This window comes from Chionomys nivalis, chromosome 1, assembly GCF_950005125.1.
Source record: "Chionomys nivalis chromosome 1, mChiNiv1.1, whole genome shotgun sequence".
NCBI classification, from domain to species: Eukaryota; Metazoa; Chordata; class Mammalia; order Rodentia; family Cricetidae; genus Chionomys; species Chionomys nivalis.
The window spans coordinates 33,783,060-34,026,852 of NC_080086.1; the positions used below are offsets into that span (position 1 = coordinate 33,783,060).

At 42.2% G+C, this 243,793-nt stretch overlaps 5 protein-coding genes and 1 pseudogene across 10 annotated transcripts; 1 reads left to right on the forward strand and 5 right to left on the reverse strand.

Moving 5' to 3' along the window:
- Positions 1-25,500: 25,500 nt before the first annotated feature.
- LOC130884850 (olfactory receptor 6C75-like) lies at positions 25,501-26,462 on the reverse strand (annotated as a pseudogene).
- Positions 26,463-56,055: 29,593 nt separating this feature from the next.
- Positions 56,056-57,039, reverse strand: LOC130870844 (olfactory receptor 6C75-like). The gene has a single exon (XM_057763778.1). It carries the CDS (start codon positions 57,037-57,039, stop codon positions 56,056-56,058), a length of 984 nt encoding a protein of 327 aa, XP_057619761.1.
- A 23,269-nt stretch (positions 57,040-80,308) lies between these two features.
- Positions 80,309-81,292, reverse strand: LOC130870910 (olfactory receptor 6C75-like). The gene has a single exon (XM_057763903.1). It carries the CDS (start codon positions 81,290-81,292, stop codon positions 80,309-80,311), a length of 984 nt encoding a protein of 327 aa, XP_057619886.1.
- A 17,508-nt stretch (positions 81,293-98,800) lies between these two features.
- LOC130883134 (olfactory receptor 13A1) lies at positions 98,801-100,506 on the reverse strand. 2 transcript variants are annotated; one of them, XM_057783379.1, is made up of 2 exons: positions 100,493-100,506; positions 98,801-99,722 (listed from the first exon to the last, which is right to left on the reverse strand). In XM_057783379.1, exons 1-2 carry the CDS (start codon positions 100,504-100,506, stop codon positions 98,801-98,803), a joined length of 936 nt encoding a protein of 311 aa, XP_057639362.1. The 2 variants fall into 2 exon arrangements, with proteins under 2 accessions (XP_057639362.1, XP_057639371.1); XM_057783388.1 differs by lacking the exon at positions 100,493-100,506 and having other exon boundaries at positions 98,801-99,727.
- A 19,768-nt stretch (positions 100,507-120,274) lies between these two features.
- Positions 120,275-160,258, forward strand: Alox5 (arachidonate 5-lipoxygenase). The gene is made up of 14 exons (XM_057773176.1): positions 120,275-120,523; positions 128,054-128,252; positions 132,380-132,461; positions 143,148-143,270; positions 147,116-147,222; positions 148,016-148,188; positions 151,198-151,344; positions 155,353-155,556; positions 156,004-156,090; positions 156,634-156,812; positions 157,000-157,121; positions 157,406-157,506; positions 157,982-158,152; positions 159,651-160,258. The coding sequence occupies exons 1-14, from the start codon at positions 120,374-120,376 to the stop codon at positions 159,828-159,830; spliced, it is 2,025 nt and encodes a 674-aa protein (XP_057629159.1). The 5' UTR covers positions 120,275-120,373; the 3' UTR covers positions 159,831-160,258.
- Positions 160,259-160,966: 708 nt separating this feature from the next.
- On the reverse strand, positions 160,967-230,110 carry Marchf8 (membrane associated ring-CH-type finger 8). 5 transcript variants are annotated; one of them, XR_009056353.1, is made up of 9 exons: positions 229,656-230,110; positions 198,623-198,799; positions 178,424-178,474; positions 169,140-169,225; positions 168,081-168,926; positions 166,645-166,825; positions 164,835-164,982; positions 164,089-164,495; positions 160,967-162,786 (listed from the first exon to the last, which is right to left on the reverse strand). XR_009056353.1 is itself a non-coding variant. In XM_057757993.1 (8 exons), exons 2-8 carry the CDS (start codon positions 198,719-198,721, stop codon positions 164,194-164,196), a joined length of 1,713 nt encoding a protein of 570 aa, XP_057613976.1. In that variant the 5' UTR covers positions 198,722-198,799; positions 229,932-230,110; the 3' UTR covers positions 160,967-164,193. The 5 variants fall into 5 exon arrangements, 4 of the variants coding, with proteins under 4 accessions (XP_057613976.1, XP_057613897.1, XP_057614100.1 ...); XM_057757993.1 differs by having other exon boundaries at positions 160,967-164,495; positions 229,932-230,110; XM_057757914.1 differs by having other exon boundaries at positions 160,967-164,495.
- Positions 230,111-243,793: the final 13,683 nt, after the last annotated feature.

The following is a 243,793-nucleotide window of genomic DNA, read 5'->3' on the forward strand; positions in this document are numbered from 1 at the left end:
GGCAGGAAGTTGGAATAAAGAAACATAGATTATATTGCAGAGAGAAATAGAGGAAGAGGATTGGAAATACACAGGAAGTTAAAGGGCTCCAGAGAACCCAAGAGCTCTGAAGTTCCACAATGCGCTTGATATTTACAGCTGCACCCCTCCAGCATAGTGACTGCCCTGCAAGTACAAAGACAGGTCAGTCACCTCAGTGTCGCGTTTGAGTCCGCACACCCAAGACATCTCCAGTTAAACATGAGTTATGCAGGGGGTGGATCTGTGGGAAAACGTGAGATCACAGGTGCAAAGCTAAATGTGGCCAGTAGAGGGCTCTAGTACACAAAGGAGTAAACTCACCAGCTTGAAAACAGCTCTGATCGACACCACACAAACATACACACACACACACATGCACGCACGCACGCACACCGACGTGTACACACACTGCTCCGGAGACTCTCCCTCTCCTCGCGCCTATAAACAGTCTTCAAGTTTTTAGGGCATAGAAATTCTTCAACACCCCATCGATTTGTTTTTCTTTCTCCCCAGTGAATCCCACTTTTAAAAAGTACACATTTAGCCGGGAGATGGTGGCGCACGCCTTTAATCCCATCACTCGGGAAGCGGGGGGGGGGGCGGATTTCTGTGAGTTCGAGGCCAGCCTGGTCTACAAGAGCTAGTTTCAAAACAGGCTCCAAAGCTATGAAGAAACCCTGTCTCAAAAACAAGACAAAAGTACACATTTAGCAGAATTCTTGCATTATTTTCTAAATTATTTTAATTTGTTACATCCTCTTTATACATCCATCTAATTTTTTTATGGATTATTTCCATTATTGGGCAACATTTCTTTCTTTTCACAAGTTCCTCTTTCTTCACCCCCTATATTAAGTGATGTTTTCATTTTGCTTTATTTTTAACACTGTTTTTATTTTTATCCCTCCCCTTTGCTTTTTAACTGTTTCATTATTGGGAGTTTTTGTGTAATCTCTTTCTATTTTCTCTTTCCTTCCACGATATTCTTCTCCAGCCCATTTTTTTCGCCATCTGGATAGCCTGCTCCCCACCTACCTTTCTCCTTTTTTTATTTCACGTTCTTACTGTTTCCTTAGCCAAAGTAGCATTTGACACTGTTCTACAGTTCTCTTTGCATTTCATGTCACTGGTGACATGTTGGTGGGTTGTCTGACTTTTAAGTGTATTTCAATATTATGTGTGGGTTATTCAATATCATGTTGATGTTAATACAGCAGTTTATTTTCTCCTGTTGAGTGGTCCTGGGGATTGAGCTTCCAGGGGCAAGCTGATCAGTCAGAAGACTGCTCCCTCAGAAAGCCAGATGAGAAGTCTAAAACAAAAGATGTACATGGCACAACGAAGACATTGACAGAACACGGGAAAGCAGGCAGCATGTCTCATCCCAAAATCCTGACTTCACACCTGATGAGGTACAGAGGTACTGAGAGGCAAGAGTCTCCACGACAACGTCACGTTTTCCGTTAAAAACGACAGTAGGCATGAAAAAGGTATAAATTTGCAGAAGAATTCAAACCAGGACCCAGAGGAGAAAGCCAGGAATACAGAGGAAAAGGTCAGAAAAATGGAAAAACATCCTGGACAAAATCAACAACACGAATTCGGAGACCTAATCTCGCTACCAGAAGATACATCAGTGGGGTGAGTGAGTTCCTGATCCACGGCAGCAGCCTGGAGATGGAGCACAGACATTCTTCATCCCCCTATACCTCCTAGTCTTCCTGCAGGGGCTATTATCCCCGGGTACTGCCTCTCTCTTCCTACCCCACCCAGCTTGCATCCAGAAATCCCCTACCTTCTGCCTCCCCTCTTGGGGCCCATAACATCCCCCAACTCAGACTATTTGGGTGCTGGGATCAAATTGTGAGTGCAACCATGCAGGCGGGAGTACCAGTGTTTCAATAGCCTGCCTGCATCAAGATATGTCTTTTGTTTGTGAGCTCCCTGGCCAGCAAAGAGACCTGATCCTATAAAAGAAGACCCATAGGGGAGCATTAGGAGGAAAAGATGGGCAGGCACCAATGCAAGAATTCCTCCAACAATCTGAAAAACAACATGAAATCACCAGAACCCAGCAAACATACAAGAAGAGGACTTGAACACCTTAATCAAGAAGAGATAGAAAAAAATTGACTTTATAAAAGTTATAGAGGCCCTTAAACAGGAGGTGAAAAACTCCCTCAAAGAAATGGATGAGAAGAATAACAAAAAGTTTGAAGAACTGAGTAAATCCATAAATGATATCCTAGAAAACCAAGGAAAAACAATCAAACAGATAATGGAAACAGTTCAAGACTTGAAAACTGAAATGGAGGCAAGGAAGAAAACACAAACTGAGGGCTGGCTGGATATGGAAAATCTAGGTAAACGAATAGAGACTACAGAAACAAGCATAACTAACAGAATACAAGAGATAGAAGAAAGAATCTCAGATTCTGAAGATACCATAGAGAAAATAAATGGACTGATCAAAGAAAACATAAAATCCAACAAATTCTCATCTCAAAACATTCAGGAAATCTGGGACACAATAAAAAGACCAAACCTAAGAATAATAGGGGTAGAAGAAGGAGAAGAAGCACAGCTCAACGGTCCAGAAAATATATTTAATAAAATTATAGAATTAAACTTTCCCAACCTAAATAAAGATATTCCTATGAAGGTTCAAGAAGCATACAGAACACCTAGTAGACTGGGTCAAAAAAACCCATCCATTTGCCATATAATAATTAAAACACAAAACATACAGAATAAAGAAAGAATATTAAGAGCTGCAAAGGAAAAACGTCAAGTAACTTATAAAGGTAAACCTATCAGACTTACACCTGATTTCTCTATGGAAACCATGAAAGCCAGAAGGTCCTGGATAGATGTACTGCAGAAACTAAGAGACCGTGGATGCAAGCCCAGACTACTACACCCAGTCAAGCTTTCATTCACTATAAATAGAGAAAACAAAATTTTCCAGGATAAAAACAAATTTAAACAATACGTAGCTACAAATCCAGCCTTACAGAAAGTAATAGAAGGAAAATCACAAACCAAGGAGTCAATGCCCACAATAACTCAGACATCTAGTGACCCTTCACCAGCACAACTTGAAGAAGGTAAACACACAAACTCTACTACCAAAAAAAAAGAAAAGGACCAGAGTTAACAACCACTGGTCATTAATATCATGGACTCAACTCACCTATAAAAAGGCACAGGCTAAGAGATTGGATACAAAAACAGGATCCAACATTCTGCTGTTTACAAGAAACACACCTCAACCACAAAGACAGACATCTACTCAGAGTAAAGGGCTGAGAAAAGGTTTATCAAGCAAATGGACCTAAGAAACAAGCAGGTGTAGCCATACTAATTTCTAACAATATCTAAAGAATTCATCATGAATATTGAAACCTTGAAAAGAAAAGCCAAACTGATGTGTTGAAAGCAAAATCTCTGCAAATCAAATAATCACTTGGGAGAGCATCACTGATAACCAAGGGGAATTAAGAATATCAAAGATGATGGAGCACAGGATTCACGAAAATTTACATTTACACATCAATGAGGATAGAAACTAAAAGCATGGCCAGAATACCCAAGAATCCTGGTGCATAATAAAGACATTAAACCTAAGGATTTACATAGAGGAGAAGGTGCCGATAACAAACACTGAAAGCATGCAGGTGTGACCAACCCATGGCCAGCAGTCCACATGTGGCCCACACATATGGCCAACACAAAATTATAGACTTATTTAAAATAGCAATTTTTTCCCAATTTTTTTTAACTCAGTCCTGTGGTTCTTGAGTATGGACCTTGTATATGGCAATGTGGCATCAGAATGTGGAAAGACTGCACATGCCTGGTATCTGTTCGCTGAGAGGATAGAGAACGTTTCAGAATTAGAGAAAGAAGGGACATTCAAACATAAGAGACATGTAGAGCTCCAAATAGACACGAGCAGAGAAGAATCATTTTGTACTGCAAAGTCAAGATTCCAAAAATACAATGAAGAAAAAAACAGTATTAACAGCTGTGAGAGCAAAATTGTCACTTCCTTATAGAGGCAATATACCAGATCTCTCTCCAGAAGCCCAAACAGCAACAAACCTGAAAATGAATATCTACCAACAATGATTGCTATACCCAGAAAGTTATATTTAAATATAAAGAGATAGGGATAATTCAAGTCAAGCCTAAACCCACACTAAAGCAATTTGTGACCTGGAAGCCAGTCCTATAAATTATTTTTAAAATAATACTGTACAGAGATGAATAAAAAAGCCTTTCTCAGTCACAGGAACATAGGAAAGGGTATTTCATGAGAAGGTGATGAAGTAAGGATACCTAGAAATGAAGCCATTTTGTCACACTGTAAGCCAGCAAACCTTTACTACTGGTATGGGAGAGAGTACATTAAATAATCCAACCAACCAGCAACATGGGCGTGAAAATACAGAAATCAGTAAGTACATCTGAATAACAGCCTTCAGTATAAATTGCTTCCACTCACCAACAATGAGAGGAAGACGGTTGTAGAGGATTAAAAGCTAGCTTTAGCTATTAGTTGTCTCCAAGAAACATAACTATTGGCAGAGTAAGAGTCAAAGGATGTGAGACAGTCCTTCAGATGAGTAGAAATGGACAAGAAGCAGACGTGGGTAATCTGGGATCTGGTAAAGGCCACATCAAAGTAAAAAAGATAAAGAAGAGCATTATATAGCAGCAAAGAAACAATTAATGAAGACAATACAGCAAGATAAAACAGGCATACTAAGTGTTAGGGCTCTCAATAAAAATAACCACATGCTGATGATTATAAAAAGAGAAGATGAGCCATGAAGTTATGGAGGGCGGTTCCAATGCTTCATCTCCATGTGGATTATCTAAGGACCATAAGTGTCGAACACCATAGTCCAAGTGGATTTAACAGGCTAGTAAGATAGAGCCCCGGAGAATGCAAGATGTAGAAAGGTATATCTCAATAAAATAAAATACAAAATACTGCATAAGATAGAACTTGAGCCGGGCGGTGGTGGCGCACGCCTTTAATCCCAGCACTTGGGAGGCAGAGGCAGGCGGATCTCTGTGAGTTTGAGACCAGCCTGGTCTACAAGAGCTAGTTCCAGGACAGGCTCCAAAACCACAGAGAAACCCTGTCTCGAAAAACCAAAAAAAAAAAAAAAAAAAAAAAAAAGATAGAACTTGATTTTCCTGGAGATAATTCTCTATACCTTCTGTATGGAAAATGTTCTCCTTCTGTTCCTATAATATGGACATTGGGTCTTTTCATAATGTTCCAAATTTTTTTTCTATGCTCAATTTGATTTTTTTTTAATTCCATCAACCTTTATTGAGTCATTCAATTTCTCTATCCTGCCTATAATCTTTAACTCCCTGTTTTTGCCATGATAATTGTAAATCCCAGCCTCTGGCCTCCATCTTCAGAGGCCCCTCCCCTGTGCCCCTCGAACCTTGACCCCTCCCTGAGGGTTTGCCCACCAAACTTTGACCCTTCCCCAGGAAAGGTCAAATTTACTTTCCAGGGTCATGGAGCTTGTGTCAGAAGCTTTCAACATCTGGAAGTTTCACATCCCCTATCATCCACAATTCTTGGAAAAGGTGGAGGGGGCCAATGGACTCACCAAACAACAGCTAACCAAGTTCTCCACTGAACTCAGATTATCTTGGTTCTCCCTTCTCCTCATTGCCCTTGCTTGCCTCAGGGCCACCCTACCTTCCCCTATGGGCCTGAGCCCTTTTGAGCTGCTATATGGCAGGCCCTTTCTCCTTAACCATCACCTCCCAGTCCAAATTCCTCCACTGGCAGGGTACCTACCCTACTTCTTTCTTCTGGGGTCCCTTCTCCATTCACACACAGACAGTTGTCTACCTGACCCCACATCAGTGGACCCTAGTGCCCCTGAACCTGCCCCACTCTCCCCAGGGGACAGAGTACTCCTCAAACAGCTGACTCCTAGTCTCTTGACCCTCAATGGACAGGACCTCACACTGTGATCCTCACCACCCCCTGGGCTGTCAAACTCCTGGGACGCCCATGCTGCTACCATCTCTCCCGGCTCAACCAGGCACCTATTCACGTGTGTTGGTGTTTCTAGCAGTTAGGACCTTTCACTCTCCGATTTTCCAAGATGCCACAACAAAGGGCCTATCTGCTCTTCATCCTGGCACTCTCATCTTTGGTGATACAAACAAGATGAGTAATAACAATATCTTTTCTCCTAGACACCTGCCTTCTTACCTACCTCAAGAAACAGATGCCTGGTGTCTCCAGGATGACAGTGAACAGGATGCCTTTCCAGCCACACCTCTCACTGAGCGTGGACCCACCGACACCCAGCTCTACTCTCTTCCACGTTGCCCTATGCCCTCAGGAAATAGCCAGACTTGAGTTGATTCCCCTTTTACAAAGAGAGCCTAAAATTTTGGTCATAAATATCACCTCAGCTTCCAGTAACCCCTTAGACAAACAGTCTAGAACGTAAATCACAGCCTCCAGCCTCCATCTTTGGAAGCCCCTCCCCTGTACCCTTCAAACCTTGGCCCCTCCCTGAAGAGGGTCAAGGTGGCCCACCAAACCTTGACCTCCGCAGGAAAAGTCAAGACCACTCCCACACCCTATTTAAACTGCTCCCCAGAAAATAAACTCATGTTTTTACCCTTTTCTTCTCTGGTGGTCACATTGGCGACTTCCAGTTACCCTTGGGGACACCTGGGAGTGCAGGTGTCTAATTAAACCTGGATATCTTTTAATCTGGTCTGATTCGGCTTGATTGGGATTATTTGCATCGGCAGAGAGCTCGCAGTAGAAGGAAAAGGGGAGGATTGGGGAGAGCTTGGGGGAATGGGATGGTTGAGATGGAGAAAGGGTGGATATGAGAGCAGGGAAGAAGATATCTTATTTAAGGGAGCCATTTTGGGGTTGGCAAGGGGCTCGGTTCTAGAGGGGTTCCCAGGTGTCCAAGGAGATGTCCCCAGCTAGGTCCTTGTCCAGTAGAAGAGAGGGTGCCTGAACTGGCCTTATCCCATAGCCACACTAATGAATACCTTGCATATCACCATAGAACCTTCATCTGGCGATGGATGGAGATAGAGACAGAGACCCACATTGGAGCACTGGACTGAGCTCCCAAGGTCCAGATGAAGAGCAGAAGGAGGGAGAACATGAGAAAGGAAGTCAGGACCGCGAGGGGTGTGTCCACCCACAGAGACAGTGGTACTGATCTAATGGGAGCTCACCAAGGCCAGCTGGACTGGGACTGAAAGAGCATGTGATCAAACCGTGGCTGACAACCACGGCTGACTGAGAAGCCAATGATAATGGCACCAGATTTTGATTCTACTGCATGTACTGACTTTTGGGGAGCCTAGTCTGTTTGGATACACACCTTCCTAGACCTGGATGGAGGGGAGAGGGCCTTGGACTTCCCACTGGGCAGAGCAGCCTGACTTCTCTTAGGACTGGAGAGGGAGGGGGAGAAAGAGTAGGGGGAGTGGGAGGGAAATGGGAGGAGGGAAAGAGGTGGAAATTTTTAATAAATAAATAAATTTAAAATTCTAATATTAATTTCAAGTGAACATACTATATGTACAATCTTGTTAGGTGGTAAAAAAATAAAAGTTTAAAGGAAAAAAAATTCCTAACAATAGTCTGTTGCTGAGGTTTTCTGTTAGGATTTTAACCTCATTCGAGCCCCATCTCTCTTCCTCTCACATTCGATAGATCTGCCCCTCCCACCCCCATTCTCCCCCTCCCTGGACCCTGTAGCCTGTCAACATGGCATGAAAACACAGGAGGGAAGCATTTTCATTCTCCTTCACAGTTCTTTTCAATTCTGCTCACCCTGTGGCTGACTGCCACGGAAGGTGAACTCCCTCTAGACTGTTTTCCTCCCTTTGGGACTTGCTAGATCCGAGACTCTTCCCTAGTGGGGACCCTGAAGCATGTGACACAGAGACACAAGGAAGTTGCCTATGCTCCTCTCAAAGCCCTATCCATCATGGCAGCCCTGTGGATGCTTGCTAGGGACTGTGACCTCCTCCCAACCCCTCTCCCTCTTTTCAGGACTCAATAGTTCTCAGCATCCATCTCACAAAGGACTCTCCATCCAACCCAGGGCTGGAAGATTCAAACCATCCCTTCCCTTCAAGAATTGTCAGAGCCCCACTAGCTGCCTGATTGTGTCTCTCACACTATAAGGGAAAAACTGTTCTAAACTACTTGACAAAGCTGCTGAAGGCACCTAATTGTAGCTGTCAAGCAGAGGACATGTGAAAGAGGTTGTACCTCCTCCCAACCTTCCACCATCCTCTCACTGTGGTTAGGTCCCCTGCAGGATTTACAGAAGGCAGGGAAAAAAAGATCCTCGAAGAGAAAAGAATGAAACTCGGTTCTGCCCAATTTTATTGTAACTAGTGCTGGACCAGGACTTCTAGAGTCGGATCCAGATCATAGTACTTTAGCCATATAAGCACAGAACAATTTTTGAAAAAAAGTTTTCAGATAACAGTTAATTCGGTCCCAAGTGCACAACAATTTAAGACATGTTTACATTGAGATTCCTTCAAAAGTAAATCTGGCTTTTTTCAAAAGAATGGTAAGGTTGACTCAGAGATATTGCTCAAGATTTAGGGTCTAAGGAGTCTGACTGAGGTAAGCATTAAGCCTGTGGGTGTTGGGATTGGCCTGGCCCTACGATAACATAGAAGTCACTTAGGCTGTTGTAAAGCACAAATGACAGCACTCAGAAGAGTGGGTTTATGGTCTAAAAGCCATGCTCAAGATTAGGGCAACGGATAGAGACAGAGACAGAGAGCCTCATCAGAGCAACAGACTGAGCTCCCAAGGTTCAGTTGAAGAGCAGAAGGAGGGAGAAGATGAGCAAAGAAGTCAGGACTGTGAGTGGTTGATTCATCCACTGAGGCAGAGTCCCTGATATAATGGGAACTCACCAAAGCCAGCTGGACTGGGACCTAAGGAGCATGTGATCAAACCAGACTCTCTGAATGTGGCTGATAATGAGGGCTGACTAGGAAGCCATTGATAAAGGCACTGGGACTTGTTTCTACTGCATGTGCTGGCTTTTTGGGACCCTAGTCTATTTGGATGCACAGCTTCCTAGGCCTGGATGTAGGGGGAGGGCCTTGGACTTCCCACAGAGCAGGGTTCCCTGCCCTCTCTTAAGGAGGGAGGGGGAGAGAGGAGGATGAGTGGGTGAGCAGGAGGGGAATGGGAGGTGGGGAGGAAGTGTAAATTCTTGAATGGAAAAATAATAAAAAAAAATTGCCACCAAATGTGACTGACTACATCCACATAAAACCTGAGAAAGCTCGGAAAGGAATTCTAGACACAGAAAAGCAAAGTTCAGCAACATTTTTTTCAACTGGTGGCATGCTGCAGCTCCTTTAAGAAAGGTTTTCCTGATTCAGTGGTGTTGTGGGGAGCTGAGGGCTGTGTTCCTGCCACCTGGCTCCCTGCCACCTGGCTCCCGGCCGCCTGGCTAGCTTATGCCCTGAAATAACAACACACAAACTGTATTCTTTTAAACACTGCTTGGCCCATTAGTTCTAGCCTCTTAATGACTAATTCTCATGTATTAATTTAGCCCATTTCTAATAATCCGCGTAGCACCACTAGGTGCGCTTACTGGGAAAGATTCAGCATGTCTGACCTGGCGGCTGGCTGCATCGCATCTGGCTCTGAGAGGAACTGCCCTGCATCTGAGCTCACTTCCTCTTCCTCCCAGCATTCTGTTCTGTTTACTCCACCCACCTATGTTCTAATCCATGAGGCCAAGCAGTTTTTTTTATTAATTAACCAATGACCTTCCTCCATCACAGTGGTACCAGCAGAAAAAAGCTACATGGTTTTGAAATGCTGGCTTTCTGGGGCATGTTGCCAGCACAAACTCTAACTCTTTCAAGAGATCTAGCTACAAAGCATTTAAATGGGTTCTGTGAGCAGAGTGCTACAATTTACTTAGTGGTAGCATAGAACCACTGTATGCCTAAAAATGGATCAATATACATGGTTCTCAGTGGCAGTGAACAGCTCTGCCATGCTGAACTGGGCAGAGCAAACAGGCAGGGCCATATTTCCCCTAGCATGCCGCTGCTTAAGTTCATAAGAAGAGCTTAGCATTTTAAGATGGACTTCTGGTCAGAAAAGGATTACAGATACACAATAAAGACAAATACAAATAGAAACGACTTCTAAATGGGTCACAGTGTTGGGTAAATGTACATAGGCTTGGGAAAGCAAAGAAGAAGAGTAGAGACAATTATTAAAAGAAGTAAATGATTTTTTTTAAAAAGGTAAAGTCTTTAAAGAGACAGAGTACAGCGCTCAGACCGGAGGTCGCCGGTTCAAGTCCCAGCTGTGTCTGTGTGTGCTTGTGACTGTGTGCACATGCGTCATAATTAATCAGAAAAAAAAGAGAGACAGAGTACAGACAGTCATAGATTAAGGAATAAAGATAATACAATAAATATTAAAAAGTAATAGAGTAAAAATAAATAAGCCATGTAAAGATGAACTATACATAGAGGGTATGGATTATGTATATTATTGTTTTTTCTTCAATTTTTTTGACTGTGAAGAAGCTAAGTACAGAGAGACATTTCATTGTACAGGCTGATAAGCTAAACCAACATGCATGTTTTAAAGGTATCTTGATTTCAAAATTTGGGTCTAAGGATATATTGCTTTGGAAAAGAGGTGCTTTTGTTTCCACAGAAGAAGAGAACCTGTGGAATTCTTCCAGACTAATGTGGTTGATGGACCAAGACCCCCTGAAAGGTCACTGTGAACACCCCAAATATTACTTTGCCCAACAAAAAGCAGGAAGCAGTTTGGAGAGACTACGTCCATATTCCCAAATATTGTTTATAAATGTTTGTTTACATTTAAAAGGGGATATGCTGTAGAGATTTGCATTGGTATAGATCTTAGTTTATTGATACAAATATAAGGTTAATTTTGCTTTATATATATATATATTTCTCTTCTTGATTATAGTATTGTGTTTGTGCAGTTCATTTAAAAATATAATGTATAATTAAGAAATATAGGTTAATAGATAATCATCTATAATAGTGAGCTTGTAGTCATGTCAGTTAGATTTTCTAGATATATAATTTTGTTAGATAGGTATTCTTCAAATCTTTCAGAGACCTTCAGAACATGGCATTTAAATATTTTAATAACTTAGGACTTTTTGTGGCATGAGACACATCTGCTCCTGGAAACACCAATTACTTCAAGAGGATGATGGGCACTGAAGAAGCTCCTTCTGTAGTTGGTTAGACATTTGGGCGAGAAACTGCTCTTGCCTGGACTGAGTGATGGTATATTGCGTGAACTGGACATGCAGGACCCACAGAGAAATGACTGCTGAACTTGCCTAAAAGTGAGATGATCCTTCAGGGTTTCTGCTTCATTGAGGAGTCTGCTAGACATTCTGCAGGACACAGAGAAGATGACTGACAAACTGCAAATATAGGTAAAACTGTTTTTGAAATTTCCTGCTTCATGGAAAAGTCTGCTGGATACTATGTGCCTGTAGACTGAAGATGGATGCCCCAACATTACAGAAGAACTTTGGGTGGTTGTCCAGGCAGCAAGATGTCTCCATCATGTCTAGAGTTTTGGAAGCTGCTTATAATACACTTCCTGTTTACTTAGGTAATATTATATTCTTCTGGAGTCTTTGATGGAGTTGAAGAATTTATAGTTATAGTTTTCCTTAGTTATAATAAAAGATAAAGTAGATATAAATATTATAACTATAATTTTGCTTGATACCTGTTTTCTTATATGTACTTTTACTATTTTAAAGTTAAACCTTACTCTTTTTATTTTTGTTGTTGTTATTTGAGACAGGGTTTCTCTGTATTTTGGGGGGCTGTCCTGATACTATCTCTTTTAGACTAGGCTGACCTTGAACTCACAGAGATCTGCCTGCCTCTGCCTCCTGAGTGTTGGGATTAAAGGTGTGCACCACCTCTGCCCAGCTCCAAACATGTTTTTTTTTCCTCGTCTGAATCTGTCTTTACTGTATATTTCTCTTTTTCTGACCATGTGAGTCTTTAATTTGCTAAGCAATATGGCCAGGATTAAAGCCGTGGTTTTGGCAGCTGGATCTGCCCCACTCCTTGACATCCTGAGAGTCTAGATTCATGGCAGAGGTACCAGCTTGAGCCACATTTTTTTGTCACAACTCTGTGGAGTTTCTAGGTCCATGCCACCACCAAGAAGCCTATTGCCAGCTGCTCATAAATACCATTTAAGTGTTTGGTGGCAGGATCTCTTTAAAGAGCTCCACAGTTTTTGCTGCTAATGCTGAGTCAGGAAGCCTTTCTTTCTTTTTTTTTTTTTTGGTATGACTAATTTGGTTTTTTTATTTTTTTTTATTGAAAAAAAAAATTTTCCGCCTCCTTCCCGCCTCCCATTTCCCTCCTCCGCCCCTCTCCCCCTCCCCCTACTCCTCTTCTCCTCCCTCTCCAGCCCCAAGAGCAGTCAGGGTTCCCTGCCCTGTGGAAAGTCCAAGGTCCTCCCCACTCCATCCAGGTCTAGGAAGGTGAACATCCAAACTGTCTAGGCTCCCACAAAGCCAGAACATGAAGTAGGATCAAAACCCCGTGCCATTGTGCTTGGCCTCTCGTCAGTTCTCGTTGTCCGCCATGTACAGAGAGTCCGGTTTTATCCCTTGCTTTTTCAGTCACAGTCCAGCTGGCCTTGGTGATCAGACCCACTGTCTTAGTGGGTGGGTGCACCACTTGTGGTCCTGACTTCCTTGTTCATGTTCTCCCTCCTTCTGCTCCTCATTAGGACCTTGGGAGCTCAGTCCGGTGCTATAGTGTGGGTCTCTGTCTCTATCTCCATCCATCACTAGATGAAGGTTCCATGGTGATATGCAAGATATTCATCAGTATGGTTATAGGATAGGTTCATTTCAGGTTCCCTATTCTCAGGTGCCCAAGGAAAAACTGGGGACATTGCCCTGGCACCAGGTAGCCACTCCAGGTTCAAGTCTCTTGCCAACCCTTAGCTGGCTCCCTTAACTAAGATATGTGCTTCCCTGCTCACCTATACAAACTTCCTTTATCTCTAATTATCCCGTTTCCCCAAGTTCCCCCATCCTCTTCTTCACACTTTTCTCTCCCCATCTCTCCTTACCCCCATCCCACCCCACCCCCAAGATTCCAATTTTTTGCCCGGCAATCTTGTCTACTTCCCATAGCCAGGAGGATAACTATATGTTTTTCCTTGGGCTCACCCTCTTATTTAGCTTCTTTAGGATCACAAATTATAGACTCAGTGGCCCCCTATCCACGGCTAGAAACCAATTATGAGTGAGTACATCCCATGATCTTCTTTTTGGGTCTGGGTTACCTCACTCAGGATAGTATTTTCTATTTCCATCCATTTGGGTGTGAAATATATATACATTACAGGAAGTCTTTCTTAAAGGAGCCATCTTTCTTCTTGCTACCAGCAAACCGAACCCACCTGAGAAAATGCTTTCTACCAAGAATCATGCTTAACTCTGTTATTTTATGTCTAGAATCCCTTCTCAAGCTCTCTCAGGTTTAATGTGAATGTAGCTGCCCTACATTGTTGCCACTAGCTCAGTCAGTAGAGCATGAAACTCTTAATCTCAGGGTCATGTGTTCAAGCCCCACATAGGGCACCAAATGAAGTATGAGAGAGAAATTGGGGTTCAAACTGAAGGTCAGAAAAGCAAAGAAGCCAGCCACTAGTTTTTACTTCTACCTCAGTCCGAACTCTTTTCTGTAGGGTGAATACCTGCAGTGTTCTGTGGTACTTGTGTGTTTCACCTTTAAAAACATCGTTCTCACTTCCTTACTCCAATCTCCACTCCAGACGATGAGGATTTCAGCATGCAGGTATTTGGTCCATGATACAGATGATCTTTCAGCTGCCTTACCTCCTCTATAAAACCTCTCCCTCGGCATACTGCCTCTCTCTTCCTATCCCACCCAGCTTTCATCCAGAACCCTTCTTCCTTCTGCCCCCTTCCCTCTTTGGGCACATAACACCACCTTGCTCAGCCTGTCTGGGCGCTGGGGGCAAATCCTCAGGGCAAACAGGCAGGCGGGAGTTCCTTTGTTTCACTGGCCTGCCTGCACCAAGCAAGGTAGGTGCTTTGTTTACGAACTACCCAACCAGCACGGAGATCTGATCTCGGCACCAGGAGAGCCATCATTGGGGTGAGTTTGTGACACACTGCAGCAGCCCGGGACAGGGAACTCAGAAGTTCCCCAACCCCCCCATCCTTCCTGGGCTCCCTGCAGGGACTTTACTCCCCGCATACTGCCTCTCTCTTCCTATCCCACCCAGCTTGCATCCAGAACCCTCCTCCCTTCTGCCCCCTTCCCTTTTTGGGCACATAACACCACCCAGCTCAGCCTGTCTGGACGCTGGGGGTGAATCCTCAGGGCAAGCAGGCAGGCAGGAGTTCCTTTGTTACTCTGGCCTGCCTGCACCAAGCACGGAGAGCTAATCTTGGCACCAGGAGAGCCATCATTGGGCACGGAGATCTGATATTGGTACCAGGAGAGACATCACTGGAGCACCAGGAGAACCATCACTGGGGAGTACCATCACTGGGAAGGTACATCAGTAGGCAATGAGACCTGATCCTGTAAAAGAAGATACATGGGAGAGCATTTGGAGGAAGAGATAGGCAGGCGCCAATGCAAGAATTCACACAACAATCTGAAAAATAATATGAAACCACCAGAACCCAGCGACCTCACAACAGGAGGACATGAACACCTTAATCATGAAGAAGTAGAAAAAATTGACTTTACGAAAGTGATTGACTTCCTTAAACAGCATGTAAAAAATGCCCTTATAGAAATGGATGAGAAGTATAACAGAAAGTTTGAAGAATTGAGTAAATCTGTGAATGATACCCTAGGAAACCAAGGAAAAACAATCAAACAGATAATGGAAACAGTTCAAGACTTGAAAACTAAAATGGAGGCAAAGAAGAAAACACAAACAGAAGGCTGGCTGGACATGGAAAATCTAGGTAAACGAATAGAGTCTACAGAAAAAAGCATAACCAACAGAATACAAGAGATAGAAGAAAGAATCTCAGATTCTGAAGATACCATAGAGAAAATAAACACGCTGATCAAAGAAAACAGAAAGGCCAACAAACTCTCATCACAAAACATTCAGGAAATATGGGACACAATAAAAAGACCAAACCTAAGAATAATAGGAGTAGAAGAAGGAGAAGAAGCACAGCTCAATGGTCCAGAAAATATATTTAATAAAATTACAGAAGAAAACTTTCCCAACCTAAAGAAAGATATACCTATGAAGGTTCAAGAAGCATACAGAACACTGAATAGGCTGGATCAAAAAAAAAAAACCATCCCCTCGCCATATAATAATCAAAACACAAAGCATACAGAACAAAGAAAGAATATTAAGAGCTGCAAAGGAAAAAGGCCAAGTTACTTATAAAGGTAAACTGATCAGACTTACACCTGACTTCTCTATGGAAACCATGAAAGCCAGAAGGTCCTGGATAGATGTACTGCAGAAACTAAGACACCGTGGATGCAAGCCCAGACTACTATACCCAGCCAAGCTTTCGTTCACTATAAATGGAGAAAACAAAATTTTCCAGGATAAAAACAAATTTAAACAATACGTAGCCACAAATCCAGCCTTACAGAAAGTAATAGAAGGAAAATCACTAACCAAAGAGTCCAACAATGACCACAATAACTCAGACATCTAGAGACCCTTCACCAGTACAACTCAAAGAAGGTGAAACACACAAAATTTACTACTAAAAAAATGACAGGAGTTAACAACCACTGGTCATTAATATCACTTAATGTCAATGGACTCAACTCACCTATAAAAAGGCACAGACTAAGAGATTGGATACGAAAACAGGATCCAACATTCTGCTGTTTACAAGAAACACACCTCAACCACAAAGACAGGCACCTACTCAGAGTAAAGGGTTGGGATAAGGCTTATCAAGTAAATGGACCTAAGATACAAGCAGGTGTGGCCATACTAATTTCTAACAAAGTTGACTTCAAACTTAAATCAATCAGAAGAGATGAAGAGAGACATTTTCTACTCATAACAGGAACAATTCATCAGGATGAAGTCTCAATCCTGAATATCTATGCCCCTAATATAAAAACACCCACGTACGTAAAAGAAACATTGCTAAAACTCAAGGCAGCCATCAAACCGCACACATTAATAGTAGGAGACTTTAATAGTCCTCTCTCACCAATGGACAGGTCAATTAGACAGAAACCTAACAGAGAAATAAGAGAATTAATGGAGGTAATGAATCAAATGAACTTAACAGACATCTATAGAATATTCCACCCAAATAGGAAAGAATATACCTTCTCTGCAGCTCATGGAACCTTCTCGAAAATTGACCACATACTCGGTAACAAAGAAAACATCCACAGTTACAAAAAAATGTCAGTAACCACCTGTATCTTATCAGATCACCATGGATTAAAGCTAGAATTCAACAACAATGCTACCCCCAGAAAGCCTACAAACTCATGGAAACTGAACAGTCAACTACTGAACCATACCTGGATTAAGGAAGAAATAAAGAAATTAAAGTCTTCCTTGAATTCAATGAAAATAAAGAAACAACATACTCAAACCTATGGGACACTATGAAAGCAGTCCTGAGAGGAAAGTTCATAGCACTAAGTGCCCACTTAAAGAAAACAGAGAAAGCACACATTGGAGACTTAACAGCCCACCTGAAAGCTCTAGAAAAAAAAGAAGCAGACTCACCTAGAAGGAGTAGAAGACTGGAAATAATCAAACTAAGGGCTGAAATCAACAAAATAGAAACACAGAAAACAATTGAAAGAATCAATGAAACAAAAAGCTGGTTCCTTGAGAAAATCAACAAGATTGATAAACCCCTATCCAAACTAATCAAACGGCAGAGAGAGAATTTGCATATTAATAAAATCAGAAATGAAAATGGGGACATAACCACAGACACAGAGGAAATTCAGAGAATCATTAGATCTTACTACAAAAGCCTGTATGCCACAAAACTGGAAAATGCAAAAGAAATGGACACTTTTTTAGATGAATACCATATACCAAAGTTAAACCAGGACCAGGTAAACAACCTAAATAGACCTGTTAGTCGCGAAGAATTAGAAGCTGTTATCAAAAACCTCCCTTCCAAAAAAAGTCCAGGACCAGATGGTTTCAATGCGGAATTCTACCAGAACTTCCAAGAAGACCTAATATACCTATACTCCTTAATGTATTTCACAATATAGAAACAGAAGAGTCATTGCCAAATTCCCTTTATGAAGCTACAGTAACTCTGATACCAAAACCACACAAAGACTCAACAAAGAAAGAGAATTACAGGCCAATCTCACTCATGAACATCGACGCAAAAATCCTCAACAAAATACTGGCAAACCAAATCCAAGAACACATTAGAAAAATTATCCATTATGATCAAGTAGGCTTCATCCCAGAGATGCAGGGCTGGTTCAACATACGCAAATCTATCAATGTAATCCATCATATAAATAAACTGAAAGAAAAAAACCATATGATCGTTTCATTAGATGCTGAAAAAGCATTTGACAAAATTGAACATTCCTTTATGATAAAAGTCTTGGAGAGATTAGGGATACAAGGGTCATACCTGAATATAATTAAAGCTATTTACAGCAAGCCGACAGCTAACATCAAATTAAACGGAGAGAAAATTAAAGCAATCCCACTAAAATCAGGAACACGCCAAGGCTGTCCACTCTCTCCATACCTCTTCAATATAGTTCTTGAAGTCTTAGCAATAGCAATAAGACAACATAAGGGGATAAAGGCGATTCGAATTGGAAAGGAAGAAGTTAAACTTGCGTTATTTGCAGATGATATGATAGTGTACTTAAGCGACCCCAAAAACTCCACCAAAGAACTCCTACAGCTGATAAACACCTTTAGTAATGTGGCAGGATACAAGATCAACTCCAAAAAATCAGTCGCCCTCTTATACACAAAGGATATGGAAGCAGAGAGGGAAATAAGAGAATCATCACCATTCACAATAGCCACAAACAGCATAAAATATCTTGGGGTAACTCTAACCAAGGAAGTGAAAGATCTATTTGACAAGAACTTTAAGGCATTGAAGAAAGAAATTGAAGGGGATACCAGAAAATGGAAGGATCTCCCTTGCTCTTGGATTGGGAGGATCAACATAGTAAAAATGGCAATTCTACCAAGGGCAATTTATAGATTCAGTGCAATCCCCATTAAAATCCCATCAAAATTCTTCACAGATCTTGAAAGGACAATAATCAACTTTATATGGAGAAACAAAAAACCCAGGATAGCCAAAACAATCTTATACAATAAAGGAACTTCTGGAGGCATTACCATCCCTGACTTCAAACTCTATTACAGAGCTACAGTAATGAAAACAGCTTGGTACTGGCATAAAAACAGAGAAGTCGACCAATGGAATCGTATAGAAGACCTGGATTTTAACCCACAAACCTATGAACAACTGATTTTCGATAAAGGAGCTAAAAATATACAATGGAAGAAAGAAAGCATCTTCAACAAATGATGCTGGCACAATTGGATGTCAACCTGTAGAAGAAAGAAAATAGACCCATATCTATCACCATGCACAAAACTCAAGTCCAAATGGATCAAAGACCTCAATATCAATCTGAACACACTGAACCTGATAGAAGAGAAAATGGGAAGTACCCTACAACATATGGGCACAGGACATCGCTTCCTATGTATAACCCCAGCAGCACAGACATTAAGGGCAACATTGAATAAATGGGACCTCCTGAAACTGAGAAGCTTCTGTAAAGCAAAGGACACTGTCACTAAGACAAAAAGGCAGCCTACTGACTGGGAGAAGATCTTCACCAACCCCACAACAGACAAAGGTCTGATCTCCAAAATATATAAAGAACTCAAGAAACTAGACTTTAAAATGCTAATTAACCCAATTAAAAAATAGGGCACTGAACTGAACAGAGAATTCTCAACAGAAGAAGTTCAAATGGCCAAAAGATACTTAAGGTCATGCTCAACCTCCTTAGCGATCAGAGAAATGCAAATCAAAACAACTTTGAGATATCTTCTTACACCTGTCAGAATGGCTAAAATCAAAAATACCAAGGATAGCCTTTGCTGGAGAGGTTGTGGAGAAAGGGGTACCCTCATCCACTGCTGGTGGGACTGCAAACTTGTGCAATCACTTTGGAAATCAGTGTGGCGATATCTCAGAAAAATTGGGATCAACCTACCCCTGGACCCAGAATACCACTCTTGGGAATATACCCAAGAGATGCCCTATCATATGACAAAAGCATTTGTTCAACTATGTTCATAGCAGCATTATTTGTAATAGCCAGAACCTGGAAGGATCCTAGGTGTCCTTCAATGGAAGAATGGATGAAGAAAGTGTGGAATATATACACATTAGAGTACTACTCTGCGATAAAAAACAATGACTTCTCGAATTTTGCATGCAAATGGATGGAAATAGAAAATACTATCCTGAGTGAGGTAACCCAGACCCAAAAAGAAGATCATGGGATGTACTCACTCATAATTGGTTTCTAGCCATGGATAGGGGGCCACTGAGTCTATAATTTGGTGTCCTAAAGAAGCTAAACAAGAGGGTAAACCCAAGGAAAAACATATAGTTATCCTCCTGGCTATGGGAAATAGACAAGATTGCCGGGCAAAAAATTGGAATCTTGGGGGTGGGGTGGGATGGGGCTAAGGGGAGATGGAGAGAGAAAAGTATGAAGGAGAGGATGAGGGGAACTTGGGGAAACGGGATGATTGAGGATATAGGAAGGTTGGATAGGGGAGCAGGGAAACTCATATCTTAGTTAAGGGAGCCACCTAAGGGGTGGCAAGAGACTTGAACTTGGAGTGGCTACCAGATGCCCAGTGCAATGTCCCCAGTTAGTTTCTTGGGCACCTGAGGATAGGGAACCTGAAATGAACCTATCCTATAGCCATACTGATATCTTGCATATCACCATAGAACCTTCATCTAGAGATGGATGGAGATAGACACAGAGACCCACACTGGAGCACTGGACTGAGCTCCCAAGGTCCTAATGAGGAGCAGAAGGAGGGAGAACATGAACAAGGAAGGCAGGACCACGAGGAGTGCACCCACCCACTGAGACAGTGGGGCCGATCTATTGGGAGCTCACCAAGGCCAGCTGGACTGTGACTGAAAAAGCATGGGATAAAACCGGACTCTCTGAACATGGCGGACAATGAGAGCTGACGAGAGGCCAAGGACAATTGCACGGGGTTTTGATCCTACTTCATGTTCTGGCTTTGTGGGAGCCTAGACAGTTTGGATGTTCACCTTCCTAGACCTGGATGGAGGGGGGAGGACCTTGTACTTTCCACAGGTCAGGGAACCCTGACTGCTCCTGGGACTGGAGTGGGAGGAGAAGAGGAGTGGGGGAGGGGGAGAAGAGTGGGAGGAGGGGGAGGGAAATGGGAGACGGGAAGGAGGCGGAAAAATTTTTTTTCAATAAAAAAAAAACATAATTCTCTGTTTTTATTCCTTACTTTATGTGATATTATCCAGAGATAATATTTTTAAGACTATGTGATTCTGAAAATCATCACAAAACCAGACTACACATTTCATACCTCTATTTTAGAAGTGAGAAATGTAAAAATAATTTACAATAAAGTATTTTCAATTAAAATATGACTCCTTAGAGCAATAAGAGCAATAAACTTTATTTGAACATTTTAAAAATTGAACATAAGTTCTTTTCTCATATAATACATCCAGTTCCCCCTCAGTTTTTCTAACCTCTCCCCATCTCCCCTAGATCCACTCTTCTTCCATTTCCCTTCAGAAAAGAGCAGGCCTCCAAGACCCTACAACCGAACACAACAAAACAGGATGCAATAAGAATGGAACTAAAAATAATCATCTGATGAGCTAACCCAGAACCAAAAAGAGATATTGTATGCACCCATTTGTATGTGGATATTAGCTGTTAAGTCAATGATAACCAAGCTACAATATATAGAAACACAGAGGTTAGGTATAGTAAGGAACTGGGGGAATATAGATGATCTATTTAAGAGAGGGAAATAAATAATGTTATTGATTGTTTGGAAGATGGGGACCACAACAGAAGGAGCAAGTGAACAAGGGAAGAGTGGGGCAATATAGTGAATACTGGGAGAGACAGCTAAGATTAAGGACCTTGGGAAGGTAGTATGAAAACCTAATATAGTAGAATCTTACACACATGCATGCACGCATGTGTATGTGTGTATGTATATATATATATGTGTGTGTGTGTGTGTATGTATGTGTATATGTGTGCATATATGCAACATAAATGAAATTACCAAATAATAGGGGAGAGAAAGCCCCATCTGGACATCTCTTGTCACCAAATGAAGCTTCTGGTACCAGGTAATTGTTAAAACCAATTGAATTCCTGGCCAAAGGGGTGAGAACCCCCAAACAACACAAGTTCTGGCCAAGTCCATATATAGGTTGGTCTCCACAAATGGACAGCAAGGTCCTATTGCTGAAGACAACACCTACACAACTCATTGGGCACTGAGAAGTTGAGCTGATGCCTACTTGGAGCCCTTAACACTACTGGCTAGTGTCCTTGTGAACAGAAGGCACTCTGCATGCTACCAAAAGAGAAACAAACTCCAACCCAGCTACAAACCCTTCTATCTACAATTGGTGTCTTGTCTACAATATACACGAGTGCAATGGTGGCACAAAGCTTGTGGGAGCAACCAACCAATATCTAATTAGACTTAAGGTTCACTCAATGAGATGGAACCTATACTGGACACTGCTTAGGTGACCAAGAAGCTGAAACTAGACCCAAGGGTAAAACCAAATGCTAGTGTTCTACTAAATGAACAAGAATGTAGCAATAAAATTACTCCTAATGAGATTCCACTAAACTCATAGATCGGTACCTTGTTCAACAGTGCCTTCATCATCAGAGAAGCTTCCTCCTACAGATGTGAACAGAGACATATACATATGTGTGCATGTGTTTCTGTGTATGTATACAAACATATATGTGTATGTTTGTATGTATATGTATAATGGGAAAACAAAAATTAGCAGAAGGCATGGTTTTGTGTTTTTGCGGTAGTCCTGAGTGTAAGAATGTGTGGGTCTCTGTGTCTAGGCCATTTTGTTTTTATTTGAATTATTTTATTCTATTATTATCTCCTAGAAGCCTGTGTTTTTTCTATTGAGGGACAATAAGGGGATGGACATGGATGGGAGGAGGTGTGAGGAGAAACTGGGTTTTATAGAGGGATGGTAAACCATTATCAGGATTATTGTATGAAAAATTATTTCAATAAAAGAAAAAAAACTATGTACGTATGAAGTTGAGAATAAAAAAATCCAGTTAATCATAAAAGGGGGCCCTTCCCTCCCTAAGTTGCTTTTGGTCACTTTTTTTTTTTTTTTTTGCACAAGAGAAACCCTCACTAAGAAACCAGGCAAATGTGACTGGCGGCAGACATAGATCTAAGACTATGGTTGTGGAGGCTCAGGGAAAGGGAAGAAGCAACCTGTCTGTGCCAAGAGCTGGAAGGGAGACATAAGAGTATGCTGAGTTGAGGGCTAAGGGATCTCTTACCTCTGTACACTGTACCGGAAGCTAGGGATGGCGGCAGAAGTGAGGGTGGGCAGCTGAATGTCCCCAGATAGTTCACCTTTCAACACTGACAGTTAGGAGGGCAGCAAATCCTTATTACAGTCCTTAATGGAAATTTAATCTTGATATTTCGTAGTAACGTAAGAAATTTAGTAATGCCAAAAGTCGTTTAGCATACAAAAGGAAAAACTAAGTTATCCATTGATTGCTGTTGAGAATGCAAAATAGCATACCACTTTGGAATACAGCTTGTCTGTTAGTCATAAAAATACATTATACAACTAAAATACAACCAATATTTCTATATTTAAGAATTTATTGCAGAGAAATAAAAACTTACGTTGTACATAAACAAGTGCTCAAGTCTTTAGAGAAGTTGATAGCTGAAAATTGGAAAAAGGCAACATGTCCTTCAATAGGTAGACTATCATATAAAATGTGATATATGTTTATGTATGTGTGTATACATAAGACATACCATATATGCATACCATGGAACAATACTCAACAATAAAAAGGAATGATCTATTAATACATACAACATCTTTAATGAATCTACAGGTAATTATGAAAACCGAAAAAAAGCCATTTCCAAAGGTTGCATCCTATATAATTACATACATACATGTATCTTTTATTATATACATAAATATATATGTATATGTAAATATATTTATTAAAATGAAAAGTTACCAAAATGGAGACCTAAATAGTAATTATGTCAAGAATATAATGAACATGCCTCTTTGAGATGAAAGAAGGCATCCTGATGATGATAGAAATTGTCTAAATTTGACCTCTTCTGTATCAGTGTTCTGACCTCAATATGTAAATTATATATACATAAATAAAATTATATAATATTTGTATATACATATATAATGTTACTTTTGGAGAAAATTAAGTCAAGAGAGCATGGAGCCATTTTGTATTAGTTAAGCAGGAACATGAATCTATAATCATCCTAAAATTAAAAGTTTAGCTTTTTTATTCATTTACTCACTAGTGTGTGCTTCTGAGTGTGTGTGTGTGTGTGTGTGTGTGAGAGAGAGAGAGAGAGAGAGAGAGATAGAGAGAGAGAGAGAGAGAGAGGCGGGGTTGTTGGTGCACAAGCATGCATGCCACAAGGAGCATGCCAAGATCAAAGGACATCTTGAAGGAATCAATTCTCCCCTTCCACCATGTGGGTTCCAAGGAACAAACTCAGGCCAACCATCTTGATGGCAAGTGTCTTTACCCACTGAGCCATCTTATAAGCTCCCCAAAAGCTTAATTTTAAAAAATTATTTTTTATTTTCTTTACATTTACTTATTTAATGGAAGGCACAAATATCATAATGCATAGGGTCAGAGGGCATTACCACGTGGATTTAGAAGGTCAAACTGGCCACTGGGCATGGTAGCAAGCACCCCTACTCACTAAGCTATCTTATTGGCCCAAAATTTAATTGCTTTCAAAGTTCGTCCTTTTTTATTTTTTCATGGCAATTTATGGAAAGTTTGTCCTCTGGGTACCAAGTTTTGCTCACTGAAATAATAGCCAGAATTCTATTCAGCATTTCCCAAAACATCATAAAGAAGTATATAATTCTTATGTCTTCCGTGTCCCAGAGAGATTCCAGTGCAGGTATCTGATATCTGATGGATACCTTGTGAAGACAGAATCTTTTTAATAACAAATGCACACTGGAAACTGAGTGCCAGTTCCTAAAAGAATGACTGGCTCCCCTGTGGGGTACGATGGTCACTCTTCTAACTGGATTGTTCTACTAATTTGTGGTATAAGATGGCAGCCAGAATTTGACTTAACCCAAAACATCACATAAATTATGTTAGCAGAAAATATCTCTTACACGGTATGGGACCATCTCCTAGCAACACAATTGGTACAGGCCTTTGCAATCTAAATTCCAAGTAAAAGATTCATATGTGAAAATGCATTTTTTTGTTTCAAGACCCCATTAAAGCAAAATAGTAATAATTTTTCTTTCAAGAACCCATTAAAACAAAATATTAATAATATTTAATATATCTGAATAGTGATTAATTTAAAGTATGCATATCAAGCACCCAGAGTTAAACTATTTATGCCTCTAAAACAAATGGATCCAAAGAAAGAAAGGAATATGTTTATCATTGATTTGTTTCAAACCCAACTTGTTTCTGAGGTTTTTACTTCAGTAAACAAAGTGGTAAAGAAGAAATTTTACATATTTTTCCTTAAGTATCAGAAAACTCAAGCAAAAGAATGTATCCCACACATCAAATATTGAATCTGATTGGTAACTTATGTTTAGCTTAACGACTTAGTGTGAGTCTTATCTGTCAACATCCTTCCAGAAACTTCATGAATAACAAAATCCATGGATGTTCAAGACCTGCATGTGAAGCAACGTAACATTTGCATACAGTCTATGAAACCTGCAGACATATGGTTCAAAAATGTGAAGAAGACAATTATTTGATGAATATTTGTTAGGCTCTCCATAAATGCTATTCGAGTTGAATTAATATAAGGCCAATAAACAGAAATGAAGATTATTTTCAGTACAAAGTGGTGAACATTTTTTTTCAAATTATACAGGGCATTGAAAGATAAGGGAACAAGGACCTAGTGAACTTAGCATAAACCAGATCACCATACAGACGTTTTATAGAGAGGGTTTCCACGGTAGGGGAGCTTCAGTTAGATGGACCAAGAAGACGCACCTTTTGAAAAAGATAATGCTATTTTCGTAAGTTCACTCTAGCCAGTGCATTCCTCAGAGCCTGGTGGACCTGCTTGTTGCGCAGGGTGTAGATGACAGGGTTCAGAAGCGGGGTCAGCACTGTGTTCACAAGAGCAGCCGCTCTGTTGGATTCCAGTCTGCCTGTTTGCTTCGGTTTCACATATATAAACACGCAACTGCCGTACATGAGAGAGAGGACAATGAGGTGGGATGAGCAGTGGAGAAAGCTTTCTGTCGATCTCTGGCAGATGGAAGGTGCATGACCGAGAAGAGTATGTTGATATATGCAAAGACAGATGTAACGATAGATGTGCAAAGGACAACCAAAGCGACCCCAAAAGCCATTCTTTCAAGAGATTTAGTGTCTGAACAGGAGAGATGAAGTAAGGAGCCAAGGTCACAGAAGAAATGGGGGATGACATTGGAGCCACAGAAAGACAAACAGGAGAGCTTCAGAATTACAGTAGTGATCAGAAGGAAGGAAAGCACATAGCTGAAGAAAACCAGAAGGAAACAGACCCTGGGGTTCATGATAGTTGAGTAGTGCAGAGGCTTGCATATGGCCAGATAGCGATCCAAGGACATCACAGCCATATGGAAGAAAATTGTTGACCCAAGAAACAAAAAGAAAAAGGCTTGGGTGATGCAAGAAGCGAAATGAATCGCTCTGTCTCTAAAAAGAAAGATGGACAGCAGTTTGGGGATTACCGTGGAGACGAAACAGCCTTCACAGAAGGAGAAACTTCTGAGGAAGAAGTACATAGGGGTCTGCAGGTGAGGATCAGTCCAAGTGATGGCGATTATGAGTGTGTTTCCTACGACTGAGGCCAGATAGACCAGCAGGTGCACTGAGAAGAGGACCTTGCCCAGGTGCTGAGCCACATGGAACCCCTCCAGCACAAACTCCACGACTGTGGACTCATTCCTCGGCTCCATCCTTGCTCCTGATATTCTTGCCATCAACCTTCTTCATTTGTTAAGCAAATCTGCCATCATCAAAGAAAAAATAATTGAATTGGTGGCCACTTCTTTTAAAAGTTGTTTGCCCTAAGTTCGGGGCCTGCAGGGGTCTGCACCAGGCCATTAGCTTAGTGTTGTGTAGAACTCCTGACAGTGGGATCAGTATGTCTCTGACTCTTTTGCCCGATCTTGGGACTCCTTTCCTCCTGTTGGTTTGCCTTGTCCAGCTTCATTTTGAGAGCTTTTGTATCTCAAAATTTTGTCTTATTGCATCCTGTTTTGTTGTGTTTGGTTGTAGGCTCTTGGAGGCCTGCTCTTTTCTGAAGGGAAATGGAAGAAGAGTGGATCTAGGGGAGATGGGGAGAGGTTAGAAGAACTGAGGGGGAACTGGATGTATTATATGAGAAAAGAACTTATGTTCAATTTTTAAAATGTTCAAATAAAGTTGATTGCTCTGATTGCTCTAAGGAGTCATATTTTAATTGAAAATACTTTATTATAAATTATTTTTACATTTCTCACTTCTAAAATAGAGGTATGGAATGTGTAGTCTGGTTTTGTGTTGATTTTCAGAATCACATAGTCTTAAAAATATTATCTCTGGATAATATCACATAAGGTAAAGAATAAAAACCGAGAACGATGCTTTTAAAGGTGAAACACACAAGTACCACAGAACACTGCAGGTGTTCACTCTACAGAAAACAGTACTGGTGTCTGTACTGCAGACATGTGTGTCCTAAAGATCTCCTATGTGCTGACTGTAGCCTCTGGAAATAGCATGAAATGTCTGTGCTCCAACTATCATAATCCCAAGCTGATTTTTAAACAAAGTCTGTGCAGAATGAGTTATTTCCCACTACCCAGAAGGGGTAAAAATGCTGCCTACCATAAGACTCTCATAGCTATCCAGTGAGGTTAAAAGGAACTGTGTGTGAAGATGGCAAAAAAGTGCAATGGAATTTTGTCCAGGCACAAGGAAGAAAAACATAACGTGTAACTCCATGTCCTGCCCCATCTACTATCCTTGCAGAATGGAAGTTTCTGATTCTGCTGTCCTTCACAATTTGTCCACGGCCCTTGCCTTCCTGTAAACATTGTTAATAGAAGGTTCCGCTGCAAATCGAATCAACAACTGAAGGCACGTTATTATTTCAAAGACATTGCCCGGTAGAAGGCAGAATGATGTGTGACAGCTCTAAGAGGAAGTGTCTGGGGATTTGAGGGAAACTGGTGCTCCAGTGTCGACACTCAGCACTAGTCAGCTCGGCTTAATTTCCTGACTTCCCAGATCGACGGCATTAACTGTGCAGGAACCACAGTGCTAGCTTAACGACCGATCTGTTTCAAATTGCACATTCTCCCTTTGGCTACACACTTACCAGGAAACAGATCCCAGGAGAAGAAATGCTTTAGTTAATTCTTCCTTCTCCCAACAAAGTAAAATCTTCCCCCTAGGCAAGAGAAAAACAAAAGTAAAAGAACACTCTTAATTTTTTTTTTTTGGTTTTTTTTTTTATTCTTTTTTAATTAAAATTTCCAACTGCTCCCCGTTTCCCATTCCCCTCCCCCTCCTCCCTCACATTGCCCCCTCCCCCCACTCCCCTCCCCCATCCCCACTCCTCTTCTCCTCCCCCCAGTCCATTCCCCCTCCCTCTCGATACTGAAGAGCAGTCCAAATTCCCTGCCCTACAGGAAGACCAAGGTCCTCCCACTTCCATCCAGGCCCAGGAAGGTGAGCATCCAAACAGGCTAAGCTCCCACAAAGCCAGTTCATGTATTAGGATCGAAACCTAGTGCCATTGTCCTTGGCTTCTCATCAGCCTTCATTGTCCGCCATGTTCAGAGAGTCCAGTTTCAACCCATGCTTATTCAGTCCCAGTCCAGCTGGCCTTGGAGAGCTCCCAATAGATCAGTTCCACTGTCACAGTGGGTGGGTGCACGCCTCGTGGTCCTGATTTCCTTGCTCATGTTCTCCCTCCTTCTGCTCCTCATTTGGACCTTAAGAGCTCAGACCGCTGCTCCAAATTGGGTCTCTGTCTCTCTCTCGATCTATCGCCAGATGAAAGTTCCTGTGCCATTCTCCTTGGCCTCTCGTCAGCTCTCATTGTCCGCCACATTCAGAGAGTCCGGTTTTATTTCATGTTTTTTCAGTAGCAGTCCAGCTGGCCTTGGTGAGCTCCCAATAGGTCGGCCCCACTGTCTCAGTGGTTGGGTGCACCCCTCATGGTCCTGACTTCCTTGTTCATGTTCTCTCTCCTTCTGTTCCTCATTATAACCTTGGGAGCTCAGTCCGGTGCTCCAGTGTGGGTCTCTGGCTCTATCTCCATCCATCGCTAGATGAAGGTTCTATGGTGATATGCAAGATATTCATCAGTATGATTATAGGAAAGGTTCATTTCAGGTTCCCTATCCTCAGGTGCCCCAATGAACTAACTGGGGACATTGCCCTGGGCATCTGGTAGCCATTCCAAGTTCAAGTCTCTTGCCAACCCTTAGGTGGCTCCCTTACCTAAGGTATGAGTTTCCCTGCTCCCCTATCCAACCTTCCTTTATCCCCAATCACCCCGATTCCCCCAGTTCCCCTCATCTTCTCCTTCACACTTTTCTCTCCCCAACACCCCTCATCCCCATCCCACCCCACCCCCAAGATTCCAATTTTTTGCCCATCAGTCATGTCTATTTCCCATAGCTGGGAGGATATCTATATGTTTTTCCTTGGGTTTACCCTCTTGTTTAGCTTCTTTAGGATCACAAATTATAGACTCAGTGGCCCCTATCCATGGCTAGAAACCAATTATGAGTGAGTACATCCCATGATCTTCTTTTTGGGTCTGGGTTACCTCACTCAGGATAGTATTTTCTATTTCCATCCATTTGCATGCAAAATTCGAGAAGTCATTGTTTTTTACCGCAGAGTAGTACTCTAATGTGTATATATTCCACACTTTCTTCATCCATTCTTCCATTGAAGGGCATCTAGGTTGCTTCCAGGTTCTGGCTATTACAAATAATGCTGCTATGAACATAGTTGGACAAATGCTTTTGTCATATGATAGGGCATCTCTTGGGTATATTCCCAAGAGTGGTATTGCTGGGTCCAGGGGTAGGTTGATCCCAATTTTTCTGAGAAACCGCCACACTGATTTCCAAAGTGGTTGCACAAGTTTGCAGTCCCACCAGCAATGGATGAGGGTACCCCTTTCTCCACAACCTCTCCAGCAAAGGCTATCCTTGGTGTTTTTGATTTTAGCCATTCTGACAGGTGTAAGATGATATCTCAAAGTTGTTTTGATTTGCATTTCTCTGATCGCTAAGGAGGTTGAGCATGACCTTAAGTATCTTTTGGCCATTTGAACTTCTTCTGTTGAGAATTCTCTGTTCAGTTCAGTGCCCCATTTTTTAATTGGGTTAATTATCCTTTTAAAGTCTAGTTTCTTGAGTTCTTTATATATTTTGGAGATCAGACCTTTGTCTGTTGCGGGGTTGGTGAAGATCTTCTCCCAGTCAGTAGGCTGCCTTTTTGTCTTAATGACAGTGTCCTTTGCTTTACAGAAGCTTCTCAGTTTCAGGAGGTCCCATTTATTCAATGTTGCCCTTAATGTCTGTGCTGCTGGGGTTATACATAGGAAGCGATCTCCTGTGCCCATATGTTGTAGGGTACTTCCCATTTTCTCTTCTATCAGGTTCAGTGTGTTCAGATTGATATTGAGGTCTTTGATCCATTTGGACTTGAGTTTTGTGCATGGTGATAGATATGGGTCTATTTTCATTTTTCTACAGGTTGACATCCAATTGTGCCAGCACCATTTGTTGAAGATGCTTTCTTTCTTCCATTGTATACTTTTAGCTCCTTTATCGAAAATCAGTTAAGAACACTCTTAATTAAGAGCTGTAATGTCTTTGACCTACAAATCAAATAATGCAGGATTTATTATTTCAAGACAGAAAATTATTTCTAAATAATCATTCTATGGAATTGTCATTCATTCCTTGAGACATGATAGCATACTCACTCCACAAAGTGTATTAACTTTATATGGGACCTAATATGAATATCATACCTCCTGGTTGTACATCCATTCAAAGAAACTTAAGGAAAGAGGACAATAAAAGTCAAATCTTCTTGTTCGTGGAGGTTGGTAGCTATTTTCTTTTCAGCTAGTTATGGAAGTCCATTACGTATAGCTGAAAATAATTGCAGTCATAAATGATAATACATTTATAAATCCTATGATATACTACTACAGGATGGTTTACTGTCATGGGTATAGTCACACAAGGTCCAAAAGGACAAACCTCTAAGACATTCACTAGAGAAATATGAGAATTGGATTTAAAAAGCAGCATAATCCCAGGAGACATTTTATTGTTCATTGTTGGAAATAGAAAAATTCAGGAGAATATTATAATTAAGATTCCATTGCATATGGCAACCTTCTGACCTCATTCTCAATAATCCTCATGGTCCTCTATAGTATTCAGATACCTCTTTATAGGTATATTTTTCATAATTCCCAAAATTACATGTGTGAGGAAATACAGAATTACGTTGTACATAGTTTATCACATTTTCAAAGATTTATTTATTTCCATTTTATGTGTAGTGTTTTCCTACTTGTATATGTATACCATGTGTAAGCCTGTTACCTATGGAAGCCACAAGAGGGAGTCAGAGCCCCCTGGAACCATAGTTACTGATAACTGTGATCTGCCACTTGGATCCTGGGAAGTGAACCTGGCCTCTCTATAAGAGAATAAGTGTTCTGAACAGCTGAGCCATCTCTCCAGCTCCACAATTCAAATACTTTAAAATGAAGAAATTTAAGTGTACAGAGAGATTCTTATACGAAGGAGAGTCATGTAACCACTTCTCAAACTTTGACATTTCCCATTTTGCTATAAATTTTACAATAAGTAACTCTCCCTGAAAGAAAACAATGGCTATAATTTCTACCATCAAAGTCGCTTTTGCCTGTTCATGACCAGGGCACAGCAGATGTCTTTCTGGCTTAGCCTTTGCTGCCCTTCAGCAGGTGTCTGAGGTCCACTAACACTGGGTCAGTGTCAGTCATCTAGTCTTATATATTCACTATCTTAAACCCCAGTTTTCCATTCTCCCTAGATGGACATTTATGTGCAGTTCAGATCCAGGCTACAGTGAGTCAAGATGCTATGACTACTTCTATACAAGTTGTTTGTAAACAGGATTTTATGCTTTTGAGAAATTAGCATTCAGTTCTAACTAATGTGCTGGATCCTTTGTACATTGTACAAAGGTACAGGTTTCATTCCAGCATTTTTTCTATTTCATGTACTTTACCCACTGTGTACTTTACCCCATTACTCTCTCTTACATGCACACTGGTCATCTTCCTTTTATGCTTTCCTTTCTTACATGTGAACCTTTGTTTTTACATCTAGATTCTGAATATGTGAGAATACATGCAATGTTTGCATATACGTGGTTTGCTGTCCTTGACATGGTGATCTCCAGTTTTACTCCTGCAGATGACATGTGTATTTTGCTTTCTGTTGGGAAATAAAAAACAATAGTGTCTACTTGGCACACTTCCTTTACCCACTCATGTTGTAATAGGAGCAGCAGGGTGCGTTCCCGCCCCCCAGCTCCTGCACGGCTAGCTTTATACCCGAAATAACAACACACAAATTGTATTCTTTTAAACACTGCTTGGCCCATTAGCTCTAGCCTCTTACTGGCTAATTCTCACATCTTGATTAACCCATATTTAATAATCTGTGTAGCACCACGAGGTGTGGCTTACCAGGAAAGATCTTAACCTGTGCCTGTCTCGGGTGGGAGAATCATGGTGACTGCCTGACTCGGCTTCTTTCTCCCAGCATTCTGTTCTGTTTTTTCCGCATACCTAATTTTCTGTTCTATCAAAGGGCCAAGGCAGTTTCTTTATTAACCAATAGACAGATGACCCTCCTCCATCACACTCATCTTCCCCTGGACATCTAGGATGATTGCATAAACTTACATTGCTCATAGTGTAAGACAATCATGAATGTGCAGACATCTTTGTAGTCTGCTAGCCAAATCTTTTCAGGATTGCAGTGGTGCAGCTGGATCATTGGGTGATTCTGTTTCTAGGGGTTTACTTTGTTTTTAGGAAAAGGGGGTCTTACTCAATAACCCACCCAGGCTGGCCTTGAACACAGAGCAAACCCCCTTCTTCATTCAACCAACTGAGTGCTGGGACTGCAGGTGTGAGCTACCACACCCTGCTTGCTTCTAGACCTTTTCAGGAATTCTTAGACTTGGTTATTTAGCAGACGCAATACTTAAATTCCCACCAAGAGTGTCACAAAGACACCATTCTCTCTGCATCCTCACCGGAATTTGTTTTTTATTTGGTTATTGCCAATACAATTTGAATGACATGGAATTTCAGTAATGGCATTTCATTTATATTTTAATAAATAAAGCTTGCCCAAAGGTCAGGAAAGCAAAAGAGTCAGCCACTGGCTCTTACCTCTACCTCAGTCTGAAATAGCTATCCATTTATCTATTTATTGATTTATTTACTATTGTATTCCTTTACAAGGAATTCAAAAATGAATACAATAAAAAATAATAAAATAAGATAATAAATAAATATTTATTAAAGTACAAATGAAATGCTACTACAAATTTTCATGTGGTTTTGGTTCACAATTTCCTGATGGTAAATATATTGGAAATTGTTTCTACATATTTACGGGCCATTTGTGTTTCTTCTCTTGAGATTTCCAGATCATCTATTCTATTTCATTGGACTATGTGTATAATTTGTGCTCATATTGTTCTGTTTTTGTTATTATTCTGAAGTATAATTTAAAATTCACTACTCTGGTGCCACAAGCATTGCTCTTTTGACTTAGAAATGCTTTAGCCATTCCAGGGCATTTGTTTCTGTGTGTTAATTTGAGGGTAGTTTGTAAGTTTCTGTGAGAATGTCAGTGAAATTTTTATAAGAATTGCACTGAATTTGAAGAATTTTGTAATATGGAAGTTTGTTCACAGTATTGGGTAGAGTGACTCAGGAGTATGCGCAGTCTTCCTGCCCTCTGGTGTCTCATGTTTTCCTTTGGTATTTGATGTTGTCACTGTAGATGGCTTCACCCCCTTAGGCTTATTCATAGGTAGCTGTAAAGCTATTGTGAATGGCACTGTTTTCATGCTTACTGTCTTAGCATGTTTATTACTGAGGTATAGAGAAGCTACTGGTTTTGCATGCTTGTTTTGTGTCTGGATTCTTGGCTAAAAGTGTTTTTCTGTTCTAAGAGTTTCCTTGTTAGTTTCAAGATCTCTTACATATAGGACCATCTCATCTGTTATTAAATAACAACAGAGATTTTTATTTAAGAGGGATAGTTGTACTTCTAACCTTACCATTGTTTCTATTTTATTTCTTTAATTTTCCATTTGAATATTTTAAGCTTTATACTAAACAAAAACCCAAAGGCTGAACATGCTGCCTCCTTTCTGATTTTAGATGGCTCAGCAGGTGGGGGCACTTGCCTCTAAGTTTGACAACCTAAATTCAATCCCCAGGAATCACATGATAGGAGCAACCTGATGCGCACAAGTTATCTTCTGACCTACACACACATATGTGGCATGATCTTCAACACATACATGCATGCATAAGTATAAATCAATGTAATAAAATTTCAAAGGAAAACTCATCTCCCCCTCAGTATAGTGTTGGCTGTATATTTGCCACAGATGGCCTTCAACATATTTAAGTTTGTCCTGTCTCTTCCTAGATTCTTCCGCACTTTTATTATGAATGGTTAATGAATTATTATTCAAAACCTTTCTCTGTATACTGAGAATGTCACAGTTTCTATCACCGACTCTATTGGTTTTCTATACCACACTCATTACTTTGCATAACAGTAAACACCCAAGTGATGAGCAAGAAAATACAAATATGCAGATGAATAAAATGACTAAGTTTATTTAGTTTTTGAAAACTAAATTCAGTAGAGACAGAAATATTGGAGAGAATTCAAGTTGAAATTAGGATGAAACTGTAAAATTCAAAACCCAATTAGAAAACTCAAGTGACTGCTTTGCAATTTGAATGGATCAGATAGAAGATGGACTCTCAGGAGTCAAAGACAGAGTAGGAGAATTAGACCACATGACCAAAGAACAAGAAAAAAATAAATCTATAGGGAAGGAGCATGCAAGAACTGTGTGACACCATGGAAAGTCCAAATCTTTGAATTGTAGGCACAGGTAAAGGAGAAGAATCCCAGGCTAATGGCATGCACCAGATCTCCAACAGGATAATAGAAAAAATGTCCCCAGCCTGAGGAAAGACACCTCCACACAGATACAGGAAGAACTCGGGCACCTAATAGACAAGACCAGAAACTAAAATCCCACAACACATCATAGTGAAAACACTAAATATACAGAACAAAGAAATCCCCAGGAGAAAAAGCACAAGTCACATTATAGAAAAATACACAAGAATAAAAACTGATTGTCCAATGGAAATTTCAAGAGCCAGAAGGGCCTAGAGCCTTGTACTCAAAGTTCTAAAAGACCACAACTGCTAACACAGACTCTGTACTCAGCAAAACTATAAGCTGTAGTTGAAGGGGAAAAAAACTTTCCTATGATGCAGACAACTTTAAAACATTCATGTTCAACAAACCAATCCTAAGGAGAATACTGGAAGCAATACCTGAAGAGAAGAATGAACAAAGCCAAGATAATCCAGAAAGAAAAATGAGGTTATAATTAATTAAAAAGAAAGTATAACTCAGAACAAAAACAGAAGGAGGAACAGAAAAATTGGCTGCAATAAACACACACCTTTCAATATTAAATTTATGTAATAAAGCCTCAATCTTCCAGTCAAAAGACTCAGATTGACTGATAGGTTAAGAAAGAAAATCCAGGCCGGGCAGTGGTGGTGCAAGCCTTTAATCTCAGCAATTGGGAAACAGAGACAGGCAGATCTCTGTGAGTTCAAGACCAGCCTGATCTACAAGAGCTAGTTCCAGGATAGGCTCCAAAGCTACAGAGAAACCCTGTCTCAAGAATTAAAAAGGAAGGAAGAAAGGAAGGTAGAAAGGAAGGAAGGAAGGAGGAAGGGAAGGAAGGAAAGAATTAAGCAAGAAAGAAAATCCAACAAAATCTAACTTTCTACTATGTACAAAAATAAAAATCACCTTAGTTTTAAAGACAGGCATTGCCTTAAGATGAAAGGATGAACAAAGTTACTCCTATCAAACGGGACAACAACACAATCATTACTATCATACAGACTTATAAAATGAACTTCAAACTAAAACTAATCAAAAGAGGTAAAAAGAAACACTTCATTATACCCCCCCAAAAAAAACAATTGGCCAAGATAACATTAATATCCTAAACATAGATGCACCAAAATCTGGTGTACTTGATCTCATAAGAAGACAGAAAAAGCAATTAGAACAAACTATTACATCATTCACAGTACATAAGGCAATGGAAAAATTATATAATAAACTATAAGTTTTAAAAATAATAAAAGAAAATAATATTGAGTGAATGAAATAGTAAAGTGTCAGAGATTGGGAAAATGATAAGAAGATTAATTTAAAAACGAAGAAGTCCAGAAACATTTAAAACATGTGGCTTCCAACCTAAAGAGCTTGTAATTATCTGCACCTCCTCCATTCCACCTGCCTGACAGTCACCATACTCTAAACCAGCCAGGCACTAGCCCCCTGAAACTTCCTACCGAAAGAGACCGTCCCTAGTCTGGCCATTGATACTATGCTGCCTGCATGACAGTTGCCAAATTCACCATCCAGCCAGACATCTGCACCACCTGAAGTCTGACCAGAACTGTCACCACTGAAGCTACTTTAGACACCCCAAAAACAAGACAAAAAGGGTACTCCCAAGAGTGAATACCAAGCACCATTTGGGTAGCCCATAATCTGACAGCTCAAGTACAATGCCAAACAAGTGTCCAAACAACCACCCAGCAAAAAGAAGACTGGGAACTAGTATCATAAATCTAATTCCAGATGCCTAGATCCTATCACAGAAAGCAAACAAGCAGAATGGATAACTAAGAAAATATCAAACTAGTCTCTCTGAATGTGGTTAACAGTTGGGGTAGACTGAGGGGCCAATGACAATGGCACTGGGATTTGTCTCTAATGTATGTACTGGCTTTTGGGGATCATATTCTCTTTGGATGTATACCTTGTTCAATCTAGATGTACTAGGTAGGGCCTTGGACTTTCCACAGAGCAGGATACCTTGCCTTCTCTTAAGATTGGAAGGGGGTGGTGGAGGATGTGTGGAGGGAGTGGGAGGAAAGGAGAAGAGGAAGGGGAAATTTGTACTGGTATTTTTTAAAAGTAATAAAATAAAAAGAAAATATATCTCCTCCAGATATTAGTACTTTTAATGTACTGATACCTAAGAAAATCAACTTAGAACATTTATACATAGAACAATGATTCCCAAATAATAATTATAAATATATTCAAGAAACTTAAGAGAATATAAACAAATGCCTGAACAATGACAGGGAAAACACAAACAAACAGCAGAATGGAATAATAAATACTATTTAGGCTATGAAAATAGAATTTAATAAAGAGATGCAACCTTTAAAAAATCATCCAATGTGAAATAAAATTTGAAATGAAAAGCTCATGATGTCAAATAACACGCTCAGTAGAAAGTATCTCAGACAGACTGAGTCATAGAGAAGACAGAATATGTAGTGTCAGGGACAAGATAGAAAAATGTTCAAAGAAAATGTTAAATCTCAAAAGAAATCAAGAATTTAAGATGAAGGTAATATGGGACATTATAAAATGACCAACCTGCAAATATTGGTATTCAAGAAGGACAAAAAAATCAAGGGCATAGAAAATATTCTTAATAAATCATAAAATAAAATTTATCAAATCTAATGTTCAGAACAAAGATAGGATTTAAGAGTGGGAACAAAGAACAATTTAACCACACATAGAGACAGGACATCAGAACAATATTTGACTTTTCAATGGAAACTTTGAAAGCCAGGAGGGACTAGACTGATGTTTTACAAGTTCCAAAGAATCATAGAAGCCAAATCAAATTGCTATACCCAGCATAACTATCAGTCATCATCAAAGAAGAAAGAAAAACTTTCTATGATAAAAACAGATTTAAGGAATTTATGTCCATAGAACCAGACCTACAGGGAATACTTTGGACTGAAGAGAAGTTAAAATTTAATATCTAGGAAAGCAAAAGGAATACAAAATCCCAGAACAACTAGTCAAAAGCAATCTAAGAAAACAACACCACAACATACAACAGGAATTAATGCTCATTACTCAATAACGCTCAATGTCAATGTTCTCAATTCCCCCACAAAAAGACACAGACTAATGGATTGAACTAGAAGACAAAATCAACCTTTTTCTTTGCCTCTAAGATACACACCCCATTATCAGTAGATACCACCTTAGAGTAAAAAGATGGAGAAGTTTGAAATAAATATCTGGAATCACAAATATAAATTTGGAATACAAATAACAAACAGACAAAAACGATATCTGTACTATATTTTTCTGTTGGTTTGGAAGTTTATCTTTCAAAGACATCGTTCTATTTCATCTTAGTTATCAAACTTACTAACATAAAGATATTTATACTATTACTTTATTGTTCTTATAATCCCTGCAGGATATTTGGAGTCCTAGCCCTTCATTCTTCACATAGAAACCTTGCCTGGTTCAACTTGTTCCTCTCACTCAATTTCTGGTTGGTATTAATTAATGATTTTAAATATTATATAAGTTACTTCAAAGAATGAAACACTGCTTTGTTTATTTTTACTTTGCCTCCATCCAGATTCTTTGATTGATTTAATACATATGTATTGCAAGCATACTCAAATATCTTCCATTTGAATTCAAATTATGCTTTACCCTCTAAATTTAGATGCTTACATAATTAATTTTATATTTCTTTCAAGTAATAGCATTTTCTAGACTATATTGCATGAGTTTGATAAGATCTATTATTTTATTTTATTTCTCTAAAAATACCTTCAAATTTTGTTAGAAATATTTTCTGTTAACAATTTTGTTTTACAATGAGTTCTTTTTTATTTTTATTTTTTTAAAAACAGAACAAACTATATTTTTATTTTACATATCAATCCCAGTTTCCATTCCCTCCTCTCTTCCCACCCTCCACAGAGAGGGTAAGGCACATTGCTTTGGGGAAGGTCCAAGCCTACTATGTCTAGGCTGAGCAAGGTATTCATTCAAAGAGAATAGGTTCCCCAAAAGCCAGTACAAGCAGTAGGGATAAATTCTGGTGCCACTGCCAGTGGCCCCTCAGTTCGCCCAACCATGAAACTGTCAACCACATTTAGAGGGACTAGAGTGTACCTATGCTTGTTCCTTCCCTACCCTACTTGAGTTGGTGGGCTACTGTTAGCTCAGTTAGACTGTTTCAGTGGGTGTACCCATCACGGTCTTGATCTCTTTGCTCATATTCTCATTCCTCCCACTCTTCAACTGGACTTTGGGAGCTCAGTCCAGTGCTCTGATGCGGGTCTCTGCATCATGCAGGTTTCCAACAGTTACTGGATGAAGGTTCTAGGGTAATATTTAAGATATTCATCAGTCTGACTACAGGGCAAGGCCAGTTTGGGCACCCTCTCCTCTATTACTTAGGATCTTAGCTGAGTCATCCTTGTGGATTCCTGGGAATTTCTCTAGAGCCAGGTTTCTTGCTAGCCCCATAATGGCTCCTTCAATCAAGATATCTCTTTCCTTGCTCTCATCTCTGCCCTTCCTCCATCTCTGTTGTGATGAGGAGTGTTGGGCTGTGTTCCGTCGCCCAGCTAGCTTTACCCAAAATAATTACATGGAAACTGTATTATTTTAAATACTGCCTGGCCCGTTATCTGTAGCCTCTTATTGGCTAACTCTCACATCTTGATTAACCCATTTCCAATAATGTGTGTAGCACCATGAGGTGCTGGCTTACCAGGAAGATTCTAGCCTACATCCATCTCAGGTCGAAGAATCATGGTGACTGCCTGAATCTGCTTCTTTCTCCCAGCATTCTATTCTATCTACTCCGCCTACCTAATTTTCTGTCTTATCAAAGGGCCAAGGCAGTTTCTTTATTAACCAATGAAAGTAATATATAGATAGATGACCCTCCTCCATCACATCTCGACTATTCCGTTCCCTCAAGTTCTCCTCCCCTTCTCCCTTCCTCTTCTCCTTCAACTCCCTTCTCTCCCCATCTCAATGCTCCAAATTTTTCAGGCAATCTTGTCTATTTTGACTTTCCAGGTGGATCTATATGTTTTCCTTAGGGTTCACCTTGTTACTTAGCTTCTCTAGGATCATAAACTACAGGCTCAATATCCTTTGTTTATAGCTAGCATCCACTTATGTATGAGTACAAACAATATTCATCTGTTTGGGTCTGGGTTATCTCACTCAGGATAGTGTTTTCAAGTACCAACCATTTGCAGGCAAATTTCAAGATGTCATTGTTTTTTACCGCTGAGTAGTACTCTAATGTGTAAATACGCCACATTAGCTTAATCCATTCTTCGGTTGAGGGGTATCTAAGTTGTTTCCAGGTTCTGGCTATTAAAAATAATGCTGCTATGAACATAGTTGAACAAATGTCTTTGTAGTATGATTGAGCATCTTTTGAGTATATGCCCAAGAGTGGTATTGCTGGATCCTGAAGTAGGTTGATTCATAATTTTCTGATAAACTGCCATACTGTTTTCCAGAGTGGTTGTACAAGTTTGCATTTCCCCCAGCAATTATTGAGTGTTCCCCTTATTCTGCATCCTCTCCAACATCAGCTATCATTGGTGTTTTTTATCTTAGCCATTCTGACTGGTGTAATATGGTGTCTCAGAGTTGTTTTGATTTGCATTTCCCTAATGGCTAAGGATGTTGAACATTTCCTTAAGTGCCTTTCAGCCATTTGAGATTCTTCTGTTGAGAATTCTCTGTTTAGTTATGTGTGCTTTTTTTTAAATTGAATTATTTGGAAATTTGATGTCTAATTTTTTGAGTTCTTTATATATTTTGGAGATCAGACCTCTGTCTGATGTGGGATTGGTGAAGATCTTTTCCCATTCAGCAGGCAGCCTTTTTGTCTTATTGACTGTGTCCTTTGTTTTACAGAAACTTCTCAGTTTCAGGAGGTCCCATTTATTTCTTGCTCCTCTCAATATCTGTGCTACTGGGGTTATATTTAGGAAGTGGTCTCCTGCACCCATGCATTGAAGACTACTTCCCACTTTCTTTTCTATCAGCTTCAGTGTAGTCAAATTTATATTGAGGTCTTTAATCCATTTGGACTTGAGTTTTGTGCATGGCGATAGATACGGATCTATTTTCATTCTTCTACATGTTGACATCCAATTATGCCAGAACTAATTGTTGAAGATTTCTTTCTTTTTCCATTATATAATTTTAACTTCTTTGTCAAAAATAAGGTGTTCAAAGGTGTGTGTATTAATATGCAGGGCTTCAATTCAATTCCATTGATCAACCTGTCTATTTTTATGCCAATACCAAACTATTTTCATTCCTGTAGCCCTGTAATAGAGCTTGATGTCAGGGATGGTGATGTCTCTGGAAGTTTTTTTTTAATTGTACAGGATTCTTTTGGCTATCCTGGGTTTTTTTGTTTGTTTGTTTGTTTGTTTTTCTATATGAAGTTGATTATTGTTCTTTCAAGGTCTTTGAAGAATTGTGTTGAGATTTTTATGAGGATTGTATTAAATGTATAGATTGATTTTGGTAGGATTGCCATTTTTATTATGTTTATCCTACCTATTCAAGAACGCAGAAGATCTTTCCATTTTATGGCATCTACTTCAATTTCTTTCTTCAAAAACTTAAACATCTTGTCAAACAGGTCTTTCACTTCTTTGGTGTTACCCCAAGATATTTTATGTTATTTGTGGCTATTGTGAAAGGAGATGTTTCCCTGATTTCTTTCTCAGCTTCTTTATCATTTTTATATAGGAGAGCTACTGATTTTTTTGAGTTGATCTTGTATCCTACCACATTATTGAAGGCATTTATCAGCTGTTAGGAGTTCCCTGGTAGAGTTTTGGGGTGACTTATATATACTATCATATCATCTACAAATAATGAAAGTTTGACTTCTTCCTTTCCAATTTGAATCCTCTTGATCTCCTTTTGTTGTCTTATTGTTATAGCCAGAACTTTAAGAACTATGTTAAATAGGTATGGAGAGAGTTGACAGCCTTGTCCTGTTCCTGATTTTAGTGGAGTCACTTTGAGTCTCTCTTCATTTACTTTGATATTATCTGTCAGCTTGCTGTATATTGCTTTTATTGTGTTTAGATGTTCCTTTTATCCCTGATCTCTCCAAGACCTTTATAATAAAGGAGTATTGGATTTTGTTGAATGCTTTTTCAGCATCTAATGAGATGATCACATTCTTTTTTTCTTTCAGTTTATTTGTTTGATGGATTACATTGATAGATTTTAGTATGTTGAACCATCCCTGCATCTCTGGAATAAAGCCAACTTGATCATGGTGGATGATTATTTTGAAGTGTTCTTGGATTTGGTCTGCCATATTTAATTGAGTATTTTTACATCTATGTTTATGCATGAGATTGGTCTGTAATTCTCTTTCTTGGTGGTGTGTTTGCTTGGTTTCGGTATCAGGGTAACTGTAGCCTCTTAAAAAGAGTTTGACAATATTCCTTCTGTTTCTATTATGTGTAACACTTTGAGGAGTATAGGTATTAGCTCTTCTTGGAAGTTCTGGTAGAATTCTGTACTAAAACCATATAGCTCTGCTTTTTGTTTGTTTGTTTTTTCATTTTTTGTTTTGTTGGGAGGCTTTTGATGGAAGCTTCTATTTCCTTGCATTTTATAGGTCTATTTAAATTGTTCATCTGGTCTTGATTTAACTTTGGTATATGGTTTCTATCCAGAAAATTATCCATTTCTCTTACATTTTTCAATTTTGTGGCATAAAGACTTTTTAAGTACGACCTAAAGATTCTCTGGATTTCCTCCTTGTCTGTTGTTATGTCCACCTTTTTATTTCTGATTTTGTTAATTTGGATATTCTCTCTCTGCCTTTTGATTAGTTTGGATAAGGGTTTATCTATCTTGTTGATTTTCTCAAAGAATCAGCTCTTTGTTTAATTGATTCTTTGTATTGTTTTCTTTGTTTCTATTTTATTGATTTCAGCTCTCATTTTCATTATTCCCTGTCTTATACTCCTCCTGGGTGAGTCTGCTTTTTTCTAGAGCTTTCAGGTGTGTTATTAAGTCACTAGTGTGAGACTTCTCCACTTTATGTAGGCACTTAGTGCTATGAACTGCTTTCATAGTGTCCCATAGGCTTGGGTAAGTTGTGCCTTCATTTTCGTTGTATTCTAGGAAGTCTTTAATTTCTTTATTTCTTTCTTGACCTAGGGGTGGTTCAGTAGTTTACTGTTCAATTTCCATTAGTTTGTAGGCTTTCTGCGAGTAGTGTTATTGTTAAATTCTAACTTTAAACCATGGTGATCAGATAAAATACCAGGGGTTATTCCATTTTTTTTTATATCTGTTGAGGTTTCCTCTGTCACAAAGTATGTGATCAATTTTAGAGAAGGTTCCATGAGGTGCTGAGAAGAAGGTATAGTCTTTTGTGTTTGGGTGGAATATTCTGTAGATGTCTGTTAAGTCCCTTTGAGTCATAACATCTGTTACTGCTCATATTTCTCTGTTAAGTTTCTCTCTGGTTGACCTGTTTATTTGTGAGAGTTGGGTGTTGAAGTCTCCTACTGTTAGTGTGTGGGGTTTGATGTGCAATTTGGGTTTTTAGTAATGTTTCTTTTACATATATGGATGCTCTTATATTAGGGATATAAATGTTCAGAACTGAGACTTCTCTAGAAGGATTGTTCCTTTATGAGTATGAAATGTCCTTCTCCATCTCTTCTGATTGATTTTAGTTTGAAGTCTATTTTGTTAGATACTAGAAAACCTACATCCACTTGTTTCTTAGTTCCAGATTAAAATTTTCCCCAAACCTTTACTCTGAAGTTAATGTCGGTCTTTGAGGTTGAGGTGTGTTTCTTGTATACAACAGAAAGCTGGATATTGTTTTCATATCTATTTTCTTAGCCTGTGTCTTTTTATAGGTGAATTGAGTTCATTGATATTAAGAGATATTAATGATCAGTGGTTGTAAGTTCCTGTTATTTTTCAGTGGTAGTGTGTATGTGTATTTCCCTGCTTTGTGATTTGCTGGTAGGAGGTTATCTATTGCCTGTGTTTTTGTGGGTGCAGTTCGCTTCCTTGGGTTGGTGTTTTCCTTCTAGTACTTTCTGTGGAGTTGGATTTGTGAATAAGTATTGTTTAAATCTGGTTTTGTCATGAAATATCTTGTTTTCTCCATCAATGGTGATTGAAAGTTTTGCTGGATATAGTAGTCTAAGCTTGCATCTGTGATCTTAGTGTCTGCAGTACACCTGTCTAGGAGCTTCAGGATTTCATGGTTTCCATTGAGAAGTCACAAGTAATTATGATAGGCCTACCTTTATATGTTATTTGACTTTTTCCTTGCAGCACTTAATATTTTTTTCTTTATTCTGTATGCTTTGCACTTTGAATATTATATGGAAAGGGGACTCCTTTTTTTTTTTATCCAGTCTATTTGGTATTCTGTAAGCTTCTTATACCTTCATAGGGATATCCTTCTTTTGGTTGGAAAGTTTTCTTCTATGGTTCTTTTTAGTATATTCTCTGTGCCTTTGAGCTGGGATTCTTCTCCCTCTTCTACCCCTATTATTATTCTTAGGTTTGGTCTTTTCATGATGTCCCAGATTTCCTGGATGTTTTGTGTTAGGAGTTTGTTGGATTTAATGTTTTCTTTCACCAATGAATCTATTTCCTCTATAGTATCTTTAACCCCTGAGATTCTCTCTTTCATCTCTTGTATTCTGTTGGTTATACTCTTCTCTGTAGTTCCTGTTCATTTACCTAGATTTTCCATATCCAGAATTCCCTCAGTTTATGTTTTCTTCATTATCTCTATTTCAGTCTTTAAGTCTTGAACTGTTTGTTTCACCTGTTTGACTGTTTTTCTTGGTTTCTAGGATTTCTTTGAAGAATTTATTACTTTCTTCCAACTTTTTGTTTGTCTTCTCCTCCATTTCTTTAAGGGAGTTTTTCACTTCTTCTTTAAAGGTCTACATCATCTTCATAAAGTTATGTTTAAAATCATTTTCTTCTGCTTCTTCTGAGTTAGGGTGATCAATTCTTCCTGTTGGATGACCTCTGGGTTCTGGTATTAACATGTTGCTTTTTAGGTTGTTGGAAGAATTCTTGCATTGACACCTACTCATCTCAACAACCTTCAGTTGTTGCTGGCAGTGTCTTTGCATCTTGGTCCAATTCTTGCAGTGGATGCCTGTGTCTTTGGAACCTGTTCTTGGTATGCTCTGTACTGTCAACATCTGTGTCTCAGGGAGACACTGTGGTCTCTCTTATCCTGCTCTTTTGTTCTGCTCTCCTTGTTCTCTGTCTTGGTCCTCTCTGTATTGTAGCAAACTGTGTTTTAGAGTTCCACCAAGATAGCAGGAATATAGGCAAGTTTGGGGGTGGGTTGGGACTTATGGCTTGCAGGGTCTGGTGGATGAGGGCAGAATATTGGGTCAGTCTTCTTACAGGAAACTCTCCTGCTGATTGGCTAGAAAACCTGAGGCAGATGAGGGAGGAGTCCAGGATGTTGCCCCTGTATGGCAGGCCTAGAGAGTGGGGTGTCCTGCCAGGTGGCTGGTCACTACCTCTTGGTTTTCTCTATGTAGTAGCAGGATGTGTTTCAGAGTTCCACTGTGTCATGGTGTAAATGAATGCAGACAGATTGTAAAAATATATACAGCTTTAATTTGGAAATAGACTTACAGAACCAGAGGTTCCCACAGAGAACAGGAAAGCAGAAGGGAAGGCGGGGAGTATGCTCACAATCTTTATAAGTAAAAAATATCCTCGGGGGACCTCACCCCCTGCTAGCAAGGTGATTGGCTGGGTCTCCCCTACATCTCCCCTTTTTGTCTAAATAAGATAGAGTCAAACCAAATACAACTATAAACAATAGAAACAATAAATATACTAAACGTTCTATTTCAAAGAATCTAAATAATGTAGAGAGTAACTACAATTACCTAATCTTCAACTCCGTCAAAGATCTGAGAAGGGAATTAATATTACCTAACAAATGAGAGATATCCAAAATGTGCAACAATTGACAGAGACAACTGACTACCTGGGCAATCACCCAATGTCTCGTTTGCAATGTTGAGTCAACCAACTTTGGCTAAGGCCTAACATAACTGACATACCATTATTAAAGGCAAGGAACTTTCTTAGAACTAGCCTACCCTTTCTTGGCAAGATAAGAAAATCCTGTTTCATCCACTTCTGGATATTCTGTATCTTTATCAGTAGTTGAGGTATGGGCTTTTCTTAACCCAAAGGCCAGTTCTGCCAAGAAGACAAGCTCCCAGTGGAGTGTCTTTGGTGCTCAACGTTCTCTTGGGAGTAGAGTGGGGTTGCCAGGAGTAATTGTGTCTTGTTGGCACAGAATTCTAGGTTAGATTAAAGGCCATTTTTCTATAGTTCATTGAAGAGGCTGAAGATCATACTATCTATACTAAATATAATCTCTATGTATCTAAAAAATCTAATTAACCTAAAAATAAATATGACAAACATATAATTCTCAATACTTATCTAACTTGAAGATTAAGAGAATAAACAACTGTGCAATATATGAAGACAATGATCTTCAACTGTAAACAATGTCATTACATATCAAATGTAAACAATGTTATTATATAAATAGTATCAGAGGTAGAAATGTACATTGTAATATGGTAGATGTATCAATACAATATAGACAAAGTTATAAGCATACTCTTATATAAAAATAGAGGTAGGAAAACTCACATTCAATATTCAATATTTCAATATACAAGAAACAGTACCAATACAATTTTCTAAAAACAGAAATTCACAAATACCAATCATCGCATCAAACCAGTTAATCCCCCCCTTTTTTTTGAAAATACCCCTAATTCCATAAAATATCTCCCCATCCCCTCAACCCTAAATCAACCACTAAAAGATGTCCCTAACTCTGGTGGCAAACTCTGTTGGGAGAGGGGACATCATCCTCTAAGATTGCTTCTAGCTGACATAGGGGCAACGTTCTTCTTAGGGGCTCCTGTGAAAGCAAATGATGGTAAAATTCCCAATTTAACCTTTGACCTAAGAAAATTGTAACTAGTCTCTGAGTGTTTTGAGAAGGTCAGGCCAGAGTGTTGTCAAAAATGTGCACCATTCGAAATTGTCTCGTGCAGTTGGTACCAAAAAACAGGTCTAATTTTAGTGCTTAAAAAAATTCATGACATCATAAAAACCAGATTGAGTTGATGTCATGGGGCCCCATCTTCATCCTGGAAACTTTAAAGATTACTGTAGGAAAATTTGGTGCTTGTTATGGGAAATTTAATATTAACAACAAGGACATATACTGACATATAAAGAAAGACACAGATATGAGGAAAGGCAAAGAAAGTTTATCAAGTACATATTCTTATTCTGTTCCACTTCATGGCTCCTGACCTGAGACAGAAACTCTGAGATATCTCTTATCAATAGGCTTGGAATTGAAGAGGGACTGAGCCATAGTCCAACTCCAAAACCAGCTCTACATATTTATAAAGAAATGTTTAATAAGACATATAAAAAAATTAATACTTACAAAATGTATAGAATTTTATTGTTGATCCTTAGTGGGTCATAACTAGTTTCCATCCATCAGTAATTAAATATTCAGGGTCCCTTAAATTCTTTGAAGATGAGTATTTTCCTGTGGAGATAAGAAAAGAACCCTGCCCCCAACCTATCTGTATTTCTTACCATCAGTATGATCGACATCCTTGTGAATAAATTGTTATTTATCTTTTCCAAGTGGCTTCTCTTCTTCAAACTGAACCTTTATTAATTTTGACAGTATCCACAATTTTTCCTCACCTGTGGAGACAAGAGCAAAACCCCTTCCCCAATGCAGCACATCTCCTGGCTTCCATTGTGAGGTCAGCACATCCTTGAAATAAACTGGTTGATTTAGTTCAGTAGACTTTTCCATTATCCAATGTCTTTCTGCAGCTGTTGTTCCCTTCTCATTAGCGTTGAGAAAATTCAAGGTTAGCAAAGCATTATGTAACCTATTTTTGGGGGTGTTTTCCACCCCTTTCTGTTTGTTCAACATATCCTTTATAGTTCGATTTGATCTTTCTGTGACTGCTTGACCTGTAGGATTGTATGGTGTACCTGTAACATGCTTGGTATTGTAATAATCAAAAAACCATTTCATTTTCCTAGAGACATAAGCAGGACCAATATCCATCTTTATTTGTGTAGGTATACCCATGATAGCCATGACTTCTAATAAATGAGTGATTACTGAATCAGCTTTTTCTGAACTTAAAGCAGTTGCCCACTGAAAGCCCGAATAAGTGTCAATGGTGTGATGAACATATTTTAATTTGCCAAATTCTGCAAAGTGGAACACATCCATCTGCCAAATGTCATTCCTTTGAGTGCCCTTAGGATTAGCCCCTCAGGCAGTGGCGTTTGGTTATAGAAAGAGCAAGTAGGGCATTTCTTTACAATCTCCTTAGCTTGTTGCTATGTAATAGAAAACTCTTTCTTCAAACCTTTGCTATTAACATGATGTTTTTTATGAAATCCAGAGGCTTGTAGCACACTACCAATCAATAATTGATCAATTTCTGCATTACCTTGTGCTAGAGGACCTGGCAGACCTGTATGGGATTGGATGTGTGTTATATACATAGGGCAAAGCCTGTTCCTGATCAAATCTTGTACCTGGATAAACAATGAGGTTAGTTCTGTATCATCAGGTATAAATTCAGCAGCTTCAATATGTAAAATAACTCTTTCTGCATATTGTGAATCAGTAACTATATTAATAGGTTTTTTAAAATCCCTTAGCACCATAAGAATGGCATATAATTCTGCCTTCTGGACAGAATCATAAGGACTTTGTTCCACCTTACTCAAGTCTTCTGATTTGTAACCTGCCTTCCCTGATTTATTAGCATCAGTATAAAATGTACGGTCTCCAGTTAGTGGAGCATCACAGACGATTCGAGGAAGGATCCAAGAAGTTCTCTTTATGAAGTTAAGCCTCTTGCTTTTTGGATAGTTGTTATTAATGTCTCCAAAAAAATTAGCACAAGCTCTTTGCCATGGTTCATTATCTTCCCATAATTTCTTTAGTTCATCAGCAGTGAAAGGCACTATAATTTCTGCTGGGTCTATGCTTGCTAGTTGATGAAGTCTCAACTTGCCTTTTATAATTAACTCAGAGACTTTTTCCACATAAGTTTTCAGTTTCTTACTTGGTTTATGTGGTAAAAAGATTCATTCCAAGATAATATCATGTCTCTGCACTAAAATTCCTTTAGAAGAAATTTTTGATGGTAATATGATGAGAATACAATCGAGCTCTGGATTCACCCTGTCCACATGCGCCTGTTGTAATTTTTCCTCAATCATTGTCAGTTCCTCTTCTGCTTCAGCTGTTAATTCTCTGGGACTGTTCAAATGTTTGTCACCATCCAAGGTTTTGTTCAAATGAATTATTAGATCAGGTGTTATCCCAATAGCTGGTCGTAGATTGGAAATGTCCCCTAACAGTCTTTGAAAGTCATTGAGTCCGTAGGCAATCTCTCCTAATTTGTGCCTTTTGTGTTTTAATTTTTTGCAAACCTATTTTATAACCTAAATAATTAACAGAATCTCCCTTCTGAATCTTTTCAGGAGCAATTTGCAATCCCCATTTAGGTAAAAGTATCTTTATTTCTTCAAACAGTTTGTTCAAGGTATCCATGTTTGAATCGGATAACAAAATGTCGTCCATGTAATGATATACTATCGATCTGGGAAATTTCTTGCGTATTATTTGCAATGGTTAATTCACAAAATATTGTCACGGGGGGGGCTATTTAACATACGCTGGGGGAGGACGGCCCAGTGGTACCTCCTTGAAGGTTGAGAATTGTTATAAGTAGGCATTGTGAAGGCAAATTTTTCTCTGTCTTCTTTTTGTAAAGGTATAGTGAAAAAACAATCCTTTAAATCAATAACTATGAGAGGCCATCCTTTTGACAATAAAGAGGGCAAAGGAATTCCAGATTGCAGAGGGCCCATAGGTTGAATAACCTTGTTGATAGCCCTGAGATCTGTCACCATTCTCCATTTACCTGATTTGTCTTAACCACAAATACAGGAGAATTCCAATGGCTGGTAGATTCTTCTATATGTCCAGCATCTAATTGCTCTTGTACCAGCTGTTCTAAAGCCTGTAACTTTTCCTCAGCTAAAGGCCATTTCTTTGTCCATATTGGTTTCTCAGGCTGTTGGTATCTCTGAAGGGACATCAATTGCTTGCTCTTGTACAGCCCGAATGGCCGGTTTTCTCCGTTTGTAATATCTTTTAATATTATTCTCAGAAATATAGGCTCTAGAAGTAGCAGGAATGTTAATTTGGGTATTCCATTGTTGTAATAGGTCACGGCCCCATAAATTCATTGCAATATTGGCTACATATGGCCTTAATTTTCCTATTTGTCCCTCTAGTCCTATACATTCAACCCATCTCGTGCTGTGCCTTACTCGAGATAGGGTTCCAATTCCCAGGAGCTGAACATTTACATTCTGAAGAGGCCAATATGGATGCCAAGATTCTGGGGTAATGATACTTACATCTGCACCTGTGTCCAGCAGGCCAGTAATAAAAATGCCATTTACACACACTCTCAGCTTTGGTCTTTGATCATTTATAGAAGTTTGCCAAAACACATGGAACTCATCTTTCTGATCATTATTGCTTGTAACAGTAGATATGGGGCTTCCTGATTGTCCTGACGAGGCATGTTCCCTGCAGTAACTGGAAATGACTGAACCATGTTTGCCATGGGGGCCTGTGAGCCCCCCTCTCACGTTTCCCATTTGTATCAGGTTGCCTTGTCTATCTCTTGTAGACCTGCATTCATTCGTCCAGTGTCTTCCTTTCCCACATCTTCTACATAAACCTGAAGGCTGAGTCCTCCTATTTCTGTTATTTCTAGAAGATGCATTATTATTTCTGAAAATCCGTTGTCTACAATTCCTCTTCATATGACCCACTTTGCCACAATTAAAACATTTGGTATTCTGGTGTCTCCTTTTACCATTGGAAATTGCTTCTTCTACCCATGCTTCAGTGCCATAGTCAAATGTATCAACATTCAGTGTATGCAAGACCCATTCTTCCAAGAGCTTTAAAGGCCTCAAGATCCTTTTGCATTCCACATTTGCATTTTCATAAGCCAAAGACTCAATCATTATATGTCTTGCTTCTGGGTTAGATATCCCTATTTGTACAGCCTTAGTTAGTCTCTGTAAAAAGTCACTAAAGGGTTCTCTCTGACCCTGTTTAACTCTGACAAATGATTCCAATTTCTGTCCTGGGTCTTGTATCCTGTCCCAAGCCCTTAAGGCTGCTGTAGTACATATGGAGAGTGTGTTTTCATCCAAATTAGCTTGTTCCTGAGGATGAGAAAAGAGCCCCTCACCTAGAATTTGATCTAGGGAAATCTCAATTCCCTTCCCTCTTTCCTGCTGTTCTAAAAGTCTAGCCTCTTGCCTGAATAAGCATTTCCATTTCAATTGCGGTCCACTTTCAAGTACCGCAGAAGCTAACTGAAGCCAGTCAGAGGGCGTGGCTTTGTTTGTTGTGGCCCAAGATTTCAGCATCTCTGTAACAAAGGAGGCGTGCATCCCAAAAGTCATCATAGCCTGTTTAATTTCTTTGAGGTCATTCATACGGACAGGCTCCCATGTATCTTCCTTGATGACCTTTGGTTTCCGGAACCAATCACTTTCTCTGTTGTTATTACTGGAAATGCAGGTAGAGCTGTAGGTCAAGCTTTGTGGGAATTGTCCCGGAGAGATTTACCCACAGATGGAGTTAAAATTTGCCTTTCTACCTCTAGCTCCTCTTCATCAGAATTTAGAAATTCCTCAATCTTTTCAATTCTATTCACCATTGCCTTCTGCAATGTCTGAATCTCCTGTCCAGAATTATGTTCCAAAGCCTTCATTGAGGATTCTAAAGTATGAAGTTTGTCCATTAGAGATAACATCTCATCTTTGGACAGAATTTTCATGGCATAAACCATGCCTTCTTGAATTGACAATCTTTCCGCCAATCTGTCACGGGCTTTAGACAAAATCTGATTGTCACATTCAACAATTTTGATTCTCTTAGTTAATGTTTCAGTTCCTACAGAAAGGGACTGAAGCGTACGATCCAAATCAGCTGTTCCCTCTTCCATAGTAATGAATTTCTCCTTAACATCAGCCTGTACCTTTTCTAAATTTTGCTCAGTTGATTGAGTCATGTTAAACAAAGATCTGTTCTCTGCCTGGAGAACTTCAAACTGATTCTTGAGAAGATTGTTGTCATTCTAAATTGTTTTTAAGCGTTCAACTTCTGCCTTAAGAATCCTGGATTTGTCTCATAAAGACTTTATCATATTTCTATTATCAAACCATATAGTACCAAGGCAGACTATGAATCCCAGAAAAATCCATAGATGTGGGGTGACAGACACCTCTTGTAAAATCTCCCACATGGTACAATCAAAAAGGCTGTTAAAGTCTTGAATGGTAACGTTTTTAGACATTTTCAATCAAATCAGTATTTAAAAGAAAATTTTTTACCTGTAATGACCGGTTCCTCCCAGTGGTGGAGAAAGAAATGCACCTGAGTCCACGTGGCCGAAGTCAGAGCCGGTCTGAAACAATTTACTCAAAACCGAAAGTTATTGTTCTGCCTGAGGAGTTAGAGTGGTTGCGGAAGCGGTCACTTTGTATCAGACCAAATCTGCTGCTGTGGCAGCTTTGGTGGCGCAAACGGGGAACCGCCCTAGTGCTGCAAAACTGCAGGCACCTGAGCTTCCGCTAATTCAGATAGGGAGGGGTTAATGTGCTCTGACAAGTAGGTCTGGCGGGTGGGGTGGAATGGGCCCTGCAGGCTATGGCGTGCGTGGTCGAGTGTATCTCGGACTTGGCAAAGGGGCCCGTGTCGTGAACTAAAAAACAGAGGGGCAAACAGCGGGGCCTCTGGCAGCTGGGCCGGGGGCGTGCTGTGATTTTAGAACCCAGGCAGAGGGCTACAAGATTAGGGCGTATAGCTCTCTCAAACTAAAATTCAAGACTATGTCCCAAGCCACTTGGGGCGGGGCAAAAAAGCCCAATGTGGGCCACCAGGTGTCGCGATGTAAATGAATGCAGACAGATTGTAAAAATATATACAGCTTTAATGGGGAAATAGACTTACAGAACCAGAGGTTCCCGTGGAGAACAGGAAAGCAGAAGGGGCGGCTGGGAGCACGCCTGCAATCTTTATAAGTAAAACATATCCTCAGGGGACCCCGCCCCCTGCTAGCAAGGTGATTGGCTGGGTCTCCCCTACACCACTGAGGTTGCAAGAGAATAGGCAAGTTTGGAGTCAGGGTGGGACTCATAGTGTCTGCAATGAGTTCTTTACAGCTAAATGTTAAGCCCTCGTGGATAATTCATTGCTACTTTTGCTATTATTCTCATTTATTCTATGGATGAAGAACATATTCTGTATTTTCATTCTTGTAAAGAGTTTTGAGATTAAGCTTACTGCCCAGAAGAAAATCTATTATGACAAAATCCCCATGTGTGCATGAAAGCAATGTGCATCCCACCAGTGCAAAATGAAAGAACCTGCAGTGATTAGTCAACCCAATTGGTTCATGGATGGGTTTAAGTAAATATAAACTTACTGTTATCTTCTCATTTCTCACTAAAACAATGATGTTAGAACTTCCAACCATGGTTGTGTGTTCTTTATGATCTTTTTATTGATTACAGATTTTCCTACATTTTATTTATTTTTTTTTTATTATATATTTTTTTTTATTCTTTTTTAATTAAAATTTCCAACTGCTCCCCGTTTCCCATTTCCCTCCCCTCCTCCCACACATTGCCCCCTCCCCCCTCTCCCCTCCCCTATCCCCACTCCTCTTCTCCTCCCCCCAGTCCCTTCCCCCTCCCTCTCGCTACTGAAGAGCAGTCCAAATTCCCTGCCCTACAGGAAGACCAAGGTCCTCCCACTTCCATCCAGGCCCAGGAAGGTGAGCATCAAAACAGGCTAAGCTCCCACAAAGCCAGTTCATGTATTAGGATCGAAACCTAGTGCCATTGTCCTTGGCTTCTCATCAGCCTTCATTGTCCGCCATGTTCAGAGAGTCCAGTTTCAACCCATGCTTATTCAGTCCCAGTCCAGCTGGCCTTGGAGAGCTCCCAATAGATCAGTTCCACTGTCACTGTGGGTGGGTGCACGCCTCGTGGTCCTGATTTCCTTGCTCATGTTCTCCCTCCTTCTGCTCTTCATTTGGACCTTAAGAGCTCAGACGGTTGATCCAAATTGGGTCTCTGTCTCTCTCTCGATCCATCGCCAGATGAAAGTTCCTGTGCCATTCTCCTTGGCCTCTCGTCAGCTCTCATTGTCCGCCACATTCCGAGAGTCCGGTTTTATCCCATGTTTTTTTTCAGTAGCAGTCCAGCTGACCTTGGTGAGCTCCCAATAGATCGGCCCCACTGTCTCAGTGGTTGGGTGCACCCCTCATGGTCCTGACTTCCTTGTTCATGTTCTCTCTCCTTCTGCTCCTCATTATAACCTTGGGAGCTCAGTCCGGTGCTCCAGTGTGGGCCTCTGGCTCTATCTCCATCCATCGCTAGATGAAGGTTCTATGGCGATATGCAAGATATTCATCAGTAAGATTATAGGATAGGTTCATTTCAGGTTCCCTATCCTCAGGTGCCCCAATGAACTAACTGGGGACATTGCCCTGGGCATCTGGTAGTCATTCCAAGTTCAAGTCTCTTGTCACCCCTTAGGTGGCTCCCTTACCTAAGGTATGAGTTTCCCTGCTCCCCTATCCAACCTTTCTTTATCCCCATTCACCCCGATTCCCCCAGTTCCCCTCATCTTCTCCTTCACACTACCATTGTCTACACACACACATATACTTACTGTGTCTTCATTTATCAGTCTACTTTATTATTTCAATATCATTAGCTTTTTTTCTTGCAATTTTGTAGTTTTTGAACTTAAAGCTTTCTCTATCTCCCTAAATTTTATAATTTAGCATAATTAATCATAGGTAAAGCCTCTTTTTAAGAAAATGGTTTTAATCTACTTAAACTTTGTCATTATTATAATTTTGGATTTAATTCTGTAACCTCAATATTTCTTTCAACTGGTCCTTTCTATAATTTCTTCAACTGAGGATCAATTTGACAACAAAACTAACCAGGACAAGAGTGTTTTCCTCCCTTGTTACCTATGCAGCTCATCTCATGATTCATGATTGATCAACAGATTCATTTCCCCTTAGCGCTAAGATGGGGGCTTGACCTTGTCCATAAAGTCATCTCAAGAGCATTATCACCACAGTTAGACTTCTTTCCCCTCAGAAGTAATTTCTCCTGCATTGTTTGCATTTCCCAGCATGGGAACCCACATAACAACTGCACTCTGCTTCACATTCATAGTTCTCTGGCCCTTTGTTGGTCCTTCAGTTCTGGGGCTCAGGCTGGAATCAGCCTGGCAAATGAATGAAAGCAATGGGGACTTTGGATATCAATGCTTTTCATCATGGTGAAAACTGGAGGTGTAACAATGTCGGCTTATAGACAAATATTCTTTATGGGAAATAATTGCAGTGAGTGGTGCTAAATTATATATTAATATCATGACAGTTATTGTTAAGGCATCATTTAAATACTGGTATGATGATCACATAAATCTGTTGTTGAATACATTTTATATTCCTGGTACTCATGAGTTTACTTCTCTATTCCCAACTCCATCCTCATAGTCCCTCTTAGTTTCTCCATCACTACAAAAGATGTGTGAAACCCTAGCTTCCCAGACCCAACATATATCAAATAACTGCATTGATAATTGGGACACTTTGTTTAAAATGTAAAACCTATGTAATATGTAAGAGACTTTGGTTTTAATTGCCACTGGAGCAGATATAGAAAGATTTTCAACACAAGATTATTAAAACCTTCAGATGGAATTACTGGATAAGTCTGTCTTCATTCTAAGAACAAACAAGCAGAATTTGAAAGAAATAACATACTAGTCTTTGAAAAAAAAAGGGGGGCTGGAGAGATGGCTCAGAGGTTAAGAGCACTGACTGCTCTTCCAGAGGTCCTGAGTTCAATTCCCAGCAACCACATGGTGGCTCACAGCCATCTATAATGAGATCTGGTGCCCTCTTCTGGCATACAAGCATACATGGAAGGAATGTTGTATACATAATAAATAAATAAACAAATCTTTTTAAAAAAAAAAAGAAAGAACATACTAGATGATTTATATAAAAGATTTACATAAAAATGGAGTTAGACTAAATCAAGAGGAAAGTACATTTTTCCTGTGATATCTGTAATATTTGACCTTGGACAGTGCATCCTTGAGAGCCTGGTGGACCTGCTTGTTGCGCAGGGTATAGATGACAGGGTTCAGAAGCGGGGTCACTACTGTGTTCACAAGAGCAGCCTCTCTGTTGGTGTCCAGCCTGCTTGACTGCTTTGGCTTAATGTATATAAATATACAGCTGCCAAACATCAGCGAGAGGACGATGAGATGAGAGGAACAGGTGGAAAAAGCCCTCTGTCGCTCCCTGGCTGATGGCAGACGCACTATTGTGACGACTATATTGCCGTATGCAAAGACGGCTATAAGAAGGGATGTAAAAAGCACAATTAAAGCAAAGTTAAAAAACAGCATTTTGATAGACCTGGTTTCTGAACAGGAGAGATTTGCCAGTGGTCCAAAGTCACAGAAGAAGTGAGGAATGACATTGGGGCCACAGTAAAATGACTGGGAAAGCATTGCAACTGGAATGGCCATGAAGAGGAATCCCAGAACTAAACAGACAGTAACGAGAAAGACGCAAACCCTTGGGCTCATGATGGTGTGGTAATGCAGAGGTTTGCAGATGGCCAGATACCGGTCCAGGGACAACACAGCAAGAAGGAAAAAAGCAGTTGCCCCCAGGAAAAGAAAGACAAAGGCTTGGGTGAAGCAGGCTCCAAAGGAAATCCTTTGCCTCCCTGAAAGAAAGATGGCCAGCAGCTGAGGAATAACAGTAGATATACAACAGCACTCGACAATGGAGAAGGTGCTGAGGAAGAAGTACATGGGTGTGTGTAAGCGGTGGTCCTCGCAGGTGATGGTAATTATGAGCATGTTGCCCACAAGGGAAGCCAAGTAGGCCATCAAGTGCACTAGAAATAGGAGGATCCCCAGGTGCTCGACTGCAGGGAACCCCTCGAGGATAAACTCCTGGATGGCTGTCCCATTCCTGGTTGCCTCTGTCATCAGCGTGTCCATGTCTTCAGTCTGTCACTGAGGGGTTTGCAGAACCGTGACTGAAAGGTGGAGAACTGTGTGTTACTAAAACTGTAAATGACATGGGAAGGCAACCGGGCTTGTAGTCAGTGCATTCGATATGCCATTGTGTTCATTGTTAAGTAACAATAAATGATTTTAAGCTACATGCCAGTCTTTACATTGTATGTGCTCTAAAATACTAACCAGAAAACCTACATGGGCCACAACCTCCATTAGGGATAATGTCATTCATCAGTGTTGATGGTTTTCCCAGGTGGCTCACTGCATGCTTAAAACTTTTATCTATTTAGTCATGATACACATTTCTGGTAAAAATAACTTTCATGTCATACAGATAAATATTGAAAAAGGAAAACAACAACTTGAAAATCAGCCTGGATCTGGGGTTGTAATTTGGGAGTCGGGTGCCTTTCTACCATGCATGAAGCTGTGCTTTCAATTCCCATCTATCCATAAAAGAAAACAAAACAATTCAGATAAAATAAAGTTTAACTTATAGATACCAGAGAGATGGCTCTGTAGCTAAATGCATTTTTTGTTTATGCAGAAAACCTAGGGTCAGTTCCCTGAAACCAAGTGGCAACTCATAATCATCTGTACCTCCATTTCCAGAGGACCCAGTGCCCTCTTCCGACCTCTCAGGGCACGAGGCACACAAGTTGTATGCATACACTCATGAAAGCAAAACACTCAATACACATAGAATAAAACAAATTTTCAAAAGTATTAACTCACAGAAGGGATTCATCCCACAAAATATATTCCTTCATCATACCTTAGCATTTGTGTCCACGTTTGGCCATATTATTATCAGCAAAACATCCTGGAGTCCCGGAGTCCCATCTGCAGTCCTATGAAGCGAGTTAGATCAGAAGAGGCACATAAGTAACTCTGGTTGGACTGTCATATTTTCATTCTAGCTGCTCTCATCTAGAGCCCCATATAGACAGTGAAAGAGAAGTATTTCCCCTTCATCCTGCGCTTGATGGACAGTCCAGGGAGAGATTCTACCACCTGATCTTCTTAGTCAAGATATTTTAGAAAGTCAGGATGCTGGGGAAGAGGGTCAGCAGGTGAAGTGCTTGCTACCCAAGTGTGAGTTCAGATCACAGCCCCTAAAAAAGGCCACAGTGGTGAAGTCCATCTGTAACTAGATGGGGGGAAGACAAGCAAATCCCAGGGGTGCACAGGCTCAGCAAGCCAGTCCAGTTGAAACAATGAACTTCACATTCAGTAAGAGACTCTAGCTCAAAATATAGAGTAGAATGTGATGAAGGAAGGTGTCCAAAATCAACCTCTGGGTTTTGCATGCACATATGTTGTTAATTGCACACACAAACACATACACATGCTTATATACAAACAAAGAAAAGAATGAAAGACAAAAGAATAACCAAATTTGAGATATAGGTCAGCCTACAATGAGTTTGCTTCCCTATACCCGAAATTGAAGGAGAAGGAGGAGGGGAAGAAGAGCATGGTAGCATGCTCTGTGATGGCTGAGCTGATGCAGATAGATGGATTCCTGGGTTTGCTTGCCAACCAACTTAGCCTATTTAGCAAGTTCTAGACCATTGAAGGACTTAGTTTCAAAAATAAAAGTGTATAGTGCCTGAGATATAAATACACCTATGGTTGTATTCTGTATTCTGGACACCACATATATGCATTCACACGTGCACACACACACACACACACACACAGACCTACACAAGAAATAAAAGATCACGTTATTCTTCACCAAAATTTTACTTCTGAACATGTAAATGTTCAATGATTATCTCAAAAAAACATTTTAAATTTCTGCTTAAATGTACTATATTAATAGCATGTCATAGTAATACATTTTATCAGTTACATTTCTCAAAGTAAAACCAATAAGAATTGAAAATAGGCAAAAGAAGGCTGCTAAAGCTTTTCTGAGGGTGTGTTGGTTAGCTTACCACACCATCAAGGGATATCAGTAATAGTATAGGCTTGGTCCTGATGGAGAAGTGAAGGTCTGGAGGAGAGGGTGCACGGACAAACCTTCAGACCAAGACACTGAGTGCTCTTGCTGCCCCTCGTTACATCACACCCTGTGCTGGCCCTCATGATGTCATACTGCCCTTGATGCCTCTGAACTGCTTACTTCATCTCAAAGAAAAATGTGTTTTTATTTAAAATACTATAAAATGTCAAGTGTCTACCATCAATTCTCAGGAATAAAATCAAAACCAGAGGGGGAAAAACTCACTTAACATGGTAGAAAAGATTTCATGACTTCACTCCAGTGATGATTCTGAATCATTCTTCCTCCTAATTCCTATGCTAGTAAGATAAATATTTTTTCCCCTAAATGATAAAGACTTTGTGTGTGAGCCTTTGCCTCTGGACACCTGGAATCCATCACACATCTCAGACCTACCTTTCTGACTTGGAACAAGCAAATATTCTTGTTCATATTGTCAGTACTGTACAGAAACTGGATGGAAGAAAAACACTGCTGCCATTTACAGCAAGTAAATAACAAGAGGCTCCACTTATGCTGAGGCCACACCCCTGCCACCAGCAGCTCACAACTCACACATTGGGACACACTCCTGCCACAAGCAGCTCACAACACTCACAATGAGGATGCACCCCTGCCACAAAGCAGCTCACAATAATCAGAATTCAGCCTTACGATATTTTGACTCTCAAAAAAATTCAACACATTGGTCTGGACATCTAAATCATGTGTAAATAAATAAATGTTCATAATTTTCAAGAGATAAATTCAACATGTTCAGTACATCTGCCAGTTCATCTTCTCCAATCAATTAACAGCCCAAGAACTGTATTAAACCAAATTTATATCTCAGTTGAAATATTTTGTGGTGACTACATCAGAAAATAAGAACTCACTCTCCTCATTTGTTCTCTGAAAATTGAGAAGTGAGTTCATCAGTTATTCCAAAAAAACTTTTGTGCATCTCCAGTGCCCCACACCTCCCTTGCATGCTCCAGCATCAGCAAGTAGTCCTGCTGCTAGGAACATACTCCAGTCAGGGTACAAGGCAAGAGAGGCATCACTCAAAATGGAATACGTAGATATTTTCTACATAGACAGTATTTTTCTTAAGTATTTTCTACAGCACTGAATTTGCTACTCCCATTACCATCACCACCAGTGCCAACCAAAACGTACATATTCCCAGACTGAGACCTAAACTAGCAGGAGCAGAAATGAAAGCAATATGAATTTGTCCTAACATATATTTAGCACTGGACTGTCTCTTGATACTAATCAGGGTCTCCCAGGTTCAGTGGGTGGCACCAAGAGACACTAAGTATCATTAGTAGATGGAACAAAGCCATCCACAGACCTGTGTACTCTAAGACCCCTCATGATTGGTAATTTAGCATGGTTGTGAAGGGAATACCAATTAATAATAGTAAATTTGTATAATATTTTATTATGTCTAATAATAAATAATGATTAGTAAGTATAATGACTGCTCCTTCATTGTATACAGAAATAGAGTATGAGCTTCCAAATGTCTTCATGGAAATATTTAAATTCATTAATTTCCAAGTTGTATCATATTGTTAATGCAGGATTGAATGATCAAATTGACTTAGCTAACATGGCACATGCCTGTAATCAATGCCTTTATGTGACTAGAGCAAAACGATTAGCATGATCTTGAGGCCAGCCTGCGATGAATACCAAGACAGCCAGGACTGGATAGCTAGATAGCATGCCTTGGTCTATTTTTTAAAGTCACATAGAACACTGGATCACTGTGCCACTACACAAGTCAGGTTTCTCCAGAGAAAAAGTAGTAACAGAATAAACAGTTGTTACAACGAGAATTCACTAGATTGGCTTAAACCATCTGTGTGAGTAGTCTAGCAATGGCTGACTGCACACTAGCATCTGAGAACCCAGTATGTTCTCAATCCGCTTTATGTGTGGCCTTTGCAGTTCTAATTCGGTACCGAAATCTGGAAAACTCCAGGATACCAGCTGGTCTTTGGTCCATGTTGATGGCTGATGAACTGAATTCTGGCATCTACTCTGTGGTGTAACAACAGGGTTGATGCACTCACCAGCAAGAAGTGAAGGAAAGTAGGCCAAAGAATGTTTTCTCCTTCAATCCTCTTTGTACATTGGCTAACATCAGAAGATGCTGAAGTCTCTTGAGAAGATTCTTCCTCTCTCAGTTAAAACAGAAAATATCCACAGAGTTACCCAGGCATAGAATCCTTAGCTGATTCCAGATTCAAACAAATTGACAAGACAAATCTTTTCCTTCATAAGTTGCCACTGGCCATGGTATTTTGTCACAGCAATATAAACCAAATAAAGACAGATATTGGTACCAGAAGTGGGGTATTGCTTGTGAGAAATACGACTATATATTTTGGGGAGAATTATGGAAGGACTTTGGAATTATGAGTTGAAAAGGCCACTGAGTGAATACTTAGAGCTTTATGGAATATTCTATAGGAATACGGATGATATTGTTGAGAGCTGTGCAGAACATAGAAGCCTAGCTTGTGATGTTTCAAATAGAAGTTTTGAGAGTTCCTTAAACATTTTATCACAGCAGCTGATAGTTTAAATGAAGAACTACTAAAATGAAGCCTCTGCTTATTGAGACCCTTGATAACTTGTCAGCTGGGGCTAAACACTCAGCTGTGATCAAGAGAGATCAGAGATCCCACACAACCTCACAGGAACTCTGAAACACAGGCTGTGACTGAACAGAGAGAATTGAGAGAACTCTGAAACAGACTTGACTGTGTGGAGAGGACCAAGAGGTAAGTGATCACCCTCACAGCAGGGCAACCCCTCTCTATGCCCTTGGTAAGGGAACAAACCCCTGGGTCCCTCCCCTACCTGCCTCAGCTTCTCTAGTCAGCCAACAGGCAAGTTTCCTGCAGGTAGACTGTTCCAACACACCTACCCCATTGATTGGACCCTGTAACCTACAAGTCCCACTTTGCCCTCAAACCCTTCTATCCCCCATGACCTCAGAGGAACTCTGAAGCACAGGCTGTGACTGCACAGACCAGACCAAGATAACATATCAGGAGAGCAGACCAAGAGGGTGGACCAAGAGATCGGGCCAAGAGAGACTGCAGCAGCTCCCTGAGACACAGTTAATAACAGCACAGAGTAGAACAAGAACTGTTTCCAAGGGCACAGATAACTGCAGGGATTGATCCAAGAGGCAATGAGAATGCAAACATCAATTGGAGGAAGAGATGAGTAGGCACCAATGCAAGAAATCATTCAACAACCTAAAAAGCAACAATGGAACACCAGAACCCAGTGGTCATTCAACAGGAAGACTTAAACATTCTAATAAAAATGAAGCAGAAGAAATCAATCTTAATATAACATTATGAGAATTATAGAGACTTTTAAAGAGGAAATGAAAAAGTTCCTTAAAGAAATGAAGAAAAAGACAAACATGAAATTGGAAGAAATCAATAAATCTTTCAAAGAAACCCAAGGAAACCATGGGAAAAAAAACAATCAAACAGGTGAAGCAAACATTTCAAGACTTGGAAACTGGGATAGAGACAATAAAGAAAACACAAACTAATGTGGGATTCCCCTCTGTATTCTGTGAATGTGTTTTATTGTCATTGGTTAATAAATAAACATCCTTCAGAAATAGCTTAACAGGATAAAGCCAGGTGGAAAATCTGAACAGAGATGTAGAGAGAGAGTAGGTAAAGTCAGGGAGATGCATGTAGCTGCCAAAAGAGACAGACATCCCACAACCTTACCAGTAAACCATACACCTTGTGGTAACATAGAAAATAATATAAATTGGTTAATTTAAGATGTAAGAGTTAGTTAATAAGAAGCCTAGGTTATTGGCCAAACAGTGTTGTAATTAATACAGTTTCTGGATGACTATTTCGGGTCTGGGTGGCTGAGAAATGAAAAAGCAGTCTCTGACTACAAAATGGTGTCTAACGTAGGGCAACTACATCCACATAAAACCTGAGAGAACTTAAAAAGAAATTCTAGACACAAAAGATCAGAGTTTAGAACAGCTTCTTGGTAGCTGCATTTTTCTTCCAGATGGGTACTGTTTGCTGGCTGTGAGCAGGGGTGCCACAGCTGCTTTAAGAGAGGTCTTCCTGACTCAGATTGGCAGAAAAGGCTGCAGGGCTTCTTTAGGGGAGGGCTTCCTGGTTTGAGCCAGTTGCATGAACATCTCTGACTCTTTCAGGAAGCCGAGCACATAAATGGGGTGTGTGAATAGCGTGTTACAAATTGCATAATGGTGGCATAAACCCACTGCTACCTCAGAGTTGGGTGGTGTGTATGATCTCAGAGTCAATGAACATGCCTCCATCATGTCGGACTTGGCAGAGCCAACAGACAGGGCCATGAGTTTATCCTAGCCATGCCCACTTAGCAATTAAAAGAAAGAACAAAAACAAAGGCACTCCTGGTTAGACAATAATTACAGATACACTTACAATAAAGACAGATTCATTTACAAAAGACCTCATGAAAGGGTCTGCCAGACATTCTGCAGTACACAGAAGAAAGTGACTGACAAACTGCCAATATAGGCAAAACTTTTTTGTAACACCCGATTCTGTGTTACACCCTCAGTATAGTTCACACACCACTGTACCATACGCAAGTCGGGCAAGGGCCTGGAGATTGAAAGAACACACAAAGAGACCTGGGTCATTCATAAGGAGATAAGCCGAATGCCCTACAGTTAATCACCAGGCGAGGCAGGGAGAGCACAGGAACAAACAGAATGCTTTAGTTAGCTGACCAGAAACTGACCTCAAGATGCACCCCAGGAACAAGGGTAGACCCAGGCCCTACAGTTTTTAAAATTTCCTGCTTCATGGAAAAGTCTGCCAGATACTATGTGCCTATAGACTGAAGATGGATGCCCCAATGTTACAGAAAAACTTTGAATGACTGTCCAGGCAGCAGGATGTCTCTGTCAATTCTAGAGTTTTGAAACTTGCTTACAGTGCACTTCCTGTTAACTTAGGTAATATTATAGCCTTCTGGGGTCTTTGATAGAGTTAAAAAATAAATAGTTATAATTTTCTTAGTTATAAAAAAAGATAAAATAGATATAAAATTCTAACTATAATTCTTGCTTGATAACTGTTTTGTTGTATATAATCTTGGTATGTTAAAGTTAAAACCTCCCTTTTAATTAGATAGCAAAGGGGAGGTGATGTGGAATTTCCCTCCATATGCCGTGAATATGTTTTATTGCCACTGATTAATAAAGAATCTGCTTTTGTCCAATGGCTTAAAAGAGTAAAGTCAGGTAGAAAATGCAGAAAGAGAGTAGGTGGGGTCAGGGAGATGCCATGTAGCTGCTGAAGAAGACAGACACTCCTTAACATTACTGGTAAACTGCAAGACTCATGGTAAAATATAAAATAATAAAAATGGGATAATTTAAGATCTAAGAGTTAGTTAATAAGAAGTCAAAGCTATTGGTCAAGCAGTGTTCCAATTAATATAGTTTCTGTATGATTATTTCAAGTCTGGGTGGCCAGGAAATAAAAAAGCATTCTCTACCTACAACAAACCAAGAGAATTCTGGAAATATAAAATCTGGAGAAATGAATGGGGACTATAAAGGAAGCATAACCAACACAATACAAGAGATAGAAGAGAATCTCAGGTGTTGAAGATACTATAGAAATAGATTCATCAGTCAAAGAAAATGTTAAAACTAACACATTTTTAACACAAACATCCAGGAAATCTAGGACACCATGAAAAGACTAAACCTAAGAATGATAGAGATTGAAGAAGGAGAATTCCAGCAGCTCAAAGGCATAGGAAATATATTCAACAAAATCATAGAAGAAAACTTTCCCAACCTAAAGAAAGATATTGATATGAAGGTAGAAGAACCTTAAAGAACACCAAATACTCTGGACTAAAATGAAAAAAAAATCCCCTTACAATATAATAATCAAAATGCAAATCATACAGATTAAAAAAGAATATTAAGAGTGCAAAAGGGATATACTTCCTGGGCTCCCTGCAGGGGCTCTACTACCAGCATACTGCCTCTCTCTTCCTATCCCACCCAGCTTGCATCCACCACCCTTCTTCCTTCTGCCCCCTTTCCTCTTTGGGCACATAACACCATCCAGCTCAGTCTGTCTGGGTGCTGGGGGCGAATCCTCAGGGCAAGTAGGCAGGCGAGACTTCCTTTGTTTCACTGGCCTGCCTGCACCAAGCAAGGTAGTGCATTGTTTACGAACTACCCAACCTGCATGGAGGTCTGATCTCGGCACCAGGAGAGCCATCATTGGGAGAGCTAATCTCGACACCAGGAGAGCCATCATTGGGCACGGAGATCTGATATTGGTACCAGGAGAGATATCACTGGAGCACCAGGAGAGCCATTACTGGGGAGTGCCATCACTGGGAAGGTACATCAGTAGGCAAGGAGACATAGGGGAGCATTCAGAGGAAGAGATGGGCAGGCGCAAATGCAAGAATTCACGCAACAATATGAAAAACAATAGGAAACCACCAGAACCCAGCGACCTCACAACAGGAGAACATGAACAACTTAATCATGAAGAAGTAGAAAAAATTGACTTTATGAAAGTGATTGACTCCCTTAAACAGCATGTAAAAAATGCCCTTATAGAAATGGATGAGAAGTATAACAGAAAGTTTGAAGAATTGAGTAAATCTGTGAATGATACCCTAGGAAACCAAGGAAAAACAATCAAACAGATAATGGAAACAGTTCAAGACTTGAAAACTGAAATGGAGGCAAAGAAGAAAACACAAACAGAAGGCCGGCTGGACAGGGAAAATCTAGGTAAACGAACAGAGACTACAGAATCAAGCATAACCAACAGAATACAAGAGATAGAAGAATCTCAGATTCTGAAGATACCATAGAGAAAATAAACACGCTGATCAAAGAAAACAGCAAGGCCAACAAATTCTCAACACAAAACATTCAAGAAATATGGGACACAATAAAAAGACCAAACCTAAGAATAATAGGAATAGAAGAAGGAGAAGAAGCGCAGCTCAACGGTCCAGAAAATATATTTAATAAAATTATAGAAGAAAACTTTCCCAACCTAAAGAAAGATATACCTATGAAGGTTCAAGAAGCATACAGAACACCGAATAGGCTGGATCAAAAAAAAAATTCCCTCACCATATAATAATCAAAACACAAAGCATACAGAATAAAGAAAGAATATTAAGAGCAGCAAAGGAAAAAGGCCAAGTTACTTATAAAGGTAAACCTATCAGACTTACACCTGACTTCTCTATGGAAACCATGAAAGCCAGAAGGTCCTGGATAGATGTACTGCAGAAACTAAGAGACCGTGGATGCAAGCCCAGACTACTATACCCAGCCAAGCTTTCGTTCACTATCAATGGAGGAAACAAAATTTTCCAGGATAACAACAAATTTAAACAATACATAGCCACAAATCCAGCCTTACAGAAAGTAATAGAAGGAAAATCACTAACCAAGGAGTCCAACAATGACCACAATAACTCAGACATCTAGAGACCCTTCCCCAGCGCAACTCAAAGAAGGGAAACACACAAAATCTACTACTAAAAAAGTGGCCGGAGTTAACAACCACTGGTCATTAATATCACTTAATGTCAATGGACTCAACTCACCTATAAAAAGGCACAGACTAAGAGATTGGATACGAAAACAGAATCCAACATTCTGCTGTTTACAAGAAACACACTTCAACCACAAAGACAGGCACCTACTCAGAGTGAAGGGTTGGGATAAGGCTTATCAAGTAAATGGACCTAAGAAACAAGCAGGTGTGGCCATACTAATTTCTAACAAAGTTGACTTCAAACTTAAATCAATCAGAAGAGATGGAGAGGGACATTTTCTACTCATAACGGGAACAATTCATCAGGATGAAGTCTCAATCCTGAATATCTATGCCCCTAATTTAAAAGCACCCACGTACGTAAAAGAAACATTGCTAAAACTCAAGGCAGCCATCAAACCGCACACATTAATAGTAGGAGACTTTAATAGTCCTCTCTCACCAATGGACAGGTCAATTAGACAGAAACCTAACAGAGAAATAAGAGAATTAATGGAGGTAATGAATCAAATGGACTTAACAGACATCTATAGAATATTCCACCCAAATAGGAAAGAATTTACCTTCTTCTCTGCAGCTCATAGAACCTTCTCGAAAATTGACCACATACTCGGTAACAAAGCAAACATCCACAGGTACAAAAAAAAATTAATAACCACCTGTATTTTATCAGATCACCATGGATTAAAGCTAGAATTCAACAACAATGCTACCCCCAGAAAGCCTACAAACTCATGGAAACTGAACAGTCAACTACTGAACCATACCTGGGTTAAGGAAGAAATAAAGAAAGAAATTAAAGTCTTCTTTGAAGTCAATGAAAATAAAGAAACAACATACTCAAACCTATGGGACACTATGAAAGCAGTCCTGAGAGGAAAGTTCATAGCACTAAGTGCCCACTTAAACAAAACAGAGAAAGCACACATTGGAGATTTAACAGCCCACCTGAAAGCTCTAGAAAAAAAGAAGCAGACTCACCTAGAAGGAGTAGAAGAATGGAAATAATCAAACTGAGGGCTGAAATCAACAAAATAGAAACACAGAAAACAATTGAAAGAATCAATGAAACAAAAAGCTGGCTCCTGGAGAAAATCAACAAAATTGATAAACCCCTATCCAAACTAATCAAACGGCAGAGAGAGAATTTGCAAATTAATAAAATCAGAAATGAAAATGGGGACATAACTACAGACACAGAGGAAATTCAGAGAATCATTAGATCTTACTACAAAAGCCTGTATGCCACAAAACTGGAAAAGTAAAAGAAATGGACACTTTTTTAGATAAATACCATATACCAAAGTTAAATCAGGACCAGGTGAACAACCTAAATAGACCTGTTAGTCACGAAGAATTAGAAGCTGTTATCAAAAACCTCCCTTCCAAAAAAAGTCCAGGACCAGATGGTTTCAATGCGGAATTCTACCAGAACTTCCAAGAAGACCTAATATACCTATACTCCTTAATGTATTTCACAATATAGAAACAGAAGAGTCATTGCCAAATTCCTTTTATGAAGCTACAGTAACTCTGATACCAAAACCACACAAAGACTCAACCAAGAAAGAGAATTACAGGCCAGTCTCGCTCATGAGCATCGACGCAAAAATCCTCAACAAAATACTGGCAAACCGAATCCAAGAACACATTAGAAAAATTATCCATTATGATCAAGTAGGCTTCATCCAAGAGATGCAGGGCTGGTTTAACATACGCAAATCTATCAATGTAATCCATCATATAAATAAACTGAAAGAAAAAAACCATATGATCGTTTCATTAGATGCTGAAAAAGCATTTAACAAAATTCAACATCCCTTTATGATAAAAGTCTTGGAGAGATTAGGGATACAAGGGTCATACCTAAATATAATTAAAGCTATCTACAGCAAGCCGGCAGCTAATATCAAATTAAATGGAGAGAAACTTAAAGCCATCCCACTAAAATCAGGAACACGCCAAGGTTGTCCACTCTCTCCATACCTCTTCAATATAGTTCTTGAAGTTTTAGCAATAGCAATAAGACAACATAAGGGGATAAAGGGGATTCAAATTGGAAAGGAAGAAGTTAAACTTGCATTATTTGCAGATGATATGATAGTGTACATAAGCGACCCCAAAAACTCCACCAAAGAACTCCTACAGCTGATAAACACCTTTAGTAATGTGGCAGGTTACAAGATCAACTCCAAAAAATCAGTCGCCCTCTTATACACAATGGATATGGAAACAGAGAGGGAAATAAGAGAATCATCACCTTTCACGATAGCCACAAACAGCATAAAATATCTTGGGGTAACTATAACCAAGGAAGTGAAAGATCTATTTGACAAGAACTTTAAGGCATTGAAGAAAGAAATTGAAGAGGATACCAGAAAATGGAAGGATCTCCCTTGCTCTTGGATTGGGAGGATCAACATAGTAAAAATGGCAATTCTACCAAAGGCAATCTATAGATTCAATGCAATCCCCATCAAGGTCCCATCTTCACAGATCTTGAGAGGACAATAATCAACTTTATATGGAAAAACAAAAAACCCAGGATAGCCAAAACAATCTTATACAATAAAGGAACTTCTGGAGGCATTACCATTCCTGACTTTAAATCCTATTACAGAGCTACAGTAATGAAAACAGCTTGGTACTGGCATAAAAACAGAGAAGTCGACCAATGGAATCGTATAGAAGACCTGGATTTTAACCCACAAACCTATGAACAACTGATTTTCGATAAAGGAGCTAAAAATATACAATGGAAGAAAGAAAGCATCTTCAACAAATGGTGCTGGCACAATTGGATGTCAACCTGTAGAAGAATGAAAATAGACCCATATCTATCACCATGCACAAAACTCAAGTCCAAATGGATCAAAGACCTCAATATCAATCTGAACACACTGAACCTGATAGAAGAGAAAATGGGAAGTACCCTACAACATATGGGCACAGGAGATCGCTTCCTATGTATAACCCCAGCAGCACAGACATTAAGGGCAACATTGAATAAATGGGACCTCCTGAAACTGAGAAACTTCTGTAAAGCAAAGGACACTGTCATTAAGACAAAAAGGCAGCCTACTGACTGGGAGAAGATCTTCACCAACCCCGCAACAGACAAAGGTCTGATCTCCAAAATATATAAAGAACTCAAGAAACTAGACTTTAAAAGGATAATTAACCCAATTAAAAAAATGGGGCACTGAACTGAACAGAGAATTCTCAACAGAAGAAGTTCAAATGGCTAAAAGATACTTAAGGCCATGCTCAACCTCCTTAGCAATCAGAGAAATGCAAATCAAAACAACTTTGAGATATCATCTTACACCTGTCAGAATGGCTAAAATCAAAAACACCAAGGATAGCCTTTGCTGGAGAGGTTGTGGAGAAAGGGGTACCCTCATCCATTGCTGGTGGGACTGCAAACTTGTGCAACCACTTTGGAAATCAGTGTGGCGGTTTCTCAGAAAAATTGGGATCAACCTACCCCTGGACCCAGCAATACCACTCTTGGGAATATACCCAAAAGTTGCCCTATCATATGACAAAAGCATTTGTTCAACTATGTTCATAGCAGCATTATATGTAATAGCCAGAACCTGGAAGCAACCTAGATGTCCTTCAATGGAAGAATGGATGAAGAAAGTGTGGAATATATACACATTAGAGTACTACTCTGCGGCAAAAAACAATGACTTCTCGAATTTTGCATGCAAATGGATGGAAATAGAAAATACTATCCTGAGTGAGGTAACCCAGACCCAAAAAGAAGATCATGGGATGTACTCACTCATAATTGGTTTCTAGCCATGGATAGGGGCCACTGAGTCTATAATTTGTGATCCTAAAGAAGCTAAACAAGAAGGTAAACCCAAGGAAAAACATATAGTTATCCTCCCAGCTATGGGAAATAGACAAGATTGCCGGGCAAAAATTGGAATCTTGGGGGTGGGGTGGGATTGGGGGTGAGGGGAGATGGGGAGAGAAAAGTGTGAATGAGAGGATGAGGGGAACTGGGGAAATCGGGATGATTGGGGATAAAGGAAGGTTGGATAAGGGAGCAGGGAAACTCATATCTTAGTTAAGGGAGCCACCTAATGGTTGGCAAGAGACTTGAACTTGGAATGGCTACCAGGTGCCCAGGGCAATGTCCCCAGTTAGTTCCTTGGGGCACCTGAGGATAGGGAACCTGAAATGAACCTATCCTATAACCATACTGATGAATATCTTGTATATCACCATAGAACCTTCATCTAGCGATGGATGGAGATAGAGACAGAGACCCACACTGGAGCACCGGACTGAGCTCCCAAGGTTCTAATGAGGAGCAGAAGGAGGGAGAACATGAACAAGGAAGTCAGGACCACGAGGGGTGCACCCACCCACTGAGACAGTGGGGCTGATCTATTGAGAGCTCACCAAGGCCAGCTGGACTGCGACTGAAAAAGCATGGGATAAAACCGGACTTTCTGAACATGGCGGACAATGAGAGCTGACGAGAGGCCAAGGACAATGGCATGGGGTTTTGATCCTACTTCATGTTCTGGCTTTGTGGGAGCCTAGACAATTTGGATGTTCACCTTCCTAGACCTGGATGGAGGGGGGTGGACCTTGGACTTTCCACAGGACAGGGAACCCTGACTGCTCTTGGGACTGGAGAGGGAGGAGAAGAGGAATGGGGGCAGGGGGAGAGGGGCGGGAGGAGGGGGAGGGAAATGGGAGGCGAGGAGGAAGTGGGAAAATTTTTCAATAAAAAATAAATAAATAAACATTAAAAAAAGAGTGCAAAAGGTAAAATGCATCGTAACATATAAAGGCAGACCTGTCATAATTACACCTGACATCTCAATTAAACCATGAAAGCCTGAAGATCCTGAAATGTATTGCAGACAGTACAAGACCACAGATGCAAGCCCAGACTAATATATTCAGCAAAGCTTTTAATCACAATCAATGGAAGAAACAAGATATTCCATGAAAAAACAAGATTTAAACAATACATATTCACAAATCTAGCCCTACAGAAATTACTAGAAGAAATACTCCAACATAAGGAAGCTAACTGCACCCAGAAAAATACAGGCAACAGATAACCTCTCACCAACAAATCCCAAAGAAGGGAAACACACATTACCACCAAAAAATAACAGGAATTGACAACCACTGTTCATTAATATCTCTTAAGATCAATGGACTCAATTCACCTACAAAAAGACACAGGCCAAGAGAATGGATATGAAAGCAGGATTCATCCTTCTGCTGAATACAAGAAACATACCTCGATCTCAAAGACAAACTGTACCTCAGAGAAAGGGTTGGGGAAAATTTTCTAATCAAATGGACCTAAGAAACAAGTGGATGTAGGTATCCTAATATCTAACAAAATAGACTTCAAACTAAACTCAATCAGAAGAGATGGAGAAGGACACTTTATATTCATCACAAGAAAAAAAATCCATCAAGATGAAGTCTCAGTCCTGAACATCTATGCCCCAAATACAAGAACACCCATATATGTTAAAGGAACATTATTAAAGCTTAAATTGCACATCAAACCCCACACACTAATAATAGACAACTTCAACACCCCATTCTCAGCAATGGACAGATCAACCAGACAGAAACTTAACAGAGAAATAAGAGAACTAACAGATGTCATGATTCAAACACACTTAACAGACATCAATAGAACATTCCACCCAAAAACAGAAGAATATACCTTCTTCTTATCACCTCACAGAACCTTCTCTAAAACTGACCACATAAATTGGAATAACCCCTGGTATCTTTTCAGTTCACCATGGTTTAAAGTTAGAACTCAACAACAACACTAATTACAGAAAGCCTACAAACTCATGGAAATCGAACAGTTAAATATTGAACCACCCCCAAGAAATTAGAATTCAATGACAATGAAGGCAAAACTTACCCAAACCCTTGGGACACTATGAAAGCAGTGCTAAGAGGAAAGTTCATAGCACTAAGTGCCTACATAAAGTGGAGAAATCTCACACTAGCAACCTAACAGCATACCTGAAAGTTCTAGAATAAAAAGAAGTAGACTCACCCAGGAGGAGTAGATGACAGGAAATAAATCAAATTGAGGGCTGAAATCAATAAAATAGAAGCAAAGGAAACAATACAAAGAATCAATGAAACAAAGAGCTGGCTCTTTGAGAAAATCAACAAGATAGACAAACCCTTGTCCAAAATAATCAAAAGACAGAGAGAGAATCTAAAAACTGAAAAATCAGAAATGAAAAGGGAGACATAACAATAGACACTGAGAAAATCCAGATAATCATTAGGTCATACTATAAAAACCTGTCTCCACAAAATTTTAAAAAATGTAAAAGAAATGGGCGATTTTCTAAATAGATACCACATACCAAAATTAAATCAAGACCAGGTGAACAGTTTAAATAAATAGACCTATAACATCCAAGGAAATAGAAGCAGTCATCTAAAGCCTCCAGATAAAAAATAAAAGCCCAAGGCCAAATGATTTCAGAGCAGATTCCTACCAGAACTTCAAAGGAGAGCTAATACCTAAACATACTCCTCAAAGTGTTACACATAATAGAAATAGAAGGAACATTACCAAACTCTTTTTATGAAGTTACAGTTACCCTGATACCAGAACCACACAAAGACTCAAACAAGAAAGAGAATTACAGACCAATCTCTCCCATAAACATTGATGCAAAAATACTCAACAAAATACTAGCAAACTGAATCCAAGAAAACATCAAAAAATCTACCATAATCAAGTTGACTTCATCCCAAAGAGGCAGGGATGGTTAAACATGTGAAAATCTATCAATGCAATCTACCAGATAAATAAACAAAAGAAAAAGCATATAATTATCTATGATGCTGGAAAAGCATACAATAAAATCAAATACTCCTTATTGATAAAGGTCTTAGAGATATCAGGGATACAAGGAACAAATGTAAACATAATGAAAGCAATAAATAGCAAGCCGACAGTCAACATCAAATTAAATGGAGAGAAACACAAAGCGATTTCACTCAATTCAGGAGCACAAAGCTGTCCACCCTCTCCATATCTATTCAACATAGTTCTTGAAGTTCTGGCTGTATCAATAAGACAACAAAAATCAAAAACAGCAATGATAGCCTTTGCTGGAGAGAATATGGAGTAAGGGGTACACTCATCCATTGCTGGTGGGAATGCAAACTCATGCAACAACTTTGGAAAGCAGTGTGGCAGTTTCTCAGGAAATTTGGGATCAACCTACCCCAGGACCCAGCAATACCACTCTTGGGAATATACCCAAGAGATGCCCTATCATACTACAAAAAGTATTTGTTCATAGCAACATTATTTGTAATAGCCAGAACCTGGAAACAACCTAGATGCCCTTTAATGGAAGAATGGATGAAGAAAGTGTGGAATATATACATATTAGAGTACTACTCAGAGGTAAAAAAACAATGACTTCTTGAATTTTGCAGGCAAATGGATGGAAATAGAAAACACTATCCTGAGTGAGGTAACCCAGACCCAAAAAGATGAACATGGGATGTACTCACTCATAATTGGTTTTTAGCCATAAATAAAGGATTGGGCCTATAATTCGTGATCCTAGAGAAGCTAAATAAGAAGGTGAACCCAAAGAAAAACATAGTTATCCTCCTGGGATATTGGAAGTAGACAAGATTGCTGGGCAAAAATTGGGAACTGCGGGGTGGGGTGGAATGGGGTAAAGGGGAGATGAGGAGAGACAAGTGAGAAGGGGAGGATGGGGAGAGCTTGGGGGGATGGGATGGTTGGGATAAAGGAAGGATAGGTATGGAAGCAGGGGAGTATATATCTTAATTAAGGGAGCCATTTTAGGGTTGGCAAGAGTCTTAACTCTAGAGGGGTTCCCAGGGGTCCAGAGAGATGTCCCCAGCTAGGTCCTTGGGCACCTGAGGAAAGAGAGCCTGAAATGGCCCGATCCTATAGCCATACTGATGACTATCTTGCATATCATCATAGAACCTTCATCTGGTGATGGATGGAGATAGAGACAGAGACCCACATTGAAGCACTGGACTGAGCTCCCAAGGTCCAAATGAGGAGCAGAAGGAGGGAGAACATGAGCAAGGAAGTCAAGACTGCAAGGGGGCACCCACCCACTGAGAAGGTGGGGCTGATCTAATGGGAGCTCACCAAGGCCAGCTGGACTGGGTCTGAAAAAGCATGGGATAAAACCGGACTCTCTGAACATGGTGGACAAGGAGGGCTGCCTAGAAGCCAAGGACAATGGCACTGGGTTTTGATCCTACTGCATGTACTGGCTTTGTGGGAGCCTAGCCTGTTTGGATGCTCACCTTCCTAGACCTGGATGGAGCGGGGAGGACCTTGGACTGCCCACAGAGCAGGGAACCCTGACTGCTCTTTGGACTGGAGAGGGAGGGGGAAAGAGTGGGGTGTGGGGAGTGAGGGGAGGGGGAGGGAAAAGGGAGGCAGGGAGGAGGCTGAAATTTTTAATAAAAAAATAAATAAAATAAAATATGAGAACTTCAGCAAGAAAAAAAGGAGATCAAGGAGATTCAAATTGGAAAGAAAGAAGTCAAACTTTTGTTACCTGCAGATGACATTAGACTACATATAAGTGATCCCAAAACTCTACCAGGGAGCTCCTACAGCTGACAGACGCTTTCACTAATGTGGAAGGTTACAAGATCAATGAAAAAAAATAGTAACCCTCCTTTATAAAAATGAAAAGGAAGTTGAGAAAGAAATCAGGGAAACATCACCTTTCACAGTAGCCACAAATAGCATAAAATATCTTGGGGTAACACCAAAGAAGTGAAAAACCTGTATGACAAGAACTTTAAATCTTTGAAGAAAGAAATGGAAGAAGATATCCATGTTCTTGGATAGGTAGGATCAACATAATACAAATGGCAATCCTACCAAAAACAATCTATAAATTCAATGCAATCTTCATCAAAATTCCAACACAGCTCTTCAAAGACCTTGAAAGAACAATAATCAACTTCATAGGAAAAAAGAAAAAACCCAGGATAGCCAAAACATCCTGTACAATAAAATAAAAAAATAAAAACTTTTGGAGGTATTGCCATCCCTGACATCAAGTTCTATTACAGGGCTACAGTAATGAAAACAGCTTCGTATTGGCATAAAAATAGACAGGATGACCAAAGGAATCCAATCAAAGACCCTGATATTAATCCACATACCTATGAACACCTAATTTTTGACAAAGAAGCTAAAATTATGCAATGGGAAAAAGAAAGCATCTTTATCAAATGGTGCTGGCATAACTGGATGTCAACATGTAAAAGAGTGCAACTAGATCCACCTCTATCCCCATGCACAAAACTCAAGTCCACATAGATTATAAACCTCAATATATAAATCCAACCATGCTGAACCAGATAGAAGAGAAAATGGGAAGTAATCTTAAATGCTTGGACACAGGAGATCACTTCCTAAATATAACCCCAGTAGCACAGACACTGACAGCAATACAAATCAAAATGACTCTGAGATACCATCATACACCTGTCAGAATGGCTAAAATCAAAAACACCAATGATAGCTTATGCTATAGAGGATGCAGAGCAAGGGGGATACTTCTCCTTTGGGGGTGGGATGCAATCTTGTACAACTACTCTGGAAAACAGTGTGGTGGTTTCTCAGAAAATTGGCAATTAACCTACATCAGGATCCAGCCATACCACCCTTGGGAATATATCCAAAGGATGCTCAATCATAGTACAAGGACATCTTTTCAACTATGTTCATAGCAGCATTATTTATAATATCCAGAACCTGAAAATAACCTTGATGCCCCTTAACCAAAGAATGGATAAAGCAAATGTGGTACATTTACACAACGGAGTACTACTCAGAGGGTAAAAAAAATACATCTTGAAATTTGCATGAAAATGGATTGAACTAGAAAAAAATATCCTGAGTGAGTTAACACAGACCCACAAAGATAAGGATGGTATGTTCTCACTCATAAGTGGATCCTAACTGTAAAGCAAAGGATAGCAAAGTCCACAACTCCAGAGAAGTTAAGTAACAAGGAGAACCTTAAAAATAACATATATAGATCCCCCTTGGAAGGAGAAATATACAAGATCTCCTGAGAAAATTAGAAACATGGGGGTGTGGAGAGAAGGAAGGCAGAAGGGGAAGAGCAGGGCAGAAGAGGGGCGGAGAACCTGAGAGAACAGGATATCCAAGATGGGGGGGAGGTCAGAGACAGAGAGCAAGGAAAGAGATATCTTGATTGAAGGAGCCATTATGGGGCTAGCAAGAAACCAGGCACTAGAGAAATTCCCAGGAATCCACAAGGATGACCCCAGATAAGACCCTAAACAATGGGGGAGAGGGTGCCCGAACTGGCATTGCCCTGTAGTCAGACTGATAAATATCTTAAATATCACCATAGAACCTTCATCCAGCAACTGATGGAAGCGAGGCAGAGAACCACAGCAGAGCACTGAACTGAGCTCACAAAGTACAGTCAAATTGTGGGATGATGTTGGCCAAGGTCCCTGTTTCCCAGACCTGAAATAGTCACACAGAAACTATATTATCTGCAATACTGTTTGGCCAATGCTTGATTGTATTAGTAGCTAGCTCTTATATCTTAAATTATCCCATGTCTATTAATCTGTATATCTCCATGTGGTAAGGTTCCTTCTGGCATCTGTCTCCTGCTTTGGCTCCACGGCTACTCTTGGCTCCACCTACTCTTTCCTCCTCTATCTGTTTGGAATTCCCACCCTGTCCTATTCTGCTAAGCCACTGGCTGAAACAGCTTTATTCATTAACCAATAAAAGCAACAAATAGACAAAAAGACTTCCCATACAAGGAAGAGTAAGAATATGAGCAAAGAGATCAAAACCATGATGAGGACATTCACTGAAACAGCCTACCTGAGCTAATGGGAGCCCACCATGTCTGGCCGGACAGGAAAGGAACCAGCATGGAACCAAACTGTGCCTTTGGAATGTGGATGATAGTTGTATGGCTAGAGTGATGTTTTACAAGTTCTAAAGAACCATATATGTAAAGTCAAACTACTATTCCCAGCTATCAGTCATCATCAAAGAAGAAAGAAAAAGTTTCCATGATAAAAACAGATTTAAGGAATTTATGTCCACAGAACCAGACCTACAGTAGATATTAGCGGGAATACTTTGGACTGAAGAGAGGTTAAAATTTAATATCCAGGAAAGCACAAGGAATACAAAATCCCAGAACAGCTATCCAAAAGTAATCTAAGAAAACAACAGCACAACATACACCAGGAATTAATGCTCATTACTCAATAACACTCAATGTCAATGTTCTCAGTTCCCCAACAAAAAGACACAGATAATGGATTGAATTAGAAGACAAAATCAACCTTTTTCTTTACCTCTAAGATACACACCCCATTATCAGTAGATACCACCTTAGAGTAAAAGGATGGAGAAGTTTGAAGTAAATATCTGGAATCACAAATATATATTTGGAATACAAATAACAAATAGACAAAAACGATATCTGTACTATATTTTTCTGTAGGTTTGGTAAGTTTATCTTTTAAAGACATAGTTCTATTTCATCTTGGTTATCAAACTTTCTAACATGAAGATATTTATACTATTACTTTATTGTTCTTGTAATCCCTGCAGGATATGTGGAGTCCCAGCCCTGCATTCTTCACATAGAAACTTTGCCTGGTCTGCCTTGTCCGTCTCACTCTAATTCTGGTTGGTCTTAATTAGTGATTTTAAATATTCTATGAGTTACTTCAAAAATAAAACTCTGCATTGTTTATTTTTACTTTGCCTCCATCCAGATTCTTTGATTGATTTAATACATATGTCTTGCAAGCATACTCAAATATCTTCCATTTGAATTCAAATTACGCTTTACCCTCTAAATTTAGATGCTTACATAATTAATTTTATATTTCTTTCAAGTAATAGCATTTTAAGACTATATTGCATGAGGTTTGATAAATATTTTATTTTTCTGAAAAATGCCTTTATATTTTGTTAGCAACATTTTCTATTAACAAATCATTATTTAAAATGAGTTCTTTACAGCTACATGTTAAACTTTCTTCGATAATTTATTGGTTCTTTTGCTATTTATTTCTCATTTACTCTGTGACTGAAGAGCATTACCTATATTTCCCTGCTTGTAAAGAATTTTTAGATTGAGTTTACTCTCCAGAAGTATTTCTATCATAACAAATTCCCCAAGTGCACAAGAAAGCAGTGTGCATCCCACAAGTGCAAAATGGAAAAGCTTGCAATAATTAGTCAAGCCCAGTTTTTTCACTAATGGACTTATGTAAATCTGAAATTACTGTTATTTTTTCATTAATCACTGAAACAATGATGATAGAACATCCAACCATGGTTGTGTTTCTTCATTACCATTTGTTGATTCCATATATTCCTACATTTTAAAACTACCATAGTTCATACACACACATATACTTACTGTGCCTTCATTTATTAGTCTACTTGTATTATTTCAATATCATTAGCTTTTTAGGAAATTTTATAGTTTTGAACTTAAGACTTTCTCTATGTCCCAAATTTTATGACACAATTAATCATAGCTGAAGGCTCTTTTAAAAAATTGGTTTTAATCTACTTAAACTTTGTCATCATTGTAAACTTGATTTTAACTTTGTGGTCTCAATATTTCTTTCAATTGGTCCTTTCTATAATTTCTTCAACTGAGGGTCAATTTGATAACAAAACAATTCAGGTCAAGCGTGTTTCCTGCCTTGTTACCTATTCAGCTCATCTCATGACTCATGATTGACCAACAGATTCGTTTCTCCTTGGTGCTCAAATAGGGGCCTGACCCTCTCCATAAAGTCATTTCAAGAGCATTATCACCACAGTTAGACTTCTTTCCCCTCAGAAGTAATTTCTCCTGCATTGTTTGCATTTCCCAGCATGGGAACCCACATAACAACTGCACTCTGCTCCACATTCATAGCTCTCTGGCCCTTTGTTGGTCCATCAGTTCTGGAGCGCAGACTGGAATCAGCCTGGCAAGTGAATAAGAGCAATGGGGACTTTGGATATCAGTGCTTTTCATCATGGTGAAAACTAGAGGTGTAACAATGTCCGCTTATAGATAAACGTTCTTCATGGGAAATAATTGCAGTGAGTGGTGTTAAATTATTTATTACTATCATGACAGTTATTGTTAAGGCATCATTTAAATTTTGGTATGACGATCACTTATACCTGTTGTTGAATACATTTTATATTCCTGGTACTCATGAGTTTACTTCTCTATTCCCAACTCCATCCTCATAGTCCCTCTTTATTTCTCCATCACTACAAAAGAAGTATGAAACCCTAGCTTCCCAGACCCAACATATATCAAATAACGGTATTGATAATTTGGGACACTTTATTGAAAATGTAACATATGCATAACATGTATGAGGCTTTGGTTTTAATTGCCACCTAAGCTGATACAGAAATTTTCATCACAGGATTATTAAAACCTTCAGATGGGTTCACTGGATAAGTCATCAATTTTAATATCAAATAAGAATTTGAAAAAATAATATACCGGATGATTTCTATAAAACATTTATATAAAAATGGAGTTAGACTAAGTCAAGGGGAAAGTGCATTCTTGCCATGATATCTGTGAAATTTGACCCTGGACAGTGCATCCCTGAGAGCCTGGTGGACCTGCTTGTTGCGCAGGGTGTAGATGGCAGGGTTCAGAAGCGGGGTCACTACTGTGTTCACAAGAGCAGCCTCTCTGTTGGTGTCCAGCCTGCTTGACTGCTTTGGCTTAATGTATATAAATATACAGCTGCCAAACATCAGCGAGAGGACGATGAGATGAGAGGAACAGGTGGAAAAAGCCCTCTGTCGTTCCCTGGCTGATGGCAGACGCACTATTGTGACGACTATATTGCCGTATGCAAAGACGGCTATAAGAAGGGATGTAAAAAGCACAATTAAAGCAAAGTTAAAAAACAGCATTTTGATAGACCTGGTTTCTGAACAGGAGAGATTTGCCAGTGGTCCGAAGTCACAGAAGAAGTGAGGAATGACATTGGGGCCACAGTAAAATGATCGGGAAAGCATTGCAACTGGAATGGCCATGGAGAGGAATCCCAGAACTAAACAGACAGTAACGAGAAAGACGCACACCCTTGGGCTCATGATGGTGTGGTAATGCAGAGGTTTGCAGATGGCCAGATACCGGTCCAGGGACAACACAGCAAGAAGGAAAAAAGCAGTTGCCCCCAGGAAAAGAAAGACAAAGGCTTGGGTGAAGCAGGCTCCAAAGGAAATCCTTTGCCTCCCTGAAAGAAAGATGACCAGTAGCTTGGGGATAACAGTTGATATAAAACAGCATTCGACAAAGGAGAAGGTGCTGAGGAAGAAGTACATGGGTGTGTGTAAGCGGTGGTCCTCGCAGGTGATGGCAATTATGAGCATGTTGCCCACAAGGGAAGCCAAGTAGGCCATCAAGTGCACTAGAAATAGGAGGATCCCCAGGTGCTCGACTGCAGGGAACCCCTCGAGGATAAACTCCTGGATGGCTGTCCCATTCCTGGTTGCCTCTGTCATCAGCGTGTCCATGTCTTCAGTCTGTCACTGAGCGGTTTGCAGAACCGTGACTGAAAGGTGGAGAACTGTGTGTTACTAAAACTGTAAATGACATGGGAAGGCAATCAGGCTTGTAGTCAGTGCATTCAATATGCCATTATTCCATTGTTAAGGGGAAATTACTGATTTTAGACTATGACTGTTTTTACATTGCGTGTACCCTAAAATACTAACTGTAGAAAACCTGCATATGCCACACCCTCCATTAGGGAAAATGTCATTCATCAGTGTTGATGATTTTACCAAGTTGCTCACTATTCAATTATGATACATATTTCTGATAAGATAGCTTTCAAGCAATACAGACAAACATTACAAAAGGAAAATAACAACTTGAAAATCAACCTGGGTCTGGGAATACCACTCGGAGGTAGAATGCCTCTCTAATATGTACAAATCTGTTTTTGGTTCCCATCTATGCAAAATAAAAGAAAACAGAGCAAACCATAGAAACCAAAGGTTAACTCATAGATACTAGAGAGATGTCTCAGCAGGTAAACGCATTTGTTGTTTATGCAAAAGACCTGGGATCAATTTCCAGAACCCACATGGCAACCCATAATCATCTGTACCTCCATTTCAAGGGGACCCAGTGCCCTCTTCTGACTTCTGAGGGCACCAGGCATGCAGGTTGCATACATACATTCATGAAAGCAAAATACTAAATTCACATAGAATAAAAACTAATCTTCAAAAGTATTAACTCACAGAAGGGATTCATCCCACAAAATATATTCCTTCATCATACCTTAGCATTTGTGTCCACGTTTGGCCATATTATTATCAGCAAAACATCCTGGAGTCCCGGAGTCCCATCTGCAGTCCTATGAAGCGAGTTAGATCAGAAGAGGCACATAAGTAACTCTGGTTGGATTGTCACAGGTTCATGTCTGGCTGCTCTCACTAGAGCCCCAGATAAATAGTGAAAGAGAAATATTTCCCCTCCATCCTGTGCTTGATGGTCAGTCCAGGGAGAGATTCTATCACCTGATCTTCTTAGTCAAGATATTTAAGAAAGTCAGGATGCTGGGGAAGTGGGTCAGCAGGTGAAGTGCTTGCTACCAAAGTGTGAGTTCAGACCCCAGCCCCTGTAAAAGGCCACAGTGGTGAAGTACATCTGTAACTGGACGGGGGGAAGATAGGCAGATCCCAGGGGCCCACTGGCTCAGCAAGCCAGTCCAGTTGAAACAATGAGCTTCACATTCAGCAAGAGACTCTAGCTCCTAAAATAGGGTAGAAAGTAAGGATAGAACATATCCAAAATCTACCTCTGACTTCTACATGCACATATATAGTTAAGCTAACACACACATATGAATATTCACAAGCACAGACACATACATATACACAGAAATATAACACACACTTTTATACATATATACAAATGAAGAAAATAATGAAAGACTAAAGAATACTCAAGTTTGAGAGTTATCTCAGTCTACAATGTGAGTTTGGTTCCCTATAACCTAAATTGAAGAAGTAGGAAGAAGACAAGAAGAGCACAGTAGCATGCTCTGTGATGGTGAGCTGATGCAGATGATGGATTGTTGGGTTTTCTTGCCAGCTAGCCTAGCCTCTTTTGCACGTTCTAGAGCAACGAGGGACTTAGTTCAAAATTAAAAGTGGACAGTGCCTGAGAAATACACCTCTGGACACCACATACATGCATACACACACACACACACACACACACACATCATGCACAGATCTATATACACAGAAAAGAATGCTTAACAAAGTAGAAAAGACTTCCTGACTTAACTCCAGTGATGATTCTGATTCATTCTTCCTCCTAATTCCTATGTTAGTAGAGTAAGTATTCTTTCCTCCTAAATTGATAAGATCTGTGTATGTGAGCCTTTGTCTCTGTGCAACTGGAATCCATCTCAGATCTCAGACCTCCCTGTCAAAAATGGAACAAGCAAATACTCTCGCTCTTGTTGTAAGAGTTGTAGTGAAACCGGATGGAAGAAAAACACAGCAGCCATTTACAACAAGCAAATGGCAAGAGGCTCCACTCTCACTGAGGACACACCCCTGTCCCAAGCAACTCACAACATCACACTGAGGCCACACCCCTGTCCCAAGCAACTCACAACATCATGCTGAGGCCACACCCCTGCCACAAGCAACTCACATCACACTGAGGCCACACCCCTGCCACAAGCAACTCACAACATCACGCTGAGGCCACACCCCTGCCACGAGCAACTCACAACATCACGCTGAGGCCACACCCCTGCCCCAAGCAACTCACATCACACTGTGGCCACACCCCTGCCACAAGCAGCTTACAATATCACGCTGAGGCCACACCCCTGCCACAAGCAGCTCACAACAATCAGAACTCAGGCCTCTGCTATTTAGACTCTCAGAAAAAGTCAACACATTGGTTTGGACAGCTAAAAAGTGTACATATAAACAGATGTCCATAGTTTTCAAAAGATAAATTCAATGTGTGCATTAATCAATTTACAGCCTAAGAGCTGGATTAAACCAAATTTTATTTCTCAGTGGAAATCTTTAACTCTATGGGAAAACAAAAACTCACATCACCTCACTGTTCTCTAAGAATTGAGAAGTGCGTTCACCTGGAATTACCAAAAAACTTTTGTGCGGCTCCAGTCGCCCACACCAAATGCTCCCTTGCGTGCTCTAGCATAAACAAGCAGCCCTGCTGCTAGGAACATACTCCAGTCAGGGCACAAGGCAAGATGGAACACATAGATACTTTCTACAAAGATGCTATTTCTCTTAAGTGTTTTCCAAGACACTGAATTTGCTACTCCCATTACCACCACCACCATTGCCCACCAACACATATATATTCCCAGACTGAGAAGATACTTACACCACCAGAAGCAGAGATGAAAGCGATATGAATTTGCCCTAACATATACTTAGCACTGTACTGTCTCTTGATACTAATCAGGGTTTTTCAGGTCCAGTGAGTGGCACCAAGAGACACTAAGTATCATTAGTAGATGGAACAAAGCCATCCACAGACCTGTGTACTCTAGGATCCTTCATGATTGGGAATTTGGCGTGGTTGTAAAGGGAATACCACTCAATTAATAGTAGTAAAATTAATAGTAAATTTGTATACTGTATTATTATATCTGATAATATAAAAGATTATTAAGCATAATGGCTGCTCTTTCATTGTGCACAAAATATGAGCTTGCAAATGTCTTCATGAAAATATTTGAAAGTGGAACACATATAACCCTCCACAGTTCATTAATTTCTAAGTTGCATAATATTTTTAATGCAGGATTGAAAGGTCAAATGGAGCTAGCTAACATTCATGGCACATGCCTGTAGTCCATGCATTCATGTGGCTAAGGCAAGAGGATTAGTGTGAACTTGAGGCCAGCCTCAGATTCACAATGAATACCAAACCAGCCAAGACTTGAAAACTACATAGCATGCTTTGATAAATTTTTTAAAAGCCACTTAATGCTAAAATGAACTTAATTGCTAGGCCACTGTGCAAGTCAGGTTTTTCCAGAGAAAGAGTAATAACAGAATAAACTCTCATTACAGAGATAATTCACTAGATTGGTGTAGGCAGAGACTGCTCATTCAGTTCCCCACTGCTCAGACCTAAATAATCACACAGAAACTACGTTAATTACAACATTGTTTGGCAAATGAATCAGGTATATTTCTAGCTAGCTCTTACATCTTGAATTAACCCATTTCTATTAATTTGTGTATTGGCACAAGGCTGTGGCTTACTGGTAAGGATCTGGTGTCTATCTTCTTTAGCAGCTACTCAGCGTCTCCTTGACTCTCTCTATATCTCTCCCTGTTTGTGTTTCCCACCTGGATCTACTCTGCTAAGCCATTGGTTGAAACAGATTCTTCATTAACCAATGGTAATATAACACATTCACAGTATCCAGAGGGGAATCCCACATGAGATTGCCTTACACAATCTGGGTGAGTAGTCCATAACTGAGTGGCTGCACATCAGAGGCTGAGAACCCAGTATGTACTCAGTCCATCATACTTGTTGCCTTTGCAGTTATAATTTAGTCTTGAAAGCCTGGTTAATTCCTGCCTGGATCAGATCTGTTAGGTGTGCACAGGCAGGAGAGCAGGGTGGATTCCCATAGTCATACACGGAGATATTTCTAGGCTGTGCAGTGTGCTGCATGGCAGATTTAGCTATTACTCAACTATAAAGGGTTTATTGCTGCAAGCTCCTTCCCAGAGTTCAGGTGGTGAGAAAAATTTCTATCCAGCAGTTCCAGAGCTGGCAGTAAATGTACCTCTGGCATACTGAAAGGTTGAGAGAGGCGGAGCCAGCATTCAGGGCCACTGAGACTATACTGCTTACCAGAAAAGAATTTCAGATACACAATAGGACAGATTTAGACTGGAGGCCTGCTGGTCTTCAGTCCACATTGGAAGACTGAAGAAGCTGAGTTCTGGCATCTACTCTGCTGTTTGACAACAAGATTGATGTACTCATCAGCAAGAAGTAAAGTAAGTAAGCCAAAGAGCTATTTTTCCTTCAGTCCTCTGTATATGTTGGATAACACCAGAAGATGCTAAAGGCTCTTGGGAAGGGTATTCCTCTCTCAGCTAAAAAAGAAAATATCGACACAGAGTTATCCAGAGGTACACTTCTTAGTTGATACCAGATCCAAACAAGTTGACAAAAAAAAACCTTTTCCTTCACTAGTTGCTACTTGCCATGATAATTTTGTCACAGCATCAAAAACCATAGTTAAGACAGGCATAGGTACCAGGATTGGGGTATTGCTTGTGATACCTATGTATTTTGGAGATAACTGTGGAAGGACTTTGGAATTTTGGGTTGAAAAAGTGACTGAGTGAGAACTCAGAGCTTGGTAGAATACTCTATAGGAACATAGAAGAGATAGTTTGCACCTCATGCTGCCAGTAAAGTGTGGTAGCATAAGAAGTACCAAGGTGATGCTCACTTTGAAGGCATGAAGGGGTCATGTAGAACAGCTGAGGTTCAGCACAGCATGGTAGAATAGGGTTCCTGAAAAAAGCCCAAGAGAGGCCCTTGGTGAAGGTGTCCAATTGCAGCACAAACCACAAAGTTTTGGAGATGCCGCTTCCATGTGACAATTGCCAAGGGCAGAAGTAGCTGTGGAATGGAGTTGGCCTGTGCCCAGGAGAAAGATGCATGTGTTGTGAATGACTGAGCTGGATAAATAGAGTTTTTAGAAAAAATAGGATTGTCTTTGTGTACCAGACCTCAAACACTCAACCTTTTATACAGTTGAGTGTTTTATTGCTTAATTTGATTGTGACATGTAACAGGCATGTGCAATGTTAGCTTGCTCCATTTGACCTTTCAATACTGCATTAACAATATTATATAACTTGGAAATTAATGAACTTTGGGATATTATATGTACTCACTTTGTGAGTTCCTCTCTCTTAGAATAATCTAGCTTTTATTTTATTGGACAGGAGGCCTGAGTTAAAAGATCTTAGAATTTTGGAGAAACTTTGAAATTTAAGTGAGACTTTGGATTTTTTCCTAATATTTTTACTGTTTATTTGGGAACTTCCCATCATGAACCCCCAGCATCCTCACTTCCAAGTCATCCCATATCTAACCTCCCATCTTTGGAACATCCCCATTCAAAAGAGGAAGAAGAAAAAGAAATAAAACAAGTTCAATTTGTGCTGCCCATCTATTCGCAGGAGCATGATAAGACTCCCAGTGGCCAGGCTCTTGAAAGGGAACTGAGTCCTCCCCAACCACATCCTCACCAGAAGCCATCAGTTATGAAGAGCTACACTGCAGCATCCTTATCACAATTCACATTAGTTCTCTTGATGTCTTTCTGTCTAGGCTATTACCTTTGGGGGTGCTGTCAGGTGGAATAAGGGTGAACACAGACGCTTTTCATGTCCCTCTTTCTCAACTGTGAGTCTGCAGTCATCAATACCATGGCAAAGGTAGCTCCCGTGCCCTTAACAGTCCACAGAAGCACAGGTTTCTAGTGACTGTGTGGACCACGGACATTCACATGGTCTCCAGTGTCACTAGACATTCACATGGATCACAGACATTCATGTGGTCTCCAGTGTCAGCACATGTCAAGGACCTAACATGATCTCCAGTGGCAGTACAGAGCATGGTCATCAGCATGGCCTCTGCTGCTGCACAGACCGTGGATTCCATCACAGCCCTCAGCTGCAGAGGCCCAAGTCAAGGTCATGTCCTAAGATGACAATGCAGGCCCCTCACACCAATATGCCTCCCTACCCAGCAGGCCCAAGGTCACAGACGTCAGCATGGCTTCAGACGGCAGCTCAGATCACAGACATCCACATGACCTTTGATGGTAACACAGGGCACAGACATCAACATACCCCTCAACCGCAATAAGACCATGGACCCAGACATGGTCCTCAGCAGCACATGGACCAAGATATCAACATGGCCTCAGGTTGAGTACAGGCCACTCAGATCATCATGGCCCCCTGGTGGTTTCAGGGCCCATGGACATCAACATGGATTTGGGTGAGACTTTGAAAATTGTCGAGAAACTTTGACCTTTGATAGCAACTTGAAATGTCTAAAGTTTTAAAGTTTTTTTTGAAAGACTAAGTGTTTAACTTTTAAAAACAGTGGGACTCATAAAAGTAGGAATGCTTTATATTGTGATTTTGTTAAATATTGAATGTGAGTGTTCCTACCTCTATTTTTGTATGAGTATGCTTATAACTTTGTCTATATTGTATTGATACATCTACCATATTACATTGTACATTTCTACCTCTGATACTATGACATTGTTTACAGTTGAAGATCATTGTCTTCATATATTGCACAGTTGTTTATTCTTTTAGTCTTCAAAGTTAGATAGGTATTGAGAATTATATGTTTGTCATATTTATTTTTAAGTTAATCAGGTCTTTTAGTTACATAGAGATTATATTTAGTATAGATAGTATGATCTTCAGCCTCTTCGAAGAGTTGTAGAAAATGGCCTTTAATCTAACCTAAAATTTCTGTGCCAAAGAGACACAATTACTCCTGGCAACACCACTCTACTCCCGAGAGAACGTTGAGCACCAAAGACACTCCACTGGGAGCTTGTCTTCTTGGCAGAACTGGCCTTTGGGTTAAGAAAAGCCCATACCTCAACTTCTGACAAAGATACAGAATATCCCTAAGTGGATAAAACAGGATTGTCTTATCTTGCCAAGACAGGGTAGGATAGTCCTAAGAAAGTTCCTTGCCTTTAATAATGGTATGCCAGTTATGTTAGGCCTTAGCCAAAGTTGGTTGACTCAACATTGCAAACGAGACTTTGGGTGATTGCCCAGGTAGTCAGTTGTCTCTGTCAATTGTTGCACATTTTGGATATCTCTCGATTGTTAAGTAATATTTATTCCCTTCTCAGATCTTTGACGGAGTTGAAGATTATATAATTGTAGTTACTCTCTATGTTATTTAGACTCCTTAAGATAAAATGTTTAGCAAAAGTTTTGTTCTCAATATTGTTTGTTATATTTATTATTTGTTATTATTGTATATAGTTGCATTTGGTTTGGTTCTATCTTATTTAGACAAAAGGGGGAGATGTAGGGACATAGCCCCACCCATTGGGGGCGTGTTCGCCTCGGGCTAATGTTTACGGATAAAGCTGCCGGGCGTGAGCCCAGCAGCCCCTTTTTTCTTTTGCTCCGCTTTTCCAGTGCTCCGCGGGAACCTGTGGTCCTGTAAGTCTATTTCCTTATTAAAGCTGTATATATCTATATAATCTGTCTACATTCATTTGCGCCGCCACACTTTTATTGAAAATAAATTATTTTCTCATACAATATATCCTGATTACCTTTTTCCCTCCCTTTATTCCTCCCAGGTTTCCAAACTTCCCTTAACATCTGTATCCACTCTTTTCAGTCTCTCATTAAGAAAAAAAAGACCTCTAAGAAATAATAACAAAACATAACAAAATAAAATATAATAAGAAAGAACAGAAGCCATCACATCGAAGTTGGACAAGGCTATATAATTGTGATATTAATGCTAATATGTCATCTTGGGGATGATCAGAAAGGAAAGGCTCTAACTGAATACTGATGTGATTGAGCATCAAGGTGAAAGGGGCCAATTGTGCTGGCTCATTTATGTTCACATGACACAAAGTTATCTGAGAAGAGGGAACCACACCTGAGAAAATGCTTCTGAAAATTAGCCTGTAGGCAATCAGTGAGGCAATTTTCCTCATCAGAGATTGATGGGGGAGGATCCATCCCATTGTAGAAGGTGTCATTTCTTGGCAGGTGGACCAGGGCTGTATAAGATCAGCAAGTCATGGAGAGAATGCTGTCAAGCAAATCCCTCCATGACCTCTGCTGCAGCTCCTGTCTCCAGGCTCTCAACTTAGTCCCTGCCCCGAAGTCCCTCTAAAAGCTGAAATAATCCTTTTCCTCCTCAAGCTGCTTTTAGTCACTGTCATGGTATGTCATCACAGCAACAGAAACCATACCTAATATACACATCTTTGGCATTTACCTAAAAGTCTCTATATTCTATTGCAAAGATACTTTCTCACTACTGCTCATTGCTGTTCTTTCACAATAGCCAGTAGGAAGCAATATAGATGACCACTGACTGATGAGTGGATAAAGAAAAAGTGGTACATCCACACTACAGAATGCTATTCAGTTTAGTTTTCCCCATGTAGTTTTACTCTTTTGCCCTATCACAAACCAAGACAGTTCCTTTATTAACCAATGGTATTCACAGCATAGAGAGGGGAATCCTACATCACTTGATTATGCTAACTTTAAATTACCTTCACAATCTGGTTATTTTTCTTTTGGAAGTCAGTCTTGTGTTGTGTCATCGTTTGCTATTTTGTATCCAGGAGAGACAGAACTTATGAATATTATAACAAATGGATCTATATAGTACATTTTCTGTAAAAAAAAAAAAAACTGTTATTTAACAAATTGTATTAACTCTACCACAAATCCCAATGCTTTCCTTACTGTTCATCTGCTGTCATATGTTGCTGCTACCAATTAATCTTTCCCTGCCCCGGTAGGAAGTTTATGCTTTATTAGCATTAGAATGGTTTGCTAACTCTCTCATGACCAAAAAGATTCATGGCTATATTCATTCTTGGCATTATTGTTTTAATAGCCATCATGTGGTCAGCACTGCCAACAGCAATACACACAGTTAATCATGTGAACTCTTCATCTAGAAATGTTTCACTGGCATTAATTTCTCAGGAAAGGATTGATCCAAGGCTGGCAGATAAAATGCTTGAGAAGAAGTCATTCTTTACATGGGAACTCAGATTCAAACTGATAAGACATACTTAAGCACAGCACGTCCTGTTAACTATAAATGGATTTGTGTTGGTCCTCTGCCTTTCAATAGGTCAGAGATTTCCTGGGATCAAATACAGACACCTAGGAGGTGTTTGGAATAGTTCCTAGCTTGCTGTCAATATGAACACACTTCATTTCTCAGATTAGTGCCATTAGTCATCCTAGGCTGAGAAGTCAAGAACAAAGAATAATTTTTGAACAAAATTGTTGACTGAATTACTGAAGGACCAAGCGACCTCTTCTGCAGAGGAGAGATGTAGTCTAGGAAACAGGGAAGAGATGCCTGTGGTCTTGTCAGAGGAACAGCAGGTGGCAATTGAAGCTTGAGATGTCCTTCCGCCAGGAGGTGAATCCCTGATGGGTGAATCTTGGATAGGCAAGGCTCCAGACTCCAGAACGTTTTTTTGCTTCTGCTGAGCCTTTGCTTGTTTGCTGCTGCCATCTTTCTCTGGCATCTGGCATGGTATAAATGGGTCTGAGGAGAGCCCCACTGCCCATAATGTAGTGTGTTTATCTCATGGAAACATCCCTTTTACTGGACATTTTACCTGTGGAGTAATATAGAGATGATTTCTTCTTAAATACTACTGTCTAATTGATAAAAATAATATTAGTTTAAATAGAGTTTTGATGATTAAAAATAAATATTAGGAAGTGTTACAAAACTAGGGCCTATGAGCTTCACCTAATGAGCTGTATATATCATAGTTGATCATAGTCAATGATTTAAAAAAAACAAATGAGTCCCAGGAGCCAGGCTTGCTTTAATTCTTTTCACCTTAATGTTGAAAGATGCTTGTACTTACTCATAAGTAGTTTTTAAACATAAAGCAAAGAAAACCAGCCCACAAATCACAATCTCATAGAACTTAGACAACAATGAGGACCTAAGAGAGACATACATAGATCTAATCTACATGGGAAGTAGAAAAAGACACAATCTCCTGAGGGACACAGCTGATTTATAGATTCAAATAAGGTTCAAAAACACAAAGCAGTCCAGTTGTTACTAGGTAATGTACTTTCCTTGCTAGGATCGGTTGGTGATCAAAGATAATGATTAATTCCTTGTACCTATTTTTGGTCTCAATTTCCTAATATAAAAAAATATTGATGAGTTGGTATGCACCCTGAAGATTTAAATCAGAGCTGCCTCATTTTTTTTCATGTATAAAAGTTTGGGTTTGTGATTCCTTTAAAACCAAAAAAAAAAAAAAAAAAAGATTTCTTAAAATATTACCTTTCAAGATGAATAATAAAGTGATTGAGTCTTTCTTTGTAACTGCAATATGCAGCCTGCTGATAAAAGAAGTGGTAGAGAAAAAAAGGCATGCTTGTTCATAGTCTGTTAATCTATAACAAGTTACTTAGATGTAAAGGTTTGTGGGCTCTTGAGATGACCTTGTTTTAATCATGTGAGGGATGATAAACATGTTTTTAACTTTATTCATTATACTCATTTACTTGAAAAATAGAATGTAACCACTTTGCAATTCCTATATTGCCTGAAAGATTTTATTGGGTTATATAAGCTGTAGAGATAGAATACAAAATAGAAGAATACGGAAGAACAGTTAAGAAGGAAACCACCAAGAGAGTGTATGAGTGTCTTTCCCCTTTACCTGCTCTGTTAAAAATGTCATGGTATGTGGACTCTGTGGATTTCCTTTCAGCCATGCACTGCTAGAAGCTGCTCCCCAGGCAGTGAAAGGAAAGCATTTATTTGGAGCTGCTTACAGTTTCAGATGATCTGTTCCTGTTGTCATGGCAGGGAACATAGTGGCACCCAGGCAAACATGGTATGGGAGAAGAAGCTGAGAGTTCTACATCCAGATCCATAACCAGCAGAAAAAGAGAAACACTGGTCCTGCCTTGAGCTTTGAAGACATCAGAGACCACCCTCAGTGACTCACTTCCTCTGACAAGGCTACACCTACACCAACAAGGCCACACCTACACCAACAAGGCCACACCTCCTAATAGTGCCTGCCTCTCCTTGGTGAACAAGCACTCAAGTCCATGAGCCCATGGAGCCATTCTTATTCAAACCCCCATTCCCATATATCAGTGCATCTCTGAACCCTCAACTTCTTCTTGCAATAGATGGCAATGAACACACAGAACCAGTCAGTATGCATAGAAGAAGAACTAGAGGATGCTCAACAATAAATGGGATATCTATATCACACCCCTCCTCTGAAGGTTCATGGATCATCATGGAGGAGGGTTTGGAAAGAGTGTATGAGCCAAGGATGGAAGGATGGTGGATGTCTACAAGGAAAATGTTTTCTGGACATAGCAGGGAAATTGTTTGTAGGAAACTCACAGTGGCTGTGACCTACACATGTTCAAATAAGACAAATTTCCAGGAAGGAGAGGGGGTGAGATTGAAGTGTCATCCCTAACTGAGGGGATATTGGAGGAGGGAGTGAAAGCATTGTATAAGAATGTGATACATGGTAAGCCAGCTGTGCTCCATGACAGGCTTCACACCCAAGAGTATTAGGACAGCACAAGTAATATTCAATGCAAGCTCCAGGATGTGGGGATTGGGATGTCTGGACAATGCATTCCAAGTAATAGCACAAATGAAAGCACAAAGCAAAAACCTTTTTTTCTACTTCTCCTTTGAGTTCTGAGGACTGACTGGTCTCAGCTGGTGATTCAGGTGGTTTCTGCTAGGACTTCTCACAAGGCTGTGATCAACAAACACTGGTCTGGTGATGTAGGAGTGTCTTCTGTTTTGTGTTGATTTCATTGGTTAAATAAAGAAACTGCCTTGGCTTTTTGATAGAGCATAAAACTAGGTAGGTGGAGTAGACAGAACAAGATGCTGGGTAGAAGGCAGTGTGGCAGACACCATGAAGCTCCGGGCCCGAGATAGACGTTGGTTAGAATCTTCCCAGTAAGCCACAACCTCATGGTGACATACAGATTATTAGAAATGGGTTAATTAAGATGTGAGGGTTAGCCAATACGAGGCTAGAAATAATGGGCCAGGCAGTGTTTAAATGAATACAGTTTCCATGTAATTATTTCGGGTGTAAACTAGCTGGGGAGCCGGGCCACGGGAAGCAGCCAGCCGCTCCTTTTATAGTCTGGAAGTATCAAAAACCTTCCTCATGGCCAGGCAGTGGTGGTGCACACCTTTAATTCCAGCACTCAGAAGTCATAGGCAGGCAGAACTCTGTGAGTTTGAGGACAGCCTGGTCTACAAGAGCGATTTCCATTCCTAGTGTTTCTTTACACAACTGCATTCCTTTGGAAATCCATTCTGTGTACAGTTAGTTTGTGGGAAGGGATGGGTGAGAGAAGGGAGCCTTTGCCTTCTGCAGCTGAAAGAGGTCCATGGGGTTTGTTGGATTATTGTTCCTTCCCTGTAACAATGACAGAGCCATACACATTATTTTTTCAAAATGGAAAATTTTTATTGGATGATTTAAATAAAATCACATGTACTAGACTTACACATGTTTATTTCTCTTTTTGTGATTTTCTAATTACACAAGTTTCTTACATAATATAGCCATGAAAGAGGAATTCTACCACCCAGAAATATACATTACAAATTAAGGATTGAACATGACCAAATACATAACAAACTTGAATAAAAATGTCATCATGAAGCTGATAATTAGTACAATTAATACACACTAACACAAAACCATGCAGTAATAAGAGAGACAGTGTCTTTACAAACATTTTTCACATTATGCATGTTCTCCAACATCATACATAAATTAATTCATATTTGATTACATTATTTGATTACATTCATTTCCAGTGGTCATTTTCATATGACTTTGAAAGTGTTTTTCATGACCACCTTTCCTGTAACTTTGATATTCGATTTTTGTAAGGGTGAGGCAATGTGTGAATTTTCACACTTGACTTACATTTGAATAAATAAAGTGTATTCTTTTACAGTTCTTCAATAAACTGAAGGAATAAAGTAGTTCCACAGTGTTTACACTTAGACTTTCTCCATAGTGTACCATCTTATATGTTCTGGAAAGTTGTAAAATAAATAAAAACTTTGTCACATTGTACATTTGAAAGATTTATTTCCTGAATTTCACATAGATTTTAATGAATGGTACAATAGTTACTTTTCTCATTGGTGTAATGAATACTTGAGGAAAGAAACTTATAGAATGCTGGGTTTATTTTGGCTCACAGTACAGTACCAGGGTATCGTCCATCATGGCATTGAAGGCATGGAGGTAGGAGCAAGAGGCACCTGGTCACATTGCATCTGTATTCAAGAAATATGGGTGCTTGTGTTCATCTCACTTTGCATAGGTTCAGAGGCAGAAGGTTGGTAATTCTAACCTGATAAAGTCATGAGGCATTCACACCCTCGTAATGGGCATACAAGACCCAGGGAATGGGTTTTCCTTGTTTGTTTATCTGTCTGATTTCCAGTGCTAGAGATCAAATCCTGAACCTCCAAATATGTCTTAGAGCTACTGAGTTCTAAGACTTTCCACTTGGATCATGAATGCAGCATGGACCAGGGATCATTGCAATCTGGGATTGTCTACACACCATGCTTATAGAGCGTTTACTCTGTACATGGAGACCCATAGCCTCTGTCCTCCATCCAGACTTGCCGTGTATGAAAGTAGCTTGTACTAGCCAACCAGCCTGGTTCCTACCACACCAAGATGCTAAATTGGGACCAAGAACATTGAGAGAATAAGGACCTGTGAAGGGATGCTTCAAAGAAATAATGTGCTTACCTGGACTGATTTGTATTATCAAGGACAGAAACAGAGAAATGGTTGAAATGTAAATCGTGTCACTTCCTCTCTATGGCTCCTTATGTTGGGTGACAGGATTACTTTTAATGGATAACACTGCATCAAAAGAAAAAATGGTTCTCTCATACCTGTGGGAAATTGTTACTGGTTTTTATAAAGGGATCCACAAAAGGAGAAAGACTTAGTTGTTATGTTGGAGGAAACAGACAAATAATGTCCCTGCAATACAAGGAAAGAAGATGGAGACATTGCCCCAGACAGCTACAGAGAGAGGCTTAAGCAACGAGATAAAGTGGAGGTCAAAATAGTGTTCAAATGGGTGAGGAGGATAAAGTGAACTTTGCATTAATGGGCCCACTGAAATTTGCATACAGGAAAAACATGTCCAGACTAAAAGATGATAATGGGGTCTGGAAAGGACTCGGATTAAGAGAAGTCTGACAATCAATATCTCTAGGTAACTCTCCCTTTTGGCCACTTTTGAAAAAAAAAACAGTGATATTCAACATACTACAAATTACTGAGATGCACAAGATTCACCTGTGGCATCAGCACCACTGGGATAAGGTCTCTCATCTACCCATTCCATTGCTCCTCTCCCCTGGGTCATTTCAAGGAGCTAAAAGTGGTCTCCTGTAACTGCACCTCCTTAGCCCAGCCAGCCATCAATAGTCAACTGCAGTTAGGGAGTGTAATATTCAGGTTTCCACAGCTGCTCTGTCCTCAGTGAGCACTCAGTAAGAATGATGTTTTATTATACACAACACTTGACATCATATTCTGTCAGTAATTTCACTCAATCTCTAGGTTGACTTTTGTCTTTATTATGCTTAGAGGGAAACTAGAGTTCAAATTCATTTAGTGCTTCTGCCAATCAATAGCAAGGCTTTGCCACATTCTCACTTCCTCTCTGAACTTAGATGACAACATTGCTTGGCACCTGAGATGCATCACTGCCTTTATGCCTGCATTTGTCTTGTTAAATAACTGTTTAATTGGGATACTCATTCCCTATATATCACTTGAAATTTTTGGTCAACTTTCTATATGTTAATGTTCATTTACACTCTCAATATTTATCTATACATTCCTTTAAAACCCATAATAAATATATAGATTGAAAAAATTGTTAGAAACCAAGGTAGAAAAATAACTGCTCTTCATGGCATGCTGAAAATATCTTAATATAATATTGAGTCTTCAATAGCTATTTACAAATTGTGTTCATTGAGAAGTTTTGGAGATCATTGAAAGTCTTAAAATATTATTAGGATGTCATAATTTCATTGTGGAGCCTAGATCTAGTTCATGAGAATCTATATAAAGACCATAGTCAACTACAATTCAGTCACTTCTCAAATTGTATGTTCAAAATCAATTTGCTACGAAGGTGAACCCAAAGAAAAACATATAGGCATCCTCCTGGATATTAATCTTCATCAGGCTATGAAAAGAGACAGAGACATAGACCCACATTGGAACACCGGACTGAAATCTCAAGGTCCAAATCAGGAGCAGAAGGAGAGAGAGCACGAGCAAGGAACTCAGGACCACGATTGGTGCACCCACACACTGAGACAATGGGGATGTTCTATCGGGAACTCACCAAGGCCAGCTGGCCCGGGTCTGAAAAAGCATGGGATAAAACCGGACTCGCTGAACATAGTGGACAATGAGGACTACTGAGAACTTAAGAACAATGGCAATGGGTTTTTGATCCTACTGCACGTACTGGCTTTGTGAGAGCCTAGGCAGTTTGGATGCTCACCTTACTAGACCTGGATGGAGGTGGGTGGTCCTTGGACTTCCCACAGGGCAGGGAACCCTGATTGCTCTTAGGGCTGACGTGGGAGGGGGACTTGATTGGGGGAGGGAGAGGGAAATGGGAGGCGGTGGCAGGGAGGAGGCAGAAATCTTTAATAAAGAAATAAAGAAATAAATAAAATAATTAAAGAATAAAAAAATCAATTTGCTTCTGATGAAGGATAAAGGGAATATGGATGTGTTGAAGGAGCTGCGGGCAGCATTCCCGCCCGGCCCCTGGCCACCTGGCTAGCTTATGCCCCAAAATAACGACACACAAACTGTATTCATTTAAACACTGCTAGGCCCATTTCTATTAATGTGTATAGCACCACGAGGTGTGCTTACCAAAAAGATTCTGGCCTATGTCCATCCTGGGTCGGAGCTTCATCGCGTCTGCCCTGAGAGCAGTGGCCTGGCATCTGTCTGAGGCGTCTTACCTCACTTCCTCTTCCTCCCACCATTCTGTTCTGTTTACTCCACCCACCTATGTTCTAACCTATCAGGGCCAAGCAGTTTCTTTATTAATTAACCATCATGGATGAAGACCTAAAGACAGCTCATCACTCCTAAATCAAATGTCAAATTCTATTTTTAGATTCCATATAACTTAGCAAGCAATACATGGCTTTATTTATTCCCAGAGATATAGCTAAATATTCACATTTTTGTTATCAATATGACAAAGAGAATGGAATTTTCCACAAGAGTTTCTAACATTAACAGACTCAGGATCTCTGCAATAAAAACTTCGCACAGTGTTTTTCTTATAAAAGACTCATCTCAGTTGTGTCCAGTCCAGGGCAATGAACTGGGTCAGACCCTCATAATTCCAAGTCCAAGACATGGGATAAGAAGCCCTGGGTATTTTGTTAAGTGCAGAAACCACATTATTATGTAATAAGGATGGAGTTTTTGCAGGTAAGGCCTAGGAGAGAATCTAAACATTTGTTTCATCTTCAGTCTAACATAAGTGAAGGGAAAAGGGAAAAGCAGAAACAAGCATTCACATTAGTATCAAAATCATCTTTGAGGCTTTAAGGGCTCCTACAGGAAGAGTTGAAGGAAAATAGGAAGAAATTTCCTGGGGACCAGAGGTCACCTGAAGCAGTTCTCCAGCCATGCAATCCTCAGAATGCTATGTGGTCCATACTTAGCACTCAGATTCTAAGTGTGTTCTCCACGTACATGCTGTGACTGCAAAGAAAAGAAGAGCATTTTCATACAGCCAAGCTCAGGGCCTGCCTTTTCTGTCCTCTTATAGGGTTTTGTTTCTCTGACAACAAAGTATTGTATCACCTTGGGTCCAGGGCCAGACACCGCATTTCTCAGGCTCAGAGTTGTGTGAGCTCACAGTTGACCACAGTTTCCACTCGTCAGTGTCAGGTCACCAGAACTCGGAGGTCATCTACAAAGACATTGCACTTGGTGGATAAGGTCAGCTTACTTACCTTCAGTGCACAAACAAGTTAGTCATGTGCCCACCGGAAACCAACCCACGATGAAATTCCAGTTCCAAGAGAAGAGCTTCAAGGATCACATTTCAATTTTTGAGGATCACATTTCAATTTTTGAGGAAAGGGAAAAGTTTCCTGAGAGCTGCTTTGACCTCCTTGTTTCTCAAAGTATAGATCAGAGGGTTGAGTGTAGGGCTCAACATGGTGTACAAAACACCAGCCAATTTGCTCTTCTCTGGGTTGTAGCTGGAGACAGGGCTTATGTAGGCATAGAAGACAGCGGTGTAGTACATACACACCACAATGAGATGGGAAGAGCAGGTAGAGAAGGCTTTCTTCTTCCCTTCTGAAGTCCGCATCTTCAGGATGCTGGAAATGATGAAGCCATAGGACACAATGGTCATCAGGAAGTTCAATATGCCATAAAAAGCGTCAGCCAAGACAATCATGACACTGTTCACGTAGGTGGAGCTACAGGAGAGAAGGAGTAGAGGTGGTACCTCACAGAAGAAATGTGTGATGACGTTGGGGCCACAGAAAGTCAAGCGTGTCATCAGGCCAGTGTGAATAGCTGTGTTGACAGCACAGAGCGCCCACACTCCAGCAGCCAACACGCTGCAAACGGCTTTGCTCATCATGGAGCCATAATGCAGAGGATGGCAGATGGCTGCATAGCGGTCATAGGCCATGACCGTGAGGAGTAGCAACTCTGAGGATGCAGACCACGTGAGGAAATAGAGCTGAGCCATGCAGCCAGCATAGGAGATGGGGTTCTTCTCTGACACCAGACCCTTCAGGGCCTTGGGCACGATGGAGGAGGTACAGATGATATCCATGTTAGCCAAATTGAACAAAAAGAAGTACATGGGTGTGTGGAGCCCCGGGTTGCAGGTAATGGCCAAGATGATAAGAACATTACCTATGACAGCCACAGAATAGAGGGTGAGGAAACAGATAAATAAGAGCAGCCAGTACTGCGGGTGCTCAGAGAAGCCCTGGAGGATGAATTCTGTCACCAGTGTCTGGTTTCTCATTGTCCTTGACTGAAGAGGATATCAGAGACTCTCAGGAGATTATCAGCCCGTGGTTTCATAAGATTTCAGGGCTAGAAAGAGAGGTGAAAGGCTTCTTAAGAAAGGTCTTGCTGAGTATCATTCATTCCTGACACCGTGGCATGAATAAATGATGATGTATAGCATTATTGCAATACTCTTAAGCCAAACACCCTACTGCTACATAAACAGAGAACAGGGAGGATTTGGCTTGAAGAATAGTGTTCAAAGTTGTCCTCTGGCCTCCATAAGTATTTGGACACAGTAATATGGTTATCTGAACAGACAAATGCACCAGAACACATACAGAAATAGAGAGAGAGAGAGAGAGAGAGAGAGAGAGAGAGAGAGAGAGAGAGAGAGAGAGAGAGAGATTTTCATTTGAGCAAAACTTTCCTTTCTGGAAATTTTTCTTGATAAAAAAAATCTTCTCAGAGCAAAATAAATTAGGACTAAAAATTACAACTCTCCAAGCTGAGTTTCCAGGTGTGGTGCTGGAGGCTTACCAAAATGATGCACCAACAACCTCTTACTGACACCTTTTAAATACAATGGAATATTTAAAAATAGTAAGCACAATCATCAAAGCACAAAAATTAATAGCTTTCCTGAAATTCAGGTGTATCATACAAGGTCTAACAATTCTACAACTCCTCACTGCAGTACAGAGCCAATACTCTGTACAGTACAGAGGAAGCATCCTCTTCTGCAGACTTCTTATCTGTCTTAAACCTCAAAGCCAGAGACACAGACACAGCCATGAGCATTGTCACAGTCATGGCCACGGCCACAGACATGGCCACAGACACAGCAACAACCATGGCCACAGATACACATATGACCATAATTATGGCCGCAGCCACAACCATCTCTCTGCAAATGCACTAAGTTACATCAGGATTTTTTGGACAGTTCCCAAAACCTCCTCAGCCAAGAGGCCCTCCTTCTCCAAAGCCAAATGGATCATCTGCTCCTCTTTCTAAACATCCTGTCCCCAGGGAGGAAGGGCCACTCTCTCTTTTAGGAACCCTCAAGATCCTCTTCTGACCTTTGTTCTAGGATCCATTACAGGAGCTGTTAACCTGTTACAAAGCTGATTCTCATAGTAGCCCAAGGGCCGATGTGTGTGTTGGCACAAGTTCTTTATCTGATATTCAACTCTGTTTGTTATCTCAGTGCTAGAGAACATCTAGTTCAAATACAGCAACCACATTTTTATTCTTCAGGCAGTGTGCACTGTGGCTAGAGAGACAACCAGCACGTGTGCCACCACATCTGTGCTTGCTTTCTTCTCAAGTCCATGGACATTAAAAGGTTAAGCATATATTCATTTTAACAAAGAATTCCTTTTATGGCCAAACTTTCAGAGTATAAATGCTTATGAAAAGTGTCTAAGCGCCAGCTACAGTTTAAGTCATGTCACTCTTCTGAAGATGACAGTGTCCTTTGAACAGAAGAGCACAGCATCGCAATGCTGTAAGACAATAGGCTAACTTAGGACAGAACCTGAGCTGGTAGGCATGCTGGGCCTTTAGCTCGGTATCTTCTTGGGATCTGAGGATCAGGACACCCCAGTTGTTTGGATGAATGAAATAAGCATAATATGTGTGTTTCATTTATTTCATTCTTGTTTGAGAGAAGAATACTGAATAGTATTTTTTCTCAACTTATGATTTGGATCATGAGAATAAAGGTGACATTATGTGTTCCTCACTATGGACCAGAGGGTGAGCTGTTCATCAGATGCAAGAGAGACAGAAAAGCTGAGGCTGAGAAAACAGTCAGAATGAAAAAGAGCAGCGTTGGCTTTGATGGTCTAGGTGTCTGCAGTCTCCACTAGAATTTTACACACTAACTCCCTGGGCCCTCATGGTACCTCTTCTGCATATACTACAGGTTGAGTATAGCACCATTGCCATAGCGACACCCAAAGGAGACAAGTGCCTTCCAAATCCTACACTCCCAGAGCAGTAGAGCCCTTCATCTGTCACACATGTTACTGGGCACCACGAAAACCTACTACTAGGTAAAGTTTGAAGCTGATTCATTTCTCCCAGGCCCATAGTGAGGATAGGAAAAACTAAAGAAGCCTCCAACATGGATGAAGGACCATTACAGGTATAGAGTAGTTCCAACAAACTCTTTTAGGCTACAGGAAGAGAGTCCCCTCCAGAGAACTGTTCACTTCAAGGGATTTTCAGGCAAGGTGGACGGTCTCCTTGTCCAGCTAGTCAATAGAGAGGCAAGGAATCAGAGTATCCTTGAGAATACCATGAGATCTCCTGTTTTCCTGCAAAGAACAAATTGAGTTTCCTGTGAGAATTCTAGGGTGTTCCGATCTCATCGCGATTCACAAAATTATCACTAAGGATATGTTGAATGAAATAGAATGAAAAGAACAGGACCTCAGCTATCAGCCGCACATTTTAAACTCCTGCCACATCCAGACAGCACAAGATCACGCACTGGATATTTAAACAAGGGTTTTCTTACCCACATGCTGAATCCTCTAGTGGGTAAGCTTCCTAGAAAATAAGCATACATTGTGGATTTCATCACTCCACAGACACAACTGCACTCAAAACCCCCAAAGTTAAAATTTTAGTTTCAATTTTTCTTGAAAGGTGGGTTGAATTTTACATGGAACTTAATTTATTTTAGTGAAATTTTATTTTACTTCCAGTTTAAGGTTCATCATTTCACAAATAAAATACTAATGTCTTATGATAATAAAGAATGAAAGATTTACTACATCCTCATTTTCAAACCTCTATAGGAGCTCAGGTTTTTCAGAAACACTATATAGCTTATCCAGTGTACTTTAATTACATATGAAGAAACATCGACCTACTTTAAATATATTTCAAGAACACAAAACTAAAAATCAGAACTTGCTAAAATTTCCAGTATTTAGCTTTAAATCAAAATGACTTTGTTCTGTCTATCTATAAAGTCACTCTAAATGACTTGCCCTAATCCTGGAGCATCAGTAAACAAGGCTAGTATTCATCCCAAGCTTTTGGATTCCGGTCCAGAATTCTTCGTTATGTAACACCAACCTGCATGAAGCCTAGCAAATGTTAAATAGGGTCAAAAAAAGCAGTCACCCACCAACACCTGGCATGGGGGTTTTTTATGGCTGTTTTGTGACATGCAAACCTTAAACTCTTAGCCACATTTGGGAGATATTTACCCAAATACTTAGGGAGAAATATTTTCATGTTACTGGTGCCGCGTAACTAAATACATTTGGTTAAATACACATGGGCTGCTTCATGCCGCTCATCAATATTAAACAGGCAGGATCACAAGTAAAACTTTCCCCACTGTTTTCCCATGGAACAAACAGTCCCTGCGATACTCATAATTACCTTGATAAAACGTCACCTTTGTTCCGCTAACACAGCGTGTGTATGACTTTCTCACTACCAGCTACAGATGATGTTGGGAACATGGTGGAAATGAGTTCCTGTACAGACAGATGAAGCTTTTTGTCAACTGATTTAAGCTCATATTGCCAAGATTTTCAGGCTCATCTTTAGTAGAATTTGTCCCTGTCCATAGAAGACACTTGGGAGGGATGTTCACAGATATTTCCTTAAATGGACCCAGAAGGAGCAATTAAAATATTCCTGTTTGCTGGGTACTTGGCTGTCATTGGTAGACACATGCATGCTAGTTTGGGCTTCAAGCCAAATGTGTGGAACTCAATATCAACCCCAGTGGGAGATGGTAGGACATCGCCACTGTTCCAGCCCAGAAGAGGCCAGGGAAGACCCAGGCTCAGTAGCTCATCTAGAAAATGTGGTGTTTTCCTTTCTCAATCTGATTGTATTTGTTCAGTATAATGATGGCCACTTATATCCATTTTCCTGCAAATTGAGTCATTTCATTTATCTTAGTGACTGAGTAAAACTTCATTGTTTACATATGTTATGGATGGTTCATATGATAGAGTTTTTTAAGGAAGTTCCACACTGTTTCCCATAGTCTTTGGACTAATATACATTCCCACCAATGGTGCATGAGGGTTTCATCTTTTCCTATTTCTTCTCCTTCATTTTTCGCTAATTATGTCCTTAATGTTGGCCATTCTGACTACACTAAGACTAATTATCTATGTAGTTTTAATTTGCATTTATCTGGTAGCTAAGGAAGTCTAGTTTTTTTTTATGTTTATCGACTCCTTATATATCATCTTTGGAGAATGTTCATTAGCCCATTTATTTATTGAATTGTTTGGTTTGTAATATTTACTATGAGTCTTCTATATTTCCTAGATATTAATTTGCTATCAGAGATATATAGTTAATAAAATATTTTCTCCCATTGCATAGATTATCTCTTCACTTATTGTTTCCTTTGCCACATAGTTGCTGTTCTCGTTGTTAGTTCCCTCAATGTCAAACTTGTCAGTTCTTGGCTTTATTTCCTGAGCTATATGCTGTCCTTTTCCAAAAGCCATTGCTTCTGCCTACTTCTTCAAGTTTTCCATTAACAGCTTCATGATCTTAGGTACATTGAGAGGTTTTTTCATATGCTAATGTTTATTGTTCCAAAAATGTACAGCTTTTGAAATTGTTTTTATTGAGTTATATATTTTTTTCTGCTCCCCTCCATTCTTCACCCTTCCCCTTCTAACCCATCGCATGATTCCCATGCTCCCGATTTACTCAGGAGATCTTGTCTTTTTCTACATCACATGTAGATTAGATCCATGTGTGTCTCTCTTAGAGTCCTCATTGTTGTCTAGGTTCTCTGGGATTGTGTTTTGTAAGCTGGTTTTCTTTGCTTTATGTTTAAAAACCTCTTATGAGTGAGTACATATGATATTTATATTTCTGGGTCTGGATTACCTCACTCAATATGAGATTTTCTAGATCCATCCATTTACCCACAAAGTTCAAGATGTCATTATTTTCCACTGTGTAGTACTCCATTGTGTAAATGTACCACATCTTCTTTATCCATTCTTCAGTCAAGGGGCATTTAGGTTGTTTCCAGGTTCTGCTATGACAAATCATACTCCTATGAACATACTTGAGCACATGTCCTTGTGGTATGATTTAGCATCATTTGAGTATCTACCCAAAAGTGGTATTGCTGGGCTTTGAGGTAGCTTGTTTCCTAATTTTCTGAGAACTCATCATACTGATTTCCAAAGCATCTATATTGGTTTGCAATCCCACCAGCAATGGAAGAATGTTCCCTTTATACCACATCCTCTCCAGCATAAGTTGTCATCATTTTTTTTTTATCTTGGCCATTCTTGGAGGCATAAGATGGAATCTCAGAGTTGTTTTATGTAAAGCACTCCTCCGGCTCTAGGTTCTATGTGCTCTACAGTACAGTTTCACAAGCTGGGCAAGGGGCTAGAGATTGAAACACACAGAGAGACAGAGACATGGGTCATCTTGAAACAAGAATGCCCACTTTATTGTATTCCAGGGCAGCTTATATAATGCCTTCTCTAATTAATGGCCATGCCCTTGCTCTCAGATTTTCAGCTGCAAGCCACCAGAAACCACTCCTCTGTCTCCTGCTCAGAGAAGCTGCAAGCACAGGAAAACAGGTTGTTTTGCTCAGAGCAGCTGCAAGCATAGAAAACAAGCTGTTTACAGGAAATTCAGTTCCCAACAGTTTTGATTTGCTTTTCTCTGATAGCTAAGGACGTTGAACATTTCCTTGGGTGTCTTCCATCATTTTAAATTCATCTGTTGATAGTTCTCTGTTTAGGTCTATTCCTCATTTTTTATTGGATTATTTGTTCTTTTGATGACCAATTTCTTGAGGTCTGGTGTGGGAGGTTCTTCTGTCTATGTATTGTTTTTATTGGTTAATGAATAAAGGAACTGTGTTGGGCCTATAGCAGAGCTACAGGGTAACAGAGCTAGGTGGGGAAAACAAAATGGAATGCTGGGAGGAAGAAGGCAGAGTAAGGGAGATGCCATAGAACCGCAACCAAAGATAGGTGTGCTGAAACTTTGCTGGTAGGCCACGACCTCATGGTGATATATACAGATTAATAGAAATGGGTAAATTAATATGTAAGAGTTAGTCAATAAGAAGCTAGAGCTAATGAACCAAGCAGTGATTTAATTAATACAGTTTCTGTGTGATTATTTTGGGCCTAAGCTAGCCAGGTGGCCTGCCTACTACAGAGTTCTTTGTATATTATCAGACCTCAGTCTGATGTGGGGTTGGTGAAGATCTTTTCCCATTTTGTAGGCTGCAGTTTTGTCTTGTTGATCATGTCCTTTGTTTTGCAGAAGCTTTTCACTTTATTAATTGTTTCAGTGTCTGTGCTACTGGGGTTATATTTAGGAAGTGGTCTCCTGTGCCAATGCATTCAAGTGTACTTCCCACTTTCTCTTCTATGAGGTTCAGTGTTTGGCTGGCTTTATGTTGAGGTCTTTGATCCATTTGGACTTGAATTTTGTGCATGGTGAGAGATATGGATCTATTTTCATTCTTCTACATGTTGATATCCAGTTATGCCAACACCATTTGTTAAATATGTTTTCTTTTTTCCATTTAATATTTTACTTCTTTATCAAAAATCAGATGTTCAAAGGTGTGTGGATTGATATCCGGATCTCCTATTCAGTTCCATTGGTCCTCCTGTCTGTTCTTATGCCAATACCAGGCTGTTTTCAGTACTGTAGCTCTGTAGTAGAGTTTGAAGTCAGAGATGGTGATGCCTCCAGAAGTTCTTTTATTGTATAGGATTGTTTTGGCTATCCTTGGTTTTTTGCTTTTCCATATGAAGTTGAGTACCATTCTTTCAAGGTCTTTGAAGAATTTTGCTTGGATTTTGATTGGAATTGCATTGAATCTATAGATTGCTTTTGTTAAGATTGTCATTTAGGTAATTCTACCTGAACAAGAGCATGGGAGATCTATCTACTTCCTGGTGTCTTCTTCAATTTCTTTTATTTATTTATTTATTTATTTTATTTTTTTCAGTCTTTTATTTATTTATTTATTTATTAAAGATTTCTGCCTTCTCCCTGCCACCACCTCCCATTTCCCTCCCCCATCAAGTTCCCCTCCCTCATCATCCCTAAGAGTAATCCGGGTTCCCTGCCCTGTGGGAAGTCCAAGGACCACCCACCTCCATTCAGGTCTAGTAAGGTGAGCATCCACACTGCCTTTAGAGTTCTTGTCATACAAGTCTTCCACTTGTTTGGTTAGAGTTACTCCGAGATATTTTTTGTTATTTGTGGCTATTGTTAAGGGTGATGCTTATCTTATTTCTCAGCCCATTTATCATTTGTATAAAGAAGGGCTACTGTTTTTTTAGTTAATCTTGTATCCTGCTACATTATTGAAAGTGTTTATGAGTTGTAAAAGTTCCTAGATAGAATTTTTGAGGTCACTAATGTAAACTATCATATTATCAGCAAATAGTGAGAGTTTGACTTCTCTTTTTTCGTATCTCCTTCATCTCCTTTTGTTGTCTCATTGTTCTAGTTAAAACTTCAAGAACTATATTACATAGATATGGAGAGAGTGGGCAACCTTGTCTTGTTGCTGATCTCAGTGGGATCGCTTTGAGTTTCTCTCCATTTAATTTTATATTGGTTGTTGACTTGCTGTATATTGCCTTTATTATGTTTAGGTATGTTCCTTGCATCCAAGATCTTTATCATGAAGGGATGTTGTCTTTTGTTGAAGGATTTTATAGCATCGAATGAGATGATCATATGGTTTGGGGTTTTTTTTATTTTGTTTATATGGTGGATTACATAGATTGTTGTAAGTTGAACCATTCCTGCTTCTCTGGGATGAAGCCTGCTTTGGATGATTTTCCTCATGTATTCTTGGATTCAGTTTGTTAGTATTTTGTTGAGTATTTTTGCATCAATGTTTATGGGTGAGACTGGTCTGTAATTCTCTTTCTTCGTAATGTCTTTGTGTAGTTTGGGTATCAGGGTAATTGTAGCCTCATAAAAAGAGCTTGACAATGTTTGTTCTGTTTCTATTGTGGGAAACAATTTGAGGAGTATTGGTATTAGCTCTTCTTTGAAAATCTTGTAGAATTCTACACTGAAGCCCTCTGGTCCTAGATTTGTTTTGTTTTGTTTTGTTTTGTTTTTTTTGGTTGGATGACTTTTGATGACTATTTCTATTTCTTTAGCAGTTATAGGTCTATTTAAGTTGCTTATTTGGTCTTGATTTAATTTTGGTAAGTGATATTTATCCAGAAAATTATCCATAGGGTCAAAGAGACCCTATATAAGCTGCTCTGGAACACAATAAAGTTGGCATTCTTGATTCAAGTGGGCATTCTTGGTATTCTTGTTTCAAGAATGACCTGTGTGTCTGTGTGTAGGTCAATCTCCAGGCCCTTGCTCTACTCTCAAACCATACCATAGCACATAGAACAGGTGTAGAGCACTACCTCGGTGAGAACAAATATGCTGATTTGCAAAGACAGTCTGGATTTGATGATCACACGTTGGTGCAATGTCATATAACAGCTTTAAATGCTGAAGAATCAGTAAAGAGGACTAAGTCATTTACTAAGTTACACAAGGTCCAAAAGAAATCTTCACTGATTTTTACAAAGATTGACTTCAGCTGTAAATAGAATGATATCAGATATAGAAGTTAGACAAATATTAATTGAATATTTGGCTCTTGAGAATGCTAATTCAGAATGCAAAAGGGTGATTATGTCTTGAAAGGCAAGATTGGCACCAATAGATGAATGGATTAGAAATATGGCTGATATTGGATTGCATGTTTATGATGTTGCTTTGATAGAAGTAATTTATAGAAATTTTAAGAAAAATAAAAGTATAAGATGTTTTAATTGTGGTGAATTAGGTCATTTGAAAAGGGATTGCAGAGCCAGTGACCTCAACCAGAGCAGACCTGAGCCACTAACCTCTGTGGACCAGGCCTGAGCCAGTGACCTCCTGCAGAGCAGGCCCAAACCAGCAACCTCCACAGGATCAGGCCCAGGCCAGCAAACTCCACACAAGCAGGCTCGAGTCACCTCCACTGGAGCAGGCCCGAGCCAACCACCTCTGCAGGACCACACCTGAGTCAGTGACCTCTGCAGGAGCAGGGCCAAATAAGCGACCTCCATGGGAGCTAGCCCAAACGACCTCCAGGATTGCAGAGTGACCTCCAGGAACACTGAGTGACCTCAAGGGTGACTGGAACTGTGGCCCCAACTCCACCACAAGGAGCAACTACCTAAGCCTTGGAGCCACTGGCACCTGGAAGTGTGATCACCAGAGACATGGACAGAACTACACCAATCAGAGGAAAAGATGGGTAGACAAGGTAAGAACACATTCAACACCACAAAGAACAACACAACACAAACAAAAACTAGTGACTCTACAACAGCAAGACATGAACACTCCAATACAGATGAAACAGAAGAAAATGACCTAAAAATTAATTTTAGGAGAATGTTTGAAGCCCTTAAAGAGAAAATGAAAAATTCTCTCAAAGAAATAAAGGAAGACCAACAAAATAATTGGAAAAAATCAACAAATTCCTTACAGAAAACCAAGAAAAAGCAATCAAACAGGTGAAAGAAATTACTTAAGACTTGAAAACTGAAATAGAGACAATAAAAAAACACAAAATAAAGGAATTCTGGAAATGGAAAATATGGGAAAATGATCAGGAACCACAAATGCAAACATAAACAGTAGAACATATGAAATGAAAGAAAGACTCTCAAGTGTTGAAGAAGTTAGTCACAAGTTGTTATTGGTCATGCTCAGGGAGAAAACTGAGCAAAGAAAATTAGATTTAGGAATCTCCTTCTGAAAAGGAAAAGGGGGATACAGAAATGGTAGGATAAAAGGTAGATTATTGTATCTACTTTCAAGCTAAAAAAAAGCAACTATTAATCTCAATTATTTTACATTGGTGTGGATTTGTATACATTGATACAAATTTAAGGGTTTTTTATTTTATTGTATATTTGTTCCTACTTTTGTTTAAGATATTTTTATATATTCATACAAATTTAAGATTATTTTTTGGTATACTGTATTATATGTTTCTATTTCTTGTTTAAGGTATTGTGCCTATGCAGCTCATCTTAAAATGTAATATAAAGTTCTAGTCCTTAAAAGCTATTTAGGATATTAAGAAATGCAGGTTAGTACTTAATTGTCTATAACAATCAAGCTAATGATCATATTAGGTATATTTTCAAGATCAATAAGAGATATATTTTAAATAGATAGATGGTCTTTAAATACTTTAGAGACCTACAGAATATGACATTTTAATGTTTTATTAACATAAGATTTTCTAGACAGTGAGACACATCTGCTCCTGGCAGTACCTATTTACTTAGAAAGAGGATGGGATGGCAAAGATTGAAGAACCTCCATATGGAGTTTGCTTTCATCTGTGGCAAAGGTAGTCACTGGGAAAAGAAACTGCCCTTGCCTGGGCTAAGAACAGTATGCTGTCTAAATTTGACAAGAAGGACACAAATGAAGGTGACTTCCAAACTTTGTCAAGACAAAGTAGGATAGTTCTTCAAAATTCCTGCTTCACAGAAAAGTCTGTCAGATATTTTAAACTCATGGGCCAAAGATGGATATCCCAACATTGCAGAGTAATCTTGCTATGACTATCCAGAGAGCCAGATGCCTCTGTTACTTCTTAGCTTTGGAAGTTACTTGTCCTGCACTTCCTGTTTACCCAGGTAATACTATATCCTTCTTGGTCTCTGATGGGGTTGAAGATTAGATAGTCATAGTTACAGTTTTCCTTAGTTGTGGTAGAAAACAAAACTTTGGAGTCTTCAAGATAAAATAGATAATAGGGTATTTTCTCTGAATTTCTCAAATACTATGATCAGGACATTGTTAATATATTTATTACTTGATAATTACATTGATAATGTATTTCTTACTTGTTCTTATTGTGTGTAGTTTTACATTATTAGAGTTAAAACTTTTCCTTTATATTTACACAAAAAGGGGGAAATGTTGTGGGAGGATTGTTCATACAGGCAATCCCTTGTGCCAATAAAACCACCTTAAATCAAAGGACACAGTCAGCAATTGCCTGACCAAGATTAGTCTAGAGTTCTTGGAGGACTTAGGAAGTCTGCTAGAGAGGACAAGAAGAGAGGAGAAATGATTTCTGTGGATATTCCAGAGCTGGTGGATCAGGAAAAACATGGACAGAGGATGAACCAATTGACTCTCTGATTTCCTTGGATTCATTGGGTCTTTATCTCAGTTTCTGATTCCCAAGTTTTTACTATATTAGAACAATTTAGGTAATCATTTCACTTTGAGACTTTAATGTCTTTAACTTGTTAAAGAATTCTTTTTGTGTTTATTGAGCATAGTGGCTGTTTGATTTTACTTCTTATCATTCTTATGGTCTGGTGTTCAACATTGCAGTGAACTGTTCCTAGAATAAGTCTGAATATCCATCCTAAACATCTGAGAAATGAGAAAGGGGAAGCAGAGGAAATCCTGAGTGGATGAAGTCCTGAGTAAATGTATGCTCTTGACAGAAGCATTGTCATATCAAGAACCAATGCCTTAGACCCACTAGAAATGAAAAAGCCTTCCTTCTTGGTTTGTGAGGGTGTTGATAGTATGTATAGAAACTGTTCACTGCAGTTTTCTCACCCCAGATGTTTATAGCCTGAAGATGTTATCCTACTGAGGTTAGCTAAACCTGATCCCTTGCCAGCTGTGTGCCATAAATCCCATATTCTTGTTCAGCTGTATGCAATAACCCTGCCTTCCTGTTCAGTTGCCTGTAATAAGCATGCTGAACTACAAGAGTGCTACAACTTCACCATCAGATAGCCCATAACACTGATCTGTAGTTGGTTGCTTTTACTCTTTACTCTTTGGGTGCCCACAAACCAGCTCCCAAATAAATACATGGAGGCTTATTCTTGCTTATGAATGCCCAGCTTTAGCTTTTCTTGTTTCTAGCCATTTACCTTTTGCCCCTTATATTTTATCTTTCCCTATTCTATATGTGTTTCTTTACTTATTACTCCATGGATGGCTGTGTATCTGGATGGTTGACCCCTGACATTCTCCTTTTCTCCTTTTCTTGTTCTTCTTTTGCTCCCCACCTTATGTTCTTCTCTTTCTATTTATTCTCTCTGCCTGCCAACCCCACATATTTCTCTCTCCTGCCTAGTTATTGTCCATTTAGCTCTTTATTAAAGCAATCAGGTGTTTCAGGTAGGCAAGGTAAGTTTCATGGAGTTAAACAAATGTAACATAAAAGGGTGCAACACATCTTTGCATCACTAACCAAGTATTCCACAGCATAAATGAATTCAGCACATCTTTAATATTTTACAACACTGATCCCAGTTTTTCTATGTCCATGTGTTTTTCCATTCTTCATTCCCTTACTGCACCAGTCAAGTCTCTGGAGCCATGCAGGATGTATGACAATCATACATTAAATGTATTTAACCTACATCTATAGAATATTCCATCCAAACACCAAAGAAAATGCATTCTATTCAGCAGCACATTGAAGTATCTCTAAAACAGACCTCAGACTGAGACATAAAACAAATTTTAATCAATTCATTGAAATTTGAATTTTTTTTTTTTTTTTTTTTTTTTTTTTGGTTTTTCGAGACAGGGTTTCTCTGTGGTTTTGGAGCCTGTCCTGGAACTAGCTCTTGTAGACCAGGCTGGTCTTGAACTCACAGAGATCCACCTGCCTCTGCCTCCCAAGTGCTGGGATTAAAGGCGTGCGCCACCTTTGAGATTTCCCAAGGTCAAATACTTGGCAAGGGCCATTATGCTGATGTAAATAGTAAGGCTACAGTCAATGAACAAACCTTGTCCCTATTCTATACAGCAACCTTAAACACTGCTTGGACAATATTGGACAAGATTCAAGAAATGGAAAATAAAATTGAATCATATACTAAAGTTATACAAGGCTCAAAAGGACCCTTCATTGACTTTTTGCAAATATTGACTAAAGCTGTAAGTAGAATGATATCAGATCCTGAAGGTTGATAAGAACTAATTGAATTTGGCTTTTGAAACTGTGAATTTGGAATACAAAAGATAATTGGGCCTTTAAAGGTCAGATCAGTACCCATAGATGAATGGATCCAACATGCAGTCAAAACTGAGTCTCTTAACTATGGTGAGAAGGCTTGGAGAGAAGAGGCAATTTCCAAAGGCCTAAAGGGACATCGAGATGTCAAATGTTTTAATTGTGGTAAATCAAGTCAGCTAAGAAGAAATTGTAAGCAGGGTGTTCCTAGAAGCAATGTTTCTTCTAGGGATGATCCCAGTAGAAGGTCTCAACCTTCTGGTTTATGCAGAAGATGCAGCAAAGGCCAACATTGGACTAATAAAGGCAGATCAAAAAGAGACAAACTTTACCAATAGGAAATGCAATGGAGAGGGGCTCTGACAGGCTCCCATGTCGAATGTGGTCCAGTCATTCCCAGTTACTGTGGGGAAACTTCTCCCCAGGATAATTAGAGGATCCAGGGCCTATTGTAAAAAATCATACTGCTCTGGATGATAGAATAGCTTTAAAAGATGAATCAAAAATTCCAAAAGAAACCATAAAATTAATATTTTGTCAGACTTATATTAATGATAAAAGAACAAAGCTTCTGGTATTTATAAATGGCACTGTAATTGAAGGTCTTTTGGACACACGGCAGATTATAGTTACACCAGAACCATAGCATCAAAACTGGCCTCTTCAGGAATAGATGCTCAGTTCTTAGGGATTGGAACCCTATCTCAGGTTAAACAAAGCAAAATGTGGGTTGAATGTATAGGGCCAAAAGGACAGATAAGAAAATTGAGGTCATATGTGGCTAACGTAGCAGTGAATCTATAGGGCCATGATCTGTTGCAACAATGGAATACCCAGGTTAATATTCTCCCAATCTTAGAAGCTGATCATAAACCAACTCATGTTTCTGGGAAGTATATTATAAGACACTATTAAAAAAATCATCAAATTTTAAAGCTGTACAAAAACAGGGTACAATAGCTGTTGATCTCTCAGATGTACTAACAGCCCTACCTTTAAAATGGTTAACTGACAAACTTGTATGATTTGGACAATGGCCTATGACGTCAGAGAAACTATAGGCCTTAAAACAGCTGGTTCAAGAGCAGCTAAATGCTCAACATATTGAAGAATCAACCAGCTCTTGGAATTCTGTATTTGTTGAGGAAAGAAAGAAAGAAAGAAAGAAAGAAAGAAAGAAAGAAAGAAAGAAAGAAAGAAAAGAAAGAGAAAAGAAATCTGGAAAATGGAGAATGATAACAGATCTGAGAGTAATAAATGAAGTAATTCTGTCAATAGGCTCTCTATAACATGGGATTTCTTTGCCTTCTCTGTTACCTAAAGAATGGCCTATTATAGTTATTGATTTAAAAGACCATTTCGTCACTATACCTTTACAAGAAAAAGATAGAAAAAAATGCCTTCGCAATGCCTACTTACAATAATTCTTAGCCTATTAAGAGATATCAATGGACAGTCCTCACTCTTGTGCCAATATTTTATTCAAAAACCATCAGAAATAATCCATGCACAGTTTCCACATCTATAATTTATCATTATATGAATAGTATTTTATTAGCTCATTCAAATGTAGATGCTTAAAAAATGTTTAAAGAAGTAAAGGTTTTGTCTCACTAGAGATTACGAATTGCTCCTAAAAGTACAAAGACAAGATTCTATTAATTACTTATGATATAAAATAGGTCTACAATTTACCACAAAAGGTACAAATCAAGAGAGATTGATAGTGGACTCTTAATGACTTTCAAAAATTGCTAGGAGACACTGCCAAACTATGGCCCACTAGTGGGATAGAAAAATGATAAACTAAGTAATTTGTTACAAACCTTAAAAGGCGACAAGGACTTAAATAGTCTGAAACAACATCATTCCCTCAAAAAACCCTAGACCCAGGCTTCCCCCTTATCTTCTCTCTTCCTAACTTCCTTTATCTATATCAAGTACAAAACTAACAAAAGGAGTATATCGACCCAGATATCATTATAAGAATGTCCCAGCATACAGCCTAGCTTTCCAGCCGAGTTCTGTTCTTCCCTGCCATAGTCTCAAAGCAGTTCTTTATTCATTAACCAATGAAAGCTGATGTAAATAGGAGCGGCGGGGCTGCGTCTCCAGCACCCGGCCGCCCGCATGGCTAGCTTATGCCCCGAAATAATTACACAGAAACTGTATTCTTTTAATCACTGCCTTACCCATTAGTTCCAGCCTCTTATTGGCTAGCTCTTACATATTGATCTAACCCATTTCTAATATTCTGTGTAGCACCACAAGCTGGCTTACCAGGAAAGATCTTAACCTGCGTCTGTCTGGAGTGGGAGAATCATGGCGACTCCCTGACTCGGCTTCTTTCTCCCAGCATCCTGTTCTGTTTACTCCGCCTACCTAATTTTTGTCCTATTAAAGGGGCCAAGGCAGTTTCTTTATTACTTAACCAATGAAACAACAGATAGAAAGATGACCCACCTCCATCAGAAAGCAACACTGCCAGAGTCAGACATGCCAAAACTTAGCAGGTAAGCCACTGTCACTTGGCAATACACAGATTAATGGAGATGGGTTAAATTAATATGTAAGAGTTACCCAATAAGAAGCTAGAGCTAATGGGCCAAGCAGTGATTTAAATAAAAAAAAAAAGAATGTTAACAAAATGAAAGATCAAGCCATGTTTACTATGTTAATACTACCCATCCATTAGCATAGAAGATCTCTCCATCTTCTGTTATCTTCTCCAATTTCTTTCTTCAAAGACCTGAAGTTTTAATCATGCAAGTCTTTCACTTTCTTGGCAAGAGTTACTCCAAGATATTTTATATTATTTAAGGTTATTGTGGATGGCTATGTAGTTCATTGTAATTTGTATATAGGAGGGCTAATTATTTTTTAAGTTATTCTTGTATCTAGCCAATTTGATGTGATTCTTTATCAGCCAAAGAATTTCCCTGGTGGAATATTTAGGGTTATTTATGTATACTATCAAATGGCCTTCCTACCAAAACAATTTACAAATTCAATGTAATTCCCATAAAAATTCCAACACAATTCTTTTCAGACATTGATAAGACAACTGTCAAATTTATATGAAAAAATAAAAAACATGATAGCTAAAACAATGCTAAACAACATAAGAACTACTTCAGGTATCACTATTCCTGATTTTAAGTTGTACTGCATAGCTATAGTAATAAAAACTGAATGGTATTGACATAAAAACTGATACATTGATCAATAGAATCAAATTGAAGACCGTGGCATAAATATGCATACCTATGGAACCTGATTCTTTTAAAGAAGCCAGAAGTATTCAACTGAAAAAAAAAAGGCAGCATCTTCAAAAATAGTGCTCCTTTAAAATAGTTCTCTACATGTAGAAGAATGCAGAAAGAACCATGTCTATCATCCTGCACAAACTCAAGGCCAGGTAGATCAAAGACTCAACATAGAATGAAATACATTGATTCTAGCAGTAAAAATAATTTTATAGGTGGGGGGGTCACTATATCATGAGTAACTGTATTAAAGGGTCATAGCACTAGGAAGTTTGAGAACAACTGGTTTAGATTAATGTCTCCTGTAGCTCAGGCTTGCATCATACTATGTAACTGAGAATTGATGTGAACACCTAATCCTGCCTTTGCTACCTAGTGCTGCACAAACAGTCCTGCAACTCCTACCAAGCTGGACCTTGACTGGTCTGGGTGAAGGAGAAATAGATCAGTGAATGAGTATCCTTCAACTTCTCTAGATTTTATTGTGAATTTACAAGTGAAGTAAAACCTGTGTAAGAATTGAGTTCACTGACCAACTGTAAAGCCAGTGTAGTCACATCAGAAAAAGGGATGGGCAAGAAGGAGGGTAAAAGCTTTCCTGCTGTGACAGTAGTTGACATTAGCAGTGAGTAGTGAGGTGATTAATTTTAGATGTTCCATAAATGTTCTGTCTGGCCATTTTGTTGGTCCACAGACCATGTATTTAAGAATATATATAAAGAAATGAACTTATCATTAAAACAAATTACTGTAGTTACAGTAGTTCAGGTAAAATAGAAGAGCTGGATAAAATAGTGTGGCCCTGCCTACCATGATTTATTTTCCAGGTTTAAGAGGTATACTCTGAGAGAAATGATGTGAGTAGTACTTGGTGTGCTCTAATACAAATCTCTTGTTTCTGGAGCACATGACCATAAAATCTGTTTCAACTTTTTTTTCTCTTTATTTTATTCTTTTTAAATTAAGATTCCACCTCCTCCCTGTTTCCCATTTCCCTCCCTCTCCTCCCACACATCGCCCCTCCCCCCACTCCTCTCCCCCTCTCCCCACTCCTTTCCCCCTCCCCCCACTCCATTCCCCCTCCCTCTTGAGACTGAAGAGCAGTTCAAATTCCCTGCCCTGCTGGAAGTCCAAGGTCCTCCCACTTCTATCTAGGTCCAGGAAGGTGAGCATCCAAACAGGCTAGGCTCCCATAAAGCCAGTTCATGTATTAGGATCGAAACCTAGCGCCATTGTCCTTGGCTTCTCATCAGCCTTCATTGTCTGCCATGTTCAGAGTCTGGTTTCATCCCATGCTTATTCAGTCCCAGTCCAGCTGGCCTTGGTGAGCTCCCAATAGATCAGTTCCACTGTCACAGTGGGTGGGTGCACCCCTCGTGGTCCTGACTTCCTTGCTCAAGTTCTCCCTCCTTCTGCTCCTCATTTGGACCTTAAAAGCTCAGTCCGTTGCTCCAATTTGGGTCTCTGTTTCTATCTCGATCCATCGCCAGATGAAGGTTCTAAGGTGATATGCAAGATATTCATCAGTATGGCTATAGGATAGGGTCATTTCAGGTTCCCGCTCCTCAGTTGCCCAAGGTACTAGCTGGGGACCTCTCCCTGGACACCTTCGAGCCCCTCTAGAGTCAAGTCTCTTGCCAACCCTAAGATGGCTCCCTTAATTAGGATATATATATTTCTCTGCTCCCGTATCCACCCTTCCTTTATCCCAACCATCCCATTCCCCAAGCTCCCCCCATCCTCCCCTTCTCACGTTTCTCACCCAATTTACCCTTAGCCCCATGCCACCTCACCCCCAAGTTCCCAGTTTTTGCCCGGCAATCTTGTCTACTTCCCCTATCCAGGCAGATGAATATGTGTTTTTCTTTGGGTTCACCTTCTTATTTAGCTTCTCTAGAATCACAAATTATATGCTCAATGCCCTTTATTTATGGCTAGAAACCAATTATGAGTGAGTACATCCCATGTTCCTCTTTTTGGGTCTAGGATACCTCACTCAGGATAGTGTTTTCTATTTCCACCCATTTGCATGCAAAATTCATGATGTCATTGTTTTTTACCACTGAGTAGTACTCTAATATGTATATATTCCACACTTTCTTCATCCGTTCTTCCATTGAAGGGCATCTAGGTTGTTTCCAGGTTCTGGCTATTACAAACAATGCTGCTATGAACATAGTTGAACAAATGCTTTTGTCATATGATAGGGCATCTCTTGGATATATTCCCAAGAGTGGTATTACTGGATCTTGGGGTAGGTTGATCCCAAAGACAGAAAGGGTTCTAGTCACTTCCTTGACCAGCAGAGGCCAGGTCTGCTTTGTCCTGCTGAGGGGGCAGATTCACCCTGCTGCAATAATGAGTATGGGGGCTCCAGCGTTTCTCGTGGACACACCACTGCGTGAGTCGGGGAATCATGCCACCAGGGAAGGGAGGCAAGGGCTGGTCTTCCTTACCTTACCTCAGCTTTGCCAACCACCAAAGCCTAGCAAGTTACAGGCTTCCCAATACCTCCCCCTACTAGGATCTATGTGCAGCTTCTTTGTACCTCACGTTGTGCCAAAATAGGATATGCATGAAAAACAATGCCAGCCACGGGGTGCCTCCTAATACAATGCCAGCCACCGGGTACCTCCTAATACAGTGCCAGCCACCGGGTACCTCCTAATACAGTGCCAGCCACCGGGTACCTCCTAATACAGTGGGAGAAAGGAGGACAGCAGATCCTGCTGGGACAAAAGGACAGTGTGCCAATAAGTCGGGAAAGGTAAGCCTAATAAAAGTCTGTGGGAATCTCAGTCAATGAGAAACAGAGGCAAACAGAACCAGGGAAGAAGCCACATCTGGGAAGGCTTTGCATGAGATCTAGAGGTAGAGAAGGAAGACAGGAGAAATCCAGAAGGGAAGGAAATATGCCAAGGCATTATAGAGATGGGAAGATAAATACCTTTGGAAAGAAGCTCACTTAGACTGTGGTATGACCAACGTACAGCACCTAGTCATTCTATCAAAGCCTGATTAGGGTGTTGCTGAAGGATTATGTAGGTGTAATTAACTGTACATTGTCGCATTATCTGGGGGGGCCCATCCATTCAATTGAAAGGCAGGAAGGGCAGAACTGAAAGGAATAGCCAAGGAGTGGCAATGTGATTTATTAAAAACAAATTAATGCTGCCCATTATTCAAGTGTAAGTTAAGGGGGGGGGCGGTTGACAACCCATCTTCTAGAAGTGACCAGGCTGTCTTTGTGGTTATGTTTTCCTTGTTGTTCATGTCACATGCTGCACTTTTGCAAGCACTGTGGGATAACCTGATGCATTTTCTAAGCATAGTGGGATAGTCTTCCCCACCTTTTCAGCAATTACTGTCCTTAAGGTTTCTTTTTTTGCCTTGACCCAAAAGGGAAAGCTTGACTATCGCCAAAGGGGCATCCACTCTTCTCCTGGGACTCCCAGCCTCAACCAGCTCCCTAAGGCATCTCTGGACAAGACTAACTCCTTTCCCTCCGCAAGCTCACCCTCTGCAAGTATGCCATCCAAGCGCCAGTCAGCCCCACAGGCGCACATCAGCAGTCTCTCACCCTGGCCACTACTTTCTAGGACTTTTTCCCAGTGCCACTAACCATTTTTCCCAGTTTGGCCCCCACCAGTATCTGGCCAAAGAGAGAAGCCCTGTGCATCCTGTAAAGGAGCTAATGCTCCGTTTCTGAGGTACAGATCCATCCCTGGTAGCAGTTACAGGTGGCCTCTCCTCTCCTCATCCTTGCTCTAAGTTAACTATCGCACGGTCTGTGTGCAGCCTTGCCCCTCTGAAAACTGACAAAGACTCTAGGTAGCGCTACACCTCAGCCCTTAGGCTGGCAACGAGGGACACTGAGGCAGGCAGGAAACCACAAGGATGAAAGTGATAACGGATTGACTAACTAACGCATGCATTAACAAATAAGGGATGAAAGCTAGTTTGCCGGAACACCTGCTGGGTAGAAGAGATGGGGTGATGGGACACAGGAAAGAGCTCCCTCTCCTCCCCACCCCCATAGGAGACGAGATTACTGCCCCACCAGCGCTGTAGGAGAGGAGGATAAAGTGGAAGGTGGGGTGCTAGGGCTGGCCAGGGTCAGGGGCGGAGCCTGAGCCAGAGGGCAGGGCCGGGTTCTGGGCGGGGCCTGACCCAAATGCTGGGCTGGGCGGCTGCTGACCACTGTAGCAGGGAGCTGCCGCGGGTGACAGGGTCAAGAAACTGGTGTGCTGGCTGCCACGCTGAACTTCGCGGGCTCCTGCACCCACGCCAGCAGCACTAACTGCCCAGCGTCATGCCCTCCTACACGGTCACTGTGGCCACCGGCAGCCAGTGGTTCGCGGGCACCGACGACTACATCTACCTCAGCCTCATTGGTTCTGCGGGCTGCAGCGAGAAGCACCTGCTGGACAAGGCCTTCTACAATGACTTCGAGCGAGGCGCGGTGAGGATGTGCGCTCGGGACCAAGAACTGGGCTGGGGAGGAGGGACGGGCGGAGGTGCTAGCGGCAAAGAGCCGGCGGCAGGGCAGGGCGGGCAGCCGTCTGAGAACTATATAATCCGAGTGCCCGAGTCCCTACTGTGAGAGCATCTGAAACCCTGACGCAGCGCCAGAGTTCATGTGTGTCAGGACAAGTGAGTCTTTGATAATGAGGCAGCCTCGGCTTCCTGGTGGTGGGGACCTCTTAAGAAACAATGACCTGCCAGTCGGGGGGTCTGCATGAAGCTGGCTTCTTCCGTGAGACAAGGCGTAAAATTTCACAAATGGGAACCCAGAATTTGTGAGAGGAGTTCTGAGGTCCCTGTGCCTCAGAGTCCTGTTATACTGAAAAGCACAGGAAGCCCCCCCCCTCCGTTAAACAACGCTCCAGGGGTCCAGCATAAGTCAGGGATCCAGAACGCTGAGTTCCACTTGGGCTTGATCGCTGTTTTATCCCTACTGTGGACTTCAGTTTACCACGCTGAAAATGGGTTAGGTCCAATCTTGTCCATAAGTCATGGGGAAGCCCAATTCTATTTGGTGACTTGGAATGGATCTATGGGTTGTCCCCACCCCTAGGCATCCTACATTCCCTGACACCGCCCTGGCAGAATTTCAAGGAAGAAAACTCAGGCAGAGCAGCTTTTGGTAAACCTGTCAACTAGCTGCATGCAAGAAGACACTTCCTCCCTGAGTACTAATTTTTCTCTGGAGGAAAGAAAAACAAAGGAAGAAAGCTATCCTTTCTTTCCTAGTACAGACACTGGAGGAAACCCAGGAGTCAAGGCAGCCAGAGGTTTTGCATCTGCAACCCCACCCAGGCTCTCGGGGAGGCCATTTATCTTGGACACTATAGGTGTGTTCATTCTAGCTCCAAGCACAGACAGGTTGGGTGTTCATTGCCCCATGAAGTGCACATAAAACTTGACCAGTAAGTAGCTCTAACAAGCACACTGCAGGCACTCGAGGGATGTCTTTTTTATTTTTCCTTCTACCACCCCCAGATCCTCAAATACACCAAGAGTTTAGATGTCACCAGGCCACCTTCTTATCATTTCATTTACTGTTGAGTCAACTCACATGAAATTGCTTAGAACTGTCTGTGATAAACACAAGTGACAATTTCACATGTTTCCACTAAATACTTCTTGGTTAAAGTTCATGTCAGCTCTGTTCAGCCTAAACTAAGGAAGCCCCTTTTCAGGATTCCAACCTCTAAGTAGGCTTGATTCCTATTCTGGGACCTGGTACATAGCCACGAATTGCAAGCTATTCGCCAGGATTGGACTCCCTTCAAGCAAAGCAGGATATGGAACCTCAGGATGGGATGTCATGCTTGGTTTCTACAGTCGGGGAGCTGGCTCCGGACTGTGGCTGACACCCTACATAACCTCCAGATTGCTTTTGTTTATTTCCACTACTTTGCGGGTTCTCGGAGTATCTAGGGAAAAAGAGAGAAGACAGGTTACTTCCTCTTTATAAGTGGACTGCAGGGGCCATCACAAATCTATTGAAGCACAAGCTATCAGTGTGCTCAGGGTGTGTATGTAACACAGGGCACATGGCGTGTCATTTCCCCCAGGAGGAGAAGAGCAGTGTGGCCATTGTAGATGACTGGAAGTGTGAGCACTGTGTTCTGTCCATTACTTATCTCTTTCTGCTCTGTTTCCCAACCTGAAAAGTCATTCTAGTGACATTGCAATCCAACACCTCAGCAGGAACCCCAGAGGCAAATTTCAGGAGAGATTTGCATGCATATTTCCATCCAAGAGAGGAAACCGCTGTCCTAGAGCTGAATGCAAAAAGAGCCTTAGCAAAAGAAAGAAGGAAAGAAAGAAAGAAAGAAAGAAAGAAAGAAGCCGCTTTTGAGAAAGTTCCTGCTAATGCAGAGTTGCTACACACTTTCTCTTGCGTACCCAGAGCTACTTCCTCATTCTGTGCCCTGTATCTTTGAAGTCCAGATGTCTGTCCCTTTTGGGTAAAGGTAGAAAAGAAACTTTAAGGGAAACATTTGCTGAGAAGATAAGGCTATCCCACTTAACTTAGAACAATGTCACAGTGTCGCCATGCATAACATGGAAAATGGTAACCATAAAGGTCCGAGGACCACTTCCTGCACCCCTTCCTAGTGTGCACTTGAATAATGGACAGTACTCATTTGTTTTAATAAGCTGTACTGCTGCCCAGCCCCCATTGTTCCCAGAAGAGTTCTGCATAGGGATTCAGGTCAGGAACTGAGTCCTTTGCAGATGGGGTCGCCTGAATGTTGGACATTTCCTGTTGTCTGTTGAGTAATGGTCTTGTCCCTTAAGCTGGTCCTCCATAGAACAGCTTTAACAACTCTTAGTGGACTGCTTTACCTGATCAGTGTAAACTTGGAAAAAGCTAAGGCTGATGGGCTGACGAGTGTGTGGTTCTTGAATATATTCCGTACATGTAAATTCATCTTACAGATAATATGCTTCTTAAATATACGTAACAAATAGTCTTATATTTATGGAGACTAATTTCTTAGTGCCTCTTTGTGAGGAAGAACAGCACTGGAGAGCAACATTTCTTTCTTCATTAACCTTCATGCACCAGTCATCCTTGCTGCCCATCTCCCCTACATTCTGCCCTTCATCCTCCTCTTCCTCCCTCCTTTACCCCCCAACCCCACTCACTCTCTAACTCTCCTTTTTACTGCCCTCTTCTGTACTCTCTCAGCCCCCACAGTTCAGTCTCATTTCTGAATGAGACTTCTGTCTCCATGTCCTCTTATCTACTGCCCCATCTCTCATTCTCTGCAACTTTTGGTCTTCGCGTCTCTTCCTTTTTGCCTCTCCTTCCCTTTCCCCTAGTCTCTCTTTCTCCCTCCAACCTCCCTCTTTCTCTGTTCCACAACCTCTTCCTCCTCCCCGCTGTCTCTCGTTGGACCTCATCCAAGATAGACAGACCAGCTGGGTCATGTCTTCACTTCAGGAAAAATCCATCTTCTCTCCCTGCCATCCTCAGAAGGGTTACGCATAAATGAGGGCAGGCAGTGCCCGAGGAATAATATGCAAAGTTGTGCTCTGGCAGGGATGGAATAATAAATGAATGAACAATTGTTTATAAAATGCTGATAGAAAGCACAAACAGAAGCTTTGCTAAGATAGTCATGTACTGCGTAATGATGTTTATGTCAACAACAGGTCACATATATGATGATGTCATTGTAAGATTATAACAGAGCTGAAATTTCCTGTTGCCTGGAATATTCACTATCTTTAAACAGATAAACACTTGTGATTATATTACAAACTATTGTACTGCTTTTAGTTTAATAAAATTCTGTAGATACATTACTTAGGAGCAATAGATGTTTGTGTAAATATATACCATAACAGAATTGCCCCAAAATACATTTCCCAAAATATATCCTTGTCATTGATGTATGACTCTATTTGGAAACTTTAAAAACCAAATATACAGCAGAGTTTACAAAAAAAAAATCAGCACATTTGGTGGCTGCACTTACCCTCCCGGGCTTTCTTTTATGGGACAGCACATGCTACCATGGATCTTCCGGGCGGGAGGCCTTTCTCTGCTTTTCGTGGCCTTATGGTAGCAACACTCTGTAGTCCTAGACTCACAGATAACATAGTTTATCTCTAAGAGTTCCTGGACTCTAGCTGAGCCCTCAACCCCTGTTTATCTCCTGTCACATCCAGATCTGAAGCCAGGCAGCAAAGTCTCTGGGCTGACCAGAGATAAGCCAGACTTCAGGCCTGACCTCCATCTCCTAGGGGAGATCCTATCAGAGAGCAGATTAAGCCTCTACAAGACGGACCAGTGATCTCATCCCAGGGCAACTCTGAGCCCTTAGCCAAGTGGAGTTGGGGACCTATGAGGTCCCATTGTCTGTGACTATTCTATGGGCGTGCTGAAGGGTCAGCTTCCCCTCCCCCATGGAGTATCTTTCTTATGGGTCAGCACGTGCAGCTGTCCAGGTGGCCTCCAAGTGCATAGCTTTCCCCTCAGATCTTTCTTATTGCTTTAGAATGGGTGCCCTCTCTTGGTTCACCTCAACATTCCTGATGTCATTCCTTCAAGTCTCTCCTCTACAGCCTCTCCACACCGCAGGAAAACCACTTCCCCTGAAGCAGCTGTCCTGGGGCTGGGTCCAGGCTTTCTTGGTGGCCGCCCTTTAGTCCTGACCACTTCCCTCTCCTCTGCATGCACTACCAGTCCTTCCCATTGTCCCTCATCCTTACAGGGGCTCCCCACTCCCCTCTGTTTTGAGCCCAGTTTCTTCCTCTTACTCCACGGGCACATGGAGCTGTGGGTGAATTGCAGTACAAAGTTTGGCTCCAGCTGCTGGCAGATACTGCAGAGCGCCTTGCCTTACGAGCTCTCCTGGAGTCTGAGAACAGAGGCCACATAGTTCCGACATATACAGGCAGTGGACTGTGCCCTTGGAAAAAGTAAGCTACTTAAGCATCTTGCCATTCTGATTTCTCAATGATCTTGCAAGCTAGTTGCTATCTCTTCTTGAAAGAGGAAGAAACATAGCTGGGGAGATATTTGAACCATAAAATGTTCACCTTGCAAGAGAAAGGGTCTAAGTTTGATGCATAGACCCCATATTTTTTTTTAAAAGCCAGACCTGAGGCCACATTGTCATCCTAGCTCTGGGTATAAGGAGATAGTTGGATCTCTGGGGTTTTCTGGCTAGCCACCCTAGCCTACTTTGTCGATTCTAGTCCAGTAAGGAACACTGACTTGGGGTGGAGGTGGCAATGCCTGAGGAATGACATCCAAGGTTATCTACTGACCTCCACAAAAATGGGAGAGAAGAAGAGTAGAACAAGAAGAAGAGGAAGAGGAGGGTAGGCAGAAAGGGCAAAGGGGGTAAAGAATGGGGATGAAGAGGGAGAGGAGGAAAGAGAGGGAGAAGCAAGCAAAGCGGGGAGAAAGGAAGAATGGGGTAGAAGATGAAGACAAGGAGGGAGCAGAGAAGGAGAAGGAAGAGGAGTAATATGAAAATGAAGAAGAGGGGAAGGAGAAGATTAAAGAGGGGAAAGAAGAGGAGGAGGGGACAAGGAGAAGGAGAAGGAAATAAAGAAACTTGATGAAGTCATATGGCCAGTCAGTTTGCTCCTACACTATGAACCCAAGCCCCAAGCACCAGGTCACCTAGGCCACTGACGTTGTTCCCTATCACTGGCCTCCCCCAGCTCCTCAAATGGATTTGTAGTCTCCACCTTAGTCCATACGAGGGTTGTGGGTCCTGCACACACATACAAGGGTAGGACTTAGCATGAGGATACACTTCGATTGTGTCCAGTCTCAAACCATCCTATCCATTTTGTTCCTCTAAATGTTGCCCCAAGTCCCCAGGAAATGTGAGTCAACCCCTCAGTTCTGACCCACTGAAGATCTCAGTGTAGAGATTTCCCTTCTTCTACCGTCTGTGGAAGCCACATCTCTTCCTTAGCTCCTTAGACGCCTCATGAGGCTTTCTGACTTTATCTCACCTTGTAATGTAGACAGTGCCCCTGTGTGAAGTTCTTCTGGTCCTGGGTCATTATTCTCTGTGTGGTCATGATAGTGACCCTTGCTGTCTGTAGAGCAAAAGTCATCTTTCCTGGGGACATCCAGACAGGATGTGCCTCTGTCCCACAGAAGAGACACTCTGGTGCTAGGCAGGCTTCTCTGAAAGGGCCTGAGATGTGTCATCCCAGTAAAGAAGCCTGGCTCTTTCACACTCAGAAACTGTTCCTGTTTGAGGGGACTTGAACATCTGGACTTGGCCATAGCCACCATATAAAAACTGCCCAGTGTACCCAAAGCTGAGAGGTTTGTGAAAACACCTAACTTCTCACTCCTTGTAGGACGTCTTCCAGTATTCCTGGTACTGGGGGGAAGAGGAACAGAAACAGGGGTCAATGGACTGTGATTAGCACATGCATGTAGAACTCTGTGTTCTTCTGCCAAGGGAAAATCAGGACTTTTGCCTTGAAAGTCCAGGCTTCCAAACCTGGCAGTCATTGGAACACTTTTCCCTTGCCTGCCATTAATCTACAAAGATGCCAGCCACCCAGAGGCCATGGGTACTGACACCATGCCCACCCATGCCCTGGAGGCATGAGGCAGACAAACCCTGGGCATCCAACAGCTCAGTCACTAAGGCCCAGGTAGAAGCACTGTCCATAGTCTGGGGTAGCAGCAGGGTGGTCTCCACTTACTACAAGTGCCGTGGATGCATGGAAATGCTAATTGTTCCCAGTATCTGAGGCTGTGAATGTCATCTGTCCCAGGAAGACTTGAATCCATGAGATCTACTTTATTCACTTCAGGTGCCCTGAGACCTAGAGAGAGATGAAGTGGCTGGAACAGGAAGGCATGAAATGGGATTCCAGATCTGTGTATTATTAATAGCTGACGTGAAACTTACTGGACCTGAGTGTCTTCTCTCTGAAATATGTCATAGTTCCCCTAGCTCTCAAGAGTGCTGTGGGAGCTGGAATTATTGTCTGCAGGCCCTTGTACGTTATAAAGGATTGTTCCATGGGAGGGCCAGCCTGCATCCTTCAGAACATAGGGGCAATTAAAGAGGGCCATCACCAAGTCTGGCTTTGCAGGAATTGTCCGGGGCTTGAGCACCTTTGCCTCCTACAGCTTGAGTTACACATAGGCTGAAGACATCCCCAGGGTCACTAGAGCTCGCTGTGTAAAGTCAGCTTCTCGCAGGGGGTGAAGTACCTCAATGAAGAGATTCTTTAAGAATCTTGGCTAAACCGGACAGTGGTAGTGCACAGCTTTAATCCCAGCCCTGGCTGACCTGGAGCTCAGTCTGTAGACCAGGTTGGCCTTGAACTCACAGAGACCCACCTGCCTCTCTGCCTCCCGAGTGTTGGGAGAAAAGAAAATTTTTAATGTTTCTCAGATGAGTAAGTGTTTGAGGTAACAGAAATGTTAATTGCCCTGGTTTGTCGACGTTCCTTCTAGACTTGTATTGAAGTGTCATGCTGTACTCTATAAACATGTGATTACTGTCAGCTATGAAAATTAACTGTGCACAAAGCAAAACCACTTCAGATTAGGCAAGTCTGAGAATTAAATTGGCATAAGCCAAAAATAATAGGAGAAAAGGACACAAATTTGCTTAAGGCAGCAATATATATCATGTGTTACTTAAGATTAAATGAAGACTCACAAAAGCAGGGAGAGTCCATCGTTCATGTGCTAAAATATATGAGAGGCACGAGATAAAGAAAGAGGGCTGGGGTATGGAGGACCGGCAGAGTGGCTATGAACATTCAAGCTAGCTAAACACGTCTAATGGTACAGATTTCTGCTTTCCTTCCGAGGAAGACCTTCATGAGAAGGCAAAGGCTAGCGTCATGTTTATATAGTCTAATTCTGATAATATTTGGTACGAGAGAGCCACACATTTAGGGAGGAATGTTCTCAGTGGCTTCAGCACTCAGGCCCAGGGGGCAGCGTTGATTCTCCTGTTGCCCTGCCCAGGTGGACTCGTACGACATCACTGTGGATGAGGAGCTTGGTGAGATCCAGCTAGTCAAAATTGAGAAGCGCAAGTACTGGCTGCACGACGACTGGTACCTGAAGTACATCACACTGAAGACACCCCACGGGGACTACATCGAGTTCCCCTGCTACCGCTGGATCACAGGCGAGGGCGAGATTGTCCTGAGGGATGGACGTGGTAAGATGTTCCAACCCCTGAGTGCCATTCCTAGGCTTCCTGGAAATTAGAAAGTCTCCCCTTCCCAGAGAGCCGTATTTCTGGGTGTGAAAATGCCTTCTTGGGTGGGAGCACACCTCCGAATCCCATCTCTTAGAGGAGGTATGATCTTCCTGGGCACTAACAAGCTCTAGAGTGGAGTTAATAGCCCAAGGATACACACCAGCTGTGGCCTCCCTCTGCACGCTGTCCTGGGAAAATATGGAGCTGACGACTTCTTCCTTTGCCTCTTAACAGACTGTGAGAGTAGTCCCGCAGCTGGGGAGCTCTGCGGGCTAGGGCATGGCCTCATAATCCAAATTCTCTTGCTGTCTGCTGTAAGATTGCGGGGTGGATGTTCAGAGCCATGGGACACCTCCTGAAGGCCTGGAGATAAGAGGGTTAGGCTAAGACTGCCAACTGGAATGCCAGTTCCAAGGGCCAGAGGCAAGCTGGAGTTCACCATCGCCTGGTTTTTATCTGCTTGCTTTGAAACAAAGCCTCCGTCTTACTACATTGCTCAGACTGGCCTTGAACTTTCAGTTCTGCTATTTTAGCTTCCCAAGATCCCAGATATGGAGGGCCCAGTTTGGCACTCTGTACGAGGCCATTCCTTTTCTGGGGCCCCCAGCTGGCAGATGCAGAGGGTCAGAAAGGAAGCAGATGTCAGAGGTCAGCAATGCCTGCCCCGACTGACACCCTTGCATACTAGCTGCTCATACACACGGGTCAAACTCAAGCCTTGGCAAACTTACGCCTTCCAGCCATGGCCCTAGGGTTTGCTTTCAGTCTCCAACTGGAAGGATAAGCCCATGCCTGCCAACTGCCACTGCATGCCAACTGCCACTGCATTGAGGGGGTTGGCTGCTGCTTCCCAAGGCAGCAATGAGCACTTCTCAGGGACACAGACCCCTGCTGCGCTTCGTTCTTCACAGTTTGGAAATGGAGACAAGATGAGGTTGATAATTAAACCACCACCCTTTTTGATAAAAAACTGAGACAAAAAGAAAAAAAAGTTCTTTTTTTATCTGGTGTCCTTTGACCATCAGGGTCACATCCCATTATCCTTGATGTGGAACTTCAACCAAATTCTGAGAATATTTCTGGGCTGGATACTTGGGTTTAGAAGGATTTATACCACCCCTCCCCCAACATCAGAAAGAAACACAGAGAGAGAGAGAGAGAGAGAGAGAGAGAGAGAGAGAGAGAGAGAGAGACTCGCTCACCATTCAAGTCTACAACTTCCTGTGTCTACAACAAGGAAGGCTGCGGACAGGATGGTTTCCTGAATGCAGTGTTTGGAAGGCATTAGAATCTTCTGTCTGCCCCACCCAAGCTCTCAGTGAGGTCTTTCACCTACAGATTCTGCAACTTTTCATAGCAATGTGCAAGATGGTGCAAGAAGCAGATGAGAATGATTCAAGGAAGGGCTGAGAGAGACTTTAGGAAACGTTGTCTCCTCTGCAAGAGTCACTTCTGTGTGTAGGGACAGCGCCATGACAAACCCTGATGAGCTGAAGGAGAGGAAGAATGTAGGAGCAAGGCAGAAGGGAAGTATTTTAAAGACAGCCCTCATGAGGGGCTACAACCTCGGAAGAGAAGTGGACAACCTGGGAGGCATTGAAGAGCAGAGCGGAGAGCAAACACCCAGTCCACCCTCAGCATACACACACTCTCCCAGGACCTCCTGGATTAGAGCTGAGTCTCATGGGAAGCCCACTGAAGGAAGCCATTCTTGTCACCTTTAAGATGCGATGGAGGGGATCTTCAGGGACATAAATAATCTGAATGGCAAGTTCCATTAGCCACTAACCATCTTTGCTTTAGACAGTAATTTAGTTTAGCTAATGATCATATAGGTCTGGAACCTTGGAAAGGCTCTACTGGATGGTTCGTCTGTGTCCCCTGTGTCATTAACTTGGGCTGGAGGAGTCACCTCAAAGATGGGTCTTCTCTCACATGACTCAGGGTTCCTTGACCTTCATCTCTACACAACACTCCACTCATTAAGGAGTCTCAGGTTGGCTGTATGTCTTCCATGGTGGTTGACATCTAAGAGCAAGAATTCAAAGAGAGAGAGAACAGAAGCTGGCAGACTTCAGACCTGTGCTCAGAACCAGTATTGTGTAATTTTATCATCTATCCTTGAAGGGCAAGGACACCGAAACATCTCAATTTAAAGAATTACAAACTATTTGTGGCCATAATTTGTCCACATGGCACAACATCCAATACTTTGAACAATGTAACAAGAGGAGGACCCACTCCATGAGTGACCCCATTTCCCACAATGGCCTACATCCAGTGTAATCATAAAACTACCCTTCACCTTGGTAATCACAAAAACAATAGGACTGTCACTGTGGTCCCAGGATTCATAGCATATGTGTGGGGAAATGGTCCATTCCAGGGTCCCTGCCAGCCCCTGGGGAGCTGATCTTGAGTTCTTCTATACTCAGTTTAGAAGCAGCTGAATTTGTCATCCCATATCCTGGGAAGTTCCATCAATTGTTAGCTGGAGTCTCATAGATGGGGAGATTGAGCCATTCTCTTGGGTCAACTTGATGTGTTAAGTACATGGAAGTCTATTCATACCAAAGCAGGTAAGGAAATGGAGCTGCTGAGGTAGCCAAGGACGAGTCAAAGAATATCAAATGTTTACAGTAACGCCTAGCATAGTCAGTGACAACAGATATTGTCACCATTTTGACTCATCTCAGCCTCAGGTGTTGAGCCTGCTCCATTGTCTAGATCTTCCCCTTTGGGACTAGTTCATACTAAAGGTCAGGCATACCAGAGCCCTCAAGAGCTCTCGGGCCTTTCTGAGAACTGGAGGGAAGGGATCTTCAGTAAGAGAACAGAGAGCTGAGAACTGAGAGCAGGCGTCTGAGAAACAATCACAACACCTTGAAACAACAATTTTGTGGTTGCTAAACCTAATAAAATAAAAACAGGGCTTTCATCCTTAATGTTTTTATTTATTTTTCCATTAATTTTAATGTGTTTTGCAGAAATATAAATATAAATATTTCACATAGCTGGAGTGTATAGTGTACTACTATATAACGGTATACATTATAATAACCTTTTCAGATTTTCCTACTTGGGACTCTATGTGTTTGCTGGATTTACCTTAGATTGGTGTGCAGTTGATTACAATTCATCTGTATTAAGAGTCTTTAACAACTTGCCAAAGCTCCAGAAATGAGAGATGACAGGCCAGGCCAAGTGACAAAATGCTGTGACTTCCCAGGCTTGCAGATAGGCAGGAAAACCTCAGACCTGGTATGGGGACAACCCATAATAATCATACTCTCATTACTGGGCATTTAAGGTGGACTATCACTGTACAGAATGCTTTGCGGTGTTCTCACGGCAGCATCTCCCTAAGATCCTGAAAAGTAGCCATTTTCATGTGTGCAGCAGTCGAGACAACTTACTCTGTGTCGCATGACTTTAAACCACAGAGCCCAACTCTGTGTCTGCTTGTATCTCTTCTACACCCACAGCCTAGGCGACCACATTTGTTTTAGAGCGGAGCCTGTCTGCTGTGTAGATAGCACAAGAGACAAAACAGTGTCCTGCATGTTGGGACATGTGTCCTGCATTTCTCTATGAAGCAAACAAATGGACTCTGGAGCGTAAGAGCCAAGAGTCCTGCTGCTTTCTCTGGCAGCATAGAAGTCACTGCCATACCATCTCAGCATAAGTGTTATAGAACTACTCTGAATTGCTTTAAAAATACCCACCAAAGCTTGATATGATAAAAAGCCTATAATCCCAGCGCTTGAAAATGCAGAAGTAGAAGGGTCAGGAGTTTAAGACCAGTCTTGGATAAATAGGAAGTTCCAGGCTAGCCTGAGTTACTTGAGACCTTGTCTCAAACACACACACACATACACACTGACACAGACACGGACACACATGGACACACACACACACATGGACACACACGGACATATGGTCTGGACTGGGGGCCCTGGGATTTCTGCATAAGCAGAATGTTGAGGGCTGAGTGGAAGGCATTGGAGGAAAACCTGACCACTGGGCTTTATGTGGACACCGTTGTTCCTCCTCAAGCTGCTCTCATTCTTGTCCTTCCTTCACAGCAAAGCTGGCCCGAGACGACCAAATCCACGTTCTCAAGCAGCACAGGCGTAAAGAACTGGAAACACGGCAAAAACAGTATCGGTGAGTCATGGCGTGGGCTAAGCAGCCACGCGTAGTCCTGCCTATATCAGGTCCGTGACCACAGCAGATGGACCACCATCTCGGCTCCATCTGCAGGCAGAGAAAGTGAAGGGGGTCAAGGAAAAAGCTTGAGTCATATTGCGCTTGGGGGAAATGGGACCACAGAGTGTGAGTCACCTGGACCCTTTCCCGTTATCATATGGATCACCTTAACTATTTATGTCTTCCTGTAATATTTCAGTAATAAAAGTGATATATGGTCTACAGCAACACTGGAAATCATTGAGTAAGTGACCAAGAAAAAAAGAGGGTCTAAATTATTCAAATTAAACATGAGGGAGGGAATTAATACTTTATACCAATTAAAATGACTAAAAAGGACATTACGTACAACTGTACGCCAACATAAGATGAAATGCAAGTTCTAGAAAGGCAAAAACTGTCAACTGGACTTGAAGATCCAGGGCAGGGAGCTGGCTCAGTGGGTAAAGGCAAACACCATGCAAGCCTGACCCATGGAGCACGCATATAAGCTGGACTGTTGGCTACATCTGTAACCCTAGTGCTGCTACAGAAAGATGGAGTATGGAGACAAGAGAAGCATCGAGAAGCTCTCATACCAGCCAGCCTGGAATATTAGCACAGCAGGAGAACATGAGAGCATGAATCTCAAAAGGTGAACGGTGAGACCAGCTCCAAAAGTTGACCTCTGCCCTCCACACACATGCTATTGCATGTGCATGCCTGCACACACACACACACACACACACACACACACACACGGAAATAGATGATCTGAATAAGCCAACCCCATGTAATATAATTGAACTAATAATTTTCAGGTTTTCTATAAATAAAAACTCAGGCCCAAGTAGCTTCATGGGTAAGTTCTAACAAACATTAAAGAATTACTATAAATCTTACAAAGATTTTTTTGAATAGGTGAAAAGCAATGTTTCCCTCATGGTATAATACCAATATTGTACAAAAACTAGGCAAAGACATCATAAAAAAGAAAGCAAGAAACAAATTTCTCTCAAGAATACAACTGCATAAATTTTCAGCAAAATATTAGTAAGTCAAGTTCATATGGGTATTAACAGATGAGACTTTTCCCTAGGTGTACAGTGCTTTTGAACATTCAAAATGTTATTAGTCTAATATCTATCAATAAAGAAGAAAAGCACCTGAAATCACACACACACACACACACACACACATACACACACACACACACACACATCCAATAAGGAATTTGACAAAATTCATAGGGCCAGTGATGGCGCACACCACTGGGGAGGCAGAGGCTTCTTTGTCAAAAATCAGGTGTTCAAAGATGTGTGGATTAATATCTGGGTCTTCGATTCGGTTCCATTTGTCCTCCTGTCTATTCTTATGCCAATACCAGGCTGTTCTCAGTATTGTAGCTCTGTAGTAGAGTTTGAAGTCAGGGATTGTGATGCCTCCAGAAGTTCTTTTATTGTACAGGATTGTTTTGGCTATCCTGGGTTTTTTGCTTTTCCATATGAAGTTGAGTACTGTTCTTTCGAGGTCTGTGAAGAATTTTGCTGGGATTTTGATGGGTATTGCATTGAATCTGTAGTTACTTTTGGTAAGATTGCCATTTTTACTATGTTAATTCTACCTACCCAAGAGCATGGGAGACACAAATAATACAATTTAAAAATGGGCAAGAATTCAAAGTCCAAATAAAGGGACATTTCTCCAAGAAAAATATAGAAATGGGCAATAAACATATGAAAAGACGGGTGCTTGGTGCATTAGATGTCTGGAAAATGCATGTGTCAGGATGGTTAATGCCCACTGACAATTGACCTGATATGGGATTATACAGGAGAAAGAGGCACACATCTAGAACAGTGTGCCTGTGAGCTCCAGAGAGAATTAAATAAGTGGGAAAGGCCTACCTTGAACATGAATTGCTCCATCCTACAACCCTAAAGTCCTAGATGGAATAAAGGGAGAAAAGGGAAAAGGCAAGGAGGGCCCTGGCATTCCCCTTCCTCCACTTCCTGGCCACCATGATGTGAATGGCTCTGTTATACCTCACTCTCCCCACCCTGATGGACAAGATCCCTCAAACTGAACAAAACAGAACTTCTTCCATGAAGCTGTGTTTAAGTCACACTGATGAGAAAGACTCCCAATAAGTATATCCACACAAAAACTTTACGCATGATTGTTGTACTAATAACCCCAGTAATCCAAAGATGTGTACAACTTAATGTTTATTAATTGGTAAAAGGCTAATATGTTATATATTTACATAATTTGATGTGGGTTCCAGGGATGCAACTCAGCTCATCAGGCTTGGTGGTAAGCACCTTTCCCTGCTGAGCCATCTTGTCGTTCCCACTGTGTAGTTCTTTAAAAGCCTTTGGAGATGGCTAAAGGAGGAATACATAAGAGTTTGAACCCCTGGGCTAGAGAAGCCCTATAATACTTCAGGCACAGCTTAATGGACCACCCTGGTGGGACTTCAGAAGACTGGAGTGCTGAGAAAAATATGGAGAGTGAAAACATGATTCATGAGTTTTCAGAGAAGAGCAGGTCTTTACTGAGAACTTGCATGAAGTGTAGTTAAATAATAATGGACTAATATATTTGACAGAGGAAATTTCTAGCAAGATAGCATCTAGGCTGTACCACAGCTACTGCTGGCTGCTCTTATCCAGGTCTCCAGTGGAAGAGATTTCCTTGTCTCGGAGGAGACTTTGAATTTCTGGATCATCTTGGAAGCTTTGAGGACGTTTAGAGATGAACTCAACTTATTTTGCATTGTATGATTGTCATGAACCCGTGGAGAACAAGGATGGAAGGTTATGGCTTACAAGTGGTATGCTTGGGTATCAAATTGACAAGGGGGCGCTTGTGATGGTTAATCTTGTCAAGTTAACAGAATCTAGAGTTACCTAGGAGATAAATCTCTGGGTGTGTCTGTGAGGGAGGTTTCAGATCGGGTGAACTGAGGTGTGAAGAAACCCCCCCCCCATTTTTTCCTCACCAAGATGGACTACACCTTCAAATTGGGAACTGCGATAAACCTTCCCTTACAAAGTTGCTTTGTCAAAGATTTTGTCACAGCCAGAAAGAAGCAATTAATGCCTAAACAAATGCATTGCTGCTTTAGATCACCCCGAACTGAGCATTCCTTACCAAATGAATTATACAAGTAATCACATTCTGTGAGTGGCTTCTTTTATTTAGCATGTTTTCTAGGCTCATGCGTGTTGTAGCAGCTGTTAGTATGTCATTCACTTTCTGTAAACAGAGAGAACAGACTCCCAAACATTGTCCTCTGGCCTCCACACACGTCCTGGCAAGCATGCACACATACACACACACACACACATACACACACACACACGTGTGTGCACACGGAGGGGGGCAGAGAGAAAATAAACACATATGGAAAAGAGCCAAGTGGTCAGCTTTGTCACGGCGATACCTCCCTTCCAGTACCAATCTTACAAATGATCTACTGCTTTCTTGGCTGGACAAACACTTGACAAAGGCCACTGAAGGAGAAAGTTTTGCTTTAGGATTTTTTGTCAGATGTTCTGAATTTTTATACAGTCTGGGGGAAGACATGGAGGCAGAGCATGAGGAGCTGGTCATATTGAGTCCAGAGAGTTGAAGCAGGGTGCTCTACATTCTTTCTTCTTTTTAGTTGTCCAGGACTCCAGCTCTGAAACATACTTTCTACATTTGGGGTGGGTTTTCCCATACCAAATACTGACGCTCTATCAGCTACCTCACGAGTGTGCCCTGAGGTTTACCACCTGAGTGAGTGTAAGTCCCATCAAGTACGCCATCAGCATTGGCCATCCTAGCTAGCTTTTCCTCATTAAAAACTATCTGAGGTAAAATAACTTAAAATGGGAAGTGCTTATTTTGGATCACAGTTCTGGAAGTTTCGGTCCACAGCCAGGAGGACCTATGGTGTTGCCCTGTGTGGAAGAAGTGCGTTATGACAAAGTCAGTGTGGTAGAGAGCAAGGCTGCCTACCTCAGGGCAGCTGGAGGCAGACAAAAGGGCCCAGGGTCCAAAGTCCCCTCAAGGGTGTGCCATTTTCACCCTCTGGGACCTTTTATAAAGGAACACCATTAGCAGGAGTTCAAGCCTCTAATTCACTCGCCTTCGGGGGACATTTATCCAAGCTATAGATGTTGCCTAGGAACAAAGAAGGGCCAGTGATAGCAGTCATGGCTAATGACATGGGTTCCTTTCAGAAATCATAAAAAAAGGTTCTAAAATTTAATATGGTGATGGTTTTCTAGGTCTGTGAATATGCTAAAAAATAAAGACTTGAATTGTTGACTTTCATTGGGTAAATTTTATGGTGTAAGAATTATATCCCTAAAAATATATAATTTTTTTAATTAATTAAAAATGTAGGATAGACTTCAGTGTAAGAACAGAATATATACAACATGTAGCGAGAAGAAGCAAATCTTGCTAGCTGTGCTCAGCAAAGTCTCTTAGATTTGACACCAAGAACACTCACAGCACAGGGACAATCGCCGAGCTGGATTTTGTCAAAACTTGATTTTCCAGACTTCATAGAACTCCATCAAAACAGTAAAAAGGCGAAATGAACCAATGTCTGCAAACTGCATCCAGTAAGGGGCTTGAATTCAAAATATATAAAGAACTCTGGCAAGAATAAAAACCAGACCCTAACCAAGTGCTGCCACGGAGGGGGCCGGAATCAAACCCCAGCATACCGCCAGCAGGGTCAAACAGCTGCAGGTGTTCTGGGGGACAGGTCAGTGCTCCCTCAGAGCTATAATCGTATCATCATGTGGCCCAGCAGCACTTCTAATCAGATGTGTTTTCACGAATCACACAGCCAGAATTAGGGATGTGGCTAATGGTAGCGCCCAGTCACCATTGCTCTGCAAGGATGTTAGCAATTATACCTGTGCCATGTGCCAACCCCAAATTCCTGTACACCAATATTCATAGCAATTTAGTGGATGTTTCTGTTTGTATAATAAACGCCATGACCAAAAGCAAGTCGAGAGGGAAAGGGTTTATTTCACCTCACACCTGCAGGTAAGAGTCCATCCGTGAACTACTAACAGACCAACACAGAAGATCACATGATGAAGGCATGATGCCAGAAACATGTCCATCTGGCCATGAGGTCTGTATGTGCTGCTTAGGGAAGCATGTGGCACTGAAGGATCAATACCATCACTTTAGCAAAGGTGACTGGACATGGTGGTGTGCCTATTGTCCTAGCTCACACGGGAGACTACACGAGAGAATTGTCTTTAGTCCCAGAAGTTCAAGTCCGACCTGTTTCAAAAAGAAAAGAAAATTGAGGATACTGTTGCTAAGAGTCGGGGTTGATGGCACTCTCACTGACCTGGGAAGTGGTTAGAGAGATGTTTAGCGATTGAGAGAAACAGAGACAGAGTTGTGTGTTTACACACCTTATTTCACAATTAAAGAGTTTAAAACTTTTGTACCGTTAGTGCCTGGTGTGAGAAAGTAACCTGATTGTGGTAGTTGTGTTAAAATACAATGTGTGTGTAAGCCTTTCTGCTCAGCACCGTTTGATGTATTGTGGTACTTCTATACTTGAGAGAGTACATGAAACCCACGAGTCTGTCTTCCCTCCCTCGGGCTTGGCGCTTCTATACTTTTTCATCTTTCTTCTCTCCTTCAACCTCCTGTGACAAAGCCCTTTATAAAGTCCTACCAGACTTTAGTTTGTGGGGTGAATTAAGAAAGAGCATGAGATTAACTTACTTGCTTATCAGCCATGAACATCTTAGTGTGGTTTAGTTCAGACCCAGTTTAGACTTCTTGTCCATTCACCCAAGAGATGGCAACTAGTCTGACCTTCAGGAAGCCATTCAGCTTCGTCACAAGCTGGACCTTGCGGAGAGGATCAGAAGGGTTTTATGAGTTTTGTCTCTTCCTCTGCTTTCATTGCCATTTTATTCCTCCTTTCTCTTGGCTGCTTGTTTCAGCCCCCGTCCCCTCCCACCACCACCCCCATTTCCGGTCAGGAAATGCTGAACTTTGCACTGTCTGCACAATCCTGAGGTTCCCCTTTCTCAAGTATTTTTGATATTACAGTATGGAAGCTGAGCAAGAGTAGAGAATAGTTCCAGAAAGCTGCTGGCATTCCTCAGCAGCCCATCTGGAAAAGAGGACAGAAAGGGCCCAGGTCAGAGCTCCATGACCCCGGACCTCTCTGATGCCCTGTCTGGGCATGTGACACAGTATACTGTAGTCGGGGGCGGGGGGAGGCTCTCACATCCCTGAAACAATGCTTCTGTGCCTTGCAGTTTCATTCATCATATTCTGAAGACCAGCCATTGACACACATGGCTATCCTTTCCTTTTAATTTCTGTAGAGTTAAACTCATCATATATTTTTGTTTTTGTGGAACTAGAAATTGAATTCAGGATCTCTCAAATACTAAGCAAGCAAGCACTCCACCCCCAGCTCTGGTTGCATCATTCGTGGGTACCACTGTACCATGTTCATTTGGCCACCTGCTGATGGATTCGTGGGCACCTCCTAGTGCTTTCGGACTGAGCCGAGTGATGTCTGACGCCGGCCCATGCTCTCGTGGAATATATATATACCTAGAAGTAGACCTGTAGAATCGTTAACTGTGTGCATCTTCTGAGTGTTCTAGATCTCCGTGACTGTGCAAGTGTTCTGTCACTTTACACCCTCAGCTGCTGCTGCTGTAAGATGCCATTCCCCTGCATCATCAACACCTTCCACCTGAGACATTTCCATCTTTATCAGTCTAATGGGTGACTGTGTGTTTTCTTCTTTTTAAATTGCTACATATTCTTGGGTGTGTGTGTGTATGTGTGTGCATGTGTGTTAAAGCATGAATTTTGGGTAAGTGGGGAGGTACAGAAAATTTAGGAGGAGTTGGGGAAAGGGAAAGATACTATAAAAATATGTTATATAAAAAATTTTAAAATAATTTTAATGAACCGGGTGGTGGTGGCGCATGCCTTTAATCCCAGCACTGGGGAGGCAGAGGCAGGCAGATCTCTGTGAGTTCGAGGCCAGCCTGGTCTACAAGAGCTAGTTCCAGGACAGGAACCAAAAAGCTACGGAAAAACCCTGTCTCAAAAAATCAAAAATAAATAAATAAATAAATAAAATAAAAAATAAATAAAATATTTTAATATAATAAAAATAAGATGGCCTAATCTGAAATAATCCATAAACACCTCGCAATGTCTATTCTACGTGTGAGAAATGGGAAGTTTATTAAATTTCCTTTATCTGACTTTCAAGTTTTTCTAGTTTTTCCATCCATGGCTCTTTTGCATTTCCTTGGAATTCTGTTAAACATTTGTATTACATTGTTCATAAAAAGTAAAGAGTGCTTCCTGGCACAAAGACGATCTTCAAATAATTTATTGTAGAAACAACAAACTTTGTCCTTTAAGAGACAGATGAGATCACACACTGATTATAATCTTTTTCTGTTTCCTTGTTGAATTCTTCCTTTATCATGTTTTATGAACCGAAATGTCTTTTTACATTGAATTGCACCATCTACGTCTCCTTAAGCGGTCTCCCTTCAAATCAGATGTCTTTTCTGCCTCTTCCTTATTTCGGTCTAGTTGTTCCTTGTGGCCTTCCTCCATGGAGTGTGGGGTTTTCTGTGTCCCCTCCCCCACCTATTTATGTCTGTGGGTTGGTTTGTCTGTATGTCTCATTCACTGGAAAGGACAGGGGTGTCTGACTTCAGAGGCCAGTGAGAAGCTGTCTGACAAACTGTTCCATTCTTGTGCCATGGTCTCACCTCCAAAGGAGCTAAATGTTCACCCCTTGGTGTCATATCCCGAGAAAGTCCTTACTGAGCTGACAAAACAATGCCCAAATGCTGAAGAAAACTCTTAAGAGCCGTTGGGGCAGGTGCAGTGGCTCAGTGGGTGAAAGCTTTTGCAGAGCAAACCTGAGGGCCTAAGTCCCAGTACCTCAGTCACTGAGGGAGCGAACTAACTTCCCAAAGCTGCCCTCCAAGCCCTTTCCATCAAGAAGCTTTAAGAAACAAAGCAGCCCCCAGAAAGCTCCAACAGCACCTGCTGCAGCCCCTGCCCACACCACAGTTGGCCACCACATGCTGACAAAGGCTCTTTCTCTCTTTGTGCTGCAAACAAGCCCAGTCTTCCACTGCTGCCAAGGGCCTGAGACACTCTGAATTGTGGCCCACTTCTTATCAGCATCTTCCTGGATTAGGGATCAAAGTACCTTACAGCACCTACCCCCCTTGGGGAAACACATAATTTCTCAACTCTTCCTTCAGTTGCAATCTGGGATCAAGTTACCACTGTGGTGGTCAGTGTTACTAAAGGATGCATTTTACTCTCAATCTCAATGATGTTTTGTTACTATTTTTGTTTGTTTATTTTTGTTTTGGAGACACAATCTCACTGGCCAGGAACTAGGCCAGGAGCTAGGCTGACCTCAAGCTCACAGAGATCCGCCTGCCTCTGCCTCCTGAGAGTTTGGATTAAAGATGTGTGCTACCATGAATGGCCCTGCCTATCTATTTTTGAACCAGCACTCAATGGTTTGCACACACCTACACTCACATGCACTCACGAGTACCATCTACACACAAGTTAATAATAAATATCAATTTAAATAGTAAAATGTGAATGCTGCCAGGCCGTGGCGGCACACACCTTTAATCCCAGCACTCTGGAGGCAGAGGCAGGCAGATCTCAGAGTTCCAGCCTGGTCTACAAAGTGGGTTCTGGGATAGCCAGGACTACATACAGAAGCCTTGTCTCAGGGGGAGGAGGTTAGCCCTGCCTCAACTTGATATGCCGTGCTTTGTTGGCTCCCATGGAAGGCCTGTCCCTTTGAGAACAGAGGAGGAGTGGATTGGGGATGGGGGCAGATGGGAGGTGGGGGAGGAAACGGGAGAGAGGAGGGAGGAGAAACTGTGGTTGGTATGTAAAATAAATTAAAATAAAATAAATAATAAAGAAGCTCTGTCTCAAAACAAACACAGTGAAGGCTCTCACTGGAGCATGTCTCTTTACTGGATCACTGAAAACTTCAGCTCGACCAGATTCCTTGGCGTTCTCTGCACCCCTGGAATTACCAAGCGTGAAGAGCAATGTGTCTGATGCCAGCTGGCTGATGGGTGATCATGCAGTATTGAAGACGCCTCTACTCATCTTTCCAAATAAGCAAAAAGCATTTGTACAGCTATCCTTATTTTTATGTTTATTAATGTGATTGTAGTAAAGATCCCAAGAACAATAAAAATAGAAGGTTTTCATAAAGTCTATCAAGGAAGGTCTAGAAGTTAGACAGACCCCTGATAGGCGGCAGCGGGGACACAAATAAAGAAAAAAATCAGCCAACTGCCAATCTTCTCCACACTCTTGACCTGGGGAGGTTTTTCTCCTACCAGTAGGGCAGTATTGCCCCCTGCTGGTAGCCAGGCCAAGGAATTCAAGGCTATTTCAGGACAATTACCCCTAAGTTGAGGACCTATCAGTCAGCTTCTGCTCTTTGTTCAAACTGACAAACCATAAACTAGGGGAAGGACACTCCTCAAAGACCCCTAAAACTTCCAGCCATTGAGGAGAGACCAGATTTCTGACTGCGTCCTCAGACCCGCTATATTCCAAACTCCACATTTATCAGTTTTCGTTGCTCCATTCCCTTTGCACATGAAGTTTCTTCCCAGGAATTTTCACTTCTAAGAGGGGCCATGAGCCGGTAAAATCAGAGCACGGTGAGGAGTGTGTGTAACAGTGGACACACAAGGTCCTGCTAAAGGACTGACGGTGTCTGGATATTTAAAATCTGCCTCCCTATCAGCAGCATTAAAGGGAGGATGGTTGGGATATACATGAAAACTCTGACCTCAGAATGGGCCCTTCAGCTTCTAAGCAAAGCAACTCAAATGATTGAACGGGGATTTTGTTTTCTTTAGTTTTGTTTTCAGAGATTGTAGGAAGGCTGCATGGATGGTGGCCATGAAGGCAAAGTTAAATACCTTCACTGTAGCCAATGTCTGGCTTCTCTTTAGAGGGAGCTGCTTTGATAGCAACCGTCTCTATACCTGCTGCAGGACAGATGTTCCAGGGAGCATTCCGTCAGTGGTCTGTACCTAGTGTTCTTTCTCACTTCCTCTATTGCCCTATGATTCTACCCTGAGGGCCTGAAAACTATCCCCTCCCCTAACCACCACACACAGAATCAGGATGTGCACTGACCAAACTGGCAAGACACTTGGCACTCTGGTTGAGTGTGGCATGAGAGCCTTAAAGCCCTTTTCCTGTGACCACCCTGCCAACCCCTCCTAGGGCCTATGGCTGTTCAAAGTCACCTGTGTTAAGTGGGGTCTCTGGAGTTTCCTTCCTCACTCTTCTCTATGCACTAGGACCCATCTGCATGTTCCTCGACTCTTTGGTATAAGCCAGTCTCAGATCTCCATGGTTGTGATCAGGCCACAGCAGAAGTGGTTGCCACAAGACCTTGGAAGGGGTTCCATTACCTCATCTTACAGGGCGCTGAGCTTACAGTAGGAAAATTAACAGCCATGTAGAACTTTTTCTGTCAACATGGCAGCCTTCAGCTCAGGGGACCACCCAAAGGACCACCCTTTCTTTAACAGTTTTTATTTTTCACCTCTCTCGTGCTAGATGGATGGAGTGGAACCCGGGCTTTCCACTGAGTATCGATGCCAAGTGCCACAAGGATTTACCCCGGGACATCCAGTTTGACAGTGAAAAGGGAGTGGACTTTGTTCTGAACTACTCAAAAGCGTAAGTTTTAGGAAGTGCAGGGTGTGGGTGGTCCATCCGGTGGCCGGGCAGGGGCTATGGTTAGAGATGAGTTTGGGACCAGGAAGGAAGACAGTGGAAACCTGTCTGCGCAAGGTGAACTGCGTGATGCAGAGGATGTGCTTGGAGGAGCGGACACACACCAAGACCTGTATCTCAACAGCCTGGACCCAGCCGTCTCCCAACAGTGGCAGCACTGTGTGCTCAGGCCTGGCAGGGACTGTACTTACAATCCTCCATTTCCACTCCCAGTTCACTCTGTCTGCGGCCAGTCCACCTGAGGATGGCGCCCAGACTGTTACCAGGAGGCAGATTTTGTAGTGACAGTGACTAGAATGACCGTGTTGGTCCCATGACAGAGATTCCTGATCATTTGTCTTAGTAACCTCATGTGGTAGGCACTTGTCTTAGGAGACACCATGACCCAGCAAACTCATAAAAGAAAGCATTTCATGGGGGCTTTTCAGAGGTTGGTCCATTATCACCATGGTGGGGGTGGGGTGAAGCATGGTGGCACACGTGGTGCTGGAGAAGTAGCTGGAAACTTTGCATCCTGATCCACAGTCAGAAAGAGAGAGACCAGATCCTGGGGGGATCTTGAAACCTCAACCCCCCCCCCCCCGACAGTGACACATTTCCACCAACAAAGACACAATTGCTCCAAAAAGGAAACACCTCCTAATCCTTGTAATCCTTTCAAACAATTCCACTTCCTAAGCATTCAAGTATATGAGCCTATGGGGGCCATTTAAACCGCCACAGCACATATTGTCCCCTCTTTGCATTTGAGGAACCTGAGATATAAGGTGGCTGGAGACCTTGCCTAAGGCCCTTTGCTAATACACACAGAGATATTGAACTCTGGGTTACACGTTTGCACTAGATCACTGCAGGATGCTGGCACAATCATGGATAGTGTCAAAAACATAGATCTTCAGCCCTGCACCAAGGTTAGCAAGGACACCTTTTGTACCATACTTTGACTCTTAGAGAAATTTTATAATCATACACACCTAGAAAACCCTAAATTCACGAAACCCAACTGAGCCTTGTACTCCCCTGAGAATGTTTAGCACTTCCCAGCACCTTACATACACGGGCAGGTCTCTAAGAGTAGGACTTGACTATCTGCACACCCAGCAGGCAGCCAGGGCTGAGGACCACAAGTCAGTCTCCCCAGTCTAGGTGTTTTCTAATTATAGCCATCCTTTTAGAACTTGACAGCTGTTATTGATCATTTCTGGGTAAAGGAACTGAGATTCCAGTTAAGGTCAAATACTTTGCCTATACACATTAAGGCAGAAACTGCGGTGGTCTGAATGAGAAATGACCTATAGGCTTGGATATTTGAACTCTTGGTACCCAGTTGGTGGTGATATTTGAAAAGTTTATCTAGGAGGTGTGGCCTTGCTGGAGTATGTCACTGGCAGTGGGCTTTGAGAGCTCAAAGTCTCACTCCTCTTCCCGTTCACTCTCTTGCCTTGTGCTTGCATTTGACAAGACGAAATGCAATGCTTGCATTTGACGAGGAAGCAGTAGCTTCCTGCTCCTGATGCCTGCTGCCATGTTGTTCCCACCATTATGTGTGGTGGCATTTCAATTGTGTTTAATAAATAAAGACTGCCTGAAGATCTGAGAGTAAAACAGTCCCACTGGTCAGCCTTACAGACCAGGTTATGGTAACACACATCTTTAATCCCAGTAGCCACGCTAGTTGCCATAGAAACTGGGCAGTGCATGCCTTTAATCCAAGCCCTAGAGAGGATTATAATACAGGAGGAAACCGTTCTCAACAGACAGTCTCATTCTGAGATTCTGTGAGGTAGGATTGCCATTTCAGACTGAGGTGGAGGTAAAAGCCAGTGACTGTCTGTTTTGCTTTGTAGATCTTCAGGTTGAACCCCAATTTCTGACCCTGAGTTTTATTAATTGTGCTTCAATTATGGAGTCTGACCCTATGGAACATGAATCAGAATAAACTCTCCTTCTGTAACTCGCCATGGTTATGACGTTTTATCACCCCGGCAGAAAATTAACTAGGATGGTAGCAGAGAACGGGCTGTCGCTGTGAAGAGCCTGGCCATGTTTTCATTGTTGTTATTGTTGTCATTGGATTTTGTTCAGTTGGTGGTGAGTCTTTTCGTTCTGTTTTGTTTTGGACTGTTGAAGAGTTTGGAGCTTGGGACTAGGAAAGCAGTTGAATATTGTAAACAGAACTTAACAGGCTGTCCTCATAGGAGCCTGAAAGAGCAACAGCGAGAGAAACACAGACTATAGAGACCTGACTCAAAGTTTGCAGAGAGAAGCAAGGACTTTCACTGCAACTAGGCTAGAAGCCATTCCTGTGATATTCTGGCTGTTTCTGCTGGTGTTCTGAGAGCTTACCTAAGGCTAAATTAAAAAGAAATTGAATAACGTCTTTGGGAATTTCAAGACTGCATAATGTCAAGGTTATGATTGTTTATTAGTAGTAACGCTTATGCAGGTCTACAGAGAAAAAGAGACAGCTGAGTAGGAAGGAATGTAAGTGTACAATTTGGAGAGAGAAAAGCTGTAGCGAGTTGAACAGCCACGGCATGTGTTAGAGGAGAGGTTGCACCTCTTAAGGAGCTGAGCACAGATAAGGAGAGGCCTGCTGTGCACTGGAACAAGGGATGGGTGCCGAAAGGGAAAGACCACACTCAGGCAAGTCTCCAGCTCGTGCATGAAGCCTGCAGAGATTTCTGCTCTAGAGAGCAACTGAATGAAAGAACTGGTGCTGGTGTGACTCAGGGGGCCAGGGCTCATCCTAAGCTGGCAGCTGAACTTAGCAGTGTCACCCGTGTGGTGCTGGCTTCAGAGGCGTGAAGGGTGTAAGATTGAAGGGGTTGTGGCTTCTTCCTCCATGGTTTGTGAAAGCCACTAAAGCAAGGCATCGTGTGGCATGAGTGTCCCTAGATGAAGACCGTGAGAAAGCAAGAGGCTCTGAGAGGTTGTTACATCAAGCTGCACAAGTGTGGCCTGGGTTGCAATGGAGATCCAAAGACGCTGGCAATGTCGGAGCTGAGAGACATCTCCAAGGAGACTTGCGCACACAGATTGGAACCAGCACAGTAGAGAGATGTGTGTTGCCAGCAGCAAACCTGAATAGGCAGAACCATCTAAACCCTTTGACAGCAGGTGTGGAGCTACACTGGAGTTCGCTCTGCTGGGTTTCAGTCTTTGATCCAGTATTTTCTCACTCTGCCTACTTTGCTCCATGCAGAATGGTAGTGCATATTCTGTGCCGCTCTGTGTTGGAAGAATGCAGTTTTCTTTTTGGTCTTACAAGGGTTACAATTAAGAGATTGCCTTGAGTCTCAGAAGAGACTTCGGACTTTTAAACAGTGGTGAGATTTAAAGACTGTGGGGACCTACGGAGTCAGACTAAATGCATTTTGCATTATGATATGGCCACAAACCTGTGGGGACCAGGGAGTGGAGTGTGGTTTGAGTGGGAAATGCCCTCCATAAGTTTGGGGGTGGTAATATTTGGTGGTGCTTATTCAGGGAGCTTAGGAGATGCAGCCTTGTCCCATTGCTGGTTTGTGATCTACAAAGGAATGATGGACGGACACACACAGGTGGCATTCAAACGCTTCCGGAGAGCTCTGGCCTGGTCTCTTACACAGCTGAGGTGCTGCAGGAAGAGCATCAGACACAGGCTGACTTCTGTTCTGGTCCCACAAGGCCAGCACCTGCTCTCTGGGGACTGCCTCGAATATGATCGGGAGGTGCCTGAGTATAGAGTGAAATCACTCCGCAGAGGCGCAGTGGGCAGGTGAGGTGACCTGACTCTTGCTCTGCAGGATGGAGAACCTGTTCATCAATCGTTTCATGCACATGTTTCAGTCTTCCTGGAACGACTTTGCTGATTTTGAGAAAATCTTCGTCAAGATCAGCAACACTATTTCTGGTAAGAGGGCTCTTGGGGTTGTGGGGGTGGAGAAATTTACTTTTCTGCCCAAGATAAGCTGACATCCAATTCCAGCACCCTAGACAACATCTCACCAGAAGTCTCAAGGCTGTCAGAACTTTTTCTTTTCACAAATACATCATCTGTGGCTCTTCTACACAGAGCCAAGGCAAGACTGGCCTATTTCTTTTAAGCATTTACATTAAAGTAGCATTGGAGGGTGGAGTGATTGGCTGAGCAGTTAAGAGCTAATTCTACCCTAGCAAAGGACTCAAATGTAGTTCCCAGCATCCACACTGGGTGGCTCACAACCACAGTAACTCCAGGTACAAGGGCCTCCAAAGTCTCTGATCTCTGTAGACACCTGCACTCAAATGTACACATGCATACACACACACACACACACACACACACTAATAGAAAATAAAATAAAATTTAAAAATGTAAAGCACCATTGGGTTCCTTTGGAGCAGGATTTGTTTTATTAGAGCCTGACACTGTACTGGACAGTAACGGATGGAGAGTCATGAGAGTCATTGTTCTTTAAGGAGGCAAGAACAGTTGGGTAAAGGTTCTGACCTCACTGAAGGACTAGGGATCTTGAGAAGAGTGGGTGCTTGGACCAGGAAAACTAGGTAATCCATCAATGAGCAGGCACACAAGTGGGAATGGCCAAAGAGAGGAGCCTGGGTGCCTTAAAAGGGGTCCCTACAAAGATATGTCCTCAGACAGAGACATGGGGGCCTACCCAGCTGACCTACCTAGGGGGTGTGCCTTCCTATTCTCCCCACAGAGCGAGTCAAGAACCACTGGCAAGAGGACCTCATGTTTGGCTACCAGTTCCTGAACGGCTGCAACCCCGTACTAATCAAGCGCTGCACAGAGCTGCCCCAGAAGCTCCCAGTGACCACAGAGATGGTGGAGTGCAGCCTAGAGCGGAATCTCAGTTTAGAACAGGAAGTACAGGTAGACCTGCTGGCTGGAGATAGCCAGTCTTTCCATAGAGGCCACTTCCTGTTGACCAATGCTTGCTGATCCCCAGACTGCTGGTTTGCTGTTTGAATGACAGTATGAAATCAGAAGTTTCTTCTTTTTCCGTGAGGGTCTTGGGCACTGTGCTAGCCACAGGCAGTCTTAGGAGGGGTCGTATCTACACCAGCCTCACAGCTGCAAGCCTAGCATCTGGGCTTTTAATACCCACAGCAATAATTACAAGAGCGACTGTAGTGGGTCAGGCATTGTGACAGGTGTGTTCATGCGTGGTCATCCAGTGTCACCCACTTTGCAAAAGAGAGGAAATGGGTTAAAGAAGGAGGTTTTGTGTAGAGACAGAAGACAGAGACTGGTCGAAGTTGTTACTTTCTTATTAGAAACTGGGGCCACCTGTGCCTCCCTTATCTACCACCCCTCCCCCCCTGCCCCAAGCCAGTCTCCTGGTTCTCACTTGCAGGCTCAACCCTTCACTCCCAAGGGTTCCAAAGCTACCCTTGTTTTGAGACAAAAAGGATTCAAATGGAATTGGCTTGTATCTGATGGAATCTTTCAGGATTGGCTTGTATCTGATGGAATCTTTCAGGATTGGCTTGTATCTGATGGACTCTTTCAGGATTGGCTTGTATCTGACGGAATCTTTCAGGATTGGCTTGTATCTGACGGAATCTTTCAGGATTGGCTTGTATCTGATGGAATCTTTCAGGCACTCCCATGCTAAGTTTTTAAGGGATTTTTTTGTTTTGTGTTTTTTGTTTTTTTCTGATAGTTTCAACATTAACCCTCAGTGTCCTGTTCTCTCCCTCTCCCCCACTGCAGCCAGCACCATCTCCAGCTGCTCATGTAGCCTCAATACCCCTGGTCACCCCGTCTGGGTACGCAGCTCACACTGCGATTCCAAACACATATCATTTAGCCCTAACGACCTCCTGCCTACTTGTCCTTGGGAGGTTACCTACCCACATAAAGTTGGGTTTCTGACCCACACGGGCAGTCCTTCCACATTCTTCTGGACTTGCATGGGTCTCAGGATACTACCTAGTCACGTGGACAGCCAGCAATAGCAATAAAAACTCCTTGCAGCCACCCATGCCCAGAAACCAGCATATCTTAGAACCAAGAGGACCTGAATGGCCAGCCACCATGGTCCCCAGACACCATGGTTCCCAGCCACCATGGTCCCCAGCCACCATGGTCCCCATTCATCATGGTCCCCAACCACCATGGTCCCCAGCCACCATGGTCCCCAGCCACCCAAAAGTCAGCCTCTGTTTGTTCTCCAAGACAACATCCTCTTACTGGTGGGCCCCTGCCATTTCCAGGGAAGGTGGCTTACGGGTTATCTTCACTGTGAGCTGACCCATCAAACACATGATCACGATGTTCTGCTGTGGTTTAGATCACGAGGCAATTACCCAATAATCTAACAGTCATCACTGACTAGAGTCTTGGCCCCAGCTAAGACACCAGCACAGTCCTTAGGGCCCTCCATCATTTGAAACACCTTTCTTTGCCAGCCTCAGTGACACGCTAAACTCACAGCTCTAAATTGTTGTTTCCAGTATTAGGAATCAGACCCAGAGTCTCACATGTTTAAGGAAGCTCTACCACAGAGCTATGCCACCAACCCCTAAATATTTTTTACTCTTTCTCAGTAAAACTTATTTCTGGAACATGACTTGAAGGAGCCTTAAAGGAGCCTGTTTTCCCCTGCATTTGTGCAGAGTAGCCCCACTCCTTCCCATCTCTTCCTTTTCAGGAGGGACCTGCCCTGGACGACAATGGCTAATTTGCTGAGCATTGACTATGATCTAAATGAAGCCCTGCAGGAGCATTTGGGTGTTTGGTTTTTTCGTCTATTCCCTCTAACCCCTCAAAGTGGTCTTGCAGCTTTCTTCATAAAAATCCAGCAGATTTCAGTGACAGTGAACCTAAGTTAGTCATAGTTAGTCTTTTATCTTAGCTTTGAAAATTCCACGTGTAAAACAGCCCTGGAGCTAGAAACCTCAAACCCATAGATTCTGAATTCCACTTCAACCAGAATTTTAGGACAAAAACCCAGGTTCCTGAGACTGAGACAGGCTAGGCAAGGCCACCCAACCCAGCACACCAGCAAAAGAGATAAGCAATGCAATAAAAAGCCAAGAAACAGAGAGTTCTAATCAATGTGGACACGTGGGAGGGAAGAGATAACGGGGTTCAGTGACCCCAATCCATCTTGGGGCACTGACATGAGTTTTAGGATTAAATAGAGGAAGATCTGGGGCAGGGGAAAAGATGGGGCGTAATAAGCAGTCCTGGTATGATGTGGTCTATTTGATTATTGGTTCGGTTCTGTAACTGGTCCAAAGAAGTCTTCGCTGTTGATTGAAGGGATGATTGCTTCTGCTCCAAGCCATAGTGTTACTATCCTGGTGCAAGCACATGTGTAAGAGTCCTGGTAGGTGTTAGCTGCTTCTGGAACCCAAGACTGTGACACACTTGACATTTTTGTAGCAAATACTTTGATTTCAAATAAACTTCAGAACCACGAAGGAGGCAGCGTAGAATTTTTGTTCTGTTCAATATGACACTGGAATGGATTGCTATGTTTCGTGTAAATGTAAAATACATTGTTGTATTAAATATATACTGTGGGAGAGAATGAGGACCGTACCTGCGTCCTTGGCCTTGAAGAGTGAGAAAACAGGTTAAACAGACACCCCTCCAGCGATAAACACGCTGACTTACGGAGCTGGCAGGAGTCTGACTCAAAGTGAAAAACACAAACACAAAATAAAGGCAGGGATAGCAGGCTGTCACCCTGGATTTGGCTACTGTGCACACTCAAGTGAGGAGTTAATTTACACTAAGGGCGTGTTACACACTATGTTACAGGGAAGTGGTAGGGTGCCCTGAAGACCATCACTCACATCCTACTCCGGCCTGGCTCTCGGGTCCATTTCTGCTTAAAGTAGCTTGAATATATTTCTCTGCCTACTGCAGGAAGGGAACATTTTCATCGTGGACTACGAACTACTGGATGGCATCGATGCCAACAAAACCGATCCCTGCACACACCAGTTCCTAGCTGCACCCATCTGCTTGCTATATAAGAACCTAGCCAACAAGATTGTTCCCATTGCCATTCAGGTAGGTGGGCTGCTCAACCTCAGAAGGCAGGGAAGGAGCTTCTGGGGCAGCTTCACCCGCTCTGCTGCAGGACACTGACAACTCTCGCTCCGACTTTCACTGGGTTAGAAGAGAAAAACGAGCTCTTGGGACTCGGGGCTGCTGTGAAGCATGCTGTCTACACCACAAGAGGCAGATGGTGGCTTTCCCCAGGGGAACTTTGAGAAATGCCCTCCTGGGGCTGAGCACACTGAAGACGGCTTGCCCTGCAATGCCATGCTGTTCCTCCCACCCACCTCCTGACCAGCGTTCCCAAATAAACATGTCCACACAAGCCAGGTAGTTGAAGCCAGGAGTTAAGCTGCAGATGGAAGCCACTGAGCGATGTCAGAGTCCTCACCAGGGCATTGTCTTCCATGCAAGTAGATCATTGCCACCCCAAGGACAGCAGAGGGCCAGGGGAGCAGTTTCACGGGAGGCAGGTGGGCACAGGGTTTTCTCTCCCTGTCCTGTGAGAGCTGACTGTAGACAGCAAGGAGGAGGATTGGAATGGCAAGCAGGTCTAAGGGAGGGTCCCTGGGGGGTAGAGCTTTCCAGAGACCCCGCGGTGGATGAAAAGATGAGCAGTCAGCACACAGTGCCTGTGATCGAGACACTGGGTATAATGGAAACAACATCAGCTGGACATGTGGGCTGACCCTGCATGCTCCAAAAGCTCTTGCCTGGGCAATCTAAGAAATCCCGAGGGCGGCTGTATGTTAAGTACCTGAGAGCAGACACTATTCTTGATCTTAGCCAAAAGACCAAGACTGTAAAACTGTGGCACATTTTCAATTTTCCAGCAAATCTATTAGTTTTAAATAAACCTCTGAACCACAAGGTTCAGGACTTTCAGAACTTTTGTTCCATTCAATAAGATACATGAATGGCTCCCTACAGAAACATTGCAGTGTTGAATATAAATATCAAATATATTATGCTGCCCAGTCCTGGAGGAGAGACTTACCATATAATGAAGCATATGCATTGCTGACATCCTGAATATTCTGGATCAGAAAGCATATGATTCGTGGGGTTTCACACAGTGCTTGTCTCCATGTGTGTAATTACCACCTTACTGATTACCATCTTACCCAGCTATGGAAACTAAGGTATAGGTACCCATAGTGAGTCACCGAGGTGGGATTCAAGCTGACTGTACCAAACCTGATTTTAGCTCATCTGTATAACCCCAGACTGTAGTTCAAGGCTAGACTAGGCTACAGAGTGATACCTAGTGTCAAAATTTTAATTAATCAATTAATTGGTCAAAGCAGTTGGCTATAGGGCTCCACCCCTAGTTTCCCAGGCTCCCCACCCCTCTGCACTCCAGGAGTCCTCAGCCTCTTATCAGAGAAAGCTAGTAAGAAGTTGAACCATTAGATGAAGGCACCGGGGATGTGGGAAATCACCACTGGAAGATGATGAGTCGCCACTGACAGGTGTTCTGAACTAGCTTATCTCAGATACATGTTTATTAGAGCCTTCTAGAACCAGGGACCCGGCTTCAATCTCAGTTCTTCCCCAATGCTAGTAGGAAGGAAGGAAGGCATTGGACAAGCCACAGGATCTGGCTAACCCTTTCTCTAGGCCTACCCAGGAAAATGGATGCCACTCAGGGCATTGGTAGCAGTACATTTCCTGGGTCAGCACTTGATTGGGGTCCACAGATGTTGCAACAGTCTGGATTTCAGGCTGGACTGTAAAAGGACCGTGGATTCCCATGTTGGGGCTGGCATGGCCAGGACAATTGAACCAGTGCTAAGAGGTTCTCTGCCAAGACTGCACTGGCTGAAGTAACCTTTCCGAGGATCAGCAGAGCTGCATGCTAGAGAATGGGGATCATGAGCTGGGTTTGTGTGAGGCTGCAGACAGTCTGAATGTAGGAGAGGGTTGAGGGGATGAATGCGAACGAGGGAGCACTGCAGCGCTGTGTACCTTCCAAGAGGACTACATTAGCTCTTGGTTGACTTGGATCTCACAAGGCTATTACCAAAGCAGAAAAACAAGAAAGGGAACATGGATGATATCATTTCATTCATGCAAAATGGATTCAGGAACGCAGCATACCACAAACTACATACTTTACACGGGTAGACATTGGTGTGGACTTGATAAAACAGAGGACAAAGGGTCACCAGGCTGGTGGCAGAACAGGTTGGGGAACAAATGAGCAAAGTAAGAAGAGGCCTAAGTCCCTCATAATAAGGCTTAGTTTATGAAAATTAGACATAAATACATACATATCCAAAGCAGCGAACCCTTGTGGCTGGTTATGAAGTGACACTCTTACTGTTTCTTGTACTCTTCTCTAAAGCTGGGATAGCTTAAAGCAATGGTTTCCTGAAAATTTGAATTGTGTTGTTCACATTGTATTTCTAATGGCCACTGCCACCATTGATGGAGAGACAAATCAGGCAGTCACTTGTAACCTCTTTCACTGTGACAAAATTCCTGATGAAAATGATTCGAGGGAGAGTGATTTCAGTGCTTAGTTTAAGGGGATACAGTCCATCGTGGAGGGCAAGGCAGGGCAGCGGGAATGGGGTGCTCAGTTCCATGCACAATCAGGGAGCAAAGAGTCTGGAAGAGGGCTGGGCAATGGAGCCTCAAAGCCTAAGGCTCCAGCTCCTACAGGTTCCAAACCTTCCAGAGCAGTATTGCCAGCTAACCAAGTGTCCAAACACCCGGGGACATCAGATTTAAACCGCAAAACCACCTGCCATATTAGTTGGAGGACACCGCTAAGTCCTGCCAAGCCTCCACTGAAAACCCAAGGCCCTTCCTGGCTGCTCTTGGCTAGAGAACCCGTTTCTGGCACATTGCTCTCCGCAGGTCTTCAAAAGTTTCCTTGTCTGGCCGGGCTGGAGAGATGGCTCAGAGGTTAAGAGTACTGACTGCTCTTCCAGAGGACCTGAGTTTAATTCCCAGCAACCATATGGTGGCTCACACCCATCTGTAATGAGACCTGGTGCTCTCTTCTGAGCTTCAGGCAGAATATAGGCAGAGCACTGCATACATAATAAATCTTAAAGAAAAAATGTTTAAAAAAAGTTTCCTTGTCTGACAAGGTTGGGGAGCACTAGCTGCCACTCACAGGCGATCTCACCTCCAAGTTCTGGTGAAGCTTGGTAAGAGCAATGAATGAGGGGAGCTGAGAGTGTGGCTCGGCAGGAAAGTGTTGGCCTTGTCCAGGCAAGTGCCTAGGTTTGTTGAGCACTACTGCATGTGTGCATGAGTACACACACACACACACGCACACACACACATACACACACACCACCACCACCACCACCACCACCGCCGCCACTATCACCACAAGACACGGCTTCTGTCATAAATGCTAAAGAACACAGCCTGCCCTGGTGTTGGAGACAGAGACATAATGGGCTACCTTATGCAATGATATCAACAGCTAAATCACCAAGAACTTCAGGGGCCTCATTTTCTGGCGTTAAAGAAGTGAGTTTTTAAATAACAGATAACAAACCCTTCACATTTTAGAGAAAAATCACTTGACCCAAGCACGGAGTGCAAGCGGAAGGGCAAAGGCAAACAGGGCCCTTGGGTGCAAGGCTTCAGGGTGGGGCTTCGGGGCTGGGCTCCAGCTGCAAAGCCTGGTCTGGGAATGGGGACTCAGCAGCATGAGGCCTTGGAGAGGGCTGCTAAGCAGCAATGGGTGAAGTGGGAGAAAGCCAGGCAGTGGGGAGGGTCAAGGAGGAAAGACCGGCTATGGTCCCTTGCAGCTGCTTGCTCCTTGTCTGGGGTCTGTACCTATGTCCCCATGTTATAGACAGCTCACAAACAGGCTGTAAGATGTCACTAGCCCCCCCCCCGCCCCCCCCACACACACCGCTCCCCACATGCTTCTGCTGACTTGGAAGTCACTGTTGATGTTTTGGATTCTTCTGGAATTTCCCTAGGAGCCAGGCCCTCTCAAAGATATAAAGGAGAAATAAAAGGTTGTGTTCTCTTTCTTCAACACACCAGCTCAACCAAACCCCTGGAGAGGAGAACCCAATTTTTCTCCCTTCGGATGCCAAATATGACTGGCTGCTGGCCAAAATCTGGGTGCGTTCCAGTGACTTCCACGTCCATCAGACGATCACCCACCTTCTGCGCACACATCTGGTGTCCGAGGTGTTTGGTATCGCCATGTACCGCCAGTTGCCTGCTGTGCACCCCATTTTCAAGGTACAGCCCGCCAAGGCTCCACGTGGAGGGAAAGAACATCTGGCATCCCAGGAGGTGGGGATGGGGTGGGGGTGGGGGTGTCTAGGAGTAGGCTGCAAAGAGGGGCCCTGGGTCAGACGCTCAGGGGCCAGGAAGCAGAGTTTGAAAAGGCAGTCAGGTCACGTTTCTCTTCCCAAATGCTACAAGCACTTGACTGCTGGCTCAGCTACAGGAGCTTCAGTCTCTTCTTGGCAAAATAGCTCAACACAAGGCTCCGGCCTCAGAGGATGACATCCGACTTTGTCACGGTGTAGCCCTAGGCGAGCACCAGGGCCATTATCACTAAGCATCAGAGTGGTGTCCACAGGCTTCCTACAGCTGCAAGGCACTGTGGGCCGGTCTGGAAGAGCTGAGTGGGGGTCCAGATCCGCCACAGATCCTCACTGAGGTTTCTCCTCCTCCCCTCAGCTGCTGGTAGCCCATGTGAGGTTCACCATCGCCATCAACACTAAGGCCCGGGAACAGCTTATCTGCGAGTATGGCCTTTTTGACAAGGTGAGCGCCCTCTCCTCACACGGGGTCTGGAAGAGCTTTGCCTGGTGACTCAGGTCCCCCAACCACAGCCAGCTCTCCTCTCCCTGTGTGCCAACACCCCTACTTCCCTGTTATCTGTCACTCTTTCGTGCATCCGGTCCTATTCCAGTCTCTGAACCTCCTCCAAACCACCCATTAACCTCCCACCTTACAAGACAGCTGTGACTTCTCCCACACTACCATACCCCTGCCATCCTGCCTGTGACCTTCAGGGCACTCTGAACAGAGATGCCCAACCCCTGTGCGTCTGGTCCTTGATGTGCCCAGCTCTTCCAACTGACTGCCCAGAAGCAGTGTTCTGCACAAGTCTGTCCTCCGCTGCAGCTGTACAGCGCTCACTGCACTGGATGGGAGTTCCCATGTCACTCCCTCACAGAAGTGGGGGCTTGCCCTGTGCACCTCACAGGACACTCTGTGCCCAGTCACCCCACCTCTAGGTTCCTTATAGACGAAGCTGGTTAGTCTGGGCATGGACCAAGCTCAGGCGCTCTGCTCTCTCACCAGGCCAATGCCACCGGGGGTGGCGGGCACGTGCAGATGGTGCAGAGGGCTGTCCAAGACCTGACCTATTCCTCCCTGTGTTTCCCGGAGGCCATCAAGGCCCGGGGCATGGACAGCACGGAGGACATTCCCTACTATTTCTACCGTGATGACGGACTGCTGGTGTGGGAGGCCATCCAGTCGTGAGTGTGGCCGGGTTCTGTGGGAAGGGAAATCTTGGGGAAGAGTATGAGGAGGAGACAGGCCTGCTTCTGAGTCAGGTGTTGATGGAGAAGGGGGCGGAGGACATCCAGAGTCAGACACTGAGGAGTGACGGGATCACCAGGGGGACCTGATGAGCACCCACTGCTGCTGGTCCTCCTGAGCCAGGTTCACATCTGAGGTGGTGAGCATCTACTATGAGAACGACCAGGTGGTGGAGGAGGACCAGGAACTGCAGGACTTCGTGAAGGATGTTTACGTGTACGGCATGCGGGGCAGAAAAGCCTCAGGTGGGGTATCACTTTGTCACATTCTCCACTTCTGCTGCTGCAGACCCCGGGCGTCTCAAAGTCATGAGGATCAGGAGGCAGGAAACCCTGCCTCCAAGGGTACCCAATCCCCACTCCAGGGTATTCACCCGACCAAATGCCTCCCTCAGAGCATTCCCCTATCCTCGGCTTCTCCAAATGTCTTTCTAGGGCAGATCTTGGAAAGTATGGGTGGGGAGGCAGGGCAGAGGCTGAGCCAGGTGTCCCTCACAGGGATGGGCTCATGGTCTGTGGGTCTGTCTTAGGCTTCCCCAAGTCCTTGAAGAGCAGAGAGAAATTGTCTGAGTACCTGACTGTGGTGATCTTCACAGCCTCGGCCCAGCACGCAGCTGTAAACTTTGGCCAGGTAGGCCTACCTAGCCCTCTCTGGGGTACTATGGTCTCAGGCACCCCACAGTCAGAGCCACCCCTCATACCTCCAGACTCCCTAACCCTGCTGGTCCACCCATCTCCATGGAGACTCTGGAGGCATGGATTCTGCATGCATTCCTGAAGACACCCTCCTGGCTGGACAGTTGCAGGCCCTGGAAAGGGTCTGAGGAGGGAGAGGCATGAATATCCTCAAGGGGGGCCTGGGGGCCCTGGAAGGAAGACAAAGGAAGGGGACAGAGGAGGTGGAGTAGGGATATGTGGAAAGTGTGGCTTAAGAACTAGGAGAGGGGGGACCAAGGAAGGTGAGGTGGGTTCCTCAGAGCGTAGTTCCCACAGGGAGGGGTGGAGCCTGCTAAACTGGTTCCCCGTGAACCAAGTAAGCATGTGGGCTGAAGGTGGGCCGGCGCTGCCTTTCTCAGGCACCCACACTGTTGCTCTGGCTCTCACAGTATGACTGGTGTTCCTGGATCCCCAATGCTCCTCCAACCATGCGGGCCCCACCGCCCACGGCCAAGGGTGTGGTGACCATCGAGCAGATTGTGGATACTCTACCAGACCGTGGCCGCTCATGTTGGCATCTAGGGGCAGTATGGGCACTGAGCCAGTTTCAAGAGAATGAGGTGAGACGAGGATTGCGGGAGGTGGTACAGGTCACTGCAATTTCAACCAATTCTCCAGCCCAAGGCTCTGGGGCTCGGGATCTAGCTGGACTCCTACAGCCAAGAATCTTGACCTCTAAGGTGGAGCTGCTGGGGGGGGGGGGAGGCACACCCCAGGTCCTCAGCCTGGGTCCGAGCCCAGGGTGGACTGGCAGTGGAGGGTACAGGCTCTGTTCCAAGTCATCAGAGAGGGGTGTGTGCTAGCACCCCTTAACAACCTCCCCCCCCCACACCCAGTTTTTGATAAATCTCTTCCATGTGGTTTCCTGGCTCTCTACAGGGAAAGTCAGAGCCCCGTGTCCCTTCCAGGTACTCACAGCTATGCTAAGTGACGGTCTTGGCAGACACGGCCCTGTGCAACGTCTCAGTGCTGTTCCCTCGGTTGAGCCCCTGCAGCCTGCCCCAGGCTTGCTAATGTGCTGGTTCTGTGTTCAGAATGGCCAGAGGAGCCGTTCCCAGGAGACTAAATTCTTGGTCATAGAATGTCTCTGACTTCTGCAAACTAAACCCCAGATCGCCCGCCACTTTCCAGTCACCGAACACTTTACAGACACTGGTATAAGCAAGCAAGGGGCATATTACCCTGCAAGGTGTCGTTCCCCTCCCCCCCAACCTCCCCACCACTACCACCACCTCCTGTTATCAGCCCAGGGCCTCTGCCTACCTCAAGCTTTAAAAGGAAGATGGGGAAGACAAAGGGAAGGACCCTAAGTTCACAGAACTCCCAGAGCTGAAACCTTCAGCTTCTACAGTCCCTTTCTTTGTCTAAAAAGCAACAAGGAAGTAACTTCCTTTTACATCCATCCCTGAGCCTCAAGGAAAAGGAGGCGGTATTTGTATAGCCTATGATTTTTTTTTACTGACACATAGTATTTGCATATTTATGATAGTGTGTTGTATATACATTGATACTGCTCAGATATGGCATCTGACCTAGCATTTCCTTGTGTAACATTCAGAATGTTCTAGTTTAGAAATATATACATTACTGTTTACCCTACAATTCACTAATTTGTCATTTTCCCTCTTCTCTGGTAATTTCTGATGAGGCAAGTCTTTCTTTTTTAGACAGGGTTTCACTATGTAGCCTTGGCAGGCTAGGAACTCACAAGATATGCCTGCCTTTGCCTCCCAAATGCTGAGATTAAAGGTGTGTGCCACCGTACCTGGAGAGATAGCAGTTTTTAATATCACATATCTGGTATTTGAACCTGCTCCTTTCACTTAGCACAAGGACCTTCAGGTTAATCTGTGTTCCAAAGACAGGATTTCACTTTCTATGGCCAAGTACTAGTCACTGCGTGTATATATGAATCAATCCCAGAAAGTGGCAAAGGTCAAAGGTGATGAGAGTTGAGAAGATACCCCTCCCTCTTCCAGTAGAAGCCTCTTTGGCTGGGACAAGGCCTAGCAGTCTCTATGGCACATCTTTAGCTGTCCTTCCATGTCTGACCCTCAGCTGTACCTGGGCATGTACCCCGAGGAGCACTTCATCGAGAAGCCAGTGAAGGAAGCCATGACCCGATTCCGCAAGAACCTGGAGGCCATCGTCAGTGTGATCGCTGAGCGCAATAAGAACAAAAAACTCCCCTACTACTACCTGTCACCAGACAGGATTCCCAACAGCGTAGCCATCTGAGCCTGGCATCTCTCTCGGAAGGCTGGTGGCTTTGCCAGTCAGACGCCAGCTTGCCTGGCAGGCTCTAGGCCAGCCTTTGGGCAGCTGGTGCCTCTTCCTTCCTCCAGAGCTAGCAGCGCTGCTCCCGAGCCCGGCTAGTCTAGAGTGGGGGTGGGGGCTTCACAAAGCTTCAGCACGCGCTCCTGCTTCTCCTTGTCTTTGGTGGAAGTATACAGGGTACAGGGACCTCCTACTTGCAGCAGGGCTGTGCGGCCATGACTCACAGCCCAGCCCAGCACTTCCACACTAAGTACCACTAGAGTAAGCGACATCTGTTCCGACTGGGTCAGGGCTACCTTATTCTATTTATGCTTTGTCCAACTGCGTGCATGTAGTAGGTACCTAAAGCTACTTCCTGGATGAAGAGTTTATTATAAAATAAAGTTCATTTAAAACAGGTGTCACTCCACATCCCACGTCCCAGCCACCCCCAAAATGCACTGCTCTTCTTCTATCACCAATAAAATATCCGAAGTCTACTACCCCAACTCACAAGATCTTCCCCACCTCCACACCAATAGACCTTTCTAGTTGTGTGGCCTCTACAAGTATTCCATATTAAACACACAAATCTACAGACTTGAATTTATGCTAAGACCCATATATGACTGAGAACATGTGACATGCCTTTCTGTGTCTGGGTCACATCACTTAGTATAGTGTTTCCTAGTTCCATCCACTTACTGCTAATTTTATGTTTCTTTGCAGATGAACAAAATTCCATTGTAAATAGGTACCGCATTATCACCCACCAGCTAAAGGACATCTAGGCTGTTATCATCAGGAATGAATAGCCTTACCCACCTCATCTACTCCTGTGCCTTGGGCTAGCACAGGCATCAATGCCTGCATTCCCTCCTTTTCCTTCCAGCAGGGCATCTGGCTAATGTCTGTCTCTTGAAACAGGTTTGTAATGACTAAATGAAGTAACCCAGACACTAAAACAAATGGCATACGGATCTTAGCACCAATTCAAATCCCCTTCTCCTCTCACATCTGGACCCCCTCTCCCTATGGCCTCATTCTTTACTCATGTGTGGGCTGGGAAAGGTATGCTAGCTTCCCCACTGGAAAACACTCTCATTACAAAATTCCTTTGTAAAGAAAAGCTTTATTGCTGCCTTTAGACACCCCGTGTATAGCACAAACAAATCCCCTACACAGAGAATTATACAAGCAGTAATACTGAGAAACAGTGAACATACACAAAAGGATTAAAAAATTAGACATTTAGATTACTAGAAATTTTCTAAGAAAAATTTAAAATGTGAAGTGCTTTTTAGAAACTACACTACACACACACCAGTGTAAATTTGGTTTTTATTAACAATCAACTTTAAACATTACATCTAAATGTGCACCAGTTACACACCTTCATCAATCACTTCCAACACAGACAAATGCCTCATCTTCCTATGCTTTGGGCTTTTGGGGGGCTACAGATATAAGCTGCATTATTTCAAATCAGATTTGATGGGGTGGTATTTCAAACATGCATGTGTATCTAACCACACCCACAAGATTATAGCTCTTCACCCTGCCCATCCAGCCTTCAGCCTCCTGTCATTTAGACACCACCCAAGGCCTTGAACTGTCTCCTGCCCCACTGCTTGAGGTCTGCACGCCCGAGTCCTGGTGGAGACACCCACAGGTTTGGAAACTAGGTCACATGAGTAAAGAGTGTGCTAAAGCCAGAAAGGAGAAACAAAGAAACTCGGAGTAAGAAGAGAACTTTACAAAATTTCCAGGAAATTCTTGCAATAAACGTGGGTACAACCCCACCTACTTACTTGTGGCAGTTAATGTCAACAGTGTGCCAATGGGTCCATGACACATGGGGTGAAGGCCAGGTTAGAGACAGGCTGACAGTGATACCCTGAGACTACTTCCTTCTTCATCTGACCCACAAGCTTAAGGCCTCCTGGCCCTGAATCCTCATCCTATATCTGTTTGGGTCAGCCACATGCCATCTGCCCACCATATCCAGGCTCATACTGAGGAGAAGTGGGATAGACAGATAACCCTGCACAACTACTCAGAGGGCAAGCAGACAGGACTAGGAGAGCCCAGCAGACCCAGAGCCCTGCCATTGTGCTTCACAGCGCATGCCTCGCTGGTCTCCTGCACTGAGTCACCAACAGGTGTTTGCTAGATCACAGAACCTGCAGGAAAAAATGAGCATGGAGTAGCTGGGTGGGAAAGAAGGATGAAGGGCAGATTTCATCAGAGCAGCCAGAGAAGATATGGAGTTAGGCATTCCTGAAATGAAGAGAACAACATAGAAGCCATGGTTCTAAAGTCACCTCATCTATGTGGGGTACAAGGCCCCGGGACAGCTGTGCAGGGACTACCCCCAATGAGGTACTCTCCTCTCTACAGAGGCCTCAGTGGCTAGTTGGGACTTCATGCTTCAAACACTCTCCACCTTCACGTGACTGCCCACCCACTGTAGGAGCTTCACATCAGGGACATATGCAGGACCAGGGACTCACCTGCAGTAGTTGCTGCACAGTACAGCTAGGGCTCCCTAATGGGCCGTCTATAGTTATCTGGCATCCCAGACTGAGAAGGTGTGTCAGGAATTGCACTTTGGGGCATAGTGAGCACAGGGAGGCTTATGTGGTCTGGGAGAGAGATTAACCTAAGGGGTGGGCTGATTGAATAATGGCTGAAACCCCTGGCAAAACAGTTCCACAACTGAACTCATGACTCCAGAGAGTAGACCAGGGAATAACAGGACAACACCCGCTTCCACAGCCTTCCAGCCTCCACCTGCCCTGTGAACCAAGCACAGGGCTTCTACTGGGAACCACAAAAGATTCATCTTCGGTTTCCTCAGTCTCTGAAGAAGACAGGTAAAGCAGCAAAGCTCAGGACCCCAGGCATTGCACCTTCCACCTCAGGAGGCTTGAAGACCCTGTAACCAACAGCAGCTCTTAGGAGAGTACACTTCTCTCCTATGTCACATTGTGAGTTGACTATTGCCTGGCACTGTGACGACAATGGCCTTCAAGAAAAAATGTTCAGGACACTTTTTAAAGGGACAGAGGCCATTTAATGGTGGTGATTTGACTTTGTCTGTCTTGTGAAAAATGGTGCAGGAGATAACCCCAATGACGGAATGGATCACATGTGGAGCTAAGGACCCTAAATGATCCTGTCAGGTCTGGTTAAGGCAATGAGTGGGTGTGGGCCAGTTCAGTGACACAGTGGCTCATGGCAGTTGACTGCTCATGCCAAGGTCTCATCCCAGAGCCGGCCTGTCTACCTCCCACCCTCAGCAGTGACTCTACAGAACTTTGTCAGCACAGTGGGCAGCAGAGGTGAATCATAGGGGTATCCACAGTGTGCCCATTCCATCTGGAGACTTCTGTCAGTCAAAGGAGCATTTTCTAAACTCTCAGCCTAATTTAGATCCATTAGAACTCAAAACCCTTCCATTTCAGTGTTGACAAAACTGAAATGTTTTGGAGCTCGGACTTATCAAAAAAACAGGCTCAAAACACAGAGCATGGCCTTAGCATCCACGAACTCCCAGGGACTCCGTTAAGGAAAAATGTCTCAGACCTGTCTGTCTTGCTTCAAGTCACGATTCTTTTCTGGATATGGGAAGGACACCCTACTATTCAGAAAATGTAAGGCGGAAATGGTTTCCAGTCAATCCTGATGCACAGAATAACGGGGCAATAACGAGAGCACGTCTAAAAGTGGTACTCTTCTAAGTGTCACGCCCACTAGACACAAGAACTCCAAAGTAAAAACTTATAAAGTGCTGTTTGCTCAGTGAGTCACATCCCAGCAGACACAGGGCCCCAAGGCTGTATTAGTCCCAGAGCAGTGTGGCAACATCAGCTGAGCAAGGCAGGGGTCTGTGTGTGTAGGCACTGCTCCCTTCCTGCCTCCAGTTCTTGTCGGGAGGAGGGAACCCTCTCACCAGCACAACCCTCCCCAACTATGCGGCTCTGTCCCCTGGGGATTTTCATCCACTGGTCTCCCCAACACTGTTCTTTCCCTGGTTTAGCTTTTTACTTCCTTATTCTGTTCAAGACCAGGGGCTGGGGCTCAGTCAGCTCCTCATCACGGTTACTTGGGGTCTCCCACCTTCCCAGCTCACAGGGGAACCTGGCAGACAGGGACCCAAGTGGCACTTGCCCCACAGGAATTCTAGGGTATCCAGACCAAGGAGTTGAGAAAAAGAGAGGCCACTATCAATAGTTACCTGCCCAGTCTATGCTATTAAATGACAGGAGGAAGGAACACAGTTGGCAGTAAACAAATCCCGTCAGCTCTTGTGGACATCAGGGAAACGACGCCCTCCACACTGTCAGACGTTAATAATTTCTGCTCCAGTGTCTTCAGGCTCTGTGCAAGAGGGATTTGTGGTGGAGCGACACATTCCACGTCCGTCTTTATTTTCAAGGGTGGGCTCTGTTAGTGCAGACTTTTCAAAAATATTCTTTTTACTTGTTTCTGGACAGTTCTGAACATAGATCACTCTATTATAAGCCTTGAGTCTTTTCCATAACTGTAGGTACACCTTGCACTGAACATACATAAAAAGAAGTCCTCCAGTGAAGCCAATGGCCACAACTACCAGTTTAGTCCAGAAAGGCCACTCCAGGATTCCTGCAAGAGGGGAGAAGACTCGGTCAGCCCGTCAGGAGCCTCACTTGTGACGAGGACACAGCCAGTAAAAAGATTTGTTACTCCTCAGGCCCTCCCTCCCCAAAAGCAGCATGAAGGGCTCTCATTGTGGTCCCCTGCTCTCTCGGGAGTCTCAAGTTTCATCTCTTGTGACCGACTTTGAAGACACAGAGTAATATCCAAAGAGATGCTTAGTGTCTCCTCCTTGGTATTCACCCTTTACAAACCCAGGTGTTCATGGCCTGAGAGAAACAGAGCTCTGAACCTCAGACCTCGGGCCCCGGGGCCTGTACAACACTCATCTCACGGCCCGGCACTCACCTGTCACCTGACCCTGCTTGATTTCCTCTGCGGTGCGGTCAATGAGCACATACAAGGACCAGACCACACAGGTGATAGCAATGACATGGAATGTCACTGAGCACATGATCTTCCTCCGTTCACTGGCCGTCATCTGCAACTTTTCCCACTGGAAAAGATAACACAGAGAGCGTGAGGCTCAGACTCAGAGCAAGGGCCACAGTAGGAGTGACTGCTGCTCACAGTTATGATCGGCTTTCCTTCCCTCCCACTCCCAGGCCAGATCCATTTGCCCAAACACCCAAAACTACTTTGAACCACTTGGCTTCAAAGAGGTAGCAGGCACAGGAACTTTCTGTGCAATGAAGGAAAACTGGGATTGAGATGAGCAGTGCCCGCCCATTAGCTAGTCTCTCATTCCTGTAAGCAGACAATGAAGAGCTTGGCGTTGAGCATGTCAGCTGGGACGCAGCTATGTGGTAACTGACATGGAGGGATGGAAGAGCGATGAGATCACAACACACTAGAATGAGTCACATCGATGCTGTGAAGGGGAACGGCAGAAGCTCTCACTCTTTGGTCCTCTGCTACTTTGGCAGCAACAGCTTGAAATCGATGCTTAAGAGTTCCTGGTACAAGCAGCCTTTGCCAGTGCCATCCCTCTAGGAGCTCATTAACTTACTCCAAACAGATTGGCCTTGTCATTTACTGGTTCCCAAATCAGAAGAAAAGACATAAAAGTAGAGAGAGAGAACAAAGTGTAAACATTCTTCACATCTTCTGCTAATGATGGCCACAGACTATCAGGCTAAGCTGAGAACAGAGTTTCACTGATGATCTGTACTCCCCAAGTGTTACCAGATCACGTGATAGATTCACAGAGAGTAGGTCCCAGGAGATTTTGGCCAGGCAAAACCTTTTCTTGAGCAGTTTGAACCTGCCTTCTCTAATACCCAACTGCTTTCTATTGGGATTTTAGAAGTCACAAGATCCCCGGGTTTCCCAACAGAAGCACAGTCAGCATCTTGGTGTCCTCTGTGCCTGGATTCTCTCTTTCCTAAAAGGCCCACAGCTCAACCCTCTCACACTCCTGAAGTGCTCACATTCACGGCGGCCCCAGAGGCTACTTTTCTCCATTGGCAATCTGACCCCTCTAAAGCCCTTTTACTTTGCCTGAAAAACTTTCACAGCTAGGATGACTCCCAAAGTCAAACTGTTTACAACCCCCTCCTCCCGTGAAGATCACTTCTTTCTCTGTGTGCTCCACTGCCAAGTAACTTAGCACTTAGATGGCTCCATAACGTGTGAGTTCCCTAATAATGCTTTTGACACTGTAAAACTCTTTTCTCCTTCCAAATGTGATCTTTTGGGCTGGGCATAGAAAGAGATATATGAAACGGACAAGGATGAACAAAAAGCCAGTGCCAAGGAGACAGCAGTGACTTAGGGCACCTCCTCATCCAAAAACCCTTTCATCCAGCAAATACCTAACAAAAATATACAAAACACGTGGACTGTGCTAAACTGGGTTGAGTGTTGGGGAGTGTGTGTCCTAACTAGAGACACAAAGCACACAGTTACTACATAAGAAGGTAAGCACAAAGCAAGTTGTCACAAGACAGCTGGTGGTCAAGGGAGAGAAGAGGGACAGCCGAACAGTCTCAGTGCGAAAGAAGAGAAGCCTTATGAATGAAGGTTGGACCTCAGATATCACTACCAGAAACAACCATCTACAACACGAACTCCAGCCCCCGATTTTTAAAGCAGTGACCACGGGTGGCCCAGGATAGTCTGAAGGGATGACTCTCCCAGAGTGCCCCTTCTTACGTACTTTCCTCAAAGGTTTCAGCTTGGTCTCCATGATGAACTCGTACTTGCAGAGCTCACAGCAGCGTGTATCAGAACTCTTGATCCACTGCTGCAGGCAAGCCTGATGCACGAAATGAAGGCTTCCTGTGCAGTGACAGGGGGTGATCAGAGGGCTTTCATCATCGCCTTCACAGTGGCAGATCCTGTGGCGGAAGACAAACTCATCAGTGGAAGATGGGCCCACAGCAGGGAAGATGGTGGGCTACCAGAAGGCCAATTCCTCCGCAAATGAAAGTTCAGAAATAAACACCATAAAAGTGACTATCAGCACAGAGACACACAAGCACAAATGAGAAAAAACACGACTAGCTGAATGTCAGCTTACCATATCAGCAACGTCAGGATGGCATTTGGCAACAGAAAAGGAAGAACAACGGTACAAGAAATGACAAAATAGGCATTTTTAGGGAAGACTTCAAACTTGAAAGATAAAATTAGGCAACAATAAAGACACCTTCCAGAACATAAGACATTAGAGGAAAAACAAAACCCAAATCAGCATCCTCAATTTCAAAATAGTACAGTGGCTTCAAAGGCCACTCTAAGAAGCCTCTCTATGAAGTCACACGTACAAGAGCTACCCCTCCCACCCTCTCTTGGAAATCGAGCAGAGATCACAGTACTTTCTCTCCACTTAAAATTCCAAATGATTCTGCAGCTTCATTTCTCTTGGGGACTAATCATGGCATTAAAGGGAGAATTATTAAAGCAGTCATTATTTCCAAGGAAACATCTTAAATTCAATTACTAACCTCCATGAATTTAGGCTTTTGAGAACAGCGATCTTTCCAACAGCTGGATAACAGGTAGGAACAGCTGTTGTGAAGAGGGCCTGCCCTGGCCTGGCTAGATTGTTGTGTTATTCATTTCAGAAATGGGTTTTCAGATCCAACCACAAGCAATGTAACAGCACATTAAGAAGGGGAGACTAGGGGAGGCACAGGAGTGGGAACATATGAGCTCAAACTGGGCCCAGTAAAGATGCTGTGCAAGAAGAACACAGGTGGGAAGTAGAGTTAGGACCTGGGCAAGGGCAGGACACACAAGAGGAAGGAAAGGAGGGAGGGAACAAGAAGGGGAGGACAGGAGGTGTGTGGATGAACTACTAGAGACAAGCCACTCATAGAGGCAGGCTAGGAAGCTGGGGTGCTACTTCCCTTCTTCCCACATATTCAGGCAAAGCCTACTTATCTTGCTGAGAGGAGTCGGTTTAATATGTGTGGTTTCTGCAGCTTATGAAATTAGTTTCCAAATGGTATCACTGTTTGGAAAACACAATTGCTCTACAGCTGGCAATAGATGTCTACTGCTCACTTTGCAGAAAGCTCACATAGTAAATCAAGGTAAAGCTATGAAGGTGTTAGCAGAGACAGCTGAAGGTGGCCCTGGTAAACCAACCTGCAGGCATCCCCTGAGGTGGACACGGGAGAGATGGGGGTGCATTTTTCAGAGAGCGGAGAAGGACAATCCAGGTCACTATCCTTCTCTACTGAGCAGAGGGGTGCACGCAGGACCCTGCTCTTCAGTTTGGCAGATGATGTATCCTCAAAGACGTCGTCATCTCCCATTTCATCAGAACAGAAGTCCGTGCTCCCTGCCAGCCAGCTGGAGGACTTGGCAGTATGCAGATGGCTGGCATGGGTTTCCAGCTCATGGAACCTATGCAGGCTGCTGGCACTTGAGCCACGGGACAGTGAGAACAGGTACCGAAGCAGTCGCTGGCTTCTCAACCTGGCCTCACCATCGGCTTTCTCCTCCAAAAGTGGGATGCGTATGTTCCCTTTGCCAACTTCCCTCTTCGAGGCAGCTGAATGGTTGGTAGAAAGGGATAAGGCCCGCGAGTGTTTGGAATGGTCGTGGGGAGGGCAGTGCTCTGCTCCTTTTTCTTTATGATGGAGCTTCTTTTTTTTGAGGGATGGACCTTGAGGAAGCACCAGTTTCCCTTCAGAACAAGTTCTTTCCATGTAGTCAAAGCTTTCCAAAGCATCCTGGGTCTTCTCACCCACATCACTTAGGGACTTGGAGAATCTGAGTGCTCTTCTGGCCTTAGTATTCTTAGCAGGCCTCAAGGCTTGGTCCCAGTCTGAACCAAAGGGATTTCCCTTTGATGCCTGTAATGTGTCTTTACAGATAACTGTCACAGTGAGCCCTGGCGTCAGAGAACTCTGGCATGGAGGAGCTTTCAAGACAACAGCAGACTGCATGGGACCGTAGTGACAACACTCAGAACACAGTGCACTGGAACTGCACGCAGAACAGTGGGATAAAGCACAGAAAGGAAAAACAAGTTTAAAGAGAGCAGACATCAGAGTGGGGAATGAGACTGGGTCATAACTTGGTGAGCAAACAGCACATAACACCGAGCTGCTTAGACCAAAGGTGGAAGGATGGAGCAAATGGAAAGCTGAGGATTCTGGGCCGACACAGGCCACGGGAGCGCGTGAAGCAGAGTGTTACCTGCAGATGTCCTGGTTGGACGGTGTGACAGAAGTGCGAGAGAAGGAAGACACTGGAGCCGTCGTGGGTGGAGGGCTACTCCCAGCCTGCAATGACACACCTCAGTCAGTGTTTATGAAGAAGTCAAGAGACCCACACACAAAATCTCCTTGTGAATGTCAGCGGGTGGAAAATCAAATGATGTCTGCTGTTCCCACTGCTCTGAGAGGAGTCTGTATTAGTCCTTTGTTGTGCTTTGTTGAGACAGGGTCTCATTTTATAGCTTTAGCTGACCTGAAAATCACTATATAGGCCAGGCTGCCCTGAACTCAGAGATCAGCCTGCCTCTGCCTCCTGAGGGCTGGGATTAAAGATATGTACCATAGGCCTGTCTGGAACATGCATCAAACCCATACAAGTCCAGGCAAGGAAACTCTAACCATTCTTTTTCCTCATCTGTAAAGAAAAATATAGCTAAGAGATATAAAATACAGCTAAGACCATAAACCATACTTCCAAGCTCTGAAGATTCAGCAGTTTTCCCCCTTATGCAAATATATAAACTTCCTAGTAAGTCCGGAAACCGAGTCCTATAAGGTACCCCAGCAATGTGAAGGAAAGCAGGCCAGGTGTCTTCCCGCCAGCACTCCTCTTCACCTGGTTCCTGAGACAATGCTCCCCAAGGCTGCCAAGTGGTTTCCTCCCTGAGCACCTTACACACAGAAGCAGAGTGCTGAGCCTCAAAGTCTTACTGCCTGTCACAACCCTGGGCCAAGGACCTTGGCTGAAGAGGAGATGGGGCATACGGGGCTTCCCAAGAAATCTAATCTTAGAGTTGAGGATTAAGAGACATACTCAAGAAATTCAAACTTGAAAGAACTGTAATGAGCTCACAGGACATAGCAGAGCCATGAATAGCAGTGAGCAAGCCAGAAGGAAGGAAAAGACTAGACAGAGATGATTTATTACAATGAGAAATGGATGGAGAGAAAGAGGAGCTGGAAGAAGGGCCACACTAAAAATGTAAAGCCACTGTGGTTCCCTAGGCATCAGAGAAACCCATTCTCTAGCCTTCAGGACCCTGGCACCTCTCACACACCTTTCTTTTTCTGACAATGAGGACACATGCTTAGTGTGAAACCTGCAAGGTCTTACTGTTGTACAAATCTCAGAGGCTCTCCCCAGCCCCAGATGGCACAGGCCAGTTAGTCCACGTGGTCCCGAGGCGGGCGAGGCTGCTGGTGTGGAGCAGGGCACTGTCTCACAGCCCTTGTCGCATTTACAGCATTTCCACACTGTCTTCCCACAGTGGGTCCTCCTGCTCCAGGCTCCCAAATGCTGGGACTACCGGTGTGTGCCACCACGCCTGGCTCACAGCAGAAGGCACCCTACACTGACGATGGCCGATCATGGTGTGCAGGCCATGACTGTGTATTACTGGACCCAGTTTATGAGCTGTAGTTCTGTGGAAGCAGCAGCACAGAGGGCTTGCACTAGCGCCAACACGAACATATGAGGTAATGCACCGCACGACATTCAGGCAGCTACAGTGTTACTAGAACTTTCCAGCTGCATTACGATCTTTGGGATCACTGCCATCACTATTCAGTCCACTGCTGCTCAAAACATCATTGTATGGCACACGCCTATGAGCACATCCATGCCTTCTTAGAATAGGGAGCCTGAGTGACAATCTGCTCAGTGAAACCCAACAAACTGCAGGAAAAGAATCACGCTCCTTGAGTAAATTTCCATCTCTGTTCACCTTACTGAGAGTACACTCAGAGCTCCTCCCTGGCCCACAAGTGACTGAGAACTAGCCTCACTTTCTGAATGCACACTAAGAGGATACACTCATCTTGGTACTCCACCAATGAGGCATCAGCCATCCAAACAGCACTGCCACCTCCCAGAAACTGTCTTCTCTCCTCTACTGCCAAAGTTCAAGCATACCAGTCTGGAAAGAAGTCTTGTATCATAAAGTTAAACATCTCTAATCTAACTCAATCTTAAGAAATTTGACCCAGAAGCTACATGTTAATATGGTATATGAAGATACTGAAGTCACCGGTCTCATTCTTTAGCCTATCGGAGTCAACAAGCAATCTACACTGCAGAACTGAGCACACACACAGACACTGGGCATTGTTCTAGTTAGTCTCTTTGTCAGTTTGACAGAATCTAGAGTCACCTGAGAAGAGGAAACTTCAACAGGGAAAATGCTTTTATTAGGTTGGCCTGTAGGCAAACCTGTGGGGACATTTTCTTAGTTAATGAGTGATGTAGAAGGCCCCAGACTATGGGCAGTGCTACCCCTAGGCAAGGCAGCCCTAGTCTGTATAAAAGAGTAGGCTGAGCCAGCCATGGGGAGCGAGCCAGTCAGCAATGTTCTTCCATGGGTTTACTTGAGCTCTTGCTCCAGGTTCCTGCTCTGCTTGAGTTCTTGGTTACTGTAAGATGAGTCACTCTTCTCCCAAACTGCATGGTTATGGTCTTTCTCACAGAAATAGACAGGGATTGGTACAAGGATCACAGGGTATTGCTGTGACAGATCTGACCATGTTGCTTTGGAGAGGACTGCGAAAATGCTTGGAACTTTGGGAGAGCAGAGCTGTTAAGATGAAGGCCTGGATTGTATATTGTAGAGGAAAGGGCCATTCATAGGATAGCTGGAGTTAAGAATCTGTGCTTTCTGGTCAGCCATTACTGAAAAATCAGCTGTGATCCACAAGAGACCAGAATCACTGAAGTGAAACTTTTGCTTTACTAGGACAATTAATGGTGGAGATGAAGAACCAGTAAGGACTAAAAGAAACCAGATCATTGAGGTGAAAACTTCTGGGAAGCATTCCCTCATGATGACCACAGAGATATGTGGTCCAGAGATGGTCAAATTTGTATCTCAAACTAGTAGCTGAACTTAATAATGTACTAGACTCTTCCAGATGGTACAGGTTTGGTTCGCATGAGAGCTGCAAGGTTTAAGGGTCTGTGGACAGTAGCTGGCTTGGCACTGTGTAAATCCAGACAGGGCACTGATGAAAGGTAACAGCCTCAGTCGCAGAGGAGATGCCAAGGTTGAAGGGGTCATGAAGAAAAGTGAAAGTTTAGCACCTTGTGGCAGGGTTGAGGTCCTGAAGAGAGGCCTGGAGGCCTTTGCTGAAAATGCAGTCCATGGAGATGCCGGGACTGTGGGATGAACAAGAATAACGGCAGGGTGGAGGGCAGCTAGCAGAAGCCTATGCAACAAGCTGCATGCACTGCTGATGGCAGAGCCAGTGAACAGAGCAGCCCAAAGTCCTCTGGAGCCCGAAAGATCAAGCTCCACTGGGCTACTTACACATCTGTACTTGGGTTTTGCTTCAATGGGTATTTTAAAAAGACTTTGGATATTTTAAAGAGACTGAACTTTTAATGTGTTTGAATTTTTAAAGACACAGACTTTTAAAATTATATACTATGTTTTATATTGTGATGGCAACATGGAAACTTGAGGATAAAAAGGAAAGGAAAGGTTATGGCTTAATAGTAATAAATCAGTAAATCTAGTTAACAAGGGGTCAACTGTGCTGGTTAGTTTTTTTTGTCATCTTGACACAGAGTCATCTAAAAAAAAAAAAAAAAAAGAAAGACTATTGAGAAAATGCCTTCATCAGATTGGCCCGTAAGCAAGTCTGTGCGGGCATTTTCTTGATTAATGATTGATATAGGAGGGCTCAGATCACTATGAGAAGAGTCATCCCTGGACAGGTAGCCATGGGTTGTATAAGAAAGCAAGCCAAGCAATCCTTGAGAGAACAAATCAATAAAAATGTTTCTCCATGATTCTGCTTGAGCTCCTGTGTCCAGGTTTCTGCCCTGCTAAAAGAGGCCAGACTTCCCTTCATAAGGGACAGTATGCTATCAGATGAGGTAAATATTTTCTTCCCCTAAGTTGCTTTTGGTCATGGTCTTTCTCACAGCAACATTAATAAATTAAGACAAGCATATTCTTTAAATACACTACTAGACAGAGTTCTTAAGAATCTAAAGTTTAATTTACTTGGAGATATGATAATAACAAGCCCAGGGCAGCCTCTGTCACTTCCCAGGATTTTTCCTGAAATAAAGTGAGAAATGGGTCTCAGGACACTAAGTTCTCCACCTCAAGTTGCATGGGCCTATGCACCATCCTTCTCTTTTCCCAGCATCTTCAATCCATGGCAGTCACCAAAGGCCCCATCCACCCCTTGGAAGCTCCACCTATGATGAGCTAAGCACACAAGGTCTGTGGTACCAAAGCTTTACTGTCAATCACACAGGGAGGCAGACCGAGACTTATTTTAAAATGCCCGCACTCCTGTAATTTCTGGTATTCTCTACTTTCTAGTCCCCCGACCACTTTGAGACTGAAAACTCATGAGCCAGCTCTGTTTAGCTGCCACAGCAAAGGCCAAAAATATATCATGAAGGCACAGCACACAAGAGAGAAATAAGTCTTCGCTTACCCCACCCCCTTGAAAACGTGATGGAAGGCCCATGTGTATTCACACCTTCACTGCTGTGCAGTAACCTCATCTGTGCTGTGGGTCAAACTCAACTGGGGGTACTGACGTATAAACAAAAGCTCCACCCCACAAGGGATGGAAGACAGAGGGAATTACCTAGCCAGTTCCTCTGTTAGCTTAGACAGGAACCAAATCCACTTTGCTGGGTTGTGAAAGGACTGGACTGTGGAGGAGATGAGGTCTAATCTGGAAAACTGTGTCCAACCAGGGTCAGTGTCCTGGGAAGAGGTGGGTTTCATTTGGAAAGCTGAGTCAAGAGAAATACCTGCCATTCTTCTCTCAACTCCAAATAATGTACGTCAAAGGGGCATAATGGGAGTGACCATATCTATGCATAAGCAGAGGAAGGACATGAGGCAGAGCTAGGAGGCAGGAGGACAGAGCCCGATAACAGAGCCTCAGTCATGCAGGAAGCCTCACACTGTGAGGCCTACGTACTTCCTACAGAATCCCCGTCTCAGGAGCATCACAGAGAACTCACAAAACAGTCTGAGCAGTGCGAGTTCTAATTGGTCTTAATAATAAAAACATGGAGTCAGATATTAGGGGGTGAAAGATGAAAGATTGGAGAAACAGAGCAGTCAGTCACTAGTTCTCACCTCTATCGAATCCTCAGACTGAATGGGCAATCCAGTCTCTAGGAATCCTCAGACTGGAAGCCTTCTCTACAAAACCTCGGACTGAATCCTGAGCTCCTGTCTCCTCCCACCTTATATTCCTCTCTTTGCCCAGCCATATGCCTCCTGTCTCCATCTCCCTAGTGCTGGGATTAAAGGTGTGAGCCACCACTGCTTGGCTCTGTTTCTCTTTTAGACTAGATCAATCTCATGTAACCCAGGGATGCCCTTGAACTCACAGAGATCCGGCTGCCTCTGTCTCCCAAGTGCTGGGATTAAAAGTGTGTGCCACCGTCTGACCTCTATGGCTAACTAGTATGGCTAGCTCTACCCTCTGACCTCCGGGCAAGCTTTATTTGTCACAAACAAACAAAATAATCACTACAGGTCTGTGTCTGGCAGCAGACACCAAGTACAGCAAGACAGTGGCTGTGGTCCAAGATAGGAAAGGCATGAAGGTAAAGATAAAGCCCAGTTTTTATTTAGGAAAGAAGATGAGTCCTCTACTAACGGGCCTGCCCTGATTTCATCAACCATCTCTTGAAAAATATTACAAGGTATTCTTAGCAGGTAATACCCAAACCCCAACAAGCCTCCAAATGACAAACACAAAAGTGTCTGCTCTTATTAGATCACAAAGTTTTAAGAAAAAATGTCAAGCTACTTAGTTATTATACACAAATGACTTCAATCCCCCAGTAAAAACAAGAAAACCAGCAAGGTGTGGGCATGTGCTTAGAAACTGAAAACCAATTTATTTACACATCAAGTACCAAAATGCTTTTAAGTACTCAAGCATTCCTCTAAGGCCATGCACACAGCCCAAGATGATCTCTCTTGTTCAAAGGCAGCTATGGGAGCACATCTCATGGCCAACAGGGTGGGACACAGTATTTTAGAGATCCTGTTTATCAAAGCACCTTTTAATTTGTGTTTCTTTCTCAGGAAGCTGCTAAAGGTTACTGTCCTCCCACTCCAAGCTAAAAGGTAGTGATTTGTTGCTAAGCACCAGTTCAGCAGGCCTGACTTCATAATGCAGACCCAGCCCCACTGGGTATCTGGAGTCACTGAGATTATATCTCAAAAAACTCAGCTTAGTAAAATTACTCTGTGAAAGCCAATGCTTCACTGTCAGAGGCTCCTTTCTATAAATAAATACCCAGTTGTACCCATCCTAAACAGTGAGCTACAATTAAAGAAGAGGCTACTCTGTGGCTGCTCTGATACATACATCACGGCTCTTGCTGGAAGGCTGTGCCAAGAACCAGCCTTCGCAAGAGCAATTAACTAGTCTGGTCATTAAAAAGTGAATAGACACAATATAGAATTCATGGGGGAGAATGTGTAATAAAGAACTACTGAATACAAAAGTATTTCTATTATAAATGACTCACTGCTGCCTAGCAAGTGGCATTAACACTGAGTTCTCTTCTTTCCTGGCCTGTTGGTACCCAGTCATGTGGACAGCAGTATGTCTCCAGCACAATGAGAGCCATAGGGCACAGACTGAAAGAAGAAAAGCTGCAGCAGAAATGCTTTCTTAAGACTTGCCTTCCTGAAGTCTCCACAGCCAGACTCTCCACAAAATAACAATATTTATAACAAACACCAAAGGTCACACTTTCTGAGCAAAGATGCTTCATAGCTCCAGAAACTAAAGCTCTGACCATATAAAGGTTTAAAATCATCAGTGATGGGTTTGATCAAAGGGCTTTGTCTGTGTATGTATAGTTCACTCAAAAGGACCTTTCACTAATGTAGCTTTCTTTAAACAGTTGTTTTTTTTACTACCAAGAATAATTATTACAGAGTTTTGGGGTGGTGGCAGAAGAGGTTTTTGACTCCAGAGTCCTCAGTGTGCTCTGGGATGACTTCACTGAACAGACCATCAGAGTTCAGTCATTTAAACAGCAGGCCAAGGACCCCAGGAAACAGCTCAGCTAACAGTCAAGTACAAGGAACTGACTTCTATTCCTAGAGCCTATAGGACTGGTAGGAGGAACTTGGTGTTTTACAATTATTCTTCTGAATTCTTTGTCTAGAATTTCATGTAATTCACTTGTATTAGAATGCATTACTGAGGAATTTCTATGTATCAGAGGGGACATTCTGCTTCATTTTTCCCGTTTCACGTATTTCTGCAGTGGGGCTTGTGCATCAGGGATAGTTTCCATGGCTAGGTTTTTTTTGTTTATTAGTTATATTCCTTGAATTAAAGTATTCGCAAGGTTCAGGTGGGACTAGTATATTTACAGCAGTTCACTAGCTAAATCCCCAGTTCACACCCTCTGGGAACCAAGTGTCACCCCTACATGACCTCAGAGTGCAGACCCAAAACTACTTGGTGGGCCCACTAGGAAAACATGGTATCACTGAGGTTAAAACCTCATCACTTCTAACTCCAGTAACCATGGGGAAAGAACAAAGCAGCAAGGTGCACGGTAAGTTAATAATTATTAAGTGGGCAGTGGTCGATGCCTTCAATCTTGGGAGGCAGAGGCAGGCAGATCTCTGTGAGTTCAAGGCCAACCTGGTCTACATAGTAAATTCCAGGACAGCCAGAGTTACATAGTAAGACTTTGTCTCAAAACAAAAAGAAAACGGAAGGAAGGAAGGAAGGAAGGGAAGAAAGAAAGAGGGTGAGAGGGGGGAAGGGTATTAATTATTAGGTCAACCGAGAAAAGCATTAAGGAGGGAAAGGTTGGCTGGGATGGGGAAGCTGAAATATAGTTAGGGTCCGCAGAACTTAAAGATATGAAAGGTTACAGTTAAGTGAAGAACCAGGAAGATGGTGCTGTGAGTAAGGTAATTGCTGCACAGGCACAAGAACCCCGGTTTGACTCCCCAGGACCCATGTAAACTGCCAAATCAGTGCATGTCTGCTCCTATGGAGAGAGGGGAGGTGGAGACGGGAGAACCATGGAAGCTCATGGTGAACAGGGTGGAAGGTGAGGACTGACTTTAATGAATACACTGACAGCAGCTATAAATGAAAACGAGGCACGCACTAGGGGCAGTGCTGTGCTACCTATGACCTCACTTTGGAAGAGAAGGCAAAAGAAATGCTAGCTCAAGGGCCAGTATGGACTTATAACAGTGAGATCCTCTCAAACCCAAACAAAGCAAGCAAGGAGCACACGTAGCTTCATTTTAGAGGACCTCAGAGGTTCCGAGGCAGCAGGACAGGTTTTTGCTATGTTGTTCAAGTCTTCCTGTCAGGACCGTACTCTGCATGACAAAGACATGGGGAAAGGCTCAAACCCACACAGTAATCTGCATGATCATGCCTGGGCAAGGGGTCAGACTGATCTGGGGTAAGAGTACTACCCGGAGAAAGACCCTGTGGGAAGCTGCTGTCCCCTGGGCCAGATCCTAGCAGGCAATGAGTCTCTAGAAAGCTATCTACAGGAAGACACTGCGGGAGGGACAGACGCAGCACGGGACCACATGACAAGCAGGATGAGGACAACACAGTAAGAACGGTGGACCAGAAAGGAAGGGCGAGCCTGGAAACACCGTGAGCAACTCAGCTCTGGACTATTTACTTCAGATGTCTTGTCACCCGAGTCATAGAAATCCATTTCCAGCCAAACACATTCCTACCTGGAGAAACAAACTCTGGTGCCTGAGAGTTCTCTGCCTGAAAAGAATGATTTGAGGTGGTGGGGATGGAGTTTCTCTAGAAGTCACCTCCCCTGGCACACACTCCAAGTTGCCTCACTGGAAAATGACACCTGTCACAAGCTTTACATGGTCCCAGAGCAAACTATAGAAATCATCAAGAAAAGAGGGCTGGGAAAGGGCTGAGGTGGCACAGCGCCTGCCGCCTGAGCACAAGAAAGTGAGCTTGGATTCCAGTTGGTCTTGCTGAATTAATGAGCGCCAGACAGATCCGATCTCAAAAAAGTGAGATAGATAGAGAACAATAAATGAATACACCTGATGCTGACCTCTGGCTTCCAGAGGTCACAGATGCACGAGCATGCATACGGGAACATGTATACACATGTACTAGCATGCATACAAGAACATGTTACATGCAACCTCCCCATTTTCAAAAAAATGAGAGTTTTAATACAGGTAAATTCTAAGAACATAAAAGTCCCAGAGTACAAAATAATGTATTTTGGTGGCACTTCACCTTAGAAATGTTGCTTGGATGACTCATGGAATGTCCCAAAGTCTTCTCATTCTGCAAGAAAGTCAAAACAGGTAGCAATTATTAAGCTGTGATTAAAGACATACAAAGAACAAACAATCAATTACGACACTTCTAGTAACAAGTTATTCCTGTAAGCACACACCACTATACTAGATGTATATTCCTAGGAATTAAAATTGGAAATTTGGGCAAAAGTAAATAAAACAATGGTCCTTTCCCTAAAGGAACTTATCAAGGAAAGAGCAGGGTACTGGAACTATAAAAATAAAGCCACAATAACTGTCTTAAGATACTTTCAAGTCATAGTTCAGAGTCATGGATGGGTACCTCTTTGACCAGAACTGCTTAACTAAGTGCACCTCGTACCCTCTTCCCATTTAAACAGAAACCTCACTGTATGTGCCTAAAGACAGATTGGGGAGGGGGCACTAGATAGACCTCTTTGTTTTGTTAGCTGACAAGAAATCACACCTACATTACACATTAAGAGGCTGATATCTGACCAGAATATCATTGATTGTGAGGAGATTAGAGTATTGCAGGTCCAGAGCCAAACTACCTTGGGGATCTAAAGCCTTTTTTAAGATAATCATTCATTGTTCACTGCTGTGTATGACCTAAAACTCCCGTGGCTGTGAATCACAGACCCTCCGGCTGCTCCCTCACATGCCAAGCTTCATGCTCCTGGCAAGCTCTATCCTATCCAGCAGGCACCTAGACAATACAGGTCACATATTAACCTAAGCCCCTCCTTTCCCTAGGAGACCTTGAAGAGGGTGCACCCTGCTTTGTCTGGGAAATTGTAGTTCTCTTGCTTCAGAACCTGGCCATACTGTGTTGCTTGTTTCTGCAGTGTGACTGTAACACAGCTCCCCAGAGACAGCCTGAACCTGACTGAATGTGCTGTCCGTGTCTACAATGTGACTGTAACATAGCTCCCCACAGGGAGACAGCCTGAACCTGACTGTACGTGCTGCCTGTGTCTACAATATGACTGTAACACAGCTTCCCACAGAGACAGCCTGAACCTGACTGTACGTGCTGCTTGTGTCTACAATGTGACTGTAACACAGCTCCCCACAGAGAGATCACAACTTTTTCTTACTCTCTGGCTTTCCTTCCTTTCTGACCCTAAAGTCTAACAGTGACTACCAGGAATGTAATTTTGGACTGTATAAACAGATTCATAGTTGTTGCCTACCCAGAACTAAATATGTCATTAGATAGACTCTGAGGCCTCTTACAAAGGTTTCTCTGCTTTGATGTCACTTGTCTGCCTCATGCTTCCACCAGTGTATTATGACCAAGGCCATAATTTGTTATTTTCTTTGTTCTGTTATGATGTAGGTGGGTCTTCTATCTATCTGTTGTTTCATTGGTTAATTAATAAAGAAAACTGCTTGGCCTGATAGGTCAGAACATAGGTGGGTGGAGTAGACAGAATAGAATGCTGGGAAGAAGGGAAGTGAGGTCAGACGCGATGGAGCCAGCCGCCAGATCAGACATGCTGAATCTTTCCCGGTAAGCCACCACCTCGTGGTTCTACACAGATTATTAGAAATGGGTTAATCAAGATGTGAGAGTTAGCCAATAAGAGGCTAGAACTAACGGGCCAAGCAGTGTTTAAAAGTGTGTGTTGTTATTTCGAGTGTAAAACTAACCATGCGGGAGCCGAGCAGGATGAAAAGCAGGCCTGCTCACTGCTCTCATACTACACTGTTACTATAAAAACCTCATGAAACTGTTACCATACTGGAACATTGTATTTAGGATGACATATATTTGTGTTCCTGGGTCACAGGCACTCCAGTTTGGCGCTAGAATAGTCAGTCTCACTCTCTCTAAGAGCTTTACTTGTTGCATCATTAGTTATGGTGCCTTAAATGTGGAACCCCAAGGCCAAGTCACCCTAATGGGAGAAGTCACCCAGATCAGAGCCAGGTACTGGTATTGGTCCTTCTACTGATAGCCTGACACTGCTTTATGGGTAGAGGTTGGTGTTCTGATGCTCTCATCAAACCTTGGTTTGGTTTGGTCTAGTAGTTTATTCTCAGATGGTTGTTTAGGATTCTAGTTGCTGGCTACCTTTCATGGTTTGCTTTCAGAGCACTTGGTTTAAGGTATCCATTTTGTTTGTTTACTCTGAAAACACTTTGGTTTCAAGTGTAGCCTTGGCTGGCCTGGAACTTTCTCTGCAGATCAAGCTAACCTTGAACTTACAGAGATCCTCCTGAGTGCTGGGATTAAGGTGACTAAAAGCACAACTCTAGCACTGCTACTATTCAGTGTGCTATGTGTTCACATTCTGTTGTCTCCCCTGCCACTCCTCCATACTGAATACAAGGATGGAGGAAATGTTAGAAAAACAGTTCTTTGATACTCCAGCTAGTTTTATTTGATACTGTGTTAATTCAACTTGCAACTATTGGGGGGGATGGCTCTAATTAAAGAAATTGGGAACATTCAATAGCTACATTTTTGACTGCTAAATGAAAATACCTAGGCAACAGAAATATGGATTATGACTGGGCACCTTGCTTTAGTTGAAATTTAAAATCATTTAAGGAAAGAAAAATATATAACTGATAGCTTACAAATTCAGAAAGGGGAAAATGCATGTTTTTCCTCATATGTGGATTCTAGCCAAAAAAATGTATGTGTGTGTGTATACACACACACACATACCCAAAATCATAAACAGGATTGTGACTATGACTTATAAAATGATATTCAACATATATACTAAGGTAAACTTACTCAAAGTAAGACAAAATGCATCATTAATCATAAGGCAGTACAACCTAAATTAATAGTCATGTAGCTGTCTGCTCTGCTTTGCTTGTTAATTCCTTTTAGAACTTTAAGTAGTAGCAAAGTGACAAGCATTAGGAAAATAGATGAGCTGACTGGACGTAAGACATAACAGCTAACACCTGTTCAGGATCCATTCCCCTAGACTCTGGAATTCAGCTTTCTCTGTTACTTTTCTTTATTACAATGTATTTAAAATTTTTTCTTAGATGTGTGTGTCTGTGTGAGTGTATGCCATGTGTATGCACATACCCTCAGAGGCCAGAAGAGTATGCTGTGCCCCTCGGAGCTCAAGGCAGCTGTGAGCCACTTGACATGAAGGACAGGAACTGAACCTGGGTCCTTTAAAAGACAGGGATTTGAACACTCCTCCACCCTCCTCAGCTGTCTCTTTTATAAGGCGGGCTTTATAGATGGCTGAGGGGAGTATTAAAGGAGATGACACTGGTGGTAACTCTGAGCTCATAAACAGAGTGTATCTTTAAAAAACCAAAAGTAAAGTCTCACTGTATAGAGAAGGCTGGCCTTAAACCTCAGAGATCAGCCTGCCCTCAGCCCTGAGAGTAAAGACATGCACCACCACACCCAGCTAAACATATTGTGTCTTACTGGAAGACACTGTTTCCCTTAATATCGCTAAGTACCAGATACACAAAATTTAAAACTTTTGAAATCATAAATAAATAAACACATAGTTCCCTGTGACACAGACTGACAAATGCTTTTTAAATTATAACATACAACATGCTAAAATTAGAATAATAATTATGGCAGCAATGTACTGAAGAATACAATCTTTTCCAATGCATTTTCTACTAAGGGTCTTTGTATTCAAAACTGATTTTTATTATTAATTATGTAAACAAATGAATAGACATTTTTCTTAGAAATTATATATGTGGGCTGGAGAAATGAGTCAGCAGTTAAAAGCACTAGTTACTCTTCCAGAGAACAAGGGTTTGATTCCCAGCACCCACAGAACAGCTCACGACTGTTTGCAGCTCCAGTTTCAGTGGGCTCTCATAGTCTCTCTTTTGACTTCTGTGGGAACCAGGCTCACACATGGTGCACATACATACACGCAGGCAAACACTCATACACATAAAATAAATTATTGAAGTTATACTACTTTCTACAAAAGCTATTGGAAATCTTAGTTAAGAATGCACTCGTTTAGAGACACACTTATTGGCTAGCAACTACAAGCCAGGTATTCTTCTAAGACCTTAAGAATGGGGATGGCAAATAAAACTAAGACCTCACATTCATAGAGCTTAATGAAAAGCAGTCGGAAAGTTGAGCATGATGGCCCATGCCTATACTCACAGTGTTTGGGAAGCTGAATCAGGAGGATCATTGGTTTAAGCCTAGCCTAGTCTATACAGCAACACCCTGTCTCAAAAAAAAAAAAAAAAAAAAAGTGTTACCAGATTTGGTCCTGATTATTTTTATGTAATTCTGTGTCCTACAGCTCAGGAGCATCTTACAGTCTCAACAAACAAAGACATCATCCATACAAAAGCTAAAGGACAAAGCAAAAGGCAACATCAAAACAGCACCATTAAATGAAATTACATGTCTAGTCTGCAAATGCATATGTGCACACATACACACATATACATACACACACAATAGCTCACATGCATACATGGTAAATAACATTGGCAAACAGAACAAAGACCCTTTGTTCCATCTTCTGTCTATTTTTCCAGATTCTCCCATAGAAACAACAGAGATAGTCTGCAGACAATGCCTCCTCTAGAAGAGTCTGTAGCTTCACTGATTCAAATAATAAGCTATTTTTCTCAGAATTCAAAGTCAAACTACAAAATTCAAAATTAAATGGTCAACATTAATAAAAAGATATTTGACATCAAAGGACGACAATAAAAAATTGAGACATGACATTTAAAAGTTTATTGTCTTAGGAATATGCTCGACAAATGCAAGGGATATAGTCTATTAGAGCACATTCTATTAGAAACAAGTTACATCCCTGGCAATATGAACTACAAGACTAATGTTTGGTATTTCCAGGGAAGGATCCTTGAGCAACTCTGAGGTTCCAGAGCTTGTTATAGCATCCCTCAGTCAGTGAGAAACCTGGGAAGTGCTGACAGGACACTTCTCCTACCTGAAGCTTCATCTTCTAACAGGAATGCATGGGTGTGTCCTCAGTGCCGCTCTCTCAGGCAGCATGGTACCCTGTGCAGGGACAGGCTGTGCCTGAACTGCAGCTGCCCTGCAGCTCTACAGCAGCCAGCAGAACCACACTGTTCTGCTGCTGGACTTTAGTGCTACCCTCCTGCGATCAAACTAGACCAACTACTTCCTCCAGCTGACTTCCAAGGAATGAGTAGTTAATGAATAATTCATGACAAGTCCATTCCCGAAACCAATTTCACTTCTGCTCTATGGTTCTCCTACAGCAATATACAAGGTAATGATTCTAAGCTATACTTGCTGGCTTACAAATAATAGAAGTTCAATTTCCAGTTGATGGCAGAAAATGGTACTGGATCTGTTTGTTCTCATATGTTAACCTATCATCCAGATTTACTTGAGAGACTCCAAAAAAGGACAGAAAGGGTAAATAATTAGCAGATATCTGGAATAACATTTTTTTTTTCTATCAGCCAGTCCTACCGGGGCTGAGCTGTATGAGAAGCAGCAGAGTACTTGGAAAGCATGCCAGCTGGGGGAGGGGCGTTCTGAACTGTGATGCTAGGAAATAAAGCTGCTTCGGAGGGGACTTTCCTTCTCTGGGCTATAAGCCTTTATCTCACTAGTATTCTTCAAGGAAGCAGACGGACATTCATAGCCCCCAACTTGTTAATGCTTGCATATTTCCAAATGAGCGATGCCTGAAGCAGTCATTTCTTTGCTACTCAAAACACAATTGCAAGGGAAACTTGAACGAAAGATTGGACGAGTCCCTCCCTCCCTCTGGCCACATCCAGGAAGGGCAGTCATCTGTCTTCTCCACGGGTTTCCTATACCCTGCCCTGGTGCCCGACTGCATTCACCACAGGAGTCATGTCTGAGCTCTGTTAGTTCACGGGGGGAGGGGGGAGCATTTTGTTCTAGCTGCTTCCAACTGACTTGTTGGCCCTGCAAGCTGGTCCTCCACGCACTCCCTTGGCCCTGTGTTTCTCCTCTCAATTCATTTTGTTACTTTATTATGTTACTGCGGAGTCTATGCTTTCTAAAGTGTAAGTGGTTTTATTGCCTGTTTTTAAGATTTTATTTTTAGGGGCCAGACAATCAGGTGCACACCTTTAATCCCAGCACTTGGGAGGCAGAAGGTAGGTGAATCTCTGTGAGTTAGAGGACAGGTTGATCTGCTGAATACCAGGATAGTCAGGACTATCCAGAGACTCTGTCTCAAAAAACAACATTAAAAAAATTAAAAAAAAAAAAAAAGACTATTTTTAGAGTCTGGAGAGATCGCTCAGTGGTTAGAAGCTCTGGCTGCTCTTTCAGAGGGCCCAGGTTCAATTCCCAGCACCACATGGCAGCTGACAATGTCTGTAACTCCAGTTCTACACCATCTTCTGGCCTCGAAGGGCACCAGGCACAGAGGTGGTGCACAGATATTTGGCAAAATAGCCACATACACAAAACAAAATGATCATAATACTAAAAAAATTTTTAAGATTTTATTTTTAATGATATGTAAATATGTGTTGGGGGTGCATAAGCATGTGGGGACCTGCAGAGTCCAGAAAAGGGCACTGGGTCCTGGGAGCTGGAGATGCAAGGCAGTGTGAACAGTCAGATGTGGTGCTGGGAACTGAACCTGGGTCCTCTGCAAGAGCAGGGAGTGCTCTTAACCACTGAGCCACCACTCCAGCTTCCGAATTCAAGTTCTTATTGATCTGTCCTACAGTACTCAAGAATTCTTCCCTGTTTTCTTTGACTGGTGATCTTTGCTCTAGCAGTAAGGTCTCGTGTGTCTCAGGCCTCCTGAATTCTGATGTCTGCCTCTACCTCCTGTATGCTGGACTTACAGACATGTTCCTTACCTGGTTTATATGCTGGGGAAGAGAAATAAAACCCAGGACTTTGTGATCGAAAGGACAGCACTCTACCAACTGAGCTGTGTCCCAGCTCTCTTGTTTTATTTAAGAGAAGTAATTTCTTCTAGAACAAAATGTGCCTCTGCCTTTCTCAGAGATTTCACCATGTCTCCTCAACAGCACAAGCTCCACAGTGGCCTTTGTGTTGCTGTGTGGTCTGGGGGAACCTACGCTTCTCAGCCATACAAGAGCAAGGGCAACTGCAGCATGCATGCATTGTATGGTAGGGAAAGGGAGGGCCTAGGAGAGTGGTAAAGGGAGGGAGCTACGCCAGTTGGGGGAAGTGCCACAGGAAGCTCCTGCTGTTTTGGAAATAGAAAACAACAACCCAGAGCATGAAGCCTTGAGATGTCTGGTTCTTTAATCCGAAGGGCAACAGAACCAAGGCCTTAGAAATGCCTCTACCTTCTCCTTTCTCCCACTTCCTTTATCCCCCAAGGTGAGCTACAGAAACTAAAATTTTCTTTTCCCCAAGACTAGCCACAGACACTTGAACCTCATTTTCTCACACCAAGATATAAACCCCCAGAAAGATTACTTAAACCTGCCTCTGTCTTTCTTTTAATTTTCATGTGACATGCCTGAGCTATCTTTGACTGTCAACTTGACATGGCCTAGACATCTGAGAGGGGAATCTCAACAGACTGGCCAGTGGGCATGCCTATGCAGAACTGGCTTGATTGTTAACTGATACAGAATGGCCCAGCCCACTATAGATGGCACTGAGGGACAAGGAGTCAGATCCTCAGCAGACAGGCAAAAAGAACAAAGAGGCTCTAGGTGGATGAATGAGCTACTCACTTAAACATTTAAAATGTTTTTCTCCCTCTCTAAGAGAAAGACTGGGTGGCCTTATGAACCCCAGTGAGAATCTCAAATCCAGGTGGGCGGATATACTGCTCCGCTTTGGCAGGAGATCAGCTTCCTTCCTTTGTCTGGATTATTCACTGCCATACAGTAGCACAAACCACCCAGTTCTGAGAAGGAAGCCACTCTATACCTGAACACACAAAAGTTTTTAGCTCTGCCACACAAACTTGGGTCCCAGGCCCATCACCTCTGTCTCTGTGTATCTTCCTGTGTGCGCTGCTGCTTTCAATAAAATCTGGCTGAGTGCTGAGACTTTACTTTTCCTGCCTTTTTATTCTTTAAATCATCAGAGGAAAAGAATCCTTTCCTGCAACCCCAGATGACCATGGTGGCATCAGCACCACTGACAGGGCAAGAGGTCCTGGGTAAGAAAGCTGGCTGGGTATGAGCCTGAGCAAGCCAGGAAGCACCATTCATTCCTTCAGTTTCTGCTTCAGCTCCTGCTTGAGCCTCTGCCTGGACTTCCCTCAAAGATGGAATGGGACTGGCAGGCTGAGATAAACCTTTCCACCCACTGAGATGCTTTCAATCACAGCGTCTATCGGAGCAACAGTAAAATCAGAACATGGCAGCAAACACCGCGTCTCTAGCTTCCGAGGAGTCCGGTTGCACAGTCTGGGAGAGAACTGTTACACAAAGACCCCAACAGATCAGCTACTTCAGCTTATGAAGCTTTCTCTCTAAATCCAATTCTGAACAACTCTCCATCATCACTGAGCCTGTAGACTAGACTTCTGGAAAGAAGCTGTCTGAAAAGGTTGACTGGCTGATTAGAATTTCAGTGATGTGGAGAGTTTCGATTTTGCAGGCCGAGAGCCTTGGGCTGTCTTTAGCCCACTCAATAGCCACTCCTTGCCCTTCACTCTGTGTTGGGCCAAATATCCTGTGACTAACAGATAAAACTAGACTCATAAACTAACCGATGAAAACGTTTTGGGGAGGTTGGCTGTTCCAACACCTCCATCCCATCGGTAGGATCCAGTAAACTACAAGTCCCACTGGGCCCCAAACCTGCCTGTCCCCCCACAACCTCAGGGGAGCTCTGACTGGACACAGGCTGCAAATTCACAAAGAGGACCAAGAGAGAGAGGTCCAAGAGAAGAACCCTGAAGCACAGGCTGTAACCGCACAGAGTGGGCCAAGAGAGCTTTAACAAGAGTGCACACCAAGAGAGCAAGACAAGAGAGACCTCAGTGGCTCCCTGAGACACAGACAGTGACAGTACAGAGCAGACCAAGAACAGTTCCCAAAGACATAGACAGCCACTGCAAGGATTGGATCAAGAGGCAAACACACTGCCAGCACCAACTGGAGTAAGATGTGGGTAGGCGCGAATGTAAGAATTCATTCAACAACCTAAAAAACAACATGGTAACACCAGAACCCAATGGTCATACAACAGGAAGACTTGATCATCCTAACCCAGAAAAAGCAGAAGCAAACAATTTTAAATGTAACTTTATGAGAATGATGGAGACCTTTAAAGAGGAAATGAAAAATTCCCTTAAATAAATAAAGGAAAAGACAAACAAAAAAATTGGAAGTAATCAATAAATCTCTCAAAGATACCCAAGAAAACCAAGAAAAAAACAAACAGGTGAAGCAAACAGTTCAAACAGTTTAAGACTTAAAGACTGGGGCTGGAGAGACAGCTCAGAGGTTAAGAGCACTAGCTGCTCTTCCAAAGGTCCTGAGTTCAATTCCCAGCAACCACATGGTGGTTCACAACCATCTGTAATGAGATCTGGTACCTCTTCTGGTGTATATATGTTAACAGAACATTGTATGCATAATAAATAAATCTTTTTTTAAAAAAAGACTTAAAGACTGAAATAGAGGCAATAAAGAAAACACAAACTGAGGGAATTCTGGATATGAAAAATCTGGGTAAATGAATGGGAACTACAGAGGCAAGCATAACCAACAGAATACAAGAAATGGAAGAGAGAATCTCAGGTGTTGAAGATATTATAGAAGAAACAGATTCATTGATCAAAGAAAACATTTAATCCAACAAATTCTTAACACAAAACATCCAGGAAATCTGGGACACCACAAAAAGACCAAACCTTAGAATAATAGGGATAGAAGAAAGAGAAGAACTCTAGCTCAAAGGCACAAAAAATATATTCAACAAAATATTAGAAGAAAACTTATCCAACCTAAAGAAGAATATCCCTATGAAAGTACAAGAAACTTACAGAATACCAAATAAACTGGACCAAAAACCAAAAACAAACAAAAAAACCTTCCCTCATCATATAATAATCAAAATGTAAAACATATAAGAATAAAGAAAGAAAGTTAAGAGCTGCAAAGGAAAAAGGTCAAGAAACATGTAAAGGCAGAGCTATCAGAATTACACCTGACTTCTCAATGGAAACCATGAAAGCCAGAAGGTCCTGGACAGATGTGCTGCAGACACTAAGAGACCATGGATGCAAACCCAGACAACGATACCCAGAAGGCTGGATCTTACTTTCATATCCATTCTCTTAGCCTGTGCCTTTTTATAGGTAATTGAGTTCATACAAGAAACACACCTCAACCCCAAAGACAAACATTACCTCAGAGTAAAGGGTTAGGAAAAAATTTTCCAATCAAATGGGCCTAAGAAACAAGTGAATGTAGGTATTCTAATCTCTAACAAAATAGACTTCAAATTAAAATCAATCAGAAGAGATGAAAAAGGACACTTTATATTCATAATAGGAACAATCCATCAAGATGAAGTCTCCATCTTGAACATCTATACCCCAAATACATTGTCATTACACCTGACTTCTCAATGGAAACCATGAAAGCCAGAAGGTCCTGGACAGATGTGCTGCAGACACTAAGAGACCATGGATGCAAGCCCAGACAACGATACCCAGAAAAGCTTTCAATCATCATCAATGAAGAAAACAAGATATTCCATGACAAACCAAATTTAAACAATACCTATTCACAAATCTAGCCCTACAGAAAGTACCAGAAGGAAAATTCCAATCCAAGGAATCACATACGTAAAAGAAACATTACTAAAGCTCATAAGCTTTGCACATCAAACCCCACACACTAATAGTAGATTTCAACTCCCCACTCTCCACAATGGACAGGTCAACCAGACAGAAACTTAACAGAGAAATAAGAGAACTAACTTATGTCATGATTCAAGTGGACTTAACAGACATCTACAGAACATTCCATCCAAACACAAAATAATGTATCTTCTTCTCAGTACCTCATGGAACCTCCTCTAAAACTGACACATGCTCAGTAACAAAGCAAACTTCAACAGATACAAAAAATAGAAATAACCCCCTGTATTTTACTATATCTCTGTGATTTAAAGTTAGAATTCAGCAGCAACACTAATTGCAGAAAGCCTGCAAACGCATGGAAATTGAACAGTGTTCAACTGAACCACCTCTGAGTCAAGGAAGAAATAAAGAAAGAAATTAAAGACTTCCTAGAATTCAACAAAAATGAAAGCACAACGTACCCAAACCTATGGGACACTATGAAAGCAATGCTAAGAGGAAAATTCATAGCACTAAGTGCCCACATAAAGAACGTGGAGAAAGCTCACACTACTGACTTAACAACACACCTGAAAAGTTCTAGAACAAAAAGAAGACTCACTCAAGAGGAGTAGATGACAGGAAATAATCAAACTGAGGGCTGAAATCAATAAAATAGAAACAAAGAAAACACTACAAAGAATCAATGAATACAAAGAGCTGGTTCTTTGAGAAAATCAACAAGATAGACAAACCCTTATCTAAACTAATCAAAAAGCAGAGAGAGAACATTCAAATTAACAAAATCAGAAATGGAAAGTGGGACATACAGCCTGGTCTACAAGAGCTAGTTCCAGTACAGGAACCAAAAGCTATGGAGAAACCCTGTCTCAAAAAATCCAAAAAAAGAAAAGTGGAACATAACAACAGACACTAAGGAAATCCATAGAATCATTAGGTCATACAACAACAACAACAAAAAAAAACCTGTATTTCACAAAACTGGAAAATATAAAAAAAACTGAAAGTTTTCAGGAGAGATACCACATACCAATATTAAATCAAGACCAGGTGAACAATTTAAATAGACCTATAACCTGCAAGGAAATAGAAGTAGTCATCAAAAGCCTCCCAACCAAAAAAAGACCAGGACCAGATGGTTTCAGTGCAGAATTCTACCAGAACTTCAAAGAAGAGCTAATACCTATACTCCTTAAACTGTTCCACATAATAGAAATAGAAGAAACATCGCCAAACTCTTTTTACGAGGCTACAATTACCCTGATACCCAAATCACACAAAGACTCAAACAAGCAAAAGAATTACAGACCAATCTCAGTCATGAACATAGATGCAAAAATATTCAATAAAACACCGGAAAACTGAATCAAAGAACACATGAAAAAAATCATTCACCATGATCAAGTCGGCTTCATCCCAGAGATGCAGGGATGGTTCAACATACAAAAATCTGTCAATGTAATCCACCATATAAATAAACTCAAAGAAAAAAAAAACATATGATCATCTCATTAGATGCAGAAAAAAGCCTTCAACAAAATCCAACACCCTTTCATAATAAAGGTCTTGGAAAGACCAGTGATACAAGGAACATATCTAAACATAATAAAAACAATAAACAGCAAGTTGACAGCCAACATCAAATTAAGTGGAGAGAAACTCAGTGATTCCACTAAAATCAGGAACAAGACAAGGCTCTCTCTCCATATCTATTCAACATAGTTCTTGAAGTTCTGGCTAGAGGAATAAGACAACAAATGGAGATCAAGGGGATTGAAATTGAAAAGGAAGAAGTAAAATTTTTGCTATTTTCAGATGATATAATAGTCTACATAAGTGACCCCAAAAACCCTACCAGGGAACTTCTACAGCTGATAAATACCTTCATTGATGTGGCAGGATACAAGAACAACTCAAAACAAAATCAGTAGTCCTCCTATTCACAAATTATAAAGAAGCTGAGAAAGAAATCAGAGAAACATCACATTTCACAACAGCCACAAATAACATAAAACATCTTGGGGTAACACGAACCAAAGAAGTGAAAGACCTATTTGATGAGAACATTAAGTCTTTGAAGAAAGAAATTGAAAAAAAAAAAATCAGAAAATAAAAAGATCTCCCATGCTCTTGAATAGGTAGGATCAACATATTAAAAACAGCAATCTTACCAAAAACAATCTATAGATTCAATGCAATCCCCATCAAAATGCCAACACAATTTTTCACAGACCTTGAAAAAAGAATAATCAACTTCATATGGTGATATGGGATTCTCCTCTGTACACTGTGAATACCAGTGGTTAATAAAGAAGCTGCTTTGGGCCTATTGCAGCGTAGAATAAGGCAAGGCAGGAATTCCAAGCAGATAGAGGAAGACAGAGTAAGCCAAGTCAAAGAAACACCATGTAGTTGCAGAAGGAGAAAGACAATTCACCAGCCAGAACCCTACCGGTAGGCCAGTCTTGTGGTGATACATAGATACATACCATGCTTTTCCCTCTTCCCTTGGGATTTCTGCAATGCACTATTTTTTCTGACATTTTCCCCCATCATCACTTAACTATTACTTCTTTTCTTGTAAAGCAAAGTCTCATGTAGCCCACACTTGCCTGGAACTCACTTTGTTGCCAAGGATGACTTCAAACTTCAGATCTTCTTACTGCCACCTCTCTCCTGAGTGCTGGGATGATAGGTGTGTGCCACCATGACTAGGTTTTGCAGTGCTGGGGATCAAACCCAGGGCTTTGGAAATGATAGGCAAGCCCTCTAACCAACTGAGCATGTTATCCCCCCAGCCCAATTCCCAGAACTCTAAAAAAGCTCAACTTTGGTGTATCTTATTGCAGAAAATCTCTTTGGGTCAGAGGCTCTTACTACAACACTTAACACATTGGACTGTTTGTCTGCTTTTGCTTCCAGCTACAGAACAAGGCATGAGGAGAGGGGCTGAGGCAAGGCAACTAAATGGAAAGCTTTGGTATAGGCAGAGAGGGTCTGTGCTGAGCATGGGGACTCACAGAACACGGGAACTGGGGAAAAGACCACAGTCACAATCAGGTGACCACAATTCTCTTTAGGTCTGTTCACTTGGAAAACACAGAGAGCATCTCTTTATCATCCATGTGTTCACCTGATGTCTGACTCAGCGCCTACTATGTAATAGGTGTTCAGTGATTATCTGTGCAAAGAATTAATAATTTTCTTTTTTCTTTTTCTTTTTTTTGTCTTTTTTTTGTTTTGTTTTGTTTTGTTTTGTTTTCGATACAGGGTTTCTCTGTAGCTTTGGAGCCTGTCCTAGAACTAGCTCTTGTAGACCAGGCTGGCCTCGAACTCACAGAGATCCACCTGCCTCTGCCTCCCAAGTGCTAGGATTAAAGGCGTGCGCCACCAATGCCCGGCTCAAGAATAAATTAATGAGGACTTAAAGATACACAAAATCAGAGAGTGTGGAGGAGGGCAAGGTCCTCATAGACAAACAGAGGCTGGCCTAAGCAGCCAGCAGAGTGTGGCTGTGAAGATCACAGTGTGAGGAGTCCATGTCACACTGAAAGGTGGTAATTACTGACATCACCTGTCACAGAGGATGCTGTGCAGCCTGCTTTCTGGGTTTCTCTATAAAAAGAAGAGGATAATGTGATTCTGTTCTTCTGAGTGCTCACATGAAGATTATGTTGTTTAGATGGCCCAGTATTAAGGCCTTACAAAACAAGGCATGCAGAGTGAATATGAAGCAAGTATCTGCCACAGAAACTTAAACCCTTAGCAGCAGCGTTCCCCAAACTCAAAACAAGCAAGACAATTCTCAGAAGCAAGGAAAAAGTCAGGGAAAAAATTAATAGTTAAACAAGAAGCTAGAGCTAATTAGGTTGTAACTGTATATTCACAAAGATAAAGAGGAAAATACATTGTAAGGACATAAAATGATAAGAAGGCAGAAGAAAACCATGGCGATAGTCAGAGCACAGTGCACAGGGTGAGGGTAGAGGGGTTGCTAGAGGAGGACCTAGGAAACAGCAGCTGAGAATACTCTGGACCCAGGAAAGACTCATCCCAGATAAATGGCTTGGGTTGTGATGCACTTTGTGACAGCTATCCCAATGTGCCCTGCACAGGTTTTCTGAGGGAAGGGTCTTTCAAAACCACAATATACTGTTGCTATAGATAGCTATGTAGATAGTTATACAAATGAATGAACAAAAATGTGTATTTTATTAATATTTATCTACAAGAAATCAATTTTAGAAGAAACATGGGAATATTCAAACTCAGGTGACCACAGTTCTCTTTGGGTCTGTTCATTCTTGTATGAGATAAAGGAGCCATTTTGTTGAAGTCAGGCATTCAAAGGCATTGATGATCATTTAGAATACTGTAATAGTATCCTAAAGTGTTATTTAGTGAAATCTGCACTAAAAATTAAATTTGCATGTTTTCAATTTTCAACAGTTACCAAAACGACATCTGGAAAGTTATCTGACACCTAATACATTAACAGCTACAAGAGAGTAGCAACAATAAATCATATTTATCAGTGACATCCGACCAATGAATTCTATCACCTTCATGCAACTTGAAAGCAACCCAGGAAAACCATCAGCAAATGTTTCTCTTACCCAATATTCTGACTGTTTTATCTAGATAATGTGAACTCTAGCAACATCTCCTACCTGGACCAATGCCCAGGTTCAGCTACATGCTCTAAACAAGTAAACAAGCTGTACTTTAAGATCCAAAAGCACAAAAAAGACAAAACAGCTCAAACTCAGCAACACTGAATTCAATGATTGGTTAACAGCACCTCCCTTCCCTTTCTTAATCTCCAGGGAAACCATCAGAACTCGTCTCCACCCTCTGAACAGTGAGGCAGAAAATGGTACCTGGTAACAAAGGCATCATCTCTGGTTCACGAACAGCAAGTATGCTACAACTTCCTGCACATGCCTGAGTATCCTAGGAGGGGTCCCCAAGGCATCACTATAACAGCTGGGATTATCAAACAGGACAGGCAGTCTTGGATACAGATTTGAAAGAAACTTACACAGATGCCTGCCCCCCAACACACATACCACAAGAAGATATATATTCCTACTTCCAGGTTTGAGGATGCTACTATGGTGTGAACATGATTGGATCTACTAAACCATGTGTTAAGGTATGGTCCCTCATGTAATGTTCCAGAGAGGGGGTGGACCTTTAAGAAGTAAGTGGTTATGAGTGTGGTATCCAAAGTGTTTTGGTTATTATGGAAAGTGGCTGCTACAGAGTTACACCTCCTCTGTACTCTCCTCTCTTTGTTCACATCCTCCTGCCTTCTGCCATGCATGGGACATGAAGAGATCCTTACCAGAAGCTGTCCAGCCTCCAGAACTGAAAGCCTCTTTTATAACTTACCCAGCCTCATGCATTCTGTTCCAGGAACAGAAACTGTGCTGAAGCAAACATTAATGTTCTGAGATTCTCATAGGAAAAGTAAATACTGACTCAAGGAGCTACACAAATGATGCCAGCAGAGTGACACATTAACTGATAGTGACGTAACAAGGATTTCAAAGACGCATTTAATTGTGCCTCTATAAAGAAGTAAGACTAGAGAGTAGGCTAAATACTGACACACACAGTTGCAATATGTAGAAGGATTTTTTCAGAGATGTATCTTCATTACTATTTTCTCAACTATTACATCCCGACGGCAATGTCCCCTCCCTCCTCTCCTCACTCCTCCCACACACACCCCTTCACTGTCCTCCACATCCACTCCTCCTCCCAAGGGAAAAAGCAGGCCACCCAGAAGTATCACCAAACACAGCGTATCAAGTTACAACAAGACCAGGCATCTCTCTCACATCGAGGCAGGAAGAGGCAGTGCAGCAGGAGGAAAGGGTCCCAAAAGTGGGCGAATAGCCAGAGACACCCCTGCTCCCACTGCTAGGAGCCCCACAAGAACACCAAGACACACAAATACAACATCCATGCAGAGGACTAAGGTCAGACCCATACAGGCTGCTGATTGTAGGTTCAGTCTCTGTGAGCCCCTATGAGCCCTGATTCATTGATTCTGTGGACCATTAGAAGAAGGAACTTTCATCCTGCAAAATAAAACTACAGTTCCTTTGAGTAAACAGTGGGCCCAGAGAGAGCTAGAGACTGCTTTGATGAGAGACCTTGGATTCTGAATAGTTAACACACACACAAATGATTGAAACTGGTAGGCTGGCCAGGTACGGTAGCATGTCTGCCATCCTGAACTTTGGAGACTGGAATTGGAGGGATGTGAGGAGGAGGGCAAAAGCAGAAGGGGGAAAAGGAAGGAAAAAATGGAAAAAGGAAAGGGGAAGAAGAGTGAGAGGGAGAGGAAGGAAACGGAAGGCAGGAGTGGACCAGCACCAGGGCACACCTGAGGAGGCCCTGAAAACAGGCCGTTCTGGAGGTACAGAGCAGGTCCAGGCACTGAACTGAAAATGAGAGTCTGCAATATTAAAGCTCGGATTTCCTACAAGTTCTTCTATTAGGTTCTCACGGTTTATCCGTACACTAAAGTACAATAACCATGAGGGAAAGTACAATGGATATGCATGAGAATTACTATCACCTCCTCAACTGTGAGCCTCTTGTTCCAGATGCCAGGTACAGGTGAATATAGTATTAGGTATTTATGTATACAAGGATATATAAGGCATCTACTTCCTTTTATTAAAATTTTCTCCATTTACATACTTTCAGAACAAAATGAAATTTGTTTAGATAACTATCACTATGATGTTTCATGATAAAATCCCTCTGTTGACCTCAAAAGGAAGATGAAGAAATCAATGGTGACTGAAATAAAATTCTTTAAAAATATGAAAAGTATCTTTTGCTTTCCATGTAGCTGTCTAAATACAAGCTGACCACAGACTACCTTTCTGAAACTTTTAGGAATACAATAATATGGACTAGTTCTTTCAGGGCTGAAAGTGAAAGTTATTTTCTAGATACTCTTACAAACTGGGTCCCAGGTGATTCGGTCCTCTACTACAGTGCATCCATTCATACAGCTTTGACCGCACAGGAGGCATAGGAACAGAGTGGTAGAACATGCAGCATCCACTCGGCTTGTCCAGCCTTGACAGAGCTGAAGTGTAAACCAGTAGCAGTGGCACCAGCTAGAATCCTAACACTCAGGTGGTCAAGGAAAGAGGATTAACTCTGGGACTAGCCTGGGCTACAGAGAGCGCATATTAAAACTTGTCTCACTAAAGTGGGACGGGTGGTATTTCTTCCAGAGCCACAGTATTTAAGTGGCAACACTCACAACAGTAGAGACGGGTTTTGTTTGTTTGTCAGTCATAATAACGTGGCAATGTTTACCACTAGAAGCAGCAACTGGACCTTTATGATCCCTGCCTCCTGGCCACTCCTGATCAAGGTAGAATCATCTCACAGTGCTGGGGATTAGCTCTTTCTGGGAATCCAGGGAACATCAACTTCCCTGGACTAAAATTTTCTCCTTAATTTGGAAAAGATGCTGTTACTTATAGCAAGCTCTAGATACCTGACCCACTGAGACAGGAAAATGGACATTGTCCTAAGATGGAAAGTAACTTAAAACAACTGACAAACAATGTGTATTTTCAAATACTGACTTGGAGACCAATCATAAAATTATCTATTAGACTACTAAATTACATATGCATTAATAGTCACACATTTAAATATACACAAGGTTGCTTAATATAGGCCTAAAAGTAAGATGTTACTAACTTTAAAAATGAAAAAATTTCTCTAAGGCAGTGAGGATTAAAAAGTAATTTCTTTTGAAATGAAGCAACTCAGGTTTCCAAAAAGAGACTGAACACTGCGAAGTAATGGGTTAGTGTCTATAAAAACATAAAAAGAACTGTGATGTCTCACGTCCCTTAACCCAACACTCAGGAGACAGGTGAATCTCTGTGACTTCAAGGCCAGTTTGATCTACACAGTGAGTCCAGGACAGCCAGAACTACACAGTGAGATCCTGTCTTAAAAATCAAAACAAACCTAAAAGCAGCAATCCTCTTAAAGGATTAATTATCCACTAGTAAGTGACAGCAAGAAAAATCCTTTATGATTACAAAATAGTCCCAGCAGTCCTCATCCCACCGAAAGTGATGTCAGTCTTCATGCACAGATAGTGTAAGTATGTACATGTCATTAGCCCTCCACAGAGCAGCAGATACAGGCCCATGCAGTGCATGCTATAGAGAGATCTGTGCATGAAGTCACCTTGGGTATTACCTGAGATAAAGACCTGATCCATGTAGCTACCAGAACCTCTGCTGGGCTTCTCTTTCTCTCACTTCTCAGCACAGGCAGATCACAAGCGGCATCAAACGATTTGGGGCTGTCCATATGCATATCCTCAACCTGAGTCGCTCTGCTTCTCCTTTCCCTAACTACAGCTCTCCGCACAACCCCAGTTTTCTGCAGAAAGCTCTTCCTGACCCTCTGGGCTTAGATTAGTCCTGAAGTTCCTCCGTCAGTGACCTGATCCAACTGATGTTTAAGCGTCAAGCCAGATCACCAGCAGCGTGAAAACAGAGATAGGTTGGTTATAACGACCTGAATGTAAAAACTTCATCTTAGGAATGTAGAAGACATGGTCAGGAACTTAGCCAACTGAGATGAGCGTGCCACTTACACTAAGAAACCCTCAGAACCCAGAAACCAGCAGAAGACAATCCCCTCAAAACACAGCCAGGGGTGCTCATCTGCAGAGAAACCAGTCCTTCGGAGCTCAGTCAGGTATTATTCTAGATCGCAGTTTGTGGAATTTTAGTAAAATAATTGTAATGGTTGGGGCTGTTGAGATGGTTCGGAGGGTAAAGGTAACTGTCACCAAGTCTAATAACCTAAGATCATTTTCCAGGATCCACAGAGGAAGATCACCAACTCTCCAGTTGTACTCTGACCTCCACTTGTGGGTCACACATGCTCACACCATCATACACATGTGAAAATAATAAAGTGAAAACTATTCAAGTAATATATTTGTAACAGAAGTTAGTACTGATCTAGAATCATCCAGGAGTCTGTATTGGTGAAGTGTTTACAGACTGACTTAACCCACGTGAGACACTATAAAGAAAAGGAAGTGAGCCAAGCACAGTGTTCGTTCTCTCTGCTTCCTGAGGGGATACAATGTGACCCGCCACTCCATGCTCCTGCCACCATGCCATCCTCACTGCCAAACATCTGCCCTCAAACAGAGATAGAAGAACAGCCCTCCCTCCCTCCCTCCCTCCCTCCCTCCCTCCCTCCCTCCCTCCATCCATCCATCCTTCCTTCCTTTGGAGGCTGCTCAGTCAGTACCTGACCACAGCAAACAGGAAATAACCCCCACAGGAAGGCACTCTGAGGAGTTCTCCCGTTACCTGCTCCTGCTCCTTGTCTTTGGTCTTGCTTCTGTAGCCTCTAACGGAAGCGGCGTCCTGAGAAGGGATGGCAGAGATCTGGTGCAGTGGCATGCTCATCCCAGCCTCTGACCTGGTCTTTCTCCTTACGGAAGCGAGTCTCCACTAGCAGAGTCATTTTGGGCCATTGACTTCAAGCTGAGAGAAATGAAAAGAAACAGAACAGAGTGAGATTACCTAATTTCCAACAGTAAGACTAGCACTGTTCTAAATTTGAATAAGTTATGCTGGCAAATACTTGGTCTTCAAAAGGGATAGAAAATGACTGGGGGAAAATCATAACATTTGTTTCTTGTAATAAAATGATATTATCTGAGGGAAGCTAGGGAATAAGATCTGTGAATAATCACAGATTAGTCCTGTTGTCTACTTAACTTGAAAACGTCTCATTATATTATTTTCAAAGTTAAACTTTTGCTCATGAGCAAGTATTCCTATGTATATGTGTGTTTCCCTGAAATCAAACCTAAGTCTCATGCATCCTGATAATAAGTGATTTTTCCTTAAAATTAATGCCCTTGGCAGAAGAATTGAAAGTCTGAAACTAACTTGAGCCAACACAGTAAGATCCATTATAAACCGGGCAGTGGTGGCTCACACCTTTAATCCCAGCACTCGGGAGGCAAAGGCAGCCGGATCTCTGTGAGTTCGAGGCCAGCCTGGTTTATAAGAGCTAGTTCCAGGACAGGCTCCAAAGCAACACAGAGAAACCCTGTCTCGAAACACACACACACACACACACACACACACACACACACACCAAAAAGAGAGAAAGATCCTTTATAAACAAAACAAAATTTAAAACAAACATTAGATACACACAAAGCAAAATCACCATTGCTGTTTTTGGAGTTGGATTATAGTTCTGTGGTAGAGTTTGCCTACACACATAAATCCCTGGTTCAATCTCTAGTATGAAGCTCTAAACAAGAAAAATAAGGGGAGAAGGGAAGGAGGAGGGAAAATAGTCTGTCAGTCTATACAAATGACCTCAAATCATATAATGGCAAGATTGCTGACATTCAAAATATCTCTGGTTCATGCATAACCTCCCGAAAGCCTAGACTCTCCAAATCAGCTGTTGGCCAAAGTTTCCTATAAAGAGTGAAAGATAAATATTACAGGAATTACAGGCCAAAGCTGTTCTAGTTACTTAGCTCCACTATGAAGTGTGAAAGAAACCACTGACAATGGGTAAATAAATAGGAATGTTACATGTTATAGTTCAGATATGGTTTTCCCACCAAAGGATCACCTGCTGCAGTTTGGTACCCGGTGTAACACGAGTTTGTTCCTAACACTTTGAAAAACTATGGAGTAAGTCTTGAGGACGGGCAAGTGTTTTGCTGAACAATGAATTCATCTCACAAGTAAGCTAAGGAACAGTTGTTACAAAGCTTATAGCCTCTCCTGCTTCCTCTCCTGGCCAATTTTCTTTCCTTCTCTTCCCCACTATTTTCTTTCCAACCCTGTGATGGCATCTAGCCTGTTACAATACAGCAAGAAATGCATTTGTGAAAACAGCAGGATAGATCTGGCCCATGACTTACAGTTCAGTAAGAGTTTTTTAGGGAGGATGTAGGTCTTCAGGGACATTTCTAATACCCTGAGAAGGCTGTCTTCGTGTAAAGTAACAATGTCTATATAAGCTATCTTATTGACCAGTACACTTGCTTTTTTCCTATACTCTCTCATTGCTAGTAATCAAACCATGTGTTCTTTTCTCCCCATCGCTTTCCTTGCTGCCTCCACAGAAACTGCCCTCTACAAACTACACATGTTTACAGTACATGTTTACGGTTCACATATTTCATGATGCCGTTTGAAGGTTAGCAGGACAAAGCCTTAAACCAAAAGAATATGTCTTTAACTTGGGGGCCTTCACTTGTAAACCATGTGGCGGGCATGTGGTGGTGAGCAGGAGGGTAAACGATAGGGCCAGAGCACCCTACGGCCACATTTGAGAAACATCTGTTCCAGCCCTCTCAAAACTCTGCTCTGGAACAATTGTGTCTGGTGCTGCTCTCAACTCCGACAGTCTCACCAACCAGGCAGAAGATCACCAGGACTCACGCACGGATCCTGCACAGACAACTCCTAAAGCAACAGGAAGGAAGGAGGAATGACTACAGACCAATGCTCACATGAAAATGAGCTACAAGAATATTATTTTAGAGAGTCTCATTTTATAATAGGCAAATAATGACTGAGAATCAAAATATAAAAAATAAAGGGGAAAGTGCTTACACATTACACACCCCCTCCTCTTCTTCAGGCTCCAAGGAAGCTGGTAGAGAAGGAACACTGTGCCCTAGAAATGTTCCGTATGTTTACATCCAAACGCACTGTCCTGCACAAGAGGCAACACTATTTATTGAGTTGCTTACTCTTTGGAATATCACAATAGTAGTGATCAGTGTCTTCATCGCTAATTTTTAAAGTCTTCTGTCAAAGATGAAGAATTCCATGTGATTTCTTGGAATAAGTGCCCAAAGCCCCACTACCTTTCAAGCCAATAGCTACCTGTGCTGCTTCTGATATAATCACCATTATTACATCATTGGTACATGCCCTTGACAAGCCTAGGAAAGACTATTTATACCAAAGAGAAACCAAGAGTCAGAATGTTTGCAGCTTGGAAGGCCCCTCCCTTACAGTCACTCCAGCTATTCTTCTGATACACACTCACCTCCAGGTAAGGGGCCTGGACGTTTACCAGAAGCAATACTTATAGTGATATTTTATTTGTTTTAATAAATAAAGCTTGCCTAAAGATCAGTAGGGCAAAGCTAAGCCACTAGAGGTCAGGCAGTGGTGGTACACACCTTTAATCCCAGGATTTGGGAGACAGAGGCAGAAGGATCTCTGCAAGTTCAAGGCCACCCTGGGCAACACAAGATCAATACTGAAACAGATCCAGGTGGTGATGCCTCACACCTTTAATCCAAGTACTAGGGAGTCATGTGTTTAATCCCAGCCTAGAGGGAATATAAAATGGGAGGAGAGAGGGACTTGGTCTGTTTAGTCTGTGGTCACCCAGCCTTGGTAGAGTTAAGACTTCTCTAGTGGCTTGGCTGCTTTCCTTTTCTGGTTTTCAGGTTGAACCCCAATACCTGTCTCTGAGTTTTTATTATTTGTACTACAAATACTATTTAAGATAAACATTCATTTATAAATGAACCAACAAACAGACAACACCCTATGTACATGAAGGTTCATATGAAAGAAAGCATGAGACAAGAATCTATTTTATATCAATTTAATCCATCTTTAATGAAGAACAGTTAGACTTGGCACTGTGCCTGGTCATCTAGATAAGGACTTCAATTTCACTGATATAAATCAAAGTCAGCTGAAATAAACATCTCTATCTAGAGGAACTAGACTCCTAAGGTTTGAGTCAGGAAGAAATGTCAAGTTCATGATCAGGAAACTTCATACTGTTAAAATTACAACTGTCACAGACCAGGATGTAGCTCAGTGGTAGAATGCCTGTAGCAAGGTAATGGTTTGATTCTCCACCGCCTCAAAGGTGTGTGTGTCAGGGAGGGAGGGGTGGTTCCCTTCAAACTGATCTAAAGTAATCTCTGTTTGGCACAGATTCAACAAGATGATCCCAAAATGAAATAGAAATTCAAGAAACTCAGACCTGCAAAAGGAGGCTTACAGAGCAGAGTCCGAGGACTCATACTTCCTAGTTTTAAAACATACCCCAAAGGCCAGTAATCAAGACAGAGCTGGACATCTGTCTAGATAGGTATATAGAACAGAAGTGAAGAGTTGAGAAATAAACTCATCTATAGTCAAATAACTTTCCATAAAACAATATGATTCTACAGGAAAAGAATACACTTTTCAATGAATGCCAGTACAACTAGACAGCCTCATGCAAAAAATAAATCTAGATTCCTTCCTCACACTAAAACAAACAAAAAAACAAAATATCAATAAAATCAAAAATGAAAAAAAGAATAACAAAATAAAAATAAGATATCAACAAAGTAATCTTGTATGTGTGGGTACTGATACTTCATTTAATAAAGCTTGCCTGAAGATCAGAGAGTAAAACAACCACACTGGTCAGCCATACAGACCAGGCAGTGGTGGCACACACCTTTAATCGCAGTAGCCACACCAGTTTGCCATAGAAGCTGGGCAATAGTGGTGTACACCTTTAATCCCCACACTAGAGAGAAATACAAGATGGGAGGAGACCGTTTTCAGTTCAGTCTCATTCTGAGGATTCATGGAGGCAGGATCGCCATTTCAGTCTTGGGGTAGGTAAGAGCCAGTGGTTGGCTGCTTTGCTTTTCTGATCTTCAGTTTGAACCCCAATATCTGTCTCCGGGTTTTTATTATTGATGCTACATGTGTGTGTTTCAATATAAGTGATAAAACCATGATAAAAAGTAAAAAGTGGAACTGAGCATGTAGCTCAGTAATGTGCTTGTAGAGTGCGTGCAAGGCCCCAGGTTTGACAACAACATTTACACGTACACGCACACACACACACACACACACACACGCCTATGAAAGGGCAGGTCTAGATCCTAGAACTCAGAAGAGAGGCAGGGGATCATGAGTTCAATGTCAGCATGTGCTATATACCGTGAGACCTTTTCTCTAAGAAATAAAACAAAGAGGGGAAAGGAGGAAGGAGGAACAACAACAAAACAGAAGAAAATGTTTGCTGATCATACATCAACCAAGGACCCTGTATCTAGAATACACAGATTTCTCACAATGCAATAAGAAAAAGACAAGAACCCAATGAGAAATGGCTGCTTGAAATCCTCAGCTGTCAGAAAAGTGCAAACCAAAGCCATAAGGCACCATCCATGCTCCTGACTAAAGATACATGAACAAGTGTTGGTAAGGATATGGTGAAACAACCCTTTGTAGACTGGTGATGGGAATGTAATTGGCTCCTTTTTAAAAGTCTATTTCTTCTCAAGATAATAGACATATTACCATACCACCCAGCGATTTAACTTCTAGGACACACATATAAAGCAAATTAAAACATCTGCCCTATTCATGAACACTGCCCCTAAATTTATTATGAATATTCATACTGCATTATCCAGAACAGCATAAAGTAGAATCAAACCAAAACTATATCAACATCTAAGAAAATAAATACAGTATATATCCATTCACCTGTACCATGTTCATCAAGAAAAAAGTATAAATGAACTTTGAAAAGTATTAAGTGAAAAAAGCCAGTTGCAAAGGACCACCTAATATTTGATAATATTTGAATGAAATGTCCAGAGTGGTAAATCTACACAGATAAAAAGTAGGCAACTGGTGTGAAGGTGAAAATGGTTAAATATAAGGGGGTAAGTATGTAAAAGGACTTCTCTTTAGAGTACTGAATACGATCTAAAAGTGTCTATTGGTGATGCCACACAATGCATGAGCAATGAAAGCTTTAGAACCACATCCATTTAAGTCGGTGAGGTATAATGCATGTGCACCATCTCAATAAAGCTAGTTTTTAAAAAATGGAAATAAGTGAATTCTGAACATTTAATTTTTCCAGAGGGCCTGTAATGAACCCTGCTCTCTTACCCTCCCACCTCTAAGGAGACAAGGAGAAGGGTACAAATGTAGCAATCAGAAATCAGAGTTCAAGTCTGGCCCCAACTGTGTGAGGTTAGGAAAATGTTTGTTATTTCCTGTCTATAAAAGATAAAAGTAACAACCTCTCATCAGTTTCAAATAACTGTCCATGCACAGCACACAGGACTCTACACAGTACACTTACCAGCAGGCTTTCCCCTCTACCTGTTGGTATACTCTGTCTTTCTATCACTGGGTTATGTCCCTTTGTTCTTCAGTTCAAGATTTATAAAACTGAGTCCTCTGATCCTTCTGACACCTATTTATGACCTCTAGACAGAAAAGCAAGAACAACAATACCTGGCCTACAGCATCAGTAAGAAGGCCTGATCAGGACAACACCCAGCATAGCTTAACAATCTAACTGTCTATGCACTTTACAGACAGACAAGATAAATGCAAGATTCTGTTTATTCGAACAATGCTGTGTACAAATAAAATAACAACATGGAAGTCAGAAGACAGCAATGATAGTCCCAGCCTCCTTGACCTTCACCCGTCTCTATGCACCTTTGTCTCAAGGTACCAGATTCCAGCAGCATCCTACTGTAATCCCTCAATTCTAAGAATCAAGAAAAAGATGCACAGAAGAACAGAGAGTCCAAGTGCAGAGACAATAAACTTTGCATGACTATGAGAAACCCAAGACATGTTCACAATGAAGACTGAGAATCACCAGCAGGCTCATGATACAGAACACAGAGGTGTAAGCTTGTCTTCTAAGACACATCTGTAGAATGAGTCATGTTATCAAGTGCTACATACAAATATAGAACTCACCATCCCCAAGGCTGCATAAAAAGCAAGCTTGGTAGTGCATGCTTACAAGCCCTCGGACACAAACTACCAGACCAAGTACCTGACCTTTCCTCCTTCCATGTAAATCTACTTGTGTAGCTTTAATAACTTTAATAATAAGGAGAAGAAAAGACTCACTTAGCTCTGAATCTGGTAATGGGCTAGAGAGACAGCTCAACAGAACAAAAAGAACTTTCCCTGTAAGTGTGAGGCCCAGACTTTGATCCCATTTGACCCATGTAGATGTTGAGTGAGTGGGCAAACCACCTGCAATGCCAGACTTTGGAAAAAGACAGGAGATCCGTGGATTAAGCCGGCTAGCTAAATTAGCCACACTGGTTGTGGGTTTAACCAAAAGACACTATCTCAGTGGAAAGGCAGAGAGCAATGGAGGAAGACTACCTAAATCAAACTCAGGCCTTCTCCCCCTTTTTCCTCCCCTTTCTTTCCCACACACACACGATCTCATATGCACATATGCTTATGAACCCATACCACCTGTGCCCAGACATACTTGAACATACATATATACATGCATACATACTATATACACATATACTTGAAAAAAATTAAATTATTCTAATAATAATTTAGATTATATAAAAATTATGAATAGTACTTTTCTGCCCATTACTACAGTTTTAATTAGCTTTGGTATCAGATGAACCCTTAATCACTTGAACCTTTGATGAGATCCATTTGAGCCTTTAATGAGACTACTCTGAAAAAAGATACTGAGATTCCATACATGACTGAGGCTCTACTTACAAAATGACCTTGACATCTTACAGTGACCTGAGAGAGACAGTGATCACTCCAGTCTAAAGCAGGGGTCCAACTATCATGCAGACAACGTTAGAACACGGTAGATTAGAGGTCAACTTGTATCCATGACTCACACTGCCCCACAAAAACGAGGGGGCTGTACCTATAGTTTAAGAAATGCCTCAAATGGCAACCAGCAGCACAGGAAGCAGCAGCTGCAAGCCGGGCCCACCAGCAGCACCGGTGAGATCACCACTCTGCTTACTCTGGCTGCACTAGGAGCCCTGTCAACACAGGATGTTTGCACTGACAGCACAGGGTATCAGTGCTCGGCTGGCTGTGAGGTACGCGCATTCTCATGTACCTGTGCATATGATACCAACTAACTGCAGCAGCACACTCAGCAGAGGGGCCAAGTGACCACAGAAGTCTGCTTGTTCTATATAAACTGTGCTTTTCTTCATTTACAATGTTATGATGAAATAAAACTGCCATTTTGAAAGAAATAAAACATATGTAAAGTAGAACATATTGAGGCCTAAAGGGAAGAAATATAGGATAAAACCAGTAAAATTTAATACAGAGTTTAACACGGAACCTCATTTGTGTTTGAACAATTCTTACCTTGTTCCGATAAAATAAACATTTCAAGTCAATGTATCTTTAAAAAGTAAGGCTGTCGCCTTTCAACGTAGATGACTTCCAAGATGTGTTTTCACTTGAGGAAGCTATGGACCCAGCACAGGAAATGTCACTCTGGAACCAGGTCACCCTCCAGAGCCTGCTGTCATAACTGGTACACACTGCTGGTAATCACCAGGATGTATCATCTCATAACTAGGCAGTCTCCAAACTTGTTCTGCTCCTGGGCTATGCCCACGCCTAAGTTATACAGCTACCCCATAATACTTGGCATTGACAACTGTTTTCAAAAGACAATTCTAATTAGCACAGTGGGACAAGTCTATAAACTCAGAATTGGGGAACCTGGGGCAGGAAGACCACAAGTTCCTGGTCAGCCTGTACTACGCAGCAAAATCTATTTCAGACAAAAACAAAACTTGTAGCCTAAAGGATGTCATTCCCATCAGCAGTGAATTTGAGTCTGCCTGGCACAATAACAGCCTGCACCCCTATGCAAATCCAACCAATCAGCAACCTTCTGAAGATCTTCCACTACAGGGCTGCAACTCCCTCATGAAGTATCATCTCATGCTACAAATAGACGGAAGAACAGATCTGAAATATGAAAGAAGTCTGTTCTTCTATAAATAACATATAAGAACCTGAAAAACTTCACCATGTAGTCAAACTCATAGCAGCTGTCAAAGCGAAAGCACTCTGTTGTCGCAGGAAACCACTAACATCCTAAGCAGTTCTGCAGCATCGCTACCTTTCCTCTTAGTGCTTCTGAAGCTGCAGTCCTGAACTGGCAGGAAAGTAGTGAATCCCAGGGCTGCCTGTCCTCTTCTAAGGCTGCATTTCAAGGTGAAATGTCCAGTGTTGATTCCAAAAGTATCTTCTCCCTTCTGACTTGAAGCAAAGACCCAGCTGGATTTTTTTTTTTTAAATTACTCCCCATTCCCTATCTTATGTGCCATCTTCCACTGAAAGCTTTCTTCTCAACAAAAGCCTTCCTACTTGTGGGTTTTGTGTTTGGCCCACTGAGTTTAATTGCTACTCTTGTCCCAACACGAACTGGAAGATATTTGCTGAAGCATGGGCAGCTGACCAGTGGCTGTGCCACTGCAGGAAATGATTCCTCCTCCAAGCATTTACCACCAACAGTCTCTGACCAGGGAGGTGTGGGACTCCTGGTCCTCCCATTCGTGATGGAATGCTGTGGGCTCAACCCTGTGCTGGTCTTGTACGGCTAACCAGAGCTGCAGTGGCCACTATGCCTCACCATCGTCTGCTCTCCTCATTGCCCCTCTTCTGTGATTTTCACTGAGATCTGGAGGGAGGAATACTGGATAATTTTTTAAAGTCAACACTGCAGCACAGAAGCTGATGCGGGTCATCCTCGGGATTAGGAGATTCACAAGTGGTTTTTACCACAACACCTCGCACCCAGCATCCATGCCATTATACCTGCAATGGGCAAGGTTTCTTGGGTATTCCTCATCCTTTCCAGACCGTAGCAGCGAATTTACAGCTAGCCAGGCTAGTTTCCACAGGCCTCCTGAAGAAACCCGAAAGCGTGTAAAATGGTACATCGGGCAGTGTTTAACCTGAAGCAGGGCCCTGAAGCCTCTGAGTGAAAGACTTCTGGTCGGGGCAGCTCTGACTCAGCCTTGTTTTGACTAGAGGTTAGGAAAGGGTCTGCCTCCAATGACCATCGCCTCTGAGTACCACAGCACAGAGTGCTTTGAATACTTGGCGGAGGGGTTAAGACACAGTCTGCTTCAGCTAATCTGAATTTCAGTTCAGAACTAGTGATTCTTATCATCAGTCATAATGTTATTCTTGTCTGGAGAATTGAAATAACATTAATGAGCTGTTTACTGGTTTCATGGGCATGACACCTAGTTGGTGAAATAGGACAACCCTCATCTTGATATCACTAGCAGTTAATTCAGAATTTAATTATAATTCTTTTTTTTTTTTTCTGTTTTGTTTTGTTTTTTCGAGACAGGGTTTCTCTGTGGTTTTGGAGCTTGTCCTGGAACTAGCTCTTGTAGACCAGGCTGGTCTTGAACTCACAGAGATCCGCCTGCCTCTGCCTCCCAAGTGCTGGGATTAAAGGTGTGCACCACCACCGTCAAGCTTAATTCAGAATTTAAAAAACAGTATGAAACTTCAAAAAAAAAAAAGGTAAATTAAATATGTATTTATCCCTAACTCCTTCCCACAAATACCAAAAGTGTGGTTAAATGAAAGCACACAAAATCACATGGGAAAGTGTGAAAGGAGAATCCAAAGCACTGAATTTCAGAGCTGAAAAGTCACGGCAGGGAGGCTCTGACTTACAAACAGCAGAGCACAAAATTCCAAGATGGTAGGGAAGCCAGAGTGAGGTAGCTTGTATCATAGAACTCAAACAAAAGAAGGAGCTGACAGGAGGAGCAGTTCAGGAGTTGGGAGTTAAGGTGAAGTTAGAATAAAAAAGATGACTGGCAAATCCAACAGTAAGTACTTAAGGGTGGCCTTGCAGAGAGAACTTGATACAACTAAGACTAGAATCCTGTTAAGTGGTTAACTTTACCTAGAACAAAAGTGCTCTTGACTTTCTGGCAGAATTCAAATAGTCTCTATTTGAAGTCATTTAGATGATTATAGATTAAGTCTTGGGGAAAAAGACATAAAAGCTACCATATTCGAAGAGAGATCTCTATGAGAAGGGCCATTAAAAAACATGAATACATATATTATTCTTGCCCTTTTCTCAGAACATTCAATTCTCTGAGATATTAAATATGTAAATAAAATAGAACTGTCAGATGAGAAAAATAACAAAAATGGGCAGCTTGAAAAAGAGTAAATACCAATGGGTTAAGGTACCAGTAGGCCACCAACCCTAATGACTGGAGTTCCTTTCCCCAAACCCACATGGATGGGAGGGGAGAACTAACTCCCACAAATTGTCCTTGTCCTTGACCTCCACATATGTGATAGGACACACACACACACACACACACAAATACAATTTTAAAAATGAGCAAAACACTAGTTCTACAGATTAATGAGTGATTAAAACAAAGCCAAGTGAAAAAAACAGCAGATTAAACATAGCTAAGAGACCACTAAATTATATGCCACACTTGAAGAAGTTTTTCATCATTAGGAAATGAAAAGTATTAAAGAGAGACAGCAGACAAGAATAAAACGGCACGGCCTCTCTAAAAACTATTTGAGTCCCAGAGGAAACAGACAACCTAGGTTACATGTGAGGAGAGAAAAGTCGAGCATTTTCAAAAACAGACAAGGGACTAGGAAAGATGGCTCAGCAGTAAAGACACTGGTTGTTTTTCCAGAGAACCAGGTTCAATTCCCAGCACCCATAAGGCAGCTCACAACCATCTGAAACTCCAGCTCCAGAGGATCCAATGCATTCTTCTGGCCTCCACGGTCACCAAGCACACAAGTGGTGCACAAACATTCATGCTGGTAAAACACACATATACATACAATAAGTTATGTTAATTTTAAAAATAAAATGCTTCAAAATTAAAACAAATAGAGGAAAGATTTCAATCTAGATTAATGATTTACAAAGCAGTATGAATAGAAGAAACTTTACATATGGACATGCTGTAATAAATTTCAAAACAAACAAAAAGAAAGGATTTTAAAATAGCCAGAAAGACAGGTGATCACTACAATTTGATCTCACAAGCAGTAAGAAAAGCCTGGTGATAGCATGGTACCGTCCTCGACCTACAGACAAAATGAGGTCTGACCAGCACTGTGTATCTGTAAAATTACTCTTTAAGAATGAAGATGAATAAGGATATTATTGCCCCAGATACACACACACACACACACACACACACACACACTCCAACAATAATGACACTGAGGACTGAGAGAAGCCAAAAGGAAGACAAAGAAAGTAAGCATATTTAAAATAGCAATATTATAAAGAGAAATATTATAATATTCAATTATATAACTAATTTATTAACCATGTATTAAAAACCAATTATATTATATAACTTAGTTATTTATGTGAATTATATAATTAAAAAATGTTTAATTATATAAAAAATATAAAAGAGAAATATTATAAAGAAAACAGAAAATAACAAGCATAGAAGGTGTAACCAGAAGCATAGCTTCTGTGAATAGTGGATATAATTTACTATTTTTCTGTTTGTCTCCTAGTTTTTCTTTCTTTCTCCATGTATACAAATATCTTTCCCACAAGGTGTATCACATCTTCTTGCACTCAGGAGCACTATGGCAAACCTTTACACTAAAGCTGGGTGTCATTTTGAACAGCAAATCACTACCAAAAAGGTATACAATATAGGCCAGGTGTGGTGGCACATGACTGCAGTCCCAGCACCCAGGAAGCTGAAGTGCATGGATCAGGGAAAGAGGGGCAGGTACAAACCACAGACGACACAGCACTGTGTGGACCAGGGAAAGAGAGGCAGGTACAAAAGGGAGGTACAAACCGTGGACAGCACAGCCCTGTGTGGACCAGGGAAAGAGAGGCAGGTACAAAAGGGAGGTACAAACCGTGGACAGCACAGCACTGCGTGGACCAGGGAAGGCTGCGATTTGCAGAGTAAAAACTGAGCGAGGTGGGAAGGCGGAAAGCGGCTTTCCTCAGCTTCATCGGGAACACAGACTTCAAAAGCACTGATTGCAGGGTTACAAACCAATCTTGTTTTGTTTTGTTTTTTGCAGATACTAATTCTCCAACAATTCGGACCAACTGTATAATTATTAAGCACATTAAATATAAAGAGACTACATAAATGTTGCAATGAAGAGATAAACAACTAGGAGACTGAAGGGAAACGACCTAGCTATATCACATCTACGAGAGAGGTATGCTGACTGTAACAGATCAAAAGTTAAGAGGATGGAATAAATACATACCACACACAGTGCGAACGAGCAACACAACACCCGCCACAGCTGACAATGGAAAGATGAAAGTTAAGATCTAAATAGCCACATGGCTTTGAGCAGACAGGTTAGCACACTCATCTGCAAACAGAAAATCCAAACTCCAGCAGCTTCTAAACATCCAAGAATAAACTAATGGAGGAAACAATGCTCAACTCACTTTAGAAGATTTATATAAACCTACTACCAAAACTTCAAAAATAATTAGAAGAAAACTATAAAACATGGACAGAGCACACAACACGGTGGTTGTGGAGGTGACTGGATTGAGGGAGGCTGGGCAGAGGCTGCTGAAGAGCACTAGCCTTCTTGTAGCTGGCGACTTACAATGTGACAATGGCCATGAGGTGGCTGGCTGTATGGGTTGGTCTGGTGAGAACATGCCTCGCTAAGGGGAGCAACTACTGCCATTATTATAATGAAAGGCCTTTGAAATTCTTCCAAACTAGGGCCTTGCTGAAGATTTTATACTAAGCTATAGTTAACAAGACTGAGGTATTTCTGTTCTCACTACAAATATATGAGGAATTATCCACCTCCCAGCACCCTGCCTTCCTCCCAAGCAATATCATGCTTTCCTGGTATGTTAATGCAGTAACAGAGTGGTGCTATGCAATCAGCATCCTCCTGTTCCTTACAGTCTCAAAGCCACAGAAAACGTCAGTCACTGCTTTCACACGTTCAGTACACTAAACCGCCTGTGATACCTCATCATGTGGGCCAGTTCAGACTTGTCACGGTGCTGTTCCTAGTGAGCATCAGAACTGCTCACAATGTATGCAGCTCTGCCTTTTGTCACACAGCTCACAGTATTCCATCAGTTTACCTAACAAAGGTAGCTTTTTCTTTATGAGAAGAACTCTTCATTTTGATAAGGATCTCCTACATCCCACTTGCCCTGGTTACACTTCCACACAGTACACCATAGAAGAGAGGGTCTTTCTCATACTGAGGAACATGAAGTTTGAATAGTTCCTGCATTCTGCACCATTGCCATCAACCAAACTTTCCAAAGATCAAAACTGTTGCAGATGACATATTGAATTTTCAATATACTACTATTTTAATAATATTATCAAGATAGTAAAAAAATCAAAATTGGAAGAGATGGCTCGGCCGTAGAGACTTGCCACAAGCCTGACAACTTGAGTCTCATCTCTAGAACCCTGAGGCGGGAGAGAGATCTGGCTCCTGCAAGCTTTCCTCTTCTCCACGATGTGCCAGGCACATGTGTTCATAACGACCTCCCACTGCACACACAAGTAAACAACGAAAACTTAAAAAAAAACCAGGAACTTTTCTGCAAATAATGAAAGGCAATAAACAAACAAAACATACTAGGGATGAGGAAATAGACACAGCAAGGCACACAGAGAAAGGCTCTCTGCAAAGCAGAGGGGTTCTCAAGACGCCGAAGCCCAGTCTCTCTTTGAGGGTTAGGGAGTTTTACATGCCAGGCAGTGGTGGTGCACGCCTTTAATCCCAGCACTTGGGAGGCAGAGGCAGGCGGATCTCTGTGAGTTCAAGGCCAGCCTGATCTATAAGAGCTAGTTCCAAGACAGGTTCCCAAAGCTACAGAGAAACCCTGTCTTGAAAAACAAAACAAAACAAAAAATTAAAAAAAGGTAATATATCATGATCATACAGAGTTTATCCCAGGAGTAAAAATTTGGATTAACGCCTAGAAGTCAGTATCACTTAGCGGCAAATAATACATACATATCCAATAAGCTTTTGACAAAGTTCAACGCCCATTCTTGTCAAACAGTCAACATCCTTAATTACATAAACTTAACTAACCTACAGCAGACTGAGGATATAATTCAGGGATAAAGTGCTTACATAGCATGTATAAACCCCAACAAAGGAGAAGGAGGAATAGAAGGAGAAAATAAGGAAGGCAGGCAGGCAGGCAAAGTTCCTGAGAACTCTACCCAAAAGACTGGCAATAAGACGAAGATGCCCACGTCTCACTAAGTCTACTCAACATTACACAAAGGTCCCACCAATGTAGTACATGAGGGGACAGAAATACAAGACACAAAGGAAGGAGGGACTGGCGGTACAGCTCAGTGGAAGACCCTCTGACAAACACGTATGGGGCCTGTTCCACAGGAGGGAAGGAAGAAAAAAGGACTTAACACTTTCTAGTCACAAGCTACAAAATTGTTGACAAAAGAAATCTAGACTTAAGTGAAAGAGTAAAAGGGGAATATAAACAATACAGGCTGGATGAAACTCTCAAACAACCTACAAAAACATATCTAAGAAAAGAACTCTAAGCTGGTCTAGAAAGATGCATTTAAGTCAATTTAGCAAGCTCATAAAATGGGTGTGTAATGAACAAAACTCAATTTCATTTTTATATACTAGCAATAAAACAAATTACTACCTTTTTCAGATTTAGTAATAGAAAGTGTGTGTGTGTGTGTGTGTGTGTGTGTGTGTGTGTGTGTGTGTGTGTTCCATGTATGCATGTGTGGGGGTGCCCACTGAGACCAAAAGAGGGAATTAGATCTCCTGAAGCTAGAGTTATGGGTGATAGTAAGCTGATCAATGTGGGTTCTGGGCACTCACCTCAGGTCCTCCAGAAAACAAGACTTCTTAACCTCTGAGTTCTCTCCCTAGCTCCTAAAACTTTTTTCTTAAAAAAGAAAGAGTCCTCAAGTAGAATATTCAGGAATAAACTTAAGAAAACATATTCAGGAATAAACTTAAGAAAACATATGCATACTCCATATAATGGAAATACAAAACAAAGAGAAACTAAATACTTAAATCAATTTGGAGACATGTACTGTGCTAATAATGTTGATTCTGTCCAAATCATAATTTCAGCCATATCCTCACCAGGTCCTTTTACAGATATTAGCCATTAGTTCTAAAGTTTGTATGAAAATACAAAGGACCTGGTACAAATAAAATACTGAAAAAGTCCAAGTTAAAGGACACATTATGTGACATCAAGCAACCAAACTCTAGTAATCAAGGCAGGCACAGTGAGGTGGTTTATGGAGTGTCTCAGCTCAAGAGGCTGCAAAAAAGAATCATTCGAGCCCAGAAGATGGAAGACAGCCTAGACAACACAGCACAACCACATCTCATATAAAACATGAGCAAGGGAAACGGAGAAGAGAAAAAGAAAGCACGGACTTGGGGAGGAGAAGAGAAGGAGGACAAAGAGAGGGAGGCACGAGGATAGCACACGATAAGGGACCGGGACCAAGAGTGATCAGGAACTTGCTATGTGGACCAGGCTGGTCTCAAACTCCTAGAGTTCTATCTGCCTTAAGTGTTAAGCCTGAAGATATGCAGCACCACACCCATTTTAAAAAAATAATATTCCTGAATATTTTTATTACTTATAAACTACCCAGTCTTACATTTTATTATACCAAGAATAGCAAATAAAGATTCATAGACAAAAATACGTATACAAGCAAATACATAAACTATAGTAGTTACATGTTACTAAATAAGTATACATATTTATCATTCAAATAAATAATTAGATGAATAAACAAACAGAAGTAGAAAGGAGGAAAAGCTCTTCCTTACAATAGAAGACAATCAATGCAGAAAGAAGTCTGGATTTGAAAAACCAGAATCCAAATCTAAAACTAGTGAGCAAAAGCCTCCTGAGGAACAGAAGAGTTGAACTCACTTCAAAGAGAAAAGCAGTGTCTGGCTGTACAGAGGTCTGGCAGACATCAAGCTTACCCAAGTTCTCAATGTCATCACTAATATATAACCAACTGACATTATATGGCTCCTATCACGCTACACTGCGGTAAACAGAAGTAGTTCTGGGTTTTATTGTTATTTAAAATATAAAACTAAATCTAACTGTTCTGCTGGAACCTCCAGCTCACCCCTACATGATCTGGAAAACCCCATTCCTGTATCTCCAAAATCCACCCACTCAGAGAATCTCCAAACAAAGAGAAGACACCAAAAGGCCCAGTTCTCATTCTTGGAGACTGTGGCAGCTTCTTCCCCTAAAGTTGCCAGCAGCGCAAGTCCCTCCCTAAAGCGCTCAGTTTTTTTTGTTTTTGTTTTTTTTTGTTTTTTTTTTGGTTTTTCGAGACAGGGTTTCTCTGTGGTTTTGGAGCCTGTCCTGGAACTAGCTCTTGTAGACCAGGCTGGTCTCGAACTCACAGAGATCCGCCTGCCTCTGCCTCCCGAGTGCTGGGATTAAAGGCATGCGCCACCACCGCCCGGCTAGCGCTCAGTTTTTGATCATACTTGAGTACAAACCTAGATCGTGGCAGATACATCATCATCCCTCACCTACAACCTATATAACATTTCTGCTTTAGTTCAGGAATGTGGCAGCCTCCATCTCTAGGAGAACCCACCCAGAAGACGCTTTGCTCAAACAAACCTGTTCTATTTTTTCAATTTGTCTTGATCTGGCTTACTACATTGGCAAGGAAACTTACTTGGGGGTGGGGGTGGGCAGAAAACCCATTACTAACCATGAGACAACTACCGAGAGTACATATTAGGAATATTCTAAAAAATAAATGGCCTGTACCCTTCAAAGACTGATGTCAAGAACAAAAAGAGATTAAGGAACTATTCCATGTAAAGAGAGACTAATAAACATGATCGCTAAATCCAGGATGGCTCTTGATTAGAAACTGGAAGAGAAGCCGGAAGAGCAAGTAAAGACCCATGAGGACAGCTGCAGACCAGCAGCGCCAACTGTCAGCTCAGTCAACACTGCACAGGAAAAGAGCATGTGTATTCATACAGGAGAAAGGAAGGAAGGAAGGAAGGAAGGGAGGGAGGGAGGGAGGGAGGGAGGGAGGGAGGGAGGGAGGGAGGGAGGGAGGGAAGCAGGCAGGAAGAAGGGCCCCACTCCAGAGGTAGAATACCAAGTGGACTCGAGGAAAGGTAGAATACCAAGTGGACTCTTATACTTTCCTGTGAGATTGAAATCATACAGCAAAAAACAAAATTGAAAAAGTAAAAAAAAAAAAAAAAATTGGCTTCCTTAATGTAGATATCTTCTTCCCTGTTCCTATATCCGCCCTTCCTCCATCTCCATTCTCCCACTCCCCCAAGCACTCTCCAGTCTTTCCCTTTTCCCTTCTCTCTCCCCCTCTCTCCTTCCCCCAACCTAATGGGACTCTCTGAATGTGACTGAAAATGGGGGCTGACTGAGAAGCCATTGATAAAGGCACTGGAACTCGTTTCTACTGCTAGTACTGGCTTTTTGGGGACCCTAGTCTATTTGGGTGCAAAGTTTCCTAGGCCTGGATGGGGGGGGGGGGGGTGGGGCTTGGACTTCCCACAGGGCAGAGTTCCCTGCCCCCTCTTAATGAGGGAGGAGGAAGGAGGAGGATGAATGGGGGAGCGGGAGGGGAATGGGAGGAGGGGAGGAAGTGTAAATTTTTGAATGGAAAAATAAAAAAAATAAAAAAAAAATGTTTCACCCAAATACCCTAGATAAAAGGCCACTCATCCTTAATGTGTAAAGGCTTTGGGGTCATGGAGTTATGGCATGCCAGAAGCCCTGGGTTCGATGTCTAGCAAGACAAATGGAACACAAAAAAAAAGGAGAAGGGGAAGAGGTAGGAAAGAGCCAATTGTTTACATAAGGTTTTGAAAACACTCATACCCAATGACTAATGGAAAACAGAGAATTTATAGTCAATTCATAAAACAAAGTAATAAACTTTAAAAATGAAAAAGACAAACAAGTCAGCTTCACTAACAAGTACGACAGTGAGATCTTTTCCCAGAAAATTAGTGGAAAAGATTGGCATTGGCAGACTTCCTAAAATGAGCATTCAACAGGAGTTAGAAGTAGGAATACCTAATTAGCCAGTTTCAGGAATGCCATTCAGCAATATTGAATCAAGAGCCTTAAAACGATCTTCATTATTTAAGTTGTGATCTCTTAAAGTAATCATCTACTGTGGACTGAAATTCATGCTCGGATACATCCATCAGGAGCTGGAGAGATGACTCAAGGGTGAGAACACGCGGTACAAGCATGAGGACGTGCGTCTGAATCCCAGCACACACATGCAAAGCTGGTTGTGGCCTGTGACCCCAGAGCTGTCAGGGTGCAGGCAGGAAGGAGGACAACTGGACCTTGCTGGCTGAGGGACTCTCTCCAGGATACCCGTCTCAAAGGAGTTAAGATGAAGGACAGAGCAGCACACCTAACACCCTCCTGTGGCCTCCAGGAGCGCAGGCATTATTACCACATACACACTCACACACACCTACATATATACACACTCAAACAAAAGCACTCATCAGAGAGTATTCACTGTAGCAAATTCTTTAGAACAATCCATGTGTTCAGCAATATGGAAATCGGGGTATAACCACAAAATACAAAAAGATTAAAATATATTATTATTATTATTAAAAGATATTAAAATGGAGAAAAAGATACCAAAAATGTCAAGAGATAAAAGCTTACAAAATGGGTATTCTGGATGATCTTAAGAAAAAAGGAACTCATTAAATTCTAGATTTTGAGTACAAAAAGTGAACAATCACGGAAAATATAAATGGGGGTACGAAAATCTGGTCTGGTCTCCTGCTGATCTAGGAAATCTAACTTGCCCACCCCTTCTACCCATCCAAGACAAAGCTAACATTCCTCACCTGTGGGTGCCCTTCCCACCCTCCCTTCGTGCTCCCTCGGCTTCTGAAGACCTGCTCCTTTGCCACCGACATGGTAAACGTTGGCTGCTTCATATCCACAAAGCTTCCACCTCACTTCTGACGCGCACAGAAATGGACTCCAGCCACTCTACTAAAGAACCTCAAACACGGCAGTTACTCAAACAGAAGCTTCGTTTGCCCTTGCTTCTTTCAAATAAAGACATTAAGACAAGCAGTCCCTCAAGTTTTCTTTCCTAACAAAATCCCAAGGCCGGCTCTGAACAGTACAAAGGCAGCACATACCTGACTATGTTCTGTGAAGTGTGTCATCTGCTCACTTTCTTGTCAAAAGACATTTAACAGTCTAATCACTAGGCACCACCCCAAAAACACACCCATCTGTGCGCAGCGGCAGCTCTGCCCTACCCTACTAAGTCTGCCTTCCATTTGCTTTCCCCCTCATTAGCAGAGCACAGCGGTCAGGAGAGGAGGGTGTGAGCAAGGCTGGAGCACCGACGACCGACCAGGAGTAGAATCACCAGCCTCCATCTTCTAGCGGAGGGCCAGCTGGGAGGCGTCACACATCAGTGGTCGACAACAGTAGAAATTTTCAGCCCAGGAACAGTGTGCCTTGGGGGCATCTTTGCTTGCTTTGTGAGTGCTACTTGCAGTTAATAAGAGGCCGAGAGTGCTACTGACACCCCACCATGCACAAGGAAGTTCCTCACACAACGAAAAGTTACTCTCATGGCAGCATCCAATTCCAGTTCAGCAGGAAGGAGACAGTGCAGGTTTAGGACAGCTGTGTAGTTTAGGACCTGTACACACACTCTCACACACACACAATCTTAATCACATGCTACAACAGGGTGGGGGTATTGTTCCTTTAGGTACCAAAATTCTGCCTCCAGCACGGGAAACAAGAAGTTATAAGTGAAGCAGAATGGTATACATGCCTTTCCCTTGCATTATCTTGCATTTTTTCACATGCTGCTTCCAAGCAGCAACAGTGAGAAGATAACAACTATCAAAACTGCCCAGGCTGGCAAACACCTCCTGCAGCGCTGGCAAAGACCCACAGGACGATGACAAGTTGAGCTGAGTATCTCAGGACAGAAGGACCCATATGCACAGGCCCAGCTTTGGTCATCTGGAGAGAGGTGGGAAGCACTGAAGGCCAGTGCTGCTGCCAGGAGGATCATGAAAAAGAGCAGAAGGCTTACAGGAGCGGCGCTGTAAGAACCGGTACCAAACAGTACTCAGCCTGAACTTTCACCCAAACCAGATGCAAGGAAGAAAGCACTCGGAACAAACAGGGCCACACTGTTATAGCTTAGTTACTGTCATGACAAATGGACCACACCACAACAGGTCCTCTTTATCTGAACACCTTTTTCAAGCAATGATACCCTCTGACGAAGGCCAGATGGCTGGGAAAACCCTCTAGTACCATCCCTGGCTGAGACATAAATAACTGACTACCTCGCAAACATCATTTGCCTGTCTGATGTAACTTTTGTCCCATGTTAGGGCATAGCTACTTAGGGAGGTTCATTTCAACACTAAACAGGAAGAACCACTAGAAACTCGCCCACTAGAAGTCAGCAAGGTAGTATAAACAGCAGCCCTGGCCGAGGAGACTGGGCACAAGCTCAAGGACAGAAGAGGCTAAAAACCCACCCCACCTTAAAGAAAGAAAACAAAGGACAAAACACGGAGCTGGGGCTGTCAGACAGCTGGAAGAGCGCCGCCCGCTGCAGCTTGAAGCCCTGGATCCAATCTCCACACAGCTGTGTCCACTGTGCTGAACACATGAGCAAAGCTTAGTGACTGATTCTCGGTATATCGGCCCTGACGTTTCTCTCACATCATCTGACCTTCCAACTCCAAGCCTTTTCTTCTCTAGGCCATGAGACAGCCTCTTCTCCCAAACAGTGTTATACCTAGTTATGCCTGGCTCTGTAAGCCATACAAAAGACTGGACGACAAGACCAGCAAGATGGCTCCACAGGTAAAAGGTGCTTCCCACAGGCCTGCACCTGAGTCTGATTCTCAGGGCTCACGCGGTATGAGAACTATCCTCTGACCTCCACAAAAGTACACAGAGAGAGAGACAGAGAGAGAGACACAGAGAGACACAGAGACACAGAGACAGGTAGATGCTAAAAAAATGAGAGAAGGGAAGGAAGGGTGGAGGGAGGAAGGGACAGAGAGAAAGAGAGAGAATTGGTGACGGACAATTACAGACTGGCCGAACTAGAATGAAGCTGGAGACCAATCTACTGACAGCCAGTCTCACCTTCAGAACTGAGCAGACAAGGCAGAACCAAGAGACCCTGCCCGCGCTCAAGCAGCCACTCGGGAACACTGCAGGCGGACTGCAGACTCTGGGTCCTGCTCTTGGAGTTGTACCAACAGTAAAATGTTATGTAACAGGACTGCAGTTTCTTAGAGTTCTGTGGTGAAATTTTAAAAAACATTTTCAGTTTAGTAAGTTTTTTTAAAATCCCATTTTGTGACAATTTTCACTTTTGTAATTCTTCACTACAATAAAATCTAGGTCAGATGTCTACAGCAGGTTGCTCTGTAGATGCAGATCTGGGGCCTACAATAACTCAGTTCATTTTCACCTTGGCCCCTGTGGAGGCAGCATAGTGGTTATCAGCACACGGGAGACTGACAAACCCAGGTCAGAGGTGACAGGGCAAAATAGCAAACAGTGACCAGTGAGTGACACGCATCTTCCTACCAAGATATATTCTATCTGGATTAGTTTTAGAACATCCTTACAACTGTCAAAACAGGGTTTAACTTAAAGCTTCTAGTAATTCTTTAAAGTATTTGTATTTAAGTAAAATCTCAAGTAAAAGTTACCCTTCCTGGGACTATACTTTTAACTATATTTTAACAACTCAATATAAAGTTTAAAAGTTTACAGCAAGGAGCCTCTTGGAAGAAGATGGAAGGTAATTTCAACTAGAAAATCAAGTTGGGCTATTAAAGCACCAGCGTTAGCACTGACTCCCATGAAGACACTCACATAAAGCACTGGCCTCTAGTGAGCCACACAGTTTGGCATGAAGCACGGAGACAAGCCCAGCTACACAGAGCTTCCCATTCTCAGGCACTTCCCGGGGGCTCTTCCAAGTCAGAGATCCTGTACTTTGAACTGACAGCCATGCCTGGAGGGGACTCTGGCCGACCTTCTTCACAGAGTGTGTGTGCTCTGTGTGTCCCAAGAACAAGGGCAGTCTGAGGAGTGGAACAGCCAGAGTCAATGCTTCTCATGCACTTCCGCACTACCGTTCACTGTTCCTGAGCCATCAATAAGAGCCATCGTCCAGTCCTCTTCCAACCCTGTTAGAGGCCATGTGACTGAATCCCGGCCACTACACTGTAGGAGGGCGGACGTCAGCCTCTCAGCATTCATTCACCTGAGACCCTCCAGCTAACTCTCCCTCTGCCATCTTGGCAGAGCCACAAGTGAAGAACATAATAACAACTTATGCTGAATTCTGCATTACAAAAATACATAGATGTTGCTATTGTTATTACAACACAGTGTAATTGAGATATTTTTCAAATTTTGGGTTCAAACAAACCATCATGGCCTGATTTCATAGGTCTGGAATGATAAAAAGCTTCCCCCAGAAAAGCAGAAATCAGGGGAAAAATTAAAATTTGCATTTGAAAAATTCAATAGCAGAAAAATTAGATAATTAACCTTTTTTAAAAGAGATGAAATGTAGTCACAGACTGTGACTCAACAATGGTCACTGATTAAATGTTAATTATTGATTTCACTAAAAATAGGGCTATAAACACAGCTCAAGAGTAGAGGAAAGGTAACTGGAGTTTAAGACAGCCAAGTCCTCCAGGATCAGGCGTACAAAGCACCTACATGTCAGTGGAAGCACAGCTTCACTAAACACAAGGCAAACAGTTCTCATGACCCAACGCAAGTCCTCTTTAACCAGACAGCCCTGTTCCAAGGCTCCATAAGGGAATAATAATCCCACAAATGTTTAAAGACATATATACAAGAATGGTAGTTCAGCACCGTTATAAAAGGGGAAAGCTGGAGCACACTAAACTCTCACCAACAGAGAGACGTAAACGGACTCTGTACGAGTACCCACACCATCTTCTCCCCACAGTTTTCCTTCTTGGGGATGAGGTTTCACTACGCAGTCAGACTAGCCTTGAGCTGCCAATCCTCCCTCCATCAGCTGGTAAGTTTGCGTTGTCGCCCCTGAGCTATTCTAAATAGCACAGGTTTATGTGTAGGTTTTCGTATGGTCACATTTACGTTCTTCATGGGTATATTACCTGGGAGTGCAACTGCAGAGCCATGGTGTATTCCTGTACATAAGCACTGGAGAAACCTCCAGCCTGTTCCACATTTCCCCCGCCCACGCCCCTCCCAGGATCTATCTTTTTAAAATTTTAGTCATGTTAGTAGGCGATGTAGTACGTCACTGTAAAATGGGAGGGGTTCATGAGGACTGGGTTCTTCACCTTGTTAGTGAATTCCAGCCAAGTCACACTTCTGATTACATCCTACATCTTTGTCGAGACCTCTATTTGCATTTGCCTTCAGCATTTTTTGTTTATTGGTCGTTTGTTTGTCTTGTCTGAAGAAAAACTCATTCAAATCCTCTGCTTATTCTTCTGCTGAGCTCTCTGTTTACATTGTTGAGGCTGGCGTGCCAGTGGCAGAATCAGACAGTACAAGGTCCTTACTGCTGTCTTGCTGATGTGAAAGATTTCTTCAGACACACTGACACTGGACCTTCATTAGATAATTGATTCCTATCGTAAACAGCAGTGAGCACACAGACAGGATAACAGAACTCTCTGACTCTGCTAATAGGAAAGTAAAGCAGTCCAACTACATGAAAACACAGCCCGGTAAGAGGAAAGTTAACAGCACACCAGGCATGGAGGTGTGCACCTGTTACTCAGCACTGGAGAGCTAAGACAAGAAGCAGTGGCAGAGGATATTAAATCTGAGCTAACCTGGCCTACACAGGAAGGTCCTGTTTCATTTAAAAAAAAAAAAAAAACAAAAACAAAAAAAAAAGATGCTGGTCCCTTTGCCGCTCACCAGCCTCTGACCTACTCCACCCCAGCAGGCCTAGACAAAGACACATAGATCATGCACCGCCTCTTCCTGGGCTATCCTCAATCAAGAAATCTATGCACTGGTTCTAGTCAACCAGCTTCTGCATCAGGCTACAATCCCACTTCAGACATAGATCCAAAGAAAATGTCTACATGCCACATGCCTAGGTCACAACAACAACAAACCACAAGCAATATGAAAGGCCAAGACATAATGTCCCCCTCAGCCCATATATACATTTCTCCAATGGGAATTACATAGATAAACTCCAGGACAGAATTTAAAAAGACAATCACAAACTTTATCAAAGAATTCAAAGGAGTTTAAAGATGATGGGGAAGGGATCGCCATGAATTTAAAGAGCATTCCAATATATGCCTAAGTGATGGCCAAGAACAATATATATATGCCTTAATGAAGTGACAAGTTCAATTCAGGATCTGAAAACGAAATTCAGTAAAGAGATAAAAACACTGACGAGAACACAAACTGAAGTGAAACTCAGTAATACAACTAGAAAACTCTCTAGAAGGAGAAGGATCAAGGAGAAGGAATATTACTGGGACTCAGAGATCGAACTACTCAATCAAAAATTATTAAAAGTTTAAATAAAAATAAAAAACATAAAAAGAACACAGAAAAATGTTAGGCACCTCAAAAAGACCAGATTTTCTAATTATAGGCATAGATGAAGAACAAAACTCCCAGGTCAACTGTACAGGCCAGATCCTCAACAAATTCACAAAACACCAAACAACCCCCCCCCATTAAGGAAAGACACACTCAAATAAACCAAGACATGAACAGAAAAGGAACTCCCCACAGCAGATTATAGTGAAATTATTTAATGGACAGAACAAGAAGAGTATACTGGCAAAAGAAAGAGAGAGAGAGAGAGAGAGAGAGAGAGAGAGAGAGAGAGAGAGAGAGAGAGAAATAACAGTCACACATAAAGGAAAACACATCAGAGTAAGAGCTGATCTCTCAATGGAAAAACTTAAAAGCCACCAGAGCCTAGAGAAATGGACTTCAAGTTCTAAAAGACCATGGATGCCAACCTAGACTACTGTAAAACTGTCAGGGTTAAAGGAGAAAGAAAACCTTCCATATACAAACAGACTTAAAGAAATCAATATGAAGATGGGAGAGATGGCTCAGCAGTTGAGAGCATTGGATGCTTAGAGGTTCAGTTTCCAGCACTCACATGGCAGCTCACATCTCTGCAACACTAACTGTAAGGGAAATGATGCACTCTTCCAGTCTCTTCAGGCATCAGGCATACACATGGTGTACAGACATATATGCAGCCAAACATTTATACACATAAAATAATAAAGCAAGTCATTTCTAACAAACCAACCCTACAGAATATACTAGAAGCAATATTTAGGATTGAAGAGATGAATAAGCATACCCAAGAATACAGAAAGAAAACAAATGAAACTATAATTACTGAAACACAAGAGAGGACTAAGAACACAAACAGCAAAACCAATGAACAACCCTACCCTAAGGGGACAGTCATCAACAAACACCTTTAAAACAACAACTTAAAGCATTAATAACCCAATTTGCCAACTAAAAGACACAGGTTTGTTAAATGGATTAAGAAACAAATCTGTCTGTCTACTGTCTACAAGATGGTGGTGCACGCCTTTAATCCCAGCACTCGGGAGGCAGAGGCAGGCGGATCTCTGTGAGTTCGAGACCAGCCTGGTCTACAAGAGCTAGTTCCAGGGCAGGCTCCAAAGCCACAGAGAAACCCTGTCTCGAAAAAAAAAAAAAAAAAAAAAAAGAAATATCTAACTTTCAAAGATAAGAATTACCTTAAAACGAAAAGATGGAAAAAATATTTGAACAGCTTAGTGTTTTGTCAACATGACCATTTGAGAAGAGAACCTCTATTGAGAAGATGTTTCCATCAGATTGTCCTATAAGCAAGTCTACGGAGCTTATTCTTGATTAATGATTGATGTGGGAGAGTCCAGCCCACTGTGGGTAGTGCTACCCTTAGGCAGGTGGTCCTGAATGCTATCATAGTGCAGGCTGAGCAAGCCACAGAAGCCAGCCAGTAATCAGCGCTGCTCCAAGGCCTCTGTTTCAGTTCCTGACTCTAAGTTCCAGCCTTGACTTCCTATCCTGACTTATCTTCATAATGGACTTTAAGCTGTAAACCGAAATAAATCCTTTTCTTCTTAAGTTGTTTTTGGTCTTGTGGTTATCACAGCAATACAAAGTAAACACACAATTTTCTATGCGTATGTGACCAGGAAGCAAGCCAAGTGGCCCTATCCTAATATGACAAAATAGACTTCAAATTAAAACTAATACGAAGTCAACATCACCCTAAATGGAGAAAAACTCGAAACAATATATTAAAATCAGACTAAGACAGGGCAGCCCACTATCCCCACTCCTTTTCAACAGAGAGCTCCAAGCACTAGCTAAAACAATAAAGCAAGACAAAGAAATTAAAGGGATACTAAGAAGGAAAGAGTTCATATCACTAGTTTGCAGATGGTACATTATACATAGGAGATCCCAGAAATGTCATTAGCAAACTTCTAGAAATAATCAACACTTTCAGCAAAATGACTGGATACAAAATCAACTTACAAAATTCAGTACCTTTCTTACACCAACAACAGTTACTTAGAAAAGAGATCCTGGGCACAATCCCATTATCCTCAAGGGAAGTAAAATATCTAGGACTAAACCTAAGCAAAGAGCAAAGACCTCTACAGCAACAACTTTAGATCTTGAAATAAAGAGGAGACGTACACTAGAAAGTGGAAAGCCCTCCCACACCCATAGACTTGTGGACTTAATATCGTGAAATTCACCATCCTATCAAAAGCAATTCACAGACTCATTGTAATCTCAATCAAAATCCCTATGAAATCCTTCACAGAAATTTTAAAAGTCCTAAAATTCATACCGAACCAAAAAAGACCCTGGATAGTTAGAGAGATTGCCACACCAAACTTCAAGATATAGAGCTATCATTAAAAAAAAAAAAAACAAACATGGTCCTGGCACAAAAACAGAAATTCAGATCAATGGACTATACATAATAGAGAAAATGCAGTGTTTTCAACAAACCATGCGGGAAAACTAGAACAAGACACAGGGAGAGGCTGGCGGAGAGAGAAATCATATCAAGGATGTTTGAAAAAGCCACAGGGAAGCAGGATATTTTATGTCTACTTAAAATTACACAGAATATACATAAATGTATGTGCACGTGTGTGTATTCATTTAAATGAAGCTGTGCCACTTGGAGTGACACTATAGACCACGTACCAGAAACTAGAGGATCAGTCATCCAAGAATCCCTTGGGAGTTGTCAATTCGGGGAATCTGAGAGACTCCCAAAACAACACAGGCTATAGCATTGCTCCCAGAGTTTGAAGGTAACTCCTTCTTGCTAATGACAGCATGTAGTTCAGACACAGCGCTTGGAGGAATCGAGTTGGATATGACCTAGAAACTGCTTCCTTAAAGAGCAGCTCTCAGTGTCCTGGAAGGAGCTGGGCAGTCTTCCAGTGGAGAAAATGACAAAATCATACTCAGCTGTCCCACCTACACACCGCAACAATGGCCAGAAAGGCAGTATATCCCAAAAGGTGCAAAAGTGGCTGTGGCGGTCTGAGTGAGAACTGACCCCATATAGGCTCATATATTTGAATGTGTGGTCCCTAGTTGGTGGAATTGTTTGGAGAAGGATTAAGAGGTGTGGCCTTGATGGAGGAGGTGTGTCACTGGGGCTGGATGATCAGGTTTCAAAAGCACACACCAGGCCTAGTCAGCCAGTCTACCCACTCCAAGCCACACCCACCGCATGTCTATGAATCAAATCTGAGCTCTCAGCTACTGCTCCAGTGAGTGCCATGCCTGCCTGCTGCCATGCTCCCCACCACGAAGGTCCCAATTAAGTGATTTCTCTTACAAGTTGCCTTGGTCATGACGATGTCTTTTCACGGCAATAGCAAAGTGACTAAGGCGCCGTATAAGGCAAAAGTCTCTTATCATAAATCTAGCCAACCAGCCCTGACTCATGGATCCTAGAGGAGAACCTACTTCAGTAAATCAGCATGACTTCTAACTGCACAGTAAATACTCATCCTCAGGCCCACAAACAAGTGTCACTCTCAACCCTGAGCAAGAAGCAACTTTTGGTGACAAACAGAAACTATTACAGAAAGCCACAACTGAGAAAAATGCAGAGAACAACTGACTAGGGCGTAACCAGCCCCCTCCAACTAAGGCTCTGGGAAGCTATCAGCAGAGAGGGTGGGAAGATGAGGAGCTGAACAACCAGGATGTCAGGACATCTGCTGCAAGACGGAATCTTCTGTGTGTGACAGGGAAGCAGCAGCCGCAAAACCTGGTATGGTTTCTTAAACAAGACCTGAACAATGACCACACCTTCTGACATGCCAACATGAATGGGGGAGATTTTACCAGGCTCCACCTTTGGATGAAGAGCTGCAGGAAATAAATGGCTACTAAGAGGGCAAATCAGTCTTCTCCAGGAACAAGCTCCCTGACAGGTGATCCAATCCTCCAACCTCAAGTGGTCAGGCTTAAACATACATACATATAAACAACATGAAAGGGACTCAACAAGTTGTACTCGTGTGTGTGTGTGTGTGTTTGTAACAATAATAAAGACTAAAAGCTCACTAATTTCAGAGGGAGTTGGAGGACACAAGAAAGGAATAGAAAGAGGGGGGAGATAATGTAAATACAGTACTCATGTGAAATTAAAACAAAACATAACTGACTGTGGGCTGTGAATCAGTGGTGGAGCTGTTGCCTAGTATGTATGAGACCCTATGTTCAATCCCTAGAAAGAAAAGCAAAGAAACAGAACGTCTAGTCGAGGAAAAAGAGGAAACAGAACACACGTAAAGAAGTAGAGGGTTCAACTGATACTGAAGAGAATTCTTCATTGTTTTATTCTGGCTTTTCATTTCATTTGTTTGGCATTGGAGACTGGACAAAGGCCCCTGTGTGCCAAGCACTCCCCTGCTACAGAGCCACATCTGCAGCTCCCAATAGTGAAGCTTAACAAGAGAATCAATTCCATCCTAGGCCTTGGGCTAATTTTCTCCCAGTGCTAATTTAAATGAGACAAATATGTTGGAGCTAAAGCAGTCGTATTTAGCAACAAGCAAGTAAAGAGTTAATCCTTTTCAAATAGTTGATGAGTTTTTTCTTTAGTTTAGGTATGTCCCACATATTTTGTGTTTACCTGAAATTCATATTTAGTTGTGAATTCTGAATTTTATCTGACAATCCTAATTTTAGCCAACACATGGAACACATTCTCCACACTCAAGAGAAAAGCTAAAAACTAAATCAAACAACAACAAAAATAAACAAGCAAACAAAAAACAGTTTGCCTAAGCATAAAGTGAAGGCCAAGGAAGTGAATTGCCTTGGAAAAGAAAAGATACTCCACCTGGGTCGCACTGTCCACTCCCCTCACAAAGGCAAACTTTAAAATGTGTTTTCTGCCTCCATCCTCCCAGTACCAGGACTGCATGCAAGGACCACCATGCCTGGCAGTTTTCCCCTCCTAACATCAAATTACAGTATATATTTAATCAATAAAATCTCCAGAATCAAGAAGTTAGGAAAGTGCACGCTGCTCTTTATTTCAACTTTCCTGGTAACTGCCTCTGCCTGTACTCCAGACGTCACACTTTGCATCCGTTCATTCGCTGTATCAAACAGGGTTATTTTCCCTCCCAATCTGAATCTCTCAAAATTCAAAACTCCCTTACTTCAGATTTTCAACATTTAGTAAAAGATTGTGTTCGCATCATTCCATAACTCTAGCAAGTGTAGTTTGTACATTCTTTTTCACAGAATGTGGTTAGAGTATTCCAAATGAAGGGCTCCGCTCCCATTTTGGGTCAAGCAACCAGGTGTGAGGGCTACTATATAAACACACGGTTGCTTCTCGGGGGAATGACCAGAAATACCGAGGCTTTTTCCAAGAGATAAATTATAGACTTATTATTTCTCTAATTGCATAACCGAACAAAAAAGAGAGAGAGAGAAATAATGGAAAGGGCCATATATCACATTTATCTTCAGACACCATCAAATGACAACAAAAGCCAACACAACTCCTAATAAATCTTGTCAACTGTGTGACCACTGTGTGTCCTTAAGTGGAGGAGACAATGAAAAGGATTTTCTTTCTTTCTTTTTTTTTTTTCTTTTCTTTCTTTCTTTCCTGTCAAATGGGCTTTCAGAGAAGCGTTTCTTCTTTGTAGGGGGGGGGGTTCATCGCGTTAAGGAAACGTGAGAACAAAAAGATGAGCCATTATGCTTTTCCCTAATAAGTTCTCTATTTAAAAACTTGCCTCAGATGAAGGAGAATCCAAATCGGTTCCAAGAAAAACAGATGTTTAAAGACAAGCAAAAGGGCGGCGATTAAAATGCAAAGCAGCCTACCTACGCTTTCCCTCCAGCGCTTCTACTTGAGCAGGACTCTCCAGACGCCACGTCAGGCACTCAGAGAGCAGGAGTCCACACTTCCATCACGGGTGTGGAAACTGAGGCAGAGGCAACTGCAGGAGGGGCTGCCGGGTGCACGCTCTCACAGCCCAGCCAGGGAAGGCTTCACCTGAGAGCGCCGGAGGCTTCCGGCTTGCCCGCGGATCGGGTGACCCGACCCCGCCCCGCTGCACGCACGCGGCCTCTCCCGGGCGGCGACCACCGCGCACCCACCTGTCGCGGCCTCCGGGCAGCCACACCCCTGGCGGCCGGGCGCGCGCGGTCCCGCCACGCCGCACCTCGGCGCGAGCAGCTCAGGTGGGCGCCGAGCTCCACCCGCGGCCCGCTTCCTGCATGGCACAGGCCGGACGCCGCAGGGACGCTGGGTCAGGGCGCAGTCTACACCACCCAGCCAGAGGACGCCGACTGACCGGTCACGTGACGCGCCGGTCACGTGCCCGTCGCGCCCCGGGCAAAAGCGTTGCTGGGGAGACCTGGGGCGCTGGGAAGGCGGGGCAGCGGAGGCCCTCGGGGTGACCACTCTGTCTAGGTGAGGCTGCTCTTAGACTCTTAGACTCTACTCAGCTTCTCCTTCTCGGCCTAGAGGAAGGGACCCCCCCCCCCCCCCGCATCGGGAAGCTAGCAAATGGAAGCGGCAGCAGCGGGAACTAAGCGATAAAACGTTTGTTTGTGTGAACGAACCGGGTTTTTGTTGATGTTTTGCTTTTGCTCTCAGTCCCTACCCTAGAGAGATACTGATTGTATACAGTATGAATATCTAAATATAGAATTCATCAAAATTATATTTTTCATGAAGGTATTGCTGTTCATGTAAATAAAAATGTATATATTAGTGACTATTTGACTCTACTTTGTCCACATTAACTCTTTCCTGATTATACCTCTACATTGGTATTCTTTGTGACATCTCCCCTCCCCAGTACTGTTGGTCGGACCCAGATTCTCTGAGAAGCTATCTCCGAGTTTCATCCCCCAGATCTATTTCTTACAATTCTGATTTTCCTAAGTTAAACCTTACAGAAGCAGAGGTTTCAGCCACTGGCAATTTTACTTACCCAATAACTTTTGTTACACGGTGCATTAAAGAGTTCCTTTTTTTAATTCATGAGAGACTTGTGAGCAAATCCCCGCAATACTCCACAATTTTCTGTTGTCTGTTTTCCTAGTTGTCGCGTTCCTCCCTATACTACTGATCACTTTGCATACTTGGTTGTCCAGAGACAAAGCATCTGGATACATAAAGCAAAGCCCAAACAGGTTCGTGTCTGTAAACCACCTTGACAGCGACGTTCATACAGAAAATGGGATGGTGAATTTTCTCCGTCCAGTTATTTTGCTGTGGAAAACACAGTTACAACCTGAGAGACTCTTCCTGCCTCTTCCAGCAACAGGTGTTCCATGAGCGCAGAGCTACTCCCCCAGTAATACAGTGTATGCCTACAGGGGGTGAGCAAAAAAGCCAATTAACTGATTTGGGGGTATGGAAAGCTACCATCCCACTGTAGGAAGGGACAAAGCCTTCGGGCTTCTAGAGGCATCTGTGAGTTTTTACAGAGCTGGAAAGCATTGTTATGTGGGCAAAGCTAGAGTGAGTCCTAACTCAAGCATCACTACCTAAAAGATGTCTGAAGCCTCTCCTCATCAGTCAGAGTCCTGAGAAAAAGGAGACGGCATGCATCTGTCCAAACCCAGAGTCCAAGTTCCTGTCCCCATTTCCAGCTGTGTAGGAGACTGTCAACGAGGAAAGAAAACTCACGTGGGAAGAAGTGTCTGTACTTAGCATGTAAAGCTGCTAGTAAGTGGAGCATATTCTTGGACAATATGCTCAGTCCAAGAAGCCTTGTCCAAGAAGCATTTGGCTAAATCCTCCCTGTCTGCTGTGCTTGTGGAGATGCCTTCCCCCTCCTGGAGATTGTATATTATGACAAGTGACTTGTGAACCAGGTGACCACTATTACTAATCACAGCCAACTCTCCAAACAGTTAAGCATAGAAAGCAGGAACTGACTTATCAGCTAAGGGATCATTGCAAACAAAACACGCTGTTCCAGTTGACTTGGTAATGTGCACCTGTAATTTCTGCCCCTGGGAGGCTTTCAAGACAAGAGATCATGAATTCTAGTCAAGTTTAGAGCTATATAATTGACCTGAAAAATGTGTGTGACAAAATATACTGCAATTTTCTATGACCATAATGGCATTTAGCACTGTGTCTGAAGTGCGAGGACCGACAGGAAGTAGCAAACAAATTTAGAGAAGAATAATTGAGTCTTAACTACGCCGTGGAAGAGCCACCCTTGAACACACCACATTCCCTTATTTGCAGTCCCAGACAGCAGTCCATTAGTGCGACACCTGGGATAACTTCTGGTTTCCTTTGGTTCATAGGCCTAGGGGTGGGGTTTAATCCTAGATGACAGGGCAGTTTTCTTTTGTTGTTGTGTTGTGTTTATGAGGCCAACTTTGAGCTAATCAGAAGGCTCAATTCTTTCTTCTAGAATAAGGTGTTTACACAGTTCTATAATTGGAAAAATTCCAAACTACAATCCCAGAGAGTAAGGACATGATTTTAAGAAACAAAACAAAAATCCTATGATAGTGAAGCAGTGGTGGCCCTTGCCTTTAATCCCAGCATTTGAGAGACAGACACCAGCAGATCTCTATGAGTTGGAGGCCAGCCTGTTCTACAGAGCTAGTTCCATAACAGTTCTGGGATTACACAGAGAAAGTCCGTCTTGAAAAACCAAAAATGAATGAATAAATAAGTAAAATAGATAGATTTTTAAAAGTAATAAGTCTACAATAATGATGACATATCAGGACACAAGAGTCACATGAATGTGCTCTAAGTGACCAAACCTTGAATAATCTGTACAAGAAGACTATAGATGGAGTTTTTCTGTGTCTTGGCAGCTGCTCCAAAATAATCATTCAGAAACTTATGATTAATTATAAATCCTCAACCAATAGCTCAGGCTTATTACTAGCTAACTCTTACGACTTAAATGAACCCATTCATATTCATCTGCATTCTGCAATGTGGCATTACCTCTCTTTCATCTCGCACCCCCTCTTTCCTCTCGGTGTCTTGCTGGTGACTCTTCTCTCTCCACTCTTCCTCTCTCGGTGTCCCTTGTGTCTTACTGTCACACTTTTACCTCCTGTCTAACTATAGGCCAGTCAGCTTTTTTAGTAACCAATGAGAGTAATACATATTTACAGTGTACAAAGTTTATTCCACAACAGAAAACAACAGTGTTGAGTTAAAACCTAAAGAGTAAAAATCTTATTAAAAGGTATTAAGGGTCGGGCGGAGGTGGCACACGCCTTTAATCCCAGCACTCAGGAGGCAGAGGCAGGCGGATCTCTGTGAATTCGAGACCAGCCTGGTCTACAAGAGCTAGTTCCAGGACAGGCTCCAAAACCACAGAGAAACCCTGTCTCGAAAAACCAAAAAAAAAAAAAGTAAGAACTTCAACATTATGAATTCAGACCCTAACTGACACTATATTATGCTGTGGTTTCAGATTAATTCCGGAAAGCTCAGTGGTTTGATGCAACAGGTTTACTTCTTGCTCATATTAAACCCAGTGAGCTGAGCAATCTCCTAGGGTAGGTGCCCAGTAAAGTAACTTGGAGACTCAGGCTGTTTACTGAATGTAGCTTGACAATGCTCTGGAATTGATATTGTAGCATAAGATAAAGGTGGAGAGTTGCCTGTGGGCACTTAGAGCACATTCATGTGACTCTTGTGTCCTTTTGGCATGTCATCATTCTTGTAGATTTATGTGTTGACAGGGGCTGCTCATTCATTTCCAGTTGCCCAGATCTGAAATAATCACACAGAAACTATATTATTTGCAATACTGTTTTGCCTATTAGCTTATGTATATTTCTATCTAACCTTTACAACTTAAATCAACCTATCTCTGTTAATCTGTGCATCACCACGAGGTCATGGCCTACAGGTAAGGTTCCAACATCTGTCTCCTCCAGTGGCTATATGGCATCTCATTGACTCTGCCTGCTTGGAATTCCCGCCTTGCCCTATTCTATGCTGCGATAGACCCAAAACAGATTCTTTATTAACCAATGGTATTTACAGCATACAGAGGAGAATCCCACATCATTTATGACTTTTTAAAAATCTGCTTATTTACTTATTTATTCATTCATTTTTAGTTTTTTAAGACAGGGTTTCTCTGTGTAGTCCTTACTGTCCTGTAACTAGCTCTGTGGACAGGCTGGCCTCCAACTCACAGAGATATGCTGGTGTCTGCCTCCCAAGTGCTGGGATTAAAAGTGTGTGCCATCACTGCCCAGCTATGGTGGGGTTTTTGTTTTGTTTTGTTTTGTTTTAGTCATGTCCTTACTCTCTGGGATTGCAGTCTGTTTATGTGTTTCCTGCCCCTGCACTATGACCAGCCTCCTCTCCAAGGTGGTGTCATTGAGAAACTGTACCAGAAACCAAGATCTATGCATGCAGCACACTCATTGCTACTGGGGCGCCGTGTCTAGGCCTTCTCAGAGAAACTGCAATGAGACATAATCACACAAAAGAAATGCTATTAACAACAAGAAGAGATGGGCTAAAAGTTTAAAAGATGGCCCGGGAAGTGTGGCGCATACCTTTAATCCCAGCACTTGGGAGGCAGATCTCTGTGAGTTCGAGGCCAACCTAGTCTACAAGAGCTAGTTCCAGGACAGGCTCCAAAGTTACAGAGAAACTCCGCCTCAAAAATAACAAAAAAAGACACATTTATTTCAGTATTTTAAGTGGTAAGTTTTAGTTTAGGAGTTTATTCTTAAACTCACAATGTAAGATGAGGACAGGTACACCACAAGACCTGATCACACTTGACACTCTGGCAACAGCATACCAACATATCCTCAATTCACTAGGACCACTAAGACTTACAGACCCAAATTAGATCTGTTCAACTCTGCCTTGGATTTGAATTCAATCATTCATTAGCATCATGGTTAGCACACATGACAAAGAGGCTTACTATATATATGGTTTCAAGACAGGGTTTCTCTGTGGCTTTGGAGTCTGTCCTCTGCCTCCTGATTGCTGGGATTAAAGACGTGCCACCACCGCTCAGCTTTTTTTTTTTTTTTTTTTTTTAATAATTGTAGCCCAGCAGAGCAGTGAGTTCTTGACTAGAGGGCAGGCCTCAAGGTCCCCGCCAGGGAAAGCGGGCCCCTGCTGCTGGGGCTGCAGTCTCTGCTGTGATCTGCTGGACCTGCTCTGCCTGCGCCCTACTTCCATTAGTCCCTGGCTCATTGGGGCATCCAGGAGTTCCTGTGTAGGTGCCGAGAAGTTTCATCGGGACGGGTGAGTGTGTGCTATCCTGGGGCGGACTGTCCCGGTAGAGAGCACAAACACCCCTCCCCCAGCTCCTGCTGCAGGGCTTGCTCTCCTACACACCCGCCCCCACCCCCACCCCCAAACCTGCCTTGTCTGCAAGGTCCTTAGCTGTGGAACAGTTTCCTGCCATTTCACTAAGGCTACCAACCCAGAGCAGTGAGTCCCTGACCAGAGGGCAGGCCTCAAGGTCCCCGCCAGGGAAAGCGGGCCCCTGCTGCTGGGGCTGCAGTCTCTGCTGTGATCTGCTGGACCTGCTCTGCCTGCGCCCTACTTCCCTTAGTCCCTGGCTCATTGGGACATCCAGGAGTTCCTGTGTAGGTGCCGAGAAGTTTCATCGGGACGGGTGAGTGTGTGCTATCCTGGGGCGGACTGTCCAGGTAGAGAGCACAAACACCCCTCCCCCAGCTCCTGCTGCAGGGCTTGCTCTCCTACACACCCGCCCCCACCCCCACCCCCAAACCTGCCTTGTCTGCAAGGTCCTTAGCTGTGGAACAGTTTCCTGCCATTTCACTAAGGCTACCAACCCAGAGCAGTGAGTCCCTGACTACAGGGCAGGCCTCAAGGTCCCCGCCAGGGAAAGCGGGCCCCTGCTGCTGGGGCTGCAGTCTCTGCTGTGATCTGCTGGACCTGCTCTGCCTGCGCCCTACTTCCATTAGTCCCTGGCTCATTGGGGCATCCAGGAGTTCCTGTGTAGGTGCCAAGAAGTTTCATCGGGACGGGTGAGTGTGTACTATCCTGGGGCGGACGGTCCCGGTAGAGAGCACAAACGCCCCTACACTAAGGCTACCCAACCAGAGCAGCGGGCAGGCCTCAGCAACCCCCCCCCCCGAAAGGGAGCACAGGCACCTCCAGCTTGTACTGCAGTGTCGCCTGTGTTCTACTGGACCCCGCCCGACCCCTTGCATTCGGCCTTCTTTTCGCGGGTCATTGGAATACCACGCATCCATGTTTTGGTGTTGAGGAGTTCACCTGGAAGGGAACGGTTCCTGCCCCTACACTGAGGAGATACACCTAGAGAGTTAGTCACAGCAAAGACTGGTCCAAGACATCGGGCCTCTCCTGGCTCCATTTGAAGGAAAAGATGGGCAGGCGCCAATGCAAGAATTCCCCCAACAACTTGAAAGGCAACGTGACATCACCAGGATCCAGGAATCCCGAAATGAGAAGTCTAAACCCTAATACAGAAGAATTAGAAGAATTCGACTCAAAAGTGAATTTTATGAAAATAATAGAGGACCTTAAACAGGAGGTGAAAAACTGCCACAACCAATTAGAGATTACAAACAAAAAGGTAGAGGAAATGAATAAATATCTCAAAGATACCCAAGAAAACCAAGAGAAACAAGAAAAAGTAATCAAACAGGTAAGGGAAACGGTTCAAGACTTGAAGAACGAAGTGGAAGTAATAAAGAAAACACAAACCGAGGGAAGGATGGAGATGGAAAATTTGAATAAACGAACAGGAACTACAGAGACAAGTACCACCAACAGATTACAAGAGATAGAAGAAAGAATCTCAGACACTGAAGATACCATAGAGAAAATAAACACTCTCATAAAAGAAAACAGCATAACCAACAAATTCTCATCACAAAACATTCAGGAAATCTGGGACACAATAAAAAGACCAAACCTAAGAATAATAGGGATAGAAGAAGGAGAAGAAGTACAGCTCAATGGTCCAGAAAATATATTTAATAAAATTATAGAAGAAAACTTTCCCAACCTTAAGAAAGATATTCCTTTGAAGGTCCAAGAAGCATACAGAACACCAAATCGACTGGATCAAAAAAAAACATCTCCTCGTCATATAATAATCAAAACACAAAACATACAGAATAAAGAAAGAATATTAAGAGCTGCAAAGGAAAAAGGTCAAGTTACCTATAAAGGTAAACCTATCAGACTTACACCTGATTTCTCTATGGAAACCATGAAAGCCAGAAGGTCCTGGATAGATATACTGCAGAAACTACGAGACCATGGATGCAAGCCCAGACTACTATACCCAGCCAAGCTTTCGTTCACTATAAATGGAGAAAACAAAGTTTTCCAGGATAAAAACAAATTTAAACAATACGTAGCCACAAATCCAGCCCTTCAGAAAGTAATTGAAGGAAAATCACAAACCAAGGAGTCCAACAATGCCCACAATAACTCAGACATCTAAAGACCCTTCTCCAGCACAACTTGAAGAAGGGAAACACACAAACTCTACTACCAAAGAAAAGAAAGAAAGAAAGGAAAAATGACCGGAGTTAACAACCACTGGTCATTAATATCACTTAATATCAATGGACTCAACTCACCTATAAAGAGGCACAGGCTAAGAGATTGGATACGAAAACAGGATCCAACATTCTGCTGCTTACAAGAAACACACCTCAACCACAAAGACAGACATCTACTCAGAGTAAAGGGCTGGGAAAAGGTTTATCAAGCAAACGGACCTAAGAAACAAGCAGGTGTGGCCATACTAATTTCTAAGAAAGTTGACTTCAAACTAAAATCAATCAAAAGAGATGGAGATGGACATTTTTTACTCATAACAGGAACAATTCACCAGGATGAAATCTCAATCCTGAATATATATGCCCCTAATATAAAAGCACCCACTTATGTAAAAGAAACGTTACTAAAACTCAAGGCAGTCATCAAACCACACACACTAATAGTAGGAGATTTCAACACTCCTCTCTCACCAATGGACAGGTCAATCAAACAGAAACCTAACAGAGAAATAAGAGGATTAAGGGAGGTAATGAATCAAATGGACTTAACAGACATCTATAGAACATTCCACCCAAATAGGAAAGAATATACCTTCTTCTCTGCAGCTCATGGAACCTTCTCGAAAATAGACCACATACTCGGTAACAAAGCAAACTTACACAGTTACAAAAAAATATCGGTAACCACCTGTGTCTTATCAGATCACCATGGATTAAAGTTAGAATTCAACAACAATGCTATCCCCAGAAAGCCTATGAACTCATGGAAACTGGACAGTCAACTACTGAACCTCACCTGGATCAAGGAAGAAATAAAGAAAGAAATTAAAGTCTTTCTTGAATTCAATGAAAACGAAGACTCAACATACTCAAACCTATGGGACACTATGAAAGCAGTGCTAAGAGGAAAATTCATAGCATTAAGTGCCCACTTAAAGAAAACGGAGAAAGCACACATTGGAGACTTAATAGCCCACCTGAAAGCTTTAGAAAAAAAAGAAGCAGACTCACCTAGGAGAAGTAGAAGACTGGAAATAATCAAATTGAGGGCTGAAATCAACAAAATAGAAACACAGAAAACAATCCAAAGAATCAATGAAACAAAAAGCTGGTTCATGGAGAAAATCAATAAGATTGATAAACCCCTATCCAAACTAATCAAACGGCGGAGAGAGAATACGCAAATTAACAAAATCAGAAACGAAAAGGGAGACATAACCACAGACTCAGAGGAAATTCAGAGAATCATTAGATCTTACTACAAAAATCTGTATGCCACAAAATTGGAAAATGTTATAGAAATGGACACTTTTTTAGATAAGTACCATATACTAAAGTTAAACCAGGACCAGGTGAACAATCTAAATAGACCTGTTAGTCGCGAAGAATTAGAAGTTGTTATAAAAAACCTCCCCACCAAAAAAAGCCCAGGTCCAGATGGCTTCAATGCAGAATTCTACCAGAACTTCCAAGAAGACCTAATACCTATACTCCTTAATGTATTTCACAATATTGAAACAGAGAAGTCATTGCCAAATTCCTTTTATGAAGCTGAAGTTACTCTGATACCAAAACCACACAAAGACACAACCAAGAAAGAGAACTACAGGCCAATCTCACTCATGAACATCGACGCAAAAATACTCAATAAAATACTGGCAAACCGAATCCAAGAACACATCAGAAAAATTATCCATTATGATTAAGTAGGCTTCATTCCAGAGATGCAGGGCTGGTTCAACATACGAAAATCTATCAATGTAATCCATCATATAAATAAACTGAAAGAAAAAAACCATATGATCATTTCATTAGATGCTGAAAAAGCATTTGACAAAATTCAACATCCCTTTATGATAAAGGTCTTAGAGAGATTAGGAATACAAGGGTCGTTCCTAACTATAATAAAAGCTATTTATAGCAAGCCGTCAGCTAACATCAAATTAAATGGAGAGAAACTCAAAGCTATTCCACTAAAATCAGGAACACGACAAGGTTGTCCACTCTCTCCATACCTCTTTAATATAGTGCTTGAAATTCTAGCAATAGCAATAAGACAACATAAGGGGATCAAAGGGATTCAAATCGGAAAGGAAGAAGTTAAACTTTCATTATTTGCAGACGATATGATAGTGTACATAAGCGACCCCAAAAACTCCAGCAAAGAACTCCTACAGCTGATAAACACCTTTAGTAGCGTTGCAGGATACAAGATCAATTCCAAAAAATCAGTTGCCCTCCTATACACAAAGGATAAGGAAGCAGAGATGGAAATCAGAGAAGCATCACCCTTCACGATAGCCACAAATAGCATAAAATATCTTGGGGTAACCCTAACCAAGGAAGTAAAGGATCTATTTGACAAGAACTTTAAGTCAATGAAGAAAGAAATTGAGGAGGATACCAGAAAATGGAAGGATCTCCCTTGCTCTTGGATAGGGAGGATCAACATAGTAAAAATGGCAATTCTACCAAGGGCAATTTATAGATTCAATGCAATCCCCATCAAAATTCTTCACAGATCTTGAGAGGACAATAATCAACTTTATATGGAGAAACAAAAAACCCAGGATAGCCAAAACAATCTTATATAATAAAGGATCGTCTGGAGGCATTACCATCCCTGACCTCAAACTCTATTACAGAGCCTCAGTATTGAAAACAGTTTGGTATTGGCATAAAAACAGAGAAGTCGACCAATGGAACCGAGTAGAAGACCCTGATTTTAACCCACAAACTTATGAACACCTAATTTTTGATAAAGGAGCTAAAAGTATTCAATGGAAAAAAGAGAGCATCTTCAACAAATGGTGCTGGCAGAACTGGTTGTCAACGTGTAGAAGAATGAAAATAGATCCATATCTATCACCATGCACAAAACTCAAGTCCAAATGGATTAAAGACCTCAATATTAGTCTGAACACACTGAACCTGATAGAAGAAAAAGTTGGAAGTACTCTACAACATATGGGTACAGGAGATCACTTCCTACGTTTATCCCCAGCAGCACAGACATTAAGGGCAACATTGAATAAATGGGACCTCCTGAAACTGAGTAGCTTCTGTAAAGCAAAGGACACTGTCACTAAGACAAAAAGGCAACCCACTGACTGGGAGAAGATCTTCACCAACCCTGCAACAGACAAAGGTCTGATCACCAAAATATATAAAGAACTCAAGAAACTAAACTTTAAAATGCTAATGAACCCAATAAAAAAATGGGGCACTGATCTGAACAGAGAATTCTCAACAGAAGAAATTCAAATGGCCAAAAGACACCTAAGGTCATGCTCAACCTCCTTAGCGATAAGGGAAATGCAAATTAAAACAACTTTGAGATACCATCTTACACCTGTCAGAATGGCTAAAATCAAGAACACCAATGATAGCCTTTGCTGGAGAGGTTGTGGAGAAAGAGGCACACTCATTCATTGCTGGTGGGAATGCAAACTTGTGCAACCACTTTGGAAATCAGTGTGGCGATTTCTCAGGAAATTTGGGATCAACCTACCCCAAGATCCAGTAATACCACTATTGGGAATATACCCAAGAGATGCCACATCAAATGACAAAAGTATCTGTTCAACTATGTTCATAGCAGCATTGTTTGTAATAGCCAAAACCTGGAAACAACCTAGATGCCCTTCAATGGAGGAATGGATGAAGAAAGTGTGGAATATATACATATTAGAGTACTACTCAGCAGTAAAAAACAATGACTTCTCGAATTTTGCGTGCAAATGGATGGAAATAGAAAACACTATCCTGAGTGAGGTATCCCAGACTCAAAAAGAGGAACATGGGATGTACTCACTCATAATCGGTTTCTAGCCATAAAATAAAAGACATTAAGCATATAATGTGTGATCCTATAGAAGCTAAATAAGAAAGTGAACCCAAAGAAAATCATATAATCATCCGCATGGAGAGGGGGAAGTAGACAAGATTCCAGGGCAAAAACTGGGAACTTGCGGGTGAGGTGGCATGGGGCAAAGGGGAAATGGGATGAGAAATATGAGAAGGGGAGGATGGGAGGAGCTCGGAGGATTGGGATGGTTGGGATATAGGAAGGATGGATACGGGAGCAGCGAAGTATATATCCTATCTAAGGGAGCCATCTTAGGGTTGGCAAGAGACTTGACTCTTGAGGGGTTCGCAGGTGTCCAGGAATATGTCCCCAGCTGGTACCTTGGGCAACTAAGGAGAGGGAACCTGAAATGACCCTATCCTATACTGATGAATATCTTGCATATCACCTTAGAACCTTCATCTGGCGATGGATCGAGGTAGAGACAGAGTCTCAATTTGGAGCAACGGTCTGAGCTCTTAAGGTCCAAATGAGGAGCAGAAGGAGGGAGAACATGAGCAAAAAATCAGGACCACGAGGGATGCACCCACCCACTGTGACAGTGGAACTGATTTATTGGGAGCCCACCAAGGCCAGCTGGTCTGGAACTGAATAAGCATGGGTTGATTCCGGACTCTCTGAGCATGGCGGTCAATGAAGACTGATGAGAAGCCAAGGGCAATGGCACTAGGTTTCGATCCTAATACATGAACTGGCTTTGTGGGAGCTTAGCCTGTTTGGACGCTCACCTTTCTGGACGTAGATAGAAGGACCTTGGTCTTCCCGCAGGGCAGGGAATTTGGACTGCTCTTCAGTATCGAGAGGGAGGGGGAATGGAGTGGGGGGAGGAGAAGAGGAGTGGGGATAGGGGGAGGGAAGTGGGGGGAGGGCAATATTTGGGAGGAGGGGAGGGAAATGGGAAATGGGGAGCAGGTGGAAATTTTAATTAAAAAAGAATAAAAATAAATAAATAAGTAAAAAAAAAAAAAAATAATTGTAGCCCAGGTTTCCTTGAAACTCTCTATGTAGCCCGGGCTGAGCTACATCTTCAGTCCCTGTCAGTGGACACTTTTTTGTTGGTGGGGGGGCATTTTCAAGACAAGGGTTTTTAAAATTATTTTATTCATTTATTTATTATATAGACAGTGTTCTGCTTGCAGGTATGCCTGCATGACAGAAGAGGGCACCAGATCTTATTATAGATGGTTGTGAGCCACCATGTGGTTGCTGGGAAGTGAACTCAGGACCTCTGGAAGAGCAGCCAGTGGTCTTAACCTCTGAGCCATCTCTCCAGCCCCCGAGGCTTACTATGTTGAGTGCTAATCTTAGTCCTAACAATGTACTCTGTGTGTTACTGTTTATGTGATTTGCTGGCTTGAGTATTTACAGATCTTCAAGAGTCCCTTCAAATGATGGCATGACAATCTCCAAGCAAGATCATACATACACGGTCCAGACATGCTGAGACTTGATTCTTGGATAGGTAGCTTCAGAATCCCTATTAAGTCTGAAGGAAATATAGAAAAGTGGACCCTCCTCCCTCTGAATCCCTTAAGATTCAGAAGGGAAATCAGAAAGGCTATAAAGACAGGAAAATATGGAGGCAGGGGACAGGACCTCCTCACCGCATGAAGTGTCTTGCTTGAGATTTCACCTCAATGGCTACTAAGGTCTTCATCTCTTCTCAGCTATAAACCTAAATTTTTTTAGGACTCTCACCAGATATTCCATTTACAGGGGGAAGACAAGCACTAAAGCCTGGGCAATCCCAGTATTTTCTGATTTTAACTTAATTTACTTTATCAAATCTCATCCAAGGCATTTAAGCCACCTCCCCTCATTTATCAAAAGAAAAGTTTCTTAGCAACCATTTGAGAAATAACTTGAGAGACACCAAAGCTGTATATATGACAAATGCAAAGACAGTTGCCACTGTTCCTAAATACTTCATTATGTCTTAATTTCTGCAACCCTCAATCAGAGAAGCCAACACCCATGCTCTTGTATATACCCTATTATCTCATTTTTCCTAAACCCCATGATTAAATCTATATTACAATAGCTTTAATTCTCAACTCTGCTTCAAACTGACCATTCCTAAAATTCTTTTCTTCATCAAACCCTGGGGTGGCCTTGTCGAGTCCCCTTAGAGATAATTGTTGAGGGTAGCCATGCAAACCTGAGTAAATATTCATTCACCACTGAGAAAATTATTCTCCTGCCTCAGCCTCCTGAGTAGATGACAGTACAGGTCTGCACCAGTACATCCAACTTGCATTTTCTTCTTAGAAGGTTGGATATACACTGGTGGGGTTGTTTCTTTTTCTTTTTGAGACAGGGTTTCTCTGTAGCTTTTGATTCCTGTCCTGGAACTAGCTCTTGTAGACCAGGCTGGCCTCGAACTCACAGAGATCCGCCTGTCTCTGCCTCCTGAGTGCTAGCATTACAGGTGTGTGCCATCACTGCCTGGCATGGGAATACACTTTGTGGATGATCTAGTCTGCTGTACTCTCTTCATTGGAAATGTTTTCTTTATATTTTGCTTCTATAAACTTTACATTCTTCTCTCTTGAAATATAATCACCTATAGCAAATATTGTAGCTAAACAATGCTGTGTCCATTTCT

What these genes read in the sequence shown, in the direction of transcription:
- Marchf8 (XM_057757993.1), bottom strand. Translation starts at nt 198,721, where the DNA reads ATGAGCATGCCACTGCACCAGATCTCTGCCATCCCTTCTCAGGACGCC. An exon ending in AGCTGAAACCTTTGAGGAAA is followed by an intron (nt 164,983 to 166,644) that starts GTACGTAAGAAG and finishes TATCTTTTCCAG; the next exon opens with TGGGAAAAGTTGCAGATGAC. An exon ending in CAAGCAGGGTCAGGTGACAG is followed by an intron (nt 164,496 to 164,834) that starts GTGAGTGCCGGG and finishes CCCCTCTTGCAG; the next exon opens with GAATCCTGGAGTGGCCTTTC.
- Alox5 (XM_057773176.1), top strand. Translation starts at nt 120,374, where the DNA reads ATGCCCTCCTACACGGTCACTGTGGCCACCGGCAGCCAGTGGTTCGCG. An exon ending in ACACGGCAAAAACAGTATCG is followed by an intron (nt 132,462 to 143,147) that starts GTGAGTCATGGC and finishes CTCTCGTGCTAG; the next exon opens with ATGGATGGAGTGGAACCCGG. An exon ending in GTTCTGAACTACTCAAAAGC is followed by an intron (nt 143,271 to 147,115) that starts GTAAGTTTTAGG and finishes CTTGCTCTGCAG; the next exon opens with GATGGAGAACCTGTTCATCA.
- LOC130870844 (XM_057763778.1), bottom strand. Translation starts at nt 57,039, where the DNA reads ATGGACACGCTGATGACAGAGGCAACCAGGAATGGGACAGCCATCCAG.
- LOC130870910 (XM_057763903.1), bottom strand. Translation starts at nt 81,292, where the DNA reads ATGGACACGCTGATGACAGAGGCAACCAGGAATGGGACAGCCATCCAG.